Source organism: Dermacentor albipictus, chromosome 1 (assembly GCF_038994185.2).
Source record: "Dermacentor albipictus isolate Rhodes 1998 colony chromosome 1, USDA_Dalb.pri_finalv2, whole genome shotgun sequence".
In the NCBI taxonomy this organism is placed as follows: domain Eukaryota; kingdom Metazoa; phylum Arthropoda; class Arachnida; order Ixodida; family Ixodidae; genus Dermacentor; species Dermacentor albipictus.
The window spans coordinates 420,734,509-421,022,866 of NC_091821.1; the positions used below are offsets into that span (position 1 = coordinate 420,734,509).

Consider the following 288,358-nt stretch of genomic DNA (forward strand, 5'->3'; position numbering starts at 1 on the left):
CAACATTGTTTTGCCTTTTCTGAGTATGTTTAGCGCCTCAGGTAAGATCCGACCGTTCGCGAAGTTGCCGTCTGGGAATTATGCAGTATGGGTTGGTTTGTGCTATGGCTAGCGATATAGCCGCTTTCTCCGCCGTTTCGATGCGTGTCGTGTTTATAGTCAAGCCTGTGCAGCATTGTCTGTTGTGGTTAAGTACTGCTGCGACAAAGCTGCGTTTGTGTTTGTAACGTGCAGCGTCTACAAACGCCGCGCCCTTGTTTCTTACGTAGTTCGTCGCCATGTTCTTTGCCCTGCTTTTTCTCCAGCCCTCGTGGTGAACAGGGTGCATATTCTTGAGTAGTGGGTCTACCTAGAGTTTGGCCCTTATTTCCTCGGGTATGTTCCGTTTGTCTCTATGCATTTACCTATATCCTCGGGAGCGCATAGTATACATCACTGCATTCTCGATCTCGGCCGACCTTTTCAAGGCCTTTCGACCCTCAGCTTCCTCTTCATGCTCAGGGTTAGAGTTCCTTAGCGCTGTGGTTGCTCCTGCATGGCGACGACCTTTGCCGATGTGTTCCGCGTACTGCCAACTTTTGCGTACCTCGCTTTCTGACGCTCCGGGCGTACCTGTCTCTCTTGCGTTTTCGAGTATGCGTAACGTTGCTCGTATCTGGATGTGTCTCCCTTTCTCCTCGGGTGTTAATATCGATGTCGTCTTGAGCTGACGCACTCTCGTTCTGGTTTCTAACCAATGAAGCCTATACGGTTTGCGGAGGATTGGCTATGAAGCTTTATCTATTTTCTTTAGTTTCTTTTACATTAATGACACCTCAACCGAATTAAGACTTGGTATAAATAAACTATGCGTTCACATATTGAGACATAAAAAAAAACACAAAATCCCACACACATTAGAGAAATTCTATTAAGAGCTTTGCTGAATGATTCGGTCATTGAATTTCCGCTTGCTTTTTGAATGCGAATTCAAGCAGTTCCTTCTTTATTTAAAGGGACACTAAAGAGAAAAATAATTCGAGCTGCAGTAGTAAATAATCCTTCCACAATGCCAAGAAAACCACTCTTAGCATGAGACGAGATTTAGTAAGCCAGAAAAGACGCGATAACAAAAGACGGGTGGCGACGCCGCCGTCAGGTTCCCGCACCATTTAGCCGTGACGTCATGGATTCTGACGGTTTCTGCTTGGGCCTAGTTCAGTTTTTGTCAGTAAAGATCGATTGCACTGTATTGTAAAAGAGCCAAATGCTGAACTTAGAAAGCCACAAAGGTCGAAATACGGGAAGGCAGTTTGAAATCCGTGACGTCAAACTCACGCGACGACGCTGAGGTATCGGCGTTAAATTCAAGAAATAGAACTTTGACTCGTTTTTTCCAATATTATTCAACCTTTGACTGCGAAATTAGGTGAAACAGTATTTTGAAAGAATGCTTTATCAGGTAAAGCTGATTCATTATTTATTTTTAATGTCCCTTTACGATGCACAGTGTGTCATGCGGGTGTTACATTCCCTCTGTTTAGCCGCGTTTTTCGTTTCCTTTTATGAGTGTTAATGATAAATGAGACACTTACACAAGATGTAACTTTGTGACGTGCTTAAGATAAGTCGCTCAGGCGCAGAGCGTTTGACCGCATGCCTTTTAGATTCACCCTTAGATACAGGAGCAGGAGATGTCCAAATTCACGGCCCATCGATATGGTTGCCCCTAAGCGACCAAAACACACCTCGAAGGCTGAATGCTTTTGGGGTCTACATGCACCGGAAGTGATTGCGAAACCGGAAATACGTCGTGGTCGCCATCTCTTCTTTTCATCCTCTCCGGTTACCAGCGCCGATGGCTGCAACAACGAGCGGTTTGTAAATAAAGTTGATCGCGCGATCTCCCTCCCTCCCTTATACAGGCTGTTCGTGCTTGCGAGCCGCATATTCAGGGTGTCCCAATTATCGCGCACCAACTTTTAAAAATATGCAAATGCCACGAAGCTGATCAGAATCAAGAGATGTTGTTTGCCGTTGCTTGGAGATACTGAGATTATTTTTTTGCATTCCGCCTATTTACATAATTAGTCTTATTTAACTAATCAACTCCTCAAATATTATATTTAGATTAAAAGTGTCAATGAGAAAATCGCAGACCAACATGAAAAACTCCCGATACAGCTTTCTGTTGCTCAATACGTGCGACATAAAAAAAGGTTTTTCCGAGCGTGATAGAAGCCCGCGAATACCCGCAGAGTGCCTCGATCGGCCAGTCGCGCTTATAGCCTTCACGTACGAGCTAAGCAAAAGGGTAAAGCAAATTACGGTGGTCTCAAGGCGCTTGCCGGAATTTCGTGAAACGGCACAGTTAATTTTTATGCAAAGACACGTGATGCGTGCAATTATTGTATTTTCTGTCATGTGAGTCACGTTACATGAGTTTTGTGCCATGTGGCTTAGCGATAACGCACATAAGTGTTCGTCTTCTGCACCACGTCTTGGGGCATAGCGATTAGGTGTACCTAATCGCTATGTACCTAATGCGTACGCTATGTGTACGTAATACGCTATGTGTACGTAATCGCAGAGGTAGAGAGGGGCATTGAGCTCCTGAAAACACTTTGCAATGTGGTCGACGCGGTTTTGGTGATGACGAATCCGGGACCTTAAAGAGTTGCGACGCAGTGCTAAGGCATTTCCCTCACATTTACCCTAAATCGACAGTGATTCCTTTTCTTTTTTTCAAACCTTCTTTTAAACAAGGTATGATACGTGACATATAGTCATCGCACCTGTTTGAATTAGTTTCCCTTCCTGTTTTCTCCTATTCTTAGCAGTTTGTTGTCAACTTCCAGGTACTGCCAGTCAAGCCAAATGTAGCTTTGGCAGGCCTGATACTTGTGCCTTTTCTTTTATTGGATGTCTGCAATAAAGCATCCGTTTCCTTCTTGGTGTGTCCTTGTCCTAGCACTCTATTATCCAGTAATAAACTATAGGCCAACCGAGTTATCCACTCTACTACATCTTAAAGTGTAATTCTATCATTTATCAAACCGATGCGTTTGGGTCATGTCCTTTCCTTGCAGTATAGCCCGATGGTGAGGCCTTGAAACCACTGACATTATATGACGACATACTGCATGCATATACAATATCTAACACTGAACGAAGTTTTGCCGTAACGGTGGCATCAGCTTAAGAGAGGTACGGTTGCATTAGAACGCTCAATGTTATATACTGCTGGCGATTTTCGCGTCTATGAGTGTTTACGAAACAAGTAGACAACTTTTTGCAGACTAGCAATTGCAGAGGTCGTGTAGGGTAGTTACAGTACTTGGAATACACAGTTACTCGCGGTACGCTTGTTAGACGTAGCTTTGTCTGAACATATTCCTCAAAATTCCTTAGAAGGTAAATGTATACCTGGTACCGTAGCTTCCACTGGAGTCCATACGTGTAAAACATGGCGGTTCATCGGCGGTTCATATAATTACTGTACAGGCGCCCTAAAGGGAGCCTATACATTAAATTAACTACACGACAGTAATTGTATGGTACAGTAACACTATACAGTACCTACACAGTAACTCTAGCGATGAATGGATGGATAAGGCTGAACCCTTTAGTTCGGGCGGCGGCTCACGCCACCTAGCCATGACTAGTAATATATTTTGTACTTAGCGGAGTGTGGAATTTCATCCTTGCCTCGATTGCCCCTTTGCTTCGAATTGTAGGGCGAAGTGCTTCACAGAAGAGTATCAGGTGTTCAGCCATTTCCTCCACCTCTCCACACGCACCGCATATGATGTCTATCTATGACTTGTTACTTGGCTCGGTACACCTTAGTCCGCAGTACTCCCGTCCTGGCTTCGAACAACAAAGAGCTTCCCCTAGAATTATCGTAGATATTTTCCCTGGCAATTTCCTGCTTGAAAGGTCTGTATGTTCCCAGTGCTGATTTCGTCTGCTTCCCTATTTCCTACAAACCCCTCTCGGTTTCTTTAAACTTTTTGTTAACCGATGATGAGCTTTCGGTGTAGAGTGCTGGTCGCATCGTCAGACGCCAAGCCCGTCGGCCAGCGTAGCCGAACGAAAACAGCCATACTAAACAATTATCTGGCTGTCGTAACTCACTACTCTTGAAAGACGTTAAGAAACGATGAAACCCTGCGCCACCAGAATTCAGATAATCATTGACAAGCTAAACAACACAACGTTTGAGGGGTGCGTATCATAGCAGGTGCACTTTACAAGCGCGCCTTTCTGTGCAACTCAAAATCTGCATGTCTTTGGAAGTGATAGCAGTCAACGCGCCCTTTTATAGTGGGCGCTGAAAAAGAAAAAAAAACGTGTTTGCTAATGATAGAGTAAAACACAGTTTTTTCTTTCCTTTTTACGCATATATAAAATTGATTAGGAATGTTATTTTCATTGAATGAATCAAACTGTCGCTCGCCTAAATTTATAAAAATAAGATTTTTTCTTTCTTTCTCAGTCTTTGTTCTCTCCTCACATAGTCGTGCTTTAATCGCTAACTGGCACCCTTGTTGATGTCGGTGACCATTGGCGCTGAATCGCTTTTCGCCCGATGCTTCGCGGCCTATTTGGACCGGGCTTGTTCCTTAGTCAATTAAAGTTCTTTGTCTGTAATTAAAGTTCTTTGTCTGTCTGTCTGTTGTTCCTTATTCGCCCAGGTTTTTCTGCCAGGTGAACAATGTGTAACCGCGATCACGTTGAGTCTGGTGGTTTCCGAGTCTACAGTGCAATGATACCACGTCCTCGTCACCCGGTAAGATGTCGTCTGCGAAATACCACTTGCCGCCAGTTCAACCACGGGCTTCGAGAATCGGATTATGCGCAACGCTCGATCTCGGAGGCCCTGCAATTGTCTAACGTGTTTCGTTTCCGGCAAAGGCTTCCCCGTCGGCGAGGCGTCCGCGAGTCTCCAGCTCACTGCCCAGCCGTCGTTCGCCATGTAGAGGGAAAGAGTGCGTCGCTAATGCGCTCTAATGAACCTGACCGTGGAGTGCATGGGACGGAGTCCCACGCTCTCCTATGCAGGAGAACCCCCCCCCCCCCCCCAGCTCTAGGTTCGAGTTGCTCCCGATTTGGACCCGCGCCAGCCAGACGCGCCGAGCTGACCTCTGCCGGTACGGCCTGCGCATGGTTCGCGCGCGTTGCACTCTGCTTCCGCAGAAGGTACGTGGCTGTTGCAGTGGGCGCGCTACGGATTGGCTTGTACTCCCGCGGTCCGCTCCTTCCTGTTCGGACAGCTAATGAACAGTTTCCGCGAGTCCCTTCCGGGGCTCAGAACGACGGATGTGACAACAGGCGGGCAATACGATCTCCCGCGAACTGTCACTTTCGGGAAGCGAGGGGGACATGTTCGGTGATCGAGACGGTGTACGGGGCCCCCGAAAGAAAGACAGTGGTCTTGCAGCGCGCTTCGAAAGTAAAAAAAAAAGAAGAATGAAAAAAAAAAGATTTGAAGAAACAACTGTCTCTGCTGAAGACATTCTAAGCACATGGAAAGTGCATACGTCTTTTGTACTGTGAATGTTTAATGGTGATTTTGCCGAATTTTGTATTACGTTTTTTGCGTGCGAAAAAAAATGACGAAAAAGGAAGGAAATTACGAAAAGCTCACAGAGAAGCCCAGTATTTATTATTACCGCTTTCAAGGATGGATGCTGCAAGAAAACTTCGCATATCTTCATGTCAACGCACATTATCTGAATTAAATTGCTCCAGCTTAATAAATACGAGACTACATTGCCTTGAACCTCAATTAAGTTTCCAGAGAGCCCCAGGACTGCCCCGAAGAGGCGCGGCCATCTTATGGAGGCTTTGGCTGGGTGGAGCGTTCGCCAGTGCCTACGCCTTCCGCATAGGACACCATAACCACTGCGGTGGAGATGAAACCATCACCCATATTCTGTGCCAGTGCACGCAGCATTGTGCGCAGATGCGCTCAGCTACTGTCGTGCTCAACAAGTTCAACGGCCGACCTTCAAACGTAGCCATGGCTCTGCACCTTATCAGGAGACTGTTAAAGCATTGTCGTGCTTTTTGCGATCTGCAGGACTCAGTGAACGCCTCTAGTACTTCGTGTGTCTTCTCTCTCTCTCTCTCTCACTTCCTTCTTCTCCCTTCTGGTTAGCCCCTTATTTCGAACACCTGTTCTAAGTGGTGCTGCTATTTCCTCCCCTCCAGTGCAGGATAGCAAATCGGAAACACGCGTCTGGTTAAATTCCATGGCTCCCCCTATTCCCCTTTCGGCCAGCAGGGGATAATTAACGTGCCCCTAATGCCCGGGACATGGGGTGAGCAGACTAGAGCTTGTCGTTAGTACTTAGGATTTTTCACTAAGCAGTGATAACTTCCCCATTGTCCAGCTTCAATTTCGCAAGTTTAACATGTTCCTAAAGTGAATAGCTATAAAGTTATTAACAATTATTTTTAATTCCCTACCTGAACACTGCGATTTCAGATGCCGGTAACTTCCGCGGAGAAGTCATCTTTTCTGAAAACGCGTCACATGCTAGCTTTCAAAGGCGATCTTTAGTAAAAAAATATACTTTTGTCTTAAACGTGTGTCTCCACCTTTTTTTTTTTAAATAAGACAAGTGGTACACAGACTTTAATCAATAGAGTCTGTAGAAAGCGTATAAGAGTAACCTGTGAAATTATAGAGATCCAACGCACATCTTGTAATCCAAGTGAGGCGAAGCTATCGTGAAGTGGTTAATCAAATGCTATAAATTTGCGCATTTATTTCCTGCCTCTTTGGCACAGGAAACTGGTACACGCACAGGTGCTCTCGCACATGCGCCCGAACACGTGACGATCGCGACACACGTGACGATCATTTCGAAGAGCGAGTTGGCGTTTACAAGATCAAAGTGTGCGTGCGATTGTGGCATAGTGAATAACGGATACATAAATTCATTATACTATACACAGGTTGACTTGCAGAAACCTGGCAATAAAAAAAAAAAAACTAATTGTGGTATATTGGGTGGAGCATCGATTGGGTTGCTGTTTTGGGACGCAGCGGTTCAATGCTGCCTTTGAGTATACGTAAATCAATTCTTTTTTGTTTGATAGACTACTACATAGCACGTGTACTATAAAGACGCATCACGCATTACATATCTATAGAAAGCTTTATAAGGCGACAGACTATACATTTAGAAATCACGACCTTGAGCACGCAGTAATCAAGTAGTATTAAGCAACTAATCAGCCAACAATACCTATATTTTCAATAAGCATTGACGAAATGTGTAGTAATAAAATCACAATGTCAAAGCCAAGCTTCCTTTGCGTGCTACATTTAGATTCGTCTATTTGTTGCAGTTTTTGTGCCTGTCCACGGTTGTGTACATACGCGGGCTCCTCAATAAAGACTGAGGCTGATGCAGTGAAATCTTTATTTCTGAAAATTATTCATCGGCACTTTTATTCTTTTCCGTATGATCCTCAGTAAGTGAATATACACGCGTCCCGTCGTTTCTACCAGTCTTAGATAACGTTAGTCAAGCCATCTTTGGACACCTACTGCAACATCGTTTCGAATGTCTGAGCTATACCTTGTTTTAGGTCGAAGCAATATCCCTTTGTAGGGTGACGTACATAAAGAAGTTCGAGAGGAGCCCATCTGAACTGTAAAACAAGTGTGTTGTTGCGATGTTTTGGTGAACGGTAAAAAAAAAAAAAGACATTGCTTTGAAGTGGGACATGACATGGAATCAGGCGTAGATATACATCGGAGCTGATTTTTAAGTAGACGTTAAAGACGACTGGACTCTTGTATCTGGGCGTGGTAGAAACGTTAGGACGCGTGCATTTCACTTACTCAATAGCATGCATAGAAAGGGATAAAAAGTGGTGAATATTAATTTTCAGAGATAAAAATTTCATAACGCTGGCCTCAGTATTTTTTGAACAACCTATGTATGAAGCATGGAACTTCGAACGGAAAATCATAGCCAGCAAGCGCATCTCTGTTCCGCCAAATACAACAATAAACCACGACATAAAATCTGTGCATATAATGTCGGTTCTTAGGCGTTTCTAAAGGACTCAGACCTTTAAATGTTCTTCAACGGCCCCTTGAAAGTTATTCAAATTTCTTGCATTTCGGCTACACATTCTTGTCCTTTGAGTATGGGTAAGTGCCACTGCGACATAAGCAGTATAAAAACCTTAAATGTATTCAGGTACGTGTCATATAATTATCTGCGCATGCACCTCTAATATCACCATTCTTCCCTCGACAAGCGTCATAAATCGCTTTCGTCATAGTGACAGCTAGTACTGCGTCAACGCCACATAATGTGCATCCGCTCGATTGGGTCTAGAAATAATGGCCTTGAGCACGCAGTAATCAACTAGTATTCTGCAACAAATCAGCTAACAGTGCCAGTATTTTCAATATGCGTAGAGGATATTTCAGCATGGGTTAACTTGTGAACGGCATAAACGTAAACATTGAACGAGGAAGAAAAAAGTTTGTGACCTATGAGGCGGCGTAAACATAAACAATGCGTAAGATTACTCATTGAATACGGTGAAAGTGAATACGATTGCACGCATCAAGTTAAAATACGACACTCTCAAATTACTTCTTGTTTTACAATGCTAGGTTTCCCGCTAAATCTACCGGACAATTGAGGAAGTAGCAGCTGCGATATGTAGGACCCTCCAGATGTCACGTTTTACTGAGAACCACGTCGTCGCACGCCTTGCATGAATATAGCATCTTTCCGGTCTTCTTTACGTACACTAAATAAGAACATGTTTGATGTGTTTTTTTTTTCTAGTTCGTGACTCACGTAATATCGAGCTTGACACGCACTCGCGACATAGCACCGTTTACGTTGCTAATCTCCGCTAACGAACCCAGCAATATTATAGGGATGTGCTCTCATTTCTGCAAAGCGCGCTAAGAAATCGTAAACGTCGTGCATAGTTTCCGGTGGCAAGCGCCGGCATTAGCCAGAGAAAACGAAACGTTATATAGATTGAAAATAGGTTTACTCCGACTTAACATAAGTTAAAACGAAAGGGTATAGACGTTTCGCCACCTATGAAGGTGGCATCTTGAGTATACACTTACACAAATGAGGGGAGGCCCAGTCTACTCGTCCCATACGTCCTTGTAGACGTCCGGCAAGGGGGCCACGGTTGGTGTTGTACGCCGATTCGTCACGACGGAAGCACCACGATCCCAGGAGCTTTCCCCCTACTTTTGCTCTCGGGCCAGCGTGGCCGCATTGTCAAGGTCGAAGCTATGCCCCGTCGTCCATCAGTGTTTGACAAGTTCGGTCCTAGAACGCGTTGCATGTGTGGCCTTGGCAACATCTCGTTTTTGTTCTTTCAATCACGTTGACCTTTCTCTGCCAGTTTAGCCAATATAGGTCGCGCCACAATTCCCGCATCGGACTTCGTAGATGACCCCGCTCTGATCGTCCGCAGGGGTGCGGTCTTTCGGTTTCGTGAACCCATTCCTCAAGGTATAATGGGATTTGAAAACGGTTTGTGTGCCCAGCGGACGCAAGGATGCAAGGAAGATATGACTCAAGTACCGCAAACACATCGCCGCGCCCTCGCTATTGCTTCCCTTCTTATCTCTTGGTTTCCCCTCTCCCTCCTTCTATATGTGCGTCTCTGCGCGCGTTTTTTCGCGCCATCCTCGCGCTGCAGCAAAACCGTCAAACCTCTCCTCTCAGCTGCTTTCTTCGTCACGGCCTCCTTCTCTTGAACGTTTCCCAATATTTGCTTTCTTTGAAATGAGCGCTCGCACCGGCGGTACATCCCTCGGTTCCCTCTCCTCGCTCTCTTCTCCGCCAGTCCGTAATCGCGTCTCAAGTAACACCGGCAGCTGAAAGCCTTTGGCCGCGCCTCCCGTCCCTCGACCTCCGTCGGCGATGATGACTTCCCCCGCAGAGAGGATAGGATTTCCTCCTGCCGCGCGAAGTTGGGGGGAGGGGGAGACGACGGCGACGATGTGCGCACCCCCTTAATCCAACCTCGCTTCCCAGAGAGAGAGAGAGAGAGAGAGAGAGAGACGGCGCTAACTCGCACGCCCGGAGATCCTCGTGGTCGTCGTCGTCTTCTTGGAGGCGTCGTCCATGCTAGCCCCGGAGACTGCGGCTGTACGTGCGTGGCGGGAAAAGCGACCTCGTCGTCGCAGCTCGGCCGCTCTCTTTGTCATCCCCGACAGCGGCGTTCGGTGACCGGTTCGTTCTCTCAGCGGCGCCGAAAACTGCCTGCCGGCTTCTCGATAACTCGGCGGCCTAGCGAAACCGATTCTGAGACACCGATTACTTTAGCGCTCCTCTGTACATCTTCTACAGCTGCGATTTATTTACGTTCGTTTGTACATGTCTGGTCTGTGTGTCTGTGTGTCAGTGCGTGCGCGTGGGCATGGGAGGGGGGAGGGGGAGGTCGAGACATCGAAGCACTCCGCCTTTTTCAGGTTCCAGTGACTACTTCAAATAAGCGACCGCTCTAGCGGCCGCCTCTATGCATGCGGTGGCAGCGATTCACCAATCAGGTTCGCGCGATGGCCGTCCCTGCTTTTCTTTTTTTTTTGTCATTTCATTATCGCTTGTGTTGAAGCAGCTTCTCATCGTACTGCTCTAGCGCACGCACATTTGCTCACGCGTAGCAATAACACATTTTCCATTCCGACGCGAAGGTAAGTGGACGCAACACGTTGTTTTGTTAGCGCTTAAAATTTCAATTGCCTGCGAATAAGACTCGCGAGTTGTTCATAATGCGACATCGCTTTGGCCTCGCACGATGCATTCCGATGTGCTGTGTGGCGACATTCCTCCTATTGCTTGACACCACGTAACCCTGGAGATAGTTCCGCCTGCATGCGCTAACGCGTTCTTCAGCCAATGGTAAAAGCCCTGCGATATACATACCGGTAGATTAAAACATCGCATAGACTTCCGAATCAATCGTAGAGCGGCAGTTGCAATTCGAATGTTCACAGCAGTGTTGTGGTGCTTTTACCAGTTCATGGTCTTCCCGTGGAAACGCGGTGGCGCATTCTAGGTTTCCAATTCGATCCAGATGGTCTGCCTCCTGAAAACTGGCAGCAAGCTAAGGAGAACCTTGAAACCAGGATTAAGGAATTCGGTGCGTTGTCATGTCCATTGACGGTCTGTTTTCGTTCCTTACGTACGTGGCGTGTGTGTCTCCTGTTCCAACCCGAGCCAAGCTTATCTTGGAGAGGGTCCTCTTTCGTTTCCACTGGAAAGGGACAAGTGGTTGTGTAGCTCGGCAGGTGCTTAAGGTGCCCAAGAATAAGGGAGTACTCGGAATTCCCGACCTGTGCATCGTGGCTACTGCACTACACGTCAGGTGGACCCAGGTCGCTCTTAACTCGGACGTGCTCCTGACTCAAAGCTTTACTTCCTTTTTTCTTAGTACCAGACTCCGTTTGTTTTCGCAAAGCACATTTTCCCACTGTGTGCATCGTTCAGGTTCCCCGTCCACCATTTATGCGGCGGCTGCCAACTCTCTGGTATGCCTCCGCAAGGTTCACCCCGGCATCGATGCAGTTTCAACTCCAATCCAAGAACTAGTCGATATCCTAACCCCAGGTATTCCCCCGCATTGATAAAGGTACGATCTGTCCATCCACAGGTCAAGCTGGAAGCTCATTACGGCCAGTTTCCTCGACGCTAGGCGAGCTACGTTCATGCACCGCCTGGCGCGAGGGTGACTACCGTTGAGTTACAGGCCCTTCGTTGAGTTACAGGCACTTTACAGCCATCCCGGCTCGTGGAGTGTGCCCTGTTTGTGGCGGTCGTGAGGATTCGGTTCATATCTTTATGCAGTGTTTGCTTCCCGTAGCACTTCTCCAACGGATTGCTAGTCTTTTTAGTCTCCCAGGTGTTCCATATCAGACTGTTTGATTTTTACAGCCTGTTCGATGATGGATTGATGAGTGTATGTAAGCTCTGGGGCGCGGCACCTCCATGTGCCGAGTCCTCTTCCCATCTGACAACGGCACCAGAACGCCGGCTTGCCTCACTCAGCAAGAATAGCGTGGTGACTGGCTGGTAACATGGCCTAGTTCTCTTTTTTTTAAGTAAATTGACCGTTTGCGCCACACCAGTACAATACGTTCAACATTCCATGGCGGTTTGTGCAATCGATAGTACAGCAAGTGTCCGGCGTGAGACTCGTCGCTAACGCTGAGCCTATTGCTCGAGCGTTCGTTCACGCCATTGCTTTCGTCGAAAAAATGTGCTTGCAGTATTTCTCACGAACTGCTGAAGTGTTTCCTTTAACTAATGTTCTCACCCCAAACATGATAAAAATTACTGTTCAGTTCCACGACCTCGGTAAATTGTCGCGGTTCACGCAAGGGATCACGCACTCCGCACATCTGCCCTGGTGTAATGGCGGCGCAGCTTGGAATGTAGCTGGGGCGAGGGGTTAGGCTCATGCGCATAGCGGAATTGGAAAAAAGAGGTCCATTCTTTGGCATTCACAAGTGCCTACGCACACACTGTGTTTGTTGTTCCCTCTTTTGTCTCGCCAATCCTCTGAAGTCTCTGTATAGCTGCGGACGACAGTCGACGGGAACTAGCTGTGCTTGAACGCCGTTCGCTTGCATTGCTTTGCCATCAGTTGCCTCTGATACGCTTTCATTTTTGTTGCCCACGCTATAACGCCGCCAAGAAAAGAAACCAGTTACGAAGTTCCAGTAAGCCATCTTGCCTTCGCATGCTTTACCTTTTTAAATGCGTCTGCTCATCGTGAAGACAATAGGATGACTTTGCGCAAAGCAACAATCACGAAGGCTTCTCTCTCACCCTCTATCTTTCTGCGTGTGCATTTTAATACTCTCTGATTACGGAGTTTTAATCGCGTATGTGAACGAGGGAAAAATATATAGGGCCCATATGAAATCGTGAAGCGGCAGATACGGTACCACAGCGCTGATGTATGTGCCTGCGTCGCCATCTTTGTTTGTGCGCCGTTTTACAGCGAAGCTGTTAGCCTCCAGGTGGTCGGCATTTTTCGTGTCCGTTAGCGAAAATGTGAGCCGATCCTGGTGGCAGTGCAGGGCCAGGAGCAGTGGCTCGTATCCCCGTAAGACTTCAAGCACTCAGAAAAGTGAAGCGAGCAGTACATACATTCTTTGGAATCACGCACACAACACAACAGCTCTCTGTCCTGTGCTCTTTACTCGCTCGTCCCGTGTCGCGCTCTTTATGTTTTTTTTTTCTAAAGATGAACCAACCAGCCCCTTTGAACACACTGCTAACATAGACAGAACAGCATACGTTTCAATGAAGAACAAGCACAAAACAACCGCATAATTGATGATTGATCACAATCAGAAGCACTTAGCCGCTCCCCGCGTATGTTTCCCGGCAAACATTATTGTGGCGCAAGCTGCTGCGGCGACGGCAGCTGGCGACGTGGGGAGTGACGTCCATAGCCTTTCGTATATAATGGAACCAGCCAAGCAGCTGATTTCAATGTTGCTGCAGCACCGCATTGGGCTGCGACGTGCTATCAAAATTACCATTACTCGCATTACTCTAAATTACCATTACTGCCATTACTCTATAGACCAATAGAGCCTTGCATACGTATCCCCCTCAGCAGTTGTAATGGTGGTTTTCAACAGCTGCGCTAGACATCCATTTTCGCAGGGCCGGGACTGCGAGTCAACTTTTCTCACTCGTCAAAGATACATCAACAAGGCCGAGTCTCTATGCTTAAAAAAAACAAAAAAACATTAATTCCGTACTTTTTCGTGCCAGACCCATGGTCTTATTGTGAGTCACGCAGTATAGTGGAGGACTCCGGATTCATTTTGGCCACCTGAGATTCTTTAACGTGTGGCTTAATCTAAGTACACGAACGTTTTCGCATTTCGCCTCCGTGGAAATGCGGCTACCACAGCGGGGTGTCGGGACTGCATATGAACATTCCTATATAAACAGACTGTGAGCAGAAACTCGCAGCTTAGACGTCCGCAATATCGCGAGAGACTGGTATAGATGCTTGCCGCTTAGTGGAGACGCGATTCGATGGTTAATTGCCTGGTCAATCTCTATTGATAAATCTTCATCCGTGGGACGTATCCACCGTCTAAACGAAGCTGCCACGTTAGAGATGCTGGCAATATACGGGTTGTCCCGCATAACTTGAGCCAAAGTTTTAAAAATGAAAAGCACTCCGGACGCGCGCTGAACCGAAAGCATAAAGTTAGCACTGGTGTAGAGTTACTCAGACTATTTTTATTATTTTCCCCTTAACTAAGGGATTAGTCATGTTTAATTAATAAACTTTTTAAGTATTGGCTTCAGACCCCAAGTGTGATGCGCAAAGTTGTAGAGGACCTTGAGAAACCTCTCAATAAATTGTTTCCAACATCATATATCTCACGCGGTCCTTTTTTTCCGCGTTCCAAAGAAAGCCCGCGAAATATGAAAGAAATACCACGTGACGGGGCACTTCCGCACTGTTATTGTGCTGCTCTCAAGCGTGCGATGGATGAACAAGGTCGGCTGCAGCGAGACTGGCTCGCGACAGGGCGTTAAGCCTGGTGTAGGTAACTAGGCATACGGCTCTTACCGCATGACGGCACAAATGCATGCTGCTGGCCGAGCGTTGCCGAAGTGATAAAGCGTCTAAGGCCAAGAAAAAGAAAAGACAATAGCAGCATTTTGATTCTGCTTCAAAGAAGCGCGTGTGAACGATAGAAGGCGATGACGGCTGCTAGAATTTTGCCTTTGTACACAAATGACACTGTAGTAGTTTTTGAATTGAACGATGATGCTACAATTTTAAACCTTATTAACGGAATAACAGCGGATAACAACAAATGATTGAGGACCTTAACAGAGAGAGAGTGTGTAAGAGTGGGGTTGAAGATTAATATTCAGATGACAAAGATAATGATGAATAGTCGGGCAAAAGAACAAGAGTTCAGGATTGCCAGTCGGCCTATAGAGTCTGTGAAAGAGTACGTTTACCCAGGTCAATTAATCACACGGAACCCTGATCATGAGAAGGAAATTCATAGAGGAATAAAAATGGGTTGGATCGCATACGGCAGACATTGTCAGCTCCTGACTGGAAGTACCATTATCATTGAAAAGGAAGGTGTACAATCAGTGCATTTTACCAGAGCTGACATATGGGGCAGAGACTTGGAGACTGACAAAGAAGCTTGAAAAGATGTTAAGGACCGTGCAAAGAGCGATGGAATGAAGATTGCGAGGCATAACGTCAAGAGACAGAGAGAGAGCGGTTTGGATCAGAGTGAAAACGGGTATAGACGATATTCTTATTGACATCAAGAGAAAAAAATGGAGGTGGGCAGGTCATGTCGATTAGATAACCGTTGGACCATTAGGGTTACAGAATGGATGCCAAGAGAAGGGAAACACAGTCGAGGATGGCGGAAGGCTGGGTGGAGCGATGAAATTAGGAAATTCGAGGGCGCTAGTTGGAATCGGTTGGCGCAGGACAGCGGTGATTGCAGATCGCAGGGAGAGGCCTTCGTCCTGCGGTGGACATAAAACAGGCTGATGATGATGATTGATAATGATGATGATGAACAGTGGATAAATCACACGTGGACAAAACTAACTAATGGTAAAAAAAGAAACCTTGGATATATTCAAAGGAGATTACGCATGTCTTCAGATGATGACTCTTTTCGCACTGGTCCCGTCTGCTCTCCTTCTCACACTTACTGTCTATACCAGACGTTCTTTTTTGATCTCGCATCCCGCACGTGCGCATCGCTTTGTGGTCGCAGTATCGGGTGGCCGCATCTGGTTTCACATTTGCGCACCATGACCAGCGCGTTGTTGAAGTTTACCGGATGTAAATCATACCTTATATACCTCGTTTGAGCCAATCCCGGCGAAGTGCAATATATCCAGTGCTCCTCAGGTGCCTATACCCCTGCGTGCTCTCCACAGCAACGCTATTTGGCTGTGGCCAACGTTGAGCAGCAGATCTGCTTTACTCCATTGATGAAAGGATGGATATGGTTTTAGCTCTAGGTACGTCAAGTGCACATAGAAGGCGCGCAGTTGAGCTATTTCAACGCTGGCATCCAGGTACGCGTCCGAGCTCAATGACGATTGTGTGTGTATATGAAACGCTGAGACAGACTGGGACTTTTACGAAGAAACGACATAAATATTCAATCCCGGGCGAGGACGTGAAGACAAAGTTTTCTTGAGACCCACATACAAGTGTTCGTAGTGTGGGTGCTGAAGCTGGAGTGTCAAAGTCTTCAGTGTGGAAAGAACTTAACAGGCAACTTCATCCGTACCACGTGCAGCTGCACCAGTTGTTGGATTCCCACGATTTCCAAAATCGGAAGGACTTCGCAAACTGGATCATAATCAAGACGCAAGAGGACCCAGGATTTGTCAACAATATACTGTGGACCAATGAAGCTATTCTCACGTAATGACCAAATGAACATCTACAAGGCTCACTATTGGAGCGACGAAAACCCTCACTGTGTTTTTAAAACACGTCACCAATATCAGTGGTCGGTTAATGTGTGGTGTGAAATTTACGGTGGCACTATCATTGACCCCGTGTTTTTTGATGGCACGTTTACAGACGAAAGATACGTCAACGAAATCCTTGATGGGGTGCTTGAGGATTTTCTTTGCGAAGTTCCATTGCCTAGGGTCAAGATTAGTTGGTATAAGCGTGATGGGGCTCCTGCGCACGACAGCATGCAAAGATTGCAAATGGCTGCATGAAGTATTCCAGCAGCAGTGGATTGGACTGCATGGGCTCATTGCTTGACCGGCACGGTCACCAGGTTTAACTCCCCTCGATTTCTTTCTCTGGGGCTACGTCAAGGATCAAGTATACCGGACACCAACCACAACATCAGAGAGCCTAAAAGAAAAATCAAGCAAGTCCGCAACTCCATCCCTAATACCATGATCAAGAACGCCTCGTAAAATGTGCCTATGAGATGCCAAATGTACATTGCAGCAGATGGTGACCTCTTCGAACGCTCATAATCGAAAAGCGCTTTATGGATTGAAGGTCACTTGAAAATCATTCCGGCCCTAACGCCTCCTCCCCACCCAACCCCATTACACTCCGTCGGCAGGCTGCCAGCTCTTGCCCATTCCAAGCATAAAAAAATGAAGCTATGTTCTTGTTCTCTTTCGTCTCCTTAGACGCTTTATCGCTTCGGCACCGCTCGGCCAGCAGCACCCATTTGCGCCCTCATGCGATAAAAGCCGCATGCCCAGATACCTACACACCCGACATAACGCCTTGTCGCGGGGCAGGCTCGCTATATACAGCCGACTTTGTTCATCCATCGCACACTTGAGAGCTGCACAATAACAGCGCGCAATCGCCCCGTCACATGCAATTTTTTTCATATTTCGCGGGCTTTCTTTGGAACGCGGAAGAAAGGGCCATGTGAGATATATCGTGTTGGAAACAATTTATTAAGAGGTTTGTCAAGGTGCTCTACAACTTTGCGTATCACACTTGGGGTCGGCAGTCAATACTCAAAAATTTGAATAATTAAACATAACAAATCCGTTAGTTAAGGAGAAAATAAAAAATAGCCTGAATAACTCTAGGCCAGTGCCAACTTTATGCATTCGGTTCAACTCGCGCCCAGAGTGCCTTTCATTTTTAAAGCTTTGGCTCAATTTATGCGGGACAACCTGTATAGATCTTCCTGTAGAAGTGATTGATCTCTATACTTTGAATTCGTTATCCTGCGGTGAAAAGATTTTTTTTTGTCATTGTCACTGCTATAGACTGATTACACCGAGGGTAAACGAGCACTCTGAGGAAAGGGATCACGTGATGCCTAAATGTTTGGATCCGATGACTTCTTGCTACCCTTGAAACTCAACACGATGCCTTTATTTATTTATTTGCTTTGTTTTTCCAGAACTTAGTCTTTGGGGAAAAGCAACAGTAATAAACGCGAAACGAAAATTGGTTTCCTGTAAGTCACTGCGGGCCGGTTCTGAACATGCTGAGGAAGATGTGGAGATTACAGGCTGACCTTCAGAATCTGAAGGACCGCACAGAGCATTCGTGAGCGAAATTCATCCGGCCGCTCAAATCCAGAAAACATATTTTATTAAAATGAAAGCAAAATAATAATTTTGTCAAACGATACTCACTGCCATTTAACAATTCATTTTTTTTTTTACCCACCGTGGTTGCTCAGTGGCTATGGTGTTGGGCTGCTGAGCACGAGGTCACGGGGTTTCGATGGGGGCGAAATGCGAAAACACCCGTGTACTTAGATTTAGGTGCACGTTAAAGAACCCCAGGTGGTAGAAATTTCCGGAGTCCCCCACTGCGACGTGCCTCATAATCAGAAAGTGGTTTTGGCATGTAAAACCCCATAATTTAATTCATTTTTTGCATTGTTCGTTCCTGCAAGGTGCACAGTAATCTTTTTTTCTGATTACGCGCACATACATACATACATACATACATACATACATACATACATACATACATACATACATACATACATACATACATACATACATACATACATACATACATACATACATACATACATACATACATACATACATACATACATACATACATACATACATACATACATACATACATACATACATACATACATACATACATACATAGGAACTACTCTTAGAAGCAGCGTTAGCACGTATAAAAATAGTACATCTTTATTGATCTCCTTGCGACGACTTCATGTATTAACAAGAATGTTCACATTGCACGAGCATATGACTGTATATACAGAACGATATTGCAATAGGTCCCGGGCACAGGCAAGTCGAAGATTTGACACTGCACTTTCTTACAAGACGCGGAAGAAACACAAGACTGCTTACAAAGACACATATAACAACGTGCAACTTGTCATGCATACGTCTGCTGCAATAAAGCACGCGGCGTAACGAAAACAAGCATACGAAAAGCGAGAGGGGCAGAAACAATGTGTTTTATCTGCATGATCTGCTAGTTGGAATTTGTGGTCAGGCATGCTAGAGAAAAAAAAAGTATTTGCGATGGCAGATGAGCACAGACACAAAGACAACGAAGTGGTCAGAAAACATTAAAAAAAAGAAATTAGAACTGGCTCTTAAAAAGATTGCACACTCCACGATATGTTTAGAATGTCCACGATAATGCGGTGGCGAGATATTACCTCGATAATTTATTTGCGGAGCTGCCGTTTAAGCCATTATATATACACGTGTGGCATACTGTGACAATCAACAACGTACTTATATATTCAGCGCGAAAATTTGGCACGCGACATACATAAGCCATTACCGATATTACACTGCGGCGATAACCTGTCCAAAATATGGCGTCCGTAAGATACATGGGAAATACATAAATACATATTGCCTTCGGAAATGGCCATCTATATCACAAGGTCTTTGGCAGTCGATGAGACACGAGGTCGCTCTTTGGACTTTCTTTGGCACAGTGAAATTCAATAAATGCGCGTTATTTTGTCAACGAACATTAGTCGCAGTCAGCCTCACATCGCGGTGCATGTCGCAGAGAACTTGAGTCAGACATTTCTTTCTCCACATTTTCCTGTAGCGCAACTGCAGAACGCGCGCTGTTGTTTACTGAGCCTTCACACACATCATATATATATATATATATATATATATATATATATGTAGGTGTGTGGGGGGGGGGGAATGGCCAAATTGCGTTACATTATTTGTTTATTATTGCACTTGATATCTGTATTGCCATCCACAGGTTCGGGTTTTATTCCGAAGAAGCCAGCTTTCATTATGAAGACTCCTAAAATAAAACGACGACTGTCTAAACAGTGAAGCTTCAGATTCTCTTCCTTCATGCGTAATTCTTTTTTTTTCTCTCGGCTCCAGATCCGCAGACTAAACTGACGGTTCGATCGGTTGTGGGAATTAACTTTTGCAACAGGACGACTGGATCTACTGTGTTCTCGCGTGCAAAGATGCGGAGTTGTTACGCCAATATAGCCCGAGAAATTAAAGACAATCGTGCCGACAGCGAGATACACTCTTCGAGATGCCGCGATATAAGTGTAAATCGCTAGAAAGCATACAGTCTGGTGTCCGCCTTCACAGAGCATTACGAGAGCTACAACAGTTCATATACGCTTCAGGGCTGTGGGTTGAACAAGCTCCGGTCGATCGTAATGGCGGACGTCTTTTAGTGAAAATGCACTTGGTCAATAACAAATAGTTCTCATGACCCCATAAAATAATTTTTAAAAATCGCGAACCCGGTCAGGCTTGGGCTGGAAGGCACAGTCGGAGGTGGGTACAAATGTTTGTGGAGCAAAGGCACAGATAAAGGGCTAAAATGTGCCCGTCATTCGAGTTTGCAACCTTCGACCTTGGAAGTGTAAACCGAAGCTCCGTGTACGTGTGAACGCTGTAGTGCGTCGCACAGTTTCAGGTCATGTGCAACTGCGTCGAGACGGAAGTCAGTTCTTTCTCCGTTGACCTCGTTGTTTCGCCGCACACGTGTTCCTCGAGCTTTTCTGCCCGTGTGTACAACGAGCAAAACACTTTGACGTGTTTGACGGTCTGCGGCACATGGAGAAGTCTGCGGTGTGCTCTCCGATGACACCGAGCCGCTGGCTTCCTCGTTTTGTCTCTCCCAGATTCGCAGGACTCGAAGACGCACCGACCAGTCTCCGCTCGCTCTTCGGGGCACGACGGGAAGAAGGTGGTCCGGCCGTGGGAGAAAGCTCCTGCGAACACAGAAAACAAGAAGCACGTGAGGTCTATAATCATGCCCTATATGTACATGAGGTCTATATATATGTACGCCGAAAAAATGACGTATATGCTGTACGGTATACGCCTTGCGCGTGGCGTTAGAGTGGTTGGACGTGCCTATAGTAATTCCGCGTGGTCTCATCCGCAGCAGAAAGAGCACGCATCAAACTGTTAAAAGAAACACGTATATTTCAGAGCTATACCTTGCGCCTCAAACATTTATAGAGAGGGAACTTTTTGTTTACTGCGATAACAATTATGTGGACACTCCAAGTGAATTTTTGCCGTCACCGTCGCCCTGAGGTTCTGTGCATATTTAGGTATATGTATGCTATATGCTGGTTATATTGCCACACCATTTTCCCGACAAAATTATTCCTCACAATTTTGAAAATGGCAGCCCATGCACACACAAATGTCATGAAACAAAACACCGACAGCGCTTGCCTTCTATCTTAGATCTTCTCGATAACATATCTCAAACCTGAAAATGGTGCAACCTTATTGGCGCGGCTGCGCACGACCTCCTGGGATCTGTCCAGGAAAGAGGTTTGAAGCAAATCCGATACGGAAAGGTGGTGGTAAAGTCGCTAAGAAAGAGGATATGGCTTTCATTAATAAACATAAATAAAATTGTCCGATGGCAGGAATCAAGCAGGGGACCCCTAGCACAACAGCTCCATTATTACTTAGTCATGCTACGTTTACTTCATCTCATACTGCCACTACAGCTACTAGTCTTATACACTTCGTGTAATGTTCTAACATGTGGCTGTCGCATTCATTGCTTCGCCCTTATGGCGAAAGTGATTTTTTTTAGGTATCATAACCACACTTTCAGCAGACATTTTCCTTTATGAACTGAGACAAAATGGGAAGCTCAGGAACATAGAATGCTATCAGCTAAAACGTGTCCAGCAGCACCATCATACATGGAAGCGGCTAGGGTATATGCCGTATACGCTGCAGAACAATGGAGAGCGTTGAATAAGCTTGTCGTGATAAATTTTTCATCGATGTGCACTGTCAACGGCATTCCCCTATCACTCGTGCTCATCAGACTAATCTATTACATCCATACACCGCGGTCGCGAAACGAAGGTATAGCAAGGTGCGCGCAGGAAAAAGAAGCAAGCATTTCAGTGTTGCTTCAAGCGTTGCGAGCTCATTAAGTCATTCGAACGCAGCTACTGACTCTTCACATTCTGAGGCCGAAGTGGAAGCCGCGCACGGCGGCAGATGTGTGCGCCTCTCTGCGATACACGAAAACGATTAGAACAAAAAAGCAAATCGATAAAAGCGCGAGAGCGCGCCAGTCTGTATTGTCGCGCCACTCCTCGAGTCAACAGAGCGCGAAAGCGACGCGTTTCCCAACGGCGACAATAAAGCGTCCTCGTCCTTCGCACGTCTGAGGCTCTTCTTCCCCTCGGGCGCACATCTATACACGGACACTCTGTACACACGCTGCTCGGCGCAACAAACCGCACGAACACGCACGCAGGCAGAAGGGAGTGGGTGCAAAGCCGTACATAACGGCGCCCGCGCTATCAACGCACTCCATCTTTCCGAGCGAACGGGATTGATGACAAGGGTGCCTGCGTATCAAGGGGGGCTTTTGCCCAGCCAAGCAACGGGAGCTCAGTCCTGTCTCGAGGCGGAGACTAAGATGAATGGGGCCCCACTTGCGGCCTGCCGGAGGACACCGCTGCCGAGGAAGCGGAGGATGAGCTGCTTCTTTGGAAGCTCATACGCCGAAGTCACCGCGACCTACACTCGCACGCTCACTTTTCTATTTTTTTTCTTTCTTCTATTTTTGTTTTTCGCGCCGCGCCCTCCTGATGACGCGTCCCGCGGTGCGTTGGCGCCGACAGCGTGGACGGCCTGCGACGAGGTGGCGTCGCCGCTCTCGCGCTCGCAGCCCAGAACTGCGCGCTCCCGTCCATTTGCAGAGCGATACGGATATGACATGATTTACGGCGGCGCGATGTTATACAGGTAGGTGTGACGCGGATCGTCGCGTGTGACCAATTTTGAAAGAAAAGAGCAGGGAACTCGTCACGATGGCCTCGGTATTCGAGATTCCGTCCTGCAGGTTGATTGTCCATCCCGACTACATACATTCGGCGAGTTGCCTTAAACTTCCTAAGGGACATACAGTTCGAAGAAAACAGGGGCTAGAAAGCTGTTAGCCAACGCTCGTCACCGGACTACGTCATCCGAGTTTACTTGCATGCAAAGGATGTTTGTATTCCGTAGAGTAAATCAAGAGACACTGGCGGTGGTAGCTCGTACGCTCTAACAATTGAAGCTCTGTCGTTTCAGAAGGGCTGTCGTTTCGGCCCGACTTATTCAAGATTAGCGCGGGCCCACCTTGTGTGACCCTGTCCAACTCGCAAGGAAACCCGTTCCCGTTTCCTTCCCAAAGGCCCCCGGAAACGTAGTATAGTTAGCGAAGAGTACATGGATACCACTGCCCGCAATATGTCTTTGAATGACAGATGGGCACAATTCCCGAAGGCGCTCAACAGCTTCATAACGGTGCCGGCGTACCCAGACTTTCCGCTTCCTCCCACTTTAGGCGTGAAAAAGTCGTTATCGATGAAATAAAGCCAATAGCCGCTTCTCCCTTTTCTTTCTTTTTCCTCTCTATTATTGTTAATATTATTATTATTATTATCGTCATCATACTGTCATCATCATCATCATCGAGCGTGTACACTTAATGCAATACTACAGTGTAACTGACGTTTTTGTATATGTCGGTGAGTAAGCGCTTGTAATGGCCGCCATAGATACCAAGACTCCCTATATACAGGCAGATAGACATTGGATAATTATCTGTAATTAAGTCTGAATCTCAATAAGATCCATTCCATTAGCGTGCTTAAGTGTGTGTGAGTCTGAGTGACTGACGGTGAGTACGAGTGGATGCGAAATTATTTAGATCACGCGCATTATAGATAAGCGTGTACGCCTACAAAAAGTGAGTCGGCTGCTTGTGTGCCTCGTCGCCAGTGCGGAAACTGCGATCGCCACGATGTGCGCGTACAAAAGGGTATGTACGAAAAGTGCACAAGTACAGTTTCGAAAAACGCTGCAGAAGATTCGACTATATATGTGAAACAGGAGTCATTCACAGACTGGAAGGAGTTTAGTGGGAGTCGACATCTCCTCTGCAGTGGGCCCGGGCCACACACGAAAGGGGACCGGTCTCCGGACAGCGGCAAATGCCCGGCTTCCGTGCTTGGGCTCTGCTCCAACAGTGCGCTGTCATTAGGAGAGGCTGTCGGGCGCCGAGATCGCTGCAGTCATCGGCGACGGCGGAACGGACGACGACGACGGCGACGAGGGGACGGGTGACGACATCCGATACGGCGGCGTACCCTGGAAGCCTCCCTCCCATTAGAACCACGGCCCGCAACCGACGGGGAGCTGTTCAGAGCGAGGGCTTCCGCGCGCGCTCTCGCGGCTGTCTTCGTATTTCTTCGGAGCAAAAGCGGTCTCTTCCCCTTTTTGTTTTATCATCTTTTCATTTTTTTTCAGCACCGGCTTCTCTGCAGTCCTTGCATTTCGTCCTTCTTAAACCGCTGTTCTATCTTTCTCTCTCCGCTGTTCTTTTTTCTTTTATCTTTCGTTTCCCAGCCTGCTAAGTTCGACAGAGCGAAGCTCCGTCGCACAGTGGCACAGGACAGTCGCCGACTTAACGCTTCTCGTCATCAAAAGGCGTTCTCATTTTTGTTCGCTGATTATCGTAGTTTAGCCTCCGTTTTGTTCTTTCTTTCTTTCCTTTCCTCGGCGTAACCTCCGACTGTACGCGGAATGACTGCACTCATGCTGCACCACAAGAGTGGCGACGGCAGCCGGCAGTGCCTCCTCATCGGCTCCCGCTCCACTCCCTTTTTTCAGCACCTCCTTGTATGACTACAGGGTAAACCACACCTCGTAAGTTTTATTTGGTTTTTCTTTTTCTTTTTTCGAAAGAAATGGGCGCGGTTGCGCTGATTCGATCGTGACAGACGGTCTCCGTCACGATTCGTCATCCGGATGCAGTTTCGTCTGCCCGAAGAGCAGAAGTCTACGAGGCATCTCGTCTGCTCGCTTTGCGCGGACACATCGGCTACAGGCGCTATAACCGAAGTGGCGGAAGTTGAACGAGCACATTACAGATGAATCATATGTGCCTTTCGCTTAAATTTTTCTCAGCGACAATTAACCCGCGCTCAGTGCCGCTTGTGGAGTCAATGGCATTGCTTTAGTATTACACGAGTCGCAAGTCGCTATATGTTTAAGACTGACTGGACAGTTCGAGTGTGATAATATTACGCGAGTTTCAAGTGCATATATTATCAGATAGCTGGCGCGATGGTATAAGGGCGTTTCAGGCGGTGATAGCGTAGTTTGCGTTGACGCTTTAGAGCTGCTGTGATGTGAAAGGCGACTTTATGTCACAGACGACTTTTTATCACAGTTATAGCGAATGATATGCTCGGCATCTTGATTTAGCGGCCCCAGTGCTCCTTCTTGCGAACCAGTCTAAGATTCGCGCTGTCATTTCAGTCCAATTTATTCTAGGTTGCCACCGGGCCACCAATTAACAAAATTAAAATTAAATTATGTGGTTTTACGTGCCAAAACCATTTTCTGATTATGAGGCACGCCGTAGTGGAGGCCTCCGGAAATTTCGACCACCTGGTGTTCTTTAACGTGCACCTAAATCTAAATTAAGACGGCGAGTTGGGCGAGTTGGTGGTTGAACATATTCCTGTGGGTGGGCAGCGCAACCCGGACAAGGACGAAAGGAAGAACACAACACGAGCCATAAACCAGTTGTTAGTCTGCGCTCGTGTTGTGTTCTTCCTTTCGTCCTTGTCCGGGTTGCGCTGCCCACCCACAGGAATATGACCTAAATCTAAGTACACGGGTGTTTTCGCATTTCGACCCCATCGTAATGCGGCCGCCGTGGCCAGGATTCGATCCCGCGACCTCGTGCGCAGCAGCCCAACACCATAGCCACTGAGCAACCACGGCGAGAAACACGCGCCCGGTTCGTGCTCAAGATTCCGCGGAAGCGTAGTCGTTTCCAGGAGTACATGGCCTCCCCCTATTTTAAGCTTGAAAAAGTCGTCAACCGCGAGATAAAACCAAGAGCCGCTTTTTTCTTTTCCTTTTACATGTTTATTTATTTACATCTCTATATGTGTTCTTTTCATTTCCCTCTTCCATTATTTTTATCGTGAATCACGTGGTGTGATCAGTGTATATTAATATATATTTCTTCTTTTGCGTAATAAAGTTTCAGTTGCTAGTTCAGCGCCGTGTTTTTCGACTCGCTTCTTTCGTTCTCGTCCCTTGTGCTGCCCCCAAATATGAACCGATCTATGGTTTCACGGCGCATGCACAACTTTTTTAACACAGGCCATAATCTCTGCGCAATTTTGGCAAGAACGCACGTCAAGACTTGAGAAGAGGAGATGCTTGTCTAGCGCCGCGATGCGTTGGACACATGTCATTTCATCCCTCTGCCCTAAGTCCCGACAATCCAATTAAAACATGGGCACGACTTATGCGACGGAAGGGGAGAGGGAAAGAGAATTTAAATGTATAGCAAACATGCAGAATGTGTTGTAAGAAAGAATGCATTGACTAGGACTAGTCGCAGCATCAAAATCGGCATCGTGAAGCGAGATATTACAAGGAAATAAATATGAGGAGGACGTGAAGAGAAACATAATTAGAGGATACAATGAATCGTTCGCTATAGTACAGGCCTAGAAATGTAAATTCAAGCTGACATGGATACAATAACACAATTGCATTACAAGTCCCGCCTGCATCCTGTGTTCGATATACCATCACGTGCTAGCTGGCCCGACATCAAGCTGTTCTTGACATATTGACACGTGTACTTATCTTTATCGGGCGACCATGTTTCGCCGCTTAACAACTGTAACCGCACAGCGAGGGACGCGCCTGCATGTATCCGACGTTTCTGGAAAGTTATCGATGCTTCTACCCAGCTGTCTGTTGTCTCCGAACCTTGTGTTATCTGATTTCATCGCGTAACGCGAATGGTGTAGAACTTTGTGGAAGGCACGCGGGTCCGAACGATTAGTCTGGAACGTTCGACGACTGCTCTATAAAAGCCGACGCGCTTGACCCGCTGATCAGATTTACGACGATTGCCGACTGTGTTCGCCGCTCTCGTTGTGCTTTAAGTGTAGCCTGTTTTGTGGGCACAGGTTCGCCCAATAAGAGCTAGTTTTTGCCTTTCACAGTATTGGTACTGTGTTCTTTGACGTCACGACCACGTGACAATATATATGCGCGAATTGCGTGCCACCCGTCGGCTTGTAGATAAAGACCTCGCTAGCTAGCACCGTGAACGGCGCCCTGTTTAAACTGGGCAGTGATCGAGCGCCCACAGCAGGCCGACGTCATGCCCCCGCGCAGGGCCCCTTATATTTACCCTGTCCTGGGTCGGGATTTAGGCCTCCTACCTATATTCCCGGGGCGCGCCAGACACAGCGTAATCCCTGCGCCCGCTGCCCATGCGTCGCTGTCAAAACACGCGTCGCCACGGACGGTTTGTTTTTCTTGGTATCCGGCGCAGACTACCCCTCTTTCACCGCAGAACTGCGGCGCATGCGCGAAGCCTACGTGTGCAGCTACGTCAGGCCTGCTGGGAACGTATCGCGCAAACTATGTGCACGTTGTCTGGCTACAGAAAGAAAAAGCTTAAGAAAAAAAAACTGTAGTACTTTACGCGGTAAGGGTGTCTCAATATAAATACTTAGGCGTCATTCTAACAGAACATCTTTCGTGATCTAAACATATTGAACATGTAAAGGGGAAAGCCCTAAAAAAAAATAGGTTATTTGCGCCGCACTTAAGCTAAGACCCCCCGCGATACTTAACTGCTATTATATAAAACGTTAATTCGCCCTGTTCTAAGATATGCATCTGTCGTTTCGTTTCCCTACGGACAATATGCAATAAGCTCGCTCAATAACGTTAAACGAAAATCTATCCATTTCATTTGCCGAAATTGCATCCACAGTTGCTCACTAACACAGGCTCAACAGTCTTTGAACACTTGGCCATCACTTTCACGTTATCACATTGAAGCCTTAAAGCTCTCATATGCAATTAATAACTCCACCTCTGGTCTTTCTGACTGTAACTATACCACATTTACTAACGTAAGTTGCACCTGTGGCTCCCACGCCTTGAACATAACACCTATTTATGTCCATATACTAACACACTCAAGTACAGTATTTTCCCACGCACAATCTACCCGGTAACATTCCTTCACTATCACTAAAAGATTTTATAGCTAGCGCTGGTAGGCACTTCGCTAATACGTTACGCACTTCTTTTTGATCATTCATCCTTTTGTGTATATCTGTGTTTATTAAAATGTAATGTATAGTAAGGTATAATGTTCCCACTCCTGCTATAGCCCTATATTGGGCTGCAGTATATGTAAATAAATAAATAAATAAATAAATAAATAAATAAATAAATAAATAAATAAATAAATAAATAAATAAATAAATAAATAAATGCTAGCTACCTTTAATGGAACGTGACCCATTAAAACGATTTTGCGAACTAGGAGAGTAAGGTTACAACACGACTTTCTCTCTAATGTCTCTCTTTCGTTCTCTTTAGCACAAAGCATTGCGCTTGCGAAGTGGGAAAGTGCACTCGTTTCACAGCCGTGGGGTTCATTGTTCGAACCCAAGGAATGATGTTCTTTCTTGCTTTCGTTCGTTTAAGTGCTCTAGCAGTAATAATAATAAAAAGTTGAAAGGGATTTAACCTCTAGTTAAAGTCGATGAAAGACAACGTCTTCCCGTGCGAGATGGGGGTTTGAATGGAGTGTGTGGACCGTACAACTTATTTTGAGACCCGTGGTGGATCGAGTGACGTTTGATCGACGTCAACTAGAGGTTGGCTAGCATCCTAACTTTTTGTCATCAGTTATCATCTTCATCATCTGCAGCAGCAATCAGCAGCAGTCGTCATCATCATCATCGGTCATCATCATCAGCATGATTTTAGACTGGACTATCTTGGGGCTTGGCCCATGAAAGAGGCTGGGAACAGAAGTTAAAAACAGATATACCCGCTTCGGAAAAGTGGCAGTAACTCGCCAAGGAAAACATCCTCCGCAATGATGATGATGACGATAAGAAGAAGAAGAAAATACAACGTCGTTTGAAACTAGATCGGTTAGTGCTAGCGGTAAGAACAGCCCCTTCCGTTGTCAATCGACGCACATTTTCTTTTCGCAGTACCTCCATCGTTGTTCTCGGCATTTTCTCCGTGGTCCCGCGAAGTTGTTTGTTTTGACGCGCCCGCGGGGGACCTGGCCGAGACAACGGCGACGCGCTGGCGTTTTGTCTCCGTGCGCGGAACGCTAATGGGACAAGGGGAAAGGGGGGAGGCTCCTGTCAAATAGTCCACACGAACGCGATGGCCCCTTGGAACCTTTCCAGGAAAACAGAGCGCGCGGACATCCGCAGAATTCGCTCGTCAGTCCTCCCATCCTGCTTTATTCTATTTCGTATTATCTTTCTCGTGTTATTTTTTGTCGCCCGCTCTTCTGCCGCAGCGTCGAAGCACACACACTTTGCAGTGATTTAAGCGAGAGATGTGCCCGTGACAGGACCCGGGGCTGCATTTTTTTCGTTTTGTTCCTAGAGGCGCGAGGCACATATGGCTTTGTTAGGGCGATAACGAACGCAGGGGGAAACGCGATTTTGTACTACGTGTGATTGCACAAAACTGCCCCGCCGTTGGCGCCGTTGTGCCGGCCACTGTTCTTAGTGGCACGATGCCAAGGCGCAAAACGTAGAGGTGTGGAAGCGGCGGAGAAGTGCCTGTCGTTTTCTCGCGTCTCGGCTCGAACGAAGCCGGTTCCTCTCGGAGCAGCTTCATAATGCGCTGCTCTGCTTACGGCAAATATTTATGGCGCCAGCTTTGTGAGGCCTTCGGTAACCGGTATGCGTTCGGCGGCCATGTTTTGAACGTGATCTAAAAGAACCCTAGCGAGCAAACGCAAATCAATTTAGACTTGCATTCTGTTTGTACTCTAATATGCATTCTGAGGGCTAGTGGAGAAAATTATGGACGGAGTTCCCTTTTCTGAACTCTGGGCCAGCTTCAACGTCTTTGCGGCAGTGAGAATCACGAATTTCGAGATATTTCTCTCGCATTCGGGTTGCGTTTTGGCGCGGGCAATGTTTTCAGAACATGATATATATGCTGAATCACAAGTTTCTCTAAAATGCAATTCTGTCCTTTTTGCACCGGTAAACGACTAACCAGACCCGAGGAAACGCTGTATAATTCGATAACTTCAAAGTGGCGTCGCCACCACGTCAAGTACTCCCGAGAATTTCCTGATGTGCCAAACCTCCTGTGACGGTCGGTGACCTTTCGTTTTTTTGCTCACTGCAGTTAAAATATGTCAAGCCAAATATACCAGGTGTTTCACCTAACTTGAGCCAACTTTTAAAATATATGCAAGTGTCACGTAGCTGGACCGAAACAAGGTAATGTTGTTTGCCGTCGCTTGGAGATACTCGGATTACTTTTTCTATCCCGCCTAATCACAAAATTAGTCTTAATTAATTAAACGACTTCTCAAATATCATAATTAGATGAAGAATGGAAAATTGTAAATGAGGAAATTGTAGAGTGACATGAAAAACTCCCGATACAGCTTTCTGTTGTTCAGTACGTGGTACACAAAAGCATATTTTCGAGCGTGAAAGACGCCCGCGAATACACGCAATATTGCCGCGCGACTGGCCGCTCGAGGCCACTCTGCGTCTTTCGGGTTGCTTCATGGCAGCTGCAAACATCCCTAATAACATGACAATGGCGCCCATAACCAGAAATTAAACCTTACATACTCATATTTTACCATGCTTTTTCCATAAAAAAATCATTAAATTGGAAACGACACTGAATCTACTTCACAGCCGCGAGTTTTGTCATTATCAGGGAATGAAAAGTACTTCGTTAAATTTAAGATTTAGTAAAATCAGGCATCGTTAAGTCGAGGTTTGACTGCACTAAGACAAATATTTTGCTTCGGCTCATCTCTCTCTCTCTCTCTCTCTCTCTCTCTCTCTCTCATGCATGCTTGCAAGGGGAGTGAACACGAAAGGACTGTAGTAATACTGAACATACATTGCGAACAGAACACATTTATATAGAAATTAACCCTCACAAACTCATTTTCAGTGCGCTGGCTGTCTCTTCCTGTGCCCTTCTCTGTTTTTTCATTCGTTCTTCTTCGGTCCTGTAACGGAACAAGCAGCGCTGTCCGAGAACTAAGCGTCCTCGCGCCGAGCAGCCGTCCGACGAGGCTTTCGGTAAGCGGGCCACATAAATGTGTCCGAGCGCGCACCGCCGCGCGTCACACGGTCAGGAAACCGCGTAGTTTACGAGCTGTGCCCAACGGTCTCTCCGCGCCGGGCCTCCGCGGGGACTGCGTCCGCAGCATGGCACGCTCTCGGACGCCGTTACGGCGCCGCTGACATGTGAACCGCAGGGGTCGACACCGCGCCCACTCGGTCCTCGAGCTGCCCCCCCCCCCCCCCCCCCCCCCGCAAGCGTGGCGTTTCGGAACCGAAGAAGATACTGCGAGCGAAGCTTCTTCCCCCACCTCCCCGCAGGCTCTGCACTTACTACCTCGGACATTCACGGAAACGGGGACCTCTGCAAGATGAAGTCTTTCTGGACTGCGAGCGTGGGCGCGGGTGAGGAGGGGTGTGCGGCGGACGGCGTACGGACCTTGTCGATTGTTGTTCGCTGCCCCGCTGTAGCAGAGAAGCGCCCCAGACCCCGCGTTTCCCGTGCCTCTGCCGATCCACCGCGGTGCTTGTTCTGCAGTTGCGCGCGCGGCGAGTCCTTCTTATCGCGTGCGCATGTATCTTCCGCCCGCGGCCGGCGGGAGAGCGACTAAACGGCCTCGTTGACGGCTTTGGTGCCGACTTTAGAGGGTCGTTCCGTGGCGTTGCGGAGGCCATGCGGAATTGGGTATCGGGTCTGCTAAGTTCTCAACGAGGCCGTAATGCCTGTTGAGCAGGAAGAACGTGTCTGAACTCGTGTCGACACGGGTTTCGCCTCGGTTCGCTTCTTTGCGCCGTGAGTAAACAGCGTGGGAAGGAATCTACGAAGGAAGGGCGGCTGCAAAGATAAGCATGCGATAACTGCCGTTATATTCAGTTGACGCAAAGTGTACTGCCCTATAGTATATACAGAACTTAAAGTATATAAGCTAAATTACAAACAGAAAAATTGCAACCTGTGAATTTTTAATTCGGTGTATAGCGAGTACTTCGTGTTGTTCTGTAGGCACGATCGCTATAATCAGCTTTAATTTCCCATTTGAAAATGGACCGGGGCGTGATCCTCAATTTCTGGTATCTAGGAGCTTCTGCAGTTGCATTTCCCTCTTCGATTGCAGGTGTCTTCAGTAATCTCTTTCTTTACATTTGCGCACCGAGATTTCTCCACGATGCTCAAGTCGAAGTGTGTGTGTGAGAATGACGGCAGTTGTAATTAAGACACTGCCGTATGTACTCAGTCAAATTCTTCAACGCAGGGCTACATGATGCGCTCTGTTGTTTTACGTAGTGCATTTTTGGTTGCTGAATGAATGCCAAAGGGACAGTAAAGAATTTATCTTCTTTCCAGCAATAACTTTAACTGCAATTTTCAGCGTTGCAGTCGGAGGTCGGACATCAAGTCAGGAGACAGGCGAGCTCTCACAAACAACGAAGGACCTGATAAAAAAAAAAATTAAGGAAAGCACCGAGCATATAATTCAAGAACCTCAGAGATCTGGTTGAATTGACTGGCATTTCAAAACAGGTCACCAAGCGGGAAATACGGGCCATTAAAAATTCAATTACCGGAGAGATCGAGGAAGCAGTAAGGAACAGAAAAAGCATGAAATCAGCAAAAAAATTAGATTTCGCATTAACAAAAACAAGGCGTATATATGCAGTCAAAGATGGACAAAACACTGACTTCGGCAATTTGCGTGATATAATAAAGGCTGCCAAGGAATTTTCTGCCAGGCTCTACAGTACCCACAAGAGCCGCGAAGCCACAATTCCGCGCAGTTGCAGAGAAGAAATGAATGTTCAGGGTCCAACTAGACATGAAGTTGTGCGACATTTCAGAAATATGCCCAAAGAAATGTACAGCAAAAGACAGGAGAAAAGTAGATCTGGTAATGTATAGTGGGGACAAGGTATTTAAGAAGCTTCCCACCACTTATACGCAATGCTTCGTAGCTTTAAAAGTGTACCAGTGACTTGGAACAAGGGCAACATGATAATAATTCATAATAAAGGAGTCGTTAAATAACTGAGCAATTTTACGCCCATTAGATTGATTTTGGTGCTACACATATTCAGTGAAGTGGTTTCCAATAGAATCAGGGCAACTCTTGAACTCAGTCTAATCAGCGCGAATCTGCCTTTAAAAAGGTAATGTTCAACAATGAACCACATCAGTTGTCACTCGGGTAATTGAACACCAGCCCCTCTATATGGCGTTCACAGTGTCTCTCTCGTAATCTCTCCAGTGTTATTCAATGTATGCTTTCAAGAGATATGCAGTATTCTATATTGAGAAGGATTAACAGGAAGGATCAGAGGGAGCTATCTCGGCAACATGCCGTTCTCAGGCGACATTGTCGTCTTCATCAACGCTGGAGGTGGCTGAAAGCAATTGATTGAGGTTATGATCCGGCAACATCTATAAGGGTAAGTTGGAGAATTAACCTGACATAAACTATAAGGTCATGATCCATATATCGAGTCTAGAAAAAGAACAAGAATTTGCGATTCGTATACGCCTCTTGAAGCTGTGCTGAAATATTTACGCCAAGTAGTCACAGAGGACTCGGATTATCACAAGGAAATGTTCAGAGCCCGTATTCACGGTGGACATGTCTTTAGCGAAGGCGGCTGGCCAATGGCCAAGGACACTTGTCAAAGAAAAACTTTGTGAATTCGGCTTTCAAATACAAAAGGCCACAAAAGCTCTGCTGCGATATTTGAAAGCCACTGGATTGAGTCAGCGTCTGTGATCCGGACTGAGTGACCGCACGATATACCCAGTAGACTTTCTCTTCTTCTTTTAATCTTTCCATCCCCTTTTCCCTTTCTCCTGTGTAGGGTAGCCAACCGGGCTCAGTCCTGGTTAACCTCCCTACCTTTCCTTTATAATTTGCTCTCTCTCTTGTGAATTCGGCCCCAGATAAGCAAAGGATGATTGGAGCACATATACATTCACGAACGGTAGCTCATCGTTATCCTTGAAAAGAAACGCACACAATCATCGTATTCTATCAGTACCCGCTTCTATATGGGCTGAAACATACACAATGTCAAAAACGCAGCGTCCAACAAGCAACTGAACGAAAAATAGAACGTTAAGAGGCAGGACGCGATGGCAGTATGGATCAGAGAACGAACGTGTCAAGTGGATATCCTTATTAAGGCTAAAAAGAAAGACACGTAAGTAACAGAGTGCGTAAGAGCAGATAACTGATGACCTATTAAAAAATTAACACAATTGTTACCTAGAGAAGGTAAAGGCAGTTTAAGATGACAAGGAATTTGGTTTCATTATGAGAATAGAAAATTTTCGCTGTATAGGATGGTGTCAGCTGAACAAGCAACGGAGCGATCCACTGGGAGGACTTTCATCCTGGAGTCCACACCCAACGTGCTGCTGCTGATGACACACATCATAATTGCCATTTAGCTCAACTGCCGCATACATTAAAACGATGGCTATTGCATCCTGCGAAGCTTTGCTGAACCAAATTAAAAAATATATATATTTAATGGTATTGAACGAAAGGGGACATCTTTTGCAATGGATACTATATAGATGTCTTGCTCAAAGCGACACCCCGGGCTTTTCCGAGCCTTTGTACCCTCGGCACTACTTAACGTCCTCCTTCTCAAGACAGTACTCGATGCGGTCAAGCGCAACGTTGCTCATCTGCTATTACCCGACGAAAACCTGCGCATTCACCACGACGCGTCCAATGGCCTCAGATTGCGTTAGAACATTCTTCCGCTAGAGTTAACTTCTTGGCAGGTTAATGAAAGGTATTATCTAGTTCACGCCGCTGAGGAAAACGATTTTGCAGCAGCCAATAAAAACACTCAGCGCACAATCCAATTGAAGAATTTACAAATGAGGGAAGGGGGACGGGGTGGCGCGGGGGGAGGGGGGTTCGGCCGCCCTCTTTTGAGTCGCGTCTGTGCTGCAGTCATTGCTTGGACATTGCTTTGTTATAAACTACGCGCAGAAGAATTACGACAAAGCCAAACGAAAAGAAAAATGCGTGAATTTTTTCCAGCAGCCTTAAAATTTAACCGCAAGAAAGGAAAAGCGGGGTTGTCTCAAATTCAACATTTCGCTTATCTCGACACTACAAATAATATATCTTTCTTCTTCATTATTATTATTATGTTACTCGTGCTTTCTTTGGCTTGACTGCCTGTTGGCTGCACTTGAGCTGCTACGATACTTGAAAGACACGTGACTTTCTGACAAATTGTGACGGTACACTGTGTGGCGCAGGACTGTACGGTGACACTGCGTAAGACTAGGAATGCCTTTGCGGGCTGCGTGACAGTGCCCACAGAAATAGTTCGTGTGTACGTGCGTGTGTGTGCTTAGGTTTTCTTTTTTTTCCATTTCTTTTTATCCTTCTTTCTTTCTCACCTATTGCGTCCCCTTTCCCCTCCCCCAGTACAGGGTAGCCAACCTCCCTGTCTTTCCTTTACCTTTCTCTCTCTCTCTCTCTCTTACGCTAGAATTTTTCAGAGCAAATGGTAAGCAGTCCTGATGCTGGACACATTATTATAGCGATGGCGTCCGGCCAATGGCTAAGAGCCCTTAAGAACGAGAAAGCTTCGACAATTCATCCTAGTTTTTTTAGAGCGCAGCTCTTTGGCGTCCGTTCCTGGGTTTCGCGTCGTCGTCGGCGTCGTCGTCGTCATCGGCGTCGGCGTTGTCGTCGGCCTCGTAACCAGCTCGCCTCCGCCGCCGCGCTCCGCCGCCGCGCATGCGCCGCTGCTCCGCCGCCGCGCATGCGCGCTGTCGGCTCTCCGGGCGAGGGAGGATGATGGAAGGGAGGAGGAGAGACTGTGGAGGAGGGCTGGCTACACAAATGGCTCTTTGGCGTCCGTTCCTGGGTTTCGCGTTGTCGTCGGCCTCGCAACCAGCTCCGCCCCCCTTTCATCCCCCCAGCGCTAGCAGCGACCGACTGATACCGCTTTCGTGAGTCCGCTACCGCACTCACGAAAGACGTCGTGCACTTCCTGCAACTCGCATTAACCGTCCATCGATCCACACCGATGTTAGTAGTGGGGGACTTTAATGTTGACATAAAGACAAACAGCAATTTCCTAACACTTATGCGGGAGAACATCCCGTTCCTCTCGCTCGTAACGCGTCCCACGGCTGTGACAACCTCGCGAGGCACTTGTATAGATCTCGTCTCTGAGAATCAAGCATTGGTGTACCAAGTCGAACATATATCAGTCTATTTCTCCGACCACAAAGCTTCCTTCATGACTGTCAAGAACTGTTAATGGAGTCTTTGTTAAAGGAATACGTGTGAAAAATAAAAAAAAAATTCTGTGATAGCGCATACATGTGTTGCTCGATTTCTTTGCCTCAATCTATCGAAAAGGTGAAACAGCTTATTTGCTGCGCTCAAATTTCGCATTAGGAAGTAACGTAATCGTCGGTAATTTTTTTTTCTATCTACTGAAAATCTGGTTCCTCGCTTCCCGTTCTTCTTCTCGACGGCGGCGCGAAGACGCAATTCGTTAAAACTGGTTTCTGGTACACGTTGGTTGTAGGATGTTTGATGCTATAGCTACAGTGCAATGGTAGGGCACAATGTGTGAAAGGCGGCCGCACGGGTGCTGTGTACGACTGCAGCCAACTCGTTCATCGAGTATTTGATTAACTGTGCTAATATGAAGCTGGCTGGCATTGTTGAAATTACAGAGTTGGATCACCGGCTTTCTAAAAAAAAGGTCAATTAACGCATGAAAATGGCCGTGACACATACGGACGAAAAGCGGCTGCCAGCTTTACCGAGATCAGCTGATGCCCTCCCGTTCAAGCGCTTAACATTTCAACGTCAACTGTCAAGAAGGCAGAACATGCTGTCTTTAAAAATACGCTCTTTCTTTTGGGGGGGCGGAGGTGATGCGCCTTCACTCCGTGATTCAAGAAACAGTGCCCCGAAGAATGTCATCAATACAAAGAGGAGGTGTTCTAGTTGCCTAGCAACAATGGGAACGCCGCGGTAACGCACCACACGCGCGAAAACTCCACAGGTCACACAGCACGAACGAGAAGTTTGAAGTCGTTTTTAAAGCTCATAAGAGTGCTTCCACAGTCTTTTGGACCGACGAGCGTTGGGAACGTGTCGTTCCAGAGAATGCGCATGCGTTCATTGATTGCTTCTTTTCGTCCTTTATCACTCGTATTTCTATTCCATGTTCCTCTACCTCAGTGTATGGGGTAGCTCTGGTAAGCACCCCTGCCTATAACGATGACGTCCTGTTAGCTTTCAGTAACTGTCTGAATTTCATGCAGTACCCGCAATGAAGATGACTGCATCTAGCAGTGCTTGCGGTAACTGACTGTTATGCTACACTAGCGCGTATGCGACTTATTTTACGTGCAGCTGCCCTAGGAGACCAAGTCTTCAAAAACTGGAGAACTGGCACTACAGTTTGACCTACATTCGAAAGCTACAGCTGTAAAACGCGTACTACTTACTCTATTTCTTCTTTTTTTTATCACGATGCGGCGGTGAGCCTTGGCCTTCCCGTCCCAACGTGGGAGCGGCTAGCAGCCTTGGCCCTAACAACGGAGTGACGATTCTTCCGGAACTGAATAAAGTTTACTACCTACCTACCTATCTCTGTAGGTGGTTCAACAAGGTAGTACAAGAAGCGGGAATACAGCGTGACTAGCGAGCATGAGCTGTCGATTTGTTTTGTAACATGCATTTAAGTAAACACCCAACATCAAAGAATTTGAATCGCCCATAAGTAAACCACACAGATCGACTATAAAAAGTCATATATGCCCACGTGCTGACCTGAGTGATTAGAATGCGATAGCGTTATCAAGGGAACTAAAAAAATAATGGTAAGTGCTTTTTTTTTTCTCTCAGTCATGTGCGAGTATATATGTTTAGTGCGAGTAAACAAACTCAAGTAAACAATTATGTTGTCTTCCAGAACTTGTCTCCTTTTACCCGCCGTGGTTGCTCAGTGGCTATGGTGTTGGGCTGCTGAGCACGAGGTCGTGGGATCGAATCCCGGCTGCGGCGGCCGCATTTCGATGGGGGCGAAAACACCCGTGTACTTAGATTTAGGGGCACGTTAAAGAACCCCAGGTGGTCGAAATTTCCGGAGCGCTCCACTCCGGCGTGCCTCATAATCAGAAAGTGCCTTTGGCACGTTAAACCCCATAATTTAATTTAACTTGTCTCCTTTTCCCCTTTTCTGCCCAAAAAGATAATTTACTATTCAACGCCAACTGGCCGAAAAGATACCCTGCTGTCAAACGTTAACAGGATCTGTCAGCCCGTGCATTTTCGATTACATAGCACACGTCTGAGCCGCTATTTTGTAGCGATGCCTTATGCCTTATTCTATGCTATTCTTATCATCCACCACACACGGTCGCCTGATCGCGTTGATAATGTGGGCAGACCGTCGCTCTGACCAGCGGCCAAGCGCGAAAAGCCTGAAAAAGCATAGAATCGGAAAAGGCATCGTTACAAAATACCGGCCCAGATATCATCCCGCCGTTAGATACCCTATGTGACGACGGATGTAGTGCACTGTTGTCACGATCGGCCCACGCACGCTCTCGATTAAACTTTTTTCCGCAATCGGCCATCTTTATTTTGCCTCGACAGCAACAACGAATAATCATATCGCGCCATCAGCCTCCCTCCGCGCTTAGTTTGACCAATATATTCCCCTTAAACTATTTAAACCAGGGCGCATAGCATCGCCCGAGAAGCACACATATCGCTTTTAAAATTCGGCGTATAGTGGCAAACAGAAAAGAAAAAGAAAGGCAAAGCGATGTGAAACACGCGAGAAGCAGAGACGACACTCACCTCGCAAATAATTTACGTCGCCGCAACAGCAGCAGCAGCAGCGGTGCCCGGCGGTCAGAGCGTGGACCACTCTCCCTCCATCCTCCAGACGGAGAAGGCGTAGCTGAGGTGCTCGTTGGCGATGAAGCTGCACTGGCTGCTCAGTTTGCTCTCGGTCTCGTCGCTGTTGAGCACCTCGAACAGGAAGGAGATGTACATGGAGGCCAGCTTGAGGGTCTGGATCTTGCTCAGCTTGTCCGACGGCATGGTCGGGATGATCTTGCGCAGCGACGCGAACGCCTCGTTGAGCGACTGCGTGCGCTGCCGCTCGCGCACGTTGGCCAGCATGCGCTGCGTCTGCAGCTCCTCGAAGCTGTGGCAGGGGCGCTTGCGAGACCGCGACCCGTCCGACGACGACGAGGAGGACTCGCCGTCCGAGTCGTTCCTCTTGAAACTGTGCTGTTGCTGCTGGTGCTGCTGCTGCTGGTGTTGCTGCTGCTGGTGTTGCTGATGCTGCTTGCGCTGGCGCTTGGCTGCGATGCCCTGCAGATGCTCTCCGATGCACGATCGCTCTTCGACGCCGTTCGGGGACGGCAGCCGGTGCTGCTGCTGTTGGTGAAGGCGAGGGTGACACCCGTCGCCGTTGGACGCCAGCTGGGGCACCGGGTGCTGGACGATCACGTGGGGGACGTGACCGTGCTGCTGGTGAGATACGCTTTGCTGATACGAAGCCTGCAGGACGGCGTAGTGGCTATCAGCCGCGGGCGACGGCAGACAACTGTCCTCCAGCACCGCGGAAGGAAACACGCTCGGCGTGTGAGGCATGTCGCGGAAACAGGGCAGCTTCCTGAGAAAACAAAAAAAAAACGCACGGATGGTCGCTAGGACCGACGGCGAGGCAGTGGCGCGCGACTAAAGCGGACCGACGTCGCCCGGCTTCTTAAAAACACCGGGTCCTTCGGCAAGAGCCGGAGAATTTGAAGGGGGCCGGGCTTGGTTGGTGGTCCAAGACCAATGGGGTTCCTCGGGGCGCGGCAACGCAAAGCCAAGCCCCACTCACGAAGGAACTCTCGCTCTCTCCTTTACTCACTTCCCCGTGCGGTGTCCTCTCCTCCTCCCTTTCTTCTCCGGGCCCGCGCGCGGCTTCCCACGCGAGCGCGCTAGTTTGCGTTCACTTGCGGTGGTTGCGGTTGCGTTTCGAACTTCAACAACTTGCCTGGAGACCTTCAAGGCGCCGCTTGTTGGTCAACTTAGTGCCACGTTCAAACACTGTTCCGAAGATATCCAGGAATACGTCTTTATCGGCGTCGAGGACTGTATTCTACGGTCACGGACTTGCGGGCAAGAGCGCGAGCTTCGACAAAACCTGATAAAGTAAACGGGTGATAAGGATAAGGAAAATGGCAGGAGATTAGCGTCGGGACGTCGTTGTATCAGCGGCCTCCCTGAAGGCGTTGTTTCTTTAGCAAACAAAAGATTTAGGGTTGTAAACGCGTTAAAGGCAAAGTTAAGGGACGTTGACCCACGTGGTCCTTTCTTTATTATTTGTTTTGTTGTGCATCTTCTCTATACATGCTCATGAGAGAAACGGGAAAAGGAGGGGTTGATTTATGGGCAGGAATCCTTCGAATCCATAATAGACTCAGCAAGCATTATATCATCGATATGATTTAATAGTGACACACGCACATCATAGTTTGTTTCGTTATTGATCTACCTTTCCTTTTGTCACATGTCACTCTCTGGAAGATTAACAGAACATAACTGCGATCTTCCAATGTATAGTGTACGGCCTGCCTGTCGACTTTGTCAATGACATAACGATCGCTTCACACGCCGCTGTTCCTTTATTTATTTCTTGAACACTATCCGTGGCAGAGACGGTAGTCTAGGTGGAATGCTCGCTGGTTTCATAGCTTTTAGAACAGTCTATAGCACATACAGGCTGATGCGGGATAGGCCATTGTAAGTTCATAATGCAGTGCACTGAAGTTATCGTGTTCGCGTATACACGGAAGTATACCCCGCGTGCGCGCATACTGTAAAAGAACTCACTGGGAGGTATTTTGTGCCACGCCTACTTTAGGGGTTTCTTGAGAATGAACCAACTTTCCATGCTGTGACATTTAATAGATAGCGAAAATAATTATATAGATTGAAGACTGTTACCCGGATCCTCGATTTTGGTGGGAAAGACAAGAACTTAATGAGAAAAAGGAAAATAATTTGGTACAGTTACTATCGAGGGCATTACTGTCGGGGAAAAGGAATAACGTGATCTATATAGTATACTAAAATTATATTAGGATACTAGAATAGGCAAATTTCCGAACCGAATAAGAATATGCGTGAAAAACAATCGAATCTAACAGGAAACATATTCCCGGCGTCTAAACGCATGAGAAACGCAAAAGTTGCCTGAAATCCGTTTCTTACAAAAAAGTAAAAAAAAAAGAGAACGAAAGACAGGAAAAGGAAGCAATGGGACGACGACAGATCCATCGCATTTGTCGGAATCTAACGAAGCTTTTTTGAAACACTTCAATTAAAGCCTTCTCAAAGAGACACACGATGCGTGTACCTTTATTTTGTTCACATCCATAAGCACGAAGAACTGTTCGCGGTCTAGATCGCGAAAAGTTCTTTGTGCTTATGGATGTGAACAAAATAAAAGTAGACGCATCGTGTCCGATTGAACTGAACTGAAAAACATGTAAAACGGAAAGACTGGGGAACCAGGTGGGTGGCACCCCTAATCCAAGGATCCACTGCAATCAGCAACCCGCCGTGCTTGGTCGAGGAGTGCCACTTGGGCCTGCTTTTCGTCGCTGGCGAGCCAGGTCTCCGAATGCTCCGTTCTGCATTTTTGCGCCGGAATGTGATTCGTATTAATTTTGGGTGGCCTGAGCTCGCATTCCCACGTAATGTACGCGGGAGTTAGCTGCCCCCCCCCCCCCCTCCACGGGCAAGTGCCCACGTATATGCGACGGGGCGGATGGCATGTTTTTGCCGTAGGTCCGGGTATGTATTTGTCTGCATGCAGTCGGCGCCACTCCCCGTATAGCTAGCTCAGTGTGCGTATGTGTGTGTGTGCTGGGGGTGGGGGAGGGCACTGTCTTTGAGCTGCTCTTCTTCAATACACTCGGTCACGCTGCCGCAAATGGCTCTGAGAATGAGACATCGCCGAACATGGCTCTGGCGGGCGGCATTGGCTGTTTCAGCACGGTCGCCGCTGAGAAAGCGCGCCAGGAGATCGTGGACATTGAAGAGCGGTCGGCCACACTGACGTGCCGTGCAAACAGCGAAACCGTCTGCTCCCTCGTGAATGAGGTGCATCTTCGCAGCATGGCCGCGGACGGATCAAGCTTCGCCAGTGCGCTCGAATCGCCCGAACTCTTGGAAATACCGCCTGTCGCCGAGTCACGCGTACACGACTATGGAACGAAGGGCAATTCCCGTGTCGTGGGCGACTGCAAGAGCGCCGTCGTTGCGCACCGAAACCTGTGGTATCTTGCGCGTCTGACTAACAGACTTAGGCCGCGCGGGAAGACCTTCTATAATGTTTATCTCAGCTGTGTTATTCGGTATCCTTGAGCAAGATGTCAATGAGTAAACGGCGCGAAGGGCTTTGCCTACGGCCAATGGTTGCCCTGAGAACCGGAGATGGGGCCACGGAGGGTCAGGAAGCATCTCCTTTCAGTGGTCCGTGGTCCAGTCGGGAGCCTTGAGCTGTAGAACGCCTAGCAAGAGATGAGCCGGTACCTCACTGTGGATAATCACTGATTAGCGCGAAGGCCGCGTCAACGAATACCGTGTTGAGACGGAATCTCGGGCTCTTGGAGGCCCTGTCTACATCGGGTAATCGAGGCAAGGAGGCAAAGGCTACTGCACCGTCCTCGATGGTGAGCCCAACTTCTCCACGGAAGAGGTAGTCAGCTCCCAGAATTAGGTCAGTGGACAGACATCTAAGACGGGAACCGGGACCAGAAACTTGCTTCCTGCTTTAGTGTGAAGCTGAAGGTCAAGCGCCCCGACAGGCATCACGGCACTGCCGAGGTCACGAAGGTGTGCCTCGGCCCACGACTGTGAAGTGGCGTCGAAGCTGTGCTGTACGCTCATCCCCTGTGTACACAAGAGCAGTGAGTTCCCCTATGTCGTCGACGCGTGCCCGCAGCGTTGGAAGCGGCCGCCTTTGGCAGCGGACGGCCTGAAATAGGGCTTGCGGGTAGTTCGCGTACCCATGCGTGTCGGAGGCGTCCGCACGGAAAGCATCTGAAACGCGAGGTAGCGGTCCCCTATACTGTACATGTGCAGTAACGCCAAACGCGGCCTTGCGGCATCGTGCAACTTCGCCGCTCGCCGGACGAAAGCCTGGAAATCATGTTCGACTGACGGCACAGACAGTGTATGACCGCGTGCGTCGAGTGATGCATGCCATCGACGACATACTGTCTGGTTTATACAGAGATTTATATAGTACCAGTGGCACCCACAACGATAATGGAAGAGAGAATAGTCTAGAGGAATTTGACATCCCACAAGTAACGCCGGAAGAAGGAAAGAAAGCCTTGGGAGCTATGCGAAGGGGGAATTAAGGCAGCTGAGGAGGATCAGGTAACAGCAGATTTGTTGAAGGATGGTGGCCAGATTGTTCTAGAAAAACTGGCCACCCTGTATACGCAATGCCTCATGATCTCGAGCGTACCAGAATCTTGGAAGAACGCCAACATAATCTTAATCCACGAGAAAGGGGACGCCATAGACACGAAAAATTATACACCGATCAGCTTACTGTCTGTTGCCTACGAAGTATTTACTAAGCTAACCGCACATAGAATCAGGAACACCTTAGACTTCTGTCAACCAAAGGAGCAGGCAGGATTTCGTAAAGGCTGCTCAACAATAGACCATATTCACACCATCAATCAGGTGATAGAGAAATGTGCGGAATATAACCAACCCTTAAATATAGCTTTCATTGATTACGAGAAAGCGTTTGATTCACTCGAAACGTCAGCAGTCATGCAGGAATTACGGAATCAGTGTGTAGGCGGGTCGTATGTAAAAATACTGAAAGATATCTATAACGGCTCCACAGCCACCGTAGTCCTCCATAAGGAAAGCAACAAAATCCCAATATAAAGAAGGGCGTCAGGCAGGGAGATACGACCTGTCCGATGCTGTTCACAGCGTGTTTACAGGAGGTATTCAGAGACCTGGACTGGGAGGAATTGGGGGTAAGAGTTAATGGAGAATACCTTAGTAACCTGCGATTTGTTGATGATATTGCCTTGCTTAGTAACTCAGGGGACCAATTGCAATGCATACTCACAGACCTGGGCAACCCGCCGTGGTTGCTCAGTGGCTACGGTGTTAGGTTGCTGAGCACGAGGGCGCGGGATCGAATCCCGGCCACGGCGGCCGCATTTCGATGGGGGCGAAATGCGAAAACACCCGTGTTCTTAGATTTAGGTGCACGTTAAAGAACCCCAGGTGGTCGAAATTTCCGGAGTCCTCCCCTACGGCGTGCCTCATAATCAGAAAGTGGTTTTGGCGCGTAAAACCCCATAATTTAATTTTAACTGACCTGGGCAGGCAAATCAGAAGGACGGTTCTAAAAATTAATCTGCAGAAAACTAAAGTAATGTTTAACAGTCTCTCAAGAGAACAGCAGTTTACGATAGGTAGCGAGGCACTGCAAATGGTAAGGGAATACATCTACTTAGGGCAGGTAGTGACCACGGAGCCGGATTATGAGACTGAAATAATCAGAAGAATAAGAATGGGCTGGGGTGCGTTTGGCAGGCATTCTCATATCATGAACAGCAGGTTGCCATTATCCCTCAAAAGAAAAGTGTGTAACAGTTGTGTCTTACCAGTACTCACCCATGGGGCAGAAACCTGGAGGCTTACGAAAGGAGTCCTACTTTAATTGAGGACTACGCAACGAGCTATGGGCGAGGGAACAAACGCGAGTTAATGACATCTTAGTTGAAATCAAGAAAAACAAATGGGCATGGGCAGGGCATGTAATGAGGAGGGAAGATAACCGATGGCTATGAAGGGTTACGGACTGGATTCCAAGAGAAGGGTAACGTAGCGCAGGGGGCGGCAGAAAGTTAAGTGGGCGGATAAGATTAAGAAGTTTGCAGGGACAACACGGCCACAATTAGCACATGACCGGGGTAGTTGGAGAAGTATGGGAGATGCCTCTGCTGTGCAGTAGGCGTAGCCAGGCTGATGATGACCATGATGTGTGAAGCGTATTTCGCTGTGCAGTTCTTCTCGGTTTGGTTTCCTTCTATTTCTACACAGCGTCCACAAAGCAACTGTATAAAGTTTTGATGTCAATGAATGGGTAGCCATGGTTTACTGGTTAGGCTACTTTGTTCGTGAATGTGAAGACGTAAATTCTAATCCTACCTTGGTGCGATTTCTTTGTCCTTTTTTTTAGCTCACTCTTTCTTTCTTTTTTTTTTGTACCAGCGTTTTAGTGGCTAACCTCGTTACTTGCTTATTTGAGGAGCATTGGAAAGAACGACCGTTAGTCCCTTGAGGAGCTTCAGATAGAGCAACTGCGAGTCTTTTAAGGAGTAACTGCATGCATGGGGTGTAATAGTTCATCTCCTTGCAGTTACACCCCAAAAGGAATAAAAGGATATATATATATATATATAAAGCAGGTGCTTTTTTTTCTAGGTCAAACATGTTTAATAATCGCCTGGGCCCGAGAGCACAATTCTAATCCTTGATCTAAATTACTCGATAGCTCTGCCATTACTTCTGCGAGAAATCAAAATGCCTAATTACATAATTAACACAATCACACTAACCAACATTTTATTTAATTGCTTTACGGCACATATATTAATCTACGAATTGTAGCCGGTGAGTTCGCAAGGCGTATCCACTTGGAACGAATTCTCCGGACTACACCAGTTTCGAGATATTAATTCTCAAGGTGTCCGACGAAATGCACTGGCGTTCCAGTAACTTTTGTGCTTCAATGCACGAAACGGCGTTTTCTTAAAAGAAGCGACTGGAGCGCCACTGCATTTCGTCGGACAATCTGAGAATTAATATCTCGAAAACCGTTGTAGTCCCGAGAATTCGTTCCGAGTGGATACACCTTGCAAACTCCCCGGCCATGAATTCGCAGATTTATATACCATAGCAGAAACTGTTCGATGCGTACTGGAAATTTACATCCTCCGCGGTGTCGTTATAGCGTTGCGCTGGGATTAAGCCCGAGGTCGTGGGATCAAATCCCGCCGTCGCGGTGGCCCCATTTCGATGGGAGCGAAATGAATAAAACACGTCCGTGTATACCGCGCATTGGGTTCACGTTGGGAAAAAAAAAAACAGAAACAAAAACCGGTTGATCGAGTCTGAGCCGGAGCCCCACACTACAGGGCGCCTCGTAATTGCATTGTGGTTTTTTGGCACGTAATTCCCGAGAAGTTATTGAATTTGTTCGAACTTTCTAGTATATTCACGCACTTCTAATTACCTGCTTTTCCGCATGCATCCTTTAGTCTCGCGATCTGCTGCACCGCTTCTCGCGCTCCGGAAAGTGGAGAGCCCCGCTTCCTCACCTTCTCTCGCCTGTTGTACCACCGAGCTCTTAACGTGCTCAGATGTCGGCGAGGTGGTCACGGTGCGGCCTGTGGTTCTGTACGACCGACGCGCGCACCTGATGTGTTTACGACATATCGATTTCGCAGCACCGCGTCCGATTCCCGAGATGGAGTTCGAAGAGTCCTGCTCGAGGTAAAGTGCGCCAGCAGAGCACGGCTTCGAGCGTGGTTTGAACTGATTGGATGAAAAGATGTAGTGGTTAATATTTTGTTGCGGTAAGAAAAAGGCGCGTAAATAAGTAACACGTTCTAAGAGACCACCGCGTGTACCTCTTAATAATAATAATAATAATAATAATAATAATAATAATAATAATAATAATAATAATAATAATAATAATAATAATAATAATAATAATAATAATAATAATAATATAAATTTAATAATTCATTGGCATCTCTCTCAACTTACTCTCCTTTATTCTCCAGCCTGCACCTATACGTTTCCGTCGCTTGGCGCTACCCCATCTATAAAGTTTTGTGGCCTGGAATTTAATCCTTCGGGGCAGTGATACGATGATCGATCACCATCTCTGCGGCGTGAGGTCAAAGCAGTGAAGAGTGCGACACAAAGGGAGGACTGCTGGGCCAGCCGGCGGCAGTCACCGCGGCGGCTTTCGCACGCCGTGCAATGACACCTTCGCGGAGGGTGGGAAGGCGCCGCCGCCAGGCCGCTGCCAGGACGTGGCGCCTACTGTCGGCCAGAGCCGTGCATCGAGGGTGACAAACGAGGCCCCCAATCGGGGCTACTCTTCGAAGCCGTCTATACGGGAGGCAAATGACGTCGTTTTCGCGCTTTTCGGGAAAAAAAGAAAAGGCAAAGCGAAGAAAGAGAGCGCAGCGGCAGTACAGTGGTGAAGGGAACCGTGCACATATAAAGCTCGCACGGACGCCGTCTCTCCTCCCCCCCCCCCCCCCCCCTCATCTTTCACCCAACCCTTTTGCCCCGCCCACCGCTGCAGCTCCTGCCAAGCCTGACTATACAGGCGACGAGACAACGGAGCGTTTTTGTCCTCTTGCACGGTAACCCACTGGCCGTTCCTCGGTGGTCCACTGGCGGTCACCGGCGCCGCGGCTATTGTAGGGGAATAGACATCCTATCATACATATGTCTATTCCGCTACCGGTTCGATAGCAACATTCAAAAACTTTAAGTAGGCGCCTCTTGTTCTGAGCGGAGACTCGATAAAAGTGGCAAACGGGAGAAAACGGTAACTGGCAAAACGTAAGACAGTGTATGAGTGGCAACACTTTCTGGTCTCACTGGACCTCAAATTTGATAGCCTCGAGCAGAGTAAGAAGTCACACTTGATTGCGATAGCCAACTATTAGGCGGATGTACGGATCAAGATTAGTCGTGTTATCGGCTGCATAAACTGCTGTAAAAATTCGCTTACTAACTAAATTAACGAGCACCTTGTCACGCGTGCACAGGCAAACACGAGCACATCTCACTCGGTGACCCCGGATCCCAGAAGCGGCGATCGAAGTCCCTTTCGTGCCGTCTCTCGCTTCAACGCGAACCAGGCCCGCGAGTACGCAGCGCACACGAAGCCGTCAGCTACTCACGCCTACTAGGCTTTGAACCTAAAGGCAATCAAACTTCGTAAAGTAGCGACGCGCTTTGAAGAAAGCCGCCTCCTCCTCGCCTGCCCTGGTCAAGCCCGACGCCGGGTCGCTATTGGCCTAATGGCGTCACGTGGGCCCTCGTGCCTGCTTCGTTTGTTTACAGTAGCGCTCCGCCGCCATGCATTTTCGCTTGAGGAACTTCTACCCGACTGGCGAGGCGCGCATGTTGGTGCCGTTGCTCTTCCGTGTTGTTTTGGTTTGCGAACGCCTTGTAAGTTTTGTGGCAAGTGCGACGTCTCTTCACGGCATTTTCCAACACTGTGACCTGCTGCGCCTTCGTATGCCAAAATAGTTTCAGCAAAGGCAAGATGCTCTTCTCGACGCCGTCCGGAAAGCGCGGCGGGTTAAGAGAGGCTTAGATTCATCGAATAGGGAGGGAGAACTTATTGTACAGTTCACTGAGCATCTTACCATTTGTCTGCACGATTTAACACGAGTCCTACGCGGCGCGTACTTTGTTTATAAAGAAGTACGTGGTCGTATTTGGTGCGCTTAATCGTTTTGTACGCCAACAGGTTTGAATTCGCAGCCATGCGAGGCAGCGGGCGAAGACAGTGACTGCGAAACTTGTAAGATTAAGCCCAGTCCTTCTGACAAAATATGAGGCTCCAGCGTGAAAACTTATCTTAGGAAAGCAACTCTCTTCCTTTTGTGGTTATACTTACTAGCCTTCTCTAGAGCGAATAGCTTTGTTTCCCTCTTTTGTTCGTGTTCGTCGTTGGCAGTCGCCCGGTGGATTTGCGATACGAAGTAAAAGCGTGCGCGCTCTCCCGAAACCGAGTTACGGGGCGCGTTCGTCGCCGAACAGCAGCATCGTAGGTCTTTGAGACGTACATACGTGCTCACTCGCGTGACCATTAAAGTGAGTGAAGGTTAAGATGAGGCGGTGGAGCACTCGCAAAGAAAACGTATGGTCACTGACCGGCGTCGTTTGCTCGCTCGTTTAGTCGTTTGCTCTTTCATTTAGTCGTTTGATCGTTCGTTCAGTCGTTCGCTTGCTCGTTCATTCAACTATTACTTCGTACGGCCACTATATATGTCTCTGAGACGCACTTGCTGTAGGGCACCTAGGCTGGTGCGTTTAATTACGTAATGAGACAACAAATGGGGCCTTATCAACGACTGCATCGTTTCATTTGCCGCAGTTTAGGCCGCATCATAGCGCGGCAATTCTTTGCGTGGTCATCACGTCACTGAAGTCATATCTCGCAAATATTAATTGGGAGGGAGCGCAACCGTCCTCAATGTATGCACCTCAGTGCAATTCGGTTCGCGAAGAGTGTGTCACTACGTGAACGGACCCGCCAACGCACGACGAAATGTTATTCGTGATGAGTCACTAACCTGAAAAAATAGTGTACTCAGCGTAAGCTCACTATGTTCTTGTTTGAGCCTAAATGAATCGCTTTTACCGCGTCCCCGCTTCGCGAACGAATGCACTCCCACTTGAGTGAACCTCAAGGGATCCAAGGAAATAGTTCACTTAACTGAAAGTTCGCTAAGCTGAATGTTCACTAGAATATCGAACAGCATAAGGCACGGCAGACATCGAGTGAAAAATGTGAAATGAAATTTATGGAGTTACGTACAGTCATGTGCAATATAACCTGCAACGCCGGTGCCCGTGGTCGAAGGGGCTCCAAGACTGCACGGCTGCGCAGACACAGGGTAAGTTCCAGACCTAGCACAGCTTCGATTACTGGTATTTATTGAACCGCTATTTCGCATGTCAGAGCCACCGCGGAGCCCTGGAGCCCTTTCGACCACGAACAAGGGTGTTGCAAGTCGTATTGCACGGGACTGTACATCAATATATACGAAGCGCGTAACAGTTACCTTGCTGCCTATCTAATATAGAAAAAAAAAAAAGATCAGATCTGTAATTTTCATTTGCATTGATGCTCTTTTAATGCACAAGAAGTAACAAAGCTGTCCAGAGAATCTGTGTTTTTGTGCGCTTCCTCTGGCACAGCATGTTGCTTAGACACGAAGTCTCGTAACTTTCCAAGGCGTCCTGCAGCCTCGGCTACAATTACAGGATTTGAATCTGCCTAGACCGTTGCATCTTCCTCGTCACACTCTTATTCTTTGGGACAAACATCTGAAACAATTTCCAGATCAGATAGTTCAGCACAGGTAACCAACTCACTGTCACACTGCACATATAGCCGTCGCTGAACTAGACTATTTGGGGGCGGCGAGCCTGGGCTACGCCAGCGCTGCAGAATGCAAAACTGAATTGATTTCAAAAATGAGGCCGGGTCCACTGATCAAGTTCACTCAACCGAAATATTCGCTATTCAGAAATTCGTTTAACTAAAAGAGTTTTGCATTGAATTAATAGCAAAACTGCCAGGAATTTTCTAAAGCTTTTGATTTTGGGAAGTTACCACAAGGAAAACACGACGCTTGCAGAAGGGAACAATGCGAAGTGGTTTTGTGTTTTGTCTAGTGTTTTGCTTGTGGTAACTTCCCAAAACCATGAATAACCAACTGGCCTACACCCACACTCTGCTATTTTCTAAAAGTTCGTTATTCTGAAATATTCGTTAAACCGACGTTCGTACTACTGAGAGTTTACTGTACTAAAAAAAAAAACAAATTTCATTTTCTATGTAGGCGGTGTCCCGACTCAATGATCAGCCGCACGTATTTCTGTCGACCTTGAGGCACGAGAAACATAATAAAACCCGTGCCCACCTCTGAACCTTTGCGCGTGCTTAGAAGATTGACAAGCACGTAAGTTGCCGGCATTGTAGCTTGTAATACTCTATCAAACCTTCAGAGCGGCGATCGTGCTCTCTTCCAGCCTTTGTGCATCATAGCTGTTACGCGCCGCAAATTCACTTGATAAGGACGGCGCGGTATATTTAGGTTACTGAGGGCTTGCTGGAGGTCAGGATGTTGGCATTCGATTGTAAACGTGTTATTTACAACAATTTGCAACAAGATCTTGCCACACGCACTTGACAAATGTTGCGTACCTACTTGTAGCGCACGCAATACATTAGGAGTCGTCATAGCGCGGCGTTCGCACTCGTTTAGATACTTCTTTAAGGATAGTCATCAAAACAGGGGGGGGAAATAAAGCTACCGCTGCTGAATTTGTATAACCCTCCGTATAAGAATTTTATGCTATACACGAACTTAGTGGAAGTTAGAAAGCCAACGTGAACGCTTCAAGCGCACCGCCTTGCTATGCGCGCATTCACTCTGCGAAAGGTCGTCTGCTACGCTCAAGCGTCGTAGGCGGCGCCACAGTCGAGGAGGAAGCGCGAAAGCGAGAAGAAACGAGAAAGAGTGAAGGTGGAGGCGGAGAGTGTCGCTACTTCACGAATTTTCAGGGGTTTTATTTGAAACTAATGCAGATTGCCTCCAAATGGATGGATGGATGGATGGAAGGATGGATGGATGGATGGATGGATGGATGGATGGATGGATGGATGGATGGATGGATGGATGGATGGATGGATGGATGGATGGATGGATGGATGGATGGATGGATGGATGGATGGAGGTTTTGAGCGTCCCTTTTGGAACGAGGCGGTAGGTTGCGCCACCAAGCTCTTGCTATTATACTGCTTAATGTCCTACCTAGATTAAACAATAAAAAAAGAAGAAAAACAAACACTGCGAACTCCCACAACCTAATTTTCTGATCCCCTATTGCGAACTGTGCTTTTGTACGTCTCCGTTTTTTTGTCGTTTCCCTACTTTTCTTTCACCAATCCTCCAATCGCCTCTTACTTGGGGCTTAGTGGTTCGGGTTCATGGGGCTTAGCGCCATCTGTGTGAAGATGGAACATTTTCGGCGAAAGAAAAAATAACGTGATGCCATATCCGTTAAGAAGAGAAGTGACATCATTTTGTTCCCGAAGGCGCGAAATTTGTTTTGGTGGCTTGCCATTAGATCTCTCTATTCAATTGCTACGCCATTAGACTTGATGGGTGCTTCGAGCTTTCAGCGCGGAAAGCGATGCAGGAAACAACCAGCCGTATACGGCTGTCGAAATCGCGCCCCTGCACAGAACCTTTTTTCTGTGGAGGCCGACGAACGCTTTAGGTGTAGAGTCCTGGTCCTATCGTCGGACGCCAAGCCTGTCGGCCAGCGCACGAAAACAACGAGAGTAAACAATTCTCTGGCGGTCGTAACTCACTACTTTTGACTGAACAGGTCAAGAAACGATGAAGCTACCGCGTCACCAAATTCAGACGAACGTCTTCAAGCAAAACAGCGCTTGCAACGTGTGAAGGGTGCGTATTGTGACAGGTGAACTTTACGAGCACGCCTTTCTGCACAATTCAAGAGCTCTAATGCATTGCAGGTGATAGCGGCGTCAACATTACGTCGGCCCCTTACGTCGGGCCCTGAAAAAATGTATTTATTGATAATAATAAAATAAAAAAGACTTTTCTTTTCTTTACTCATCACGCATATATATTATTGATTGGGAATGTTATTTTTGCTGAATGAATCTAACTGTGTCTCGCTTTAATTAAAAAAAAACGCTTTTTCCTTTCCCGATATTTATTAATTTCCTCCAAACGAAGTCACGCTTCAATGGCTGCTCCCATAACCACCCTTGCTGATATCGGTGACAATATGTTCTGAACCGCTTTCCGCCCGAATCTTCGCGACCTATTGGGTCAACCTTGGAATAGCTTTCTAACCACCATATAGACTGTTTTATCGGCGAGCAGGAACGAAAACCTCGAACCAGCGCGCCGCGCCGCTCTCTTCCTTGCACTTGGATGTGCGGATTATGTTTTCTCCCAGCGGCAGCTTGGAGAGGTGGTGGTTTAATTGCGAATTAGTGCGATTCTAACCTGTTCTGTCTGGGATTTCTGGGATGTCAGGTGACTCATTGCAGATGGGCCTGCACTATGCTTTATTCGGCTGCAAAAATAATTTTCGGAAGCAAGCGCGAAGTGCATCTTCAGCAGCGTTGACTTCATGGACACCGCCGCTGCGATAGCAGAGAAGCGTACGCTTTGTGTTGCCAGCATAAACAGAAATGACTTGATGCCAACGCGTGTATGTTTGGAAGGTGTTGTGCCCAGTGAGCGCTCGGCGACGAACTCGGAACTCCGCACCCATGATCAAACTGAGATGTGAAAGAAAGGTGGGCATTCGAATCGGTCAGCTATTGCTAGTGGATGAAGTTAACTATTTCGTCGCGCAGGCACACTAAACTTATTCTGTTCAAACGTGTTCTGAAATTATAATATTTGGCAAGCAACGTTCAGGTGGAAGTTGACCGAGGACTTATTTGAAAGCAGTACGTGCCGACTAAGAAATCAAGGTGTGTTCTTTTCCATTCTGTAACCAAAGCCACGCATACCGAGTGCCGGCCGGCCCTAGTTCACATGAGCTCTCCCGTGCTTCCGAATCTCGTCGGCAAGCTGTCGACGCCACTCATTACGCGCTGTATTACTGCAGAAAATAAAGTTGCTGTTGCCAATAGTAGTTATCCGTTTATCAGCTCCATCGAGTATAGGCGAGGTGCCCTTGCACGCACAGGCATCATTCGAGACCTGAGAGGGAGCATAATCTTTCAACGCGTCGCGTGCGTCTGGTTGATCGTGGCATATTCGCAGCTACTGTCATCAGCTCATTTTATCAATGTTAACAGCCCTTTCGATCGAGTTCTTCATATTGTAAATCTTGACGACCCGGTGCCAGATAAATAATGTTCAGAAAATCGTGCCATTACCTGTTAGAAAATCGTAAAGATTACGTATACATAACATTGGGCCCCAGGACGTTGTTGCGTTTCGCTATTCGTTCCGCCAGTACAACATGGCGCCCGGGAGCATCTGCATCGTTTGCTGTTCGTTTCATATGGCACAGTCATCATGCAGTGCGAGTTCCCGCATTTCCTGAACTTACAGGAGCTTGTCATTGTTTTACTTTAGTCTTTGAGAATTGTCACTTTGTTCTTTCTTTCCTCTTTCCTTCCCTTTTTCCTCTCTCCCGTCTCTATGTTTCTGACCCTCCTTCCGGAAGAGTATAGGCAGGCGTTGTGCCCGTTCCGGTGGCAGCTGCCAGTATGCTTCTTGCTTTACTTTTCTTTCTTTAAAGGGTATGTAAATGTTTTCAAATAAAATACTACTACCAATAATAATTACGAGAGAGCAATTGAGCGCAGGGATAGTGCCGAAGCTGCGAACAGGTTTTGGCACGAACGTGGAACTGACATTGAAACGGCATAACCTGTATAGTTTATGAAGTACAGAAGAATCAATTGCAGCCTGAGTTTCTCTGTTTGAATTCCAACACAGCTCCGTCAACACTCCCATATGTATACGCAGCATCACAATACCGCAAGAAATGCGCCGTGATGGTGATGAAGAAGTAACGCTTTTTTTAATACTTGTCGTGGCTAAAAACTTCTACTATTGCTTCATCTTCCCTGCAGCGGATATATCCTTCGCCGGGATAAGATATTCCGCTATGTACGCGCTATAGCAACGAGCCTGTGCGCCAGACGATACGGTTTGAAAGCTCAGTGAAACGGAGTCAGGCCTGGAAATGACTTGACGTGTATTTACCCTATAGGAACGCGGAAATTACCGCGCTTACCACGATGATTAAGGAAGCTGTGGAGGACGCTTCTTGGGTGGCGCCTGTGGTCATCGATATGCCGTTCACTGCAGATTACGGGCGCCATAGTAGCCTTGCCAACGACTCCAAGGTCAAAAGTTTCCATCGCTATTGTGCGGGGATGCGTTGAAGATACGGCCTTTGACAACGTATAAAGCCACGCATAACGACACGCATAAGGGCGCATGTATACGAAAGCATCCTAGTATACTCACAGTCCACGCATTCCAGCGGATTCCCGCATGCTTGAGTCGCCCACTTGCAAAAAGTGCATCAATGAGGAGGAAGAGAAGGAGGAGGAGCAAATTAAGGAAGGAAAGAAATCACCGAGATTTATATAAAAATGGCGCGTTTAAAGCTCTCTATAGCTAACAGTATTGTATCATATACTGAACTGGGGACGAATGAAACCGACAGAGCGCTTAGGTCACGAATTCTTAAACCCTAGCTGAAACCTCGATTTTAGGCAACGGCTTGTCTGAGTCTCCCTCGATACGCGGAACATCGTAACATTCTAATTATCCCGAGAAGTCTCGCAAGAGCGGCTAACACTATGGTGCTCTCGTCTCGTTCAATATTCGGACTGGTTGTCCTAACCGGGAATCCGCTTTCACTCAGCTGTCAGCCATCCTGCACACTTGATAAGCCGCGCCGTGCATGGCACACATTGCTTATATAGCGCGATGAGCGCCGCTGCAGGTTTAGCATGCAGAACTGTAGCAATACATCCCGCCGCGCTGGGCTGCATATCAATCTCTCTAGTTTCGCCTACATGCAAACTGGACAGGCGGCTGTAGCCTGAACAGATGTTGATAGTGCGGCAAGTGTCACTGTGCTGTGCGATGACAGTGTTCGGTGACAGTGACCGATTGTGATTGTGTGTCTATGCTCCTTCCTTTCCTTAGCTCTACTTTCTTACCACTTTACCTCCCCCTCCCCTCTCTCCCCAGCGTAGGGTAGCCAACCGGATTTTTTTTCTCTGGTTAACCTCCCTGCCTTTCCGCTTTCTCCTTTCCCGCCCCCCCCCTCTCTCTCTCTCTCTCTCGCCTACACGCAACTCGGCGCGAGCAGTTCAAATCAGAAGTTGGGCTGAACAGACCAACCCCGACCATGTTTATACATTTCTCCTGACGATTGTAGCGAGCGTGCTGTGCTATATATATCAATATCTATATAGTTTCGTCTACATGCAATTCTGCCTGAGCGGTTTAAGTCGAAGGTCGGACTTAACTAACCAGACCAAACTGACCATGCTTAAAATAAGTTTCTCCGATATCGAGTGGAGCGAGTAAAATATGAGCCCCCGAGAGAGGCCTCGGAGATCGCGATGTGCTGGCATATGCAATCTTGGAGGAGACAACATAGAAGTGCGCTTTCCTCTCTGCCCCTTGTGACGTAACTAACTCGATCGGGTTTGGGCACATTTTGCGAAGCATACGGGGCCGAATAAGCAGGAGGACGAGGTTGGCAGAGCCATGCACAGGAGCACATATGCAGTTTGTCAGTAGATATAGCGTATACGCCTCTGACGTTATCTGCTTTCGCAAAATACCTAACTGCACTTAACCTACCAGTTAGCACCAGTGCTAACGGAACTTCTGATCTCGTGAGAAGAGATTTAGAAATCCAGGGCGCTGGTTCTCGCTGAACGCGCTCGTAAACCTAGCACACAGACACACACACCGCGCAAGAGCTTCTCCGACCGTCTACCGTATTCTCTCCCACCGTGGCTCGGGTTCGTATGGGTCAGCACCTCGGCACCACTTTTAATGCCACAGATCGCCTAAGTACACATTCGCGCACGCGCCTTCGGCGGTGTGCGTGTGTGGTCCGTGCACGGCGCATGGCCCTTGCATCTGACACCTCGGCCCGCATTACGTACGTGCTATACGTGTAGCGTTTATTGCGTGTATAGCAACCCTGTACGCGGGCACTTGCGTTGTACGCGGCACCGCGCAGTGTGTGTGTATACACGCGGCCACGCGCGGAGCGTTTGCCGCGCGCGAGCCACGAAGGGCGGTGGTGATGGGTCGATGCCGAGCGTGTCTGTGTACGTTCGGATGCGAAGACGGCGAGCAGGAGCGGCCCGTGTACGCGGCGCGATGCGGCAACGGGCAGGGGCCGTCGCAGCGTATAAAGTGGTCTGGACTGCGTCGCCGAGAACGCGCGTGCGTGCTATATAGTGCGCGCTCGTTTACGGCTTGCAGACACGGATGACGAGCCCCGTAGCGCGGTGCGGCCCTGCCTGCCTCGCCCCCTGTTGTAAACATGCTCCCCCGGCACAGCGCAGAAATTACGCTGGGGGCTGTTCTGCTTCGTACTGAGCGGCCGCCGCCATCATCGGCAGATCGAGCCGGCGTCGATGGGATATGCGCCGCTGGCAGTCCTCAATGTGCGTGCGTGCTTTAGTGCACGCGAGTGCGCGTGTCTCGCTTGGTGTGTATGAGTGTGTGTGTGTACACACTCTGAAATATGGCGACTCGCACTAATACGCGCTAAAACAGGCAATGTCGCGTACATAGGCATAGTACGTACGGTGTCGAGTGCATAGGCACAGCGCCGAAACCTGGCGAGCGTGCAGGACGCTGTATCCGCTGCTCCTTCGAGCGTGTCATTCCCTATAGCCAGCATCTCAGCAGCGTTGCAAAGGTAGGCGCTTCGATGAATCGGGAACCACAGTGGTGCACTCACAGAAGGCATACCGCGTAAGCGAGCCGTCATCATTACGACTGAGTCGGTATATCATGACTGAGCAGGGAGATTTCGACCTCTCTCTATCTCCCCCTTCCACTCTCTTTCTCTTTTTATCCCTTCAACTCTTCCCCTCGTGCAGGGTAGCCAACCGGAACTACCTCTGGTTAACCTCCCTGCTTTTCTATTCATCCTTTTCTCTCAACGTATGTCGACTACTACTCGAGTCACAGGCGCAGCTCCTCATCTTCCAAACTTTGACGCGCACCCGCCCCACAATAGCGCTGGTAACGCTGCCATGATTTTTTGTCATGACGTAACCAATTTTTTCTCATTGGTTAGATTTTGTCTTGAGCGTAAATTTAGAAGCCCAAGTACAGATTAACGTAGCGCTCGGGTTACGCCATACCCATTTACCTTGAGCTCGGGTAACACAACTGTGTGACCTGGCAAGAGACGTTTCGCAAGACCCCACGCTATGCCGGTCAACGCTACGCCGCGGCCGGGTTTCTTCTGGAGCAACGTCGCCTCAAAGGCCGCGCTGCTGTCATAATCCAACAATGCAGGAATATTTGTGAATATGTGCCCGAAGCTACTACAGGAGCAGCACCGGTGAGTACGGAAGTTCAAGGGCATAGAAATGCCCTGCTCAGTCCTCACTGCGGTTTCTTTTTGGATAATCTTTTTGTGAACTCAAACTACAAAGTCGAATTGATATGTCATAGCATGCGGCACTGTTCAGATATTAGGGGATTTGACGGTACAAATTTTTCCCGAGGGTGGCGATCAGGTGTTTGTCGGTGAGTAACTGCCCACTATATATATATATATATATATATATATATATATATATATATATATATATATATATATATATATATATATATATATATATATATATATATATATATATATATAGTTGGTCAGCTGCGTAGTGAGAGATCTACAAAACCACATAATCTATAAGGACACAGGTGTTGTCTCAACAACAACATAATGATAACAATAAAATTAATAAAGGGACGATTGTAGTGTTTAACGTTCTGAAGCTGCGCAGTGAGATATGATGTGTCAGGATTAAATTCACACCAGGGCTTCTTTAACGCGTGCACCCAAAATAGTGTACCGCTGGAATGCAAAAGTGAATCCAGCCAGTTACCTCGCGACCAGCAGCATAACGCCATAGTGCATGTCATCCAGCTCGGCAGGTAAAGGAGAGAGACCAATGCCTTGTCATTGTCCCGGATGAATTCTGGCTCTTATGAGAGATGGGGGGAGGGGGGCTCTTATGAGAGGCCAGCTCTGAGCTGTCCGGCAAACCGAAGATGCCGCCCGAGTCGAAGGACTTCGAACCGCCATCTGAGGCCACCACAACCAAAACTGCCTGACCATTCTTTTGAATAAAGTTTATCTTCTTCTTCTTTCAAAGAACAATTCGAATCCACGCAAAGCGAAGATTTCACGAAGAGGTTAATTAAAAGCTAAATGCGATGTCTACGATTGGGTTTACATTCAAGATCTTTATTCATATTTTCTTATAGAATGAGCAGAAAAGTATTAGGAAAGGAGCAAGAAGCTGCTGTGTTAGAAGCATTGACCAGGTTCGTTTCCCCATTTTTCTTGGTATGGAAAACACCCAAATGCAACGGTTTGTGCGCGCAGGTTGTATTCGTACGTAATCTGTACGAGCCTAAATATATCCGAATCCTTCCAAAAAGATTTACAAATGCTAAACGCAATAGACCAAGCTATAAAGGCTATAGTAGAAACATAAAGAAAGCTACGAGACAGACAGCCATTCGGTATATACGCAACGTGTAACCTCATGTGACGTTTGTGCTTAAGCACCACATAGGCCCCAACTTCATTCTCGTGCAGTGCTCATGCACTACGCTGTTCAACAGAATACACAAATGCCAACGCTAAATCAAGCGGACGCACATTGTGTCACGTCGAGACGCTGCGTCACGCGATGCTCGCCGAGAGAAGAATGGGGACGAGAGGCCGTGCACAGAGTATACAACGCGAGCGATGGGTGGCCCCTTTTTCATCCCTGCCTAATTGGCCTATAATGGAAAGTGGCGCGCGCGCACGCGCACACGTTCTCGCACGTACTACGTGGCGTGCGCGCCAATAATCTCAAAGGCCTTTAAAAAAAAGGACGAGGTGGCACACAGCGACAACCACCGAATAAGTTTTCGAAAGCACCGACAACGACAGTGGCGCTATATCCGTCCTCAAAGCAACACTATCAAGGCAAATGTTAAGTCAAAGTGTAACTCTTACAATATCCAGTCTAGAAACGTCGCAGCGCTTGCTTCGTGCCAAGAAAAGTCTTACTTTAAAGAAGATCGCGTCTGAAGGGTCCGCATACCTATAGCGCGATTCGGAATCGCCCGCACCCGAGTTGGGAGTGGTGACGGTGCAGATGCGCCATCACACCGCCCTCTTTACTGCCTTCGGTGAGTAAAAAAATGGCGTCCGAACGCCGTTTTCTTGCGCCAAACGCAAAAGCCAGAAACGGCGTTGGTGTGAGTTTCGCGAGCCACCAAAACAACAGGACGCTATAGCGGAACTACCGAAACGCGAAAGCGAGGGCGGCGCTGAGTCGAGAGAAAAGGAAACCTTTCGACTGCACGCTTCGTTGGCAAGGACAACGTCAACAATTATTTTCGGAGAATCTAATAGAAGTAGACAGATAGCATTTTCGACCGTTTTATAGTGCATTACGATGGTTTCATTATTATATGTGGTTGGGTGCTAGGGAGTGAATTATAATGAGGGGCTGCTACGTCATTGGACTGGTACTTGCAAGTCGCGGTAGAGTCTCAGATCGTGTCCTGCATTTACCTCAATTTCTCGATTACTAAAGCTCTGTTCGCCATAATACTGACGCCTTAGTCTTTCTCGAACATTAATCGATCCCTTTAGCTTTACTTAATATTTGTCTTTAGTGTCGATACGATGAGATCGACATTTCGAGCTGCGTCGGCAAAGTGATGGAAAGAATGATTCTTGCCCGATTGGAACGGTACCTAGAACGATTCAACATCTATCCGAACGCCATGACAGGCTTCCGTCGAGGTCGCACGTCCATAGACAACGTCATTGACATCGTAACATGGGTCCAAAATCAAAAAAGCCTCAAGCGCCTGTCTGCGGCACTTTTTCTGGATATAAAAGGAGCCTACGATAACGTCGCCCATGAGGCCATATTAAACTCACTTGAGGCTGTTGGAGTTGGTGGCCGGATGTATCAATGGATTCAAGACTATTTGACTGAAAGGCGTTTTTTCTTACAGACCGAAGACGGCCCAACTTCAGACCATTACATCCGCCGTGGTGTGCCGCAGGGTGGAGTGTTGAGCCCTATTTTGTTCAACCTCGTCCTGGTAGGACTAGCGGATTACCTACCACAGACAGTACATGTCTCAATATACGCCGACGACATTTGCATCTGGGCCTCTGCGGTGACTCGCCTTCAGCTAAGAGCCAGGCTTCAGCGGGCGGCAACCATGACGGCTTCTTATCTCCGAGATCAAGGCCTCAGTGTGTCTACTGAAAAGTGCGCATTACTTGGTTTTACGCGGAAACAAATGTCACCGTATCCTGTTACCATCAATGGTCAAGCTGTATTCTATGTTAAGACGCATCGCTTTCTGGGCGTCATCATTGACCGCAACCTCTCGTGGAGCCCTCACTGCGTCTATCTGAAGAAGAAGCTTGTCGCCATTGCTCAGGTCTTCAAATTTCTATGCGGGAAAAACTGGGGTACACCAATCCATTCTATGTTGCAGCTGTGCAGGGTTTTGTTTCTGGGACTCCTACGTTACAGCCTACCAGTGTTGTCAAATGCATGCAAGACGAACTTTCGCGCCTTGGAGAGCATACAAGGTCAAGCCCTACGCACGTGTTTGGGGCTGCCTCGGTGCACGTCAACAGCAGCAACAATTGCCATCACTGGAGACCATACAATCCAGACACATGTAGCTGTCGACTCTCTCAGAGCGCACATTCGACATCTGTCAAGGATCCCCGACCACCATTTGGCCTCCCTACCAGCCGAGAGACCTCAAGCGACCTTTTCACGAGTGATTAACGCTCATCAAGAGTACATACCAGCAAGTTTTACACCGGCGGCGAAGCCTTCCTCCCCCCTGTGGTGCCTGCGACAGCCTCAAGTAAATTTTGATATTCCTGGAATTACAAAAAAGTCCAATCATCCATCGCCGGCTCTGAAGCAACTTACACTCCTATTACTGCACCAGACGTATCAAGACCGCATACACATATATACCGATGGTTCAACCTCACCTACCAGCTCAACTGCCGCATTCGTCGTTCCAGCCAAGAACGTCACAGCTAAATTCAAACTGTCGCACACGACTACATCTACATCGGCAGAACTTGCAGCTCTCCATGCAGCTATGATGTATATCACCGAAGAGCCAACAGAGAAATGGGTCATATTTTGTGACTCTAAGGCAGCCCTTCACAGCATCAAGTCCGCGTTACGTCACAGAACTTACGAGCAAATGACATCTGAAATCAGGGAACTGCACCACCATGCTCTGGAAAGGGGACACCACATTGTATTTCAGTGGATTCCGGCTCACTGTGGCATCGTCGGCAACAACCTAGCTGACAAGGCTGCCCGGTGTGCCCACGAAGATACAAAGACGCGTCCAACACCTTTGGCGAGGTCGGACGCTGCCAGAGAACTTCGCCTACTTGCGCGCAAGAAGTCCCAAGATCTCTGGACATCAAGTGGCTTCAATTGCAGATTACGTAAACTGGACCCCACACTACGGCTACAACTGCCATCTAGCCTTTCCCGCGGCGAAGCAACCTTGTTGTGTCGCTTGTGGTTGGGAGTGGCGTTCACGAACGCATACTCCTACCGTATGGGAATGGCCGAGAGCCCGATGTGCGACTCCTGTGGGTGCGAGGAGTCCATCGAGCACCTATTGTGTACCTTCCCTCGCTACGATGTCCAACGCCTCTCTCTGCGGGCAACTTTACACAGACTAGACTCGAGACCGTTCACCGAGTCAAAGATACTCGGACCCTGGCCACAACCGTCATTGGCTCGAAAAGCGATTCGTGCACTAGTGCGGTACTTGAAGTGCACGGACTTAAGAGACCGCTTATAGTGTCATTGTGTAAGGTGTCCCTCCCACATGTACTCAGTGCTGACTCTCTCCCTTTCTTCCCCTTTCTATTCCCCTTTCCCCCACCCCCAGTGTAGGGTAGCAAACCGGATGCTGTTCTGGTTGACCTCCCTGCCTTCCCTACCCTTGCTTTCTCTTCTCTCTCTTTGTCTTTAGTGTCCCTTTAATATGTGCTACCAAATACATGGGCGTTCCAACTAATAGTTTCCCAAAAGTACTAACTGCCTGCAGCAGCGCAGGATGATATTAAGTGGAACGCGAACTCATTTGTTAACAAATTCTGGGGACGGATACCTCGAGAGCGGTGCTATATAGTCTATAGGATTTCTGCTAAGCAGAAGTGGCTTCGCAAGTGCTAGGATGCCGAAAGATAATAATTATAAGTTAATTAGCGAATTTTCAGTTTGGTGAGCTGCATATTTCGATTGCTCATGCAGCTCTGTCTCTTCCAGAAATCCACCCGGAAAGAAAGAAAATCTGTTCGAAGTGTAAAAAAAGTAAAGAAAAAAAAAGGTCTTATAATTCTATATCCGAAGTACGTTTGTGTTTTTGGAGCGACCGCAAGGCTAAAGCCCATGTTTACCTAATTTGCGGCCGGCCAAGTTATGGGGCGTTTTCCTGGCACACATCCTGTTAAGCTGTCAATGTTATGGCTACTTACAATCTGCGCGTCTGCTCCCTCCACAACGTTGCTCTGCGCTTTGTCTTCACTGCACAAGGAGTTATAATGCAGTGAAGGCACAATGCGAAGCTAAATTCTGGAGACAGCTTGAAAAGAGATAGAGAACAATGAATGAATAAATTTCATTTAAGAAGGGATGAGTCTATGGCCTATGCTGGGGTGCGTTAAGACATTTAGGGGTATATAAGATGGGTGGGGTGAACCGTACCCCCGCCGCTGTAGAGGAGACACCGCGAATGACTTCGACGACACCAGCGGTGACGAAACACTCCAACCTGCCCGTGTCCTTATTTAAGACAGCCGTCATCTCCATTCAATCTTTCTGTCGTGGATTTTATCACAGCCTGGAATCACGCACTGGATGCCACGTGAACAAACATTGAATACATCCCCACAAAATTTCCATCCGACTTCGTGACATCACATTTTTGGGCTTCTTCGGAGCTTTATGTATTTATTACCGGTAAACAAAATACAATGCTTGCAGATTTCACAAATAGAGGCCGCTGTATCCTGATGCGAGATACATATCGCGTTCTGTATATACATGGGACATCCTGCACGCATTTCACAGCTGATTTGTTTTTCTTCGACCCAAGGTTCGCATTCTTTGCGACATCGGTCGTTGACGACATTTATGAAGAGCAGGATCAGACTCTGTGTAATCTGCTGTGGTTTCCATATGGCGCAGATATGCTATCGATTTAAAAGGAACCTTTACCTCAAAAGCTCAAATTTAAATGCATGGGAACGGAAAAAATTGTTTTTCTCGGCAACAACTGCACCAATTTTCATGCGGGCTATCGCACCTAAATGAAGAAAAACACTCTACCGGCTGCAGACAGTCGGTTTATTTTTTTTTATTCATTCAGGGGGGGACGGGGATGGTAGGGGAAATGGTTCATGTTACTTCGAGCGTTCTATCGTAAAAGCGACTGCATACTCCAAAGCGAAATTCTGTGTGGTGAATGGGCATATGATTTAGCTTAACTTTACCTAACTTAACTTTAGTAGTATTTATTGCAGCAGCACTTCAAATTGTCTTATTTTTTTACAGCGAAGCTATGGCTCGCCAATTCATTCGTCCGTTTGTCGCCTGTGCGCTGAAATCTCAACCGGCGCAACCCCACGCGCCTGCGCGCAGGAACAAAAGAGAAAGAGCGGCGGGCGATTAGCTGCGCCAATAGTGGCGTCGTTGCTCTCCATCGCAGCCGAGCGCGCACGCAGCAGTTTCTCTCCCTCCCCTAAATGGGTAGGCGATGCGTCATACGTACTCCTGAGGAGCAGGCAGCTTTCGATGAGCAACGCTGCGAGCAGAACCGGGAACAAGCTCTGCAGCTCGGGTACAAGGACACAGTGGCACTTCAAAACGTGTGTGTGTGTGTGTGTGTGTGTGTGTGTATGCGTGTGTGTGCGTGCGTGCGTGTGCGTGTGTGTGTGTGCGTGTGTGCGTGCGCGCTTGTGTGTGTGTGTGTGTTTGTGTGTGTTTGTGTGTGTGTGGAAACTGATTATAATATGGAGTTGGCAGGGAAATTCCACATGTTACTGTTTTTAAACCTACTTGAAAATTTTTTGGTTTTTATTACCATCATTTAAGGCAACAGATATTGTTCAATCTTGGTGTTCAAGAACACCAAGATTCCTTTTACAGCGGAGCTGTATATGGCTATGGTACCATATAATTTTTGTGTCCGCACACAAAAACAATCATCATCAATGGCTCATATACCCCCATAAGCAAGCAGTAAATGCAATCGTTCATAGCCCTGTAAGCCTGGCCCTTACGGGTCATGCCCCCGTAAGCAATGGCTCACACCCCCCATAAGCAAGCAAAAAATGCAATGGCTCATTGCCCCAGGGGCAATGAACGGTTGCATTTTTTGCTTGAGTAACGGTTACTCACTTTGCGGGGGTTAGTTGCGATGACACTACCCCTCTGGTCGTTGTCGGTGATTTCAATGTGGATTTGTCGGGACCGAAAAGGGATCAGTTTACGCGTGCCGTGTTGCAGACATATAGCTTGCGATGCCACACCGATCCGGCCCAACTGACCACCCAGCGGCGTACGTGCATCGATTTTACATCATCAAAGAATGCATTTGCGATTGAGAGTATGCCAATTAGTGCATATCATAGCGACCACAAAGCCATTGTGACAATCGATACTAAGTGACAATGAGTGATGCAATTAAGCCTTTACCACAAGTTTTTTCACCCCGATGTTTACAGCCCTGCTGGTCATCCGCCTTCGCAGGGCGGAATGGCCTTGACTTTCTTTCGCTAACGTGATATAAAAACATTTAAAATATTTAAGCTCAGGTGCTTGGCAATACAATGTGCTATCAGCTGTAAATGTTTCACTATAATCTGGCCAGTACTTTTCGAGAAAGGGTCCACTAAATATTTTACAAAATATACACAGGCGGCATTTCGGGAAAAACACAGCTTTGTGCTTGCACCTTTAGCACAAGCGTTAAAATGGCTGAACGAGAATGTTCGAATTTTCTTTCTTTCTTCCCATCATCCTCGAAGATTTTCTTGAGATTTATTTTTCTTTTTACTAATTATTTTCCCTCTGAGGTGTTTCCCTCTAATTCATCACGCCGTTCCTTATCTTATTCTTATGTCATTGCATAAAGTTTTGGTGATAGAACCTAAACTACCTTTTTTGCTGGTTTGCCCTACCATCCTCCTCGGGCCGTCAATTTCTTTACCAACAATTTTTGAAGGTTGCAACATTCAGAAAAACTAAAGCGTCAAGTTTGCAACTCTATAACTCGTCAATTTACTCATTAACTAATTATATCAATTACACCTACTGAGAGATCTAAAGCGGATGAAATTATAGTGCTATACACCACGCTGATGTATACTACATATTTGTAGGGAGTAGGGATGTTGCAAAATTTTCATAAACATTCTAATAATTTCCCGTAAACTCACACGCCACATTTGTCAGCTTGAAATGCTTCAACAGAGGCAGTTTTCAAAACTGCGATGCCTGTTCTATGGTGCAAATGTCCTCATTTGAAAACTTCATGCTTCAGTTTTCTTTAGTTACTGATTTCCAACGATTTTATTAAAAACTGTTAGTCCTTCGGTTATAAATTCGATTCCTCAAGTCGATAAATTTCAGCCTTCTCATTCAGATGCAAGCAACAACTTTCATTCGACTTGATCCAGTGCTTGTCAAGCAAAAAGACAACATCATTTCAGCGTTTCACGTGTATTTACAGAGTCCTTCCATGACTCTGGTATTTATAAATAGGAAACCGCAGCTGGCTCCGACATAAGATCTCCCTCTTCATGGAGCACGGTACACACTAATCATGAGTCATAATTATAGTTCAAGGTGTAGCAGAGCAGAAGATAAGGGCAGACAGGGAACACTGCAAGGCTGGAATCTATCCCTTCTCCTATATCGTTTGCTCACTCACTCACTCACTCACTTTCAAATAAACCGCATTTTGGCGTAATTGACCTGGTAGAGAGTAATCCGTAGGCTTGTGCGAACATCTGGTAGTTTGGAATATTTGATCGAATATTATGAAATTCAATATTCGCTCCAGCTCTAATTTCAGTATTCAAAGTTTTCGAAGTATTCAAAACGAACGAATATACGTATTTTTTCTGCGCATAATCCGCAGCAATTACAACCCTCTGGAAAGAGAAAGAAAAGTTTGTGAGTATAACCCGCAAAATTAACTGCATAAAACGCCTGAAAAGCTGTGAAAATAGTGTCTATTCAGGAGAACACGAATGGCGCATGTCGTATCTTTGCCCAGCTGCTTTATTTCCCACCTCTTCGGCGACGCCAATGACGGAGAACTTTGCTGTAAAGATGGTTTCACGGCAGTAAGAGTCTTCCTGCCGTGAAACAACACATGTAGGCTAAATTCACCCGGCCGTGAAGTCACACCTCAAGTCGAAATTCGCATATAACTCGAACTCAGATTTTAGTGCTAAGTTTTACAGCGAAGCTGTTTATGGCTAGGGTTCAACTATCATCATCAGCAATTGCTCGAGCATCGTCTTCTTACACGTTGGCTCCGTTGCCGCTCATCGTTCCAGCGTAGAATTTCATTTCTTTTCTGTCTCCTTAATGGGGAGGCCGCGTATAGTCCGGACTCCCGAGGAGCAACACGCTTACGAAAAGCGACGGCAGGAACAGATACAAAAATGCAATCGTCGCCGGCGGACGGCAAACCATACGATGGGGAGGCCGCGTACAGTCCCGACTCCCGAAGAACAACGTGCCTACGAAGAGCAATGGCAGGAACGGCAACGAATATGTCAGCGGCGATTGCGGGCGCAAACAGCACCGATGAAGATTGTTCCCGAGAAGCCGAACGCCAGCGGAAAGTCAGACAAGATGATGCAAGTCGCGCGGCGGAGAACACTGCAAAACGACGAAGGTACCACGCTCCTAATTTGGACGACTTCAAAGGAGCCCAGGCTACAAATCCAAAAGGGGCTTTCTGGATAGACAATTTGACTGTAGTTATAGGGTGTGCGATCGGCTGTGGTTCGACAACGACTTCACCACGATCGTCGACGTTCGCGATCCCGCAAAGCGTACCGTCACGGTCCAAGCGATGGCGGACACCTTTCCGGACGCCGGGGCGGTGGCGAACTTCAACGTTGGCGGGACCTGTAAAGAGGCCCGGATCAAAGGTGCCATGTCCCGATTCTCGATCATGAACGAGTAAGTCTACTCCCCAATGCATACCATCTACCGAGATTGAACGAGGTTGAGGAATGGCTAATCGCAGCACAATTTCCTTTCATGTGCATCCGACGTCTCACTCACCGTGGGGGGCAGTTCGGCATCAAAGGGCAGTTTGCGAATGTGCCCATCAACGTCCAGAAAACCGTGCAGAGTCTCCCGTGGCTCATCGACTACGACACCGCCATCGAGGTACACATCAGGCGACGTTTGCTCGGCAAATCCATCTATAAGAAGGGTATGATGAAGAAGAGAAACGTCAAAGCGTGGCTTGAGTATACCTCATGCAAAACCTGCTTTACAAGCACCACGGGATTCGATTCGAAGCCCATGTGTTTCAGGACGCCCCCGAAGTAGAGAGGCTTGTTATGCAGGACAATATGGACGACTAGGGGCAGTGTACCATGACAATGCGTGCGGGTATTCGCACAACAGTGTTCGATGAAACAGGCGTCGCGGGACTCCAAGGTCATTCCCATTTCTTTGCCATAGCTCCGGGCAAGGGGAAAACGCCAATTTCTCTGTACGACGAACACGCCGAAGAATTGTCCTTCCACCAAATTTACTTGGGCCAGCGAAAAAAAAAATCGCGTGCTATTCCACTGTTCTTAAGGTAGATTACCATGTCGAGGCCGGAAAAGAAGTGGTTTCCACTATTTGTGCTCTAACACTCTGGCTTGGACTTCCACAGAAATTGTGCGACTCCAATCACTCACCACCGGTCGTGTATAGATCTCACACTGGCAAATAAGGTTTCTAAGGTTGTGCCCGAGCCGATCAGTGTATAGGGGCCACAAGGCCCTCGTCACCACCATCACGACCAAAGGATGGGCACCGATTCATTCGGCCAGCTAGGTCCACCGACTAAGTCCACCTACTCGGTCAGCCTACTAGGGCGACTTACTAAAACCGCTGACTAAAACACAGCGATCAAGAAAATCTGTGTGCGCGTTCGTGTGTGTCACCGATCAAAATACGCCGACCAAATAAATGTGTGTGTGCGTGTGTCTTTCTTAGGGATCACCGCCGTCACCGCTCAAGAGAAATAAAACTTGCTCATACCTTTGATCTAACTTATGTGTCACCTCTATGTCGTGTGCTAAACAGCCTCGCCGGTGATTTACCTTCACAGCACTGGATTGGTGCGCGATTAAAAAAAAATGTTGTCTGTGCGGTTAAGCTCGCGTGTGGACGGAAAGCCTCAACCGCAACACAGCGTTAACTACCGGCGTCGCGCAGTCAAGGTCGCACTTCACAGCATCGCAGCATCGCGACGACGCACAGCGGGGGAACTCGAAATGCTCCCGCGGCCTCAGCCAACAGAATATTTTAAGTAAGCAGAAGCACAACAGTGAGCAAGAGCAGCTGGAGTGTAAGAAACGTCGGGCTGGCGTATTGCGTGAAAACGTCTAAAGAAAGGCAGTTTGAAAATAAACTGATTTCAGTTATGAACCTGTTTCCGATTTGCTAGTAAAGAACCAACTTTTCTTATATTTGAAAACGTCTGGCTTTTATGTCAAGGTTTTATGAGAACACCAGAACTATTCGAGCTATTCGATTCGACTTTGCTTTGAACCAAAAAATTGATATTCGCGCAAGCCTAGTAATGGGTAAGTGATAGCGGGCAGTAGAGCCGATGAAGCACCTCCTTAATTCGTGGCTCAAACAGGCAGATAGCGCTTTATTCGCGGGTAGAGACCGCAGAGTCTGTAAAAAAAAATGCAGGTTGTAGTGGTTCCTCCGGCTCTCAACTTCTTTACTGCGAAAGCAGCAGGCTTCAGAGCGGCCGCTATGTCACATAATGACACGCTTATCATGTGTTACCAGCGACGAGGGCTGGGACAAAAAGCAGTTTGTACAATCAAGTTCACATCTATCTATCTATCTATCTATCTATCTATCTATCTATCTATCTATCTATCTATCTATCTATCTATCTATCTATCTATCTATCTATCTATCTATCTATCTATCTATCTATCTATCTATCTATCTATCTATCTATCTATCTATCTATCTATCTATCTATCTATCTATCTATCTATCTATCTATCTATCTATCTATCTATCTATCTATCTATCTATCTATCTATCTATCTATCTATCTATCTATCTATCTATCTATCTATCTATCTATCTATCTATCTATCTATCTATCTATCTATCTATCTATCTATCTATCTATCTATCTATCTATCTATCTATCTATCTATCTATCTATCTATCTATCTATCTATCTATCTATCTATCTATCTATCTATCTATCTATCTATCTATCTATCTATCTATCTATCTATCTATCTATCTAGCATGACGATCAGCACTTTCAAACGCTTGCGGGAATGTTACTAACATGTCTGACTCCCGATGCGCCACGTTTAAAACCGCAATAATGGTACTGCCACTCTTTAAAGAAAGTTCGTGGGCATTTACAAATCTAGCACCAAGGTTGAGCCTCAAGATCAGGCAAAGCATGTATAAAAAATGGCTGTGGCTTAGCTAAGGTTAAGCCCAGGATGCGAAGCATACTAGGCTTTATTTTAGTTGTTGAACCACTGTTTAGCCTGGTGAACTGCTGTTCCTTGGTTATATTTGGTTCGGCTAGACGAAGAAACAACTCATGCAGGCGAGCGCACGAGCTGAGATCCGGCTATGTAGCTACGCGGCCGCAAGCGAGCGCACGAGTTGAGCCTCCGCTTTTGCAGCTGTTATGACGTCATATGGTAGCTACGCGGCCGCGCGCGGCGCAGCAAGGAAGAGCGTGGTTGTGCGGCTAGTATGCTTCACATAAAAACTACAGAGAAGGGGCCCAATCTGAAGAGAAAGTTGTCATTTATTCTTTTCGTTACCGGTTCGACACCCTGCTCGCAAGAACTCAACAATTCTAAGCCAAAGATTTCCAGCCGACATGCGACATTGCGCCACCTATCAGAAATATGTGCAAACTATAGTACACCTGCCTCACTATAGCCGCACCGCACTGCTTACTGACTATGTGGCGAAGCTTCCGCCAAGGAGTAGGGACAACATTTACAAGTGCACATCTCCGCGTATCTCTGTGGACCCACCCAAAATTACGGACGTCGCTGCGCTTTCATTATAATTACTAATAAGAGCAGATATAAAGCTTGAGCGCAGAAGTTGGTATCACTAACTTTGCCACCCTCTGTTCGTAGCTTACGGAACCCTTGAATTTCGCTCGGTAGCGCTAGCTTCATCGGCGCTGTCAGAATGATGTCAGCCATATTGTGGAGGGCAACTGGACAATGTGAGAAAGCTTGGTCGCAATATTTCGCATAAAGGAACACATATCTTTACAACCCTGAGCTTGGCTGGTTGACTGATGTGTAGGGAACGCATCATTCCCTAGATTTCACAAAGAAAGAAAACAATTGGTTGAGGTTTGATGCATCCAAAAGATAAAGTTAAATGTTAGTGCCTGTTGGAAGCGTATTTTTATTTAGGCCATCGATTTTTTATTAATAAAATTAGAAATCGTAAGTTTTCAGAAACCTGGACTATCAAGTTTGCAACTCTGTAATTCAGCAATGGAAAATGATATCAGAATTCTGTAAATTAGATCTAGTAGTACATCTAAAATAGACAACCTTGATAAATTATAAACACTTCTTAAGTGCATCACTAATATGTAAATAGGCATTTTACAAAACGTTTGTAAACACTGTAGGAAGTTTACGTAAGCTATAAATTAATAAGTCAGATTGAATCCGCGGTGAATGCTGTAGCGGATGCAATTTACAGAAATACATATCAGTTTATGTTGCACAGTTACGCATTTGTAGACTTCGTGCGCCAATGTTTTTCAACCTTACCAATTTTCGGCAATTTCTGTGAAAAAATTCAGGTGCTAAACCAAAATTACGCTTAGCAGTCACTAAAGAATTTAAATTTCTCTCTCAAATGCAACATCTTTAATCAAAATAGGCCAAGGGGTTGTTTCAGAACAGCATTTCTACGTTTTGCATACTTTTGAATAGGCGGAATCGACGTTGGGCTTGAGCTAAAGCTTCCTCTTAACACCAAATACTGATAAGGCCAACAGCAAACTCTCATAAAGTCCACGGGGCCATCAGTGGTAGATTTCGAGGCTGGGTGAGACGTAGAAATGAACACGTTCACTAACTAAAAATAATGTCTAATCAACTTTCAACTTCTCAATTTAGGTGTGTCTCATTGTAACGGCGAAAAATGTGAAAAGTGGTGCGTACGCGCGATATCAAACTTACATCATATTAGGTCTAAAAAAATGCAATTGAGCTCGAAGTTGCAACGCGGCGAATCGATCGGATACCTCTAAGCGTGCGAAACCGCGGCAAACTCGAAGGGCGAGCGGTTGCAACGAAAGCCTGGCATCGCGTGAGGACGAGATTCGGCGAGAGCAGACTAAAGCAGGTGACGGGGTTCCTGTTTTCATCGCCTTGGAGCGCACATAATTGTGTGGCACTGAATCCTGCGCGCGCGTGTATGATGCTTAGTAGCCACAGACACGATCTTTGTCAGTGGTTAAAACGATAGTGGCCCACTCGAAAAGGTTTAACGTGTTAAGAGCCCGTACTGCCCATGTTGCTGAAAAGTGGCTAAAGTATGTTCAATGGAATTTTTCAAAGTTAAAGTCATAGGCGATGCTGAGATCAATTTAAAAATCGTGAATATCTAAAACATCTAAAAGCATTAAGAATAGATCCTGTTGTAAAACAGAGACTGAAGAGTGCTTTGTTAGCCTAGAATATATTAGACAACCGAGGCGCAAGACAAGAAGTAACCTATTAAGTTAAAGCCTTAATTTTTTACGCGAGGTTGATGGATTGACTCCCTTTAATGGATAAAAAAATGGCTGTGTGCCATACTTGTACGTAACCAATTACATGTAATTAATTACTTATGTTGAACTACATTCTTGGCAGTTTCATAATTGATTAATTGTTTCTCTTACTCCGTAACGTTCATTGTATTTCGAATGCTTTGTTCAGTAACCAATTACGTCTGTAACCAGTTGCACTTTACTAACGAGCCAAGCTACACAACAGGCGACGCAGCCTTGATGACTTGAATCTGGCAGAAATTACAGCAGAACGCCTGCAGTCCTGCCATGCGCAGCACGTCGATGTCGCGCATGTTCAGACGTTCAAGGCCGGCGCTCAGTATTTAATTGTTTCCTCATCGACCTTAGCCAAATAATTACTCGATTTCTGCTCAGTATCTTCACTGACGTAGTTAATAAAAGAGCCTACAAGGACAGCGTTACATGGCGCTAACATTCTCGACTTGTTGCTCACGTCTCGTCTTATTAACCTCGTGTCAGAATTGAATTGAATGCTGAGGTTTTATGTGCCAAAACCACGATTTGATTACGAGGCTAGCCGTAGTGGGGGACTTCGGATTGGCTTTGACTGCCAGGGGATGTCCCCTATGCACGGCACACGGGCGACTTTGTATTTCGGCTCCATCGAAATGCGGCCGCCGCGGCTGATTTTTGAACCCGCAACCTCGTGCTTAACAGCACAACGCCATGGCAGCTAAGCCACCGCGGTGAGTCTCGGGCCATGTCACTCATATGCTTGCTTTAAGCGATAACAATTTACTATCGTGTAAGATTATTCTCCGGTGTTCGAAAGCTGAAACGAAATATGAAACCTTTCGCAACTGCAAGAAAGCTAACTCTGATGTGATGAACACGCAGACGTAAACACATTGAAAGATTTCGAACAGCGAGATATTCACACGAATTGCAACATGTTCCATTTTAACGTCAATGAACTCACAAGCAGATGCATCTCCTTACACACAGTCACCTCTAATCGCAACGCGACATCATACAATACTCGTATTAAACACCTCTCAAACAAGCAAAAAATGGCTGTACAGATTGGCCAAAGCTCGTTTGAATGCCATTCGGTGAAGAGTTTACCAAGTTGCTCCAGAGCAATACACATGTGAGCTTGAAAATGCCAAGGACAACTTTCATTCTAATAATCTGCCGTCAATACTGAAAACAGATATTAAGAAATTTTTGCCATTATAAACCCCAGTGACAAGGGTGACGTAATCTTAGTATATTGCGCAGGAAACGCTGTTCCATTAAGCAAATGTATACATCTGTCTTGAACGATGATTTTGTGAAGAATGTTTCTGCCACTTCCACTGTTTGTCTACCTGCCGCGCAGTTTTACAACCATCCAGCAATGTTTCCAATAACTGACTAGCTGGCGTAGAGAGCGTAATTAACAGAATTAAATTTTTATCATTTTCGGGCTGCTATTTCATTATTCCCAAGTTCTTAAAAAGCACCGCTGCTCAATAATACTAACAAAGGTTTTTGAACAGTCGCTTACACAGGTTTTCTACCGGCAGTGTGAAAAGTCGACAAGGTGATCCCCTCCATAAATAAGGCAATATATTCCGCACTTAACTTCCGGCCACTTTCCCTCACTAGGATTCCCTGCTCATTTTAGGACATATCTTGCTTTCTGATCTCGCTAATTTCGTTGAACCAAACTATTTTTTTTTCACGCGCACGCAACATGGCTTCGGAAAGACGTACTCTTACGAAACTCAACTATGGTATGATTCACGCACAGATTGAGTGTCCTTCTTGATCAAACCTCCTTGGAAGATAACATAATTTTAGATTTTTCAAAAGCATTTGACAAGATATGCCATACACTGTAAAATAATTTACACCCTTAAAAGTGAGAAAGGGTGTAAATGTGTGTATAACTCACCCTCGTAGGGTGCGATTTATATAACTGACACCCTAAGGGTGCGAGTTATAGACACATTTACGCCCTTTTGACATTTAAGGGTGTAAATTATTTTACAGTGTACACTACTACGACATAAACTTCGTCTTCTAAACATAGATAGCAAGTTAGTTACGTGGCTTGTGTGCTTTTTTAACTAACCGCTCTCACTACGTTTCGATTAACAACACTGACTCAGAACTTAGCGGTGTTCCCTATGGTGGGCCACTAGGCTCGATACTTGTTCCTCTTCTCTTTCTTATTTGCATTAATGATTTGCCGTCCAGTGTTTCCTCGCATATTAATTTGCTGGCTGACGGCTGCGTTATCTTTCGGGAAATGACAACTGCAAACGAAGTAATTATTCTACTGAATGAGCTTAACGTCGTTTCAAGTTGGTGCAGGGCATGCTATATGGAACTTTTTAATCTTTTCACGATTGCCTATGGCAGATAGCACAATTCTAGCCCTTGATCTAAATTACTTGATGAGACGGCCATTTATTCTACGAGAAATCAAAATGTTCAATTGAATAATTAGCGTAATTACGCTAATTACATTTTAATGTGTTACTTTACGCCACATATTTCAATCTACGACTTGTACCCGCTGTGTTCGCACGGCGTATCCACTTGGAACGAGTTCTCGGTCTGGACAGTACCAGTTCCGAGACATTAATTTTCAATGTGTCCGACGAAATGCATTAGTGTTCCAGTTACTTAAAAAAAAAACAGTTGTTTTATGCATTGCAACACAAAAGTAACTCGAACACCAACACATATCGAGGGACACTGAAAATTAATATCTCGGAACTGGTGCTGTTTAGAGAATTCGCTCCAAGTGGCTTGAACAGCTGCTAATCCTGCTTCGCTCTGGTTTTTTCCGTGAAATTTGTGCGTACCGATGCCCCTGTGGCGGGTGCGATATCAAAAGCAATGACGGACATTCCGCCTCCTCTGCCGCCAAGGTTGGGGCCTGGCCTCCAAGCTGCAAGTCGGTCTGCTGCGCCCGACCACCTAAACGCGACTCTGCCAAGGTCATCGAGCTGCTCGGACGTCGACGACATGGATTCTGACGGCGGATATACCGAGGTCACAAGTCGTCGGTTGAAGAGGAAACTTCGTAGGACATCAAGCGTGAGTGAGCTGAACTACCATAAGCCGCCCACACAGCAAGCGTACACAATCGCCTACGTCCCCGTCGCTGCTACAGGCAACCTCAATTCCCTCAATAGGCAAACTCTCACTGCCTATCTCGAGAGGCTGGCTCCAGGGCAAATCAGAGAGGTCCGAATTAATCCCAGAAGAAACATACTTACTGTTGATGTAACTACACGAACCATCGTCGACACTTTGAAAGCTATAACTGAGCTAGGAAATATACTTGTCCGCTCATTCATCGTACATGGAGGCGGCACCACAGCCGGTGTTATCTACGATGTTGATACAGATATCGATAATGACGATCTCGCAACGCTAATCTCCTCGACTGTCCATATCACAGATATACACCGTTTGGGACGGTCTAGGTGCATAAAACTCATTTTTGAGGGAGAGACCTTACCAACACATGTAAAAGTGGGTTATGTGCGACATCCTGTCCGTCCGTACATCCCTAGGCCTTTGCAGTGCCGTAAATGCCAGAAAATCGGGCATGTCAGTGCTGTGTGCATGAACAAGATGACATGTCCGCGTTGTGGTGGTGATCACGATGAGCTGACGTGTGCTGACTCTGACTTGAAATGCCCTAACTGCGATGGGCCGCACAAGGCAACGTCGAAGGACTGTCCAAAATTAAAGACTGAAATGTCTGTGCTAAGGAAAATGGTACGAGATCGATCTACCCACAGAGAAGCGGCTACCAAGGTCCACCGTCGCCAGAGGCGCTCACGTAATCGCAGAAGGAGATCAGCATCGACCAGAAGACGATCAGCATCGACAACAGGACAACATGTACTCCAGGAAAAGTCGTCGCGCGCTCCTGCTTGTCCTCAAACGTCAGAGCCACCTTTAACCACGTCTACTCTCCTGAACACCAAGGACACTACCATATGGCCTTCCTTGCCATCTAGGAGAACAGAAGTGCAGCCGGAACGCCAGCGTGACCATGAACCTTCACCGTCGGATGGGCAAATCAAGGCAATGCTTGCACAGATGATTCGTTCCTTGCGAATGCTGCTCATCGGAGTTCAGACGCCCGTTGCCAAGGCTGCGGTGCAAATTCTTGAGGCACTAGAACCAGTGCTTGCTGCTGGATAAAAGCTAGCAAACGCCATGGCATCATCAACTTCACGGTTGTCACTACAGGAAAGGATAAGCGGTTCCGTAATATTCCAGTGGAACGCACGAGGTCTACGGGGTCGCCTGGGAGATTTTAAACAGAGAGTGCTCAAGCATCGGTTTCCAGTTATCGTAATATGCGAGCCGAATATGACATCGCCATTTAGACTCTCTGGATACGAACAATTCGCGTCTGTAACAAGTGGAAATACTAGCAAAGTTTTACTATGTGTGCGATGTGACCTGACGTATTCGCTAAACCAAGTTCCGGTGCATAACAGCAACGAGTACGTCTCTATAACACTGAAGCTAAAGCGCCGGATAATCTCGATCATTGGTGGCTATATTTCCCCTAGGGGAAGATTTGACTCTGTACACCTAAAACTTGTTCTTGACTCTTGCCAAGGACCTCATATTATTGTAGGTGATTTCAACGCGCACCACCATCTTTGGGGTAGTAGGATCACAAATATTCGAGGAAGACAACTTCTTAACTTCACAAGCAGCAATGATCTCACCATCCTGAACGACGGCTCACCAACATATCTACGTGGAACAACGTACAGCAGCTGTCTCGATTTAGCTATCGCTTCACGATGCCTTTCGTCTTCTGCTGCCTGGTGCACAGATGCTGAAACGTATGGCAGTGATCACCTACCTACTTATGTACAACTGAGGTGGTTTACAAGACTTCCAAGTTCTCATACGCGACGCACTGACTGGGATGCCTTTCAGAACAAGCTAGAAGAATCCTGCAACTCTATGATTTCACCGAAAGAGATTGAAGAGCGAATTACAGCAGCAATGCACGCAACAACATGCATCATCCAATCATCAAATTCAAGAACATCCATTGACGTTATATATGAAGAGCTGCGGGCTGTTCGTCGTCGCGCCGAGAGGAAATACAGGCGAACTAAATTGATATCCGACTTGAGGACGTCACGCCGTGTGCAAAAGAAAATTCAAAGATACTTAAACAAGCTCGACAGACAATGTTGGAGGTCCTTTTGCACCAGCCTGGACCCCAGAAAACCGTTGTCCACAATATGGCATGTTGTACGAGCACTACCATCTTCTCCACAACAGCTACGTCCCTTCCGAGCTTTGGCTATCATCCAGACGCGCAGTGAGAAGGAAATCGCGGAAGATTTCTGCATACACCTCTCTGGATCTACAACATCGGTAGCTTCAGTGCTCAGGTGTGCTCCTCCAACAATGGACGATCGTCTCGACCTCCCATTCACGCTGCAAGAGCTACGTGCAGCGATTTCCTCCTCAAGACACTCAAGTGCGCCTGGTCCTGATGGTATTACCTATTCCACCTTGCGCCATCTAGGCCCTCGAGCGACTGAAGAGCTCCTGGCTTTATATAATCTCTCTTGGTCCTCGGGAACTGTGCCTGCACATTGGAAGACAAGCAAAATTGTGGCATTATTGAAACCAGGCAAGACACCCCATGCTATGCTTTCCTACAGACCTGTGGCGCTTGCCAGTTGCATAGGTAAAACCATGGAACGCATGGTTTTGACGCGCCTGGAGTGGTTTTTGGAGAAACGTAATATATATCCAGACGCAATGACAGGCTTCCGAAAGGGTAGGTCGTCAATCGACAGCGTCGTCGACCTAGTAACAACTGTTCAACATCAGAAACGTCGCCGTCGATTAACGGCTGCTGTCTTTCTAGATATCAAGGATGCTTTTGACAACGTTCTACATGATGCAATTTTAAATGCCCTAGAAGAATGTGGCGTCGGGGGACGTATGCATCAGTGGATAGCCAGCTATCTTCAAGGGAGAACAATATTCATGACAACTCCAGACGGCGAAACAATGAACCACCCCGTCTATCGTGGAGTGCCTCAAGGAGGTGTATTGAGCCCAACTTTATTTAATATCGTTCTCATTGGCCTGGTCAAAGAACACGCACGCACAGTCTCGGTCTCTGTGTACGCAGACGACATCTGTATATGGACCACGAGCTTAACGCGCTTGCAAGTGCAAACGAAGCTGCAGCGCGCGGTGTCAATAACGTCGACATACCTAAACAGTCGCGGACTGCAGCTCTCACCGGAAAAAAGTGTAACCATGGCATTTACACGGAAGTCAATGGCCTGCTACCCCGTCATGATTAACGGGAAGATTATACCTTCAGTCACCCACTTCAAGTTTCTCGGAGTCACCATCGACCGTGACTTATCTTGGTCGAAGCACCTCTCTGGATTAAGAAAAAAACTGGACAGCTTTACTCAGATCATTCGACATATGTCTGGAAATTCATGGGGGCCATCCAAGTCATCTCTTCTGCAGCTCTACCAGGCACTTTTTGTTGGCTACTTCCGCTACAGTGCGCCTGTACTTTCTCGGCTTAGTACAACTGCTATACGCACGCTTGAAAGTGCTCAGGCTCGCGCACTGAGAATTTGCCTAGGTCTACCACGATGTGCGTCTACTTGGGGCACTATTGCAGAGGCACGTGCGTGCCCAGCTCGAGTTTATCTGCAACATGAGCCATTGCGAGTGCATCTAAGGCTACTGACTAGACACAGGAATCATCCACTCGCGAACATCACAAGGGTACGGCCTGTGTCCGCTTACTCAGAAGCCGTGTTGTCGCAGCAAGACTTATTGCCGTTGGACTTCGAACCGTATGACATACCCAAAGTTCCACCCTGGACGATGGCAAAGCCAACGGTGAGACTCTCAATCCCTGGAATAGCGAAGAAGTCGAAAATGCCGCTTGCTGGTCTCAAGCATTTCGCGCTATCATACATTGCTTACATGTATGAACATTATGAACATGTTTTTACAGATGGTTCCGTGACACAGACCTCTTCCGCGGCTGCCTACACGGTGCCAGGAATGGGGATCGCACAACGGTTCAAGACAGGACACAGGACGTCGTCTACAGCAGCTGAGTTGACCGGAATTCGAGAAGCAGTTCGCTGCATACTGCAACAGAGTCTCGAGAAGTGGACAGTGTTCTGTGATTCAAAACCAGCACTGCAACTCATCAGCAATTATATGAATGACAGAACCGCATATAGTCCTCTCGTTTATGACATCATGTCTCTGCTTGCTGAGGCGTCTCATTCCGGGCACACCATCGTGCTGCAGTGGATTCCTGGCCATTGTGGAATAGCTGGAAATGAACAGGCTGACGCGGAAGCAAAAAAGGCGCACACTGACGGCACCATTGTAAAAATTCATTTTTCTCGGTATGACATTAACACCTTGCTCCATACCACCATTAAAACTTCTACAGCACGACATTGGGACAACCCCGAACATCGACAAGAGCGCCTATATAAACTTGACGCTGGGTTACAATTCCGGCTTCCACTTCGGTTGCGGAGAAGCCAGGAAACACTCATTCATCGATTACGGCTGGGTGTGGCATACACCCACCAATACCTTCACAAGATTGGACAAGCACGGGACCCTGAATGTAGCGTCTGTCACACTCTCGAGACAATAGCTCACGTACTTTGCGTGTGCCCTCATTATGCGACCGCACGAAGAAAACTCAAATCTACTGTGGACAGCTTGGACTCCCGCCCTTTTTCAGAAGAAAAGCTTTTGGGCGCGTGGAGAAGTGTTGACTGTGCCCAACGTGCCATAAAAGCACTTGTGAACTTTTTAAGTGAGACTGGTTTAGACGATCGCCTCTAGATGCTGTGAGACGTGTAGTCAGTGCGAAATGTGTTTGCGCAAAAACTTTCTGTGGCAAGATTACTTTTTGTATGGACAAGATTAGTCTTAGTGTACTGCGTCTCCAGTGCGCATCCGCATATTGGACAACGTGTATATAGTATCTCATTGTACCATATCATAATCATCCGCCACCTACCTTTCCCTGTATTTCCCACTTCCCCATTCCCCAGTGAGGAGTAGAAGGCTAGAGACACGCTCTCCAGGCCGACCTCTCCTCCTTTCTCTTCATTAAACTCGACTCCTCCTCCTCCTCCGTTCCAAGTGTATACTCCGTACGAAGTCAGCGACTATAATTAGCAGATAGAAATATCTGGCGTAAATAATTAATTAGGACGCTAATTTGCGTTAATACGTTAATTATTCAATTGTACATTATTATTTCTCGTACAAGTAATGGCCGCCTCATCGAATAATTCAGATCAAGGGTTACAATTGTGCTATCTACCATATGCAATCTAGAAAATATTTGCTGCAGCTAAAAAGAAAGAAAGGAGAACACCCTGTATATACAGTTCTTTGTATTTCTTGTTTCACACTCTCCTCTGTAATTCTTCGACCCTGAGGGCACGTAAAATAAATAAATAAATAAATAAATAAATAAATAAATAAATAAATAAATAAATAAATAAATAAATAAATAAATCTTAATGGCAGGTAGCGCGGCTTGTTTTGTCGTGTTTTGTCGACACCGCATTTTTCATCGCCCGAGGGTTTCGCATTTCCATTAGGGTGCCTCAGTGCGGCCTTCCTCCCCCTCGAAAGGCGAGGAGGACGTCGAGGCACCCAAGACACCCTATACAGTTTTTATTGCAGTCAGTGGGCAGTTTCAATTCGGCTCGAGCTCCGCCACGTCAGAGCCCTCATGTTCAGCGAGCTTAGACTTCACCTTTTTCGCTGTCATTCCGTTCTCTCCGTTCCCGTCCTCTATTTGCTAATTGTCCCCCTTTCCCTTTGCCCACTGTAGGGTAGCCAACCGGGCTCAGTCCTGGTTAACCTCCCTACCTTTCATTTATCATTTTCTCTCTCTCTCTCTCTCCACGTCGGGTGTGTTCCTGCGTTACAATACTGCCCATTCCTCCAGAGCACACATCAAGTGACTTTTCCTCACACGGTGCTGTGCTGACGTCACCTAACTTCTTCTTTACCCTGGGGCGGGGAGAAATCCCTCCTCATCCCCAGTGCAGCGCGGTTGAAGTGCCCTCATCGGGAGAGACAGCTAAGTACAGCGCTCCACAAACCCATTTCTTTTCTCAGTCCCATTGACAAACAGAATATTTAATCAGTGTCGCTGCCTATGTCTTCACAAGGAAACGAGGGAAGTTTAAAAATCAATTGTTAGTGAAGATAAACAATTGGCGAAGGGCTGCAGAGAAAGCACCAAAATAGCCAAGCTAACTCGCTCTATTTACCGTACTTGTGCAATATTAATAAAGCTTAGAAGCAATGGAACGTAGAAGTAATCGGTTAATTTTCAATTATTGCTAAGTTACTTTCGCGGGAGAGATCGCTGTATATTCAATTACGTTTTTAATGAAGTATTATTCTGTTGCAATCGGTTATTTTCTTGTTTTCTGTAACGTCTACAAGTCTGCACTGTGACCTCAACTTGATCTCAGTTTCAACGAGATAAATCTCCAGAAGCGACACGAAAATATCAGTGCCCACTTGGCCCTGAAAGGCCCACCACACTATTAATACAGATACACTCTGACAGAAGCACGCTTTTCATGCTGTGGGGCGCAATAAAATAAATATTCTACGTCAACAGAAAAAGCATACGCCACAGCAGAATTATTCTGCGATGGGTTGATAACAACTTTAAGGATTTTTGTAGTGAAAGGATCGACATATTTAAAAACAAATTTACCTGTTTCAAAAGGAATTAACTTACAAGCGGCTGCCAGGAATTCATCTCACTGAAGCATACCGACACACTTTTCTGTTCATGTTTCTTCATTTTGTGGCGGGCAAATGGTTAATTTGTCACTTAATTAATTTATATTACACCTTGAATTTAACTGTATAATTTTTCATTTACTGCAACGAGACATCGATGTTCGCAAGCACTGATGAACAAGGCAAGTCGGTTTGGTTGATTATCAGCGCGTTAATGTGGTGTAACTGCCTTTAAATTGTATGAACAATTTTTTATTCATTACTTGAGCAATATTCTGCAGTTTAATGTTCTGTCAATCAAGTGATTATGCGTCGTTGGGGCTCTGTTTTCCTGTTATACTGCATGTATTTAACGGAATGTTAAGTGAGCGTTAATGTGTCATTCTAGTTCTAAACGCCTTAAAATATGCGCCATGCTGTTTTTGTTTCAATGACATAGATTGGGTCCAACGACACGGCAATTACTTCCGACACAAGTAGGCCGAAAAAGCACAGCCTTCGAGAATATTGGTTTCTGTTATTCCAGCGGAGCCGCGCCGCTGGGTCGTGCATTTGGACATCATTACTGCATCCATTGGACACTACTATACTACACTTTTGAGATACAATGTGCTCACCAAATAAATTATCTGAACATATGCTCACGCAATGCACGCGCACGCCCGCTCACACGCACACAAACAAACGCGTGCGGGCACGCCCCCCCCCCCACACACACAACCACACACACACACACACACACACACACACACACACACACACACACACGCACGCACACACACACACAAACACACACACACAAACGCACGCACACACACACACACACACACACACACACACACACACACGCGCGCGCGCGCGCACCACTCAAATATAGTAGAACTTGGGCTGACTATGACAAAAAATGAAAAAAAAAGAAACGTAACGTAACCCCCGCACACCAAAAATGAAATGTACATGATTTCGTAACAAGCCTTCAAAGGACACATTTCACTCGCGCTTAAGCCCGCGTTTGCTTTAGTTATCAAGTTAGGCTCTGAGACGAGATTGAGCAAAACCAGAACTTCTGCGAAAGGAATTTACAACCGTATTCAGTGGCTATATCCATAATTTTCGACGGCACAGTTTGCCTAAATTCCCTCCATACTACTATCGCAGTCAGTCGATGGAGAAGCTTTAGGGCGGCCGAGACGATGCGACAGTCTGAAACGAAACCGAAACAGCAAGGGGTGTTGATTGGTGGCGCCATCTTCTAACAATTTGTTGAAGTAAACACATCACGTGTCCTAGCGGGGCTTGCTGGGAAATGTCATTGCCAGGAGCCATTAGGGACCGCATCGACAGCACCTAGCAGGATGTCTCGGTAGTATCAGTCGATCTTTTGCTCCAGTGTCCGCGCGATTTCCTGTGTGTTTTGGTGCGGAGCCGCTCTAGCGAAGCCAAGATGTCTGGGATAGCGTCTGGACTCACCACAAAGGGCAGCAGCCGCCTGAAAAAGAAGCACTTCAAGCCTAAGCATCAGAAGGCAAAACTCTTCCGAGCCAACGAGCCGCTGCTCAGTGTTTTTATGTGGGGTGTCAACCACACCGTGAGTACCGTCTCGGCTTTGACGCACCTCCTCGTTTCGTATCGCTTTCTGTGAAGCCGGTTCCTTCCATATAGATTATTTAGTTCTTGCTGCACCGCCTTCAGCGACGCCGGCTCACTTTTTATTTGTAGTATTTGTTTTTTGCGGGGCGTCAAGCAGCTTTGGGTCGCTTTCTGAGCGAGGACAACCTGCGTCTTTAGGCCTAGATATTTATACCAAAACAGCCCCTGCGTGCGGATTAAGGGCAACTTTGTGCGCGGCACACCTCACGTTGCGTTTCCCCTTGACCGCCGTGCCGCTAAACGAGCGGTTGCACCCCGAAGTGCACCGCCCGCCAGCCCTGAAGTACGCCCTTGCTGCAGGCGCCCCTGCGATTGCAGCCCCTCTGCGCACTGTTGTACCGCGGCCGGTTTTCGCGTCGCTTCTGCTTCGGTTGACGGCGATGCGCTCGTAAGGTGAGGGAGCGGCTGCTTAGCATTGAAAAACCACTCATAAGTTCGCCGTGCGAAGCAGTTCAAGTATCGCTAGCTTTGATCGCTCGATGTGCGGCTTGCGCGATGTCGGGCGAAGCGGTACCGAAAGCACCTGCATTCTGGGTCGATCCGTTTTCGCGAAACTTTCTGTAACACTACTAAACGATATCGTCGATTTCTCGTCTGATGTAACCCCATTTCATGATCTCCATACAGCACAACGTTTAACGTCTTTCCGCATCCTCCGCTATCATGCGTAACACAACGCAGGCAACGCAGCGTTGCATAAATGTTTCACTTCTTATGAATGAGTTTATTTACCTCTGCCAACCGAGGCAGGTGCGGGAACGCAAACCGCACTTCTAGGTGTCCGTCTTTGCCACAGGAAATCTGTTTCAATTATGAATGCCCCAATTAGAAGCAAGTAAGTGACCTGTTCTGTTGGTAGTCTGTTGCAGAATACGCGATCGCAGGTTCGAATCCCAACCATGGCAGCTGCATTCCGCCGCAACAACGCTCTCGTAGCGTACTTTGGGCGCACGCTTAAAAAAAAAGAGAGAGAGAGGTAGGTGATTTACCAGGACCCGTCCACTATCGACAGCAGGAACGGGAGTATGGTTTCGCACAGGAACAAACGTTCCCGTCCTTACCGGTCTGGAGTCGTCAGGGCAACGCTGTTGTTTCCTAAAACCGCGTGAAACTTCAGGTTTGCAGTTATCGCGATCCCGTCGTTTCTTCTTATTGTCGCTTTTCCCACCCGTACCGATACCATTGTGTCATGCTGTAACTACCGTGTTTACCCTGTCGTCACTGTAGCGCGTACATCTTTGGAGACACTGCTGAGTTCTCGGGCAATGGATTCCTGGTTGTTCCTTTCGCGAGTACGACTTATGGTGGGATCGAAATCTTGGAGGCCGGACTGACTGCGAAACCGAGCTTTGACTTCGTGAGCTATCTTACCTCACTGTTTCTTTTTCTTTATTGTTATTTTTTAAAGAAAGTGTAAATGCTACTCATCGTACTTCTTGGTGCTGCCAAAACTGTTGTTCGTTCCTGTCGAGCTCTTTCTTTTCTTTTCACGGTGCCTACAATTAAGTGCTGTCATCGTGCGTACCTTTCGGACTTGTCTCTCCCACATGAAACATCCTGAAACAGCCTAATTGCCTTTTCAGTCCACTTGAATCCAATAAACTGTCTATACAGTCGCGTATCTTTAATTTAAGCGCTCATGGTTTCCGGCCAGAACTGTCCGTAAGTTCATTTGACCATAATCATTGCTCGAAGTTAAAAATGAAAATGGAAATCAGGAAAGAACGTTTCATTTGGGGCATACTTCCGCACCTGTCGCGAAGGGGGCGATTAAAGACTGCACCGATCACAGGTTGTGTGTGGATTACACGCACACTTTCTTAACGATGATATGAAGAAACAAGGAACACAGTAGTAACCGAAAAGCAACTCACTGTTGTTAGACCACAGTGACTTTCTTGAGCGACATTGTTGTTGCCGGTTTCGCCTGCTTCATGAACTTGTCGTCATAAAGTTGCTCGAAACGAGTAGCCCTTTAATATATGGCGTTGTCTGTGGCCGCAAACAAGCAAAAAAAAAAAAAAACAAAGAGGGGGGGAGGGTAACATCAAGATTTCCTTATTGTATGCATTTCTATTTTCAAATTTCCTCACGCCACCTTTCGGCACCACCTTTAAAACTTTTCTCAAGCAGTATACATTACTTGTATAATTGGACGCAACACATTCGTCTCAACGATGCTCGGTACTTATTATTGCACTTCAATGAGCATCTGGTGAGAAGCTGTTCATTTGCTTCATTACTGTCATTGCCATGGTGCGTCAGAAATGATGCCTCTCATTTACAAGCTTCTCGGTTGGGCTGAGTCCAACTGTTAACTGCATCAGATGTCTCAAATAAAGTAAACCTTTGGCAACCCGATTTCACGTAACCTTTACAATACACTTTCCTTTGAAATTGGAGACAGTCTGTACTAAATTCGAAATTATGAAGTTTTCTTTCTTTTTTTCAAACATTCTTGTTATATACGATGTGCAAATTTCGGTGTTCGATCACCCTTTCAAGCAATGCTAATAAACTTTTCCTACCTGCGCTCTGTTTTTACGGGTGAATAGATGTCTATGTCCGTTGGGAAGCGGGGGGAGGGGGAGGTTAAAAAGCTAAATCACGAAAATGTTTCTCATCCTCGGGCGTGTTTTCCATTCGCAATGCCGGGCGAAAGTTCCGTTCGTTTCTATACAGGGTGTCCCAGCTAGCTTTAGCCAGAATTTAAAAATATGCAACTGCCATGTAGCTTAACAGAACATAATTTTTGTTGTTTGCCGTGGCTTGGAGATACTCAATGTATTTTTAAAATTCTGTATAACTACATAATTAGTCTTATTAATTAATTCACCTCTCAAATATTATAATTTGATAAAGTGTCAATGAGATAATTGCAGAGCGACATGAAAACTCCCGATACAGCTTTATGTTGCTCAGTACGTGCTGCATAAACTGTTTTTCCGAGCGTGAAAGAAGCCCGCGAATACAAAGTGCCTCGAGCGCTCAGTCGCTCGGCAATTTCTCGTGCATTTGCGGGCTTCTTTCAAGCTTGAAAAAAGACTTTGATGTAGCACGTATTGAGCATTAGAAAGTTGTATTGGGAGTTCTTCACGCCGCCCTGCAATTTTCTCATTGACGCTTTTAATCTAATTATGCTATTTAAGAAATTGATTAATTAATGAATAATAATTATTTAATTAGACGGAATGAAAAAATAGTTTGAGTATCTCCAAGCGACGGTAAACATTTCCTTTGTTCTGTCCAGCTGCGTTGCATTTGCATATTGAAACTCTAGCTAAAGTTAGTTAGCCGGGACGCCCTGTATAATGACGCTAACACTAAGTCTTCCCAATACTCATTTCCATATTTATTGTCTGTATAGGCGTCACTGCACTTCATGAATAATTTATAACTGAGTGAGAAGAGTCGCGGGAACAAAGGCTTAGTCCTTTAGCTTTAACCATGTAAAGGGTGTACAAATAGTGATTCTTGGGACCGAATCGAATAAGAATCTAATTGCGCCAGAAGCGAATCGAATATCGAATAGTTTTTGAATAATGAATAGCCGTTACCAGAATTAATATAAAACGCATGATCGCATCCTGGTATTCTTAAAGTTAGCACTTTTCTGTTATTACATCGCACCTTAAGAAGTGTTGTCTATTGAAAGCAGAAACAGAGCATCCGAAACAAATAAGTAGTTCTTCGCATGCACTAGATTTTTTCGGAAAGCGTACATGATCGCTGCACAGTCTGTGAAGCATATCTACCTATAAGCGACGTAGCCTCCCGCTCCACTACGCAAGCTCTCGTGTTTTGTGTACTATACCCGCAGGGGGGGGGGGGGGGGGATTTACCGTAGTTCAAGCTCTAATTTTATGTTTAATTTGGCGCAGTTGACGTTTTGGAATATTCGTAAGGTATTCGAAAAATATTCGCGTTTACAGATAGAAAAAGCCGAATCGAATAGGACACTATTCGATTCGTTATTTAAAACTTTCGAATATTCACACAAAAGCAGAGGGAATGTTGCCGTTCTTTTAATGTTGAATTTTAGGGATAAACATGCCTTCGGGTTATTTTTGCCATAAGATTCGTTTTGAAGGATAGAAAACGAAAATTCTACGTTTATCCCCCGCCCTCCCCCCGGCCTTTCTGTTTTTAAAATTACAGATACAAAGCTTCACCGCAAATTTAAGTCACATTTACAAGAATTGTGAAGCTAAGGAAGCCATATTTTCATTTTATTTATTTCATTTCGGATACAATATTATATCCGAAATGAAATAAATCAAATGAATATATGGCTTCCTTAGCTTCACAATTCTTGTAGATGTGACTTAAATTTGCGGTGAAGCTTCGTATTTGTAAATTTGAAAGAAATGCACCTATGGCTTCCTTGGCTTCGTTATCTTTTGAATTAATTTACTTTTACACTTCGCGGGTGTGTTGTACCTTAACCTTTTCGGTTTTAACCCACAAAGCGCCAAAGAAACATTGACTGGCAAGAAAAAGTTGCCGGATCACTAACAGCCGCGAAACGCGATTTTTGGCCGCATACGGCACTCAGGTGTCATAATCATCATCAGCCTATTTTATGTCCACTGCAGGATGAAGGCCCTCTCCCTGCGATCTCCAATTGTCCCTGTCCTGCTCCAATCGATTCCAACTAGCGCCTGCGAATTTCTTAATTTCATCGCCTCACCTAGTATTCTGCCGTCCTCGACTGCGCTTCCCTTCCCTTGCCACCCATTCATTCAAGGCTAAATCCCATAAGCGCGATTTTGCGCCCGACAGCGTCAAGCGACGGCTTCGAGCGACGGATCGGGCCGTCGCCTGAACAGATCGCTAGGTATGGGCAGGTTGCAAGTGCATAGGCGGCGCCCTGGCTTTCCGACCCCTAGCGCCATCTGATGAATAGTTGCGCTAATGTGGTAGGATAACTCACGGCGTCAGCAGCCCGCGCTGCGTGTTTGGCGTCCTGCCAAACGGTAGCGATGGCGCTAAACAGCGTGCCGATATTAATTTTAACCGGGTTTCGGGAATTACAAGATCTTCATAGCTTTTTTCGTGAAAAGAATTTAGAGAAAGGAAGTCGTCTATTTGAAGTGGGGCACGTCTACGACGTGAGGGAAGTGTTGAACTCGCACTAATCGGAAGTGACTGCTAGGTTTATTCCGCAAACGAGAAATAATGCACCAGCGAGATGCGTGAAGCTCAGCGTAAGTTACTTCGTTATCTACGGTGTGGACGCATGAAATTATAGGCGACATTGATTCTTGAAGATTGGCGACAGCAGACAAATCCTAGCGGGGAGCTGCGATTGCCGTGCTGGCATCGCAGCGAAGTGCAAGGACGCCGCGGTAGTTTCCCTGTACATACAGGACGGCAAATACGAATCCAAAACATCTCATCGAGGAACGTGGAGCGTACGAGCGACTCGTAAGACCTACCAGAGGTATTCTAACGTTGCTCTCCCGAAACACACAAAAAAGGGGATGAACTTACCAGTTGTGTTAGACTACGCTGGGAAAATATTTTCGCCCAAGTTACTGGAAGTGCGATTTTTTCAGTGCGTGCAAAGAAGGTTCCAATAAACCACGTTGTCAAAAATTTTGGTTATCTCAACTGCCCCTTCGTTGATAATATGCTGGGCGCCGAAGAGCGTATGCCAGCTCAGCCGGCTGCAACCCCTCCTCAAATCTCTCAGCAAGCCCTAGCGCTGTTTGAATGGGAGAGGATTGGGAAAGAGTTCCACAGCTTTACTGCGGTACAGTGTGGGAACAAACTACTTAGTTTACTGCATATCCTGGTACGCACTGCAGGCAGTGGCGTAGCAACGGGGGGGGGGGGGGGGGGTCCAAGGGGCCTGTGTGAGGGTGTCATATACGTCTGGAGACACACGGAAATTGTTGATAACCTCACCTTCCTCGAATAAACCCGGGGGAGGGGGGGAGGGGACAGAAGACCTATGGGCCCCGGGTGCCAGACGACCTAGCTACGCCACTGACTGCAGGTGTCCCGTTGCTGCCATCATTGCTGTAAAAGCAAAGAATTCAGTGTTATAACGCACTTGACATAACGCCGGAACATAAAACAGCTTATGCCGTCTGACGAGCGCTATCCAGTGTTGACGCCGTTCTGCTTCATACGGTCGGCTTGGAAACCTGTAAAACTTTGTTCCTCGTGAGTTGGTGTACGTGCTGTTGCAGCCCACTACTCAACAGCTCGGGTTGCACTTCGGCATTGCTCAGAAAAGGCAACAGCTCCGCGCGAAACAGTCCACATACAGGCTTTCCGAACGCAAGCGGGCCGGTCGTATCCTGCCGGTTCCGCGCTCGCCGCCGCGAGGGGCGCCCTAGTAGGCGCGGGGACTACGTTCGCAACCTGCAAATCTCTAGAATTCGTCGCCCGGAAGTGCTATGAGCGACTAGCCAATAGCGCGAAACCGGAACTGGATGTACGTCACTCAAGTACTTCCGATTGTGGCACTGAACGAGCAAACGAATGAATTTTTATAGTGCAAGGATAAGAACCTACTGGAAGACCTTCAGGAATATTTTATGCTGCTTTTTACAGTAAAACACGTCAACTTAAGTTAATAAAGCACGCGTCACGCTAGTTTCGGCGCCCTTATTGCTGCCCTCATACAGGCAACACTGGGGAGACATCGCTCGAAGTCATCGCTCGCATGGGGCACGACTTGTAGGCGACGAGCGAACGCGACAGCAATCTCCATCGCGTCGCTTTGTCGCTGTCGCGCGCGCGAGATCGCTTGCATGGGGTTTATACTTAACCCCAATGTCCACAGTTTATCTGGCCTACGCATTGCATGACCTTCCCAGCTCCATTTTTTTCTCTTAATGCCTATTAGAATATCGGCTATTCCTTTTTGTTCTCTGATTCACACCGCTCTCTTCCTGTCTCTTGACCTGCCCTTTCCGTAATGATGGAAGGTCTTTAGCACCACCATTGCGGCCGCCGTACATATCGGAGCAGAAAAGCAACTAAATGCTGGTTTCGTTTTCTCGGTTCTGTGGAAGGTAGATCGTCCGAACTTGTTTGTGGTCATTGAATGCGGCATAGTCAAGAGTTGACACGACATACAGTGAATGCGTAGGAACAGACGTATTGTATTTCCGCGTTTTTAAGGGCATGCCGACTTTTCCTGACCTTTAGTTGCATCACTGCGTTGAATGAACGGCCCTGAATCTCGAAACCGTAAAAAAAACATATGGGCAAGCCTCAGAGCGACCTAAATGATTTACTATAATAGCTTCACTGCTGACTAGTTACGGTTTCGTTTCCCAGGAGCTGCACGTCAAACTCGGTAACGTAGAATGTGAGTAGCGGCATAACAAAACCAAGCGAGCAGTAGCCATAGAGTTTTATCACTGTGTTACCTATAGGGAAATCTGGCGCCACCGTCTGGAGGAGTTTCCCAACGGGCGCTGTGCCGTCATGGGAATGACTGCGGAGGCAGGGAATGCGTTAGCAGGGAGCAACTCGATTAAAGCCTAACCTGGTGGTCCAACATGTGATCGCACGTCCAAGTGCCGCGGTTGGTTTTAGTGTCCCCGCCTGCAGGCATAGCAGCCAAACATGCGCGCACCGAATAAAAACTACTGGCACAGTTCCTGCGAACGAAACGTCTCGGCAAATCTCGATTCCTGCTGTGTGATCTCGCCGCAAGACGTCACGTGGTGGGCCACCACTGAGCAAATGTATGGGCTTCGCGGAGCGTTCGCTTGCCGAGGCTGGCTGCGTGACGTAATGCTCTCCTCTAGCATTTTCCTTCCTCCATGGGAATGAGGTGGTGTAGGGGGTACGAGGCTTTGTTGGCTCGTGATGGCTACACAAATAATGCGTTCCTAAAATAAAGTGTAGATAAAATGTGTTCATTCACCCATATTATATCTTTCAGTGAAGTTTGCTCACCTACAATGAGAATCAAGCGGAAAGCACGAACAGACGACAAACTTTAGCTGCCCGCTGATACTTCTTACGTTTCTATATAACTGCACATCCAGTAACAAGTCCTAATAATTAAACACGTTTTTTGTGCAATAATGAAGCTAGAAGAGCTTTATACGTGCTACTTCAGTAGGAGATGAATCATTGTGAAAGACGGAACGGTGCTAGCCAGGCACGCCTTCGAGGCGTCCTCTGGTTCTCCGAGAACGATGCCAATCCGAAGCCGCAATGTACCGGCATTCCCACGCATACCACGGCGCACTAGTGCCAGATTTCCCTCCAGGTAATGTAGTGAAAAACTCTTATGACCGGGCGCGAACTCCAAAACGTATACGCGATGTCCATGCCGCTGCCCTGCTCCCACGCGTACGTCTTCTGCGTCATGATGTCACAACTGTCGCAACCCCCTGGAAAACGAAAACGAAACTTGTTGGAGGACGCGCCACCGTGGCAAGTTAATTTAGGGCGCTCTGAACGGCGCAACGGCTCGCCACATTTCTCTCACCGGCATTTCCTGTCGTCCGCCTGTGCGCGACGTGACCCTACCTCGAGGCCCCCCATCGTGAGGGAACCACGCTTGCATGCAGTGGCGTGCCCCGGTTAGCGTCTTTTAACGCGTACGCCCCTGCGGTTAGCGTCAGTTTCCGCGCGCGGTTCGTGTCGCCCGCGTGGCGCAACTGGCCCGCTGTTGCACACCACCTCTTGCGCGCGAGTCGGTTCGGTCGTTCGTCGCGGTGATTTATGTCAAGGACTGTCCGCGTGTGTGCGCACGCGCCGTGGTCGTTGCAGTGCGCGGCGAGACATCTCCCACTGCTTTTCCGCTTTGCAACCGCGACGCCGCCGCCTTGTCGCTTTGCTGCCGGAAGAGCCCGAAGAACAACGCTGATCGCGAAGCCTTGTGAGGAGGACTCGTTGCACTCCCGGTAGCACGAATGTTCGCTGTAACCTCGGTGTCCATGCGTCGCACCGCCCTTTTCTTTCAAAGCGACGCTTTCTTTGCGGGTCCGTCTAAAAAACCTTGCTGACCGTGGCTCCCACAATTGCGGAGTCGTGCTGTCAGTGTATGTATGTGTGTGTGTGTGTGTGTATGTATGTATGTATGTATGTATGTATGTATGTATGTATGTATGTATGTATGTATGTATGTATGTATGTATGTATGTATGTATGTATGTATTGGTGAGGCTTCAATGTTTTCCTTGCTGGGTACTTTATAGGGTGGGTGGGTGTGACAGAACGGCGGAAGTATAACGTTAACGGTTAAGGCTTGAAGCGTCGGCATCTTCGAGAGCGCAATTAAAGTATACGTGCTGTTGGTTATGAGGGCCATGGGAAGATCATTCCAGGCACGAGCAGTGAATACAAAAAAAAAGGCACCGCTGAAGCGTAAAGATACCTGCGCGCGGTGGTACCACGGTGTGGTCAATACGTGAGGTAGTGAGGCGGTGAATTCGTGAGGGAATTAACTTCGCCTGCACCGGTAGTTCCATTCTGCCGAATGAGGTAAGGGCGTCATTCCATTCCTTGCTATCATTCCTTGCTTTTTCCTTTTTTCTGTTTGTGTGCGTGCGGCAGCTGGTTAAACATTTGAATACATGCCTTACAGTCTGTATATAGTATCTTGTATTGTATCCGTAGGACACTGTAGTGCATGTGCATATTTCTTTTGTATCTGGCTGTCTTGTATGAGCGTATATGTAACATCCCTCCCTGTTATGACCCTCAACTGAGGGTTGACAGTATTTCTAAATAAATAAAATAAATAAATTTCTCAGAGGTGGAAAATACCGAGCCCATTCACATGTCAGGAATGGTAGCTTTAGCCATTCCATTCCTGTAATTGCGTGCGGAAGGCCACGAGGTGCGAAGCGTGGTAGGCTTTTAAAGAAAGACGTGGTCAGGAAAATCTACACTTTTATACGTTTTAATTAACTTCACGAAAAAAGCTTCGCTCTACATTGATTACAAGATGTGCGTTGGATCTGTAAGATTTGATATTTCGCGTTTTCTATTTTGGACTACGTACGTATTGCACGATTAAAGTAAAAGGTGCTTTCAAATTTACATGTGCGCTACATTCGTAACTGATTCTACTCAAAATAAAAAATGATACCGATTCTCACTAAACAAGAAAAAGAAAGAAAAGAAATACTCTCTCTGAAAGGTAACTAGCCACACAGCCATCGCACGGATCGTCTAAAGAAAGCTGTGCTCGGAGACATCGCAAGGTGGGTGGAATGGTGCGTGGGATGTCCATAGCAGACGGGGGACACCATGACATCGCATGGTGCGTGGAATGTCCTTCCGCAGACAGTGGTTGCGCGTGCGTTCAATAAGTGTGGCCTTTCTAATGCAATAAATCGAACTGAAGATGACTTTCTGTGGTCGGCAGGCAACGAAAAGGATGTGTCGTCGGACTCCGATATAGCGACTAGCCGCTAAGTGTCAGCTGCCTGCGTGTCTGTGTGCCTTCTATGTTGTGCACAGTGTGTGGTAGAATCGGCGTCAGATTATTTTTTTAAATATTTGTGCGGGAATATAACTGCTTGTTACAATCAGTGGCGCAGTAGAATCGTGCCAGTGCAGTAGTTTGCATATATTCAGGCAGGGAGTAGGAGTGTAGCAATGAAAAAAAATGCCGTATTTCACGCCCAGATGCTGCGCGGAGGGCTAATGGGCCACCCCAGTGCAAGGCGCCATCTTGATTGAGTTGCGCCATCTGGACTTCTTCGGTGTTGTGCACGCAAATGTGCATACTGTCGGCATCGGCCGTCGCTGCCGGGAATCGATCCCGTGACCTACTGCTCCACAGCAGAACGCCATAGTCGTTCGGCCACTGCGGCGGGAAGCGAAATAAGGAAAGGAAAAGTAAATAAAGAAATACGGTACTAACAACTCGAAGACACGATCGACACAGACACTGTGTCGTGTCTTGTCGCCGTTTGACCTGTACGTTCGTTGCGCTGACGAGTCAATGTACCTAAGTGGACTAAAGCACCCATGCAGGGCGTAGCTGTTAATCACGAGGGGCCTGCCGAAGTTATCGATTCGGCGTTCTGCTCGTGACCCCGTACTCGACGCCACGATCGCGTTCTGCTGGCCCTCGCCGACCCGTCGCCCGTGTTGTGAATGCGTCGCGCGCGTGATGGGCGCGTGACGCACTCGGTTGCCGTGCGTTTCCGGCTTCGGCCTCGCTGCCCGCGGAGCGCACGTCCGCACCTCGTGGGCCACGTTGGAGGCCCCCCCCCGTTGGCACGGTTGGGTCACGAGGCGAGCGCGGCCCGCTGTCGGAAGCTGTCGCACGCTATGCACGGCGCGTGTCACGACGACTCAAGGTCGCCGCTCTTCCCGGTGTCCGCGCAGCGTGCGAACTCGGCTGCACGCTCTGTTTACGCCAAAGTCTCGTCACAACTCCCTTTCGCCGGTGGAAGAACAGCCGTACTCCATCTCTGTAGTTCCTTGCAGCACTATAGGGAAACCGCAGGACTCCTTAGCCAATAGGAAGGCTGAATGACCGTCGTCAAGATGTGTTCATCCGCGCCGCATCGTCTGCTCAGCGTCTGCTCGCCGTCCTTCCGATACATCCTGCACTGTTGGCGGAGTGACGCAATAAATGTTTTTGTTTTAGCTGTAGGCTGCACTGGACATGAATGCCACAGTGGGGCTTCGCTTCTTCGATAAGCTTTCTGAGCAGTTCAATAATGCAGCCTCCTTAGCCAGTTTTAGTAAGAGCGAACGAGCTGATAAATGTTCACACGCGCCGCACCGTCTGCTCGGCGTCTATTTGGCGTTTGCTCGCCACTGTCATCACGTACCATACTAGAACGAAGTAGTAAATTAATGACACGCTGAACAATTAGGTTTTCGTAGAGTTTCGCATCGTCAATGTATCACCAGCTCTAATGATTTGGCGTCATCTGCTAAATGGCAATCGAATCACTTGTACTGCTCGGCACTGCCTGTGTAGTCATGGCAGCCTCAAAACAAACAGCTGATCTCAATAATAACGACAAAACATACCTAATGATTTGTCCGCGGTGTGAGATGAGTCAAGCAGTGATTGATTTTACCATTTATTTGTTGATATCAGGGCGGAGAGCCAATAACAAGCTCGAAAGTGGATCGAAGCGGGCGGTGTGGGCTGAATGGGGCGCTGCCATGTTGCCGCGTAACCACGGTTAGGGAGGCTATTAATGTTACCGGTGGTAACCACCGCAGTAATTCGCAGTATGACGCGCATGCGCAAAGTGCCTAACATCTTGCGTATCGCTGTAGTGTATGATGTGTCAAGCAGAAATGACTCTCTAATCCCGCCGGTAACCAGACAGTTTAAGTCCGGAACTATATTCTGCTGCGCAAAGATATTGCCTGTGTACTCCGTCTATACCTTCATCAGTGCTGCAACTCGCTTGTGAGATAGAGTACAGTATGTTACAGTGAAGCGTTATTTATTTATTTATTTATTTATTTATTTATTTATTTATTTATTTATTTATTTATTTAGGTACCTCACGGGCTTCAACTGCAGTATTATGTGACGGGGGTTACAAATTTGGGTCCAACAGAAGCAGTTTGAACATTGTTATTTGAACATCGTTATACAATGGAATGAATATGGAGCGAAAGAGAAACACTTCAAAACAAGATGCTGCATGTTTTTTCTTTGAAGACAACGGGGTCAGAGACGTGAACGAAGCCGTCTTGAAGACCATTCACGATGATTACACGTACGTGGCAAGGTTGATGAGCTGAATGCGGTCGTTTTTCGCGAAAGCCGTTTGGAACAGAAGTGATTATGCAGTCGGTACGATGTGCGATTCGGCTGTGTAGGAGGTAGGGTAAATGGATGATGGCTGTAAACAAGTTTGTGGAAGAGGCAAATAAGTGCGATTGTTCTGCGAGATTCTAAGGACGGAAGGAACAGCGATGTCTTGATGTTTGATATGCTGGAATTCCGGGTGTAGTTCGTGCAATAAAACTAGCGGCACGATTTTGTACACGTTCACGGAATGAATGAGGTATTCTTGATGAGGTGGCCAAATGGAAGATGCGTACTCAAGTTGAGGGCGAACAAATGTTTGATAGGCGAGTTGCCGAGTCGAACTGGGCATGACTTTGAGGTTGCGCTTTAGAAAACCTAATGTGCGGTTAACTTTAGCCGCGATTTTTTTCCATTTGGGTGACCCATGAGAGATTAGGGGAAAAAATGAACGCCAAGGTGCTTACATGATCACGCGAGGCTGACTGGACTGGCCTTAAGTCAGTGAATAAGTATACCTAGAATAAGATTGCTTGCGGCTAAATGTCATTAATCGGCATTTATCAGTGTTAAGGGACATTTGCCATGATGAGCACCAGGTAGTAATGCGGTCAAGATCTTTTTGGAGAGCTATATGGTCGTTAACAGAGCGGATTTTGCGATAAATAATGCAGTCATCGGCGAACAACCAGATTGTCGAGGGGATGTTTAATGGTAAGTCATTAATAAAGATGAGATACAATAATGGGCCGATTACACTGCCTTGGGGTACGCCAGATGATACATCATTAAGGGAAGATGAATAATTCTCAATTGAAGTGAACTGTTTGCCAAATAAGAAGTTTCTTATCCAAGAAATTGTTAAAGAATCAAGGCGCATGGAAGATAGTTTTGCTATTAGACGACAATGTGGAACGCGATCGAAGGCTTTAGCGTGCTTCTCGGCTCAGTCGTATTTTTATTCATTGTTTCGCTGTATGATTGTTTACAGACATAGTTAAGTTTGTGTCCGCTGCTTTGTTTTGTCGATTAGCGAAAAGAATGCGCAGCTGTGTATTTCGTTCTCGGCAACCATGCATTGGCAAGAGAAGGTATGGGAAAACGTTAAAATGAGAACTCACGGGGAGCCACACAGCCAAATTTCCCTTCCTGACGCACTTCCCCAAATAGGCCTCCCGCCATAATTTTTAGTATAATATTCTCTGTATAAAGCTGCGGTCGATCTAGAGTTGGGGTGAATAGATTGCGCTCTCGGACAGACCTCGTGTGCATGTTGGCGTTCTCGGGAAATTCCTTTCCCTGTTGTAATTAGCGTGTCTGGCACAACTCTGCACTTGTGCGTTGATGCAGGGAGGTTCTAAGGCATGTCAATTTTTCGTGGCATCCGCTTGGCAGTTGCACTCGCTCCGAGCCAACCGAGCAGCCGCGAGGTTTATCCTATAACGAGTCTCTTAAGCGCACCACACTAATCTTCTGGATCTGTCTTAGCCGGACCACGGTATCGTACGCGGGCCTGTGTGTTTCCCGTTCCTTATTGGTTTTCGTTTAACTGGTAATTGCAAACGTGAAGCCACGATTGAGTTGAAGTCTCGTTCAATCCATTCCCCGAAAACGAGCGAGTTCCTTTCCGGGAGATGAGCGGCTTTCGGCGGCCCCCCTTTACTCTGTGCATGGGAGCTTCGCTTACGTCGCACTTTCTTCGTACCAGCGCCGCAGACCGCTGAGCCGTGCAAAGAACATTTCCTCGGCGTCGTGATCGCGGTTTCAGACTGCGGAGGTTTGTCGCTATGCGCCCCGCTGATCCCTACTCGCACTTCGCGGCATCCATACGCGCTACTCGTGCCCTCTCTCTCTCTCTCTCTCTCTCTCTCTCTCTCTCTCTCTCTCTCCCCGCTTATTCCAGTTGTTTCTTTGGTTGTGTGCGCTCTTGGCCGCATCTTCGTCGGAAAGCGTGCCTAAGCGGATTTCGCAGGAGGCGCCGCTTTGTGTGGTGCAGCTTGCTCAGAAGTTTATCTGGAACGCAGCGTTTTTTCTCTCTCTCGTCTGTCTCTTTCTGCGCGTGTGTGTGTGTGTATATATATATATATGTGTGTGTGTGTGGGCTGCCAGAAATGCAGCGCTTGTCATGGCGTAGATACTGCTTCGATTAGCGTGTCGTGAGTATTCAGAGACGCGCGTGGGCGATGGAAGCTCAACCTCGGTCGAGTGTCTGCGGGGGCTTCCGGTAAACAACGTCGCACAGCCGCTGCAATTCAAACACATTACGTTAGGCCTGTTGGTTTGACATGACGTTTCTACGAGCACTATATATATAGGGGACAGGGACGCCGGACGGGGACACGACGCAGCGCAATCAGCGCCTTCGATCGTCTCGCGTCGCTGTCCCCAAGCTCTCGTACATCGGATCCGTATAAAGCGTGTCGCTCGTGACAGCTAAATCCCATAGGAGTGATTCTTCAACCTGTCGTTGGTTATTCATGCATTGTACGTGTGTATGCGTGTGTTTTGGGTTCTCGCATGCAGGTATGCGTGTAATCTGCAGCGAGAGGGAGAAGAAATCTGTTTTGGTTTTCTTTCTTTGTCGTGTGGTAAAATGTCATTTGCAAGAAGTCACCGGGCCCCGGCAACGTGCGTGCCGTGTGCCAGCCAGTATACGCGGCGGGTGCGTTGGGTCTTCCTACAGCACCGGCTGTGTCAGCGGCTATATGTAGAACCGCGTGTAAACAGAACACAGCTCTTCGGGAATGCTTAAAACACTTCAAGCTCTGTCGCATTTCGAGCGCTTTCCCTTCCTCTGGTGGGTGGAACGCCTGCATGCAAGTAGGTAGTGCCTGTCCACTGCGTTGTTACACATCGCCGCTTGACATTCACGAGTGAGAATGACCAGAAGCGCACGGTATTCTAAGCGGCGTTTCGGGCTCTGCGGTGGTCCCGGAAGCACGAGGCGGAAAGGGAGGAGGAATGCAGCCCGTTTCGCGAGCCGGCCTGATTGAAGTGACTTCAACAAATTAGGTGCTCTGACTCGCGTTTTTTCGGCACCGCGTGGTCGAGAGCCGAGAGGGGGTGCGCAGGCGTAATTAGCGCGCCGGCCAGAAGCGGCAGTCGGGACTTCGAGCCAATGGCGGCCTCTTCGCCTTTCCCCGTTTGCATTGCTGCTTGCGCGTGTATTGAGCTTGGCGCGCGCCCGCGCTCTCCTTTGACGACTCTCGAGCGCGATTCACTCCGGGAAGGGGCATAAAAACTAACAGGAAGGCGAACGCGGACGAAGTAGGGGGGAGAGAGAAAAGAGAAAGGGTCGGCGCGACTTGTTTGCTGTATAGTCGCCGCGTGTATATCGGCGTAATTTGCCCGTTCGCCGGAGACGACTTCGCCGTGTCCGTTTGTCTCATCGTACACGCGTATTAATTTGCTCGTTAGGGAAGCGGGCAAACGACTCTCCTGCGTCGGACCTGGCTTGTTTGTCAGCGATATCCGGCCGACGAAGCGGCGTCGCTTAGTGGCCTTAAGCGTATACGTTCTTTTGGCCGTATTCCCGGTCATCCATCTCTCTGTTTCAATGAAAGCTGCTTGAGGGGCGGAACTTCTGCACCCGTGTCACTGCGCCAACGTAGTCCGGCGGTGTCTGAGAATAACTTGGGCTGCGTTTCGTCGCAGAGGAAATACAACTTGGCGCGCACTCTGAGGCCACGCTCAGAACGCATGGGACGAATTACTGGTGCGCCGTTGATCTGCAGCCCTTCGAACGAGTCAGTAATGTAGCGCGTACCAAGCAGCTGTCAAGGCGCATGCGCAGTACCCTCCCTTTCCTACTTAGTCTCCCTTTCCTCTTTCTTAAAATTTTGGTCACGATGTGAAGTGCAGTAACTTACTGGCGAAATGAAAATAATGTTTAAAAGTGGCAACGTCGTTAAATCGGGCGCAGTCGGTAAAGCATATACGGCGAAGCTAACTGCGGCATTGGACCTGAAAGACTGCGGGACGCATTTCCTAAGTTCTTTCTTCGGTATGTGTACTTTATGGCTTTATGGCGGGCGCACAAACCCATCCTTGGGCTGTTGAAATATGGAGTCAGTGAGCCTTCGACTCCCCGCTCGGATCCGCGTATATATAGCTCCCGTATAGCGTGCCGATAAAAGAAATCGGCCTCTGGTTGTTGCGCAACTCCGTTGCCCATTTCTCCCCGGTTGACGTCAGCCGCGACGTTGTATGGTGTAAGCCTATACGTATTGTATCCGCTTTCCCAACGGGCACGAATGCGGACGCCGTCGTGTACGGGGATGGGCAGTGTGGCCCGAGCACCAAAGCGGAGGGGCGCTGCCGTTGATTGTGTGTCCAAGCTCACTGAGCAGGCGCAGCGCGCGTGCGCACACGCACATTCATTCATTCATTCATTCATTCATTCATTCATTACCCTATTGCAGGAGTCGATCCCGTAACAAAGTGGAATGCATTGATATGCGCATGCAGAAGCAAGTGAATGCTGTGCCGCACGAACTCGTAAAAGCATCGAGCGAACCCAACACTGCGTTCTGCTCACGAAATACTCGGCAAGTATTAACAGCGTCATACAGAACGCTTTTGGCACAACACTCAAAATGACACCGAGCGAACTTTTAGTAAAACAGGAAGATCTAAAGTTAGGAAAGGCTAACGGCCAAACGTACTAAGGAACGTCAAAAGCGTACAAAGGAGTTTTTTTTTTTGTATGCGCAAAACCGTTTCGAGTAAGCAAATGTTAAAGCTCTCGAATAAAACTGTTGGAGAAGTATGGGAGAGGCCTTTGCCCTGCAGTGGGCGTAACCAGGCTGTTGATGTTGATGATGATGATATATATTCGTGCAAATGAGTGATCTGACGTCAACCAGCGTGCTATTGCGTGCAGTCAGCGCGGCGGCGGCGGCCAGCACGCGCAAGCCGGTCGCGAGGGCCGCGACATGAGCGTTTGCGCAGTTTGCGCTCGTGAAAGCCCGACTTTTCTGTCTCTGAGCCCATGGCGCAACGTTTAGGCCTCCCTGACTTGCGAAACGCGCCGTTGGAACGGCCGCGCGCCGTCTCGTATGTCATTTTTTTTCCCCCTGTCTCTTTTAATTTTCTCTACTCGCTGGTTTCGAGGCCCCCCTGTCTGAAAACCGAGGGCTCGCCTTGCGTGCTCTAGCTGGTCGCGTATACATTCGCGCTGATCGCCGAAGTCGAGAGTACGCGGCACCCGGGCGGGGGGAGGTGGGAGGTGGATGATCATCCCAGTTGTTCGGGAACGCGTTCGTGACTGATTGACCCTTGTTTCTTAATTGGATTCGGCTTGATAAATATAGCAAAGACCGCACCGTATGTCGAATCGCCTTCCGACATCCACGGACGTCGTATCACCTCCTCAGTCCTATATGCGATTATTTCCGAGGCTTCCTTTCCCGGGGGGGGGGGGGGGGGGGGCTTTGCCCGACTCGGCGAAGCTCATCATAGACGCCGTCCGTGTATAAAGAGACGTCGGCAATCTTCGGGATATCGGAACTTCGCTGTCTTATTTGTTGCTGAGGGATATAGCGAGAAGAGAACGAGATCGAGGGAAAAGAAAAGAACAAGATGAAGTCCGAGCACGAATGATCCGGAATCAATTTCCGACGCTTGGCTCAGCGGCGCACGGTATGCGGGGCGGTTATAGTGGTATCGTCCGCGCGCCGTAATACCACCGCCACAAATGGCCGGTCTTTTTTGTGCTTGCTTTCTCTGGAGCTCTCATCTGACCTTCTCTTCCTCCTCCTTTTCCTACCCCGAGGTTGCGCCTTACGTTACGGCCTTCGAAGCCGTACGTCGCTGCTTTTACGTATATATACGGGTGGAACGAGATGAAGTGCTGCTTTATAGATCTGCTGCTTTGTATATATGCATGTATGTGTGTGCACGAAGGACGAGAAGGGTGGGCTCGATCTAGTTAGGAGAGCAGCGCTAACCTGCAGTGGAGGCAGATGTGGTGTTGCGCAAAATATATGTAAGGTCTCTGAGCGTGCATCAGCGCCCGAAGGGCTTTCGTGGTTGCGCAGTGTGTGGTGTATATATATAGTGCCTAGAATATAGTGCGGTGTTGGCGGCGGCTGCCGAAATCGTCTGCCGCGCACGCATATCCGATTGGACAGAGATGTATGCATTATACGCATACGTGTGCCGTCTGCATGGCGCGAAGCCGAGGATGCGTATCCGATCGCGTTACTCGCCTGCGGCGTGGAAAGCGTCTGCTTCTTGCTTCTTACACGACCGCGCTTCGCCACTGCATGGTTGCGCTTCGCCAATGCATGGTCGCGCTTCGCCACTTCATGGTCGCGCTTCGCCACTGCAAAGTCGCGCTTCGCCACTGCATGGTCGCGGGACTCGCCCGCGCCTTTGTTTGTCGCTGGCACTTCTCGTTGTTCCCGGCTGTCGCCAGCCTTTTTCGCGGCAACATATAGGGATGATACTGAATTAAGAAAGCAAAGCGTGGCGTCGGTCGGGTGCGTCGGCAGCATTGCACTTAATTAATAAGCCGCAACATAAGGCCTCTCCACTCGCTCGACTATTCACCTCTTATTTTTAGGTGGTATCCTCCGGCGCTCTTATTGGCGCTGCGGGACGTCTCACCAGCGCATCAATTCGGAACTATACGGTAGTTGAGGCCGAAGAGGCAGCCGCACGTGGCTCTAGCGGCAGCGGAGGGCTACCGATCCAACAGGTCCTTAACTATACTCACAGACTCACAAGCAGCATGCCGCAACTACCTAAATGGCAGAATTAGCCACAGCGCGCTCCGCATCCTCCGCTCAAGTGGCAAAACCGTCAACAACCAGGCCAAACACACGATAGTTTGGGTGCCAGGACATACCGACATTACGGGAAATCAGGAAGCTGATAGGATAGCTCGAGGGTACGCAACAAACCGAGCATCCAACAATCCCGACCCCGCTGAGGAACCCGAGCCGGTAGCCCAAAGCTATTCAGAGATACTAAACTACTACAGAGGCATCAGACGAAAATACCCGCCCCCTCACAAACAAATAAATAGAGAAGACGCCGTAGCATGGCGACAGCTACAAACGGGAACATTCCCGTGCCTAAACATGCTAAGCAAGATCTACCCCACGCAGTACGAGAGCAAGTGCCCATGGTGTGGAGACAAACCAACCCTATACCATACCACATGGGCTTGCCAGAAAACAGAAGGGCTAGCCATAATAAAAAACCCGAGTGCGGAACAGTGGGAGAGGATGCTATCCAGCGACATCCTGAAAGTCAAACAAGGACTAGTAAGGCGTGCACGCAGGGCAGCTACCCTCAGCGGAGCCCTGGACTAGGGGAACCGACCCTGGAGAGATGGAAGACTCCATCTGAAGCAGCAAAAATCACTGCAAAATAGAGCAAATAAACGTTTTTCATCATCATCATCATCATCGCAAGAACACACAGGTCATGAGAGATGTCATATTCGAGAGGCCTGGATTAAGTTTGGCCGACTGGCTTTCCTTAAAGGGACGGACAACGGCTCAGAGCAAGAATCGACGTTGGCCCCGCTGATGGAAAGATTGCCTATCGTATTGGCTAAAACGAGCCCTGTTCTTTTTTCATTAAGCGTGGATTTATATCTTTCTTTATTCGCTAAAAGTCGCGAAAAATAACCTTTGGTGCCCCACGCGGCAACACGGAAGATGCATAAGTGACCTGTCACGTGACCTTCTACTAGTGTACGTAGTTCCTGTTTTTTTTTTTATAAGCGTTGAAATGCACTACGCTTTTCTTTTTCTCATTATAAGACTTTCTAGCTTACGGTCTGCATATAAGCCTTCGTTTTTGTAGGGTGGAGAAAAGTGGCGCGGCCTTCACCTTTCACTTTTCGACGCGTTGGCTTCGCTCATCTGTCGACAGAATAACGACGCCGGATGCCTATAACGACGCCGACGCCGGATGACCTAGACATGTACTTGTGGAAGAACGCGCTACAAGTATATATTTTTTAAAAAGTTAGTACAGCAACGCAAACTTATTGTACCAGCTTTTATTTTCAACACCCGCCGTGGTTGCTCAGTGGCTATGGTGTGTGTTGGGCTGCTGAGCACGAGGTCGCGGGATCGAATCTCGGCCACGGCGGCCGCATTTCGATGGGGGCGAAATGCGAAAACACCCGTGTATTTAGATTTAGGTGTATGTTAAAGAACCCCAGGTGGTCGAAATTTCCGGAGTCCTCCACTACGGCGTGCCTCATAATCAGAAAGTGGTTTTGGCACGTAAAACCCCATAATTTAATTTTTTTATTTTTTATTTTCAGAAGTGTTTGAAAAGAAATGAAATGTAGGTGGTTAACCGTGCACGGTTGCACTCACTCCTGTGAATGCGTAGCGATGGGCGGCTTTCACAATTTGCGAGGCGGGCTGTCGGCATCGCTCCCCCGTCTCAGAAGTTGGTGGTAGAGGGACTCTGCTTTTGTTCTTTTTAGGAGCTGCTCAGATAAAACAATTCTGCTTAGAATATGTCCACGCGTTTTTGTAAGTAGCCGTTGCAGGTGTAAACACTACCGAGGGTGGGCTCTTCGTTGCGCCATAAAAAAAGACGAAAAAAAAAAGACGGGGTCCTTAAATAGTTGCCAGTTCCTTTAAGGTTCATCTAAAGCGCGGTACACGACCACTTCACATTTTTTCCTTTCAATTTAGCCTCCGTCAAAATGCGGACGCATCAACAGGGTAAAAAAAATGCAAAAATAATATTAGTCATAATCTGAGTCTCCAAGCGACGACAAACATTACCTTGGTTCTGTCCAGCTAGGTGGCATTTGCGTACTTTTTAAATCTTGGTGCATGATAGTTGGGACACCCTGTATAGCCACTGTGCCGCTGCGGAAGGTATATACGGTCCTCACGAACAGTTTCAGTGTTACATCCATGAAGCGATACGTCAGGCAGGCAAGTGCACATTTTTACGTGGCGGTGAGCATTGTCGTTAAGCGTTGTGTGGACCTCGTGCAAGTGGATTCGTTTTAGCATTACTATATTGTTACTCTGGTCAGATCGGCGTGCTTGAACTATGTGTGACTCCCCCGCAAGCTTATTAAGGGGCTTTCATTTAGGTACTATAGATGGCCCTGCATGAAGTTACGCACCGAGTAACCCTAAAACTGCGATGTTTAGGCCTGACCTACCTTTACATATTTTCATATACCAAAGGTTCTGTGGCTGTTTGTGCTGCGGAAAAGAATGCGGGTATAAGGCCCGCGCTTATATCTAAAGTGCGTCTTTAGGTCCGCGCCTGCAGTTCCACTCGTAGAACTTTTCAAACAGTCGAGATGTCGAAGGATGCGGACGCGCTGGTGTAAGTCACCGCAGTCGTTTTCAAGCCCCGGGAAAGAGGTTGCCCGGCGGGACGCGCTTTTCTCGTTCTATGGGCTCGTCGCTCATCTATTGTCGTCAGCCTTCCCTTGAAAGCAAGCCTGAAAGACACTTTTGTTTCTCGCTTTGTGTAAGAAAGGCGAGCCCTGTACCACGCCGTCTACGCACGAACGACAGAAAATTAAAAAAAAAGACAAGAAAAAGAAAGAAACAAGTCTTCTGTTCTTTCGGGTTTGTGTGCTTATATATACTGTGCTTTGTGGCGCCATTGCCCGGTGCACGGGGTCGTATAACTGCATCTCGGCCCCTGGTAACGGCGACGAGATGATATCCACGTTTTTTGTCATTTTTGTTGTTGTTTTCTTCTCTCGTTGCTGCTGCCGTTTCCGTCGTGCGCTTCCGCTGACGCACCAGAGGACCGCCCCGGGTGCGTCGACATTGTTCTCGGCTGCAGGTCTTCGCGTGCACCAGCGGTCGGCTCGTCGATATCCGACCTCGCGCTGATGACGCCGCTGGAGGCGAAGTCGCTCGTCTATCTCTATGTACGACTCGTAAACGGCCTTTCTTCTTCTTTCATTTCAAACTATCGCCATTGGTGCGTTACCTCTCTGCTTTTGTTACCGACCGGCGGCACTCTATCGTCGAATGCTGCTGGTCTCGCGATCTCCTTTGTGAGCGTTCTTTTTCCTCCTCCTCCTCCTCCTCCTCCTGCCACTCGAACGCGCTGACTGCGGCGGGAATTCCTCGAGCCAGCTGGCAAAAGTTACTCGCGCGGTGCTCGCCTCGACGATACAGCTGCATTGCCCGCGTGCAGGCGCTAGCGCGAGACAGATGGGTTTGTAGGACGCGTCGCCCGAATGCGACTCGCAGGTGGGCGTCGCACAGGCGAATCCCGCTGCGTATGCTTGCGCCCCGGAAATGGCGGTGCTTGTGTATGGCTGCCATTTCGCCTGTCGCGATTCCGTCCAGCTCGGTGTTTTTCTTTTCTCTTCTTTTTTCTTTATTTCTTTCCTTTTTTTTTGCCTCGCTGGCTGAGAGCACGCCACGTGGACCCTTTGTAACCGCGTGATTAGCCTTTCGCCTTGTGGGGAAACGTCCCGTGCAGGAGTACCAGAAGTAGTGGGAGACTATTCAGAAATTTTGCCTGCCCTTTTTTCTCTTTTAGCTTCCTTTCTACCTTTCTTATTTTTATGCCTTGTGTTCGTACATTGTTGTGAAGTTGCGCTGCTGTTCTTCTGATGGAATCTCATCTCGGCAGGCGCTGTGTTCTATACAATAATGTTATCCGACCAGGCGACACATCGTCAAACCCTCTGTTTCCGATCCCAGTCCGTGTTATATCTGTCGGAAAAAAGGGCAGCGTAGGCGAATTGATAGAAGGCAAAGCGAATGATCGCTGTTTTCACTGCCCGTCATCGCTCATGACTGATATTTGTGCAGTTTTTTTTTAAGTTCCCATTTTAGTATATCGACATTCTTTTAAATGGCGCCAGTCATCCGAACAAGTGAGCGTCATCTTGCACCGAGTGTTCGGCGTGACGCACGAGGTCCAACAAGAAAATTTGTAGTAGGTCATGGTTTGACATGCCAGGACCCGGCCGAGTTTCCTTTCCCTTTCCTTTAAAGCGACGCTTTCTTCGCCTATTGCCCCGACTGTCCGGGCGCTGCTGTTATGGTCTAGCCGCTGGGTTCCTTGCAACACCACCAGATGGCGCTCGCCTCCGCGCATCCCGGCCGGCGCCGCGCCGCGACGGGATGCGTTGTTTGGGCGTGTGGCACGTACTGCGCTTGCTTTCCTATGCGACAAAAACGGAGGTGCTGGGCTGTTGTTGCGTACTCCAGGGTAGCGTACCCCACCGCTGCCGAGTTGTTGCCTATCGAAGCTCGACCGACGTTACTATTGGGTAGCGTGGCGTTGTCGGCGGGCTGCAGGCATCCGGTAGACGATGGCGACCGGGCAAGGGCGAGACGATTTCTAGTGCGAAACTTTCGCGGTTTATTCAATGGTTGGTGAAAGATGACAAGAAGAGAATGAATTGAAAAGTACATTGCGGGGCCCCTTAAATAGGCCCTCTAAAATTGTAGGCGGGATCTTGCTCACGTCAACGTCACGTGATATGCACTGAGTCTCACGGTGCTTGGCGGCGGCACCCACTCACCCGGCGACCTTTCACGAGCCCGCCTCCGCAGGTGGCAAGCCACGGAGTCTTGATCGGGGATAGGCGACGGATCCCTTTTCTTTCGCGCGTCGTTGGTTCGCGGAAAGAGCGTCTGGTTGTGGATGGGCGATTGATCCATTCTCCCACTTGACGTCTTCACGAGTGTTCCTCCGCTGGCGACAGTCCGCGGGTCTAGGGAATCGTAGGCAGGTGGTCACTTCTTTTTCGCGTGTTGCTGGTTCGCGGAAAGGGCGTCTGGTTGTGGATGGGCGATTGAACCATTCTTTCAGTTGACGTCTTCACAAGCGTGCTTCCGCTGGCAGCAGCCCGGGGGCCCTGTCCGGTTCGCCTAAAGGGTTTTCACGCACACACATAAAGGGGCCTAGCTGTGAACACTGCGGGGCATCCGCCAGAGTGGCATCCACACGAGACAACCATATCAAATTAGGAATTTACTCTTCGTTTCGCTTAGGCATGCACACACACGAAGGGGCCTGTAAGTACTGCGGTGCACCTGCCACACCGGTCATCCACTCGAGACAACCATAGCAAATTAGGCATCCATCCTTCGTTCCGGTTGAGGAGGGTCCTTCGAGCGTCCTTTTTTCCCGGGGTGGAAGTCGCGTGTTGGGCTGTGATAGTGTAAATATTAAACTTGTCCGTAGCCTGAAGAGAGCGCTTGGAGTCGGCGTCTCAACAGCGTGCTGGTCGCGTATGCAGAAGGAGCACGTAAACACGCTCCAGTAAAATGGCTCCAAAGCGTGCACTCAGACTCAAGGACAACCAGGCCCGAAAGAAGCGTTGCGCGGAACTAGAGCGTCTTCGCAACGCAGCGACACGCCGTCCACACCGCGAATGTGTGTGTGCAATGTATACATACAATTTTATGATCATTAAGAGAACTACGTACAGCCCCATAATTCAAGTAAAGTTCAACACTTCTGGCCACGATGCGATGTGCCATGTGATGTAATGATGATGCTCAACTCCCAAGAATTATGAACGAAGACGCACAACAACGGCACCAGCCAACACGTCTACCTGTGTGTTCTTCGGAGTACGCGGACAAACAGCAGCGGTACACGTAAGGTAACTCGTAACATCAACTCACCACTCTGGTATTGGACTAAACGCCGAAGGAATTACACAGTCGTCGTCCACATCACCGCTAATTATCGTCAATCAAAGCTAACAGCATACCAAGCTTCGCTTACATCGATTCTTACAGTGCATGGTATCTGCAGCTTTTTCTTTCGAAACACGGGGCTTGCATTGGCGTTGCCTGTGCACATAGGCGAATTAGCACTCCCTCTTCTCTCTTCTTACCCCTGTCTTTATTAATTTACTTATATCTTATATTGCCGGTCGTTGGCTTCTGCAGACAGATCACTTTGCAGCACCACTTTACAGTGTGTGCCATCAGCCTGACTTCCTGTGGCTGCCAGCGTCACGGACATGTTAAACATGAACGTTTGAGTGCAGTTGGGTCGTGCGGGGACCCAAGGGGCCTGAGAGGTCCCAAATGCCTTTGCGAAATAAAATTTTTTCCTCCCCTTCTCCGTCTCATCTCAGCCCTCTCTTTTACCCGGAGAGAAAATGGTGATGGCCTTTCCATGTCCGAGTGTCAAATCCATTTTCGTTGCGCCGGCACGCGAGGGGGTGAATATACCAAAAGGGGGTGGGGTGGGCAGGGGGGGGAAGGCGTTAGGGTCGCAGAGGTCTAGCCGCCGTGCTGGCCACGTAGCGAATGCCTGCGGTCACGTGGCACGGAGGTGTTGACAAACCGGTGCCGTCAGAGAGGGGTCGGCGCAACTAGCCGCGCTGAGTTGGCGAGATTCTTCGCGCGGACATTTGCTCTCGGGGCGCGCGCGATAAACGCGCGCTTTTGCGCGCTGATAATGGCGTGCTGGAGCTGAGTGCAAATCTATTATCGCTTTTATCGTTGTTTTGATTGTTCCGTAGTAATTGCGCGTGTTTGTTTTAGCGGGAAGGGGACGGGGGTGAGGGGTCTCGCTAGCTTGGGCGGTGCGCGTGTGAGGCACATGTTCGGGAAAATCCTGTCCATTCGTGCGTACCAGTTTCGGCAATGACGCCTGCGTGTGCACGTGTTTCGTTTACCGAGGCTTGTTCGGCCGCCGTGGTCGGAAGCAGCTGCTTTGAGCATGCAGGCGATCCAAAGGTATTTCAGTCTCCTTGCGTGCGTTGAATGCGAAAGCAGTATACGACTCTTCTTCGCGATACTTTTAACTTGGCCGTGTGCTCGAATTGGGCAATGTCGATTTTGAGGGTGGGTCACACATGGGCTACACAAATTTTGAGGGTGGAATGGGCCGGTTTTTAACGTGGGTCAACTAAATGTTCGGGTTGGGCAAAGTCAATTTTTTTTTTCTTCTTCTTTCGGGTGTGGGCCATGGCATGCGCCTGACGCCGTGGCTGTTCACCGTGGGATTTCGCAGCGCGAGCCGCAGCAGGTCCAGCGCCGGGAACCTGACGTCATAACTTGGTCACGTGGGTTTTGGTACCATTGGATGTTAACGCCGGACACCGGATTTTCCGCTTCGTGGGCTATATCATGCTTTCGCATTTAAATGTTCTCGTAAAAGCGTGCATGACGACGCGGACCTATAGCCGACGAATACTGATTTTCATCTTTCACTGTAGTTTCGCTACGAAGCCGCATAATATGTATTTTTCAAAGAGGGTGAAGTTTCGAAGGCGGTGCACACTTAGGACCCGCTGCGTATAACAGTGCAATCGGTTAGCGACCGCTGTTAACGTGGCCGTAAGCAGCTTGCGTCGAGTCTATCCTCTCTCCCTCTCTGTTCTCTCCTTTCTCAATCCCACCCCCACTGATGACCGCCGTTCAGGTGTCAGCAGTTAAAGCGCGTGATCTGCGTTAATTTACTTCCTTTCCTTTTCTTCCCTTTCCGTTAAGCTGCAGTTTTCTTACTTTCCTTTTCGTCATCTTGTTAAAAATAAACCAGTTATACTACTGCCATACCTTATGGCAGCACGCCTATGTAAGGTCTATTCGATTCAGCCAAGTTTCTCTGCACCTTCTGCACCTATTCACGGTGCACTGCACCTGGGCCCCCGATTCTCCGAAGTACAGCGGTGCACCCTGCACTCCAGTGCTCGATTGCACGGGGTGCAAGGCAAGGTGCCGCCGCGCTGCAGTGCACCCTTGAAACTTGCAGCGAGTGGGTGCAGCCCGGCACACCATAACTGGCACCCCCTGCATCTTTTCGTTTTGGTGCCGTAAACCCTTTTTCTGAATCGACCAAACCTGTAGCCGCGAGACCGCGTGCTTTCCTTGCGCGATAGCGAAGTAAACCGAGGTGCGTAGCGCCCATGTGGAAGCCTAAGTGGAGCTAGAAAGCGTCGTTCGTCTCTTAATTCCGGAATGTGCGCCACCCCCCTTAGTGATGCAGTTCGAGATAATGAAACGATGTTTTGACAAGCACCGGCGTGGCGTCTTCGAAATGCTTTTCTTTTTCCTGGACCAATCAGCTGAACTCGAAGAGCTGTGTCAAGCACTCCGACGTATAAACCACCCTACGTTCCGCGGCACCGCAGTTTCGTTTTCATGTTGGCCACCTGGCACGAGATATTAGCACATGCCTGTCATAGTGACGTTTGTTTGAAGCGCACAATTTCTTTTTTTTTTTTTTGCAATACGGAGGGATAACTTTTGGTGGTAACAGATTGAGTAGCATAATGCCTCAAAATGAGTTGGTTGCTATCTGTACAGTCTGTATAATTGATTCAACTGAAGCGTTCCACGCGGTTTCTCATCCGACGGCGTACACTCTTGTAAAAAAAAGTTAAATTATGGGGTTTTACGTGCCAAACCCACTTTCTGATTATGAGGCACGCCGTAGTGAAGGACTCCGGAAATTTTGACCACTTGGAGTTCTTTAACGTGCACTTAAATCTAAGCACACGGGTGTTTTCGCATTTCGCCCCCATCGAAATGCGGCCGCCGTGGCCGGGATTCGATCCCGCGACCTCGTGCTCAGCAGCCTGACACCATAGCCACTGAGCAACCACGGCGGGTGCGTACACTCTTGTAGGCGTTCAGACAGACGTGCTAAAGGCTGCCACGATTCGCGTGCGCCGCCTTCTGGCTGCGAGAGCTCCTCGACGAGAACGAGAGACCAACACTTCGCGCTGCTTCAACTAGCGTCACCCATCTGGGCCAGCTTCGCGTTCCTACTTCTTTCTCTTCCACATTCCAACAATCGCACTCCTAACTTCCGCGGTCGACTCGGCGGTATTATTTAGACTGCACCGGCGTAGGCCGTGCGGGATGTTGTAAGCCCCCGTCGGCGAGCCGCGAGCACAAGGGCCAAGGGCGACGCTCCGTTTGCGTGGCCCCGGAAAAACGGGAGGTATGCGCGCGAGGCCGTCGCCCGTTCGTTTACCCGCCTACTCCTTCGTGAGCTTTCGCCTCGTTCGTCGCCCTTTTCGCCGTTTGTATACGCGGTGGCGGCGCGCAGACGTTCGACAGCCTTCGTGGTTTCGTCGTATACGGTGTATGTGTTGCGGGCAACGGGCACACACACCCGCGTCGTGTTTCGAAGCTGTTCGCAAGTTGTCGGTAAATTGGCCTAAAACGCTATTGTGTAAACACTAATGAAGCGAATTTCCTCAGCTGTTCTCTGTACCGTAAGTAACAGCAGACGTAAGTAGACCGATTTAAATTGTGTAAGTGTTGTATGAGTATAGAGGTTGCAGTTGCGGCACGGGATGACGAAGCATCGTTAGTCTCATTAACAGCTATAGTAGATAACGTGACGGATTTGACCTGTCTAAGCGGCCTTTAGTTTCTGCAGTACGTGACAAGCCTTTGGCCACTTCTTAGTTATAAATGACAAAACGCTTTTTTTCTTGAACCCAACACCGGCTGCGGACGCTTACGAGAGTGTAAGGTCATTGTGGTCTGTCCATTTTTTTTCTTCTATTCGTTGTTGCCACACTGGCTGCATCACTGGGAAATTTGAGCATGCATCTGTGCAGTTTTGCACTAATGAACTTCCGATCTATCTTTTCTTTTTTTCTGTCGCCAACTTTTCTGTTCGAACTTTTCCCTATGTCTCGCTTGCAGCTTACGCAATCGTGATTTTTTATGTCACATTAGCACGCTATAAGTATGCGTGGAAAGTTTTTTTTTTTAATGCTTTCAAGGAATCCCGGCCCCCTTCATGCTGCACTGGCCACCCGCACATTGGTTTCTTTACACGTGACAGAGCAGTACTATGATTAGACCACGCTGCTGATTGTGTGAGACTTGAGCAAGTTGTCTCTTTGGACGAATTAGTCTGAGCTGTTAGCAGAGTCAACAATCGTTCCCAGTATGACGATGGTAGTCACATCTGGGAGCTGCTGACATGCATCTCTCTAATTCTGTCTTCACTCGCAGACAGCACTCTGCAACAATGGAGCGAAAGCTACAGGGGGTGGAGCTTCTGTACAAGTGTTACTGCGCCAAGTATTCTGACAGCGGTTGGCAACGCTTTTCTTTTTTCGGAAGAGATGCTGAGTTAGCGTATGCAGCCTCCACGTGCGACGGTCTCGCGTTTGCCCAAACGCGGAAGAGCAGGAAAATAAGTGAAATTTTACTCTCGGAAGTCTATTGTATCTTATATTGCTGTAGTAAATACGGTGTTTGTTTCCCCAGCTCTCGAATTAAGCGCGAGCGAAAATGTCACTCTCTTCAGGAGTGCTCTTATTTGTGCATGCTAGCCTTCGTAGCTTTCCTTTCATTGCCGCAGAAAGTTGTCCGGAAGAGTATATAGTACTCGCTATTTTGCACGTCGTTGAAAATAAATACAGTGACATTTTTTATATAAGCCAAATTAATGAACAAAACGTGAAAAGTAATCGGGAATCACAAGTTGGAAAAGGGGCTGGTATCTGCAGGTCGGTGCCAACCTATAATGCAGCGGCAAGTACACCGCTGTCCAAAACTCTTGTAAGAATGTGTATACACGCGCCGACTCACCACGTTCGCTCATTTTTTGTGTAGCATGTATTGAACAACAGAAAGCTGTATCGGGCGTTTTTGATCTTGCTTTACGATTATCTCATTGAACCACCTGCCCTATACCATTCTCCGTCAGCAAGATATCAATTGCCTTGAAGTGCTCATCTAGAATTCGACAAAGCTGGCCATCAGCATTCCGTTTAGTGGCAGCACTAAGCTCCTCCCTGACGTCGGTTGCCATAACACGGAGGCGGAACTAGTGAGTATTCGTCGTCGCCAAGAACTGTGTTTGCAGCGCACGTGTCAAGGCACGCACATCCTCCATAGCAGCGGTCATCATCCAGAAGCTGCACCTATTGTGGACACGCGCCCACTACCACCGAAACAACGCAAACTCTTCACTATAGCTCCACTGCCACGCCCCATGAATCCAGAACGACGCAAGGAGAGGCGACGCCAGCCATAGCTCCTCTGCCACGCCGCATGAATGCAGAACGAGGCAAGGAGAGGCTACGCCAGCGAGTTGCCTACCTCAAGAGGTACACGGCAAGACACGCTGACGGCATCTACTTCTACGCTGATGCGTTGGGGCACGGGACCCCGCTATGGCCATCGTGAATAACAGACTCCAAACGGTGCAGACGGAGGTACTCCCAGAGATAGATCCGACATTAGCGGAGCTGACAGCCATCGCAATCGCATCAAGCGTATGCCTCCAAGCAACTCGGCCTACCCAAGAATCATATTTACCGACTACATGGCGGCTTGCAGGAAAGTGTTGCACAACGATCTCCCGGCCCACATTTCCACACTTATTCAAGAGCACCTACAGGGTCCTTCAGAAATCATCTGGATCAACCTGGTCATGACGAGTTGCCGGGAAATGAACGAGCTAATCAGCTCGCCTGCGAGACTTTGAACCAGGCGCCCGACATTCCGCGACCAGCCCAGACAGAAAGGTGGGATCCCCTGCTTCTGCGGCCTTATCAAGAGGCCCCAAGTTCCCCAAGCTCAGCGAATCGCTCACCCGTGAACAAGGTGTACATAATTCATTAAGGCTAATTATGTAATTAGGCAGAATGTAAAAAATAATTAGCATCTCCGAGTGACGGCAAACATTACGTTGGTTCTGTCCAGCTATACGTGGCATTTGCATATTTTTAAAATCTTGGTGCGTGATAGTTGGGACACCCTGTATATAGCATCAACATGTCAACGGAATCACGAGGTTACATGTTCATTGTCTGGTCAAGGAAGAAAAAAACGCGTTGGTGTTCGCATGCGTTTTTCACGTTCGTAACGTACGTATACGGATCGGTAATATTAATCGGCTTGAAAAGCGATTGTGTCCCCGGGCTGCCTTGGGCTCCAGGCGGGATGTAGCGCTGCCTGTTTCGTAACGGCGTCCGCCGTTATAAGCTCATTCATTTCCACCGTTCGCGAATATAAGCCGCGCTGTCGTGCGGTCAGTGTGCCCGCTCGCGATAAGGGATCGCCCGTGCACGCACGCCTCGGCCCTTTGTGGCAGCGTCATTCTCGGCGCCGCCGTAATCGCGGCTGTTACGCCAGCCAAAGGCGCGAACGGCTGAGTAACTTCACGGCCTGGGAGGCGGATAATAGCGCCCATATATTTGCATGCGTTGGCGCGAGCGCTTGCACGTCGCGGCGGTTATAATACGGCGGCTTTATGGCGCCGGTTATCGCTTGCTTCTGTTTGGTTATGCAATTAGGCGTTATGCTTCTCCTTTTTCTTTTTTTAATCGGGTCGCCGCTGTTTATTACTGTGCTAAACTTTGACGAGAGTTATTTCTCTGTGGTCGGCCTTGGGAACTCGCGTCGCAAGCAGCTCCCATCCATGTTTAGCGACGTTAATTGTCGTCGGAACAGAGCATGCAACGACGTGATTTAGCTATATATAGTTGTGTAATATTTGAAGCCGCTATTCTTGTCTTCGAGAGCGCGGTGTAGTGACGTCATCTTGCTTGATTTGGCACTTCGAGCCGATTCACTGTCACGCGCCGTGGTGCAAAGATTGGAACTGTAATAATAGGAGGGCAATTGCTGTGTACTGTATAGACAATTCCCATCTTGCGCAGCCTAGAGGGCGCTTGTTGTTCTTCACGTTAACCTGCAGTCTTGTGTGTGACGTAAATAAGGTCTAACTGATCTTAAGAGTTGACATGGATCCCTTCATGTTGATTTTTGCGTCCATGCCAGACGTCCCCACAACGCGTGGTCTAGACGGCACGTATTATATATCGATATGTATTCAAGGCCTCGTGGTGTATACATCCGGTGGTGCTGTGTTGTATAACCACAGGACATTAGGATCGAGTAATATAATTTACGAACGGCACCAACGTGTCTTTAATTGACCAGTTTGCGGGCAGCGTAATCATTAGTGAAACGCTATAGGGCGTAGCAGCAAAAACAGGCGCGGCTGATCGGTCTGATCAGAAGATATCGAACGAGCGGGAGTTGACTCGCGCTTTCCATTAGCTGTGTCGAAAGGCCGGTGAGCGAGAAGCCGGGGATCGTTGCCCAGTCGATGCGAACGAGCCCCGAGGCTGGCTTGTTATAGCAGCGAGTAAAAGCGGGCAGCAGCGGGACAAGGGCGACGCCTCGGTGGTCGCGGCACTGCTACAGCGCCCGCAGCCGTGGATTACGTTCGTCATTGAAACGGTGCATTGTCGTGGAAGACGCAAGGGACACGGCACGCTTGCTTGCACCGTGGGCTCAACAGCGATAGGTATACCCGCGCTGGTGGTAGGCAGCTGTAGTGTAGGGGAACACTTCGCTTTGGTTTGTCCGAAGGCAGTGGCGCGTCTTCGCTGCGCAATTGCGGAACGCGTAGAGCTCGATCGACCCAGGTGTCGCGTCCGCAGGTGACCCTGAAGTCTAGAAATGTGCCGGGTAGATGTAGAAATAGTGGTACATATCTGCCCGATCGTCCGGGTTCTGCGCGTTTTGCCTTGTGACGCCATATTTTTATTTAGTTACTTAGTTATTCTTCTCGGAAGTGGGGGAAGGTAATAGGCGAAGTGGGGGGGGGGTATTAAGTGGGGGTACTAAGCTTTCTTTAGAGTAAACGACTGAAAATGCGACTTCACTTTCTGGCAAACTAACCATAGGGGCGAGCCGTAATGTCCTTATTTGGCGTTCATTTAAAGGGACTGACAACCGATTTTTAAGGACTTGGGTTTTTTTCTTTTTTTATGCCGCATCGCAAAGCTCACCCTCGGTAGTGTTTACACCTGCATTGGCTACTTCCAAAAGTGCGTGGATGTTTTGCAAACAGAATTTTTCGATCTGAGTCACCTCTAAAAAAGTATTTGCAGGAATACTTCTTGCAATGCAAGTTGAATGCAAGTCGCATTCTCGCAAGAGTCCCGCCTCCAGCAACGATGAGAAGTGAGAGCGATGCTGATAGCCGGCTTTGCAAATTTTCAAAGCCGCCCATCGCTACGCATTCACAGGAGTAAGTGGAACTGTGCTTAATCACTTACATTTTGGTTTTTTCAACAGCTTTTGAAAATAAAAAGCTGGTACTGTAAGTTTGCGTTGTTATACATACGTTCCTTATATTTGTACTTCCTTTTTCTCCAAGTGCACACCTGCGTCATGGCTGGCTGGCCCCCGTCGTCGTTATTCTGTCGGTATACGGGCCAAGCCAATTCGTCGAAAAAGATCGATAAGGCGAAGGCAGTGCCACTTTTCTGATCACTGCAAGCGTAAGCCTATCTGCACGTTGTCAGTTATAAAAAGTTATAACAGAAGAAAGTGTACTGCATTTCAATACTGATACATAGACTGGGAACCACGTACACTAATAGGTCACGTGATATACCCCTTATGCATCTTCACGTTTTTGCCGCGTGGGGCGCCAAAGGTTATTTGTCGCGACTTTTAGGGAAGAAAAACATTGTAAATCCATGTTTGATGAGGAAAACATGGCTCGTATTCACCAGTACGATAGGCAATCTTTCCATCAGCTGAGTTATCTCGAAAGTGTCTACCATAGAGCGGCGTGTCCCGCGACAGTGTTTCACGATCATGCGATTCTGACGTCCGCAACAACATTGGACACAACGACGTTTCCTAGGCCAGAGGTGGTATTCTGTAAGCGTCCGCCTAGTAGTGGACATGTCCATTTCGTTTGCTGTTTGAAGTGCTGATTGGCTGAGGGCGCCTGCCTCCTCATGCGTATACCCCATGCAGCCTGGCCAATCAGAACTCGAGCAGCGGACGAAATGGTCATGTCCACGTAGTGGACACTTACAAGATACCTGCCGGTTTCTGCGAAATTTTTGCCTGTGTCCGGAAATCGCCAACTTGCCTGCTCTTCTTCGCACTAAACGGCAATCGCGTTTTCTTTGACAGACTGGAATGAGAAACTTAGCGTAATTCGACAGCATCCAGAAAAACACCCAGTGGAGGAACAACTAGTAACCACTGAAAGTTCATTGGTGTATTCATGGGGCACTAGGGATATCTACGATATCTGCAGCGGCATAACTTCGTGAACGTGTTGGGCTGCTGAGCTCGAGGTCGCGGGATCGAATCCCGGCTACGGCGGCCGCATTGCGATGGGGGCGAAATGCGAAAATACCCGTGTACTTAGATTTAGGTGCACGTTAAAGAACCCCAAGTGGTCGAATTTTCCGGAGTCCTCCACTACGGCGTGCCTCATAATCAGAAAGTTGTTCTGGCACGTAAAAACCCACAATTTAACTTCGTGAAGGAGCGACAGTTTAGTGCTACTGTTCCGTGCTGTGCCGAGTGAGTAAAGCGGCTCCTGCCCCGATTCTCGCATTGCCTGCTTTCCCCGCGCAAAAGCAGGGAGCGTGTTTAGCTGGTGCGGTGGTTTGTTTATCATTATTTGGGCTGCAGTGCGGACAGACAGACGGGGACACAAGGTATGTGTTTTCCCTCCCTCACCTTTCTTTTGATCTCTGAATCCCCCTTACCTCTATGTAGGGGTACCAAACTGTACGCGCGTCTGGTTGAGCTTCCTAGCTTTCTTAGCGCTCCTCCTCGTACTCCTCTTCCTCCTCGTCGTGCCCTGTCTGACCTACGTTGCAACCCAAAAACTGGAGGGCGCCTAAGCTTCGCCTAAGTTTCGCCTTTAAGAGTGGAACGCCGATAGCATTCAAGGATACCTGACTGCCTCTCACGCTTCCCGGCAGCGTATGTAGCAGTAATGTTTACCGGGAAACGCTCGCGGCGAACGCCATGCACGAAGGCGGGTTTTCTGGTGGAAACGCGGCCACTTGCGTGGGCCGCGATGGATAGATGGATGCCATGTGCGTCCCCTTTGGAACGGTGCGGTGCCTTGCACCACCAAGCTCTTATTATATTGCCTAATGTCATACCTGTGTTAAAGAAGAAAAAAAAAAAACACGATGAATTCCCATAACCGAACTTTCTGATCTCCTATTGTGAACTTCGTTTTTGCACGCCTCCGTCGTTTGTCGTTTTTCCACTTTCACTAATCTTCCAATCGCCACGTACTCATGTCTACTGCTGACCTGTTTACTTTCCCCCTGCTCTCCCTGAACCCAAAGGTTTTAAGGCTAGAGATGCCTATATCGACCGCTGGGCAGGTATGTTCACATTCTAACATTCTCTATCGTTTCCCTAGCTTTACCGCAGCAAGCACATGTTTCTTCTACCTTATTATATCGCTTTATAAGTGCGTGATGCGGCAGAGGCTAGCGCCATCTGGAAGTCTCCCAAGATATTCCCGCGCTCGCGCAAATGGCGAACGCCGTGTCCGATCTATGAATGGTAGAAATGCTGGAAAGCGGGTTTGTTTTAGCTTTCGCGTAACAGAATTATTTTTTCTCGTATATTCATATTACACTCCGACGCTATCATGTCTGCAGGTTGTGTGTAAGTCGCGCTTCATGATTTCTTTACGTATATTAGCTTGAGAAATTCAATTGTTTCAGTAACTTCCTTGCGCCACATCAAGGACCTGGGTATGAGTGGTTCGAAAATATCTTCGCCGAAACTACGTTCGGGGCTGGAGGCCGGATTTTCTGCGACACGGGGCCCTAAACGCTATCACGTTACAAAAAGTAAAGGGAGCGCTGCGAGCTGGTCACTTTCGCACGAATCTATCCTGCGCCTCGGGACACGAACGGTGACGTGCTAATGGGGCTATGCTGCATTGGCGAAACGAATATGTAAGCGTAGCACCCAGTGACCTAGAGTTGGGGAAGTTCGAGCGAGTCCCGTGCACATAATGTCCTCTACTGACGTGCCACTTAGAGTGGGTGGACATATCGACCGTGTTTACATTTTTTTTAGGAGAGCAGCGCACAAGCCGACCGCGCTCAGGCTGCCGTATGGCGCACATTGATGTCACCGTGGGTCTTCGGAAGCCGTAGTTCGAATCCGCCAGTTCGTTCACTCATCCTTATTCCTCCACCCTCTTTTTTAGACCATATAATGGATCGTCTTTTCAAATGGAAGTTTTAACCATTACTCTATGCGCTCGCCCTCACGCGTGGAATAAGCGGCTGTCCAAACGCTGCACGGTACTAACCGCACGTGAAAAGGGGGCTGCGGTCTGAATGGCTTGCAAAACGCGTCGATGAGGCGAGCGTCGTGCCGTTAACGTGGCCGCGGGCGTGCGTTCCGGATGCGTGGCCGTCCGCGCAGCGCGAGCTGTCGTCGTGTGCCCCCCCCCCCCCCCCCCCCTTTCAAGCAGGCTCGGTCCCTCGCGCTGTGGGGCGAAGGCGGGCGCGCTCGGCAAAGCTGCACGTCCAGAGCCGCTCTGCTGCACTGCGCCGCAGGATACACGCCCGGCTGAGTGGCGGTAGTGTGTGCCGCTGTTTGTTGTTCCCGTCTCGGCGCCGGCGCCCCCCTTCCAACCGTGCGCCTCGCCCTGATCGTCGCCGGTTTTGCCGCTCTTGGAAGCCCGCGCCGCGGCGGAAGAGCATTCGCGTGTTTATGTGCTCTCAAGCAATTAGTAGTAGTTATACGTGCCGTGGTAGCGCGTTTCATTTGCGTCGGAAGCGCAAGTGGGAAAGCAGATATGACTGCTGCCGGCCTTATTAAAAATGAGGATTTACGCCACCCGACCGACTGGTGGAGCGTAGGAAGATGTTTGTCCGTCAGTTGCGCATTCAGCCGGATTCTCTGGAGCTAGGTTGCTTGGGAAATCGCGACAAAACGTCGCGCTTCTCTGGACCTTCGCTTTCGTCGAAGTCCAGCCACTCGCTTCCTTCTGGCGCTCACATAACCGATATACGAATTCCGCAGCGCTACACTTCCGTGTCCCCCTGCGCAGTACGTTGTAGCGGCCAGAAAAGGTATATGGCATCGACACCTCCAAGTCTGCTTCGAAAATCGCGGCGCTCATTAGTTTTCGGCGATGGTAACGATGCTTTGTAGAGCGAGAGAGATATAAACCGGGCAAATTTATTGGAATTGGTGCGAACCTATACGATGACCCAGAAGTGACGTTTGCATTGCAAGCGCGTATACTTTAGTTGACGGTCACTGGATATCGTTACCCGACGTCGAGTATATCAGAACTAAGGAAGAAGTACACTTCGTGAATCGCTCGGCAGTCGGCTCGGCAGCGCAAGCCATTGCGGGACGCCCTCGGTCCTGCTACAATGCGAACGCTTCAAAGCGCGGCGCGTGAACTCACCTACTATACAGACAGCGTGCGAACTTCGCGCCCGCGTACGCGCCGAGGGATGGATCTCTGCGGAGCATCATTAACTCAGCCGGGCCTCAAGCCACATGCAGCGCGGTGCCCAACTTCGTCGCTCGCCCGGCGCTCGTCTGAATATGCGGGTTCCCATTGTTGCAGAGAGAGAGCGACGCGCTCATCAGACGAGAGACTCGCACTGCCGCTGCTCGTGTGTGGCTTTAAAAAGGAGGAACCCTCCGTCGGTCCCTCGAGGGCATGCGCCGCAGCGAGCTGTGTGGAGCGTTGAACGGTCAACGCGCGAAGGTGCTTGACCCCGCCGTTGCGCGCGCCCATCTCTCTGCAGTAGCGGCTGCCGCATGCGCCCCCCTTTCTGCAGTGCTCGATTCAGCGCTTGGTCACGCCATTGAAGAAAGCACGCGCGTCTCGCCGACACCTGCGCCCCTAGAACGTTTGCTGCGCGCCGTCGTGCATTGTTGTGTCGGCACCGCTGCGCTCTTGGCTCTCCTGCAAAACCGTGTAATGTTCGTCGAGCTCTCGTCGGGCTGTATCCACGGAGCCGACACCTTGACGCGGCAATCGGTTCGAGGACTTGCACTGCATGAGTAGCTATATATGGTCAACGTGACAGATATAGCGGATGTGCCGGCCAGGCGCGAGCTGTTCGTCCGTGTAGAACGGCCTTGCGAATTCGGTACCTCAAGCCGACAAAAGCGTACCGAGTCGGCTTGAAAACTGCCCTTCGGGTTCTTGTAACCGCCGTAGATTTGCGCTGAGTCAGCATAAGTGCACCCTCGGAAAAAAAGTGCATCGCTGTCGGATCGAGTTGTCGGTGCACGGCCGTACTCCTCGCCTCGACGCTTTGACCTCGACACGACAGGAACGAGTTCGTGTAAACGTAATTGCGCGGAGCTGTCGTCTAGCCACTTTACCTCGACCATTCTGCGCCGGTCCAAACGGTTTACCTTCGTATATATATATAGCGCTTTGCCAGATGCAGCCATCTGTCCTCCTCCTCTTCAAAACGAGTTACAAATGAGAACAGAGGCGGACACATCCATGTATCTTGCTCGCACCGCAGTCCAAAGATGTTACGTGATCAGTGATTTAATTAGGAGCACCACCCTCTCACGCAGTCTCGGCCAGTCAAGACTGGTTGTGGCAGCCGCTCGAAGTGTCTAGGTTTTTTTCGTTGACGGCTGCTCTCTGATAAAAATCGCACATATGCCCCTGAAAGCAAACGGTTTGCTGCGATAAAGCCGAGAGAGCGAGCGACCGCTGTCGGAGGCCAGTTATAGCAGCGCAACGACTTGCGGAAAAGACCTGCTAGTTTGCTCCCTTCACCCGTAATCGAGGCATTCTCGATTAGATAGAACAGAACGTGTAGAGTGGATCCGCCGCGTTGCCTTCACACTCGGACGTGTAACGATATGTGCCCCAAGGAAACCAGCCGCACCGCGTTTGCGCTGCCATCGCCTCGGCGCCTCACTGCATCCATACTCGGCTTCATTTCCCACTGCCGACGAAGGCCGCTTCTAAACTGCTTCATCTGGCTACGCTGCAGGCTCGGCTAGTTGCCGAGCTTGCACTCCTTGTGGCACCGACGAACCTGGACACACGCAAACGCGACACGGACGAAACGAAGCGCGAGGAAGCTGGCGTGCACCCCACTGACCTCCAGTGGTGCACCCGCGATGAGGGAGCGCTGGCCGTTGCATCGCCGTCTGACTTATACCACGAACTCACCTTGAGCGTCACTTCGTCTCCCCTGCAGGCGGATACATAAGCAAGCTTATAGAATCAATTCTCAGAATTTCTGCTACATTGTTTGCTGTGCAAACACAATTTATTGCTTGTACTTCCATAGTTTAGTTTAGACCCTCTACTAGCCTTCGGCGATGAGTCTAACCAGTTCTGCCTATTTTCCCGTATTGTAATGAACAAAAACGTGTAATGGAGAAAGAAGAAATGAATAAAAGATGTGCGTGCGTCCCCATGGTCCACGGCTGGTGGGGTCAGCCAGGCATGCGGCCTATATGTAATCCACTAAGAATCGTTGGTCTGTCGCTCTGTCAGGGTGATTACGTCCTCTAGTCACCGGGCAAGGTCGGCGGGAGGAGGAGTGGCTGTGGTGGTGTAAGGCAACATTTTCAAACATACGTGAGTGTCACTTGCTGCGCCTGATCGTCAAGCTGTAATGATCACAAAACTAGCGACGTTTTCCTAACACTTGCAGCCAGTGTGGACGATTAAATCGGCTTGGGTCTGACGGCCCTGTATACTCATTCCCTCGCATGCGCGCCAGCTGTATGTGGTGATAGCTAAATTATAGTGAAAGTGACAGTTTCTGTATGATAAAAGGCGGGTAAAACTGTGCATGAGATAATGGACACTGCAGCCAAAAACCAACAAAACAAAGATCACAAAGAATATGAGCAACACCTTATCTGCCCTTGTTACGTGAAAAGGTACCTTCACTCTTTCTGAAGCGTAACTCGTATGTACGTATAGATGCTCGCATACGTTCGCTTTCGCATGCACACCAACTTAAGGAATTTTATACAGACGTGCGTGTGGTCGGCCGACCGTGTTTCGCGCCTGCATTCTTGCAGTACTCGTCGAAGCCGTTCAGCGCATTCACACGCGTAAGCCGCCGCCGCCGCCGTGGCAAATGCTATGTAGACTTGAGTCGCAAACGTGAGTCGGAGACAAAACAGAACGACGTGCCTGCTCGCGCGGTGGACTAAAAGTGCGTGCGCTTTCCAAACGTAACGCGCGCCGCCGCGGAGCGTGCCGGCATCTGCAGGCATTGAACGGAGCTCGCGGGGCACGTCTCTCCCGTGATCTCGGAAGTTTCTTTCGACTCGCCCGCTCAGAACGAAAATCCGCCACGCACAGTCGATAAGACCGTAATGCGTGGGCGTCTCTCGCTGGTACACACCGTTTCTCAGCGATTCATCGCACCTTCATTCTGTAGCAGCGCAGGAAACCGCTGTGCCTATAGAGTTTAGAAGTGTTCCGCTGCGAGACAAGATTGTTTCTTTATTTCTTCCCGCTCCACATTTCCGAACGCGAGGTGGCGCTAGAACACGTCTCGAAAGGTGAAAAGGGCGGTGGGGCGGGCTTATTGTATGGCTTCTTTTGCGACTGTGTGCATTCTTCTACCCTCTTCAACCTGCAGCCACTCTTGTTTTCCTTTGGGGTTCGCGCCCATCCTGCCTGTCGTGTTCCCTCCCATGTTCGTTCCGTCCCGCGGGCATCGTTTAGAAAACGTGTCGTTTTGTCTCGCCCTTCCCTCTTTGTGTTTCCTCCTTGTTTCCTCTCTTCTTCCTATCCTCAGGTGCACGCTTGTAGTTTTTCTCGAAGGACGCCGCCGAGGTGTTTGCAGGGCCAGCATGGCGGCCGCCGTCCTCTCGGTCCCGTCTTCGCTTCGCGCTCCTTCCAATCTCGTCGGCCCTGCTTCGCGCTTCGATCGGTTTAGGAACTGGGCGGAACTGCACGGCTGCAGAATCGACGGTGGGAATAAGTTGCGCGGCGAGGGATCGCGGGCAGTATAATGCGACTCGATTTCCGGAGGCGGCAGTTTTCGTAAACAAACCTCTCCTGCTGCGAAATATGCCCGGGCCTTTCTGGATCGCTCCTAGCCGCGTACCGCCGCGCGAAATCTACCGCGGTGGTATACAATGCCATGAAAGGGTGCAGAAAACGCGTCGGCTCTCCGTCATTTCTCACTTTATCGTTCAGCCGCGCGCTCTCTTCAGTTCGTTTCTTCTTTCGTTGCGGTCGGCATGCGCGTTTTTCCCCTCCTTGATCGATCGTGTATATTCATTGCATTCCAGGAGCATTGAGAGAGAGACGTAGCCTAAAGATGCGCTTCTGCGCGACTTGATCAAGCATGCTGTTTCTTCTTTCTTTCTCACTGAGCGGACCGTGCCTCCTTTGTGTATACGAAGGAGACGTGCGCGCGCGAGAAAGACGCGCGAAAAAGTATGTTGCAGTTGCTGAATTCACCGGGTCATCTACATAGCGGCGTTTGGTGTTTGCGCGCCATCGTATATATATACCGACCTTGTGCATACCAGCGCTTATTTGCATGCAGTGCGCCATCTCTCCCGCGACGGGTGCGGTTCGTAGTATACAGTCGCACGTGTCCAGAGCAGAAGCTGCGCTGCTACAGTCACTTCCTGTTTTGAGCAGCAAGCGAAAGCTTCGTCCGCAAGCGGCATGCATCGCAGACCAAGCCTTCTCGAGTGCAGCCCTTCCCGCCGCTGTCGTTATACAAACGTGCACGCTGCCTTAATCGTTGGCGCATCAGTTCGCCTAATCTGCAGAAGTCGCCGGCGGGCCGCGACGCACGGCGGACGCTCTCTCTCTCTCTCTTTTTTTTTTTTTCCCGCACTGTAAGCGATACCCGTGTCCCGCCCTGCCCATCTATACATCTGTTCCCCGCTCGCGCGCTGTTTTGGCGCGCGCGTGATAGACGGTGTTGAGGCGCTTCTGACGCATTCAGGACTACCTTCGTGGCACCACTCGTTACCCCCGTTTCGTATAGGCGATGCTCACGAAACTCACCCGCCCAAATCACATCTATGAATACCGCGGCTTGTCAATTGTGTGGCTGCACCCGTATGTACATAAACCGAAGAATCAAGTGCGGCACGGACGGCCACGCGCGCAACGTCTGCGAGGCGAGGGCATCTCATTTTTTCTGCGTGTGTTTTTGCGCTTTTGCATACAGTGATATATGCGTCCGTACGGGCGCAGACGAGCTCCCTGCTTTGCATATATCGCGCGCGTCACTAAGGCGTGAAGGAGGTAAATGACGCACGCGCTTTCTGACGCGTTCTGCGCCGATCCGAGCAGAGTGAGTTTTCTTGAACTGCTTTCGCAAACGTTCTCGCGAGCCGTGAAATGAAACGCCGTATGCGCAAATCCGTGAACGTAGCGCGACAACTAAAATATTTAAAGTATTGTCTGTACGTATCTGTGCTGGTGCGCAGAGGTTATCGTGTTATTCAAGGTTATTGAATACCCTACAGACACAAAATATAGAGCCTGAAAAAATTACTTTTGCGGACCTTCGAAAATACTTTAGTGCGTAGAAGAAGAAAACAAGAAAAGGAAAAAAAGAATGGTATAGTTAGTGTATAATTTTGTTGCACTTTTACCGCGGAGTTATCTGCGCTTTCTGCGGTTCATTTTGTGTGCGCTGGTCTCTGGTGGCGTTCTTGCATGGATAAACAGAGTCTTGAAAGCTGAATGTTTGCACTTCATAATTGTATAACTTCAAATTGTATTGTATTACTTGTATGAATTGTATCGCTACTGTAATTGTATTAATTTTATAACTTCAAATTGTATAACATAATTTGTATAACGATGTCTGAATATGGAATGAGTTTTATCTTTTTGTATGTATGGATTTCAGTGAGTGCTGATTGTAACTCGCATATATTTTTATAATTTGCTGACTGCTACGTGAAGTTGCCAGTGCGGGGGCCTGCGGCCTTGTCAAGCTGCAATGCGACAGCTTTTTCTGCAGGCCTCCGGCATCGTGAATTTCGGATGCAAATAAAGTTATTATTATTATTATTATTATTATTATTATTATTATTATTATTATTATTATTATTATTATTATTAAAATAGATAGCGAAACGTACAGCAGACGACAACGCGACTGCTGACTATAGCAACAGTAATGTTTCTTCGTGGTGAAAGCCTACAGGCGTGTGGGAATCGACCAGGAGAGTAAAGAAAAATCTGTGCAAATACGCCAATCGACGCCGTGTGATTTACATAGTTATTAGCTACGCTAGTTCGTGGTTTTCTACGAGTTTATGGTCTGCCGAGCGTGCTCGCGTACCCTGTGTGATCATGACTAAATCCAGAGTGCGAACTACTGGGGTGCCATCGGAGATGGTTGTTCGGCGCGTTCGTTCGGTTACCGGCGCGCGCGATTGGCCTACTCCGCGCCGACGTCGCCAGCCGCGGGGCGCGGCCATGTTTTTGGTGACGTCGAAATGATGACACGCTTCCGTCAATCATCTTGCAACCGAGCACGTCGTCTGCTAGGCGCTAAACCCGACGGGAGTTGGGAAGTTTAGAGCGATCATACGCTCGTTACGAGACCGGCTTCGCATGGCGCGTCTGGTGGATTGGATTGGATCCAGCCGGCGGATGCGACTGCGGAATGGCACGTTTGGATCCAATCCATAGTTTAATTCGAGAAAATGGTGCTTGCGTTGGGAACTTCGGTTGTTGCGCTGGCGTTGCTCGACAAGGAAGAAGAGCGAGTGGAGCTGCGAAGCGCGTTTCAAGAAATGGCAGAAAGCGAATTCCGGCGTCGCTTTCGTTTCTCAAAGCAAATGGTGCGTTGGTTGTACAGCGAAATCGACCCCATCATCGGGTGCCAGCGAGCCACTGTAATGTTGTTGCTGCCTCTTGAAAAGTGCGCCACTGTTCCCGTTGTTTCTTTTTTCTTTCTTTGTTCTCGCTGTGCGCGACACCACCTAGGGACGACGCAGAGAAACGAATAGTTATAAATTGTAATAGTCACACCAACTACTATTTGAAAACGGGTGTAAGCTTGAAAAGAAAAAAAAAAATCATTTTAGATAAATATTCCATTCATTGGAAGACGTGAAACATTTCGTTTTGTAGTATACTATCTGCAAGCACACGACAAACGAGGGAAGTAAACTTCCAGGGAGTTCACCGCTTGCCGATCGATTGGCTGCTCTCTCCGCCCGTTCTCGTAAATTTTGCATGCTGCAACTTTGTGACTTTGCAGCAACCGAACAGAACGCGTATCGAACAAAGATATCCGATCGCGCTCCTGGTATACAAAAGCTAAGGCACAAGAAAAGACGGGACATGGTGCTACCTGCAACTGAAAGTTTATTGGAAAGGTTATAGACTTTATAAATCCGACATGTCCTACGTTATCAAACGTCATAAAAAAAGCAGAGAACAATACATGACTAGTAATCGGTGTTAGCGCTCCAAAAAACTGCCACGTGTTAAATCGCATCAAGAAAAGATATTTCAGTGTCACGAAGCGCTATAGAAGCATCACTGACACACACTGCCCCCTTTTTCTTTGTCTCATGGGCCTCTACATTTTCTCTTGTTAGTCTATCTTTGTGCTTACGCAGAACTGATGTATTTCCAAACTGGGGTGTGTATTTACCTCGTGAATTGCAGTCTCTGACCTTTATATATAGCCGAATAGGGTCACCCGTCTAACACGCTTCATATGCTGAGAAAGAGCTGCCCTTTCTGAAATTTACAGAATCATTCGCTGAGCCACCAGTCCGGAGTTAAGCTGCAAGCTCTCATCGCGCTTTTCGCACCGTTATTTTACAGCTCCGCTTTAGCGTTCGCTTCAACGCCGCCCGGTAAAAAGGATTAAAGCGGATAAAAGCGGATTACACGTTCAGCCAGGTTTCCCTCTCCCTGTTTGCTGCTCGTTATTGATTACCCATAAGAGTTCTGTACAATACCTCTTGGCCGGCACTTATGTAACGAGCTTCAGACGTTAACAAGACATACGGAAAATTGGGTAGTGCCAACCCCTCGAATAAATTCCGGTAGAGAACGCCTCCAATTCACTCTTCCTTCCCTCTTAAATGCTTATGTACATAATAATTTTGATCTTTTCAGTGCGTCAAACGGTGCTTTGCGTGCTATGTATGTTAACATGTAGGTTCTGTTCTTTGTGGTGAATATTGTCTAAATATTGTATAATTTTGCTATGTTTTCTTTTGTATGTGTTCATTATGTATAAGTGTTATTAGACTGCAATTACCTTTGTTTTAAAAGCCTTGCTGTGAAGCCACTGCCAAGAGAAAGGGGGCTGCGGCTTTGTCAAGCTGTTTCTGACAGCTTTTTCTGCGCCTCCGCTGTCTGTATTTGTACAAGGCAGAAATAAAGAATTTGAAATTTGAACTACTAAGTCCCTAGTTAAAGCGGTCTTGGGAGGATCACCGGTCTGTCATCGTTATTGCCGAGGCACGCATTATAAAAAAACGGGGTAAACAAAGCGCACTCGCTTTGTTTCAGAAAAGTAGGGGTTGCAAGCTGCGTACGGGCATTAACGCGTCCGGGGGAATTAATGGCGGAATGTGCCGAGGCCAGACGTTGTGTGGCGCCAGGAATAGACTGCTAATCAGTAAACTGCTACTCGTATGCAAATTGCCCCACATTCTCCCACAGTCTGTTGTAGACACGGCAGAGCCGAGATTCATGCGCCTGTAATTATTTGGGATCCTTCGTGTGTGCGTGCGGCATTGGGCAGCGCGTGTATACTGCAGGTATACGTAGCAGTATAGCCAATGGAGTGTTAGCTTTGCGTGATAGCTTACCTTGACACGCGATAGGTTTATTCCACTGCGCATGCGCGTTTCGTACTGTTCACTACCGCCGCGTCTACATATGTATATCGCAGGTTATTGCGATCGCGTATAACACGACAGCGCCGAGATCGCCCTCTTCGATCCGAATTCGCCCCCCTGGTACCCGCTCCCCGTCGTTCGTTCGGGTGTACTTCATTGTTCAGTGAAGGGTATGAGCGTTGGTGTTTCTTCCTTATACCTCTGCCACATGGGCACCCGCAGACTTCTTTTAACTCCGTCGTCTTCATCTCGAGGGAAATGCACTCGGTGTCGCACTGTCGCCCTTCCGCTAAGGGAGTTTAACGGAGCTTTATGGTCTGCGGCTGAAGGGAGTACTCTCGTACCCGTAGTTGTTGTTGTAAAACTGATAACTTACTTATTGTTCGCATTAAAATTAATGTTGCGTGTATTTCGAACGTTTCTATTGAATTAAATAAATGTTCAAGCACAATTCAGCAGCAGTTATGATTGATGCTGCACAATACTCTCGAGCTGGGCCGCTTGGCGCCATGTCTTTCTCTTCTTTCGGGGCTTTTGCGCGAACCCGACGAAATCTTGTCGAGTCCACTTGTCGGGTTGGAATGCGCCTGTCGGGTTCATGTAAACGTTAGCCGGTCGAACTAAACAAGCGTCGAGTCGGGCTGAGTCAGCCCGACTGCATGGGGTAATGGTTGACCCAGCCCGACACGTTTGCAGCGTGCCCGTAAGCGCAGACGGGTCCGGTCTGCCAGCGCCGAGACTTGCGCTGGAACGCTGGGACGTCGCGATTTATGAGCCGGCAACGGGAATAGTACCTGGGCAAGGCCAAGGCAAAGTACTGTGCAGTGCAACCTCATTGTAGCGATAAGGCCCACGAAACAGAGCTGTTGCTGCCGGAACCGGAAGCCCAGTTCGAACACGTTGATGTCTCGGCTCGACGCTATGTGCCGTCGTTGTTCGGACTCGTCATGGAGCGAGTTCATATTAACGCAGTCGCGTCGGGCTCGGTCAGCCCGATTTCTCACTCGCGGCGCTTGCGTCGGGTTCACGTAAACGCGGCCTTTGTCGGGCTAGCCATGCAGTGGTCGTTGTGGTCGCTCATGACTGACAGCGGCACAGCAGACAAAAAGAATGCTCAGGTCACCGTGCACGAAATATCGCGTTTTAATACAGCTTGCAGCAGTTTGGGGAGCAGAACGCAGAGCCAACTCGCCATGCCGCAAAGGAAAACACATATTAGCACAGGGTGGCCAGCGTCGTTCTTTCTGTCTGTCTCTCTCTCTCTCTCTCTCTCTTTCTATATATATATATATATATATATATATACACCACACGTATACACGCGTGTGTATTCTGCTGCTTATAAACTCGGATATGACAAAACAAAGCCTCATATCGTCGCTGTTCAATATTTGCATCTTGTCACGCGGGTTATTATACGATCCCATAGGATCTTGTGGGATAATACTGTATATCAAGGTTTCGGTGTATTCGAACTCATTTAATGGGCAAGTTTGCAGTCGCACTTTCTTCCTTTCTTTCAAAACGTGTACGTACATGTTTCGCACATACATGTACAACGCCATACCTGTAAAAAGCAACTGCGTAGTAAGGACGCCTCATGCAGTATACACTTCGACAATCTCTCGTGATCTGTTCTTTTTATTTGTCATACTGTCATCGGGTACAATACACATTTGTCTGACGCTCTTTGTCCGTGCTTGGCCCTTGCGATAGTAAACAACGCATAATCGCTAATACAACCTAAAAGTCAGTGGTACGTGGCTTTTACATAGGTAACCCCCGTATGCAGACATGCAACTTAAGTCGAAGCACATGCTTGACTTGATTTAGATGACGCCTGGCGTTAACGTGCCCAAAGACGCTCACTGTGTTTCCTTCGGCGCGTTCCCCATAGGCGTCACTCGGATCAAGTCAAGCATGGGCTTCAACTTAAGTTGCATTTCCGAATACGGGGGTAAGTATGCATGCAGGGCACGCGTTTCTTTCGACGCACGTGGCAGACGATGCGCCCCTGTGTGATCAGCTTGCGGCGCAAGGGGCTTTTAGCGCATTGGCAATGTGTTGCGCCACATCGCGGTCTGGTGCTGCGCGCACGAAGTCGGGGAAAGACACGACAAACAAACAAAACTGACCGCGAGATTCAATCCGTGAAGGAACACCGTATACGTGACGTAAACAAGATGGTGAAAGCAACAACAACGCAGGAAAGTAGGGAGCGAGGAGCGGCGCTCGTGAACAGAATGCAGACAAGTAAAGCAGCGTGCGAGCCAAGCAGAATTTCTATTCGACGTACACACGCGTGTTGGATTGAACTCGGTGAGAAAGGCGGCAACGAGGACCAGGCGGCGCCTAACATTTCGCTTGATGCGAGCGCGTTGCGTACTCGGGGAATATTTATGGCGATGGATGAATCCGATCGAGTATTTGGCGAAAGAAAGGTTAGTGTCTGGCGTGAAAAAGAAAAACGGCAGATGCGTGAACCAATGTAAATTGGCGAGAGGAAAGAAGTGGGGGCGTTTCCTCGATATACAGACCCGCGTTTCATGGCACCTCTGTAGGTGCCGACACGCGCGGAATACTTAAGCAATCGTTGGGCTTTTTTACAAGTCTCGCGTGGACGCTGGCGCCAACAGCGCACCTTGGAGTGCAGGGAGCCATAGCGTGATAGGGTTTCCTACAAATGCACCATAGGCAGCTGCGGCACTATGGGTGTGTTCCAATCCTGACCAGCATCGGAGAGTCTGACGTAGACAGTAAGGAGACAGCTTCCAGCCCGAGTAATGGGAAGCGTCTGGAACCGTCTGGAAGACTATGGGAAGGCGTCTGTGCGACGTGACGCCACTTCGCGACAAGAAACAACTTGAGAAAAAAAAAAACACGTATTATGTATGTACTTAACTATTTGCGCGTGCGAACCTGTGGCACAAGCAACGCGATAAGAAAGCGTGGCTGCGTTTTCTCGTGTGCAGACGATCTTCCCGTGGTTTCCGAGCGTTCTGCTCAGCCGCCATCTTGTTTGGACAGCATTGTATACCCTGTATCGTTTTTTTACTACAATGCTGACGTCGTTAAGCTCTCTTTGACGCCTTCGTCAGGATTGGAACGAGACCTGAGATCTCCCCTGTCCGCTCAGCCGTCTATATGGCCAGTATTGGGACACAAATTGCATGTCTATACCGGGTGCTTCTACAAGGTCATATTTAAAAACAGCTGTTAAGGAATAAAAGGACGAACTTCAAAATTTTATTTTTCAGTGGGCTCATCGTAATTGAGAAATTGAAGCGAGCTCTCCGTACGAACCATAGCCACTTTACGATCTGAAAAAATGCGATCACCCGCGGAACTGTGGCACGACGAATTTCGCATATCACAGAGCGCGCTAAACCAAAACTGAAAGGTTGCAGCGAGCGCATTCGTAAGCAGAACGCTTCTTCGCTGCAGCCTTCTTTAGTGTTCTTCATGTATTTTTTAATTCTGTTCTTGCACGCAGGACAGGAAGGACTGTGCGAACCCTTCACACGGCCATATGCACGTACACCAACTACCTAACGAGCGCTCGATTGAGAGAGACTAGTTTTGCGTTTGCGAAATGCTCGCCGACCACTGCCAATTAGTTCTATTCGGCAAACAAATGTATCCGGTTAATTTATTATCCAGTACGCGTCTCTGTGCCTTATCTTTGTGATGCCGAAAGCAGGTGTTAAGGAAAGAAAAAAAAAACCGGACTCAAGAGTAAATAAATGTACAACACAATCGCAAATAAACGCCCCGGATAGTATGGGCTCATGTTGTCCTTTTCGTCTCTCTCGTGACCGTATACTTTGTTTACGCATCTTGAACCCTTGCCAACTCGCTTATATTTCTGTATATTTAATTAAGCCTTATCTTCGGTTCCATTATCACCGCCAAGTCGTTTCTTTCTCTTGTTCCTTCTTCTTTCTTTTTTTTTCTTTGGCCTTCTTTTCTCTCTTGTCTCTTTCTCTTGTCCCCCCCCCCCAAAAAAAAAAAAAAAAAAAACGGAAGCACACATCGCGGCGTACCGTAACAGGGCGGCCGCGCAGCTGCCCTTGGCAACCGCGACAAGCTCCCGATTTCCTTGCTCAATCGTGCCCCCCCCCCCCCCTCCTCAGTCCCTCCTCGAGCATCAGGACACACACACACAAAGGAGAGGGCGGACGAACGATGACCGGGGCTCGACAGGGCTCGCAGACGCGCAGCGCTGTCGTTATCTGTGGCAAATGGCGGAGTCCCGAAAGGGTTCGCTCATCGATTGAAGGGGGATAACTGGTGGCCGCACTCTCGCGGACACATCGGGGAGGGGAAGGAAGGGACGCGCGGACGCAAAAGGAAGGTCGGGCGGTCCTATGCCGCGGAACCGAGGATCAAGGGCGGATGCGCCGCGAAAGTGAAGACCGCGTCTCCGAAGATCAGCGGGGTGGCCGGTAATTGATCTCGAGTCGAGTGATGACGTGCTCGTGTGTGTGTGTGCGCGTGTGCGAACAGGGCATAAAGACGCTCCATCGCGGGAGGGCATGGCGTGGCCGGGGACACGAAGTAAAAGGAAAGCGTGATTGGGAATAGCGGGTCGATCTGATGGATGCAACGAATGAGAATATCCGCTTGACGACGGTTATTTCGTTCATCCGCGAGGTTGTAATTAAGTGGACACACGAATTAGCAATCGCAGCAGGCGCCGCTCGCAGTGACCGCCTCTGCACGATTGGTATAGCCGCCTGATCTCATCTTCGTTATGTGAAGTGGTCACTGCTCTTCAGAGACACTTCGTGCAGAATCTTGAGCGAGAACGTTGTAACTATAGAAGTTCTCGGCGTCTTTTTGAATTTGCTATGTATATATAATTGTAAAGGTGTTCATTAGTCACCAGCATTTGGGCTGACAGAACAGGGCACGGGCTCTCAGCACGAGCGGCGTTCCCCGAGCAAAAGCGCTGGAGAGGATGGCCCACTACAGCGTCCCTCTTCTTTGCTACAATTTTTAGTGGAGCTGCGTTTCTCAAATGCATTTGGCAGAAACCGTTGACGATTGCTGTCAACATAAGCGAAATATATCCGAACACTTCTAGAAACCTATTCGATTTCTTTGACGAATGATGCCTTTGAACGCGTACGTTGGTTGCAGTGAGAACACTTTGGATGTGCTTGCTGTTTCGTTCTATAATTCTGTCGAAAACAGGCGTTCGTCGGCGCGTCTGTAGCGGAAACATCAGGTGGCTATGCACATACAAGCCGATTCGACAACTGTCGTCTGCAGCGGCTCGAGCACCGGCGGGGAAGGCGACTGCCACCTCTAGACCTCCAGACGCCCCAAAGCTGTAACGCGCGTCAGCACGCCCATCTCAAGAGTTGTAATAGTTCGGCGGCGAACTCGCCATCAGTCGCTCGAAAGCACGCGCCCTTTGCGTCGGCGCTTTTACGTCAAAGCAACACGCACGCACGCACGCACGCACGCACGCACGCACGCACGCACGCACGCACGCACGCACGCACGCACGCACGCACGCACGCACGCGAAAGAGCCGAAGAAAGCTTCCGAGGAGCATTACTGGAAGCGGAGCAGTTTGTTGTGCTCAGTCTGGAGCCGGTGCTGCTCTCCGCTGTGTCAGCGCCATGCGGTATTCCCCCTATAGTGCAATGTCGAACACGAAACGCTGTTGAGCTGCGCAACCCTGTTGGGAGCGGAAAGGTTTAAGCGCAGCTCACTCACTGGTCGGAGCTTGTGTCGCCCAGGTGCAGCGTTGAAGCATCCGCTGCGACCCCTCGCAGCGTGCCCGCATCATGCTCCGCAGCATAGGAATCGCTTTCTTTTTTTCTTCTTTGTTCCTTCGGGCGGGTCGCGGACGAGGCGTAGGAGGAAGCAGAGAGGGGGGGGGGGGGGAGGGCAGCGACGATCGATCATGCGTTTGCTGATGAGCGTGCGCGCGGTGCGCCTGGGACGCGCATCAAAGCGTGTCGCGCGCAAGGACCTCCGGAACGAGCGGCGGCGCGCGTCGCACACGTGGAAAAATTTTCGGCGACTGCGCGACTACCTCGCAATATCGTCGCCGACTGTGCGCATTGCCGCCGGCACATTGCTTGGCTCTACATGCAAAGTGTACGGGGAGGCTGCGGTACGGGTATGTGCGGGCGCCACCGCAGTCTGCAATCTCGCTTTTTTTATGTACGTATGCATATATCCAATTGCGCGATGCCTTTGTTGTGTGTAAATGACGTGTACGTGCAATGTGTACAATATGTACGATTGCGCGACGCCCTTGTTGTGTATGAATGACGTACGTTCGCATGCATGCATACGCGCTTTTCAAGGGCGATAATGCCGACTGCGAAGTATGAGGAAGTGGAGGCGTCTCTGTAAGCATGCGGAGGACAAACATGGAAACGAATTCAGCGTCGGCGCAGAATTAATATATGACGTGGGCTCATATTCCACCTTGCGGCCAGTTGTTGTTTTCATCCACTTTCATTTCCATTTATTTATCATTTCTTCGATTAAGAACTACGGGTAATTTCTCCCAATCTGTCCTTGGTATCATTGTTGACTTCTTGTGATATGACGAATAAATATCGGGCTCCTCGGTTTTCTTTATTCTCGTTCATTACGTGGCGAGGCTCTCGAATGCGGCAGCTTTTAGGCCTTCCGGCGTCATGTGTAGGTTTATTGACCAGTTGCCTGAACCCCCAGGCACCCCCCCCCCCCATTTTCCTCTGAAAAAAAGTTGGCGTGGACGTCTGCGGCAGAAAGGATGTTGCACGTCCGCCGCCAAGACCGTGAGTGATGGCGCTGGCAATAATCCCAAGGTTAGTTCTAGCAGTAAAACATAAATACCACAGAAAGTGGATCGGAAGGCGGCGCCGCGGTAGCTCAGTTGGTAAGAGCATCGCACGCATAATGCGAAGACGTGGATTCGTGCCCCACCTGCGGCTAGTTTTTAGGCCCGCGCTTTCATTTCCATTTATAGTTTCTTTAATTCACTTAAGAACTACGGATAATTTCCTCTATGCTGTCCTTGGTCTCATTTCTTGGCTTCTTATGACGAATAAAAATCGGGTCTCTCGGTTTCCTTTTTTCTCGTTCACACATACGCATGAGGGCGAATCAGAAAGTCTTAGCCCCTATTTTTTTTTTCTAGTCAAAATAAGGTACATACAGGTTGTTGAAAACCAGGAAGCGGAACCGAAGTAGAGAACGTCTTTATTCGACGCATGCAAAAACAACTAAAAAAAAAAATGCAGGCGCGCTCGGCTCCACGCTCGTTTCTCACTTTGTCTTTTTCGGAGCATAATATTCAACACAGGTAATCACAAATATACGCACTATTCTACGTACCTTACATTATTTTTCCACATAGTCTCCACACCGTTTCAGAGATTTGTCCCGTCGCAGCACTAAACATGAGATGTCCCTGTGGTAGAATTCGTCCGGCTGATTTTGAAACCAACGTATGTCTTTTGCGAACTCACAACACCACCACCACCTCACACTTCTCAAATCGAGACGCTTTTCCCCATACGTCGGCTCAATTTCCCTGTGGAGTTCGATGGACGTTCGTCCCTTGCTACGTATAGAAAACGCATCACGCTTCGTTGATCGTACGCCGTGGACGTGTGAAGCGCAACTGCCATCTTCAACAACATTTTTTTTTTATGGGGTTTAACGTGCCAAAACCACTTTCTGATTATGAGGCACGCCGTAGTGGAGGACTCCGGAAATTTCGACCACCTCGGGTTAACGTGCACCTAAATCTAAGCGCACGGGGTGTTTTCGCATTTCGCCCCCATCGAAATGCGGCCGCCGTGGCCGGGATTCGATCCCGCGACCTCGTGCTCAGCAGCCTAACACCATAGCCACTGAGCAACCACGGCGGGTCATCTTCAACAACTGACAGCAGCGCCGTGCCGCTGAGCTACCGCGGATAAGGCCGGGCAGGTACAAGGCAGGTCCACCGCTGGGAACGGATATGTTGACTTCGCATTTACAGCCGTACGTAACTTGGCTAAAAAAAAAAGGGGGGGGGGGGGCAGATACCTTCTGGTTCGCCCTCGTGTGTATATATAGGACACGTCTGCCGCTTGTAGAATTACGGTGAGGGTAAAAGAATTACAGTAGAAAACGGTAAAAAAAAAACAAGAAACAAGAAAAAAGAAACAGTTTGCTGTAGTACCCTACGTACATAGATTATCCCATGGTTTAAGGAATGTGGCCAATAGGTATAACGTCAGTACCGTTTTCTCGGCCCCACGAAAGTTGGCTAACATGTGCCCTTTGATAAATAGGAGACTTGAACAGGAAGGCAAAAAAAAGAAAAGATGATTGCGGAGTTAAACATGTGTCCCCTTTAGTGCCTTGCAACACGGGTGTAGTTTATCAGATTCCACTCGAGTGTGGGAAAGCTTACATTGGACAGAGTGGTAGATGCATTAACATTAGACTAAAAGAACACAAACATTCACTAAACAACCCTAATGCATCACATTTAGCTGCACATTGTTTAGACTAAAAGAACACAAACATTCACTAAACAACCCTAATGCATCACATTTAGCTGCACATTGTTTCGGTTGTGGATGCAAACCTTTCTTTGAAGACACGAAAATTCTTTCTAGACACAGATGCCAAACCACGAGGGAAATTATCGAGGCTTTCCACATAAAAAAGATTAGGAGACACTTGCGTCAGTCATGCTTCGTTGTCTCTGTTAGATTGCGAATTCCAGTACCTTCGCAATACGTGTACTAATCTGAAATAATTTTTGTTCTTTGACTTCCATACCCACTGACATGTTTAACTGATGCTTTTTACATGGTCATGTTCTTATGCTAAGGTTTTTGCAATCACCTATATATATGTTCTTCGTTTCAATAAAGATTTAGTTGAGAGTTAGCGCTCGTCCTGTCTGCTCCTTTCTGTGTCCGTGTTTCACTTCGCGCTAGAAGCCAAAATCATGATAAACGATAACTTGTCTCAAGTTAGGCAGGTTTTTACGAATGTATACCGTTGTCGACATCTCGCACATGTGAACTGGCGAAGAGGATATAGTGATGTATAGGCTTCTATTGGAAGCCCGCAGGAGCCCTTGGCGGCTCCGGCGATTTTTTTATGCTCCGCCCGTTACGTCACGCGGACGTCATGTGTCTCTTCGAAACGGCGTTCGCGTGCCTACTTGCACTCCTTCCGCATGACTGACGAGATTCCCAGCTCGGGATTCCCGCACGTTTATACGAGCGCACATTTCCTGCAAGGGCGAAATAGAAGCAGGCGCAGGATTCTGATTAGACTCGAGACGCAGGAGCTCGGGAGCTTCGCTCGTAGAGAGGCTAAAACAATTTGTGAGGTTATCGAATTAGCCACGTGGCTCGCGCAAAGCAAGTTGCACATTTCGGCTCAGCTATAGAGTCGACCACGTTGGAGAAGAATGCGTGCCGCGGTAACTGCAACCCAGTATGACGTCCCAATCGCAGCAGCATTTAGTATATTCGGCGTGCGGCGATTTAAGCTGTATATAGAACGGGTCTAAGCAGTGCGTACGCCGTCCGAGCACCTGATCACGCATCGAGCGAATAAGCGATTCTCGCTCTCGTCGTGCAGCTCCGGCTTCTTCGGGCGAACCACATGACCTTCATCCGAAGTCGCCTCTTGTGTTCTGCCGGCGCGAAGCGCTAAGGAATGTGTGGCGACTGCTGACTATAGGAGAATGGGGCGCAGTCATCGCAAAGGCGCTCGGTATGAGAGGCTGTGTGAAATCGCCAGAACGTTCACTTTTTTTAGCTCACTCTACAGGAAAGGTCGATTGTACTTGTTCACCTGATAAGCACGCAGGTTAAAAGAAATTAAGGACCGCGCAACGAGCGATAGAACGTGAAATGGTTGACTTTAACGTTGAGATAAAAAAAAAAGAAAAACAGCGGTGTGTATTAGAGAGCGAACGGGGGTAGCCGGGTATTCTAGTTGACATTAAGAGGAGGGAAAAAGAAAAAAACTGAGCTAGGCAGACCATGTGATGCGTTGTAAAGAACGGCGGGTTGCACAACAAGATTGTCACCTTGCCACCCGATTACGACAAGGGGTGCAAGACGCGCACCTCCCGCTCTCCGCCGCTGCAGCTGCGAGGCGTTCAAAGAAGCGACCTTTGCGCTGGAATCCGCCGCCTTCCTCCAGCCCGCTTCGACATTGTGACAAGACGAGTTTGGTGTGTGGACAATGATTCCAGAGTTCCTCAACGCGGCGCTGATCTGACACGCCTGAAGAAGCTACCGCGGGAACGTCTTACTTTTGCGCTCTCACGGTTCAGCATGTTGCAAAACAACGAGCGTCCCTCGAGCGGCGTCGATTTTCCGGAACGGCACCACCTTCAACGCCGTCGCTTGGGCTTCGGAATGTGTGTGCCTTTGTGTCTGAAAACTGGTCTTCAGAGCAGCTGCGAGTTGGTGGTGTGTAAACGAACAGCCGCCGCGTCGTAGGACCAGCGGATCGAGTGTATAAAAACTGTGGTTGTGCGATTGTTGGACACACTTCTCTTGAGCAGTCATGTTAGACTGGTTCACTTCTCTCATGCAGTCCTGTTGGACTAATACTATTTTTCTCAAACAGTCATGTTAGACTGAGTTAATTTTCTGTAAATAAACCCCTTTTTCCTCGTTCTCGATGAGAAGCAGTTCTTCACTTCATCAAGGATCTCAGCGTAAATAAGTTGGACGACGGCATGGGCCAGCTACCTTCGAATTCATGCCGTACTCCAATCTTGGCAAAGGACCACGGACGAAGGGATTGAGCCCCCAATCCTGACAACTGGCTGACAGCGGTGAGATGGACTTTGCGACATGGTGCTGTATCTGTGGTGAGTGCTTGGTTTTTGCTTTGACTCTCTAGGCTTCATTTTGTGGTTGTTCTGTTTAGAACAGTAGGGAAGCTAGATTGTTGTGTGTTAGCTAGGTTGTGTTTTCCTAGCTAGATTTAGAGAGCAGAATCAAGGCAGTAAAGCAGCAGTCATGGAGTTAAGGACACTGCTGAGAGACGAGTTGTTGATTGTTGGTGAGGAACTGGGCCTAGATGTACGCAAGGAAATGCTCAAATCGGAATTATTGGAGCTAATTTCCAATCAGGCCAGTGAGCAAGATATTGAAATGGGATTGGAACTTCTCAAAAAGAGAGAGAAACGGGAAAAAGAAAGAGAAGAACGAGACAGAGAAAAACGAGAGAGAGAGGAACGCGATAAAGATCGCGAGATAACAAAAATGCAACTTGAACTTGAAAACAGACGTTTGGAGTTGTCTCAAGGAAGTGAAGGAGCTCTGGGTCGATCAAGTGAGGCAGAATCGTACCGCATGGACAGGCTATTAAAGCCATATGAGGTCGGGACCGACATAGGCTTGTTCCTAAGCAATTTTGAAAGGACTTGCGAAAAGATGAACTTCGGTCCGAGTACATGGCCACAGCGGTTGCTGTCTATGTTGCCGTGTGAGGCGGCGGAAGTAATCGCCAGATTGAGTGTGCAGGATGCATATGATTATGCGAAAGTTAAGGCTAGTCTCCTGAAGAAATACCGCCTTTCAGCCGAAGCTTTTCGGCAAAGGTTTAGGAGCACAGGCAAGAAAGATAGCGAGGGCTATCCGGAGTTTGCATATAGCTTAAAGGCCAACCTAGTCGAGTGGCTTAAAAGCGCGGAAGCGTACGACAGCAGAGACATGATCATTGAATGCATGTGTCTAGAGCAGTTTTACAAAACCATTCCCCAAGCTGTGAAACTGTGGGTGCAAGATAGAGGTAATGTAAACACTGTGGAAAGGGCGGCTGAATTAGCCGAAGAGTACGCAACCCGTAGAAAGTTGAACGCCGAGGAGGGAAACTGGGACGGTCGAAATGGACCGCGGAAGCCATTTCCGTTCAAAAAGGGTGCGCAAGCTAGACGATCCGAGCCTGTAGACATGGCGGAAAAGCCCGCAGAAAAGAGCGAGGAGAAAGTTAACGGAGAAACCGCACAAAAAGAACAGAAAAGAAAATTCGAATCTGTCAGACCAATTCGCTGTTACAAATGCCACAAACTGGGACATATAGCTGTAAACTGCGAGAAGCCAAGCGTAGTTTTTTCCTACGTGGAGGAAAAGGATGAGAATATGGAACTTTTAAGTCCATATCTCCACGACCTGCAAGTTAATGGAAAACCATGCCGAGTGCTAAGAGACAGTGCCGCCACGCTGGACATTGTCCATCCGTCTTACGTGATGGTAGAGGACTTCACCGGAGAAGTAGCATGGATAAAACAGGTTGTAGAAGAACACAGCGTGTGTCTGCCCATGGCCAAAGTCAAAATCAGTGGACCATTCGGGGAGCTAGAGACTGAGGCTGCAGTTTCCAAATTTTTGTCACTGCAGTATCCCTACATCTTTTCGAATCGTTCGAATCAGTTACTGCGTGACAGAGGGCTCAAACTGGGAGAGGGCATAGTACAGGCATTGACCAGAGGCCAAGCTCGTAAGATCGCGGCGCTTTCGGCTGAAAATGCTCAAGCTCCTCCAGCTGAAGCAGAAAAGGGGATAGCTTCAATACCCGAATCCGAGCTAGGCCCGAGGGACAAAAGAACAGTTGAGGAGAGCCTGCCAGTTGACCAGCTCAATGAGAGCGTAGCACTAGAGTGTCAGAGTTCTAGCCTGCAGGAAGAGCAAGCAGACGCGCTCACAAGCGAGACAGGGTCGTTATTATCACCGGCCTCAAAGAACTTTGATCAACTCTTACGCGTGGATAGAGAGTCACTGGCAGCTGAGCAAAAGAATGATGAGAGCTTAGCTAAATTACGGGACACAGCTAAAGAAGGCATTGCTAGGCGCAACGTAACGATACATGAGAAAGGAGGATTGTTGTATCGGCATTACAGAGATCGAAAGGGTAGGATTTTAGATCAGTTAGTCATACCTACTAAGTATAGGGAGGACCTTTTGAGTCTTTGTCATGGAAATGGGTGGTCCGGCCACCTAGGCATAAACAAATCAAAGGAAAGATTGCTTATGGAATACTACTGGCCTGGCTGTTTCAAAGATGTAGAAAACTTTGTAAGATCATGCGACGCCTGCCAGCGTTCTGGTAAACCAGGAGAGACTTGGAAAGCTCCACTGAAGGTAGTGCCCTTAATAACAGAGCCTTTCAGACGGCTTGTAATAGACACGGTAGGGCCTCTTCCAAAAACAAAATCAGGCTACAGGTACTTGTTTACCATGCTGTGTCCGGCTACCAAGTTTCCAGAAGCAATCCCTTTGAAAGAGCTCAGCTCCACTGAAGTAGTAGACGCGCTTTTGACAGTGTTTGCACGAGTTGGGTTTCCAGCCGAAATTCAGGCAGATCAAGGGTCAGTATTCACGAGCGCACTGACTTCCACATTCTTGCAAAAGTGCGGGGTAAAGTTAATACACAGTTCTGTCTATCACCCTCAGTCAAACAGTGTAGAGAGGTGGCATTCTGTGCTTAAGCGAGTTTTGCGTGCGCTCTGTTACGAGCACAAGGAGGACTGGGAGAACTGTCTGCCGGCAACTTTGTTTGCTTTGCGAACGGTTCCACATGAAGCGACAGGGTTCTCACCAGCAGAACTAGTGTATGGGAGGACACTCCGTTCTCCACTGAGAATGTTAAGAGAGATGTGGGAGGAAAGAGGGGAGAGTCCAACCGTGGTTGAATACGTGCTAAATTTACTGGAACGGCTAAGCGCAACCCAAGAACTAGTCGGAAAGAACATGGCACTAGCTCAAAAGAACGCCAAATTCTATTACGACAGGAATGCGAGGCTTCGTACGTTTAACGCCGGAGACCAGGTAATGATCCTCAAACCTTCAAGAAAGAACAAGCTTGAAGTTCACTGGGACGGGCCCGTTAAAGTGTTGCACAAACTTTCAGAAACTAACTATGCTTTGAGAATGCCCGGTCGCAGGAAGGAAGTGAGGATATATCACTGTAATTTGATGAAGCCGTATGTAGAGCGGAGCGGAGTCGTTAACTATACTGTCAAAGAGCCGGATGGCATTGGTACCAAGTTTAAGGAGGATAGGGCAACCTCCAACTCTGAAATCGGCCTAGAAGAAGTAGTAGAACACTCGGTAAGCTCGCATGCTCTAAGACCCGAGCAGCTAGATGAGCTAAAAGGGGTGTTAGGGGAATATCTCGACAGATTCAGCGATCGGCCGGGTAGAACCGAACTGATAACGCATGAAATTGAGCTGACCTCTGCCGAACCAGTAAGATCAAAACCTTACAGGGTGTCTCCAAGACAGAGAGAGATTATGGAGGCAGAGATACAGCGCATGCTAGAGTTGGGAGTTATTGAGCCCGCTGAGAGTGACTACACGTCACCGCTAATACTCGTAGAAACCCCTAACAAGGACCCTCGTCCGTGTGTTGACTACAGGAAGTTAAATGCGATCACTAGGGATCAGCTGTACCCGATACCCAACATTGAGGAACGAATTGAAAGAGTTAGCGCTGCTAAATACATTTCAACTATAGATCTCGTGCGGGGGTACTGGCAAGTTCCCCTTTCCGAAAGTGCCAGCCGCTATGCCGCATTCATCTCGCCTGTAGGCACTTTTCGCCCTCTCGCACTCAGCTTCGGGCTGAAGAACGCGCCGTTTAGCTTCTCTAAGTTAATGGATATTGTCCTGAAGGACTTGCAGGAGTTCGCCTTACCTTATCTTGATGATGTGGCCATTTTTTCGGACAGCTGGGAACAACACGTATCGCACCTCAAACAGGTGTTCTCACGGTTGAGGGAAGCCGGCTTAACGATGAAAGCGGAAAAGTGTAGGTTTGGTTGTTCGCAGGTTACTTATCTGGGCCATGTTGTTGGTCAGGGCATGAGACGGCCGGCTGAGCTGAAAATAGCTACGATTGGAGATTTTTCTCAGCCGCGCACGAAAACGGACGTTCGTTCATTTTTGGGACTTGTGGGGTACTATCAACGGTACATTCCGAATTACTCACAATTGGCAAGTCCATTAACAGACGCCCTCCGAAAGGGAGCACCGAGTAACGTACACTGGGATAAGGACAAAGAGAACGCTTTTCAAAGTTTGAAAACGCTATTGGTTTCTCGCCCTGTGCTTCGCGCGCCAGACTACTCAAAGGAATTCATAGTTCAATGCGACGCAAGCGACAGAGGTATGGGCGTGGTACTTAGTCAAGTCGGCGACGATAACGAGGAGCATCCTATCCTCTACGCCAGCCGTAAACTAAATGTAAGAGAGGAAGCCTACAGCGCTTCAGAGAAGGAATGCGCTTGTTTGGTTTGGGCCGCCCAGAAGTTGTCGTGTTACTTGTACGGAGCGAAGTTCATCTTCGAGACCGACCACTGTCCTCTGACGTGGCTCAATCAAATGTCACACAAAAACGGCCGCTTGCTCCGATGGAGCCTCACTCTCCAAGAGTACAACTTCTCCGTTAGATATAAGAAGGGAAAGTTGCATAGCAATGCGGATGGTTTGAGCAGGCTAATTTGAATTCTGCGTTTGAGGGTCCCGCCTAAATTTTAGGGTTACTAGTGTTAATTTTATTAAGCGAAGAAGATCCCCTCTCATTTAGCAGGATTCCCTCCATGATTGCTGAATTTGTCAGCAGGAATTTGCTTCAGAAATTGGCATAGTGAAATGCAGCATTTTTTTTGTTTCTGCACTTATGTTGTTGTTGTTTTTTTTGAAGCCTAGCGAGTCTAAAGTGAGAGCCAATGCACGTCATCTCGGCGCAGAGCCGTGTTGTGGGGTTCATTTTGCAGTTGCCTGTCCTTGTTGGATGTTTTGGGGCGGTGACATCAATGCACAAGTGGTCGCTGCGAGCCAAGACATCAATCCCCCCCTGACCAGCAGCCGTTCTCTTCCTGCCTAGCGGTTGTCAGCGCTAGACAGTCGAGACTTTTGGGGCCATGGAGGCGCTGTAAAGAACGGCGGGTTGCACAACAAGATTGTCACCTTGCCACCCGATTACGACAAGGGGTGCAAGACGCGCACCTCCCGCTCTCCGCCGCTGCAGCTGCGAGGCGTTCAAAGAAGCGACCTTTGCGCTGGAATCCGCCGCCTTCCTCCAGCCCGCTTCGACATTGTGACAAGACGAGTTTGGTGTGTGGACAATGATTCCAGAGTTCCTCAACGCGGCGCTGATCTGACACGCCTGAAGAAGCTACCGCGGGAACGTCTTACTTTTGCGCTCTCACGGTTCAGCATGTTGCAAAACAACGAGCGTCCCTCGAGCGGCGTCGATTTTCCGGAACGGCACCACCTTCAACGCCGTCGCTTGGGCTTCGGAATGTGTGTGCCTTTGTGTCTGAAAACTGGTCTTCAGAGCAGCTGCGAGTTGGTGGTGTGTAAACGAACAGCCGCCGCGTCGTAGGACCAGCGGATCGAGTGTATAAAAACTGTGGTTGTGCGATTGTTGGACACACTTCTCTTGAGCAGTCATGTTAGACTGGTTCACTTCTCTCATGCAGTCCTGTTGGACTAATACTATTTTTCTCAAACAGTCATGTTAGACTGAGTTAATTTTCTGTAAATAAACCCCTTTTTCCTCGTTCTCGATGAGAAGCAGTTCTTCACTTCATCAAGGATCTCAGCGTAAATAAGTTGGACGACGGCATGGGCCAGCTACCTTCGAATTCATGCCGTACTCCAATCTTGGCAAAGGACCACGGACGAAGGGATTGAGCCCCCAATCCTGACAGCGTATAGGACTGGTAACCGGTGATCTATCAGACCTTTTGAATGGGTGCCAATTGAGAAGGGAAACACAGTCGAGGACGGCAGCGAATTAGGGGGTGTGATGAAATCGGGATATTTGCAGGCATAAGATGGAATCAGCTGGCGCAAGACAGAGGTAATTGGAGATCGCTGGAAAAGACCTTCGCCCTGCTGTGGGTATAAATAGGTTGATATGATGTAACATGTATACGTTTAAGTAAAAGATAGGCGCCGCCCGTAACTTGCCTCGTGTTTGCACGACTGCATTCTCGGCCGCCAACGTTCGCTGTAGGCACTCCAGGAGACATGTAGCGCCCATAGTTCTCTTCGGCAAAGCTTCGCGGGAGTACACACCGATAAACCTAACCCGAGTCGAATGGTCTGTTCGTGTTTTCTTTTTTCTTTTTTTTTTTTCGCGGCCAACATGCCGTACTTTATTATCCGAGGCTACTCAGTCATGGCTGGAGAATCAATGCTGTCACCCGTCTCACGGCAGTCCCGTTACAAAAAAAAAAAAAAGCGTTACCGCGGTCCGCTCAACACGTATACCTGTTCCCTGACGTGCGTGCCAATCTTCGAGATCGGACGGAACGTGCGTGTTCGGAAGGGCGCGTTGCTCTAAATATTACGGCGGCAATGGGTATGGCGTCCCCCGCTCCCCTCTGCCACCTCCTTCTCTTTCTCTTCTTTCCCCCCTTCTTTTCCCATTCCTTTTTCCGACGAGGGGAGGGGGCATAATTGAATCCGTTCCCGTTATGCTCGGACGTTCCGATTGCAACGGAAGAGACAGGAAGATTGCCTCGTGCCCGAACATTTCGCGGGATGCCGATTGCGGTAGAGATTGCGGAATGCTGCAGCGCCACCCGGTGTGCGCGTCTTTGTGTGCGCGCATTTTCCGCGCATGATTGCGGCCGAGCGGGAGTGTATTGCACGCGTGTTCCCGGCGGCCCAAGTGCAACTGCCGCTGATGCATTGGTCTGGCCCTTTGCTTCCAGGGCACGCGTACAGTGCGGTGCTGTACGCATACGCCCACGGCGGCCTTCGCGAGAGACCCCACGGCGCGCGCACACGCACACACATACACTACACCGTCTCGCTAAAACCGTACATCGTTGTGCAAGTCGCGGCTTGCCTCTGCCACTGGGGCCCTGTGGTCCTCAGACGACCTTGCCGTCTGCTGCTGTTCTTCTTGAACACGCACGCACGTACAGACGCGCGTGTGCGTGCGTGTAATGCGAGCGCTTTCGAAACCTGCGGCGCTGCTTTTGCCGGCGCAGTTCCTCGCAGCGTCAGCGTGCCACACTTAAGCGTTTCACAACGCTGAACGGTTTTAGCGAAACTACGGCGTACGGACGTGCGGCAGACATAGAAGTTTTCGTTTTATTTTTCGTTTTGTTCAACCCCTCGCGCGCGGAAATGAATCCGGGCTGCGGGCCCTTTCGCAAAGAGCACCAGTGTCGGGCGGATAGCGCTGCTGTGTTATATAGTACGGGCGCCGCGGCCGCTCTCGATGCCTGCCTGCTGCCTTTCTGGCATCGTTGCTTGTCAGTGAAGAGGTACTCACCTTTGTCATCTTCCTCTCGTGCGCCCGCTATAGCGGTGCCCCCATTGTTCTCAATCGTGGTTCAGAAGCTTTCTCTTGTTCCCGTTTTCTTTCTTCCTTTGTTATTCCTCGTTTTTTTTTATTGATTTTTAGTGTTTTTCAGCGCACGCGTATACATACTCGATATGTTCTTCGTCGAGCTTGAACGGTGAAGGAGACCAAGTTGCTTGTCGGCTTGCTTCCGCTGCTTCTTCTTTTTCTATTTTTTTTGCCCTTATTCCATATCTGTTCCCGTCGTGGAATAGCTTTTTATAGGACGGGCATGTGCCCGTGAAATGTAGTGGGGCAGGGGAGATGACGGGAAGGAGAGGGGCACGGAGAGGGAGGGCACGTTTTCGCTCGGGGTGAATGAGGCGCTTCGTCTCTTTTCGTTCGCGTCACGTCGGAAGCGAGTATCGGGAACGGCGCTTCTCTCTCTGCGGGGCTGTGCTCCTGCGTTATTGTTCTGCTGCACGAAGGCGCGTGCATGGCTCCTGATTACACTCCTATGTAGGCGTAGTACACTGCTTCGGAGCTCGCACTGACGGGGCTGTCTTGCACTCAGCCTCCTGGTGACCACCAGATACGCGACTGACTGTAGACTGATATATAGAGGACTTCCATGCGGCATTTACAGCCTATTTCATTGATCCATCACGTGCTCTCTTCCGTGTCGGAGCGCTTCGAGCCGCTCGTGCCACTCTTTTGCGGTTATGCAGTCGGGCACGTACGTATATACAGTCCGCACCAATTCTAAAGGGAACACTCGCATTTCAGGCTCTCGCTTTGCTGGCGTTGTAGCTGCAAGTGCCTGCTACGTTAACGTACTGCTCAGGTGTATATGAAGGTGCCGGCGCAACCAATCACATGTCGTCTGCTACAAAGCTAGGGAATCGTAAACTTTCCAGAGTTGAAAAAATACGTACGTATACATGCGTGCCCTACACTCTTGTGTTCCCTTTAATGCAGTGGGGACCGCACTTAAGTGTCTGCAGGAGTTGGCGGCGGCCTCTTGAGAAGCTGTAGCAACCGGTGTTTGCATTCTTCGGTGTGTTTCGCCACATGCAAATAATGAACACCTTTATACGTCAATAGGCTTGCCGGCAGATGCTGTCGCTGGTTGTCGCGACATTTATGACACATTGTCTTTGTAACGCAACGTCATCTAACGTCGCCGTTTTACATATACCGCGGTGGCCGACTTCACCGACTTAACGTACGTCAACACGCCACTGCTAAGGCTCTTTAATGCCTGGCAACGACAGTAATACACGCGGCGGTATAACACGCTGTGCGTTGTCAGGATTGGGGGCTCAATCCCTTCGTCCGTGGTCCTTTGCCAAGATTGGAGTACGGCATGAATTCGAAGGTAGCTGGCCCATGCCGTCGTCCAACTTATTTACGCTGAGATCGTTGATGAAGTGAAGAACTGCTTCTCATCGAGAACGAGGAAAAAGGGGTTTATTTACAGAAATTAACTCAGTCTAACATGACTGCTTGAGAAAAAGAGTATTAGTCCAACAGGACTGCATGAGAGAAGTGAACCAGTCTAACATGACTGCTCAGGAGAAGTCCGTCCAACAATCGCACAACCACAGTTTTTATACACTCGATCCGCTGGTCCTACGACGCGGCGGCTGTTCGTTTACACACCACCAACTCGCAGCTGCTCTGAAGACCAGTTTACAGACACAAAGGCACACACATTCCGAAGCCCAAGCGACGGCGTTGAAGGTGGTGCCGTTCCGGAAAATCGACGTTGTCGATCGCGCGTCGCTCATTGTTCCGAGCCACTCCAAACCGTGAGAAGCACAAAAATAAGACGTTCCCGCGGTAGCTTCTTCAGGCGTGTCAAATCAGCTCCGCATTGGGGAACTCTAGAATCATTGTCCACACACCGAATTCGTCCCGTCACCATGTCGAAGGGGCTGGAGGAAGGCGGCGGGTTCCAGCGCAAAGGTCGCTTCTTTGAACGCCTCGCAGCTGCAGCACGGAGAGGTGGAGAGCGGGAGGTGCGCGTCTTGCACCCCTTGTCGTAATCGGGTGGCAAGGTGACAATCTTGTTGTGCAACCCGCCGTTCTTTACAGCGCCTCCATGGCCCCAAAAGTCTCGACTGTCTAGCGCTGACAACCGCTAGGCAGGAAGAGAACGGCTGCTGGTCAGGGGGGGATTGATGTCTTGGCTCGCAGCGACCACTTGTGCATTGATGTCACCGCCCCAAAACATCCAACAAGGACAGGCAACTGCAAAATGAACCCCACAACACGGCTCTGCGCCGAGATGACGTGCATTGGCTCTCACTTTAGACTCGCTAGGCTTCAAAAAAAACAACAACAACATAAGTGCAGAAACAAAAAAAATGCTGCATTTCACTATGCCAATTTCTGAAGCAAATTCCTGCAGACAAATTCAGCAATCATGGAGGGAATCCTGCTAAATGAGAGGGGATCTTCTTCGCTTAATAAAATTAACACTAGTAACCCTAAAATTTAGGCGGGACCCTCAAACGCAGAATTCAAATTAGCCTGCTCAAACCATCCGCATTGCTATGCAACTTTCCCTTCTTATATCTAACGGAGAAGTTGTACTCTTGGAGAGTGAGGCTCCATCGGAGCAAGCGGCCGTTTTTGTGTGACATTTGATTGAGCCACGTCAGAGGACAGTGGTCGGTCTCGAAGATGAACTTCGCTCCGTACAAGTAACACGATAACTTCTGGGCGGCCCAAACCAAACAAGCGCATTCCTTCTCTGAAGCGCTGTAGGCCTCCTCTCTTACATTTAGTTTACGGCTGGCGTAGAGGATAGGATGCTCCTCGTTATCGTCGCCGACTTGACTAAGTACCACGCCCATACCTCTGTCGCTTGCGTCGCATTGAACTATGAATTCCTTTGTGTAGTCTGGCGCGCGAAGCACAGGGCGAGAAACCAATAGCGTCTTCAAACTTTGGAAAGCGTTCTCTTTGTCCTTATCCCAGTGTACGTTACTCGGTGCTCCCTTTCGGAGTTCGTCTGTTAATGGACTTGCCAATTGCGAGTAATTCGGAATGTACCGTTGATAGTACCCCACAAGTCCCAAAAATGAACGAACGTCCGTTTTCGTGCGCGGCTGAGAAAAATCTCCAATCGTTGCTATTTTCAGCTCAGCCGGCCGTCTCATGTCCTGGCCGACAACATGGCTCAGATAAGTAACCTGCGAACAACCAAACCTACACTTTTCCGCTTTCATCGTTAAATCAACTTTAAACGTACGAAGCCTCGCATTCTTGTCGTAATAGGCTTTGGCGTTCATTTGAGCTATTGCCGTGTTCTTTCCGACTAGTTCTTGGGTTGCGCTTAGCCGCTCCAGTAAATTTAGCACGTATTCAACCACGGTTGGACTCTCCCCTCTTTCCTCCCACATCTCTCTTAACATTCTCAGTGGAGATCGGAGTGTCCTCCCATACACTAGTTCTGCTGGTGAGAACCCTGTCGCTTCATGCGGAACCGTTCGCAAAGCAAACAAAGTTGCCGGCAGACAGTTCTCCCAGTCCTCCTTGTGCTCGTAACAGAGCGCACGCAAAACTCGCTTAAGCACCGAATGCCACCTCTCTACACTGTTTGACTGAGGGTGATAGACAGAACTGTGTATTAACTTTACCCCGCATTTTTGCAAGAATGTGGAAGTCAGTGCGCTCGTGAATACTGAACCTTGATCTGCCTGAATTTCGGCTGGAAACCCAACTCGTGCAAACACTGTCAAAAGCGCGTCTACTACATCGGTGGAGCTGAGCTCTTTCAAAGGGATTGCTTCTGGAAACTTGGTAGCCGGACACAGCATGGTAAACAAGTACCTGTAGCCTGATTTTGTTTTTGGAAGAGGCCCTACCGTGTCTATTACAAGCCGTCTGAAAGGCTCCGTTATTAAGGGCACTACCTTCAGTGGAGCTTTCCAAGTCTCTCCTGGTTTACCAGAACGCTGGCAGGCGTCGCATGATCTTACAAAGTTTTCTACATCTTTGAAACAGCCAGGCCAGTAGTATTCCATAAGCAATCTTTCCTTTGATTTGTTTATGCCTAGGTGGCCGGACCACCCATTTCCATGACAAAGACTCAAAAGGTCCTCCCTATACTTAGTAGGTATGACTAACTGATCTAAAATCCTACCCTTTCGATCTCTGTAATGCCGATACAACAATCCTCCTTTCTCATGTATCGTTACGTTGCGCCTAGCAATGCCTTCTTTAGCTGTGTCCCGTAATTTAGCTAAGCTCTCATCATTCTTTTGCTCAGCTGCCAGTGACTCTCTATCCACGCGTAAGAGTTGATCAAAGTTCTTTGAGGCCGGTGATAACAACGACCCTGTCTCGCTTGGGAGCGCGTCTGCATGCTCTTCCTGCAGGCTAGAACTCTGACACTCTAGTGCTACGCTCTCATTGAGCTGGTCAACTGGCAGGCTCTCCTCAACTGTTCTTTTGTCCCTCGGGCCTAGCTCGGATTCGGGGATTGAAGCTATCCCCTTTTCTGCTTCAGCTGGAGGAGCTTGAGCATTTTCAGCCGAAAGCGCCGAGATCTTACGAGCTTGGCCTCTGGTCAATGCCTGTACTATGCCCTCTCCTAGTTTGAGCCCTCTGTCACGCAGTAACTGATTCGAACGATTCGAAAAGATGTAGGGATACTGCAGTGACAAAAATTTGGAAACTGCAGCCTCAGTCTCTAGCTCCCCGAATGGTCCACTGATTTTGACTTTGGCCAGGGGCAGACATACGCTGTGTTCTTCTACAACCTGTTTTATCCATGCTACTTCTCCGGTGAAGTCCTCTACCATCACGTAAGACGGATGGACAATGTCCAGCGTGGCGGCACTGTCTCTTAGCACTCGGCATGGTTTTCCATTAACTTGCAGGTTGTGGAGATACGGACTTAAAAGTTCCATATTCTCATCCTTTTCCTCTACGTAGGAAAAAACTACGCTAGGCTTCTCGCAGTTTACAGCTATATGTCCCAGTTTGTGGCATTTGTAACAGCGAATTGGTCTAACAGATTCGAATTTTCTTTTCTGTTCTTTTTGTGCTGTTTCTCCGTTAAGTTTCTCCTCGCTCTTTTCTGCGGGCTTTTCCGCCATGTCTACAGGCTCGGATCGTCTAGTTTGCGCACCCCTTTTGAACGGAAATGGTTTCCGCGGTCCATTTCGACCGTCCCAGTTTCCCTCCTCGGCGTTCAACTTTCTACGGGTTGCGTACTCTTCGGCTAATTCAGCCGCCCTTTCCACAGTGTTTACATTACCTCTATCTTGCACCCACAGTTTCACAGCTTGGGGGATGGTTTTGTAAAACTGCTCTAGACACATGCATTCAATGATCATGTCTCTGCTGTCGTACGCTTCCGCGCTTTTAAGCCACTCGACTAGGTTGGCCTTTAAGCTATATGCAAACTCCGGATAGCCCTCGCTATCTTTCTTGCCTGTGCTCCTAAACCTTTGCCGAAAAGCTTCGGCTGAAAGGCGGTACTTCTTCAGGAGACTAGCCTTAACTTTTGCATAATCATATGCATCCTGCACACTCAGTCTGGCGATTACTTCCGCCGCCTCACACGGCAACATAGACAGCAACCGCTGTGGCCATGTACTCGGGCCGAAGTTCATCTTCTCGCAAGTCCTTTCAAAATTGCTTAGGAACAAGCCTATGTCGGTCCCGACCTCAAATGGCTTTAATAGCCTGTCCATGCGGTATGATTCTGCCTCACTTGATCGTCCTAGAGCGCCTTCACTTCCTTGAGACAACTCCAAACGTTTGCTTTCAAGTTCAAGTTGCATTTTTCTTAACTCGCGATCTTTATCGCGTTCCTCCCTTTCTTTTCTCTCTCGTTCTTCTCTCTTTTTCAGAAGTTCAAACCCCAGTTGAACTTCTTCCTCACTGGCCTGTTCGGAAATGATATGCAATAATTCTGATTTTAGCATTTCTTTACGTACATCTAGGCCCAGTTCCTCACCAACAATCAACAACTCGTCTCTCAGCAGTGTCCTTAATTCCATGACTGCTGCTTTACTGCCTTGATTCTGCTCTCTAAATCTAGCTAGTAAAACACAACCTAGCTAACACACGACAATCTAGCTTCCCTACTGTTCTAAACAGAACAACCACAAAATGAAGCCTAGAAAGTCAAAGCAAAAACCAAGCACTCACCGCAGATACAGCACCATGTCGCAAAGTCCATCTCACCGCTGTCAGCCAGTTGTCAGGATTGGGGGCTCAATCCCTTCGTCCGTGGTCCTTTGCCAAGATTGGAGTACGGCATGAATTCGAAGGTAGCTGGCCCATGCCGTCGTCCAACTTATTTACGCTGAGATCGTTGATGAAGTGAAGAACTGCTTCTCATCGAGAACGAGGAAAAAGGGGTTTATTTACAGAAATTAACTCAGTCTAACATGACTGCTTGAGAAAAAGAGTATTAGTCCAACAGGACTGCATGAGAGAAGTGAACCAGTCTAACATGACTGCTCAGGAGAAGTCCGTCCAACAATCGCACAACCACAGTTTTTATACACTCGATCCGCTGGTCCTACGACGCGGCGGCTGTTCGTTTACACACCACCAACTCGCAGCTGCTCTGAAGACCAGTTTACAGACACAAAGGCACACACATTCCGAAGCCCAAGCGACGGCGTTGAAGGTGGTGCCGTTCCGGAAAATCGACGTTGTCGATCGCGCGTCGCTCATTGTTCCGAGCCACTCCAAACCGTGAGAAGCACAAAAATAAGACGTTCCCGCGGTAGCTTCTTCAGGCGTGTCAAATCAGCTCCGCATTGGGGAACTCTAGAATCATTGTCCACACACCGAATTCGTCCCGTCACCATGTCGAAGGGGCTGGAGGAAGGCGGCGGGTTCCAGCGCAAAGGTCGCTTCTTTGAACGCCTCGCAGCTGCAGCACGGAGAGGTGGAGAGCGGGAGGTGCGCGTCTTGCACCCCTTGTCGTAATCGGGTGGCAAGGTGACAATCTTGTTGTGCAACCCGCCGTTCTTTACAGCGTGCAGTCGAGATCACGCTCGTTTTGAGGCGCTCGTGACCGCAATAGCAGTTATGGGCGCCTGCTGGAAGCATTGTCCATGCAAACCAGCACATCTATGCTAATACGTCGCCGCGTGGTTCTGTAATTCTGTCATTATTGTATGGAAAAGGGAGTGGACAATTGGCGTTCGTTTTTGAAACTACGCGAAAGGGTCTAAATACGCAGGAAAACCAGTCCTGGGTGTTTATTCTTGTGCGTCCGTCTATTTTGCTGCGTTTCAAAAATAAAAAAAAATCTGGATAAGAAAGAACACAGAATGCGAGTAGTACATGGAAACATTTCATTAGGAACTCTCGTTAAGACGCCGTTTCGAACCTACATTCGTTAACGAAAAAAGATCTAACGTACTTAAATGCAGAGAAGAGCGTTCGCGCGCTCTGTATAGTATTCTAGACGTAATCATAGCAGCACAGCCCTCTGAAGCTTTGTTGCCTGTCTTTCTTAGGAAGGCGGGCTTTCGTACGAGTGTGTATATGCCATCGTGATGTTTGTCCCCGTGCTCGTATAGTGCGTGTTTCTGGCTGGCGCCACCTGCTGCCTCCTTTCCGGTCTAGTTCCTTATTGCGGCCGCCCGGACGTCGTCCGTCGTCGAGCATCCGCCTGCAACCGGACATCATACTACGCCTCTGCGATCCCGAGCTCGGAGCCGAGGAGCCGGCGGCGATGCCCCCCGAGTAGGGTGCTGCGCCGTATACATGTGTAGCCGGCCGCCCGGGCCGGCGTAAATGCCTGATTGGACGGCCCGTGTCGCTGCCGGCGCGGAGGACGTAGAGGAGGATGAGATGCGGGGATTCGCGTCGCGTCGGCTGGCGCCGACGCAGGATGTAGTAATGTCACCTCGGGCTCTCCTTCTCTCTCTCTCTCTCTCTCTCTCTCTAGGTCTCTCGTCCAGGGACACGCGGCTCAGGGTCACCAGTTTGGCGACGCGCTTTTAACCTCGATGAGCGGCGCTATGGACTAGTTGCGAGTACTTAGTTTGTGCGTGTGTATGGAGGAGAGAGAGGAAGGAGGAAGGGGAGGCTCGGCGGGGGAGAGAAATTTGCGTCGTCTTGGCTCGCGCGCGCGGAGAACGTAGTCTGCAAGCAGCAAAAGAAAATAATTTTAGCGTCACCGTCACGGCACCGACGTTCGTAATGAGACGGTGTTTTCTCTCCGATTTCTCTTCAAAAACAGCACACAGGTGACCTTGGTTGATGCTCCTAAAGTTGCCGGTGTCCTTTCTTTTTTATTTTTATAAAAAACCGACGAGAAAACGCTGTTTCATGACAGACGCCGGTGCCGTGAAGCTGTCGGGACGGTGTGTTTGACGGCTGCGTCAATCCGGCCTAACGGTATGCAAGCACGCCATCGCGAAGCTATAGGCCAGACAATTAACTCGAGCACCAGGACCGAACGAAGCGCTTTTGACATCTTGGTTGTCACAGAAGGCCAGGAATGTACCATCACGAAAGTAAGCGTTGAGCCCTGTGTGAACACCTTGCGTCGCCATTATTTTTTCTTTAACGCGATAGCGTTAAAGACCCTGTGTCACAGACGATCCGGCATCCCGCGTCGACCGCCGTTTAGGCGAAAATCATTCCGAACCACGCATACCCCAACCACGCAGGCCCTTTGTATACCGCGGAGAATTGCGGCACTAATTCAATTTGTCGAAGTAAAATACGTCAGAAAATCGTGAAGTACGACTTACACACAACATACAGACATGATAGCTTCGGATTGTAATTTGAACATACAATATGATTCTGTTACGCGGAAACTCGCACAAACCCCCTTTCCCAGCGTTTATACAAGTCATAGACCAGCCACTGAGCGGCGCGCCCGGTTCCTTGCAACTCCTCCAGATGGCGCTCGCCTCCGCCGCGTCGCTGTCCACGCAAGAGGCGGCGTTTTTACCAGAAAGCTCCGCCTTCGTGCATAGTGTTCGCGGCCGGCGTTTCCCGGTGAACATTACGGTTACATAAGCTGCAGTTGCCAGGAAGCGTGAGAAGCATGCAGTGATTTTGAATGCTATCGCGTTCCACTCTTAAAGGCGAAGCTTAAGCGTCCTCCAAATCTTTCTCCTTCTTTTTTTTTTCAACTTGCGCTCTGTGATTCAGAGCCGTATACACGTGTCTGCAACATGCTAGCAACTTTTCATAAAAGTAGCTATAAACATTTCTTTTTAGTATGTTATTTGCTTTCATCTTTTGGACTGCTTTGCTGCAAAAAACAATCGATTTGTATACCGGCGCATGCGCATGCATTCACCTTTGAAGAACGAGCTTGCGCCGTGGGTCTGTTTCGTTTCTTTTCAGTAGCGTCCGCCGACAGGCCGCTGTTGCGAAACAATAACGGTATCCTCTTTCCATTGAGGCCGCTGCTGCGTCCGCGATCTTCGCCGAACGGATCGGCGACACGAATTTCTTTTTTTTTTCTTTCGGAGCGCGATTACGTGACCGTATTATACGCGCGAACCGAATTAGCTCCCGATTCGGGCGGCCTTGCAGCGATGCCGAGTCCAGCCAAGGCTTAATTAGCTTCGGGCGCCGGTGATATGGGAGAGATAAGGACTGCTATATACGGGGCCGTTTATATATATTTTTTTCTCGAGTTGACAAATGCCCGACGCTTTCAATTAACCACGTGTTCGTCGACTCGGGGACGAATGGAAGGAATCGCATACGGGTGAGTCATATAGAGTATCCTGCAAAAATTAAAAGGAACTACATGGAGCTATTGTGTATACGGGACCTGCAAGCATGTCGGTGTTGAGGCAGTATGGTTATAAAGTTCGTCCTTCAGACATCAGACGGCTTTGCGACTTTTCCAGCTGATCAGTTTCAACATGTCGCGTTGTACGTAACAGCAACAATTCAATACTGCTGCGCATGCGTGCACAGGCATGCCTTCTGCGCGTAGAGATGTTTGCTTGCTTCGGAATTTCGGGCCGATGAAGCGCAGCAAGAAAATTAGCAAGAGCGTTTGAAGCTACCAGGACGATCGACGATCAGACAAATCCACCTATATACTAAGCGTCATTCCCGCCATGTAGCTGAACGATCGCATCGCCAGATTTACCTCTAGTAGTTTTTGCTCGATGGGTTGAGAGGAGCGGCACGTGTTATGATCGAACGCGTCTTTTTTTTCCTTTTTTTTTCTGTCGCTAGGTTTGACCGTATTGCGCAAAACTATAGTGTGCACGCGCGGACCACTCGCTGCGAGGAATGATAATTGCGATGCCGAGTGAGTCGTGTTCTGCGAACGCAGCAGTATACAGCGGCCCCAGCCGAGAGCCATCGGTCCATCTCGCTGTCTCGGCACGTGCGCTATTATATCCGCGCTCTCGTTATTCCCTTCCGCGTCCGTCGAAGCGTGCGCTGCGCCGGCTCTGTATACGACGGCACCGCTGCGCCAGTCGCGAGCGCGCCTGCTCTCCTCACGTACAACGAGAGTGGGCCCGATTTGGGCAACAAGACGCGCCGGGCCTCTCGGGCCGCGGCTCTGACGCGTTTCGCGTGTGTGTAGTTGCGTGCAGCTCGGAATGCAGGCGTCATAGGAACGTTGCGTTCGCCAGAGGGCGCTATACAACGTTTCCATATATCACCCCAACGTCGCTGACTCCGGCCGCGAGGGATGCGAAGAAAAAAAAAAAATGAAGACGCCATTTCAAGCGACGACGACCAGCGCTTCATCAATCGTCTCGAGTGTTATAGGAGCGAGCTTTGCCTATAGCTGCAGCTCACGAACGTTCGCGCTTCTGATCTCGATCGAAAACACGTGGGTGATATGCGGGGCATTGGCGAATTCCGCCGTAGTGTTGAATTCGCCGTCTAGTTGTTAGCTCTGATTGGCCTAGAGGATTGCCAAGGCCACTCTGATTGGCTCAAAATGCCGTCACTACAGAATTTGACAATGTGACGGAATTAGCCGATGTCCAGAGTGTAGCACCCCATATCCAGTCAAATGCAGAGCATGCGCAGTTCGATGATTTTCGCACATCGGGCTCTTTTGCCTTCCCGTTAACGAGCGGAGCTGTCACGACACTTATCCCGTCCCTCCTATTTGCTTTCTATAGGCTTTGTGTTCTGGCGCTGCTATTAGGTCTGGAAAGCTTCGGCGGAAGGTGCCCGTGTATAGTTTATCGGACTCGAAAACGCGTTGTTGACAGTCGGGCGCGCCATAGCGCGTTATCCTTTCTGCAACCTCTCACGGCCATTCGGTTCGCGTCCTTTTGACGGCATAATTAGCTCGGAGTTAATAAATCATCTCGCGATCTGCAGACGCTGATTTTAATCCGTCACCTTTATCCTGTGTAACTATATACGTGAAAACCCTAAAGGGCCAGCTAGGGCTCCTGGTCTGTTTGCTGTGTACACACAGACCATGCGTCGCTCATCGCGCAACTCTATAGCATGCGTTTCTTATCGGTTAATCGGGGCGGGGGGTGACTGCATCACCTCTGCTTTCGCTTGCTCGGGGCATAAAACATTGGGCACGTGTACGCGCGGCTCTCGGATTAAAGGCGTGGCGCGGACGCTTGCTGCCCGGAAAGTTCGCTTGTTTGCGTGAGGCGATCGACGAGCGCGGCCTCCGAAGAACGCTGTTCGCGATCGATGAAACTCGCGCTCTCCCATGCAGTGCGCCGGTTCCCGTTGAGAGAGAGTGTTGAGTCACGCTTACACATTCTATGACTGTTAATTTAGTTAGTAGGCTAATGTTCACAAGTTTCACAAGTATACGGCCGATAATACTACCATCTTTGCTTCATACAGCTGTCTGCTGATTTGCTATCGCTATCGGTGCTTCGCCTTTCGGGCGGAACTGCGAGTTTTATTAAATAGAAACTTTCTGTGCCTTTTTTCCCGGTGCTTGGAGCGTCTGTTCGGTCGATTGGTCACCTAGTGAACTGGGCCGATCCCACGGACATTGTGTGTGTGTGTGTGTGTGTGTGTGTGTGTGTGTGTGTGTGTGTGTGTGTGTGTGTGTGTGTGTGTGTGTGTGTGTGTGTGTGTGTGTGTGTGTGTGTGTGTGTGTGTGTGTGTGTGTGTGTGTGTGTGTGTGTGTGTGTGTGTGTGTGTGTGTGTGTGTGTGTGTGTGTGTGTGTGTGTGTGTGTGTGTGTGTGTGTGTGTGTGTGTGTGTGTGTGTGTGTGTGTGTGTGTGTGTGTGTGTGTGTGTGTGTGTGTGTGTGTGTGTGTGTGTGTGTGTGTGTGTGTGTGTGTGTGTGTCCGCGTCTTGCCGCGACGCCGCATAATGCTGGAAAACGCGATGCTGAAGATAAATGGTTTTATAACATTTAGAAGAGTTAACTGCTGGGCTAGTTGGTGATCTTGCATACTGAAAAGATTTTGCGCCAAAAAAACAACACACACAAGAAGAAAGACGACGACACCACGGGCGCTTTATATAACATATGTTTTATATATATATTTTATAACAGTTACTTAATGGCTTTGCGGGAGCTTCTCCTCGCCACGATTACATCATATGCGGTGAATCTGCACGAGCTCGTCGCGTTGGTGCTGCAGCCACGACGTTATATCCTTTGTACGCGCAGACGTATCGCGCGTGTGCATGAACGAGTATGGCGCACTGGTTTTTTTGGGAAGACGTGAAACCGGAATGACCTGGTCGGGTCTTCGTTTTTGTGTTTTTTGTGTGTTTTGCTATAGTTTTCCGTTAACCCCACTGAATAATGGCGCGAGCCTAATTCCACGATTAATTGGCGCGAACGTTAGTCGGGAAACTCTAAAGTGCTTAATTAGATTAAGGCTTCTATAGGCTCAGCTGTGCGAACGGAAGCGCAATAATTTAGCTCGGCGCCGTTAACTCTTCGCTCTCTCTCTCTGTGCGTTGCCCTAATTGCCTGCATTACTCGACGTCGTGTCATCGCACGCGAAAGCCTCCCGCTAGCGCTACCGCGGGAGGTTTTCCCGCGGTAGCGCATAGCGGTAGCGCGTTTCCCGTGGTACCGCATGGCGACCGAGGACACCACTGTATAGTGATCGCGGCGGGTACTTCGCGTCTATTACCTTTGCACGAGGCCTCGGCCCGGACCATCAGTCTTCGTAAAGGCGCCACCAGCGACCATACGGCCATACGGTAGAGCGGGCGGGGTGTTCTTTTTCTCCCGTATCTTTTTTTAACGTTTCTTCTGCGCGGTCCAACGCGGCCCGCTCCGCCAGATTTTTTTTTTTTTCGTTGCTATGTTTCGCTGTTTGTAATTTTTCGCCCTTTTCCTTTCATCCTTGTTACTCTCTCTCTCTCTCTCTCTCTCTCTCTCTCTCTCTCTCTCTCTCTCTCTCTCTCTCTCTCTCTCTCTCTCTCTCTCTTTGAACGTATATTTCCGCCTAGAATTCTGTATTGTTGCGCCGCCGAGCTCAATTTAGCTGGGCTTGCAAATCTTCATTTGCCTGTCCGCCCGCACGTGCGATTTTTCTTCTTTCTCCCGTTCTTTCTGATCCGCCTTCTTTAATCTTCAATGCTTGACCTCCGCCGCCGCGCAGGCCGATATGTCTGCGGGAGTGTGCGTAAAACTGCGTCTTCGTTGGGCGTCGTCCGGTTGGCTCGAAAAGCTCGGCGCAGCGCAGCTGCATTGACGTTCTTGCGACTGCAGTTCTGTTGTCCGCGGGCAGCGAAAGAATAATGGAGGCGAGGCAAGTCGGATCTGCGCCTTTTCCATCATCGACTCCTCCCGGCGATTTCCAGTTTCCCGTTTCCTGCGTCAACTGACTGTGTACCTGTGTGCCTGCGAATTCGTTAATCTCATCGCTCCTTGTTATAAATCCTCGTGGACCACATTGAGTGTGTTTTCCTAATTTCCTTGGCCCTCATTCCCGTTGTATCTCTAACAGACCACCGGTTATCAGTATATGGAGTAACGAGCTGTGCTAGATAGTTCGCATTCAAATTATGCGTTTTTTTTTTTAGGGAACGTTTTAACAGGTATAGGCAACGACAGAAAGGACAGAACGACCGATAGACTATCAACTGCAGGCTAGCCAGTAGTGGATGAAATAGAACGCTTTTTGATAATCTAGTGGTTTTTCTGTCCTTCCCCTCTCTGTTGAAACGTATTAAAACAATGATATACTAAAAAATGCACCGGCTATCAGTTCTGCGCTTGGTGGGGGTGGGGGCGGCTCTATGAACCCTACTGTCATCTTCCTATCTCCAAACGTTACGCGCCTATCAGTTTCTGCACATATAAGCGCTCGTTGCGTGCTCCGTTGTGAGATTTTTTAATGTGAAGCATTCCTGGCGATCGCGGCCTAGTTTTCGGTAACGACTATGGGGCCAGCAGACAGACAGACAACGAACTTTGTCTTTTTAGTAATTTTTGTTCATTTCTTTTTAAATGTGGGTTGATGTGCCACTGCAGCCACTGAGTATGTTGCGTGAGGTACGTTCCGCTATTCAATGAACCTGTTTGATGCCAACTTGATTCCGTGTAATTTTACGCAACGTTTGCTTGATGCGGGCTGTGAACTCGGTCTTCTTGAGAAACTTGAATTCGCTTTTCTTCGGTGAAAATGCTTCGTGTACAGCTAATGCTGGTCATCGAAGATGTTCGGTTTCGAAACGGCTCGTTCTGGTATGCGATTGTCGTTCTAGTGGGCCTTACGCTGCCTCTTGCCTGGTGCATCCGGTGTAAGCAGCGACTGCGACAGCTCGTCAATTAAAACATGCGTAATTATTTCGGAGTTTTGCTTCGATCGAGCAACTATGCGTAACAATCCCCCCCCCCCCCCTCCAAAAAAATTTTTTAAAAAATATATGTTCACCAGAAGTTGGAGAGGACAAGAACGGTACTTTCGATTATAAATAACGTAGTGCATGCATACATATTCAACCTTGTTAATCGTGCATTGCTGCTTCCGAAAGAAAGACGCATTATTGGGCCATCATGGTGTTGAAACATTGACGCATGCATACGTACACAACCAGAAGAAATCTGCACACATGTCGTACATTATTTGTAGATAAAGATGACGTCAAATAGAGCACGGGCGTTGTGCTGACGGAACTGCGGACCATCGTTGATCCGATTGCAATCTTAGAATGGACACGCATCGTGTAGCGCTGTGGTGCCGTCATAATCTCGATGCGATCGGGCATCGTCTCTGCGACGACAACCGGAGCCCGGCGCGAGAGGTAATTCACGATTTCTCGCGCGGACACGCTTGCTGCACCACGAGGCTTTGTATAGAGGCGCTCTGCTCCCACCCATGAGATATGGTCCTTCTTATTCATCGCAATATACTATCGCTGGTGTAAACGAAATGACAGGCCAGGCACCAACAGACGCGCCCATACTTCATCGCTCGTCTACATGTATTCCGGACTGCACAAATTTGCCCAGCGCGAAGGCCAAATTTGGGAATGCTTGTATAGTGTGTCCTTCGAGCATGCAGGACCGTACACCCAGTCGTCGCACCACGGCCTATACGTTTGCAGATCTCGGACTTTCTCGTCACGCGATTAGCGAACGCTAGTGTCGTTGCGAATATGAAACGCGTCTTTCCAATTTTGCTTCCTCCGCGTGCTAGGCTACGTGTTCTGCCGTCAGCTGTCTAGAAAGCTTCAGCGCAACCTGCCTGTAAGCCACTGCGTAAGCTGCGCTGCATATGTTGTAGATGATGACGTGCCCCCTGTGGTATTGCCGACTGTAATTATGTTCGCACCTTCCGCGCGGGCTACGAGGTAACGTCGCGTTCAGGCTATATACATATATATATATAATATGCGCACACCTTCTGGCCTCGTTTTGGTGTGTCGAAGTCTACACCTTTTGACGTACGTCTTAATTATTTGCGTCGGCGCCTCATTCCTTTGTAACGCGCTGAGTGTGCGTGGGACTTAGGCTCGCACTGGCTGGTATCGATTTGCGCTTAGCACAGCGCGTTCTAATTAAATCATTACTTGGCGTGACCGTGTTCGCTTTCCCGCCTAGCCAGCGCTGTTCTTCGCTCGTGCGACTGTATTACGTGGGCGTTCTAGATACTGTAGGACCTCGCCGAGATTTTCCTCGGTTGTGCACTAGATAATGTGTAGCCTCGAAGCGGGTGTACGTATTCAAGAGGGTGCGCGTATGTAATCGTGAGCGAAATAATGAGCGAACTGATTGTAGGCCGTTTGAAGGCCTAGATAATAAGCGATAGACTCTTGCGAGCGTGTGTTGGCAAACGTGGATTAACTTGCAGAGCGCGCCACCAGTCCTATAGAACTGCGACGTACCCCTCCTCGTTTCCTCTCTGCGCGGATCGTCGTATATAATTAAGGGCTACGGACGCTGCAGTGTTTAAAACGCCTCACAGCTTGCAAGAGCGCTTTCTCGCTATTACATGCAGTGTGCTTTAAGGTCGCCTTGGTCATTGGGAGGGGAAAAAAAAATGACGAACTCTTTCGCACAATGGCATTGCGCTACGACCTCGAATTGCAACCTGTAAAGCTTGAGTGAAAACAACTTGGCCGACGCCTCGCTTAATTTCGCGTATTTTGCTAGTATTTCGAAGCCAGAAGCAGAAAGATCAGACATGTATGTACGGCATGCCCATCATTCCCGCAGTAGCCGAACAGTACGCAGCGCCGTAGTTCCCCCCAGCAATTGTAGCAAACTTCTGGGCCCCAAGTGATTGACATTAAGACCTGTGAAGATTACGTATGACGAACGAAGTCGTCGCCGTGTCAATGCGGCGACCCTGAACGGTCGCTGTCATCGTCGCAGGTGAAATGTTATGCCTCGCGTTGGAACACTCAAAACTGTAAGGGCGTTCAGGTACAAGCAGCGGTCCAAGAGTAACGTCGTCCGAGGTCTGGATCCGACCACGAGCCTATAACGTATACCGCCTCACTATGAACGGCGCATGTGAAGCTTCTGTACACATATACTACGTGAACCATGCTTAGCCTTACCTCCATTTCCCTTACCCACTTCCGTGGGTATAGGTTTCGAGATTTTAGTATATTATCGCTATTGTCATACATATATATATATATATATATATATATTTGTTGCTTGGCTTTTTACTTTCGTTATAGTTGGAGCTTTCCCCGCGTGAATTGCTTTTCTTTCTCCTTTTTCTTTTGCTGGAAATGAGGGGCGTGGTTGTATACGGCAAGCTCTGAGAAAAAACGTTTTTAGTAGGCATATGTCTTTTAATTCAATGTTTCAACCCAATATATTATTGTACTGCGTGATATTAAGAACAATGTCTTCGACCCCAGTACGATTAGTGCTGGCATGTTCGTTTGAACAAGACCGCACTGCTTCGAATACTATAGTGCCTAAAAATGTTCGCATTGGGAGTAAGATTTTTCTTTAACATCTAAATATAATGTCGACTCCTTGCACAATGTTCTGTAAACAATACCAATATATACAATATGCATGCATGCATACGAGACAGAGGGTTTCGCGCCAGGTCCGAAGGTATAACATTCGAAAAAGAAAAAAAGACAAGGGCCAGTCCTACCTATATAGTATAGTGTGCGTGTGTTCTGTGACTTCACAAAAGGCAGCTGCGATCGCTGCTACTGTTCTAACTTGAATTTCGCAGTAAGACTGCAGCATCTGCTTTCTTCCTTTCTTCCCTGGTCCGCGTATTTGTGTACGCCACTTGGCATCGTTGCTTGCCTGGTTTGTGCGTGCATTCAGTTGCCAACAGGCAACGAAAGCTCTCCACGTCCCTGCAGCGTCTCGCCTCACCCTCGGCATAATGCCGTGCGTCGCTTGCCTATGCCCTCGCGCGAAAGTAGTTGTAGATTTATCTCTTCCTGTGTATTTATTACTTTATGCCGGGTGAACAAGGAGATAGCAGACGAGCGTAATAGTAATAAAGTTGACAGTCACTTTAGCATATACTAAGGAGGATGAATGCGAAAGCGTGCGCGCTCAGGAGTCATTCATTAAAATTAATTGCCATTTTCATTTTAATGCGTTGTCACTTGCTATTACTTGTTTTTTTTTCCTTCCATGTTCGTAGGTTCGAGTGCCTTGATTAACTTCGCTTTCATTAACGCCGAAGGCCGCGGGTGGCACGATCAATTTTGGTGCCATTGAATTTTAGCGCCATAACGCCGGACGGTCAGTTCTTGGATAACGCCGGACAACGGGAAATTAGACCCTTGAGCAACGTAAGGCTTTCGCCTCAATAATAATAATAATAATAATAATAATAATAATAATAATAATAATAATAATAATAATAATAATAATGATGATGATGATGATGATGTAACGTCTAGGCCTTGCGAAATGTGAGCTAAAACGAAAAAAAGAAAAAGCCGCGGCCAGCGGTGTTAGATATGGAGCTGTTTCCTGCGACTACTTCGAGTTCCCCAGACCACATCGGATTGCAGCACAGCTAATTGAGGAATGCAGAAGCAGGAAAGTGCATTCCAGAGAAGCGGCCGAGCAAACAAGTTTAAGGCAACAAGTTCACGTGCCAACAAGTTCGTGCGTCGCCGGGATTAGAAGGGGGCCTCGTACAATGGAGCTCAATCGTCCCCCTTCGGCTTTGAAGAAGGCATCTGCTACCGCTGCGGAGCCGAGCCACCGGGTGCAGGTGGGCCCTTGTGCAATGAAGCATGAGCGCTCCCCCCCCCCCTCCTTCTCCAGCCTAGAAGAAGTGGATTGCCAGTCTGCGAGGCAAGACCACAGAGAACCGCCAGGTGTGACACCACGACACGTGCGCCTACCATTGGCTGAAAGTGGCGTCATCGGAGCGGACTCTCCCATTGGTCAAACATGACGTGACTTGCAGTGCACGAAGGGTGTATAAGAAGCCTTCCAGAGAGACCTGAGCATTCTGGGACAGACCCTGATTCCCTGATTCACCTCTCTCGAACTTCTTGCCGCGGGCCGCAGCGTCCGAGTTGCTGCCGGCCCGTAATGTCTGTACGACTGTTAATTGACGCTCACCTCCTTGTATATAATGTAGAATAAATACTCCCAAGTTTTGCTTTCATCCCGACGTCCGTCGTCCCAACCCTTACAGCGGTAAGTCTTCTTTCAAACTTGTTGGAATACAACCGCCGGTCGCTGAAACGCGGAAACGTGCCCTCTGCGTGCTCTGGGCAGCAGCCATTTTGGGGAGGCGGGGCCCCCTATGCGCACTCGCGCTGGTCTATTGCGTCGTGATGTCGTCGACGTGCCCGTTGCACCGGGGCAGGCCGTGATTCACTTGCTCGGGCATTCGTCGACCGCGCAGCAAGCGGCAGCGAGCACAGCCGGCCAGCCGCGCGCGAGTCCTCCTCGTCCGGCGGCGCTCGCGGGATGCTCGCCAAGTGCGAACGCGTTCTTTTTTTTTCTTTTTTTTCTTTACTATGAGCGCATGCGTGTGGTCTCTCTCTCGATCCTGCTGCTGCTGCCGCCCGGGTTCTCCAAGGCCACGCTAAGGCAGAGAGAGAGAGAGAGAGAAAGAAAAAAATGTGGGCGCGAAACTCGAGTCGGTCGAGTGAGTCGCACGCGGTCGCGTCATGCCTCGCTGGCTGTCAAGTGTGTCCGGCTAAAGAGTCATGGGCGCTGTGACGTGTGCGCTTCGAAAAAAAAGAACGAAAAGGAAGAAAACGAAAAAAAAGAGCGCTTTAAGGGGCCAGTTGCGTAAAGCGTTTAACCTGTGGGAATAAATGTCATTTTCGACGTAATCACCCCCCCCCCCCAACCCTTTAATTGAGTGTCCGAACTCTCTTCTCCAAATCATAGGAAAAGTACACTGGTGCGCGTAAGAGTGCGCTGAATTATTGGCCACAGTGCTTGTTTCTACGCACCGACTTCCGCTTCAGTTCCGGGAAGGCGAATTCGTCGTGACGTCAAGAAAGGCACCGGCTCGCTCCGTCCCAGCGATCGCCGCGTCTGCCACACGCAAATGCAGCGCACAGCCATTTCGTTCTTTCTTTGAATAACGCCATCGTACCTGCCTTATTGCTGTGCAGCATCTGTGAATTATTCTGTCTCGTAACGTCACGGTAATGTGGATGATGCCAGGCCCAAAATTTCCGGACCAAATTTAGTGCCAACTTAAGATACCATGCGACTGTTTCCCCAAACTCAATGCTCGTTAAATGTCATCTTTTTTTACGCGCGCAAGCTGTGCGGTAGTTTCTACCCCTTGAGAATGTATTCGCAAGTATGACACTATGTATCAAGAGGCAACTTGTTAAGCGACGGAACGAAATGAAAGCCGCGCCTGCATGCTTTATTACTCGAGGGCTTACTGTTCGCCGTAAACTCGCGGGAAGCCTTTTGCCCGTGGGTAAACTTAGCTACAGATGCCTGACGACGACGGGAATAACATTGCCCCCGCGCAACAGCGTGACGTGTCCAGTTTCCGGCCAAGATTGCGGCGTGATTTTCGCGCGCTATGAAACAAGACACCGGTCGGCGCATCTTGCCGAAAAAAAAAAAAAGTTATGCAGAAGTCCGAAGTGTAGTCTTTCTCAAAACAGCTGAAGCAGCTTGCTCCGTGACTTCGTTCCGCTGTACCGACATTTTCCCCTATAGTTCTGGAGGATGGTGATGTCTGCGGTACTCATCCCCCTCCATGCACATCTTTTTACCACGAGGCGCGAGGATGTACTACACAATAGGAACTCGACAACAATAGTTCCAAATGTGGACTTCGCTTTTCTTTCTTTTTAAGGAGGTTTCACGTATATCCCGCGCTTTTCCACACGGTTCCCGTAACTTAATGCTCTGTACAGAGGCGTCGCAGCCATTGCGTACACGTCGAGTTGCTTACACGGGCACGTCGTCTTCTGGAGCGTAACTCGAGTCGGTGCCTGCGTCGCTGTGCTCGCACTTCAGAGGAGCGACGGGAGCGTGCATAACGGGTGTCGCGCTGTATGTAGTTTTCGTCGTCACTTGTGACACACTATACGGGAGGTGCGCGGTGCCCCATCTTCGCTATAGCTGTCGGTTGCCGGGCAACCGTTATCTCGCCTCGTGTTCCGTTTGCAGCTGTATATGAAAGCGCGATCCTGCAACCTGCGGTAAAGCCGTACTAAGCGGTAATTTTTTTTCTTTTTTAGATCGATATTACGACACTTGATGTCTTCGCTTATGCCCTCCGTGTTTTTTTAAACAAGACTCCGCGAACTTGACTGCACGCGGCAGATTTCATTTTCTTTATTCAACATTAAGGGCCCGAAGGCATTACATAAGGGGGCGGGAGGGGGGGGGGGAGTACATCAAAGTTGCACAGCTTCATAAGGAAGTAACATAAGAAAGTGCACATTGATTGTAATAGGTACAAAAAAGAGAAAATTACAAAAAAGAAGAAAAAGGTGTTTATGTTGGCATTATCAAAATCGTTTAGTTTTTCGCGAAATCTTTTGCGGTCGCTGCACGAAACAATGTTACCCGGGAGTGCGTTCCAGAGTGTTACGGCATGGGGGAAGAATGAGCCGCTCATCGCCGTCGTCCGGCACTTTATCGCCGCCAAGGGGCGAGTATGAGATAAACGGGATGATGTTTTGAACGGGCGTTTTAAGAGGGCGTGTCCTGACAACTAAATATGCGCAGAGATATTCGCGGTTTTCTTGCTGTCCACCCTGTCCTTTTAGGGATGGCGAAGAGAGTCGGTAAAACAACGAGTGTGGCAGCCCTTGGAGCTTCCGGCGCGTGGTGTACCTTTCCGTATGCATCTCGCTTCGAAGATTGCTGATAACACTTCGAGTACCGCGCGAAGGAGGAAGAGGAGGAGTTAAAAAACTTGCAAACGAATGCACGCACACTGCAATACGCGCGCAGGGCCGTCATTGGTTTTGTTACGCCTCGTTTCCTGCGCCGTGTTTAGCCGTTGTGCGGAAGAAAATATACACCGTCGTCGAACGAACCTCGTGCACGGTTGCAGCGCAAGCTCAACCATGCAGTCAGCAACGATCACCGGTTGTCCGCGTCTCGCGGTCACACGACCAGGGTTTGGCCATTGTTGGTCGCTAATCCTTCCGTGATTGCTTCATTTAGCCCGACGCCGCTCGCGAAGGGTATTAGCAGTAGACGACGAATGAGCTTAGTCCCGCTTGGGTTTCTTGTTCCCGATTGGTGGGCGCCACCCGTGACTTTTCGACGCACCACGTATAGTCTCTGAGGCTGAGCAGAGCCCGAATTATCCTCGACAGCCGCGGACATGTTTCTACTCCGAGGACTGCACCGACTGTTAGGTTCTTGTTAGACGTAAAAAAAAAATAAAAAAATAAGGAGGAACAGCGCTCTACCAGATTGGGTGAAACAAGCACCGTGTCTGTGATCCTTGTTGCGTCCCCTCTGACAGCGCAGTTCTTTTTTTTTTTCCTTTCTTTCATCCAATGTTTATACTCAGTCTCGCCAACTTCGTACAGTGCCGCGTACGCTAGGGTTCGTGTTAGCCAATCAGTTATGGCAATCGGTTGCCTTTCCTGAGAAGGTATGAGACCGCCCATTGTGCACTGCTCATGCTTCTGCATAGCTATCGTTCATTCGGCGGCAGCTGGAGGCGAACCGTGGAGCAGCCCTTCTTATGGTTCTCTTTCATTGTTTGCTGACGCGACCCGTATTTATTTCGCTGCAGTACATTGGGTTGGTCACTTGAAGGCGCGTATGTCCTGTCGCTATACAACAGGCGCTCGTGAAACGCGGCGCAAAGGAACACGAAGACGGCTTTGCACGAGCTGGTTACCTTCTTGGTCATCAGGCTGCGCTGGTCCCGTAAATGCAGTGTAAATAGTCTCGTATTTTGTCTGTGCCTCTCCGCACGTGACAATATAATTCGTTCGGCATTTTTAATATATCCGTGTAATGGAACTGAGACGAGCGTATTGCTTGCTACGTACGTTACAGTGCTCACCGCACTTTTGTTTTCTTTTTTTTTATCTAGCCAGGAGACTCGCCAAAGACAGCTTTTTTGTTTGTATCTCTCGTTGCTCAATGCTTCCGGTATAGCGGTGGCACGAATTCGTATTCGCGCCGTCGCAGCTCGCGCGCATGTTTATCGTCATAATGCTCATCGCCTCGAAGTTAACGCGAGCATAGTTCAGAAACAGGGCGTATGCTTCACTTGGCACAGACTTTCTTCGCTTTTGCTTCCTGTTCTTTTCAGTCTCTACGGTGTGATCACGGTCTCTTGACATCTGTGAAGCGAAACGATCTCGACAGGGTTCTTCCGCGGTGCTGACGTTTATGGCGCTATCTCGTTTTTTTTTTCTTTCCTTCATTCTTTCTCTTTTCTTTTTTCTGATTTGTCGCAGTGACCGCATTTAGCTCGCCGCCTCCAAATCCCATTTGTCATGCTTCCCTGGTCCCTCCGCCAATCTCGCGGTCAGTGTTTTTGAAGGACGTTTCTCGCGGACCGGTGGCGTGCGGTCGTGGTCCGAAGCCCGAAGAAGAAACGTCGAAGCCACGCGCCCCCATGGAGCGACGCCCCACTACCGCTACCACCACTTTATACCACTATCGTTACCACGTGCTGCGCACAACTCGCCGCCGCCCTCTGCCAGCTTCCATCACGGAGACGTTCCATATGGTACGGTCCGCATCCGTCATTTTGCGTGACACCGCCGCGTCATACTGGACTCCGGGCCGTGAAACCTTGACCGAGTATTTATACGGAGCTGGCGCCGGGGGGGGGGGGGGGGGGGGAGAAAGGTGGTATAGGTTATAGGGGGCACACTTGCGGTGGCGGTCCCCTCTTGCGGCCCCGCCCACTGTTGGCTCCTGCCGTTTTTTGCTTCTCGTCCTTGGTTTTCCCTCCCCGCTTCCTCCGAGCTTTTGTTCTGTGCTTGGCCGCTGTTCGTCCGATTTCGCCGTCTGTTTCATTTTGTTGCTTCTCCTGCTGCTTCGAAGCGCGGGCATTCTTCTGTTGCTCGTTTCGTCTGCTTTCTTTATTTTTCTCTTCTTCTTCCTTCTTTTGTTTCTTTCTTTTGTCAACTGCGGAGTTTTTAAACGTTGGAGCGCCAGAGACTACGTGTGCCCGACAGGGGATGATGTATGGAGACGAGCGGCGAGGGACTCGGGCGCTATATACGCAGCGACTCCCTTGGCGTCACGCCAGCGAAGCGAGCAATTTTTCTTCCGCTTTTAGTGAAAGACGACGCAGAGCCCTACGGCTGTCCGGCGAGCTATGGGACACTTTGTGTTATACGCGGGGCACGGCGCGCATATAAGCGGGTGAAAAAATGTCGCCATTGCACTTTCTGTCTTGCGTTCCTCCTTCCCTCTTGCCTTGCTCCGCCGCTCGAGCGTATATCGTATTGCGAGAGCAGTTAGTGGCGAACGCTGTTCTGTGCGTAGTGGCCGCGGGAGGTGCCTGCGATCTCTTGACGTATGTACGGGATATGCAACTGCCCTTTCGGGCTCGCCACATGACCCCCCTCCCCTGTCGGACGCGCGGTGAAAGGGATGAATGTCGCTTCATTCTTCGCGAGTGCCGCTCCGTAAGCGTGCAGCTTTATTGTGCTCGCCAACTTATGGCTGCATATCGCGCCACCGTTAGTAACGGGCAGCAGAGACGAGATGGACCTGTAAGCGCGCCAATTTTCGCTTCTTCGTCAACGCCTCCCGGTGATGGCGGTAGTTCACGTCGACATCTCGTAATTTATAACTTTCCTCTTTTACAGTTACTTAGCGGTAGTTAAACCGTTAGACGTAGAAGTTATAGCAGTCAGTGAAACCAGCGAAGCGCAGGGGAACTGAGCTTTTTTAATAGCAGAGGGGGCTAACTTTGTGTGCGTTCTTGTTTTAAGGAGAAAAAAAAACACGTTACCAGTCCGGACTCGCCACATCCAACGTGAGAATTACGGGAACACACCTAACTTGGCTATAACGCACTGTACCACATTTCGAGTACAGAATCTGTTTTCGCGTTCCGAAGGGTCCTGTAATATTTCTTCGTTCACCTACCATATCTCCAAACTGCGCCTGAATTGTGCTACGCCTCGCCTCTTCAGCGGTAACGAGAGCTTTTTTTTTTTTTTTTCCTCCTCAGTTTCCATTATTCCTCCGAAACGTATATACGGTAGCAGTCGCTCCTCCTGGACGCGTGCCAGCTTTTATGTCCTTATACCACTACGCTTCAGCTATGTCTGTCGATGAAGTAAATGCGTTTGCGAAAACAAATATTCTTTTTCTCGTTCCCTTTTTTACGGCGTCGTAAAACGACGCTTTCTCGTCTCACGTATGAACCAGCTAGCTGAATTGAATACTATACTGGTGGCCTATGTCTGACGGTGTTGTTGCATGCAGTCGCCACGCTTTTATGGTAGCTTGTTGGATCATGTGCATGCTATAAGCGTGGCATATAGCATGCATATTCCTAATTATATGTGGAAATATATGTCCTTTGTGTTTTTGACTGGTTTTTTTAGTTCAAGATAAACGCTTGTCGCGCGATACGTAAATTGCAATTCCGATTGGCGCAGTGGCCAACCAGCTGCCTAGAATTCGGAAACCATAGGCCAGCTGTACAAAGCCGCACTAAAATGTGCGGTACGCGTTCCTATCGGCAACGGAGCACTGCTGGTGTGGCGAATACCTGTCTACCCCCCGTTTCGCTGACATATGTGGCGTAAGGAGGGAATATGGGAGGGAGGGCTCGCAAAAACGAGCACTGATAGCTGCGTCTAAGTGCTACACGCGTGCAGGAATTCCCTGCCCCCTTTCTTTCCTGTGCAGGCGTTTAACGCTCCAGGTGATGTTAATTCAAGCCGTTTGCGTCACCACGACGCCGTTATCAAGCCGTGCGCAACGTCTGACGGCAGCAGCGGCTGAAATGTTTTCGTTCGTCGCCTCGTCTACTTCGGAGTGCTGCGAGTGGAACGCGAAACGAGAGGACGAGTCCATGGGCAAGGTGAAGAGAAAATTTAAAAAAATGAAGATGACTGCAGTGGCAGTTCTTTAGTACCTTAATCGCTCTGTGTTGACTGCCGGTCACTGTCATCGCAGGTATACGTTGTCAATGCATTCCTCGCTTATTACCATGTCAACGCGTCTGTCCGTTGTCGCAGAGCCTGGTTCGAAATGCGTAGCCGCAGTTTAACGAAGACCTTCGTTTTTTTTTTCATTACTTTTTTCCCCCACCGTTCTGTCGCGGGGACCCCGCAAGCTAAGTTTTTTTTTTCATCTCTCTCTCTCTCTCTCTCTCTCTCTCATGTCATCGTTTCATAAGTGGTTTCGTTGGCTTTTCTTTCGGAATCATTGGCCGAAGTCCTTGCCTTAAGTTTTCGTTTCGTCATTATCCTTCGTGGCACATCTGGCCTTCTCAGATTCACTGCTCTCGCGGTAACGAAGAGTGAAGAACGTCGCTGCTGTCTTCTTTCTTTCCTTCCTGTTAACGATGTCGCACATGCGAGTACGTATTTGCGCTAGCGCTCCTCAGCGTAATAAATGAGGCAAACAGGATGAAGGAAACTTTTTAGTGACCTCCGCTGTCGGCCGACGGAGCGGTCGCCGTGAACGGTCCGGTAACCGCCTCCGCTCGCCCATTTGTGTAATATGCACGCTACGCCGAGTGCTTGCTTTCTCCGTCAGGCTCGCTGCTGCAATGACGTCAGCGCATATTGTGGACACCCTTTCCGTCGTCGCTGTGCCGTTGTTTGACAACGTAGAGAAGGAAAGAGAGAAAAAGGCGTGGAGTAGAAAAGGGGGGGAAAAAAACGCAAGTCCGAGCTAATGTTTTCCGAGCACTCCTGCCGCCTATGCAACGAGCCATCATCGCCGCATGGCCGTGCGCCGTTACGCGGAAAAGTAATTCAAGTGTGCCTTCCGCCCCCTTTGTGCCTAGCAGACCTCTTCCTCAGGCTGCCGTGATGTCTCTTTCCTTCTTCTTTTTCTTCCTTTCCCGTGTTTTATATATTCTCACCTTGTACGCTCGCTCGCTTGCGTCGTTTTGACGCAGGAGCCAACAGGTTGCTGACGTGCTGCTTCCATAAAAAGAACGTCCCCTCCGGGAGGGAGAGCGAATATATATCTCGTCCCAGAGGTCGTCCCCGTGGCGGCGTGTTTACGAATGTGCGTAGTACGCGCACGCGGATCACGTTACCTGACGAGGGATGGGCCGGCACCGCTGGTCACTGCATAGATCGCGTGTTATCGACATCGGCCCGTAAACGCGCCGCTGTCCGTATGTCCGATGCCGTGTCTAACCTAGGACGGCGGTGCGCTTCTATATACGCTCATATTTATACACTCGTACTTAGTGAATCGCACTGGAGTGTTGTGACGCCTACGGGGTGCTAGGTGGAGCGTTGCATGGATGAGAAATGCCTTCCTCTCCCTAGGTACCCTCCCCCTCTTTTGATTTCGGGATGGATAAGGTAGCCATTGCTCATGATGCGTGTGAGGCACGCGGACTGTATCGTGGGAAGTCGCTATATTCAATTTAGCCATCAGCTTCAGGCTAGTTTGCACATATTGTGAAGATGTTGGGTAAAGAGCGAGTATAATAATGGAAGAAAAAAGGGGGAGAGGGAAAGAGTCGCTACGTAATAGCAGTTTTTAAGAAGCTGTGTGGATGTGCCTTTGCTCAGTACCTTTGCACGTTCCTTGTGAATGGCCTCATCGGTTCGTCAGAAAGTAGCATAGCATACAACTCATTCAATCTTTCCTGTCTTCTTTCTATATTCTTTTTTTTTCTTCAAATATGCTCATGTACAGTGCACTTGTGGTCCATAGCGAAGCTACTGAAACCTTTTCCTTCATTGTCACATTCATATTTATTGGCTTTTGAGGAAGTCACCTTCAATAGATTCATGACCTTAATATAAATCATGTATGACAAATACGATCAAACTTGTTACAGGCTGACCTACATAAACAAATGGCAGCCTATGGACTAATGCCAGTAATCTTCAAGCTTTCACTGGAAATAGTTATTCTCTGCAAATATTTAGTATGGTTGTGCCTTGAATAGCGAAGCACATGAATATAGTCGTGCCTAGAAATTTTCACCACTAGATGTCGGCACATATAGTTTGGTTTAATTCAGAATAGTTAACAAACTTATGTTGCTGGGTTATCGGGGCCAAATATGGACATCCGGCAAACCATTAGTGTCAGAACACTTAGTGGAGAAGTTTCAGGTGCAGACAGGTTTAATTCTATGGCATGTTGACCACTTAATTTGAGGAGGAACCGGCTTCAAATGCTTACTGTTAACAAAAGTTGCATCGTTTTTGAAAGTGCCTTCTTCTGCTTCACATTGCAGATCAATGGCCTCACACACGTCAACGTCCCAGTGATGCTTATGCCAGATGACTTCAAGGCCTTCACCAAGATCAAGGTGGACAACCATCATTTCAACAAGTAAGCATGCCTGGCGTGCAGCACAGCTCGAAGCGCGTTATCTTCATTCTGGCACGGCACTGTCATTGTGCAGCTGGTGTGGCAAGTAAAACGTCCTCTTGTGTGCTTGTCTTTTGCCCAGGGAGAACATGCCAAGCCATTTCAAGGTTAAGGAGTACTGCCCATTGGTGTTCCGAAACCTAAGAGAAAGGTTTGGCATTGATGACGTTGACTTCATAGTAAGTTACACACTTCCTTTCTTGTACTGTATTTTCGTGTATTGACCACATGCCACGCAGTTATTCTAATTTTATTTGCTTTTGTATTTCAAAGTATATCATATAACTAAAGTTTAGTGTTTCCAGTATTTATTTCCCCAAAAATTGACAATGTTTTAAAATTTCCATCTAAACATTGTATTAGTAACTTTTTTTTTATTTTCTTTTTCAGCAAATATGTTTTTCTTGAAAAATTTCCTTGGCCTTTTTTGTTGAATAATTGCTTGTGCAATCAATTTTACCTTGACCTCACCATGCCCATTACACTGGGAGCGCATGTAGGCTAGCAGCTCTGCATCTGTCACCATCTTAGCTTTTTAGTAAATTTGCTTTCACTGACCGTTTTGGTTCAACCTGAATTCCCAGGAAAATAGCGCACTTTCTTTATATTTTTTTACCTGTTTAAACTGAAAATGCTGATTCCTATATATAACTGAATCCGTTCTATGTTTGGTTGTATATAGAAGAGGGGCTGCTTATAATGCATATCACTGCACATCAAAGAGGAAGACACTGGATTCTATGCTGGCAGGCATTGGAAGGCAATTGTAATCTGAAAGTATTATTTTAGACACAATGTGTGACCACATAGCATCAAAAACAGCTGCAAGAACTGTAACCTGACCAGACTATAAACATTGAGGAGACCACTGTGTTATGTGGTCACTATATATATATGCATCCCTTCTTCCTGTCTTCATCTTACATCACCCTCCTCCCCCTTTCTTTAGTCACCTTTCTTTTTCCCTATGCAGAGCTATAGCCAGCGTAATTCAGACACTGCCTTTCCTCTAATAAATTCTACTCTCTATATTTGCCTTTCTTCAGGTTATTCAGCCATATGTAGCTTATTCCGAGGTGATTTGCTCAGCACTGCTGTCATTTTCTTTCAGAACTCCATCACCAAGTCACAGCCAATAGCAGTGGATTCGACTGGGCGCAGTGGGGCCAAGTTCTACCAGTCGTATGATCGCCTTTTCATCATCAAGACTCTCCTCAGTGAGGAAGTGGAGCAGATGCATGTTCTTCTCAAGGAATACCATCCTGTAAGGCTGCAGTTTCAGAGCTCAGTTTGCTTTCCAATTGTTCCTCATTGGCAACTGCATTGCCACGATTTCTTTCTTGAATATTGTATCCTTGAAGTGGCTTAAGATCTCGTTGCCAAAATAGCATGTTTTGGATACTCTTAGTGTACTCTTGGTTTAGATACCCTTAGTCGTAAAACGTAGATGTGGACAAAGCATCACCATTCTTCTGTTTTGTTTTCTTCTTCATCCTGTTATGGAAAACGTAAAAGTGTAATGGAAAGAGTTATGTAGCTCGCACTGTCTTAGTTATAAGGCTGGTAAATATTGAGTTAGGTATCATGGAGTTGAAATAGTTAGTAATTTTTCTGTACATTTTGTTTTTACAGCTGTGTAGCATCTCTATAGAGTGCTGGTGTATTTTAAAATTTTACCTAAGAAACTTGTGTACTGACAGACATCGCTCAGCCTCTTTGGCTACAGTCAATTTATGTTACCTTTTTGCAGTGCTAGTTGCTGGACTTAACTTCAGTTTCATTACATTGGCACCATTTCTTTAATAGCTATTGAAACACTTAGCAACACTTAGTAGTAGTAGCAGTATAAGTGATTAGCAAATTGGTTCACGTACAGTTTCCTGTCTTTCTTTGTATCCATGCTCATTTATGTGTTGAATGTTTCCCATTTATATTGAGAGGAAAATTTCAATTGTAGTCTAATACCTTTATAGGAAAGTGCTTGGGGCCTCCAATATCATTTGTTAAACAGGTCACTTCGTTGTAAAGGTCACGCACCGCACAGCTCACAATACAACCGAGACAGAATTATTCTTTCATTAGAATTATTCATTCAGTGTACAGATCATTTCGTTCTGGAGACGTTTGTTCTAGAGGTGTTCATTGTAGAGGTGCTCGGCTGTAGTTTAGACTGCTTAGCTAGTCTTTAAAAACTGAATTCCTATTTCTTTGACTACAGAAAGCTAATGATAGCTGAGAAAATGAAAGTCAATTTTCTTAATCTTGTGCTTAAACCGTAATGTCAATTATGTTGGTGTAATGTTGCCAATTTCATCGTTTTCTTTATTGTATATTTGTAAGCCTCCATGCGTGGAAAGTCCCCAGAAGTTGCCAGTTTGAGTCTTTGCTTGTCAGTAGCTTACTAATAAAGATTACACTGCACTAACTAGCACCTAACAGACACTCAAAATCTATGGTTTTGCTGGAAGCAAGCACACAAATTTGGAGGTTTGGTCTTTCGATTTTGCATCCTTTCTGGCTTGCCCAGTGTCTGCTCAAAGTGAAATTGAACTAATTGTGCTTAAGGAAGTGCAATCTACCAATCTTGGTTAATTCAGTTCTTCTCTTAAGTGTTCCTTGAGCTCTATATTACATCAAGGAAAGTTAGAACAAATTGACTTTTATATTATGGAGAATACATTTGTACAAGAACATCAATTAAATGTTATTTGAGATGCAATTTAAACAGTACAGTAATTAATTGATTGGTAATTGGTTCTCTGAACTAACCATAGCTGACTAATTCTCTCCAGCATATCAAAAAACCCCTCTATAGATCAAGCACTAAGTTTTCTGGGCTTAAACCAGAATTTTGAGGTTTACGAAACAGTGTAGCATAAGTGGCACATGTGGCATTATCGGGTTAATGTTCCTCCGAACACGACAACTAATGCAGCTGCATAACTACAGTATCATTATCGTGCATTCTGAGCACTTAATAAATGGAAGTGAAATTAACATATGTTCTCATGCAACCATTTGTTGGAGGAATCATTGAGGGGGTATTATCCAAATGCAGTGAAAGGGCGGCACTGCTTGTCATTTGGGAGAGTGGAGGGAGAGCTCCAAGTTGAGACATGTGTGAGGGTTCTCACAAATATGCCAACGAACGCTATTGCAACTTTCAGTATGTGGTGGAGAGGCATGGGAAAACATTGCTGCCACAGTACCTGGGAATGTACCGACTGACCGTCGAAGGAGCAGAGACCTACCTCGTTGTGATTCGCAACATCTTCAGCAGCCACTTGAATGTCCACGTCAAGTACGACCTCAAGGTATGTACCTTTCTGGTACCTTCGCTCCCATACTTAGTACATGAACTATCAAAACCAAGAAATCACTGGACGTGGCAACACTTAGTTTTCTGTTAGCTAGCAGCAAAAGCTGTGGCATTGAATTCTTCTCATCTATCAGATTATGGCCATTTGTTTCAAGGCAATATTCGCTCTATTTAGAGTGTAGTGTCTTCTAAGCATTTATCTGTAGCCCTCGCAAGAATACTTTACTTTGTGTTAGCTTCTGATGAAGGCAGTGATTGAATGAAAAATGTAGTAAAAAGTAAAAATGGATATCGTAGCTTTCTATTCCATAGTTTCTTGGAGATTGAAATTTGGCAGTCATTTCATCCAGAAATGCAGTGTACAATGGTAAATGATGAAAATGCTATTTCAATCTTGTGTGCCGAGTGCTGAGCTGATAGACAGGCAAACTTACGGGGGGGTGTGCTTGAAGTTGCTGACATTAGTTTTGTTCTTTCACGACCACTGTTTTTAGATGCTTGTGTTCTGTTTAGACTAAAACATTTATCTGCACTGTGTTGACCTAGATTTTAGTTTGATTGTGCCTGTTAGCTGTAGATTCTTTTTTTCTGGATGTTGCCCTTATGAAAGCCACAGTGTGTGGTGACGTGTATGTGTGTGTGTGTGTGTATTAGTATAGATGTGTAGCTTTTAGGTTATGTAACATATCTAGCTCTGTTCTTATCTGTGCTTTTTGATGCTTCAAGCACATGCAGTTGTCGCATGTATTAATTCCTGGAGCTGCTAGAGTTCCCATACTTCTGATTTAGTATTGCGGTGTTTGCTTTCAAGTAGGCTGTTTTTCCTGTGGCACAGTGCCTTGGAATTTTGTAGTTCAACAAATATTTAGATAGTTAATGCGTCTGCATGGGAGGTACAGTGAAACGCCTTTATAACGAAGTGCTTGGGACCCCCAAAATTTTTTGCTATACAGGTCATTGTTGTAAAGATAGTGCAGCATACCGCTCACAATATTGGCCAGGTTAATCACATTCAACAAGAAAAGCCTGTTTTTACATAATTTCGTAAGACTTAGTGAAATAAGTCACTAAATTTTTCGTGCACACTTTGTCTGGTGGAAAGTGCAACTACAGCCAACCTTATTTCAACGAGGTTCATTGCATGCTCCACAGTGAAACGTGGAAGCAACGCAAGGTAAATGGAGATCATGGAATGCCGTTATTTCCTCCCTTGCTGTCGAAATTCTTGGTTTCTTTACAGGCTCTTCATCACTGTTGCCTTTGTTGAAATTCACGTCCTTTTCACCCTAGATTGCTTTCAAGGCATTGTCAGTTATGATTGCATAATTACTACATCATCAACTGTGACAGATTCGTCAGCCATCGCACCCACTAGTGTGTTATAACGATAAGCGTATGAGTTCGCAGCGCTGCAGCAGTGAACACTCATTGACATCAGCACGCTCGTCAAGCGCCTCACAAGCACTCCCGGTAGCGCGATTGCAGAGTGCAGCTCACTCGCATCTGCAGGGGGCAGTGATGGCACTGCTATGTGGTGTTCGTCATAAAGCAACAAATCAGGCGTCCGGGATGCCTAATTTTCTTCGTTGTACCGGCACATTTTTGTGGTGGTATGTTGCAGAGGCATTCATAATACATATCAAAAGTAGGAATTCGGCCGAGATATAATCAATTCATTTTTATACAGGTCATTTCACTGTAGAGGCGTTCAACTGTAGTATGAAATTCCGCAATGTCTTAGTAGTAAAGTAGGGTCATCTTGGGAGATTTAGTAATAAGCAGCAGTGAAAATGGTTGCAACAAGAAATTTAGCGTAATGGAATGATGATCTGTTAACTGCGTTTTTTATAGCCTATTGATATTGTTATTGGCCATTAATATAGACAAAGTGCAAGAATTATTTTTCTAATATAATATCTAAGTACTATTTGGACTATGCATTTTGGTAGTCATTAGGTGTCCTACATACACTACCTTATGTAGGACAGTATAGGTAGTCAACTTTTGATTTCTTGTCGCAATACCTTGTAGTAAGATCACCAAAAGTTAATATTTCATATTCTTTATCATATCTTGTACTAAAATAATACCTTTGCTCTTATCCTCTGCTATTATGCTGTCAAATTTGTATACCAGCACCTATCATGTTTAAGCATTGCAGTAACGACACTGAATGACAAATTTTTTCACTTTTTTCAACTTTGTTAGACAACATACCCAATGATGATGGTATGAAGCTTCAATTTACTTGGCGCACTTGTTCGTTTGCAATGCCCAAATCTGGCCATGGGCCTTTTCTTAATGACATAGAGCACCCCATGACTTCCTTATGGCTCCTCTTATGGCTCCTCTTATTTCATTATGAACACGCATTATGGTGAACTGGTCCTGGTGTTGCCTGCACATGCTAGACAGAGCTAACTAGGGGTGGCTGCACTGGTTTATGACAGCACATGATCTCTGCCTTCTGCACTTCTCCTACTCACGCAAGTTTTTAAATTATCAATTGAAAAGAGAGAATTACATTTGCGCACTGAATGTAATGAGGTTTCATGCCATGATCAACGGGGCAACCAGTTATCTTTAAAGGAAAAAAGAAAGGCAGAAGCTATTTCAGTACATTTTTAATTCAGTGCATTATGAGAAAAGTCAAATACCAGTCATATGCACTGAAGGACAAGGCTTTAGTATATTGCATACAGATTTACAGGTTGCTGCTGATATTGAGGGGTCGGAAAGTGTTGCACTTAAATTTAAATTAAATTTAATGCAGAAGCAAGCATGCGGCCAAGCAGATGACAGGAAAGAGGCATGTCGGTCCTTTTATCAATGAGCATACTGTATTTCACTGTACAGAAGATGCAATTATTTACCGCTACTTGCATCATTTTAAGGGGCACTAAAGACAAATATTGAATCAATCTATATATTAGATCAATTTTTCTAAACCTCAGATTGGACCTTTTGTACCAAGAGATCACATAGTTGAAGAGAAACTCTCATCTGAAGGGTCTGCACATTTTTTTCTGCAACTGGAAAATTCCTTTGACAAATGGTCTCTCTCATATATAGCTGTGCTGGCAGTCTGAGGGCATGACCTGCTGGGTGCCACTGCCTGCTTATTAGCAGAGGCCTACCCAGAGAGGGTCTCGCACAGCTGTGACAGTGTTTGCAGTGCAGTGCAGAGGCATAGCACCAGTAAAATATTTTGCAGAAATACCCAGTGAAATTGGCCAGGCTGCAGTTTCATGTTCACATGCACCAGAAATATGACTTCATTATTGCCAATGGCTTGCCAATTACAAACAAAACATCTTGCACCCATAGGCGCTGGTACCATATACTTATGTCATTTCTTGCTGCGTTTGTCGTTCTGTCACTTTAAAAAGTCCTTTCTTCAGTTGGACGCTTGACTTAATATTTGCCTTTAGTACCCCTTTAAGATGCAGTGCTATTCTCGAGGCCTTCACTGCTAGCGCTGCATTAGGGACAGCGCTTGCATTCATGTGTGTGCTTTCCTTAAAGCTAGTCCTTTTGAACATGAGCATTAGCTTTTTTTTTTTAAATTTTTATTGGACAGCAGTAGTGAGTAGAGGGTATGGTGCTTTTCTAGTAGGTTTTTGATGAGGAAACGTTTTCAATGTGAAGGGGTACCTGAGCGCTAAGCCTCGCCCGTTGTTAAAGCACAGGTCGTCATCTGGCCTTATTCAGGTACGTGAGGAATTACACATTTCTTGCACAAGATGTGTGGAGGCTTTTTTGCCAGAGCAGCTTTCAATCCTGTGGCGCTTTCATTAATAACTCGACATTTATACCTGCACATTTATAGAATATTGACGCTTAAAGCGTGAATTTGCCAATGAGCTTTTTGTTAACCACCATAATGATGAGGATGGAGAAGGTTCACTTAACAAAGTCAGACCTAATTAGGGACTGCATTGCAGTAGTAGTGACACCTCTAGGATGTACGAGTCAGAATGCATGCACTCACTGCTGCACTGTGTAGGCTTTGTGTGTGCATAAGCTACGTGCATATAGGCATGCTGATGGAGGGCTTCGTTAATTTTATAAGTGGTGTCTTTAGTTTGCTTGAGATGTCCAGTGTCGCCAACGTGAGGCTTGCCGGCCCTCTCCTCACAAGTGTGGTCTTAAAGCAGCTTTGTGTTAAGTGTCTTCACATGAATACGTTGGCCCTGCAGTTTCTTGCAGAACATTTTGTTAAGGGGCGCCCTGGCTACACAGTCTAGTTTGCTTTTAATTTGGCATGTTATAACTTGTTGTTCACTATGATGCCACCTGGTTTGAGGTGTTGAACTGCATTGACATTGCCCAACACACGAAGCCAGTTCGCACTCTAAACACACTGATCATTACAAAAACAGAACCTTCTATTCATGAAATTAATGAAAAGGGAAGAGCAGTCGTTTTGACACCATCTACACTGGTGTCAAAACACTGTGTAATTACAGTCAAGTATAGGAGTATAATGGGGCACTGATTTGTTCATTCACTTGCCTGTGTCAAACAAGTGGGTGGTTTTTGCTATTACATGCAGCTGATGTGATGACTACTACTCATGGCACCACTTGCATTGCAACCCATGTGCACTTGTACCCACAACTTGAAAATTAGCTTATTTTCTAACATGAGGTTATTCTGTCCAGAAGATAATCACACAGTTATTCTTATCTTAGTTGTTAATATTAGGTGGGGTGATGAAATTAAGAAATTCGCAGGCACTAGCTGGAATCAGTTGGCGCAGGACAGGACCTTCATCCTGCAGTGGATATAAAATAGGATGATGATGATGAGGAGGAGGAGGAGGATATTAAAGATATGCAGCTGCACTGTATTGAAATTATTGTTCTTGCATTTGAGCACCATTATCGAAAGATATCAATCACTGCTTGCTTAAGTGCACAATTTATGCTATTTTGTTCTGAGCTCGTTATTTTCTTGTCTTTTTTGCCTTAACCTACCTCCTGCATGCTGCATTGACTGCTTGGTTTGTCCTGCTCACACTAATTGCTAGTTCCCCTAAACCCACGCAGAAATAGTTTCATAAGATGCAATACTAAAGGTGCACAGCTTGGGGTTTCGTTAAAGATGGTGTAAATATCCTTAAAGCATGTTTTAAAATCAGACACCATTTTGATGCTATACAGTTTTATGTTGTCGTACTATAGTAGTGTTGTGGGAGATGTCGCATTTGAGGACTTCACTTAAAAGGTTTTCATGCAAGTTTACATGCAGAGACATAATACACAACCATGCTCTTTTTAGAAATGAGATGTGCATGCATGTGTGCCTGCCTACGTGCATACATGTAGTTTTGTGCACTACTTAGCCTCTTGTTAGATGGATTTTGCCTGTGAACATGCATTGGTTCTTCTCTCTCTCTCTCTCTCTCTCTCTCTCTCTCTCTCTATGTTAGCTTAATAGCATAAAGCACTGTTTTGTTGATCAACATTGTTTTTTGTTATGTGGACAAAGAATGTGCTCGCACCTGCTGTAAGTGGCTGCCCTATTTTATAATGAGAGAAAGAAACTGCTCACATTGTACTGTAGTTGAAGCTCCTCAAATTTATATTATTTAAATGCATGGCTACAATTCTGTATGTTTTGTGTGTCTCAGGGATTAGCTAGCAAGACTGGCTGGGTCGGAGGACTTCTTTATACGACGATAACATCGAAAATGGAACCGGGTAGCACTGTGTCGCCCGGATTTTCACAATCTACCCACATCAATGGAGACAAAAACAGCCATTGCCGTAGTAGGATTCCTAGCACATTAAATATGACATTTGGAAGTTGTAGGTTTCAGTTACCACTGATGGCAGGTGAATTTTGTTTTTATTTTTTCTTCATATTTACTTAAGGGAAAAAGAAGATACAGGAGAATGTTTTCTCACTGCTGAAAAACTTCACATCCCCTATTCTTAAAATAACTTGCTGGTGGCATTTTCAAGATAGTATTCACAACTTACTGGGACATACTTTGTTAGCTATCATTTCGTAGTACATCATTCACCATTGACAATGTGGTTTTTACAAGATGGTGTGATGTGCAGTGTTAAAGTGCTTGTTCACATTATTACTGAACTGATATATTTTTCCGCAATATTCACAGGGTTCCACAGTGGACAGGGAAGCCAGTGAAAAAGAAAGGGTAAGCCTAATTAATTCCAGCTTACAGTTGTTTATAAGCATCAGTGTGAAGAGATGTGTTGCATTTGGTTTGAATCTGTAAATGAAGAGCTTGCATGTAGAACCATAATATTTTTTCACTTAATGCAAAAACTAGGATCCATGAATCTGGTGTTGTAAAGCTTCACCACTACACTGAATGGTCTTACCTCCAGCAGAATGCTTCTTGTCTTTCTTGGTACATGAAGTGGGAATCAGTAAGTGAATATGTGAGTGCATGATTTGTTGTTCCTTTGTGATTTCTTCTGAAGGATGTTGAAGCTACAAATGGGCAAAAGGGCTGCATGTCTGCTGCTACAAAAGATACTGTAGACGTACCATTGGCATGCTGTGCCCCTTATTAAATAACAAAGCAAACTTTTGGATACTGCTTCACTACATCCGACTTTTAAGATTTTTTTTGTTGGAAGAAGGAAATTGTGGACTGCCAAGGAATGAAATATGTGTCGATCCTCTCCTTGTGATGGTCTTTCTGCCGCAAGCGGCATAAGTGCACCTTATAGCAGCATGGAAGATTTCGCATAAATTATTGTTCTTATCACAAAGACGTTTCTTAACACAGATAATTTTTTTAGCTCTTGGCTGTTGAAATGGGAAGCACATTAGTTTTCCAATGTGCCTACCACAAAGGGTGTGGTGTCTGTAGTTCGTAGCTGTTTTTGCATACTGTAGGGGTTGAAGGACGGACTTCGGGATGAAAACCAAAACTTGGGAGTATTTATTTTACATTATATACAGAGAGGTGAGACGTCAAGTAAGTCGTACAGTCATTACGGGCCGGCAGCAACTCGGACGCTGCGGCCCGCGGCAAGAGAGAGAGAGAGAGAAAATGATAAAAGAAAGGCAGGGAGGTTAACCAGGACTGAGCCCGGTTGGCTACCCTACACTGGGGAAAGGGAAAGGGGGACGGAAAGATAAAAGAATAGAAAGTCCACTGGAGATATCAGTCGGTCACTCAGTCCAAATCACAGAATGTTTTTCATAGTGGGCGTTCTATTTTCTTCATCATGCATCTTCCTGATCAGAAAGGATCCTGTAATATCCTGGATTTCGTAAGCACCGCATGCTGTAGCATTTACAATTTTTTTTCTTGCTATATGTTCCAGGAAAAAGACATTCCCACGTTGAAAGACAATGACCTTATGAAGGATGGCACCAAAGTACACATTGGTGCTGATGCCAAGGAACGGTTCTTGGAGCTTCTGACAGCTGATGTCAATGTGAGTGTCATGCACAGTGTTCTATGTTTCTTTTTTCTTTTTCTTGGTACACTCATATCACATAAGATCGAGTTTAAACTTGCCAGTGATGAGGTTTTTAGAAAGTTCTCTTCATGAAGGTATGGCACTGCCATCTAGGTGCCTCTAAATCTCTTAGTGCTCAAACAGTTGAAATGTCAGGCAACTCCGGGGTAAGAGATAGGAAATAGTGAAATTGGTACTTATAATTGTTATTGCAAAGCTAGTAGTATGCCACAACGTTTTCAACCGAACCTGTGCGATCCGTAAATAATGGTCTTTCGCTGGTTTTGTGTGTGCGAACCAAGCAAAGCTGTTGGAATATCATCATCAGGAAACGTGATTCAGTCGCATTTGGTATTAATTGTGACGGCAAATATATACACACTCCAGGTGCATATTTGTTGTCACCGTGACGTTGCGTATGAAGTCCAAGTGCAATAACGCGTGTGCAAGGCAGGAAGGTAGGGAGGAAGCGCACCGTCTTCTATTGCATACAAGGCAGCGGGGGGTGCGGGAGCATTCTACTTCAGTGGCGGCTGTGCATGGCATGGCTTAGTGTGGCTTCGAGATCCCTATCTTGAAAGCAATCTGCGGTGGGTAGAGAGCCTAAGCGCAGAGTCTAGGCTTTCTATGCGAATATGCAAGTACAGAGTCCAGACATTGTGTGTGTGCTGTGTTCTCGCCACTTATTTCACATTGAAGCGAGTGGCAGCAAGAAGGGCAATTCGCTGGCTGCTTTTGCCGCTCTTTCTCATGACAGGGTTTTGACAGTGAATGTCCACGGTCATCGAGTCAGTTGTGTTCATGCTTGCTCTTGCATGTGTGACACCGTGCTTGTTAATTTAGTTAGTTAACCAATTTTTACAAATTTATATGGCTCATCAAATTACTATCCTTACTTTGTATAGCTGTCTAATAAATCGCAATCGATGCTTTGCCTTTCAGGTGAAACTGCAACAGTTTCGCATAGCAACTGACTTACAACTGGTAGGAATTTAAAATTATTAGCTGGCAGCACCTGGGCAACCTATAAACCGCCATTATTGTTCTTGCACCTGAGATGCCATTGTCATAAAACTTCAATAAAAAGTCGGGAAAAACGGGGAGAATTTGATAATGCCAATGTAGTAGGAACCCCTACCTGTGTATTACATTTAAACGTGACAAAAAAAGAGTGGTTATGTTGACCAGGAAGAGCACTCGACAGTTTCACAGTCACATCGGATTGCCAGTGAGTGATCAAGATTTGTGCACACCAACTTGCTTTTCTTTCTTTAGGAATCATGCCTGTAGGATTTTCATTCATTCACTGTTGTTCTCTATGCTAGTACATGCATCACGGTCCTGTCAGATTGGTTTCATAATGTCCTCACATACTTTTCATAACTTTTTTTTTTACACTCGCACAAATTAATGTTTCTTTTTTATTTTCCTAATATGCAACCATTCTGCCATTTTGAATAGCACTTTGAACAAGTTTGTATTTCTGAGACAAACACAGAAACCAAGTTTAAGCCTCCTATTCCCAAACTTTGCACACTTTTATACTGCATTGTTGAATGGACACCTCTCGACATTAGGTCCTTCACGTATTTTATAGACAAGGCAGTCCAGTGCCTCTTTCAGGCAGATTAAATGCACTTTGATAAGCTTCAGTGCAGAGAAAATCTCTCATGGTGATACAAAATTGCTTCATAGTCACAACAAAATGTAAACAGACTCTCTTACCTTGCATGAATCATGTCTTGATTACTGTTTCACAGTGGCTAGGATGCATTAAGAAAAAAAATGCAAGCTGGCCAGGCTGGCCTGGAAGTTTAGCTGACTGTAGTCACCAAATGTCAATGTGACAAGGAATTGCACAGCTCGCTGCTGCCAAAACGCATGTGAAACAGGAGTGCCAGCAATTCTAATCTCTGTCAGCCAATAGGAGTACACCCTATGCACCACAAGATGTGCACCATGTTTGGCTAGGTCTCCAAAAGTTTTGTCAATTTATGACAATAACTTGCATTGTTATTGACACACAGTTTGTGTCATGCTCATGTAGTTTATACTCTTGGATTTCAGCACCCTGTCCTCAAGACACTTAGACTGCCTGTTTTGTTCTTGTCAGTGTTTTGTAATGCAAATGACAACCTAATTTTCAGTTTTAAGAGATGGTGCTCTCTTAAGTTTGCTACTATGGCATTGGACAAAATCAGATTGCCTGCCTTTTGCTGTGGGTGCCTTACACAAAAAATCAAAACTTAAGTTTTTTGTTTCCTATCCTCATGTATAAGCGTCATGCTTATTTCAGGTGAATTATTTGCCGAGACTGGTTGGCTATATATTGCCTCTTTTCACTAAATGTCACCTGACCAGACAAGTCAATGTTGTACCTCTGGCTAATTTCTTAATTTATACAATGCTACAAACCCTTGACAAGGGCCCAACAAAAGGTCGGTGCTTTTGTACAAGTAAAATAACATTATTCTGGAGAAAGAAAGCAAGTAAAAAGAAAACAACATATATGTAGAATAACAAAAAGCAAACTTGTGGGGAGAAGATAGAATTATGAGGCAGTGCATTCTACTCAGTTATCCAGTGAAATGAGGACTGCTGACAAAGGTTTGTACAATTGGTCACAAAAGCCCACAAGACACGGAATGTGCAAAAAAACTGCATGTTGCCTCGAGTTCAGAGCTTGAGTAGCATTGGCAGCCTGCAGAATGATCCATTAAATTAGAAGTTCCCTGCCTTAACCTTTTATTGACGAGTGTGGCTTATAGAGAACATACAAGAAAAGAAAATATTTTTTCCTGCGGAGCTTTGGTATTGAGTACAAAGTTTCTGGCAAAATGTCTTTTGCCAGCGCTGAATGACAGGCAGCAAGCATCGTTTGTTGGTTTAGAGCAGCAGCACAAGAGGAGGAAGAAGTCTGGCACACGACTTGCTTTCTTTTGAAAACACGGTCAGAAGGAACAGACCAATGCAAGATCTTTGGTTGAACTGGTATCAGAGGTGTGATACAAATCAAATTAAATGTACACCTGTGGTTCATATATGATGAGGCAGCTGTACAAATTCCAAACAATCCCATAAGTGGCTTGGGATGACGCGCACTTCCAGTTTCCTGCCTGATGTTTTTCCCTTAATGCTGAAAAAGTTCCACAAGATATTTTTCTTTTTGTTGAATAATGCCTGTTGTGTTTTGCTCACTTATTATAGAAAGTAACAAAATGTCCTGGTATTTGTGTTGTCTTTAAAGGGTTAACGAGCAGAAAGTCTCATTTGCCATGAAAACTATGTCTCTTAAACTTGTGTGTTCTACTCCAGATGCAAGAAAATAAGCTCAACATTGCCATTGTGCTTGAGATAGGATGCCCTTGCAGGGTCGTTAATACCTTGTTTACAAGAGGCACTTTCGATCGGGATTGACTCCCGTCTGCAGTTCTCACAAAAGAGCCGATTGCGATGCAGAACTTTGAACCTGATCAGGCTTGATCATTATTGAAAGGGCCCTTTGTGCCTGGTGTATAACATTCTGGTCATCAAGTCAAGTTTCTATGTTGTAAAATAAAAATTCTGGGAAAGGTCATTAGCCTGGCTTTAGCAAGTCGTGGCATTTACATAGATTACCCTCCAACAGTAGCCACTTAACCATTTAATGGTCAATATTGTTGGAGAAATGCATCTTTCTGAGATCAATATTTTTTTAATGAAGATTGAAATTTTTCAAATCAAGTCACTTATTTTGAGAAAATATAAGTAAACAATCTTAAAATAAAAAAGCAACAAAAATGTTTAATGTGTGCAGTATGTATATTAGATGCACATTGTTTGTTCTTTAATAGTCGGATGAACCAATATAATAATTTTTTATAGATATAGACTAAAACCTCATTAATTCGACCCTCGTGGATTCTGATAATTCAGACTCATCCTCTGGCCCTGACAGGTGTATGAATTATTTAACGCAATGAAGCTCTCGGTAATTTGGACGTATTTGGCTGCTCATCAGTTAATTTGGACAATGCTCAAAGCTTGGTGATCGCGGAGAACCACAGATGTGCAATGTGAGAGAGCAAAAACGACACCAGCATTCAAATGAAACAAAACAGCGCAGTCTGCATTGCCATGGTCATCAGAGAAAATCCCACATGAATGACAGCCATGCCGAAATGCTTCGTGCCTGTTCGTGCCTTCAAGACCTTTATTCTTCCATTTACCACCGCACATAACACCACATTAGCTGCATGGCTTCATAACTGCATCATCCGTACCCACCATGGTTTCGTCAACAGCAGTTGCGGCAAAAGCGTCGATAATGACCGTGGTTTCTTCGGCAGTGGTTGGAACAAGCAGTTTCGTTTTGACTAGGTGCGCGTGTCGGCTATGTGCCTTTAAAACTGCATAGTCACTATCTATGATCGTGGCGGTAGCAACCACAGTTTCGTCCGCAGTAGCAACAAACAGTAGTTTTGTTTTGACCCGATGCGTGCGTCGGCCGCGTGCCTTCAGAACCGCAAGGTAGCCTTCCGTGATCGTGTCCGTGATTTGCTTCATTGATGGCACTGTAAAACTCCATTTTTCATTTTGTTCTTTTCATTGTGGTCAATGTTGTCCCTATCTTAGTTTATGTGTCAGAGGATGGGCGCATTTTTTTCTCTGGTCCTTTGATCACTCTTTAAATATTGAACGTCTAGTAGCATGCAAAACCTTTTGCTCAGCTTGCCGCCCCACCTACCTCCGAAATTTCTCTCACCAGCAGTACTGCTTGATATTATGGTTTCGTTGTGATACACTCTTGGACTGTGCAAACTATGGATGCGGTGGAAGGTCTATGTGGTGTGAGTAAAGTACAATGGATGTGCATATTCAAAAGACTATTGCTTTAGGCTTGCAGTCGGACATAATGCAGCAGCAAAATTATGAGCAGTTTAGCTCACAAGACCCAAATGCAAAATCTCGTCTTTCCTTTTTATTTTTTATTCACTACCGTATGTTGTAAGTTCAAAAGGAGGTACCATAGAGACTGTCAGGCACTTCACTTACCAATAAACAATTGACTCCTAATGTATGACGCGGCAAGAAACGTAAAATACAGCCCCAAAAGCTACAAACATAAACAGACATGTGACAAAAAGTCCATGTTGCACACAACAGATAATGTGAAAGACAGTCCACAAAGAAAGCAGCGGTGGGCATAAATAGAAGTTTCAAGAACTGTCGAATTTTGTATAAGATTCAATCTGTTCTTTGTTGCCTCAGTTCCTGGCCCAGATGAACGTGATGGACTACTCGCTCTGCCTGGGCATCCATGATGTGGAGCGGGCAGAGCAGGAAGCCCTCGAACGAGAGCGGGTCGAGGCACTCATGGAGGAAGCGGACAATGGCACGGGCGGCAGTGATGCCCTGCCCCAGTCTGAGGAGGACGAGGACTCCGCTGGATCGGGGCTGGGCGACGCTGTGCCCACTCCACCTGACTCGCCGGGCGGGCGTTTCCGCAACGAACTGGGCATCTCAAATGGGCTTTTCAATCCAGCGAGAGACATCTATGCCATTAGCAGCCTTGACGGTAGGCAGTCAGTGCGACCATTACTTGTAATAGGCAGTCACCAGGGTCATTCAAAGATTTCCATATTAGTTACTACAGCCAAATTATCACTCTTCTACCAGTGCTCAATAGTTAGCACGATTCTTCGAATAACTATTTTTTTAATAAGCGCATTCTAGTAGCATATTACAAGTAGTAGTGTGTGCGAGAATAGGGATGTACCTACGTGATGGGTATGCGCCGGTAACTGTGGCCACCTCAACAGAACCTCAACCTCAACAACACTTCTGAAGTCAGCCACGCCAGTTGCGTTCCGTGGCTGAAAAGTTGTTTCAAGGCACTCCACAGAATCAACATTTCTGGTGATGCTCCTGATTCGGCCATTAGGCTAACTTGTTCCTGAAGCTAGATAAACACAGAGAGCAGAAAAGATGATGTTCTTAATGAGAGATATCGAGTTCAGCTTCATGTTATTGTTACCTTAGCGCTGCAGTCGCTGATGAACGCCGTGACCTTCTTGGTGAGCAGTAAATGCGGCTGTGAATAGCATGAGAAACCTGCTTTTGTTATGTGCCATGGTTCAACGCATGTTTGGTGCTTAGCCAGGCAGAGTGCAGTGCTCTTGGCGTACTGGAAATTATTCGCGGGGCACAACGTGTGTGCTTTTAACTTCTTTGTCCGCCCTTAGCCAGCACAAGACTACGCGCCAGGTGCAGGTGTGAAAGAAATATCAATGTATCGTTCTGTGCAAACCATCCTTGCTCATTGTTCAGAAGCATCAGTGTCCTCGTGTGCTTCTAAAGAAGCAGCAAACTGAACGAAATGTCAAATGCTGGCTTCTTTCTCTGCTACATACAAGTTTGAAGTATTTATGTAAAACAATGTGAATTTGCACTGTCTTTGATGCTAAAGACCACATTCTACAGTGTGCTCACCACCAAAATGTTGTAAAAAAACCAGTAGTAAAACAAAAATGAACTGATTTTTACTGCTGCCACAAGTAACGAGTATCAACTTTACGCTGACTCAGGGATTCTCACTAATTACCTGTCTGTTTATCTGCAAGAGAATTCCCCCATATCTATAATTCCTTAATTTCTGCATTCTCGTGGCAAAACTTACTCATGCATCATGTGGGCAAGGCAATAGTACCATTCAGCATAACGGCGTGGGGTATGGCAATGTCAACTGCTCCGAAGCTGTTTATGAACTGGTTCAGCGTTGCAAAACGTTTTGCAAACTGCTATAAAATTTTACTTCTGTGAACCGGTATTTTGTCGGTTCGACACCCTGCTTAAAAGTAAAGGTAACATACTGGCTCTGTTTTTCCAGTATTTGCCTGCAATAGTGAAACTTCAAAGCTTTACAAAGAACCCTCAATGAAATAGAAAGCAGCGCACTGTTAATTGAAGGCAAAATTGTAGGCATCATAGTAGCAGACAGCGTTTAAAGCAGCATGTATTAAATGCTGTAGTTTAGCTTTATTGTTGACCTTAGTGCTGTTAACAGGAGTGGACAGCACATGAATTGCACAGAACAGAGAACTACTGGTTTGATGAAGTCGAATAGCCGGGTGGATACCGAGGAAAGCGAGTGCATAAAAAGGGAAAGAGGTGCTTAGTAAGGAGATGAGATCAATTTCTAACTGAAAGAATGGTGCGATTCGTTTTGTACTGAAAGCTCTGGGAAGGCCCTTCAACACTAGATCGGGCTGATGGTGGGGATGGAGTTGGGGAGGTTTCCTCTACATTACTTATCAGCACTAAACCCATCTATGCCACACGTCCATAGCACTGCATTCCAATGGCATGTAACAATGCTTGGGTATGGTTAGTCATGATGCAGCCAAATTCATGGCCAAGCATATGCTATAGAGGATGCAGCCTGCACGCTTACGAGGCATTAATTAAATTACTTTACATTCTCATTCAAATGCATTGCTACTTCCTATTACATGGGTTTGACTCCCACCAAAGGTTGTGGTTTCGAGTGCCTTAATTAACTACCTTAATTAACTGCGTGTTAAGTAACTTTGCCCTAATTAACATTAAAGGTCATGGTTTCGACTCCCACCAAGGTCGACAGTGTAAAACTAACTTTTTAATACCAAGAACTGGAAGAAGATAAAAGCCACCGTTACTGCTCGCCACAAGAGATGCGGAACCAGGAAAGTTGAGAAACAACCTAGGGCCTGGGCGTGATATTAAAGGAACCCTAAAACGATTTTGTTGATTTTGTACACTCTTACTCAGTTGTTAGAGTATGCCCGTCTGATCATCTAGTGCGTATAATTTATTATACGGTTTTAAAAATGTGCATCGCTACGAATGCCAGTGGCGCCGCTCCCCTGAGCTTTCAGCCGCCTCATCACCATCAATGTAACGGGTGTGTGTGACGTTAGTAGAGCGAGCTATTCAATTGGCTACCTATCTTGCGTCATCAATCATTTTTCCAACTTTATGGTGAACAAATGTTGTTTGTAATAGCTGGAATGTTGGTTAATTCATTTCTACAAAAAGTGAAAGTAAAGTGACACAGAGAATACACAACTTATCACTAAGCTCGAGACCCACCGTGGTTGCTTAGAGGCTTTGGTGTTGCACTGCTAAGCACGAGGTCGTGGGATCAAATCCAGGCCACGACTGCTGCATTTCGATGGGAGACGAAATGCAAAAACACCCATGTGCTTAGATTTAGGTGCATGTTAGAGCCCCAGGTGGCCAAAATGAATCCAGAGTCTCCCATTACGGCATCCTTCATAATGAGATCATGGTCTTGGCACGTAATAGCCCATAATTTAATTCATTTAACTACACTCAAGCACTTCCAGCATGCAACATGTGTTGTCTGCTTGTCTTACAATGTGTTTCGTGTTGAAGCAAGCTGCACGGTCAATGTTGGTTTCGAGGTTTCTTGTCATTGGGAGTGTGAATCGCCCTTGTTCTGTTGTGGGCTGCAAATCTTGGTGACATATCAAGCTGTGACATTGTGTCCCTCTGCAAGGCAACAGGCAAGTGGAGTGGCTGCAGCGCATTGGGTTTCCTGTATCCAATCGGTGCCAGGACTTATGCGTTAACGGCCGTGACATTACGCTGTAGGATTACTACCACAATAGTGGTTTTCATGTCCGTTGTTCAGGTGAACGCAAGCGCAAATGGACTGGGTTTGGACGTTTCGCGGGAGGAGCAGAGGCACAATCGTGAATGGTCTGCACGGTGCAGCCACCTGGTGGCACAGAGCTAAACCAAAGACAGAACTAATATAGCATTAACGAAGTGTATTCTACTTTGCTGTTGGTGTAAATTTTCGGCAGGAGTGTAATCGTGAACACATTGTTTTTCCTATGTTTAAAATGTTTTACACTTTGTTATAGCCATGTTAGAGCAATACTAGCTTTTTGTTTCACTGGTAAAGCTCTGCACCAAAAGGCGGATGGTGCAGACCGATTAGTCTGCTCACGTGCCTCTGTGTTAAAGCTCCTTCATCACAGCAATAGCAGTATGTAAGGGCTTTAGTTTATACCTCCACCCATTCGTTGAACTGCCCAGCTTGTCTGTGGTTACCGTAATACCAGACATGCTCAGTGCTGCGACAGAATGCTCGCAGTGCATGCTGCTTCAATAGCTCTCGCTTGGGACCAACTGCCAGGCGACTGGCTAAGAGATTCGAGAAGCTTCGCAGGCTGGCTACAAGACAATCAGAAGTGGGCGGCACAATGTCCCCTCATGTGCAGAGGTGGTGGTGGTGAAAAACATTTATTGCTCTAAGACGAGAAGCACACGGAGGCACGCACATGGGCCGGTCCTTAAGGGCCCGGCCCTTAAAATACTGGGTGGAATCCCTAGTACAGGACCCCAGTGGCGTCGGCCGCTGCCCGGGCGCGCTCGACCAAGGCCCTTTGGGCCTGCAGGTCATAGCAGCCGAGCAGGGTCGCCTCCCAGTCCTCCCGAGTGGGGTTGGGGTGAGGGGCAATAGCTGGGTTAGATGGGCAGGCCCACACCATGTGGTAGATGTCCGAAGACTTCTCCGCACAGTGCGGACAACTGCCCGTGAAAGAACGATCAAAATGTTTGAGTGCTGCCGGGCACAGCAGAGTGTTCGTATAGAGACGGAGTAGAAGCCGCTCCTCCGTTTTAGATAGACCTTTACTCGGGCGAGGGTAAAGGCTATGGCCAGATTGATAATGCAGGACAATGTCTTTAAAAGAATACGCGGGATTGAATTCAAGATCCTGATCTAGGGGGTCGAGAAAGGAAGCCCGGAGAGAGAGCGCGGGGGCGGCGGCATCGGCTGCCTCATTCCCCTCGAGACCCATATGAGCAGGAGCCCGTACTATGTTCCGGTGAGCGGGGTCCCCGGTGTAGGTGCAGCTTTGAAGTAGTCGGTAGGCTAAGTATGGAGCCCAGCCTTGCTCGACGTTCCGAGAGCCAGTGAAGGCAAAGCTTAGCCCTGATCACTCGGCGAACGAGTTGACAAGAAAGCATAGCTATAGACAAGGATAACATGTAGTCATCCATAGCTCTCTTAACATGAAACGCTTCACACAAATTGTGGTGCGAATGAGTCACTGTAGCTGTAGCCTACACGACTACAAAGTTTGGCGGAACTATTTCAGGGACATTAGGTATTATCGAACATTACGTATTGAGAGGTACGTCAGAGACACGAAAAGTTTCAAGGGACTATGTATTCCAATGCTGCTCGCCCCCTTCACGTCAGACTCGCAAAGTTTCAAGGGACTGCATATTCCTGTGCTGCTCGCGGGGGTGCGGAGCAGCATATGGCCACAATGGGATCTTGGTACAGCTTAGCTGATCTCGTACCCCCCCTAGAATAGCCCCTGGCTGCTCCAAGAGCCTCACCCGAGAAGTGAGGCTAGCAAGTAAACTCCCCAGGTGAAAAAATGGTTGGGAAGGGGAACGTCATCTCTCACCTAGCCTCCAATTCATCACAAGATGCGATAGAAGTTGCCCAAGCATTTCAGGCTTGGATCCCAAGGCCTCAGCTTCTAGTGAAGCAAGGCCAGCAGAGACTCTCTATTTGGTGAACAGGCATCCAACACCTCTGCGGAGGTCATGGACACAAGCGCCTCTGAGTCAGCAGCAATAAGGGGGCGACACAACTCGTTCGGTATTGCTGGCAAAAAAGAAATACCTGAGGGCATAACAATGCCCAGGCAGGCACGTACCCAGGGGGGGGCCCGGGGGGGCCCGGGCCCCCCCCCGAAATCAAGTGGCATACCCCCCTCCCCACCCACGCCACCACTCCTCACACATTCCTAAAGTGCCGCCAGATTAATGTTGAGACTTGGCAGCTGTTCATCGCTCAGCCTTATGCTGCCTTTTTCACTCCTTTTAGTTGGCGGTAGTTATCGGCATCTCTTGTAATGTGAAGGACAGTTTTCTCATAGATTCCGCACCCGCGCGATTAACTCGAGATGCGCTCAGTTGTCACCATCTATTCAACCGTCACGCGCATAGCTGTTGCTTTTGTTAGTTCAACCTTCTTTGTTTAGGCTGATCCTGGGACCAGGAGAGGGATGCGGCTGTTACTCAGCTGGTCTGTACTCTCATGGAACGAGTTGCGGCCGGAGAGAACACCAATTGCGTTTAACTTTTCCATTTGCTTCATTATTTCCTTGAGTTACGGCTCGCCGCGACGCTCGCAGATGCCCGGAACCATATACACGTGATATGGATTAGATATGGTGGGAAATAAAATGATGTGAAAGAGCGTCCATCATGAAACCCTGCAATAACTCTTAAATCCATAAGCAAGATGACTGTCGACAGTTACCTCGTCTGTTTTCCCTAATTGTATAGCACTTTTTGTGCAAAATTGGAAACCGGAAACTAAAATCACAAGGAGTTGAGAAATTAAGTGATCTACTAAGGGAGAGAGCCAACGCAACAACCAAACTGCAAGCAAAAGCGAATAATAAAAATGTTAACCGTTGTTTATGAGAATATTTATGGATCAACATCTTTTTATTTAAAAAGGAAGTAGAGAAAACGCCGCCGGAAGTGGAGAATAATTTCTTGCTTTGAATGACGCTTCTACAGTTCTACAACCGCCTCACGTAGCCACTTCTCTGCTGTGCTTATGTGGGTGTTTTTCTAACCTTTCTCGGTGAGCGCAGTACGTCTAGAATCGCAGAGTCCTGCGCTCTACGCGTTTGTATGGGACTGGCGGCCGCACAGCGTTACGCAATTCGCGGAACTGTCAAAACTGATCAACAAGGCGAAAATAACTGATATTCGAAACTATAACATGAGAAACACTGAAGAAGCCGTAAAAAATGAACGCAGCCTGAAATCAGTAAAAAAGAAACCTCGCATAGGACGAGCCATGATGTATGCACTAAAAGGTAAAAAGGGGAATATCATCAGCAATCTCGAAGATACAGTAAAAGCAGCGGAAAAATTCTAAGCTGGCCTGTATACAGTACCCAGAGGAGTCACGATACCTCACTTAGAAACAGTAAAGAACAGGATACAGAAACTCTCCTATAACTAGCGATGAGGTCAGAAGGGCGCTGCAAGACATGAAACGATGAAGAGCGGGAGGAGAAGGTGGAATAAGTCCATTTAGTCAAAGATGGAGGAGACATAATGCTTGGAAAACTGGTGGCTCTTTATACGAAGTGTATATCGACTGCAAGGGTCCCAGAAAACTGGAAGAATGCAGACATTATACTAATCCACAAAAAAAGAGACGTTAAAGAATTGAAAAATTATAGGACCATTAGCTTGCTCCCAGTATTATATTAGATGTTTACCAAAATGATGTCCAATAGAATAAGGGCAACAATGGATCTTGTCAACCAAGGGAACAGGCTGGCTTCAGGAAGAGATGCCTTACAATGGATCACATCCATGTCATCAATCAGGTTATCGCGAAATCTGCAGAGTACAATAAGCCTCTCTATGTGGCTTATATAGATTACGAAAATGTATTTGATTCAGTAGAGATACCAGCAGTCTAGAGGCACTACGTAATCAAGGACTACAGAACGCTTACGTAAAAAGCTTGAAAAATATTGCTACATGCTTGTGGTATTTGTTTGTTTGAACGAGGTGCGTGGGCGCCATCACTCCAGAAAAGAGGAGGAAGAATGAACTGGGCTCGCGCTGTGAATCTAACCGGTCAGCGCTGCAACCGTTGTTGTAAATATCTGTAAATAGTTTCTCGTCTTACTGGCTGGTCCTTCGCGTAAGAATATATACAGAGGTTCTACAGCTACCTTAATTCTACACAAGAAAAGCAGGGAGTTACCTACAGGGAAATGGGTCAGACAGGAAGACACAATTTCTCCAAAGCTATTCACTGCGTGCTTAGAAGAATTCAAGCTATTAAACTGGGAAGGCTTAGGAGTAAAGATCGACGGCAAATATCTCGGCAACCTTCGGTTTGCCGATGACATTGTGCTATTCAACAACAATGCAGTCGAGTTACAACAAATGATTGGAGACCTTAACAGAGAGAGTGTAAGGGTGGGGTTTAGTATTAATATGCAGAAGATGACGATAATGATAAATAGCCGGGCAAAGGAACAAGAGATCAGGATCGCCAGTCGGCCACTAGAGACTGTGAAGGAGTACGTTTACCTAGGTCAATTAATCACAGGGAACCCTGATCATGAGAAGGAAATTCACAGAAGAATAAAAATAGGTTGGATCGCATACGTCAGACATTGCCAGCTCCTGACTGGAAGCTTACCATTATTATTGAAAAGTAAGGTGTGCAATCAGTGCATTTTGCCAATGCTGACATATGGGGCAGAGACTTGAGAATGAGTTAAGGACCGCGTAAGAGCGATCGAACGCAGATTGCTAGGCATAACGTTAAGAGAGAGAAAGAGAGCGGTTTGGATCAGAGAGCGAACGGGTATAGACGATATTCTAATTGACATCAAGAGGACAAAATGTAGCTGGGCAAGTCATGTAATGCGCCGGTTAGATAACCGTTGGACCATTAGGGTTACAGTATGGGTACCAAGAGAAGGAAAACGCAATCGAGGACGACAAAACACTAAGTGGAGCGATGAAATTAGGAAATTCGCGGGTGCTAGTTGGAATCGGTTGGCGCAGGACAGGGGTAAATGGAGATCGCAGGGAGAGGCCTTCCTCCTGCAGTGGACATAAAACATGATGATGATGATGATGATGATGATGATGATGGAGGTGGTGGGCCCCCCCCCCCCCCCCCCGAAAAAAAATCCTGGGTACGTGCCTGTGCCCAGGAAAAGTGTAACTTAAGTTACCAATCCGCTCTGCACAGAGCACATATCTCTGCCTGCCTTAGCCATGACGACACAAATTATACAGTGGAACGTCACGGGGTTACTACACAACCTGGATGACATAAAGGAAATACTCTGATTTCAAGCTGAACATGCTCTATGTGCAAGAGACTTGCTTACACTGATAACATGAACTTTCTAAAGCAGTTCCTTGTATTTATGAAAGACTGCGAAGGCGCTTATGGGCTTTCAAGTGGCGTTGCAGGGCCAGTATTTTGTAGCGATGCCTTTTCCGATTCTATGCTTTTTCAGGCTTTTCGCGCTTGGCCAGTGGTCTGAGCAACGGTCTGCCCACATTATCAACGGGATCAGGCAGCCGTGTGTGGTGGATGATAAGAATAGCATAGAATAAGACATAAGGCATCGCTACAAAATAGCGGCCAAGTAGTGGTCCGAAAAACTGTTGCTTGTCAGAATGTAAAACTTAAAACACACCTAGAGGCTGTTGCTATCCGAGCCATATTCTTCAGTAGGCTTATAACGGTGTGTTTGCTCTGCATCCCACCAGGCTATCGTCTTGATAGTGTGGAATTTGAAAATTTAATTGATGAACTTCCGGAGCCATATACAGTAAAAGCTCGTTAATTCAACACCCGTTAATTCAAAAATTCGGATAATTCGGACGGCTCTATTGGTCCCGGCCAAAGTGCATGTTAATCTATAGGACCAAACCTTTGTTAATTCGTTCGAATTCGGCCCCGCACCGCTTAATTCGGACAAATGCTGACGGCTGACGCTACACGAAAGTGTGGTAAAGCAGCGATGGCACCACTGGAGTGAAACTGAAACCTGAGAGGCATCACCATCGTCATCAATTAGCGGGGGTGATCGCAGCTTCACCGAACGTCGGTGTCTTCTTTCTTCGCTCCACTGAGCCTTCGACGTCATTTTCCCTTGTGTTGCCGAGTCGGCATCATCTCTTCTTGCGGCGTTTTCTTTTTTCGTTGTGACCATGTTTTGCATGCCACCACCATCGTGCGTTACAGGGATGGCAACGCCGGCAAAGCGACAGAAGTACAAAGCCAAGAACTTGGCGACTTGGCTTTGAAGAACGGTGAATCGCGACAGCACGTTATGACCAAGTACAACGTGAAGCGGACCAAGTTGGGAACGTACGTGAAAAATGAACAACCGATTCTTCAAGTCTTCGAAAGCGAAATGTTTCATGCATCAAGAAAGCGGTTGCGAACCGCAGCTCATCCTCAGCTCGAAGAAGCTTTGCTCCAGTGGGTTACTGACTGTCGCAACACGCATCTGCCTTTGAGCGGACCTCTCATCATGGCACAAGGTGAAAAGTACGCTGCAATGATGAACATTGAATTGTTCAGAGCTTCAGAAGGGTGGTTCGCAAGGTTTCAGGAGAGACACGAACTCGTCTTCAGAAGTGTGTGCGGCGAAAATGGCAGTGTTGACAAAAGCGTGACCACCCAGTGTAAAAATGTGAAGTTGCTTGAGCACATCGCCGCATAATAACCATGTGTCGTGTTCAATGCAGACGAAACTGCTCCATTTTTCAGAGCTCTGCCTGACACGACGGTGACTTTCAAAGGGGACCCGCACATTAGTGGCAAGAAGTGCAAGCAAGGGACAATTGTGCTTCTTGCCACCAATATGACTGGCACAAAGCACTTGCCACTTGTCATTGGAAAGGCGCATAAGCCACGTTGTTTTAAAAGCATCAAAAGCCTTCCTGACGAGCACAGAGTGAACAGGAAGGCTTAGATGACCTCGGACATTTTTAGAGGCTGGCTGCAGCAGTTAGACTGGCACTTCACGTCTAAGGACAGCACGATAATTATGGTTGTTGACAGCTGCAGTGCACATAACTGTACAGTCGAACTGAAGAGAGTCAAGGTAGTTTTTTTGCTGCCAAACACTACATGTGCCCTTCAGCCAATGGACCAGGGTATCATTCACTACGTGAGGTCGAAGTACCAAAAACACATGCTACAGCGAATGATCTTATTCTCAGAAGTTGGAAAGCTGTATGAAGTGGACTTACTCGGCGCAGTGCACATCATCGCCCCTGTGTGGAAAAATACGCCTCCGCAAGTCATCACCAACTGTTTTTGGCGCAGCGGTTTTCTGAGGCCCGAGCATGCGGCAGTAGCCGACGAGGTGTCAGCCAAGTCCACTGATGATGACTGCCCGACCTTTGATGCTGTCCTTCCCACAGATGTGACCCTTCAGGACTACATCGCGATTGATGATTGTGTTGCCACGACTGGTCTCCTGATTGATGAAGAAATTAATAATGATGTCACAGGTGCCCAGGAAGACCATGATATTGAAAAGTCATGCGAGGAGGTACAGCCCCGACCTCATCGCACCTCACGAGAAGTCACGGAGGTGCTTTTGATATTGGAGGATGTTTGCCTGAGCACTTCTGACAGTTTGCGGGCTGTTGGCCACTTGGAAGAGTTAAGAAAAATTGTGGTGTCAGCCGGAATCTGCGCGTAAAAGCAGACTATTCCAAAATACTTCAGTCAATAAAGGTATGCTTCTCCAACTTTATTTTAATGTTGTTTTTCCTGTTCATTCGTTAATTCGGCATTCGGATAATTCGGACATTTTTCCCGGTCCCTTGGGATCCAAATTCAGAAGCTGTTACTGTATACTGGGAGGGGATATGAACGCTCACAACACACTGTGGGGCAACTCGCGTCGTGGAGTGAGAGGACGTCTCATAGAAAAGTCCCTTACGTCATCAAGTGCTTGCCTATATAATAAAAAGATACAACTTATTTCAACACGGCGCACAAGACATGCAATAGATTTATCAATAGGATCTTCAGCACTCGTGCCATATTTGGAATAGAAAGTGAAAAAGAAATGTATAATAGCAACCATTTCCCAGTGGCACTACAGACAATTCAACATGAGCCTGCCCCCTAACTGGGATAAACTTAAAGAAGTTTCCGTCTTATCATCTGATGCAATTAGCAATTTGGGGATGAAAGAAATGTGTACGTATGTCACCGAGCATGTCTTTCAGGCTGCATAAGAATCACTTCTTCAGTCTTTAGTGGAAGAACTTCGTCAAAGCCTCGGTGGAACTCTGATTATAGACCAATAGCTTTGATTACCTGCTTGTGTGAAGTATTTGAAAGTATTATCAATCGTAGTCTTACCTTTTTCCTAGAATACTACAATGGCAGACTAGATGAGAAGCAAACAGGCTTTCAAGCTGGAAGAACTACAACAGATAGCCTTGCACTTTTCAAGGCGTATATTCGTGATGCGTTTGTGCACAAGCAATATTGCCCCTCATTATTTTTTTGATCTTGAGAAGGCATATGACACGGCTTGGCATTACTGTATACTTCAGGATCTGTCATCACATGGGATAAGTGGTAATATGTTCAACATAATTTGTGATTATCGGTCGGGAAAAAAAGTTTCGTATCCGGGTTGGTAATTTATTCTGAAAAATATTCACACAGAAAAACGAAGCCCCGCAAGGAGGTGTTTTAAGTAGTACTAATTTTCTAGTAAAAATAAACTCTCTCTGCACCACAGTTCCATGAACAATCTCCTTCATAGTGTATGTCGATGACATTCAGATTAGTTTTAGGTCATGCAATTTGAACATCGGTGAATGTCAAGTACAGTTAAGTGTAAATCGCCTTTCTATGCGGGCGGATCAGAATGGCTTCAATTTTAGCAATGAAAAGACTACATGTGTTCTTATTTCAAGGCTGACTGGGGTAGTTGCTAACCCATGCATTCAAATAAATGGGCGTACACTGTGTATAGAAAGTGAGCATAAGTTCATCGTTATTCTTGACAGCAGGCTAAGCTTCATACAACATATTATGAACTGAAGAGCAAATGTCATATAACTATGAGCATTTAAAAAATGTTATCTCTCAGTTCATGGGAAATGAATACAAAATGTCTAATGTCTCTATTCAGTAGTCTTGTGAGAAGCAGTTTAGACTACGGATGTGTTGTATACCAATCAGCGCCCAAAAGTGCTCTAAAAATGTTCAGCCCTGTCTATAACCTTGGCATTCGGCTTGCCACAGAAGTCTTCCGCGCAGGCTCCATAGGAAGCTTTTATGTTGAGTCAAGCCAATGGCCGCTCCAATACCAATACGAGTATTGGGGTCGAGCTTCACCTCTGGAGAAGTTGGCGCTGCTGCCGTCGGCGTGACATGGTATGAGGGATCACATGGACACACCGGCCATGTCGGCATCAGAAGCACCGAAACAAGCTGCAAACGAAAGTTTAAAGTCCCACCTGCGCTGCTGTTCTGATAAAGTGGAGAGCTTTTCCCACTTTGCGTGTCTATTTGACAACACTTTGAAGCACTATAATAGGTGGTTGCAGCCATTGAAGGCATCCAACTTGGTAGGCTACTGCTCGGTGCCGCAGTGCCGGATGTACACTACGGAGCCCGGTGTTGACCTTCATACGTACCCGTAGGACAAGAAGCTGTGTGAAGCTCGGATCGTGAAATTTAGAACCGGCAAGCAGCCATCGGCTCAAACTTGGGTGTGCAGCAAGCACTTCCGCGAGGAAGATTTCTGCTACAGCATTGGGGCTGCGATGTTCAGTTGGTAGCAGAAAGTGCACCCTGAGACACTTGCCTGCGTGCGTTGCCCAGCTAATGTCATGAAGCTTTGATCTGTGAACTTGTTGATGCTAGACAGTGGCAAGTTCACTGGAGTGGAAAGGGAACGGTAAAAAGCGCCTTAAAAAAGGCATGACATATACTCATGTTTGTGTTAGCACCAACTAATGAATGTATACAGGATTAAGAAAAAGAAGCAGTGGGAAATAGCTAACTCAAAAGACTGATAAACATACAGCATGATGCAACTTGAGAAATAATGATATTGAAATGTCCAAGAATTTAGAAGAAACGAAAAAAAAAAGAGAAAGATTGAATTGTCACGACGGCACAGAAACCGGTTCGAGGGTCTCCATCGCGGCAACCGCACACAGTGGGCATTCGCTGTATGTATTCAGTAAACAGATAGCATCTGTGAACCATTCTGTGCTTTCTGTTTGCCCAAGAATGTTATTTTGACTGTAAAGAACTCATGTCATTTCGAGAGTACTTGCAGAAATGTCTGGGAGGGCTCCTGCATGGTGTTTTTATTGAGCTCTGACAGCCAGACCTCTGAGGAGCGCGTTGCGTTATCCCTCATACTACGCAAGTGCGGCGCTTCCGACAGATGGAGACTCCGTAAGTCTCCGCCAGCAATAGCAGTCTTGTACAGTTAAACCTCTATACAAACGAAGTAGGTAAAATCGGCAATTTGCTTCGTTATATCGAAAATTTGTTGTATTGAAATTCAACGTTTTATACAAACAAGTACAGTCGCCGATCGATTTTTCTTGCACAGAAAGGGGCCGCAGAATTTTCTGAGTTACCGGGCAATCGAAAAAAGCAATTTTGAATGAGAAAAAGATTCATTTTGATGAATTCGGGAGTCAGCAACGAACGATACGGTTTCATTCCACGTCGGCAATATCTTCACAAAGGCGTTATGAATTAAGCGAAGCCAGTCACACTTTCGCATGCACTGCGATCCCACAGCTGATAGCGGCGCCCGCACTGGGATGACGCAATCATGAAAAGCGCGGCAGCGGGAAGCATCTGGCTCTCGCTCCGACGGGTCACTGAAACTCGAGATTACACAACCTTCAATAATTAACTCGTGGGAAGACGGCTTACATGATGCCGCGCCCGCTCTTTGCGCACCTAACAGATTACCTCTGAAGCAGGGTGCGCGGCTGCGTATGTGCTCAGCCGCGCTTGCAGCTATGCGCAGCCACGGCCGAGATGCAAGATAGCAATCGTGACGCGCACCAATCCGCGACGCACGCCAACTTTGTGCAGCTCGGGGGCCTCAAGACATTATGGCATGTGGGTCCCCGGGCATTCTGGAATACCAGGCAGCGAGAAAGCTTATACTGTGGCGATGCATGCAGTGCACAAACAGAGAGTGCCGTGACGTGATGTTAAAGGGTGTGTGCAATATCGACTTCGTCAGCTCTGGCAGAATGACTGGAATGGAGAAGCTGAGAACCACTTGCATGCTATACAACCGTGGCTTAGATCAGCACTTTTTCCCTGCCGTGAATGACACAAAGAAGTTATCCTTTCTCAACTGTGCATAGGACACATGTGTAGTACACATATTCATATTTTAGCAGGTACAGCGCCACCTATGTGTGTGAGGTGTGGAGAGTCTTTTTCTGTACTGCACATAACGTTATGTTGCCCAGGTACAGAAAGACAGCAAAGGAAACACTTTCCAGAAGTTTTTTAGTCACCAAATATTGTTGCACCCCGCTGTACTTTTTTCAGATGATACTGTTTTGGTATAACAGTGCGTACAATTTTTTAAGGGACATTCATTTTTTAAAAACATATTTTCAACCTTACCTGCAGCATCACCCTCCACGTGGAGGCAATGGTTAGCAGAAATTATTGTAGTCGTTGGCAGTTTCGTATGACTCCCCAAGGCAAAAGTAAATAAATGAAGGTGCCTGACCCTGTTCATTCATACCAAACCTTCGTTTTTATTGCCTGTCATTTTATTTTGACGTATTACATTATCTGTTTGGTCTCCTTTAACAAGATATGCGATGTTTATTTTAAACTTCTCGGTGACCACATAGGTCCCAACACCCCTTTTAGAAGACTTATTTCACCCTTGCGAGTCCAATTTCTTTCAAATAAAATCACTACTACTAATTCATCAAACCCTACTCAACATTGAATACAAAGTCCATGGCACTCTTTGGCCTAGATGTCAATTATCATTATATTATAAAATAAAAGGCAGTGTTACTTCTTGATTATATATTATTATTATTATATAGTCAGCTACTGCAATAATACCTCTTTGTCCTTTCTGGTTAAACGCTATGTTACAAGGTGGTGCCACCAACCTGGCAGCTCACGTTAATACCTTCGGTAAACCAACATTCCCTGAACAGTAATGATGTGTACGGGCAAGCTAAAACTATCTGATAAGAATATTAAACAATTACCAGCTCTGTAGCTTTGCAAAGATATTCATTGCAGTTTTTTAGGGAGACATTCTGTCATAAGTTTGTGCTGAAACTAGGAAGAGAGAAAGTGAAAACCGTCTGTATTTGATGCTTTTCGAGTGTATAGCATCTTTTTGGAAGCTACAGGGATTGTGCTGAAGCTCTTTTCATGGTACAGATTTCTCAAAGTATATTGAATAGTGTTCCAAAAAACCAGAAACATGCTGTGTGGCCTGGCTCGTACAGTTTTGAACTACAGTCATAGTGCATAGTTTTTGTTGTTTGAGTTTTGTTAATTGCAGTATGTTCCACTAAGATTGCCAATGATTGCTGTTGTTGTTATTTTCTTGGTTTTCTTCAAGATTTCACATATGACCATTCCAAAAATATTTGGTCACTTCGGCATTGCTTTCATTCAAAAGCTACTGTTTCATACAGAGGCTTCGGTGGACAAATCTGGATGGGGACAAAATGCATAAGATTTGTGTACTTATTTAGGTGCACATAAAAAAAAAAACCAAGTGGTCAAAATTAGTTTGAGTCCCCTACTATAATGTGCTTCATGATCATATTGTAGTTTTTGCATGTAAAAAGGCCAAATTTCAATTTCGTTCCGTACAGGACAGCGTATGGTGAGATTGTATGTCACCCACCCTACACTGAAAAAATTTATCGCATAGAATTGCTGCATTTCTCTTTTTTGTGGTATGGCGAGAGTTAGATGCATTTTTGACCTCATTCAGTGCTCAAGTATTTTGGTAATAACTTTTTTTCCGAAATTCTGGCCTTTAAAGTAATATACAATAAAAAGAAATGTGTGTTTGCTGTAAAGCTTTTCTCCCTTTCTTTTTTCTTTTCCCCATAAGTGTTTTGTGGCAATTTCATTTTGTGGCCCACATTTTCTCTTAAGCATTTTGAGACTCAGGGTGCCAGAACACGCACTTGGAGCAAGCGTGCTGTGCTTAGACATTTATTTATTTATTTATTTAGTACATACTGCAGACCACATTGTGGTCCTTGCAGGACGGGCAGACGTTGAGTACAAGGCATATACAAGATACGTTCGTATACATTCATAAAATATATAGATTTTACAATGATATATTGTAAATGCAATGCAAATGCATTTGACGTTTGACTACTTCACTGTGCAAAACTTTCACTTCTTTCTTTTCTTCCTTTCTTTTCCTTTTATTATTTAGGTGCAGGAAAGAAAGAGGTGTACTTCATGGCCCTGGTGGACGTGCTCACACATTATGGTGTGAAGAAACGCACTGCGCAGGCAGCAAAGACGATGAAGCACGGTGCAGGGGCGGAGATCTCGACAGTGCATCCAGAGCAGTACGCCAAGCGCTTTCTCGACTTCATCTCCAAAGCGATAGACTAATGGCACCTGCGGGAAGTGGTGTGTTGTGCTGTGCGCAGTTTTGGGAGGGTGGGGAAAAAAAGAGTGGAGTGCTTCGTTTCTGTTGTGGGGGGGCCGACATGCAGTCACTGTGAATTTGTTTTTCACCTGGCCTTGATGGTCTCGCCTATTATATATATACATACATTTTTTTCGTTTCGTCTTGATTGTGTAAAGCCCTGGGCATTCTGCATGGTTCTTTTTCTCAAGATGTTGCCCCGACTTGACTGCTTGTGAGGCCATGTACATTATAGCACACCTCTGGGTGCACAGGCGGCACTTCTGTTTGTGAGAAGCTCTTGGTTCCAGAGAGATTGATTGAAGCTCCTGGGAGCCAATAGTGACTGTATTGTTTGTGGCAGTACCCCATGCTGTGATTTTTTGCTGCTTTTCTCTCTCTGCCTTCTTCCTTGCCCACAAGACACTTCTTGTAATCTGCTTCACGACAAGCCATGTATTGCTCGTCCTCTTGGAGGTTACACATGTGCATGTCTCCACATTAGCGCTCCTGGTGCAAAAGTGTTAAGAGCTGAACGACCAACTACTACTCGCAATGTTCCCATGCATGGCGCACTCCATTCAGATGCCATTTTTAATCGCTGGAAACCTACAGTAGTCACGTCCTCTACGCCTCCTGCTACTTACGAAACTGCTTGTAGTTGTGCATCAGTAGTGTAGCATAATATAAGTATGTGTCTGCACAAAATGCTTTCCTCGGGCTGCCTTTGTTCAGACTGTGCACTCTGCTTGTAAGTGCAAGGGAGCTGTATATTTGTTGACGGCACTGCAGTCCCATTAGAGTTGCAGTTGTAGGTGTCTTGGCTTATGTCTTTCCATGCACTACTTTGACTATGTTCTGGAACAGGGGTGAGGGGGGAATAGTCTGGTGCTGTTTAATTGCAATGCAGCTTCCAAGTTCTTGGGGAGGCTTGTCTTGCATGCAGCATGTCCAAGCATATGGACGTGTGCAAGTGTGGCCAGGGGTGGTGCAAAGGTCAGTTTTAAATGGTGAACTTGGAACTCGTGTCTGCAGTTCATTTTCTGGTGTCATGGTTTTTTAACAAGTTGATGTATGTCACCATTGCCATGCTTTCTTGTGCCTGCTGTGCATTTGAAAATTTATTCGTTTATGTACGTTGTGCACAGTGACTAAGTGTGCCGTCGTCTGATTTTCTCAGTCCTTGCCGAGCCGAACACTTTGAGCACTGCTCACACTGTTTTGAACACAGCAAAAGCTCAAGACATGCTCAGACTAGTAGATTTGAATGTCCTCGTTTTGGCTTCAGCTCTTATTTAATGCCTGCAAGCTTTCGCACTACACCTCACCTGTTGGTATAGTCCAGTTCTCATAGTATCACTGTTAACCTTTTATTGATCTGTGAGACAGTGCATCGCGATTTCCTGTCAGCAAGCGTGAAAGTGGGGAGAGTTGTGCAGACACAGGTTCAGTATTGCTTCTGCGTTCCATTTACAGTATAATATGGTAATTTTGTATGCCTGATAGCTGTGCAAGGCAAACTGATGGTCTTTTAGAGCCATATTGGCACATTCTTGAGCTTCTGCATCGTCCTTTTAGCGAGGAATATTGAGTGAACAATACGGTTGCTGCTAATGTACCGTGTATGTGTGTGTGCGTGTATGCGTGTGTGCAACACTTGTGAACTGCGTGGTTTAGGTTTTTTTTTTTTTTCTTCCAAACTATACAACTAGTCCCAATTCCAGACCAATTACATTTGCACTCTCATCGATGCCATGTTAGGTGACACCCCCGAGCTGCTTCCATGTTTTTTGCATTAGGAGCACTGTGTGCCACCTCTGCAGCAAAACTGTTCCGCCACCTTTTTTGAGCTGCGGCTAAGTGTCGCTATTTGTCTGCACAGTCCAGTCACATTACAGTGGGCACGAAGAACATGAATGTTGTAAAGGTGTGTGTGCATGTCGACATGCTGGGCAGTTCAGTTTCCCTTGAACCAAACGTCAAGAATAGGATGAGGAAATATAAGTAGACAAAGATTAATAATACTCAATGCTATGTATATGTATATCGTACCACCAGTGTTGCACTTCTTCACTGCATTGCCCATAGGGGTCTCTAGTATTGCTGTTCAAGGGTAAGCTAATTTTTTAGCAGTGTTTCCCTAGGTGCCGATATGTATCTAGTAGTGCAATTTTTCTGTTCCCCGTATCCTCATAAAGAGAGTTTGCTGCCAAGCTTCTTATGCATGTTCTTGAATGTCAAGCATAAACAAGTGTTTGCTTTGTCGAACAAAGGGAGTGGCATCATCAGGTAGGGCACTTGTCGCACAGCGGTGGCCTGCATACGAGTCGGTGCAAGTTGAGGCGGCATGTGCACATCAATGTACGAGAGAAACCGGGATGCTATGGCTGCAAAGGCTGACAGTTCTTGCGAATCGTGGCATTGCGTGCTGTAGATGTTCCGAGTTTGTGGCAAAAAGAGAATGGCCCAAACATTTACAGAGAGGTTGTGATGTTCTTTAGGGTGTGTTTAGATTTTTTCCCTCACTGCTATGCATCAAGACTCAAATTAAAAACAACTTGTCAGAGGCCGACAGCCAAGATCTATTGACGTTGATGTCAGCATTCCGTACAATGCGTCGAACCAGCTCAGTAAGCTTCTATGGAAACTGTTGCACACAGGTTGTGCTTACAGGCACTCTATCAATGTGCGGCCCCAAATGTAAATGTTGGTGAAAATTGGTGTTTTTGGTGTCGTATCGTTCTGTGTGATTCTGTAGTTGCTTCCAAGGTGTGAACGTCGCATAGTGGTGTGCGGCATAAAAACGTTGCAAATAGACTGTCACTGGGGTCCTAGTTCATGTTGGGCATGGGGACAGGAGGAAGAAAAGCTGCATTGCTTTTGTGCTGTAATGTTGCCATACCTAAACAAGGGGGCAGCCTCACAAAAGCCCTTCACTTGTGAGTGTATTATTTTTAGTGTACATATGTTTATTTCTATGACACTCGAATAAATTTTTAGAGACACAAAGCACGTGTGTGTTAATTATTATGCTTGCTCTCATTGTCTTCTGCAAATAATAAGCCTGCCACGAGTCACGCTTTCAACAGGAGCATTCTACAAGATAGCTGAAGTTGGTGCATGCTTTTTATTTACAATTGCTTCAATGTATGCCCTTGTATGAGCGAAACAAACTTCATAATTAACAAGGAGAGTTGATAATCTGTCAAACAAGACTGCAGCCAACAACAGCAATGCTGTTTTAGGTGGGCAGTAGGACATTTTTTGCAGTGTATTCTATTTCTAGCAGTGTATGAACGTAGTCGGCTGGCCTCAATCAATACGAAACACTCTGTTGTGGAAATTTGTGAAAATATACATTTGTTGAACTAAGCAGCAGACTCTGGGCCAACTGGAGACATAGATCGAAGATTTCCCTCAGACTTTCAGCACTTGGTGTAAATCTACAGGGTTAACTGAACATTTGTGTGAAATAGTGTGCAAGGATGTGGCCTGCGTGTAATTTTCAAACCGTATAGATTCCCATCCTCATAGTACAATTCTTCTCAATTGCCTCGGAATATAGGTAGTCAGCTAATTGAGCAGACAGCAGAAGTGCTGGTGAATTGGCAGACTGTACAAATGAAAAGCATTTATGGGCCTGGCTTCAGTTAGAATGAAGTTTTGCCAATGCCTGTGGTTTGTGAAAAACAAAAACTGATGCAATATTGTTGCAGTCTGGTTGAAAAGTTGTTCTGTGTTTTGCAATTCACTGCATATTATAATTTGACTGTCTCCTAGGGCTGGGCAATTGATAGCTTAACTGTGCACTTAATCAATTCATGCTTTCATTGTGATTACTTTTATTCCCATTAATCGGTTGAGGTCATGAGCAAAATGTAATAGGCATTGGCAGTAACATTGCCACTCCATTTTCTCAACAGGGAAGAAGGGGATGATGCCTGGAGCTATATGTTCTGGCCGGCCTCTCACGCGGCCCCATTGCACATTTTTGTTATGCACTGGAAGCTGTAAAATGCCTTCTAAGGAGCGTTTTACTTAATTTTTCAAATCACTTCATTATTGAAAAGAAATTAACTGTCCTGTTATCATGCCGCCAGGAGGCAAGTGTCGCTGCCAACCAAAAATCCTGCCTCTGTTTAAAGACAAAAGTGCCTATAACAAATTGCTTGGGACTACCAGAGAACATTGACAAGCTTTTCTTTGTCACCACAGCTGGATTTGCGATTGTCTGAGTGGCCTTGACATGCTTGGTATGTCGAATAGTCACTGACATAATATTAAAGGCAACCGCCAGTTAGTAGCATGGATTATTTTCTTAACTCGTGAGTCACCAGAAATATCAATATATAAAGAGGGCACTCGGCAACACTGTCTCATAAGCAAGACTTTCAAACTTTCTAGTGGGGCATTACCTATTGTTACAATAAAAATTATAAAAAGGAGGGATTTAAGAGAGGACATAAGATTTGAAAATTTAGTGGCTCAAGCAAATTTTCTGAACTGGGTTTTTGTTATGCACACTGATGCTGTTAAGAGAAGGGTCACAGGACCATCATGGGAATGCCTGTGTGAGTGCTTCAGCAGAATTATTAGACTTCTGGCCTGGCACCCACATCAAACAAATAGTGTGCAAGTACCATGGGATGAAAAAATAAAATTTTGCTAAGACATTTGATAAAGTAAGCATTGGCAAATTGTCTGTGAAAATGACAACCAACAACAAAGACGTAATTTATGTAGAGCTAAAATGACAGCCAATTATTCAGCTTTAAAGATACACATGAAATCAGATTCGTGAAAGACAAAAAGATCATTTCTGAGGTAGTGATAGCAAGATGCCTAAATCTGCCTTCTCTTCTTAGACGAAAGTATTGGAAGCAATCGCTGTTTATATTTAAAGGTGTGCAAGGTTGTCTTCCTAGAGAGTGTTCAGGCACCGATATGGCAAATACTTAGCGTTGTTTGGAAACATGTCATCAAGATTAATCTTAGTAATTGGAACAGATCGTTTAATGGAGTAACAGAGCTGCTTCGTTAAACTGTCTCAAGGAAGTGGATCTACTAGGGGTCTGAGAGCGTTTGCACAAAAATGACTTCAAGGCAATGCAATGTAAATGATGACCACCGATGGTTAAAATAGTGTGGTCAGCTCATGATAGAACTGTGACATGCCATTTAGAGATGCATAAATATTTAAAGGTTTGTACTGAAAGGGGTATGAAGCTGAATTGGAAGAGAATTCAGTAGTGCTTTGAGAACAAAATGCAGACAAACTCCAACATCTGGCGAAAATGCACACAATAAATAATTGGGACATCATCCCTGTGCACTCGGGAGTGACTGTTGCCAAGTCTGCACAACATTCCCTCAGTATGTACCTCGTTCGATATAATATTTTTTATGTATGGACACCAGTCAACCTTTCCATGTATACAGCACCCAAATACTTAAAATTCTGCTTGTGGGACTACTACTTGTTGGTAGAAAGCGAAACTTTTACAGGAACAGTTTGGGAAGACATTTTTGGGAACAGTTTGGAAAGACAAAAATGGCAAGAGACCACTCGATAAAGTACTTGGCAGACCTGTACGTTTAAGTGCGCATGACAGAATGATGTATTCTACAATGTCATCAGCTTTAGCGATATCAAATGCGACTGAGGCACTATATTGTTTCCTGCATCTGGCTAGCTGGATTTGGCTTTCCAAGTCAGCATGAGCTACCCAAATGGAGTAGCCATATCTCAATAACTCCATTCAGGAGGAATCCACTAATTTTTTTATAGAATAGTTTACGATGGTGAGCAAAATCTTTTATAACTTGCTATTGGCGGCCTATAGTTGGTTGGCCATTATTGCTGTAAAGGCAGGTCTTTATTGTTGGACACATTGATGAACACCTATGGCAACCAATGCAAGTGCTTGTGATTGTCCACAAGCGTGCTGCCTTTACAGCAATAATCTCGTATAATGCTTTTATCATTGATGTAGTGATGCCATCAGGACCTGGCGCTGAAGCAGGCAAGAAGATTAACTGCTACATGCACAAGCTCTAATACTGTGACTTCTCCAAATGAGTGAGTGCTGGTGCTGAAAAAATGTAACAGCCACCATGTTTCGAGCACTGCTGATTGGCTTGGTGGTGGTTAGCTTGCTTGAGGGCATGAAAACCGCATTTTCTGTGCTCCTACATTGTGCAAAGCAAGGACAAGAGCTGTCCTCACTCAAGTCGAGTGCAATAACAAAGAATGATATCACAGCATCTTTAATTGCAACAAAATGCACACAAGTTGAGGGTTGAAATTCTGACAGACAGATCAACCGATAACACAGGAAAAACTTGTACAGGATTCAGTAAAAAATGGAGCCCGTGCAAAATTCTACAAGCAGCTTTATCAACAGACGCAAATTGCTATAGTTGAGACAACCGTGGTTTCCGCACAAAGCATCATTAAAGCTAAAGTTTGCAAGTGCCAGAGATCGAGCAATTCAGGCTGGCACCAATCTACACTGTCAAAACTTGTTTCTCCATGAAGTTCCTGGTTTTGTAATCCGAGATGGAGAAGCCCTACTTAAATTTGAGGTTTTACGTGCCAATACCAGTAACTGATTATCAGGGGCACTGTAGTGGGGGACTACGGATTAATTTTAACCTCATGCATGGTACATGGGCATGTCTGCATTTCGGCCCATGAAAATCTGACTGCTACTGGTGGGATCTGATTCCATAAACTCATGCTTAGTAGCGTAATGCCAAAGGCACTAAGCAACCATGGCAGGTGAAGCCATAGCCTCCCTCCTCGATTTACACCTTGGCTCTCTGCGAGAGGCACGCGTGCCCCATACTTGCTCTCGCATACCAGACATGGCTACACGTCGAGGCGCATTGAAGCACCCAAACCGATCCATCAAGCAAGAGTTGTATGATTTTCGTCGTGTTAGCTGCAGGTAAGCATGTACGTTTTGCGACAGCAGCATGTTTATTTTACTTGAACAGAGGTGCATGACCGAATTTGTGATCAGTGTATACAAATGAAGCGACCGTTCATTTACTAAATTTTCCGCAACCACATGTTAGTTGTTGGCGTCGTTGCAACATATATTGGCTTACTACTATAAAAATCAGTGTTTTAGGATGCATAGTTCTTACTGTTTCTTTGAGTTACTTTCTTTTTTATACCCAATCACTTGTCTATCTGCAGTGTGGAATCGGTTGGCGCCCAACAAGATACTGTACTGCTGCGTACCACGCTGCAAGTCGTCCAGTAAGCAACGGACGCCAGGCATATCGTTCCACGAAACACCAAGCGATCTGGAACTGTGCGCAAAATGGCTAAAAATGATTTCTCATGGAAACTGGGGAACAATTACGACATTTTATGCAGCCGACGGTTTAGTCTGGAACTGTGCGCAAAATGGCTAAAAATGATTTCTCGTGGAAACTGGGCAACAATTACGACATTTTATGCAGCCGACCCTTTAGTTCCTCTGACTTCAAGGCAGGTGGTGAAATTCGGAAACTTAAGAAAAATGCTGTCCCATAGGCGGGGGGGGCTCCAAGGCCTGCGCCCCCTCTAAAGATTTGGGGGGGGGTGCCTCCCCCCCTCCAGGCGATGCCAACGTCCCCTCTCACCCACCCCCACACACCTAAAGTGTGTGGGGGGTGGGTGAGAGGTGACCATTACCAGAGTTTTGTCCCCCACATCATTTGAAGTTTCTTTTGACTTTGACTTTCCTCGACCTTTTCACTTGCAATTTTACTGGGGCTTACAGCTTACTGCATCACTGTTGGTGCAGACGTGCACAGCTTTTAATTCATAATATTGCGTTATTTCTGCAAGTCACAACAAAAGGGGGACATGCGCATTAGAAGCATTAGCGGCGTCTGCCTCATCCATATTTTCTCACTTCAACATTGCTTTAAATTTCCGCTGTAAACACCATGCACATGTACAATATATTTAAGTATACTCATAGGTCAAATTATATTGTCGAAAGAGATGGAGGTAGCCAATTAAAATTTATTTCTAAAGATATGGATAGCCTATCCCTAGAGAATGAATATATGTTGCTGTACATTCACCACGCTTGAAATTCCTTTGCATGCTTCCTTGACCATGAAAAAAACCTTCAGTGACCCCTTTGGCAGTCTTTTATTAATGGCGTGTGAAATGCACATGAATGTTGTGTGTCTCAGTATTGCTTCTCTTTCCAGTAAGCAATGCTAATGACTCCTGAAAAAAAAAAAAACTTTCTAAAAGTTTATGTTATTTATCAGGGATAAAAACATAGTCGGTTGCATGCAAAGGACACAAATATATACAGGGTGTCCCAATTAACTATCATGCACCAAGAGTTAAAAAAAAGTGCAATGCCTTACTCTAAGAAAACCTTGTGCATATTGTTTCTGGTATAATGGAGTAGCTGCCAGTAATTATTTCACTACTGAGGTTTAATTAGCTAATTGTAATTAATTATCTAACTTGAGCCATACTATCCTAATTATCAAAGTGTCAATGAGGCTATTTGTAGACACAGCCAAGGGAAATCTAACTGCAGTGTTTACAGCGATGTTCTAATTGTGCACAAATTTTTTTCGACTGATAAACATAGTGAAATATGGAGAATACCACATGACTGTGCACCCACCCCCATCATAAACAGCGCCCTCGAACAAGCTCCCTCTGAGTTAGCTGGAGCGAAATAAAGACAATCATCGTGATCAAGCTAGCTCCTTAGCTGCCGCACCTTGGCTGAAGTAACACGCCAGGTTTGTTGTTAGCTGGAAACAAACTGCGATAGCTGTTGTCTTAGCATAGATAAAGTGCATGGATTATTATTTTTCTTTATTTGCCACGAGGCCTATCGCCACTAAAGCGAATCAACAACATTAACGCAAAAGTTTGAAGGTGCATTTTGTTTCGTCCCAGTCGCCATGTCTTTCTTAATGACCAGAAGGTAAACATGACCTTGCCTCAGGATCTGCACATGGAAACAAAAGGAGGGTCGTATATATATATAATCAGTCATGGAAGTGTGGTGGCAGACCAAACGCATTGACTATCATCAGAAATTAAACCTGAGACAAACCGGCAGCTTCAAGAAACAGCGGCGGAGGTCTTCATCTTTGAGTCCTAGCCTACGCACAGATGTTCTATCATATATGGCAAACCCTCGTGCTAGCGTGCAGGACATGGCCGCTCACGTACCAATTTCCAGGTCATCAGTTTGATTCTAAATGACGGCCTTTCACCTGTACCACCTTAACCAGCACCAATGCTTAGAAGGTAGGGACCTGTAGAACTGTCTAGATTTCTTGAATTGTGTCCTCACAAATCCGATGAGTCACCAGACTTTTTGAGCAATATTATGTGCACAGATGAAGCCAATTTTTGCAGAAATGCCTAAGTAAATTTGCATAATGCACAATATGTTGGAGGAACTCCAATCTGCACTGGGTAAAGCACAATCGGCACCATTACCAGTGGGTGCTCAATGTGTGGTTCGAAATTTACGGCGGTGCTATAATCGGTCCCATCTTCTTCGATCCCACACTGACTGGACAGCGTTACATGAACAAAATCACTGAAGGAGTAGTGGTTGATTTTCTCAGCGAAGTCCCGCCGTCACGTCTTCCACTTCTGTTGTATCAGCGAGATGATGCACCAGCACACAGCAGCAGCCGAGCACGAAACTGGCTGGATGCGACTTTTCATACGCAATAGATTGGAAGGCACGGGACTGTAAATTGGCCAGCTAGGTCACCTGACTTCTCTTCACTCGATTTCTTTCTTTGGGGTTATGTGAAAGATCATGCTTACATGATTGAGACGGACATCCGATTAGTTCAAGGCAAGGATAATGAATGTCTGCCATAGAAGTCCGGCGTCAGTCACCAAGACAGCCTCTGAAGATGTGATAGAATGGATGCAGTACTGCGTAGCTGCAAAAGCAGACCTCTTTGAACACGTCCTCTAGGCTGGTGTTCACCAGAGCTGACCAATTCATTTTTGTGCTTACATCCCGATTGCCAATTCGGCTCTTTTAGAAGTGGTATATTTACTTTCTTGAATGCATTGGTTTTTGCCTTTTCTCTACACATTGATCACTTCCCGGTCTGTTTATTTCACTTTTATTTTTGGACACAAACCTGTTTTTGCTGCACATATACACTTTCATGCAAAATAAAACGGCCAATTTAATTTTGCTTTGGTCCAAAGCAAGTTTTTGGCACAAAATATAGCTTCGTGCGCACTCTTACGATGCGGTGTTAGTAAAGCCAGGATTTTGAAACGTTCTATGCCTATTACATTGCTTTTCACATTTCGTGCATAATCGGAGCGACACTTCGGCCGCCTTATGAAGGGGCTTTGGTTATCAGTGTGATGAGTCCGCCTTGAGAGACGGATAATAAGTGTGACATAGAAATTAGAGGAAGGAATAGCTGCGAAGTTGCAAAACCTACTGTTGGTGCTCCTTCCATATCATTATCGAGGTGATGCGCTGCCTCTTTGAGTTTGTGACAGGTGATGCAGTTGCTTTCAGTCAGCTTATTTGAGGGCGCTGTTTTATGATGCGAGTGGGAGTGCACTTGCATGGTCTTTGTATTATGTACTTCGTGAGGCATCTTTGCCAGTCGAAAAAAATTATACGCAATTAGTGCGTCGCTGAAAACAATGCAGTTAGATGTCACTTTGGGGTGCCTACAGATGCTTCATTGACACTTTGAAAAATTAGGACAGTACTTCTCGAGTTAGATAATTAATTGCAATAGTCAAATTAAATCTCAGTAACAAAAGAATGCTCTCAGCAACGGAGGAAGCCTAAAAACAGTGAAGAAGAAAGTAGGAATTGGCAAGAATCAGATGTATGCTCTAAGAGACAAAGCCGGCAATATCATCAGTAATATGGATGAGATAGTTCAAGTGGCTGAGGAGTTCTATAAAGATTTATACAGTACCAGTGGCACCCACGACGATAATGGAAGAGAAAATAGTCTAGAGGAATTCGAAATCCCACAGGTAACGCCGGAAGAAGTAAAGAAAGCCTTGGGGGATATGCAAAGGGGGAAGGCAGCTGGGGAGGATCAGGTAACAGCAGATTTGTTGAAGGATGGTGGGCAGATTGTTCTAGAGAAACTGGCCACCCTGTATACGCAATGCCTCATAATGTCGAGCGTACCGGAATCTTGGAAAAACGCTAACATAATCCTAATCCATAAGAAAGGGGACGCCAAAGACTTGAAAAATTATAGACCGATCAGCTTACTGTCCGTTGCCTACAAACTATTTACTAAGGTAATCGCAAATAGAATCAGGAACACCTTAGACTTCTGTCAAGCAAAGGACCAGGCAGGATTCCGTAAAGGCTACTCAACAATAGATCATATTCACACTATCAATCAGGTGATAGAAAAATGTGGGGAATATAACCAACCTTTATATATAGCTTTCATTGATTACGAGAAAGCGTTTGATTCAGTCGAAACCTCAGCAGTCATGGAGGCATTGCGGAATCAGGGTGTAGACGAGCCGTATGTAAAAATACTGAACGATATCTATAGCGGCTCCATAGCCACCGTAGTCCTCCATAAAGAAAGCAACAAAATCCCAATAAAGAAAGGCGTCAGGCAGGGAGATACGATCTCTCCAATGCTATTCACAGCGTGTTTACAGGAGGTATTCAGAGACCTGGATTAAGAAGAGATGGGGATAAAAGTTAATGGAGAATACCTTAGTGACTTGCGATTCGCTGATGATATTGCCTTGCTTAGTAACTCAGGGGACCAATTGCAATGCATGCTCACTGACTTGGAGAAGAAGAGTGGGTCTAAAAATTAATCTGCAGAAAACTAAAGTAATGATTAACAGTCTCGGAAGAGAACAGCAATTTACAATAGGCAGCGAGGCACTGGAAGTCGTAAGGGAATACATCTACTTAGGGCAGGTAGTGACTGCGGATCCGGATCATGAGACGGAAATAATCAGAAGAATAAGAATGGGCTGGGGTGCGTTTGGCAGGCATTCTCAGATCATGAACAGCAGATTGCCATTATCCCTCAAGAGAAAAGTGTATAATAGCTGTGTTTTATCTTACAGTACACCTACGGGGGGGTGTACTGTCTTACAGTACTCACCTACGGGGCAGAAACCTGGAGGCTTACGAAAAGGGTTCTACTCAAACTGAGGATGACGCAACGAGCTATGGAAAGAAGAATGATAGGTGTAACGTTAAGGGATAAGAAAAGAGCAGATTGGGTGAGGGAACAAACGCGAGTTAATGACGTCTTAGTTGAAATCAAGAAAAAGAAATGGGCATGGGCAGGACATGTAATGAGGAGGGAAGATAACCGATGGTCGTTAAGGGTTACGGACTGGATTCCAAGGGAAGGGAAGCGTAGCAGGGGACGGCAGAAAGTTAGGTGGGCAAATGAGATTAAGAAGTTTGCAGGGGCGGCATGGCCACAATCAGTACATGACCGGGGTTGTTGGAGAAATATGGGAGAGGCCTTTGCCCTGCAGTAGGCGTAACCAGGCTGATGATGAACAAAAGAATTACTGGCGGCTACTCTACTGTACTGGAAACAATATGCACTAGGTTTTGTTCGAGTAATGCAACTGCACTTTTTTAAGTCTTGGTGCATGATAGTTGGGGAACACTGCATAATTTATTCAACCGAAACAAGGCCAAGCCGGATTCACTCAAAATCAGAATCAACAGCAGTCATGCGCAGCAGCGCTTACACTCGGACTCACAGAAAAGAGAGAGAGAGGCTGCAGCTTAGCCGGAAAGATGAAACAGTATTAGTGATAGCCAAGTATGCTACAATTAAACGAAGGAAGATTACACCACTGAGACTACTCAGGCTGTGACAATGAATTGTCTCCTACTATGAGGTCTTGTATATACTCATACAACGCCGTCATTTCAGCACTCAATTCTTCAAGGTCACACAAAGTTTCAAGTGCAAGAACAAGAAAACAGGTGTTCCCCACAAATACTGAAAAAATGAATGTGAGAAGAGCAATTCAAGTTCTGTCTCCTGCCATGACAGCTGCACTGAAGCTCCTGCAAGAGCAAGCAGGCCACTGAGTAATACTTGTTGGGGGGCTAGTTGGTGCATGTTTCCAGTGTTGTGTTTTTTCGGCGCTATAACCCTCTTCTGGAAACAAGCAGGCCACACGTGCGACGCAAGTTTCACGGGTGTCAGACCAACGGTTGAATTCATGGACACCATGCACCGCTGGCTCATGCTCATGGATGTGAGAAACTGTGCCCAGCACATACACCAGAATGATGCCGACTGCAAGCAGTTCGAATCTATAAGCGATAAAGGGCTAATCTGAAGCAAGCTTCAACTACCTGGCCAATCTCAAAAGCTAATGCCTGGCGAAGAACTTCTTAACCTAGTGATGACAACTTGTTCAAATGTTGAGTGCATTCGATATCTTCTAGAAGAGATGTGCATTCACTTTGTTTTAACTAGGAAAATGTCGTCTGACCTAATCAAGCTGTTCTTTGGCTGGCTGAGGAAGTCAGCAGGCTCAGATGATGAAGCGGATGGCCGAACTGTTCTGCCAGGTATTGAGAAGACTCTGAAGATCGGCATCGTGTCGGCGTCAAGTATGAGCAACGTAATGGCGGCAGAAGGCAATGATTGCTTGTCGATGCTGCCGCAAGATAAAAATGCAAGGGAGGGAACCAACAAGGAATTCCCTACAGATGCATGTAGAGAGCTCATAGAGCGACTCGAGCGAGAACAGCCTTTGCTTCCTACTTCACATGTGGCAGCATTGACTACGGTTGGCGGCTACTTGGGAAGAGCTGTACAATAAAAGATTGATTGTGAGGTGTGTGTCAGCCTTTCAACAAAGCCAAACGCCTCGATGCCCTCGGACTCACTGACAAAGCACCAAGACAGCGGTGGACTCGTCTACCCATCTGGGCAACTTTAGCGGTTCTCTATGCATTAGAGAAGTTTATCCACATTCTTCTTGCAAGAAGAAGGCACCTGAATTAACCTTTGAAGGAAGCTATGAATAATGCCGCTGCAATATTCCATGAGCGCAAAACCTTGATATGCTCGATGTCATGACACAAAGAGAAGCTGCTGCAACTGTTGCTGACAAAGTTTTTTCATCCAATATTCAAAAATTTTGCAATAAAGGGGACAGACAAACATACCATGGCTAAGGTGTTTGAAATAGAACCGCTGTCGCGAAAGACTCTCAAACTGTGAGCTATGATCTCACAGTTCGGTGCTTTTTGGCGAAGGGCCGACTTTCCACAACATGTTTTGTGTTGCTCACCTCTGGTGCACATGGCACAACGCCAAATGTGTCTCCACGGGTGCATGCGCAAGCAGCGTCGTCGCACCGTCTGCTCTGGGACAGGGTATGAGTAGGCAGCGCGATCTGGTAGTGAGCGCGGTACGGATGGCGCGCTTTGTTCCTCTCGCCAGTGAGCGGACATGAAAAAATATAGGGGGCTATGGCCAAGCCCTACTTTGGTGAATGCACCTGACTAGCATCTTTTGGTAAAAAATATACCGCATTGTCTTGCTTTGGAAATTCCTAAAGGGACACTAAAAGTGAACATAAACCAATCTAGATAGTCAGATTATAACTCAAGATGTTCCTTTCATGCAAAGAGGTGACACAGTTGCAGAGGAGAATCGCAACTGAAGGGACCGCATGAATATTCCGCAACCTAAATTGCCCCTCATAAAAGAAGCTCTCTCTTATAGCTCATACAGCAATCTTTGAGGTCATCAGCTCGGCTAGGTGGTAAACCAAAATCACATCAATGTAGTTCAACATTCCGAAGCAACATATCGGCTATGAGGGATGCCGTAGCAGGGCGTGACAATTGAACTTCAACCACTTGGGGCTCTTTAACATGCATTTAAATCAAATTACACCAGCAATTTTGTATTCCACCACCATCGGTATGGGGCACAAGTGGCCTGGAATCAAAACCGTGACCTCGTGCTTGGGGCATACTTATCTATGCTTCAAGTGAGAAGTTTGCACTGCGAGGGTACTGCATTCTATTAAAAAAAAAAAAAGTATGAGAGTAGTGTAATATTTGTAAAACTGCATTTTCTTTAAATTAAATGTAACTTTTTTTTTCATGTAACTTGATGTTTGCACTGGTGGTGTTTACAGTCACTTTTTACTACGCAAGCTTTGTTCTCAGTGAAAATGACATTTCTGACACCTTGAGACACATTTATCCGCACTGGTTGACTTAATGCTCGCCCTTAACATCACCTTAATACGAAGATGCAATATGCAGTGAAGGATACTGAGAATGAAATGGCATAGCATGTTGATCAGGTCACAAGCACTTGCAACAAGCACTGCAAATTGGATGAAAGCTTTAATAGTTCATTAGTGCGCATCGCACCGCAGTGTAGCCATGGATGCTAATACTGGTAACCTAGACTGTGACAGCACAAAGGGATGCTATAACAGATGAAAACGAACTGTCATTCATGAAATATTTTAACAATGGCAAAACTTTACTCAAATGTTCCACGATAACATTTTTTTCTGAGTTCACGTGTACGGTGCTCAGGGATTTAAAGGCGATACTCGGAATGCATGGCTGCCCGCGAGTCTTGCACCACCGGTCCACGCTGGGCAACTGATGGGAAACCAAATGCAGTTGCAATGCATTTGCTTTCCTTCCTCCATGTTTATAATATGCTTGGCATCCATTTTCAGCAGTCATTAGTCACATTATAAAATGCTTTAGTCTATAGAACAGAATTCACAAGGCAGACTTTTCAAGGGAGGAATCATTGTGATGTTGCTGGCAGTAAACATTCTTTCTCTCCTCTGCAAACAGTTAATCACCGCAAAGGCTTCAGCGACAGGCACAAGTTGGTCACTGCTCAGGCACAGGAATTGTGTTTACCTCTTGAACAAAATACCCTACTTCTTTGGGTAGGACATACGCACAATGCCTGTTCATAGTGTGCTGAGATTACTTGACTAAGTGGTGGCGAAATTCACACCCCTTTTGGAATGCAACATAGTCCATCTTTACTGATAACAGGTTAACTAGGACTGAGCAGACGCAATTCAAATCCGTGACACCACGGCAAACAGGAGCAGGGAACTTCAAGGCAGTGGCGCCACCTGTCTTTGTCTTTTCTAGCTTCTTTAGTATTGCAGGTGGCGGCAACTAATACAGGTCAACTTACTTTTTTCTTTCATTGTCCTTTTATTGTCCTATAGCAATGTGTGAGCTATGAGTGACCCTACAGTGGAGGGCTAACATTTCTGACACCTGGGGCTTATAACTATAAGTACACCAAGTTATTTTGCATTCTGCGCCTGTCAAAATGTAGCCAGCATGAATGGGAATCGTTATCAGCAGTAGAGAGAACTGAAAAAGCAGCAGAATGCCACAGCCACTGAGCTGTTGCCACTGTTGGTGGGGTAGCAATTAAGCGGTATTGCTAACTTTGCAAGAGGGTCTCTAAATTTAGAGAGTTTTTAGTCACCTTAATGACAACTTTGTCTTTTTGGAGCCTTCCTTAGTGAAATTGACTTGTTTAGTGAAATGAGACTTCTTTAGTGAAATGAGACTTCTTTAGAAGTGAGACTTCTTTAGTGAAATAAATAGACAGTAAATTGCCCTGGTAAAATTCATCAGGGTACTTTGGCTAAGTTCAATGCCTTGCTCCCACTTTATCACGACAGGAATCTTCTAACATCTTTTGCAGTGCAGTAATGCTGGGGATTCCCGCCATGCAGCCCGTTAACAAAGTGAGTAACCATCTGTAAAAAGTCCAAGGCCTGTGTGGCTTGTAACCAAAACTCTACTTGGGCCATTTAGCAGGTTTAACGGTAAGCAAAGACAAAGTTTTGAACAGCTAAGCCTTTGGCAAACTGTGATGTGTGCTTAGGTGGTGTGCTACTGTATGCAAAAGCATGCCCTCAAAGTTCAAGTTTCATTACAAAAAGATATGTCCCGGTATGGGCCATAATAGTGGACTTTACATCAGGCTAATCTCTTGCTTCATAGGTTTCAAGAGCTCTTGCGGCACGTACTAGTAGCACGTAACAATAATTGCATTCCCTACTAAAACTTGTCAAAGCATGTGACATCTTGTCATATGTGAAGCCAATGACTTGCTTATCAGCATCTCAACCTAGCCTAACCCTAAAAATCAGTCCTGTCATCTTCAAAATGCAAAAGCTGCTTACTTTACTATTGACAACATGTCAGCAAAAAAAAAATGTGACAGATCTGAATTTTCAGCAAACCATAAAAGTACTATGAGATCCAGAAGCAATGCAAAAAAGGACACATTCTAAAAGGGCATTAAAATTTCTTGCCTGCTAATGAGAAAAAGGTTACAATAGGAAAGTTCCAGCCTTGTAAGCAACATCAAAGCAGCAGAAAAGTGAACAGCATAAAATGACAATAATATCTAAATCCTTATACAGCACACACATGAACACATTCACAAATTAAAACAAAAAAATTTAAAAATGTGACCAGCTTTACCACAGGCAAATGATGAAGGCCAGCTAATTACAATATAAGTATTAGCTGTAACATTTCACTCACCCTACATTATCACATTCTCAGTACATACACATCATCTTTGACACTGGCACGTGTCTACCTGTGCCAATGAAGCCATTACAAGTGAACATCTTGAACAAGTCTCATCATATCAGCACAGTATGTCGCATGCTAAATTTTAATAAATGGAGAGCAAGTTCAGATGTTCAAACTTATGTCTAGGGCACTCAGGCAATGCACTGCAGAGATAGGAGAGCGAGATTAGAAAGAGATTTAGAGAGAGATTAGATGTCACAGTAGCAGCGGGGATTCAAGTATTGTGTTGACCACTATGCTGCACCCATGCCTATGGCTGTCATTGTTCAGAAGCGTTGTCTCTGAAACCTGGTGGCAATGCAAAAATATATACTGTAGCATACTGGCAAATGGAAGTCACTTAAGTTGAATTGCTGTTTAGAGCAAACAACTAGTATGTGTCAATCAATTGGTCTTGTACATTGATGATGGAAAAAATTATTGTGTGTTATATGGAACCGAAATTTTTGCATCTCTGTATAAACTGAGCCACAGAAAATGTTGCAACACTTCACAAAGCAGAATTGGCAATGTAGGCATGAAAGACATTTCTTTCTTTTTCCAGAAAGAATCAAGATGCAAGATTTTCTTTCGTGACTTGTCTTCAATGAAGAAAGCCATAGTTAAAATGTGATAGCAAGGGTTTTAGCAAGAAAGCGTTGTTAACATTTTTCAGTGGATAGCAAGTAGTATAGTTGTTGCAGAACAAATTTCTTTGCAAGCTATGCTATAGAACCTTGCGAGTTTCTTTTTGTAATTACAGTAGTATTAGCAGCTACCTTCACATCCCGATGTTTAACATTTCTGAAAACTGCTAAAAGGTGTACAACGTATAGCACTGTGCCTCAGCGTATCTTTCTCAGTAAAGAAAAGTCCTGTTAAATGAAACATGCTTCCGGTCTCTTGAGGTTCCTTTCAAAATAATCCAGCTTCTTTTTCTTCACAGTGCAATGCTTGTGAGCTCTAGACAACTGAAGATGTGTCTGTACGTTTGTAAAACAATAGAAAAAGAAAAGGATTCACAATAATACAGCCAAGGAAATCATGTGCAGTAAAGGCTGAACACCAAGTGTGCCTCCATCTAACAAACGTACACAAATCTTGAGCAGGTGCAATGGGAAGCAATAAGCATGCTACACGCTGACTAGACCAACTACTTATCTTCAACCCATGTCATATCTTTATAATAAGATTTAGCTAATTGTACATGACAAGCATATTTATTATTAAAGCTCAAAATTTTGCTTTACTGCTTAAATACAATAATAAAAGAAAATAAAAGGAACACATGCAGCTACTGCACAAGGTGGAATGAATCTCCTGACAAGTGAGGCATCACAGCAAGGGCTCAGCGTTGTTCCATGACACCGATGCTCCTTGCCACCTGCAAGCAGTAAAACACTAACTTCAAGGTGCAGCTAAGAACTGCGGAGCTTATGTGTTGCCACATGCATAGTTGTTACAACTGCTGGCAACCTGGTACGTGTTCTGAGCTGACAGTGCCCCTGGCGGGCGCCATGGGTGAAATGTGAGGATGCCAGGTGAGGAGGTTGAGTGGTGTCGCCAGAGGGATTGCATGGGCACAAACAGCTTATAGGAGGCTGTGGCTTTACATATGCTGATGGTAGTAGGTTGGGTTTCATGCAGTCACCAGTTCACGGAGCACACTTAGGGAACTGTCAGAAGTTAATCCTGTTTATACTGACATTGTTTAAACTGCTGAGTTTTTCAATGACCAACAACAACAACAACAACAACAACAACAATTCTTCTTCTTCTTATTATTATTATTATTATTATTATTATTATTATTGTGAACAGCTTTTCCTTAGCTAAAATATCATCACTGTATCCAGTATGTGATGATGATCTTATCATGTATTATTTACTTTTGCACATATTCCCACAAGGCCCAAACACTAGTCTAAATGAAGAAAAATATTTATTTATGGTCATGGAGAGCGCATTTATTATATTAAGTTTGAATCAAATAATTTCTTGTTATTTATTTTACAAGCTGCTTTGCTGGACTATTCACAACTGGGAACTTGCTTCAGCATGTTGAAAATGCCTACTATGTGAGCTTCATGCTTTCTTGCACGTCAGTCAGAATTTCGAGGTATCAAATTCTGCTAGGCACAAATTATATGTTGGCCATTGCAGGAATATTCGAAGACAGTAGCATCTACCTGGAAGTAATACAAGGCTAATTCAACCGAATGGTTTCCAATTGGTTTGGTTTATGGCTAAAACGATACATATGCACCCCTTAAAGCAAGCAAAAATAACAAGATGAAAGACTATCGCATAAAAAAAAGAAAAAAAGGAAAAACTTCCTAGCTTGTTCTTTAAAGAAGTGCACTCATCTACTATGGGTAAATGGCCAAGAAGCCAGCAGTTATGGTTATGGAAAAGGGGTGCAGTCAAAGAATAATGTAATTAATATAAAGAAATCATTTGAAAAAATAAAAGATATATTTGAAATGATATTTAACTGATCATTGTTTAACTGATAGTTATAAGTTCTGTTATACATTAAAGAATGCAAAGTGTTGTTTCAAGACCACGTGCACGTAACAGACAATTATAGAGGCTGCACATATTGCAAGGCTTGATGGTGTACGTGCGAGCAAGCTTGCTATTGCACCACCTGACAAGAAAATAATGGTACTACAAAGAACTGGAATGCATTGATCAGGATAGGAGGGTCTTTTGTTATTTGCTACTTTTCTTTGCTTGTAAGGTACGCATGTCATCTCATCAATAAATTTGGTATTTTTAACTCGGTACTTGTCTTTGTCTCGTTTTGTGTCATCACACAGAACAAATGCAACTGAGCTAAGCAGGAGAAAAATAGCAGATGGTAGGCTGAAGGTTAATTAATCGACAGTATGAATTCCCAGTGAAATGGAGAAACTGTCATCCAGTGAAGTGCAGCCTCATGCTACCATCAGGTAGATGACAATTTCTTCCTGTCATGGTAGTTCCTCTACCCTTGTAGATTTCCACAGAACTGATCTGCCATATTTAGTGCTTCGCTGTGTCTCGAGTTGTCGAATAATTTGGTCTTGCCGTGTGATCTGCTAGCCTCCTAGATGGTAGAGCGACTGCCTCAGAAAGGCATTGGTCCTGGGTTTGATCCCTGCACCAAGACAAATTTTTCTTCAATTGCAAAGTTTTTCTTCCTGAGAAACCTGTATGGGTGTTTCCACTGTAGCTTCGTGCTGCTCTTGGCTCGGAGCTCTCCACATGGGAAGAATGGGGGGTGTAAAGAACGGCGGGTTGCACAACAAGATTGTCACCTTGCCACCCGATTACGACAAGGGGTGCAAGACGCGCACCTCCCGCTCTCCGCCGCTGCAGCTGCAAGGCGAACAAAGAAGCGACCTTTGCACTGGAATCCGCCGCCTTCCTCCAGCCCGCTTCGACATTGTGACAAGACGAGTTTGGTGTGTGGACAATGATTCCAGAGTTCCTCAACGCGGCGCTGATCCGACACGCCTGAAGAAGCTACCGCGGGAAAGTCTTATTTTTGCGCTCTCACGGTTCCGCATGTTGCAAAACAACGAGCGTCCCTCGAGCGGCGTCGATTTTCCGGAACGGCACCACCTTCAACGCGGTCGCTTGGGCTTCGGAATGTGTGTGCCTTTGTGTCTGTAAACTGGTCTTCAGAGCAGCTGCGAGTTGGTGGTGTGTAAACGAACAGCCGCCGCGTCGTAGGACCAGCGGATCGAGTGTATAAAAACTGTGGTTGTGCGATTGTTGGACACACTTCTCTTGAGCAGTCATGTTAGACTGGTTCACTTCTCTCATGCAGTCCTGTTGGACTAATACTATTTTTCTCAAACAGTCATGTTAGACTGAGTTAATTTTCTGTAAATAAACCCCTTTTTCCTCGTTCTCGATGAGAAGCAGTTCTTCACTTCATCAACGATCTCAGCGTAAATAAGTTGGACGACGGCATGGGCCAGCTACCTTCGAATTCATGCCGTAATCCAATCTTGGCAAAGGACCACGGACGAAGGGATTGAGCCCCCAATCCTGACAACTGGCTGACAGCGGTGAGATGGACTTTGCGACGTGGTGCTGTATCTGCGGTGAGTGCTTGGTTTTTGCTTTGACTCTCTAGGCTTCATTTTGTGGTTGTTCTGTTTAGAACAGTAGGGAAGCTAGATTGTTGTGTGTTAGCTAGGTTGTGTTTTCCTAGCTAGATTTAGAGAGCAGAATCAAGGCAGTAAAGCAGCAGTCATGGAGTTAAGGACACTGCTGAGAGACGAGTTGTTGATTGTTGGTGAGGAACTGGGCCTAGATGTACGCAAGGAAATGCTCAAATCGGAATTATTGGAGCTAATTTCCAATCAGGCCAGTGAGCAAGATATTGAAATGGGATTGGAACTTCTCAAAAAGAGAGAGAAACGGGAAAAAGAAAGAGAAGAACGGGACAGAGAAAACCGCGAGTTTCAGTTAAGGAAAATGCAACTTGAAATTGAAAGCAAACGTTTGGAGTTGCCTCAAGGAAGTGAAGGCGCTCTGGGTCGATCAAGTGAGGCAGAATCATACCGCATGGACAGGCTATTAAAGCCATTTGAGGTCGGGACCGACATAGGCTTGTTCCTAAGCAATTTTGAAAGGACTTGCGAGAAGATGAACTTCGGCCCGAGTACATGGCCACAGCGGTTGCTGTCTATGTTGCCGTGTGAGGCGGCGGAAGTAATCGCCAGACTAAGTGTGCAGGATGCATATGATTATGCGAAAGTTAAGGCTAGTCTCCTGAAGAAATACCGCCTTTCAGCCGAAGCTTTTCGGCAAAGGTTTAGGAGCACAGGCAAGAAAGATAGCGAGGGCTATCCGGAGTTTGCGTATAGCTTAAAGGCCAACCTAGTCGAGTGGCTTAAAAGCGCGGAAGCGTACGACAGCAGAGACATGATCATTGAATGCATGTGTCTAGAGCAGTTTTACAAAACCATCCCCCAAGCTGTGAAACTGTGGGTGCAAGACAGAGGTAATGTAAACACTGTGGAAAGGGCGGCTGAATTAGCCGAAGAGTACGCAACCCGTAGAAAGTTGAACGCCGAGGAGGGAAACTGGGACGGTCGAAATGGACCGCGGAAACCATTTCCGTTCAAAAAGGGTGCGCAAACGAGACGATCAGAGCCTGTAGACATGGCGGAAAAGCCCGCAGAAAAGATCGAGGAGAAACTTAACGGAGAAACCACACAAAAAGAACAGAAAAGAAAATTCGAATCTGTTAGACCAATTCGCTGTTACAAATGCCACAAACTGGGACATATAGCTGTAAACTGCGAGAAGCCTAGCGTAGTTTTTTCCTACGTGGAGGAAAAGGATGAGAATATGGAACTTTTAAGTCCATATCTCCACGACCTGCAAGTTAATGGAAAACCATGCCGAGTGCTAAGAGACAGTGCCGCCACGCTGGACATTGTCCATCCGTCTTACGTGATGGTAGAGGACTTCACCGGAGAAGTAGCATGGATAAAACAGGTTGTAGAAGAACACAGCGTGTGTCTGCCCATGGCCAAAGTCAAAATCAGTGGACCATTCGGGGAGCTAGAGACTGAGGCTGCAGTTTCCAAATTTTTGTCACTGCAGTATCCCTACATCTTTTCGAATCGTTCGAATCAGTTACTGCGTGACAGAGGGCTCAAACTGGGAGAGGGCATAGTACAGGCATTGACCAGAGGCCAAGCTCGTAAGATCGCGGCGCTTTCGGCTGAAAATGCTCAAGCTCCTCCAGCTGAAGCAGAAAAGGGGAAAGCCTCAATCCCCGAATCCGAGCTAGGCCCGAGGGACGCAAGAACAGTTGAGGAGAGCCTGCCAGTTGACCAGCTCAATGAGAGCGTAGCACTAGAGTGTCAGAGTTCTAGCCTGCAGGAAGAGCATGCAGACGCGCTCACAAGCGAGACAGGGTCGTTATTATCACCGGCCTCAAAGAACTTTGATCAACTCTTACGCGTGGATAGAGAGTCACTGGCAGCTGAGCAAAAGAATGATGAGAGCTTAGCTAAATTACGTGACACAGCTAAAGAAGGCATTGCTAGGCGCAACGTAACGATACATGAGAAAGGAGGATTGTTGTATCGGCATTACAGAGATCGAAAGGGTAGGATTTTAGATCAGTTAGTCATACCTACTAAGTATAGGGAGGACCTTTTGAGTCTTTGTCATGGAAATGGGTGGTCCGGCCACCTAGGCATAAACAAATCAAAGGAAAGATTGCTTATGGAATACTACTGGCCTGGCTGTTTCAAAGATGTAGAAAACTTTGTAAGATCATGCGACGCCTGCCAGCGTTCTGGTAAACCAGGAGAGACTTGGAAAGCTCCACTGAAGGTAGTGCCCTTAATAACAGAGCCTTTCAGACGGCTTGTAATAGACACGGTAGGGCCTCTTCCAAAAACAAAATCAGGCTACAGGTACTTGTTTACCATGCTGTGTCCGGCTACCAAGTTTCCAGAAGCAATCCCTTTGAAAGAGCTCAGCTCCACTGAAGTAGTAGACGCGCTTTTGACAGTGTTTGCACGAGTTGGGTTTCCAGCCGAAATTCAGGCAGATCAAGGGTCAGTATTCACGAGCGCACTGACTTCCACATTCTTGCAAAAGTGCGGGGTAAAGTTAATACACAGTTCTGTCTATCACCCTCAGTCAAACAGTGTAGAGAGGTGGCATTCGGTGCTTAAGCGAGTTTTGCGTGCGCTCTGTTACGAGCACAAGGAGGACTGGGAGAACTGTCTGCCGGCAACTTTGTTTGCTTTGCGAACGGTTCCACATGAAGCGACAGGGTTCTCACCAGCAGAACTAGTGTATGGGAGGACACTCCGTTCTCCACTGAGAATGTTAAGAGAGATGTGGGAGGAAAGAGGGGAGAGTCCAACCGTGGTTGAATACGTGCTAAATTTACTGGAACGGCTAAGCGCAACCCAAGAACTAGTCGGAAAGAACATGGCGCTAGCTCAAAAGAACGCCAAATTCTATTACGACAGGAATGCGAGGCTTCGTACGTTTAACGCCGGAGACCAGGTAATGATCCTCAAACCTTCAAGAAAGAACAAGCTTGAAGTTCACTGGGACGGGCCCGTTAAAGTGTTGCACAAACTTTCAGAAACTAACTATGCTTTGAGAATGCCCGGTCGCAGGAAGGAAGTGAGGATATATCACTGTAATTTGATGAAGCCGTATGTAGAGCGGAGCGGAGTCGTTAACTATACTGTCAAAGAGCCGGATGGCATCGGTACCAAGTTTAAGGAGGATAGGGCAACCTCCAACTCTGAAATCGGCCTAGAAGAAGTAGTAGAACACTCGGTAAGCTCGCATGCTCTAAGACCCGAGCAGCTAGATGAGCTAAAAGGGGTGTTAGGGGAATATCTCGACAGATTCAGCGATCGGCCGGGTAGAACCGAACTGATAACGCATGAAATTGAGCTGACCTCTACCGAACCAGTAAGATCAAAACCTTACAGGGTGTCTCCAAGACAGAGAGAGATTATGGAGGCAGAGATACAGCGCATGCTAGAGTTGGGAGTTATTGAGCCCGCTGAGAGTGACTACACGTCACCGCTAATACTCGTAGAAACCCCTAACAAGGACCCTCGTCCGTGTGTTGACTACAGGAAGTTAAATGCGATCACTAGGGATCAGCTGTACCCGATACCCAACATTGAGGAACGAATTGAAAGAGTTAGCGCTGCTAAATACATTTCAACTATAGATCTCGTGCGGGGGTACTGGCAAGTTCCCCTTTCAGAAAGTGCCAGCCGCTATGCCGCATTCATCTCGCCTGTAGGCACTTTTCGCCCTCTCGCACTCAGCTTCGGGCTGAAGAACGCGCCGTTTAGCTTCTCTAAGTTAATGGATATTGTCCTAAAGGACTTGCAGGAGTTCGCCTTACCTTATCTTGATGATGTGGCCATTTTTTCGGACAGCTGGGAACAACACGTATCGCACCTCAAACAGGTGTTCTCACGGTTGAGGGAAGCCGGCTTAACGATGAAAGCGGAAAAGTGTAGGTTTGGTTGTTCGCAGGTTACTTATCTGGGCCATGTTGTTGGTCAGGGCATGAGACGGCCGGCTGAGCTGAAAATAGCTACGATTAGAGATTTTTCTCAGCCGCGCACGAAAACGGACGTTCGTTCATTTTTGGGACTTGTGGGGTACTATCAACGGTACATTCCGAATTACTCGCAATTGGCAAGTCCATTAACAGACGCCCTCCGGAAGGGAGCACCGAGTAACGTACTCTGGGATAAGGACAAAGAGAACGCTTTCCAAAGTTTGAAAACGCTATTGGTTTCTCGCCCTGTGCTTCGCGCGCCAGACTACACAAAGGAATTCATAGTTCAATGCGACGCAAGCGACAGAGGTATGGGCGTGGTACTTAGTCAGGTCGGCGACGATAACGAGGAGCATCCTATCCTCTACGCCAGCCGTAAACTAAATGTAAGAGAGGAAGCCTACAGCGCTTCAGAGAAGGAATGCGCTTGTTTGGTTTGGGCCGCCCAGAAGTTGTCGTGTTACTTGTACGGAGCGAAGTTCATCTTCGAGACCGACCACTGTCCTCTGACGTGGCTCAATCAAATGTCACACAAAAACGGCCGCTTGCTCCGATGGAGCCTCACTCTCCAAGAGTACAACTTCTCCGTTAGATATAAGAAGGGAAAGTTGCATAGCAATGCGGATGGTTTGAGCAGGCTAATTTGAATTCTGCGTTTGAGGGTCCCGCCTAAATTTTAGGGTTACTAGTGTTAATTTTATTAAGCGAAGAAGATCCCCTCTCATTTAGCAGGATTCCCTCCATGATTGCTGAATTTGTCAGCAGGAATTTGCTTCAGAAATTGGCATAGTGAAATGCAGCATTTTTTTTGTTTCTGCACTTATGTTGTTGTTGTTTTTTTTTTTTGAAGCCTAGCGAGTCTAAAGTGAGAGCCAATGCACGTCATCTCGGCGCAGAGCCGTGTTGTGGGGTTCATTTTGCAGTTGCCTGTCCTTGTTGGATGTTTTGGGGCGGTGACAACAAGGCACAAGTGGTCGCTGCGAGCCAAGACATCAATCCCCCCCTGACCAGCAGCCGTTCTCTTCCTGCCTAGCGGTTGTCAGCGCTAGACAGTCGAGATTTTTGGGGCCATGGAGGCGCTGTAAAGAACGGCGGGTTGCACAACAAGATTGTCACCTTGCCACCCGATTACGACAAGGGGTGCAAGACGCGCACCTCCCGCTCTCCGCCGCTGCAGCTGCAAGGCGAACAAAGAAGCGACCTTTGCACTGGAATCCGCCGCCTTCCTCCAGCCCGCTTCGACATTGTGACAAGACGAGTTTGGTGTGTGGACAATGATTCCAGAGTTCCTCAACGCGGCGCTGATCCGACACGCCTGAAGAAGCTACCGCGGGAAAGTCTTATTTTTGCGCTCTCACGGTTCCGCATGTTGCAAAACAACGAGCGTCCCTCGAGCGGCGTCGATTTTCCGGAACGGCACCACCTTCAACGCGGTCGCTTGGGCTTCGGAATGTGTGTGCCTTTGTGTCTGTAAACTGGTCTTCAGAGCAGCTGCGAGTTGGTGGTGTGTAAACGAACAGCCGCCGCGTCGTAGGACCAGCGGATCGAGTGTATAAAAACTGTGGTTGTGCGATTGTTGGACACACTTCTCTTGAGCAGTCATGTTAGACTGGTTCACTTCTCTCATGCAGTCCTGTTGGACTAATACTATTTTTCTCAAACAGTCATGTTAGACTGAGTTAATTTTCTGTAAATAAACCCCTTTTTCCTCGTTCTCGATGAGAAGCAGTTCTTCACTTCATCAACGATCTCAGCGTAAATAAGTTGGACGACGGCATGGGCCAGCTACCTTCGAATTCATGCCGTAATCCAATCTTGGCAAAGGACCACGGACGAAGGGATTGAGCCCCCAATCCTGACAGGGGCCACACGGCGCGCGACGGACCTGTACTGGCACAGGACCGCCACTATGCAGGCTGCAGATGTGCTGCAGCGACATGGACTGGTGGGCCTCTAAGCTCAGTAGGGCCGTGCCTACCCTGGACTTGCAGCTTACACCAGTGGACATTAAAGCCTCCTCTCTCTCTTTTTCTCTCATTTTCTCTGGTAAATGATAATTCTTCCTCTCTTTTCCATTTTATATAAAGTTCTTTCATCTTTCAAATTTCTACAGAATTGATTTGTCATATATATTATCAAAGTTGCTCTGTGCCACCTGTTCCCGTAGATGCCAATTATCCCTGTCAAGCGATTTCACCTATGCTAGAGATTTCCATAAAACTTATTTGGTTATTTGATGCTCCAGAGCTTCACATTATCAACAATTTGCCATTAATAAGCCAGTGCCACAGTCTAGAGTATGCCATGTCGCTGCTGACAGTGAAAAAGCATGCATGTGACGTCACCTTGTTCGGATGCAAAGTTCTAGAGGGGGCGTCATCACAACATCTTCGTTACTAATGCCTGCTGTTGGATCTGTAACAAAGAAAAATAATCTCAATCCCAGTTCATAAGGAAGGTTCACAAGAAAATTTTCAGGCCTGTTCTAAGCAAAGTTCAACAACAATCAAGCATTTTGCTAACACACATCAAAATTGAAATTTGAGGCTTGAATAATTAAGGAAGAAATGAGGGAAATGACTTGCGAAGGGTATCACTGACCTGTCTAAATTAATTTGCTTCAAGTGAGAGCACGTGGGGAAAACCACAACACTTATCATTTGTCACTGTGGTGTACAAATTGCAGAAAGTGACAATCTTCTAGCAATCCCAAAAGGCAGCAAAATATAGATATTGCTAATCAAGTAACATGTGAATCATGTGCTTCTTCTAATGCTAAATTTGTGAATAAAGATTGCAAAAACTTTATTCATGTGGGTTTGCTCTTTCAGCACATTCAGTCAAATGATAGCAACAGTTGCTGTGAAAAGCAACCTTCGAAACTGTACTCCATTAAAGGTGTAATTTGGTCACACAGCAATAATAGTCAACAATCTTGCACGCATTTCTTATCAAAGAGAGTATGTGGCTTGAGCACTGGTACACATGGAAAATACAAGCTGGCTTTTCAGCCTGGAAGCAAACACCCAAGCATGCTAGTGCATCGTTTCAGATAAAAAATGCTATTAAAGGGACACTAAAGCGAAACAATAAATTAGTTTACACTACTGAAGCATTGTTTGAGAACCCTGCAGGCAGTCATTAAAAAAAAATAGTTTGATTATTAGATGAGAAAATGAAGGTCCAAGTATCAGTATTTGAATTTCTCGCCAAAACCCCAGCGCCTGTACGTCAGCGTGACGTCAGGGATTCCAAAGTATGTTTTCGCATTTGGGCCACGTTGGCTGAGTAAAGGTTCCCGAAACTTGCCATATTTAATATTTGGTTCCTTTAGAACACAATGTATTCAATCTGTACCGCTATATATGATTAGTAGGCCCTAGAAGATGCCATTAAAATCCAAGACGTCACAGCCCCCAGGTGGGGGAACTTAAGTAGGAGTCGCCACCCGTATTTCGTTCTTGTGCTTTTTCTGGTTCACCAAACGTCTTATCATTGTAAGAGTGGTGTTTTTGGTGTTGTAGAACAGTAATTTACTGATACAGAAGAAATCATTTTTCACTTTAGTGTCCCTTTAAAATGGAAACAGACAGGCACGAAAACATTGCACTGGAGCTCGAAACCAAACTTTTGCCTGCTATTTTTTTCTCTCTCTCGTTTATGCAAAGACCAAATGTGTCAGGCTCCTTTTTTGAACAAGCCCTTTATTTTAGAAGCCTTCCTAGTCTCCATCAATTAATGGTGTTACACATTTAGTAACTGTGGAAGAGAAACTCTTTGTTGTCTAACATAAAAGTATGCCCAACCAAAGTGTCCTCCCACGCCACCAGGTTCTGGACCAAAATACTACAGGAATTAATTGTTTATTGGAATTACTAAGCATCACCATGGTATTGATGTGCATCTGAAAGAAAAAAAAAAACATCCCTGCCTCTAAGATCGGTCCAGTGCACAACAAGTGCGAGTGCCTTGTCGACATATGCTATGGCATCGTTAAATAACTGCACCCAATGAACACAATTTTCTGCAGGCTAATAAGCACTGGTCTTTAAGAAATGTGCTGTCACTGAACGTTTTATATGTGACACATGTAGACATACAGTAGTGAACATAAAGGTATGATGCAGTATTTTGCACTTGGGAACTGTAAGCTAAACTAATGTTAGTGCTACGTTATGCCAGGCAGCTAGCCTAGGGTGATAGTCTCTTGAACATGCGCTGCCATATTACGTTGTTCACACCGCAAAGACCACCCACTGTGCACGCATCTTGCGTATTCCAAGAATTTATCACAAGGAAACCGTATAAATCAACCAGTATGTCAATATGCGTGTGCATTGGTGAGATTAATTTTGATGATAGGTAGAGAGGTTAGCCAAAGAAAAGGTCTGGAATGCTACTACAGGTTCAGTATATATAACGAGATCAAAGGATGAGAGAAAATGAAAAAAATGCATGCACATCCACTCGCACACAAACTCGGAAAGGCACAGCAGTGAACACCATGGTATCAGCTTTATGGTTTGGCTTTGTGGTATCGTCAATAAACAAAACGTTATCCATCTCTGTTCCTCTGAGATGGATAACAGATACAGATAGTTATGCCTGTTACTTTCATTTCCATCAACAGTGTGAAAACCTGCATAATTTTTGGCTTTTCTGTCAACATGACATGCTTATGCTTGCGCTCACTGACCTTCTGACGTTCGGCATTCAACAACATGTTTAGCCCTTTAGGTGCTCTGCCTAAGTATACTCGCCTGGGCACCGACACAGAACCCTGGCCATGCACACATAAAACCATGTCACTCTGTCCTCACACTTCCTGCTTTTACCAAAATAATTAGCCAAGATGAAACATCCATAAACTCCTAGCACCATCTACACAGGTTGGTTAAATTACAAGCTGCACGAGGCTTAGCTTTTACAAGGCAGATGGCATGACAAAGCGTATTGATTGCTGGTGTCACTTGCGTCCCTTCTTTTTTGACATGTCAGGCCAGCGCAGACAGCCTGCGTGTTTTTTGAGCGATGCACAAATTCAACTCATGTTAACTCCGATACAGATGACCTTGATGTTGCCAACGAAGTGTCTTTACAAGTGACAATGAAGGCGACAATGAGGTCATGTTGTCCAATCAATCAATCAATCAATCAATCAATCAATCAATCAATCAATCAATCAATCAATCAATCAATCAATCAATCGATCGATCAATCCATCAATCAATCAATTAATTAATTAATTAATTTTTATTTGTTCAGAGAATCTATATAGTCTTTAGCGCTAACAGCAGAGAGCCTCATGTTTTGTTTTTTTTTCAGATGAGAAAAATTAAAGTCTTCAGCAGCATATGGCCAACGAAGAGCATCTGAATTTAAATCGTGCTAATGTGTTACTTAGAAAGAAACTGAATTTGTTGCACTCTGAAAAAAACTTCCAGCGCACAGCAGGCAGGAATGCCAGAAAGATCCGGCACTCAAAAGGTTAAGCTAGGGCATGGCAGTCAGACCACTGGAGGACTGAAAGGCTCCAGCGCTTGCAGACACTAGCAGCTCAATCAATCAATCACGCACAAATTTTATTTTTGCCACAGACAATACATTGTTACTGTAAAAATGGGGGGGCCAGAGAAAAAAGCTGCATCTGCACAGCTTGACTAAGCTTTAGCAACCCGTACAGTAGCAGTGACGTGCTAATGAGTAATGACGCTCTTGCTTTGCATCTCTACGAAAGCTAAAAGCCAGAAAGCCTGCTCCAAGGGTAATGGGCCTGTGCATCCCTTTTCTCTTTCAGTTAAACACAATTTGCACTAAGTGAAAAGCCAACTTTCAAAAGATAATGCTTCCGAGTTCTTCCTAAAGTTTGTTCACACTATCACTCGAGCTGTAACTTCCAGCAAGCTGAAGTTTTTTTTGCCAATTCCAAAAGCGACGTTCAAAAGGCAGACACAGGGCACTAAGTGAAAAGCCAACTTTCAAATAACTTCTGTTTTAAGGTTATGGCACTTTTATCAATTAGGAATTCCTTGCCATTATTTCTTTCCCTGCAGTGTAGTGGTCACATGCTTTCGTAGTTTGTAATTTCTATATTCCTGACAGTGGCAGCTACAGAAAATAACATTACTACAAACACTAAGGCTACCCTACTTTCTGAGAAAAATAAAGATATATGGCCAGGAAAAGAGAAAAAAAGGGTTGTACCAATTGTCAGTCGTACTTCCTCTTCCTGCTTGTTCAGACCGTCATAGTAAAACAGGTCAAACTTTTCGTCTTCAGGTGCAAGAGCCAGGAATGACTTGGAAAAGAGCACTGAAAAGTGGCTTTCACTCAGCACGATCCAGATCGGGTACTTTGGATCCTTGTAGTATGAGCCAACCTTCAATGAGAAAGGAATAGCATCATGTCATATTCTGCACTGATCAAATGTGTGCTTCTACAAATAAATAAATAAATAAATAAAAAGAAGCTTGTAAGCATCAGCAAAAACATGTCTTCCTTATCTCTAGGCAACCAGGACAGACATGTAGGGCAAAGACAAAAGCGCCCAGAAATTATTCATCAAAAATTACGCGCTTCTAAAGAGAAAAGAAGAATGAAACAGGTCTACTCTTGTTTCACAGTGATTTGCTATGACATTGCAATAGACTGATTCGTGATCTTCATGGTAATACGTGCTTAGCACAGATAAAATATTGCAAAATAGAAGCATTCTGTTGTACCTCCTTATCCATGTTCTTTCGGCTGTACTAAACTTATTCGATTATCTAGTAATCTGCTGTCTGAACACAAGAGTGATTTTACTCCTTGGAAGTACCCGTGAGAGCCATTTCTCGTCGCCACCTTTCGAATACCACGATAGTGTCACATGCCCTTTCATTAAATAATAATAATAATAATAATAATAATAATAATAATAATAATAATAATAATAATAATAATAATAATAATAATAATTTATGTCCTCTGCAGGACAACGGCCTTTCCCAACAATCTCCGATTACCCCTGGCTAACGATAGTTGATTCCAACTTATCCCTGTAAATTTCCTAATTTCATCACACCACCTAATTCTTTGCTATCTTCAACAGCGCTTTCTTTCCCTTGGTACCCACTTTATAACTCTAATCATCATTGTCATAATCATCACTATCAGCCTACTTTTATGTCCTTTCCAGGATGAAGACCTCTCCCAGCAATTTCCAATTACCCCTGTCTTGCAGTAGGTTATTCCAACTTGTGTCTGCAAATTTTCTAATTCCATCACCCCACCTAATTTTTAGCCTTCCTCAACTGCGCTTCCCTTCCCTTGGCATCCATTTCCTAACTCTAATAGTCCACCGGTTATCTACCCTACGCATTACATTTTTTTTTCCTCTCGTAATGTAAACGTGTGTTCGGCAGAGAAATCTGAGCTCCTCATTTATGTACCATTGTGATGTGGCCAAAACCCACGTAACTACGAGGAACAAAACAATCCAAAAATTCACCTAACCACTCCAGATGGTACGCCCATGCCCAAGGTTGAAAAGATCAGAGTATTGGGCCTTATCATTGAAAGTAAAGGCTACAATGGAGAGACCATACACAAATTAGACAATATAACATCTAAAATGATGCGGCTACTTAAACGAATAACCAACAAACATAGTGGAATTAAAGAAGGCAATCTGCTTAGTCCAAGCATCCGTAATAGGCAGAATAGTATATGTGGCATTGTACCTACGTTGGTACTCGTCAGAAAAATAAAAATTAGACTGCTTAATCAGAAAAATCTACAAGCAAGCAAGCAATCGGACTCTCCATCACCATCAGCAATGATAGACTACTGCAGCTAGGTCTCCACAACACACTGGATGAGCTAATCGAGGCACAACGACTAGCACAATACGAACGCCTGTCGAAAACCAAAACAGGTAGGCAAATATTGGATCGCCTAGGTATAAGGTATCATACCCAACATGGCGTCAAATATATGTATGCCCAGGCACATCAGAGACCTGATAACCATCCCTCCAATACCCAAGAATATGCATCCTACCCACCATCAGGGTATACGAGAAAGCAGAGCACGCAATATACAGAAGAAACACGGTAACGGAAAGGACACCCCATTTGTAGACGCAGTTAGAAACAGACACAAGCGCAAGTACACAGCAGTGGTGGTAAATTACGAGGGAAAATGCACGACGAGCGCTGCAGTCAAGACACTACACGCAGAAACCGCAAAGGAAATAGCTATTGCGCTAGCCATAGCACAAACATAAGCAGGCATAATTATCAGTGATTACCAGACGGCAATACGAAACTTCACCAATGGTTGAATCTCCCCAGAAGCACTACTATTCCTGAAATTAGCTAATAGCCATGACAAATGTGTCGATCTCATCAGAACACCTGCTCACACCCTACCAGATGGTAGCAATTAGGCGGCGCACTGCATGGCTCGAGAGCTGACGGACCGAGCCTCAGTTAGTCCCGCCTCACCGATTACCGATGAGTGTGAGTGGGAAGTTCGAATGACCAGATTTGACAAAATTACACAACACCACAGATTGCAGAGGCGCACATTCCCACTGCCGCACCCAAAATTAAGCAAAAACCAGTCTGTCGAATGGTGGCACTTACAGACCAGATCCTATCCGAGTCCAGCTATCATGCACCTAATACACCCATGTTCATACACGACTGACAAATGCAGACATTGCGACTCTTGAGCCACCCTGGAGAATATCCTATGGGAGTGCACGGCTATAATACAAGATAACGGTGATGCAGCCTCAAAGAGCGACAGCCTCCGCTGGCGCTGGGTGTCTGCGTTGTTCAGCTCGGACCTGCAGCACCAACTCTGGGCTGTCCTGCGTGCCAAGGAAGCCGCTAAGGGCCAACAACCTTTAGCCAAAACCTGGGCGGGGTTCAGGCCCACCCCACCAAATCGCAGGGCACGCAATGAAGTTGTATGAATAAATGAATTCATTAATGTAAACTAGAATAATTGGCTATTCCCATTTGCTCTCTGATTCACACCACTCTCTTCCTGCCTTTTAAAGTAACACCTAACATTTTTCTTTCCATTGCAGTTTGCGTGGTCTTTAACTTGCTATTGAGCTTCTTTGTTAACCTCCAAGTTTCTGCCCCATATGTTAGTGCCAGTAGAGTGCAATGATTGTAAACTTCTTTTTAAAATGACAGTGGTAAGCTCCCAGTCAGGATTTGGTAATGCCTGCTGTGTGCACTCCAACCCATTTTTACTGTTCTGTAAGTTTCCTTTTGATGGTCAGGGTCACCTGTGAGTAATTGACGTAGGTTAACATACTCCTGCGCAGACTCTACAGCCTGACTGGTGATCATAATTCTTGTTCCCTTGCCAGGCTATTGATCATTATCTTTGTTTTCTGCATATTAATCTTCAACCCCACTCTTACACTCTCTGTGTTAAGGTCCTCCATCATTTGTTGTAACTCGTCCCCAGTGTTGCTGAATAGGACAATGTCATCTGCAAACCAAACGTTGCTGAGATATTCACCATTGATCTTCACCCCTGAGCCGTCCTAATTTAATAGCTTGAGTACTTCTTCCAATCACACAGTGAATAGGAGGGCAGAGATTGTGTCTCCTTGTCTGACCCCTTTCTTTTCAGGTATCTTCCTACTTTTCTTGTTAAGAATTAGGGTAACTGTGGAATCTTTGTAGATATTTTCCAAAATATTTACGTAAGCCTCCTCTACTCCTTGATTACTTAGTGCCTCTATGACTGCTGGTATCTCTACTGAATCAAATGCCTTTTCGTAATCTATGAAAGCCATGTAGAGAGGTTGATTTAACTCTGCAGATTTCTCGATTACCTGATTGATTACATAGATGCGATCCATTGCACAGTATCCCTTCCTGAAGCCAGCCCGTTAGCTTGGTTGACTGAAGTCAAGTGTTGCCCTTATTCTATGGAAATTATCTTTATGAATATTTTATACAATACTGGAAGTAAGCCTGATGGGCCTATAATTTTTCAATTCTTTAATGTCTCCCTTGTTGTGGATTAGTATAATATTGGCATTCTTCCAGTTCTCTGGGACCCTTGAAGTCGTGAGATATTTTGTATAAAGGGCTGCAAGCTTTTCAAGCAAGATGTCCCCTCAATATTTGATTAAATTGACTATTATTCCATCTTCACCTGCCGCCTTTCCTCGTTGAATGTCTTAGCCCTAATAAATTCATGACAAGTTACAGAATGAGTTTCTGTAACCTGTTCATTACTACTTTCAAAGGAGGTGTCCTGGCTGCTGTGGGTATTGTACAGGTCAGTATAGAATTCCTCCGCTGCTTTTACTATATCTTTGAAATTGATGATGATATTGTCCTGCTTATCTTTCAGTGCATACATCTTGGGCTTGTCCTATGCCAAGTGTTCTTCTCACTGATTTCATGCTGCGTTCATTCATTACTGCTTCCTCAGTCTTTCTTACGTTATAATTTTGAATAACCTTTATTTTCTCCTTGTTGATCAGTTTTAACATTTCAGGGATTTGTATCTGATCTCTCGAGTTGGACTGTTTCATTCTTTGTTGTATCTTTATTAGGTCCTTCGTTGATTGGGAGAGCTTACCTACTGGTTGCCTTGGTGCATTGCCTCCCACTTCAAGTGCTGCTTCTGAAGCCAGCCTAATTACGGTTTCATTCATTACATCTATATCCTCTACGTCTCGCTCTTCTAAGGCTGCATATTTGTTTGCAAGTACCAGCCTGAACTAGTCCGCTTTTATTCTTACACTGTCTAGGTTGCCCTGTTTCTTCTTGACCAATCTTACTCTCTCTTCAAATTCAGGTGAATACTAGATCTCACTATCCTATGATCAGTTTGGTACTCAAAATTATTTGTGGATGTAAAAAAGCAGCCTGTGAATTCACTTTTTAATTGTAATTACGTTGATTATCTGTACTTTTTCAAATGTTTCCATCGGTGACGTACTGGATGCATAATTTTCATAAACTGGTGTTTTGCTCCCCGAGGTGTAGTTGCACTTCAGTCACATGACCGTAATTAATGTCACTGCTCATTGGTTTGGAACTGCACTTCATCCTCACCTTTGCGACCATGTGGATTGACCTTGCTAGCTGTGTGCACAAACGGCGCGCGGCTACTCCGTACCGTACAACTCCTGGGGAATCTAACGTTTGTTAACAGGCGAACGTACACACTATGCCACATTCATTTTCCTTTTTTTTATGTTGGCTGTTTTTAGTTCTAGCATAACAGCGCTTTTATCTGCCGTTCAGTTAAGGGGCATACACACTAGCAGAAAAACGCGCGCCGGCAGCGGCAAAACACAGCTGCGGCAGAGCGGCCACGCCAACTGGTGTTGAGCCACTGCAGCAGTCACGTAGTAGAATGAAAATCTCGCCTCCTCTCTTTTACACTGCACGTAGTTGTGAGATGTCGTGTGCCTTTTCCTTTGTCTGCTGCCAGATCGGCGCTGTGTTTAAGTTTTTCGTTCTTAACCTGAGTTATGTCTTACGAAGATGACGACGTTGTTGCCGCTAATCATGTGTGCTCCCTCCTGTTGCGTTGCCGCTGCATTCAAGAGACAATGAGAATGCAGTACTGGGTGTCGTCGCCGCATCCTTGTATTCAGGGCCCATCTTCTCAAACAGAATCGGATGTGGCGCCCTGTCTCCAAAAACCTTTCCATTCGAGATGTCTCAGTTTACTCCCCATTGTAAAAATTATGCAGATCCCACGCACTGTGGGAATCAATGTAAGCGAAGCATTCCGTGCTGGATACTTTGATTGACAATAACTAGCTGTAATGTTGATGACTAAAGCTTAATTTCTTCAACGTTTAGTCTAACACGAGAGTGTTGAGTTGATGTTAAACGTTACCTTGCGGGCACCACTGCGGTCTGTCTGCATGGTACACGGAGCAAACAGGGAGAGGTGTTTGCTTGAGGCATTGTTGTGCGGCAAATTTCATAACCTCTGGGATGGTTGAGCATAGTCAATGCCTCACATGGCACATTGCATTGTGGCAGAAGTATTAAACTTAAATTGGATGATGGGGCTGTATGTGCCAAAGCCTCAATCAAAACCTCAATCAGAGGCACACCTAAGTGGCGGACGCCAGATTAATTTTGAGACCGTGATGTCCTTTAACGTGTCCCAAAATCTAAGTGCACGTTTGTTTTCTATTTCGCCCCCACTGAAATGTGGCTGCCGCGGTTGGGATCAAATCCACGGCCTCTAGCAATGCCATAGCCACAAAGCTAATGCGGCGGGCACAGAAGTGTTGATATTACGGTTGGCCGCTTCTGTAGTGTTGCCTGGACCCTGTGGTGTGCTTTAATTAATCTGGCTCTGCTTCTGCATGCCCTACGTAGTTTGTCCGCTTGACATATTTGCATGGTGCTTATTTTTCAGAAATAGCAGCAACATACTGTACTGTACCTCTAACTTAAGCTTATCCAGTTTCCCCGCAATGCAACTGCAGTCCTATAGTAGTAGTAGGGTTTGCCTGCCTTCTCACGTCACCTTCTCCCTCCCTTGTATGGTAAGTGCCTATTTTCCTCCCTGCTCCCTACAGTTCTATCTACCTCCCCTCTGGACTCTGGACTCGCACTTTAGTAGAAAGGAAAGTGCTGCAGATTCTGCAGTGCTTCCGAGGCAGTCACGGATAATTACAGCTGTCAAGAGACTAATGTGGCGACGGCCAGGGAACTCCAGAAGGCATGGTGCACATAAGACGTGGCGGTGTGAAAACGAGTTTTTAGCATCGCCTTTCCTCTGACTCGCTCTTGTAATGTATGCACTCGCTGTGACCCCCCCCCCCCTCCTCTCTGACGCCTGACAGCAGCAGCCACAGCAGCAGCAGTAGTGGGATAGTCGAAGGAAGAGGCAAAGAAAGCTTGGCTTTAAAAAACAATTGCAGACAATGATAATCAAAACAAGCGTAGACGAGACCAAAACAAGTGCGAGCAAGAGCTAACACAAGCAGACGGTAGTACAAAACGACTGCTCTGGCTGATATCACATATGAGTACGAACCGAGCGGTTGGGTGGGTCTGCATGATACTAGGTCTATCCGATTCAGCCAGGTTTCTCTGCACCTTCTGCACCTATTCACGGTGCACTGCACCTAGGCCTTCGATTTCCTGAGCTGCAGCAGTGCACCCTGCATACCCGTGCTCGACTGAATGGGGTGCAAGACAAGGTGCCGCTGCGGTGCAGTGCACCCTTGAACCTTGCAGCGAGCGGGTGCAGCCCGGCACACCATAACTGGCACCCCCTGCACCTTTTCGTCTGTGGTGCTGTGCACATTTTTCTAAATCAAACAAACCTACTAGTTTCCCCTGCACACGTCATGTTGCTCTCATTGGTCGCCAGTTCGCGGAACACTAGCTGCCGCGGAAGGTAGCAAAAAATCGGTCCAGCACCGATCCCTCTTGCGGCAAGGAAAAGCTGCCTTGTAGCTACTTGCAGCTTCTTGCACGGCTTCTTGCGCGGCACACCGTGCACCTTTTTCCACTAGTGTTTATATGCCTATATGCGCAACCTAGTAAGTGCACGAGCAGAAACTGGGAGGTGGGGAACTGCGGATGGAGTGATGGGCACAAAGCTGAAAGCAAGCGAAGAGTGAGGTGCAAAGTCGCGATGTAGCAAAGGTTCGCAGCAAGATAACCAGGCTGGTCAAACATCCACTCGCGTCTGCTTGGAGCTGTTTGGCGACTGACGATTCAAACAGAGCTGTCTTGTGGAAACATGGCGATGATTCCGGAGTCTGACTACAAGGATACAAAGGGAGCAGCACCGTTAATGCTGCGATGGAAATCCAACTCAATGGTACTCTGTCACGGAGTCAGTATGTCTCTTCTAAATAGTGAGGAATTTACTGTAGGGACCTAAAAAAGTTGTCTTTAGTAACCGAGTGTCTTTTGTAACCATTTCTCTTGCACGCGATGTTGTTAACATGGTGAACATAGGAAAATCAACCAAACCATTTTCAAATGTCTCTTATAATCGAGTGTCTCTTGCAACGGGATTTTACTGTAGCTGCAGGAGTGTCATGTAGGGCACTGTCAAATTTAACTATGTTACTAAATTCACCATTTTGTCCTCGCTGATTGGCTGAATTGGGGGCTACACTGTGTCTGATTAGCTCAGAATGCCAGTATGGTGGCATTCTACAACATGGTGGAATATGACAGTGTCTGGCATAATGGCATTCCAGCTGTAGGAGCTGCAGTAGATTTGTGCCTGCTCCACAAGTTTTAGGCTGCCATGATCTGAAAAGATTTAAGGTGAATGCCTTGTACGCCCCATGAAGCGAAAAATCTGGCGTCCGTCCAGCGTTATCATCCGATGGTACGAAAACCCACGTGACAAGGTGACAATGTCACGTTCCCGGCACTGGACCTGCTGTGGCTCGCACTGCGAAATCCCGCAGTGAACAGCCACAGCGTCAGCCGGACGCGATGGCCCATACCAAAAAAATTGGCCTGGCTCACTCCCACAATTAGATGAAGGTGGATTAAAGTGGGGAAAGGCAGGTTAAAGTAAATTAATGTTGATTAAACTGGATTAGGGTGCATTTTTTAAGTGTGGTATCCAAAATACCACAGAAGGCGCCAGAGATGAGCTGTTATGAGTGGTCGATAGTGTAAAGGAGGCCTCTGACAATGGTGATGAGCGACGTCCTGTTTACTGCAACTTGGATGCAATTATTTTTTTTTCTCCTGGCCTGCACAGCTCTCGACTTTCTGCTGAGTTTGTGCACTGACCTGTGCCCCTTAACCAAGGGAGGTGAATCTGGGCCATGAGTGATTGACCTGAACACGTCATCATTACTCTCTCTCTCTTGCCATGAAAAACAGCTGAGTGGAATCAAAGGCATTGCATTTATCATGTCCTTAAGTACGAAAATCGGGGTGCGTGTTAAAGTGGAGGACATGGAATTTTTCATTTCAAGCTGCGAAAATTCTGTGCACATTACAACCAAGGGCACATTACAATCAAGTAAACATGTTGTACAAGCCCAACAAAGCACAGCCTCAATGCCAGTATCATCAGTGAAAGCCCTTCCTTCACATAAATTCAAACAGAGCCCTTCGATAACTTTTTCTTTATGGTCATGAAACTTCTATGGAAAAACTTACTACGGCGCCAGAAGCAGCTGCACTGTGGCACAGCATCATTTGAAGGACACTGCCCATCAGGTAGAGGAGGCTAAATTGAAAGTATATTCCAGCAAGTTGCATAACCTTTCCTCCTGCAGTGTTATAAAAGACAGCAGCAACAGCAGTGCATTCGAGCGAAGGCCACTGAGGATGCAATTAGTTAAACCCAAAACCGCAAGAATCACATGAAGTGCTGATGTTGCTACTCAATTTATTAGTAACAATAAGCGTTGCACTGGTGTTGTGTAACAGAATTCTTCACTGGTTTTGCATGGCAACTGTGCCTCTTGAAGGACAGGACACAGTGTGCACATGCTTGGTCATTGTTAATAGCAATTAGACTGAAATCTCCGCACTTAGTGTGCTTGAGGTTCTGGATTACAAGAATTGTGCTCTTTGAGCCCTTAGTGGTCTTCCCTTGCATGAACCACTTCTCTTTCTCGAAGGAACGATAACACTGAGACTTTGCTCCTATGGCTTTTTATAAATGTTATTTTTTTTCGCACTCTTTGAATATGTACAGGATGTGAATACACGCACACACACTCACACTCACTCACACACATAGCAACCTACCTGGCAGGACTTGTAGTGTTCATAGAGTGAGAGCAAACCTATGTTTGACCGCGATGTGATGCCCCTCAGCACAGTTGTTTCTTCTTTGCCAAAACACAGTTTGTTGTCGAAGACGTTCGTGACAGCCTTGCCCACGAGCAAAAGATTGACAACCTCCTGCAAAAGTTTAGGCAAACGGGAATTTGCAGCAAAAACTTGGCATTACCAAGGCTGTCCTGTTGCTATTGTTGACAAAGGTCAAGCTCTCTAATGCAATTGCATTTTAGTTTTTTATTCTAACTGTAAGCATTTTCTGTGGCTGTTTTATGATCCATTCATATGAATATTTCAACACTGCTTTAACTATGACATACATATTCTGAGTTATCCTGATAACCTTGCAGCGCTAGCTCACCTTACTGCAATATGTAATTATTCCTGTGGCATTGAGCTTAAGAGACACCTGCAGTGCAATTTATGATATTGCACATGAAAAATTAACATACTGCTCATATCAATCAGCCACATTTACGTCATCAGATTTTGGCACCCATGTCTATTAAAAAATAGCCATATACATATAATATCTATAGATACACATGATTAAATTTTTTACTTGAAATAGCAGGACTAGTACATGTAACGTAAGGTTTTTTCATGATTCTTTTTTGTTTCTTGTCATACACCACTGACAACCAGCTAATCCTACTGATAACACAAGCAGAATGCCGCTCAGACAATTCACAAAGGATGAAAAGGAATAGCATTAGAACAGAAATGTTACATTATCCCGACCCAATTTTCGGAGTAAACCAGGCATCAAATTAGGAAAAAAAGTGAAATTCCATCCCACAAATGATGCCTAGCATCTATGGGATGGAGATGCTGCACACAGTCTTTCAAGGGGCCTGCGATGCTCTTGAGAAATCTTGTAGGCAGGCACCACTAGAAGCCTCACGATATGGATGTGTGGCACTATGATAATTGGTTAAAAATGTACTGAGCTATTTAGGTTTGCACGATATTGCACATACTGTAGAAGAAACACTACAGCATTAATTTATAACCATTTTAAGTATCGCCTAATTATCACACACCAGTGAGCAACGTGTTGCAACCACGGTGATGACACATCAACATGCCGAGCACATGGATAACATACATATTGGTCAATGTATGTCATCGGTTGGTCAATGGCCGCCTCATAGAAGCTGTTGTAACCATGGAAGTGACACCATGGCCTCCGAGACTGGACGGCATGCTGCCCAAGTGCGGAGGCCATGGGAACGTCATCAACCAGCTGAGCAGGCTTGGTAACCATGGGGCACCACACTACGACGTCACGGGAGAGTGAAATGAGGCACCCGGAGATGAGAAAATTGGAGTCGAGTGTCATTCTCACTTTGCTTGTATTTTAACCTTCTTGCGGCCAATAAATGCAGATTTGTATGCATTAATCATCATAACTCGTTTTTCTCTAAAGACTTGGACATGCTAATGTCTAGAGCAGGAATAGAGGCTTTAAAAAAGTGTTGCAGGGCCTCTTCATGCAGAACCTACAATTAGGCACCTGAGATTAAGGTTAAAGTACTTTCATTAGCATAAATAAAGCAACTAGTTAGCCCAGTCCTATATTTCCAAAACCTATCTTACATAGGACTTTTTCCTCATTCACCAGTATTTTGGCACCTGTCCTTTTTGATATAAAGTGGTGTGATTACAAGGATCACCATGCTGGTGGCTCATTGGAGACGGTGCTTGGTTAACTCCTTAAGTGTTTTCGACAAGCTTAGCTCGTCAACAGGATCCTCGTAAATTTTGCTTTGGACAAGTTCAGCTGCTGAACGCCAATAATCCTGTTTTCAAAGCGATTTGTATGAGCTCAGCACGTCCACTTAGTTTTTATTCTACTACATAGAAGGCTGTAGTGCCAGCGTTTAAAATCTCCTGTTATGTTCCTCTTTTCTGTTTTACTACAAAGGCGTAAGAATTTTTTAGCACTTCGACGGCCGCATTGATTCATGTTCTACAACACAGATGGCAGTCATTCCATCAGCGCTGGAGAGGCGTGTCTATTGTGGTATTTGTTTTCTATTACGTAGGTGCCAGCGCTCAAAGACCATGTTTGTGGAATCGTGTGCCTTTTGCACCTATTGGCAGATTTGGAATGATGGCGTCTGCCAATGGCACATCTCGCGTGGGTCGCATGTGCAGAAGAAAGCCACTGCTCAACTCTGACGGTGAAAGTGAGAGCAATGCACTATACTTTTGCTCTTCGAGTGAACAGGATTATAATAGCAGCTTCGGAAAGAAACTATAAAGAGATGCAAGCCCTGTGGCAAAGCTCTCTGCACTGTTCCATGCTTCATGAAGTGAATTTATGACCTGCCTTAGAAGTGCAAGAATGCATGAAGAATGTTCTTTGGTGAAGAACATTGCTTCGCAGAATAGTTGATTTTGAAACAGGGTAGAATAAATAATTTCTCACAGCAGGAACTGCCGGACTATTTTTCAATAAAGTTTCTTCTTCCTCTTTTTTAACTGTACTGTTTGTGGCCAGTACACATATATTGCATAGTGAAGAGGTAAAATCAGGTTTTGATGCTTAAAACGTGAAGCAAATTGGCTGAAAAAGCTTCAGAAGGGTTTTTGATGGAGTTAAGTTTGAAAAGAAGGCATAAAAGTAAAGTAAGGTCTGTTTTGGTAAAAATAATATTATACTTCAGGGTTTAAGAGGAGTTTTGTGAATACGAACCCGAATTATAAAGTTTCATAAGCTGCAAGAACAAGTACATATAATTCAGGCTGTCTTTAGGTTGCCTAATGCCTGTCACAAAACTTTAGTCAGCTTTCATTAAAACATCAAAATAAAATCTAAATTTTAGGGCTTAATGTCCGTACAGTGGTTTACTTAGAGGGCAACTCCGGCGATTTTTCAATGTCCACTGACTTTAACAAAATTTTGAATATACATTCTCTTTTGCACTCTGGCTATCTTGCCATGTGATATAAATGCAAGTCATTTAGTTAGTTTTCCTGAGAATGAATTTTAAATATTGGTTGCGTGTCCCCGTCTTATGCCTATGAATGTATGACTCTTTACTGGCCACCCTGCATTTGTGACGTCAGAGCCTATACTGCCACTTTGCCCAGAAACGACAAGGCTGGCTACTTTTCCTACGAGACAACGGCGGTTGGCAATCATAGTTTGGATAGACGTGATAGCCAGTGCTTCTCTTTGTCTTGGTGCAGAACAGTGTGTTGAGCTTGGGCATGTCAGCTGTCTCATGCGGCGGCGGAGGCGGTGGCGCAAAAGCAAATGCCGATCTTTCATCGCCCATACCATCAGCAAAATTGTTGCTGAAATCGCTGCTGTCTAGCTCGAAAGAGCTGGAAAAGCTCCCCATATCATCAGAACACATCGCCAGGTTCACTTTTTTTTACATTAGCAGCATGTGCACTTTGTGCTTAGCCTGCATTCTAAGTGTTTACGTTATGGTAGTGTAGGATCTGATGTCATCGATTCATCATAGATATCACATGAAGCAACTACCAGTTTCGATTTCAGCCCTTTGCTTATCGGTTATTTAAATTTATTTATGAGTGTCTAAACAAATTTAACTACCCTACTGTTGACAGGACTGTCAATGCCATTTGAAGATGACAAAATTCAAATATGGTTAAAAAAAATATGCCAGAGTTGCCCTTTAACAGTGCAAGAATGCACAGGCAACCTTTACAGTGTGTTTATTTATTTATTTATTTTTTGTAGAAGATAGCTTTTTCTTTTTCACCTTCATGAGGTTCTAAAAGAATGAGATTTCCTGACTTTTCCCCATACTGCCAGTTTCGGTGTACATATAATTGTTGAATGGCAGAGTTCAACAAAATTAAAGCAAGAACCCCTTCCCACCAAACCAGGGCAAGACTTTGCAAGCATGTACAACGGGGCATGGCATCTCTGGAGATGCCGGACATATGTGCGCATGGGTGAGTAAGAGCGAGTGCAAGAGAGAAAAGGTAGGGGCTTTTGCTCCTTGAATATCTGACGCTGCCTAGGCACTATGGAGGATAAGTTTCTTTGCGGGTGTTGTATGCAATTGTCTTTAGTCCCTAGCCAGCGTTGTGGAGTGGGGTTGAGCTTGTTTACGCTCGGACGCTGGCTGCTGGCGCAGTGAAACAGGTGAAGCAGTGGGAACCGATGCTCCATTTGGCAATCGCTGTGTCGGACAGAGTGTCTTGCACCTGCAATGCTCGTAAGTCAGTTGTGCCAGATCATACCTTTCTCGCACCTTACGGCAATGTACCTTTAAAATAACATCACAGATGTTTCCATGGGAGCAGTAGGGACCGTATATAGGCCGGGCTACATATATTGAATATCTAGGAGGCAGAGCACCTTATCAACCGCGATTGAACACAACTGGCTGAAAGGCCACCGGTGATGCTCGATGCCCCTGCAACCACTATGAGAACATGCCAAGCTACCTTAACGCCTTTTATGCTAACCTAACCTAACGTAAGGTTAACCTAACCTAATATGGCCGAGACGTAAAGACAATAATCCTCATGGATTAACCACTGTAAGAATAAGTCATGCCACCCAAATGCTTTTTACGCTAACCTAACCTAACATTAACGTAACTTAACGTGGCTGAGATGCAAAGACAATAATCCACACGACGGAACCACTAGGAGAATGCGCCGTGCCACCGTAACGCCTTTTACGCTAACCTAACCTAGCGTAGGCAAGACGCAAAGCCAATAATCTGGCACAACTGACTCAGCACCGGCGCTGCATGCAGGCGCGAGAAAGTCTGTCCAACGTACCTTTAGACGCAATGATTACCAAATGGAACATCCATGCCCACTGCTTCACCTGCTTCACTGCACCGGCAGCCAACGTCCGAGCATAAGTAAACTCGACCCCACTCTGCAGTGCCGGCATGCCTAGGCAACAAATGCATACAATACGAGCAAAGAAACTTCTCCTCCGTGGTGCCTAGGCAAAGTCAGTTATTAAAGTAGCAAAAGCACCCAGATTTTCGTTCTCGCACCCACTCTTACTCACGCCTGCGTAGAAACGTCAGGTACCTCAGGCAGTGCCATGCCCTGCCGTACTTACTAGCAATTCTAAAGACGCAACCAGGACAATTAAGCCACTCTTGGACATTGAAAAATGCTTAATTAGTGTGCACTTTTCAGCCACAGACTGGTCGCCTGATCAATGTTAAATGTGCAGAAAGGTAGCAATAAACTCTGAATGACAACTGAACCAAGGCAATTGGGTGAAAGCCACTTTGCTGCTGCTAATGAAGAGCAGTGCTGGCAAAGTTAGCACTGACAGGGCTTGCTCAAATACCATAATAATCTTTAGAATAGTAAACTGTTGGGCTAGTTGGTTTGACATTATTTTTGCAATGGGGAATGCAGAAGCGTTACGGAGACGTGGACAAGAAAGACACTCACTTTCAACTAAGTATATTTTCAGAGACAAACCACCAGGAATGTTACTGTGCATGTGCTGCCATTGAGAATTGTGAAAAAAAGTTTACAATTTTATATATATACAAATTGCCTGACAACGGGGCATGCATCACTATGTCAATAATGACAGCTAGTGTAGGTGATAGCAACAACGGCACGTGCAAGTGGCCTGACAGAAATCATTCCAAAACACCTTCGGGGGTTGGGGGACAGAGGAGGTGGTGTAGAAACTTCAGCCAAGGGTGAGGAACGTAAATTCCTTATCCATCAAATGCACTGACGGGGCACTAATACAAAGGTTAGCGTGAGCGTGTATCTGACCAGCTTCGAGGATTTTCCTTTTGAGTCTTGCCTTTAGATCTGCTTATAATCTCGGTTTTATCGAAAAAGGGCTTACGGCCACAATCCCTGCAGTGCACAGAGTTGCTCAGGGCCTTTAAAGATGAAGAATGATCTCTTAGCCTGTCACCGAGACAGTGCCCCGTCTGCCCATTGTGAACTTTCCCACAGTAGAGGGGCATCTTGTATACCACTTCGGTGGCACAGGAGGTGAGCGGTTTCGTGTGTTTCATTTCACAGGTCATGTTCTTCTTATGTCCGTTTGCAAGGGCGCACAACCAAGAAAGCTTGAGAGGAGTTGTGGAGAGGAGGTCAACTGAGGCTGTAAACCACTTCTCGATAAAACCGAGATTGTAATCAGATCTAAAGGCAGACTCCAAAGGGAAATCCTCGAGGCTGGTCAGATTCACGCTCATGCTAACCTTTGTATTAGTGCCCCGTCAGTGCATCTGATGGATAAGGAATTTATGTTCCTTGCCCTTCGCTGAAGTTTCTACACCCCCTCCTCTGTCCCCCTCCCCCACAATGGTTTTTTGGAATGATTTCTGTCAGGCAACTTGCACGTGCCGTTGCTGCTATCACCTACACTAGCTGTCATTATTGATGTAGTGATGCATGCTCCTTTTGTTCAGCAAATTTTATACATATGAGAAATGCAAACTTTTTTGACAATTCTCGATGGCAGCGCATGCGCAATAATGTTCCTGGTGGTTTGCCTCTGAAGATATACTTACTTTCCTGTCTATGTCTAGTTTTCCACAGTGCTTCTGCACTCCCCTTTGCAAAAACCACAATAACCATTTTTTTTTATGCTTTCATCCTACAGTAAAATTTTGGGCACTAACCTCTGCAGAACCTTTATATCACTAGAGAGCAGCATTATTGGGAAAAGTGTTCCCATAACATGCGTGCGAGACCAATCTTTCCCTAACCGTTCACTATTTGTGAAAATTTAACAGCACAGATTTACAATAGGGTAGTAAAATGGTATGGCGCGTGGTGATGGGCTGTCATGGAAGCAGTGTGGGTAGCCCTGTAGCATGCTCCACAAATGTATGACTGACTAGAGAAGGGCAAGAAGCTTGAGCAACTTGCTAGCTCTCATTTCTATGGTGTTCAATGTGCACACAAATTTGAGGATATAAGGTAAAGGCAGAGAGTGAAACAATGCTACCCCTTATTTTCTTAAGCCTGTCCATGCTGTGAACAGAATCAAAATGAACACTAACATATGCATAAGCACAATAGGGGTCTGAAACTAGCTCTGTATGATTGCAAAGTCATGGTCACAGCCAGCAATAAGGGCAGTGTTCATTTCGTTGAGAACAGCCACTGTTAACTGTCTGACAGCTGCTGCAGATGCCTAATATTATTGTAATATTATCAGAGTTTAGCTTTGTCAAAATAATTCCAAGGTCATGAAGGCAACAGAAATAATGATAACTGGTGCATGGTCGTCCCCGTTTTTCGCTCCCAGTTGCTTGTTCTGTTCAGCTGCAATGACAATCGCACGCACATAAGGCATGCAGAACAAAGTTCTACGATAAATAAAGAAGAACTCACTTGGTTACAGTGACTGTGTTTTCCAATAAGTGAGCTGTTTCTTTCATCCATTTCTTCACGTATCCTATTAGTTAAAGGAGTTAAAAAAACACACTTAATCATTTAAAATGTTACTGCACACGTGTGAAGACATATAAAAAAGGAAAGCACTGCATAGAAAGCTTGCCTTTCGAAGCCATGTGTCATTAGGACAGATATCAAGAAAGCAACGCAGCTTGAACAATTTTCCTCTTGCAGCTGCAAGGACGAAAATGCCATTGTCAGTACAATGTACTGAAGAATGAAAGTATGTGAGTGCATAAGACAACTGATAGACTATTGCAAGTACCACTGCCAATGTGCCTCTAGGCACGTAGGTTACGATAGACTCCATTTAAGACCAACTCCATCAAGCTGAATTCTCTAATAAGTTAAGGTACCTTCTGTCCTTGATACAGCCAACTTCTCTTAACTTGAGTGTCTGATAAGACAAACAGGTTTCCAAGGCCCCTTCATGTTTATATGCTGTACCTTTTAGTGATTTGGTCAGGTGATTCACTTTAATCTCTGCACCCTTCTGTAGGGGCTGGTTAAAGGATGATAATCTCGGAAAGTTACATGCTGTCTACAGTGGCCACACAACACAACAGATGATAGATCTAGAATGGCAAAAAAAGAAAGTAGTATCTGGTTTTAGGTTTCGTTAGGCCAGGTCCTTGCCTTTCTGCATCCATCATTTCTTGAGCTGTATGAACACCATGGAGTGGCAACAGAGCAGCCGGTCATGCTTGTAACTCAATGTTAAAAAAAAGCATTCCTGTATGCGTTAAGAACACTCACTTTAAATATGCAGGAACTGTAGTATTCTTGCAATGCCGCCTTTGATGTGAATGTTGACAGCGTCAGCTGTAAAGAGAGAGTTAGTTTAGCTTTTACAGTGACTGCCGACTAATCCACATATAACAACTAACTCACAGTTTCTATGATGCCATCACTTGCCAAGATGCCATCAGTCTGGGCTACGTTGACTCCAGTTGGGCTGCACAGGAAAACAATACCATATATTGGACCATGTACAAGTGACGAATGAACTTGCTTACTTTGCCACGATGGCCTTGTTTGAGTCGCCCACCTGCCACAGGATGAAAGCAAGTGCCCTGGCCAGAGCAGAGTTCCTTCGTGGCACATCAACTTCGAAACCACTGCAACCAAGTTGTAAAGCCACAGTTCAAGGCAACTGCAACTGACCGTTTCCCATTGCATCCCTACATAAAACTCAATATGTTTGGCACTTATTACAAAGCCAACACAATGATAGGTAAAAAAATATGTAAGCAGTTTCAAAAGCTAGTGCAACTTTAAAGAAATGCTGTCTATGGCTCATCATTCCTTCTTCTTTTTTCAGTATCAACCATTTAAAGTGAGCAGTCAACGAAGCCAAGGAAGGCATAGAGAAAATTTCTATACCATGTTTATTCAGACATGTATGCGATATGGCCACAAGATGCAACAAAAGGTGGCAAGCATTGCATGTCTTCTGACAAGGTCAGCATTCTAGGTAGTACATCAGACAATCAATAGTGTCCACTGGAATATAAAGAATGCAATGGTATGCTACAATAAGCATAGTAAGATCTTGATGAGGGATAGTTGGTTCATACTTAGAACTGAGGTGAAACAGCGCGAAAAAGACGAAGACACAAGGACACAAAAACCACAGACAAGCACTGTCTGTGGCATAATACTATTTCAATAAAATAATAAAACTAGGCAAGATACATTTAGCAAATATATATAATTGGATGACATGCAGAAACTAATATAGGATAATCTGATTCTGTAGAGGTAAGATACTTTCACAGTGTGTTTTAGTTGAAATGTTTAATCAACCCTTTATGAACAAGTGCTGGCTGCAGACAACCTACCAGAAATTTTTTTTTCTTGCAGAGTTTTGGTACTGAGTATGAAGTTTCTGGCTAAATACTCTAAATGACAGGCAGCAAGCATCACTTGTCAGCTTAAAGCAGGAACACGGGAAAAGAAAGTTTGGCATGCGATTTGCTTTATTTTGAAAGCACGGTCCGAGGAGATAGGCTGATACAAGATCTCCAGCTGCAGAAGTGTTACACATGTCATGTAAATTAAATTAAGTATACACGTCTAGTTCACGCATGACGAGAGCTGTCTGTAGAAATTCTAAATGAAAGGTATGTTCAATTCGCCTGCACCACCTGAACCAGTTCACGATGTGCTGCATCCTGCTGTTCATTTCACCAGCGCAGCAATGGCACCTCCTTAAATGCACCATTTGTTTCAAAAGATGCACGACGGTTCACGATTTTGCTGCACCCTGTCTGCTGTTGGTGCCAACTTGGTGCAGATGTACACGGTCGTCCACTTCCAATTTGAACACGGCTCCGGGCGGCCGACGAGGCCGGCGCTCCGCGGAGCACCGCTCACGGGCGCCGGGGTAACTAACGCGCCGGCGCACTGGCAGCCACAAGCGTGGCCGCAGCCGCCAGCGCACACTAGTGCAGACGCGCTGTAGCAGACGATGCGGCTCCGGCCACGGTTTTGGCTGCCAGTGCGCCGGCGCGTTAGTTACCCCGGCGCCCGCGAACGGCGCTCCGCGGAGCGCCGGCCTCGCCGGCCGCCCGGAGCCGTGTTCAAATTGGAAGTGGACGACCGTGTACAGCACGAAGCAGCAGAACAGCAGACGACACAGCATACATCCGCAAGTGCCGTTAAAACCCTGCTTACATGCGCCTGCCATGTCTACACAAATGCGGACATATTTGCGCCTCAGAAGTCGTTCATGCCAGCAGTTCAGGACCTCTCAAACTTTCGCACTCCATGCACATTAGCCGGACAAAACAAAATGCTTGCACTGCCTCCGCACCTAGGCATTAATTTAGAGTGCCGCGCTTTGCCTGCACCGCAGAAATCGAGCTGCGCAATTTCTGAACTTTCCTTGAACCACCGTGAACTGGTTGCTCACAGTGGTGTAGGCTAATAGAACGGACCTGACGCCACTGGTGGCTTGGGGTGAAGCCCACTTCCATCTTTAGGCCTATCAACAGGTGAGGCATAAACTCGCAAAGGCTCATGGGAAGCATCATCTGCTCAGCGCTTCTCGTTCAGCAGATTATGGTTCCAGTGCACGACTCTCCGTTCAAGAGGCCAGTCGTGCTTGCTCTCTGTGCACCTTCATTGCAAGGTATCACCCGGAATCCTAATTTCTAGAGCCTTTGGTGGTCGCATCGATGAGTGACCATGAAATCTGAGCATAAGTAGTCGTTTAAATTATTCTTTTTAGCTGATAGAAAGAGCACGTGAATTAACAATGTGTGCTGCTGCAGTTCCGTGCTTATCTCGAATGACGAATCACACTTGTTCTCACATCAATGATGTGAGGTATTTTATAACATTTCAATCGTGAATATCATATTTGTGCTAGAGACAGTAGTATACACAGACGTGTTCACCTGCCGTAGCCATTGATAAATCCCGTTACACAAGTGTGCATAACTGCTAAGAACCTTGGCTTTCCCTAAGAAAAATACTTTTTACAGCGAACTTTTATACGTTTTGCAATATTTACATTTGAATCACGCATGTGTTGTTTTGTAACATAACTTTCTGTCCACATTACTGATAATATTTCCTGGAACATGATTAATAACAAGATGGTAACCATGTGATCAGCATGGTCTAACCATGTTTTAGTGTAGCATCTCTTTCTCCAACTTCCCCAAAACATTTGTTAGAAAAGTCTCCAACGCGTTCAAAGCTGCAGTATACCCCTTGCGTTTCAGACACTTCGTGATAATTGTGTGAGATATTCAACGTGAGGCATGCTAGAAGTGTTCGTCAACAGCAATTGGCTTCCCTACACGCTTGAGTCTGTCTTATTATCTTTCGATGTCTCTGCATACGGAAAACATTGCAGCTTTGTGATCATTAGGCTAGTTTTTCTTGCCTTGTGTACTTTTCACAAAATATGCTAGAAAAACTACGGTCTACATCTTTTCAAACCTCCCAGTACACCTAGCTCATCTTGCATCGAACACCAATTTAAGGCCACTACACCATGCAAGGTGCTCGTTTAAATGGTGTTTCAAAACATCTGTGCCAAATAATAGCTTGGATTGGAACTGCCACCCCACTTATAGTCCCTCCGCTACTAAAGCATGCGTGTTTGAGTCATCCTAGTGAAATTGAGTTGAAATAAGTAAAAAAAAAAATGTCATTGACACGAGCAGAATTCACTTGAGAACAAGAAAGTGCAACTCGTTATTCAAGATACGCACAAAACTGCGACAGCATGTATAGCTAATTCATATGTTCGATCGAGTCGGCTAAAGAAATTATTTTAAATGACTGCCTATGCTCAGATTTTATGGTGAGTCATCGATGCGACCACCAAGGGCTCTAGAAATCAGCATAGCGGCCCATACTTTGCAATGAAAGTGCACAGAGAGCAAGCGCGACCAGCCCCGTGAACGAAGAATCATGCACTGGAATCGTCATCTCTTGATACGGAAACTTCAAGCAGACAATGCATCCCATGAGCCTTTGCAAGTTTACGGCTCCCCTATTTTCCTCTATTGCTAAAAAAAAAAAAAGATTTTGCTAAATTTTTTGCACATTTAGATGGAAAATGAACAATTTTTTTCACATATTTATATGTCTCATCCTTAAAGGGCTAAACATGTTAGCTGGAAGCGGAAGATGAGACAATTCACCACCAGTGGAAGCCATGCCCACAAGCTCTATGCGATGTATGCAATGCTCTACCAACTAAGCTGCTGTGGTAGCTGTCCCCTCTTTCACTTTCTTGGGCATTTTTTTATAATGTGCTAAACCTAACCCTGAGATCGTTAGCCAGTGCCACTCAAAGCCAAGGTAGCAGATGTGGAACATATTTTCAACCTCGGGCATCACATCTAACGTGATTTTAGAAGCTGACAAATGGCAAGTAATCTCTTGCATGCTACCTGAAGGTTCAAGTGCAGATAATTTTCCTAATTATTTTCTTGAATTTATTGTCTGTTAGCTTCATATGGTTGTTACTAAAACATTGAGTGCCCCAGTTCCCACAATTCTCATCCTCCTTTCCTCCATTGAACCTCCTGCATTGAGAGGCATTTTTGACATGGTGCCAGGTCTCGGTATTTCATTTTCTTCCATTTTTTCATTTTTTGCTGTTGCAGTCCTCTTTTTGTTCCTCTCTACTGTATAAAAATAATATCTCAACATGGTCTTACAAAAATATAATCAGTTATACTTCTTTGGCGACGGTGGTGCCTAATTGTAACAATTGCGAGCGCCTTTGCAATGAGGCACAACTGTTAAGTCTTAAAAGCGAACTGCACCAGTTTTTATGACCACATAAAAGGCCTAGTAGTAAAGAGCAGTTGCACCAAATTTTACATTTGAAGCATGAGTGGGAATGTCATAAAAAGCTCATAAAAACAGACATTTTAGAGACCCAAATTAAAAAAAGAAAAGAAAAAATTGCGCCATTACCACTCGCAGGAAAACAGAATCCAGAGCAATGAAAACAAGTGCAGCTCTTCAAGATAACCTCCGATGTTAGTTAGAACCAGCAGCGCATTGAAAATCTTGAGAGGCCACGGTCTGGGATTTGCTTGTATCCATTAGCCACCATGTGCAGACATTGTCTCCTTAGGCACTAATTCAAGGCTGCTAATAAATTAGACAATTACCAGCTCTGCATTTTTGCAAAGGTGGCTTCAATAGTACACACTATTAATTGATAACAAATTTTGGTACAGCTGACGTTAAATGTTGACCTTAAACACAGGGATCCAGTGTTTCTGAAAAAAAGTAGCCCCACAGGTGTAGTCTAGTGGTTAGCATGCTCAGCTAAAACATATCACACTAAAAATTAAATCTTCAGGTGGGCTAACATTTTTTGGCTGCACCTGAGCTGATATTGGTCACACTCGATGTTGTCCATCATTTGAGCCATGAAGGAGGCCATAACAGCTATTTCCATTGTGTTCAACATGCTGTGAATGACTTTGTGTTTACAGAGACTTAATTTTCGTCACTTTTCCAAACTACCTAAAGATTGTAAAAAGTTGGCCCTGCAAAGAATTAAAAGAACCCAATATCTGATAGCATCCCAAGCAGCATGGCCATCTCGTGAAGCTTTGTTCCAAAAAATTATTCGGAAAGAGAAGCATGAAATGGAAGTGCCAAAAATTGAGCTTATAAAAAAAATTCTGTGTGTGAACAGCTAAGTGGAATCGCCATTGTTCACACGTAGAAATGCACACCCTCCCATCAACGAGGCTGCATATAATCAAGTCACATGCATGCGCCTGCGGTTCACATCTAACTGACCTTAAACCCAGCACCTAATGTCACGCAATGCACATGCAAGACACAGATGGACGCACAATGACTAAGGACAGGCACGATTCAGTCAGTGCTATAGTAACATGAACTGAAACACGGACATGTAGTGCCCCTGCAATGTTGCAGGGGTGTGGCTGATGAAGGAATGACGTGCCCCTGCATTTTTGTGTCAGCTGTGCATGTGCAACAGTGCCAGTCCAGACACTTGCATTTTGGACTTGTACGTTGCAGGGGTGCTGTTGGCCAACATGGCCACGCACAGTATGACCATCACACCTTGAGGGCATATGCCTGAGAACTGTGACCATACCTGCTTAAGGATGACTCAGCAGTCAAGCAGTGTATAGTTCAGATGCAAAGTATACTATAGTGCCTAAGCTCAGTGTGCTCGGCTATCTTGGTCTAGGTTTCTGGCAGCCATGGCTGGCCGAGTGACCCATAGGGTGTTGCCTGGAGCCCACAATAATAAACAACTGATAGTGATGTCTTGCAGCTTCCTCCCATAAAGATGCGTAAAAGGTGCATGATCATTAATTTATGCAAATTGCCCCACACTTTATGCTGGTACAGCCTGGCTCCCTTACCTTGGGTCAGCATTCTGTAGACCTCCTTCTGGCCACAGCAGCTCCTTGATCATGTAGGCCTGCACTGCAGCAAGGACGCCACATGGTCCTCCCTGGGGAAAGAATGAGAAAAATGAATGCTCCCATGCAGGGAGACAAGATAACAAGATCAAAGCAGGGGAAAAGCATGTGATTATTTAATTTTAGGACCAAGGCAAGTGAATGAAAAAGCTACTAACTGAGTTATGAGTACTCTCGGGACAGCTGGCAGTAATACCAGTAAACTAGTCTAGGAGTGTGACCAAGAGCATTTTGAGTGTATGGAACTAATTCAGGACACAAGACAGAAGCACAGATTGTTGAGAATCTTTTGCTAAATTTCACTGCCACAAAGGAACAAAACCTAGCACGTACCTGAGTACCCACTTCATGTTGTTACTTTATGTGGTCCTTCTTCCTGTCTTGGAACCTGCCTGTTTTGTACAACTGTGTGCTGCCTCTGATGTAAGCTTAATAAATGGTGAGAAGAAATTGAGCCTTGTAAAAATGTATAGTTTTTAGCTTCGGTGCATCCTATTTGTGATCCAACTTAAGGGGCTGACTTGGATGGCCAAATGCTAAAGCAAGAAATCACCAACACTGCTGAGAAATAGTCACCTTTAAGGAGGCCACAGCAAACAGTGCAATGCACTTATGAACAAGGACCTAAAGCTTAATCATTATTACTTACTCTAATACCTGGAGTGAGCTTAAAACTGGCACCCAGGGGTATTTGTATACTTGCATGTGGCTGACATTTTATTGCAATAGCAATTACACATGGACACTCCAGGTGGATTTCCACTATCACTGTGAGGTTTCGTGTAAAGTGCAAGTGCAATAAAATCCAACCCCATGCATGGTATGCTCCATGTGTGAGGAAAATTGTGTGAGGGTGGGAAGAGAAGGATGGCAGCTTAATGGGTGACATCCTCCCGCATGTTCAACTCCCCCCCTTCTTCCCACGAGGGAAGAAGGGAGGAGTTGAGTGCATGGTTACATAATCAAGCGTGAGCTAAGGAGCAGGGGAGTATGTGTCTCCTGACGTTATGTCTCCTCCTCTAGCCCGACCATGATTGCACATGGCTGTCCACGCTGCTGAGAGCATACACGACCCATACAGTCTATGTTGAAGGAAGTCTGCAACAACCTGCAACAACCAACCAGCATTCAAAGGCTAAGCGAACTGAGATGGTCAGTTGCTTCAAGTGTGCCGTCTTCTCGCTTGTCTAGTGCAGGAGGTCACGCAGTCTCAAGTTTCAGAGACGTGTTGAAGTGACCAGCAGCATGAAGAATGCTCACCGAGGCGGGTGTTCTTCATCATGCCAGCGTTGTGACGGTGGGTGTTTGCGGTGGAGTCGCAGCTGTTCATGTTTGCACGTACGCTTGTGACACCATGCTGGAATGTTTACTGTAATATATACAGCCGATAAATCTACAAAGCTTACATTGTGTAGTTCTATAATGCTAATTTTAACCATGCTTCGCTTTCGGGCAAAACAGCAACTCTTTTCTTTCATTTTATTGGCAAGTGTCACATAAAATGGGTGCATTTCTTAGGACAGTTCATTTCATTGTGGTAAACGTGTGTAAGGCTGAAATCACTGATCAATATCTCAGCAGCATGCAATTACATTTTGCTGCACGTGGTCAATCAGTGTGTAATACACAAAAGGGTTATCTTCATGGTTGATAGCAAGCATTAGAGCATGCTTGCATTGGCCACATGTCTAAACAAAAGCTGCATATACTACCTAAAAAAGTTATAAAGAAAATTTCTAAAAATATGATAAAGAAAATTTAAGAATTGTCGGCACATCTGCCATTCTCTACCAAAAAGATTCAAAATGTACTGTCATACCTACATGTTTCCCGTTATGAACTAGAGATAGGTTCACAGAAATATAGTAACTTGATGTACCTCTTTTCTTCTGGAACGGTACGTTACCGCACACCCCAAAATTTCAGTATGACCACTTACGCTCCTTTTATCTTTATCTGGTTGACAATACAGGTTTATTGTGATAAGCGATAAACAGCTGCCAAACAAGGAATGTCTCATGCCAGAGGCAATTCTTCAACAAAGGGCCCATTGTCAGGGCCCTAATGAAGATAAGTTCTTTTGTTAAAATATTGCTTCCAGCCTGGCGCAACCCTTGACTACTGTTTATTAAATTTCCTGTATTCCTACAGAAATTGTATAGATCCCTCCTACCCCCAAATTTACATTTTCTGCATGGTTTGCACAGAAACTATATAAGGCACATAGTATTCTTTTTTCTTTTTTCTTTTTTTCAGTATAGTTGCAACATGTTTGCAGTGGTAGGCACAAAAACCACATACCTTTTTCTGTAGCAGGCCATATGGGACAGCATTTGACTTTGTGAAAGTGAACCCTTGTGATGCCCACTCCTCTCCAAACTTTCCATTTCGAGTTCCAAACAACAGTTCCTTGAGTTCCTGAATTCAGAGTAGCACATGTTTTCATCACATTGCTTGCATGACTAAAGGGTGCTGAATTTAGCAGCATAAGCTGACAGCTGTGAAAACTGGCTAAACGAGAATCCTTTAAAAATGTGATCTCTCTTCATGGTGAACAGCACAAATGGCAGGACAACAAAAGAAGGCTGGACACCAGGATCAAACGATCAGGCGATGATAGTGAATTCCTCTATCCAACCTGCAGCTCCCCTGCCCCACTTGTCTCAGTTAATAGACAGTGCCTCTGTCTTCCTTGTCCATTAATTAGCATTATTGGTCAAGTTGACCAGGAACCAGCTAGCCCAATTTTGCACTCTTAAACAAAATCTCAAGCATTCTTTTTCTACATTGCCCTAACTTTCGACATGTTTAGTCGCGTAACGTTGGTCTGCACAACATTCTAGTTGGCTTGCAATCAAAGATTGTAATATCAAAGATTCCAGAGATCGTATTTTGCTTTTATGAAGCTTTTTCTCCTTAGTGGTTTTAGTTTACTGAAGACAGATGCATAGTATAGCATCCGAGGCCAATGTTGACACACTGAGGTGTTGATTACACCTCTCAAATAAACAGACATATCTTGCAATGCATTTATAAAATCATGCTGTGAAAGGCTTGACAATTCCAGGAACGAGAGCCATGCTTAAAGGTATCCTATTAAACAACAGCACAGTTTTTCACACTGATGATGCAAGAAAAAATGGCCAGAGTCAGCATAGGTGTGACAACACTGTGTGAACAATGTTGCAGCAATGTTATGGCACATTTATGACTGGCTTAATTACTATATTATCCTCCTTCATACGTGTGTCAACACAACTGCTGGTTTTTTAAGCTTTGTACAGTGGAATCTCGATGATACGATCATGACTGCTACCATTTAAATATGATGCAAATTTGATAAATTGCTCAGTTGAACTGCATAGCGTACAATGGAATAAACACTGGTTAAACCAAATGCTCTCCCTCACAGCGATGGACGATGTGAATTGTAGAACCACCGCCATGACTGCTGGGTGAGTGGGGAAAACTTGCACCAGCTTGCAACAGTAGGTGCCATGCGTGCAAGAGATGTCTTTCTCTAACGGTTCTCCTGGTAACGTTGCTGACTTGGTTTGCACCTCTCACACTAGTGATTCTTGTACAATTAGACTACTTTCCGCTCCCCGAGAGATTCGGATCACCGACAGTGCACAGCATTACTTTGTCTGCACGTATGACAGAAAAAACATTCGACGAGCGTACTTTCTTTTACAATGATAATGTGACTAGATTTTTCACCTTGTAGAAATGCATGTTTCATTTGACATGCTTATTTCATGAAGCCTAGCATTCCTTGGTGGGCCACTTCTACAGGCATATGACAGGCCCAGAAATGGGCCATTGGGCCCCAGTCAAAGAGAATGACACCCTTTTCTGTTCACTTGTTTTGTTACAGATGCACATCACCATCATGAAGACCTTGTTTAAGTTGTACAGCTCCACTAACTGGATAACAGTAGTAAATTTAATTACTGCATAGCCATACATCCTCCACACTGGTCCATGACAATCGATGTTATATACAGTACCCTAAAGAAAGTGAAGTAAAATATTTGCTTTTGAGCGATGACACATTTGGAAAGGCATGCAAAAACACACTACTCACAGTGGCTTCCTGTCGGCTTATTGGCCTGAAGGTGGCCTGCTGTGCAGTGATTACAAGTGGGTCAATGTATGCATCCTGTTCTGAGACGTCGCTCACTTGTACGTCATTGTTCACCTGCACAGAAAGCTTTGGGGAAGCCTTGCCAGTGCTGTCTTTGTTTGTTTGATTCTTTGGACTCCCAGTGGCCACCACAGAGTTAGATTTTCTTCTCGTCAATTCCAGCCGTGGGGCACTCTGGCTCCGAAGAAGAAATGACTTCGGCGATGTTGAGGAGCTGGGCTGTAAGAAATGCAAGAGGGGCAAATCTTAGAAAGCAAAGTCCAGTACTTCATGAAACAGCGGATTGGTTAGAGCAGAGTACACTGTAGGTGCCATGCATTGTCTGAACACTAAGAGCTGAATGCAGTGTGCACTAATGATAATCAGTACTCCATTTTCTTTTACAGCGAAGCTGTCAAGGGCTACTTTCCCCACTATCGTGTTCACATGTAGAAAAAAATCCCAAAGATAGTGCAATGCCGGGACGACCTACAGTGGAAGTGAAGCAGTTGTAAAGCACTCATCGTCCTTCTTCACAGAGTGGAAGAACACTGAGTTTTTCTTTAGGAAGTGAAGCTCATGGATACTTCCTTGGTCTCCAAATGTATGATTCATTTCCCCCACTGCCATTCAACGATTTCCAGCAATTTTCAGGCAATAAAGAAAAAACAATATAAAAGACAGATTTTTTTATCTAACAGGATTGATCAAAGGAGTGAGGCACAAATGTACTTTATGTGCAATCTTTGAACGTGCTATGTTACTGTGTGCTTTTGAAAGAGCTATGGATAAAGGAAAACATTAGGCTATACATTCCTCAATGTCATGGTGTTTTGCATTCTGCTTGACCATTTTTGTAATCTTCAAGCACAATATCCTTTTCAATTACTAAAATCTCATGTTGTTTTCTTTTTTAGCAGCAGTGACCTATGACGATGGTGCCTGTAGCCACCTCCACAAACAAGGATAGCTCAGGCCACAGTCGTCATTTAAAATGTTTTATTATTTTTCTATGAGGCCATAGCAGACAAGTCACGTGTGATGTCATGTGTCAGCCAGGCCATATGGTGTTCAGCTTCCCATCCAAAGAACAAAGTGAAACAACAAAAGCTTCACACATACAATGATGCTGAAAAACACCCACACGTCTTCTGCCTCAGACTGTCTTGAAATATTGAAATCGTTATAACTTGATAAGATTAGCCCTTCAGAGAAACACCAAATGAATATGTTAAATCTAGCTAATGTGATAAATTAGGGCTCCAGGATGCACAAGGCATCACTTTTACAAGAAAATATACTTTTACAAGTGAGAAAACTATTTAAACATATGATTAGGATTCATTCCATCACTTCGTTAATAAAGGGGGCCTGAAATACTTTTCTGGCTAACTATAGAATGACCTCACTATTAAAAGATGATGTCTCGTGAATCTCAGGCTGCAAAAGTTTTTCAGATCCTTTGGCTATAATTGGAGTTATCACACAGCTACCTGACTTACCCCCTCTTTTCATCTTTCGAGATAAATTACATTCATTAGTAAACCAGCACATCCCGGTAATCACAACATCGAATGATAAATCGAACCCTTGGTTCACCAGTTTTCTTCGGTGACTTTGAAACAAAAAGAAACGCTTATACAGGAGTGCTAAACAACTGGACACCCCATTCGCTTTAGAAAAATACAATCAGTGTTTAAAAAACTACAACTCCGCTTTATGCACTGCTAAAGATAAATATTTTTCACTGACCTTCCATCTCTTCTCGAATCCAACCCTAAAAAGTTTTGGTAAGTCATCTCTCCGAACTGTGACACTAATCACATTTCTTTACATGATAGCGACCATGTGCCCCTTCCAGACAATCAGTGTCCTTCACACTTCAACAGATATTTTTCATGTGTATTTAGTACCAAAGATAATTCCACCCTACCTGATGTTCCCAACTTGGACTATCAGTATATGACAGCCATTGACATCTGTAACAATAAATGTGCCCCTTCCAGACAATCAGTGAAGGACACTGATTGTCTGGAAGGGGCACATTTATTTATTTGTAAATAAATAAATGTGCCCCTTCCAGACAATCAGTGTCCTTCACACTTCAACAGATATTTTTCATGTGTATTTAGTACCGAAGATAATTCCACCCTACCTGATGTTCCCAACTTGGACTATCAGTATATGACAGCCATTGACATTACTATCGACGGCATTGTAACTCTTGTAAAAAATCTTAAGTTATCTAATTCTTGCGGCATTGATAGAATTAAGTCCAAAATATTAAAAGACACTGTTATGCCTTACTGCAAAATATTATGTCACATCCTCAGACAGTCACTAACTCCAGGAGCGTTCCTGTCAGATTGGAAGACTGCGAAAGTAGTTCCCATATTCAAAAACAGCGACAGATACTCACCAGATAACTACCGGCCAATCTAACACTAACGGCCACTAACATGTATTTGTTGTAAAATGCCTGAGCATATAATTGCCTCTCACATATACAACCATTTGGAATAAAACAACTTTTTTCCACTAATCAGCACAGGTTCAGGAAAGGTTTGTTATGTGAGAGACAGCTTTTAGAATTCACAACTGACTTTTCATTTAGACATGGATCATATTGTACAAATTGATAGCATATTCCTAAACTTTTCCAAGGCGTTTTATCATGTAGCCCTTTGCCGCTTGATTTAAAAGTTAAACGCATTAAGATTAGATTCACTGACACTAACTTGGCTCCGGAACTTTCTTTCTAATCGCTGGCAGTTTACAATCGTTAAAAATCTTTCTTCATGCCTTTTTTATGCCACTTCCGACGACCACAAGGTAGCATTCTTGGGCCGCTACTATTTTTAATATACATTAACGATCTTCCCAATAACTTATTAGCATCACAAGTGCGAATGTTTGCAAACGACTGCATTATTTACCACCCTATAACCAGCCCCCGATGATCACCTCTTTTTCAAAACGACCTTAAACTTATTTTGTATTGGTGTAACACTTGATTAATGACTCTAAATTCATCTAAATGCAAAGTAATGCCTTTCACTCACAAACACTCAATCTCTAATTTCCCATATCACATAAACAATAACCCAAATTTTACAGCTACTTCGTACAAGTTCTTAGGCATTACTCTCGCACCAAGCTTTTCCTGGACCCATCACGTTACTGCTATACGTGCTAATGCTTCAAAATCACTGGGTACTTACTCCAAAACCAACGAAATTCGCCCTCCAATATCCACAAGCTAACTTATCAGATGTTTGCTCACCCCCAGCTTGAATTTGCCTCTCCAGATTAGTCACCCCATCATAACAACCTAATTAGCTTATTAAGATCAGTGCAAAACAGGGCCATTAGGTTTATCTCATGTAACTATATCTACAATTCAAGCATCCCACAAATAAAACTTGATATTTCACTTCCGCTCCTATGTACTCGACTTGATATTGCACTCATATCATTATTTCACAAGTACATTCATGCAACAAGGAAAGCTTCCTTATGGCTTGAAATCGCACCTTGCACATTCCGCAGATTACACAATCACCTCAGCTTCATGCGCATGTATGGAAACACTGACACATTCAATTGGTCTACGCTTCCTCATGCCATTCTCTTATGGAATGCTCTTCCTGATTTCATTGTCCGAAACAAATCCTGATAAATTCCAACAGCTCATAAGTTCATATTCCACTGCCTAATTTCAACAAAATGCAGGATATCTTTTCTTTTGTTTTTCAGTTACATGCATTCTGTGTGCTCTCTTGTTTATAAGCTCATTATTTTGCTTATTATTATTGTATTTTTTATCTATGACATTGCAGTGGCTATTCTTGTACATTGTTTGCTGAAAGAACTGAATCTTTTGTCTTTTCTCTAATATGTGCATTACCGTCTCCTATTATTTTTGTGCAATGCCGTAATGTTTGTATCAAATGGTGTGTGTACATTTTTATACTGTCTATTAGTAATGTATGTACATTATGTTTTGTTATATACCCATTACATATACCCTTTTAGTCCTCCTGTGACACCCCCTTACCCAATGCCTCATACAGGCCTGCAAGGAAATTTAAAATAAATAAATAAATAAATAAATAAATAAATCTCCGCTAGTGCACTGGAAGTTGCACAGAAGAGAAGCTAAGAGAACAAAGCCCCGGCTAAGAGTCAAGTGCGACAGCAATGAAAGGGCTCATCCCAACGCCCCATGGCAGCTGCGGTAGACTAGTCATGCTCCACAGCACACTGCTGCCATCCTGGAAGTCACACGCAGCTGACCCAGCTAGGCCCAGTGCAAAGATGAAATGATATTTTCGTTTTTTTTTTTTAGATCACAGGCATACATATTTTACATTTATTTAACCCAAAATTAGAAATTATGTATTATTGAGAATGCTCTCACAATCACGAAATCGGCCAATAGCATTGGTGGGCCAGCTGATTTCGAGCCTATATGATAGATCGGCAATGTTTCCATACTATGTCAAAAAGTGTTTCAAGGCCCCTTTAAGGTACAGGCTCCCATGGTGGTATGTCCAATCTATAACTGGTAAATTATAGCTAAGGCATTTCAACAGGAAATAAAATAAAGCATGGACAGCTTTAAGGAATATTCGACAAAAGAGCTCCCTGTAGCTACCTTTTCATAAAACTCTGTCACCACTATTTAAAGGGACACTAAAGGGAAATACAAAGTCAAACTAAAGTGATAGATTAGTGCTCGAGAATGTCTAAGGCGTCAATATTACTGTGAACAGGGCCTTAATAATTGAGAAATCAGACATGATTAGAGACTTCCCCTGGACATTCAAGCACTTGCCCGATGACGAAAGCACTCCTCAGTTAAATTCTGTCGCTAGTACTGAACTACTCATTGCAAAAAAAACATCCTCGTATTGCATTATGAGATGAAATAAAATGCTGCTTGTCCAGTTCCATTTCGTGTTTAGAAAAAAGAACTTATTAAGATTACTGTTGACAGCAACGCGGGCGGTCGAAAGGTTTCGTTTTCGCTCGACTCTGCACTCCCCACGCTTTCGTGTTTCACTACTTTCATGATAGCACAGCGCTGCGCTGGTTTTACTGGCTCGCAAAACTCTTACAAAATGCAAGTAGCAGAGAACTGAACTTCCATGTGATGTCGTGGGATGCCCGAACGACCTAAGGCACTTGACCAAAACGAAGCTGCAGCGGTGAATCCGCCGCTCTGTCTTGGCTCGGTGCTGCCGTCTGCCGGGCACCGTTTTACTGACCGATGGCAGCAAAGGGCAGTGATGGCTTATGTAACGTTACCACTCCTCTTGTTGGGTGACGGGAGATTTGAATTTCAAAAAAGGTATTCGGACCCTTCACATACCATTTTCTCGTAAGCTTAGTCTTTTCTTGGCACGAAACGTTGCGTGCCGAGAAAAACTTCGCAACAAAAAGCGTTGCGAAGTTTCTGGAATGGTATTTAAACAGTCCACGTCGACTTAGTATTTGCCTTTAGTGTCCCTTTAATAGAGTCCCTTGCCCTGACTCAAAGCAGGCAGTAACAGCTAGTAAAGCATGGCCTCCAAGATTATCCTCGGAAATGGTTCCCTGCAGCTTAAGTCCATGCACTTACACACGAGTACACTGACTTATACCTGCTTCACACTTATTGTGCAGGCATGAGACAGAGATGAAGGGTGTGTGTGAGTTAATGCGAGTGTGAGTGGGAGTGAGTGCCGGTTAACAGGAGTATGAAGGAAAGTTGGTGATGGTGAGTTAGTGCTGACGAAGTGAGTGTTTGTGATTGTGAGTGCGCATGAGTATGAGCGAGTACATAGCCTATGCTAGTACACGCGAGTGCATAGCCTATGCCCCGCAAGCAGTTTGAATGGTGGAAGAAGGATGTGGCCCGTTCAGTAGTGATTTTCTGTGGTGCTAAGTAATCTCTTGGTGCAAAACAAATGTTGCAAGTTTTTGAAAATGGATAACCTAACAAACAAGTCTAGTCTGATATTTACTCTTAAATTAATGCCTTACTGAGCAGCATGTACACTGCATGCTGCATTGAAGTTAAATTAGCATTCACTTAGTTTCAAACAAAGGTTGATCATTTGCATCAGAAAGTAAAGGCACTTGCTTCACTAGTGTGCCAGGCTGAGTAACTGAGGCTGCTAACCTAAACCTTACTTCCAGGAAAATGCTCCAAGGAAGCCATAAACTAACCTGGGGGAAAAAAAAAGCTTCCTTTAAAAAATATGGCAAATACTTAAACAAGTATTTGGGTATACTACGAGCAACAAATCAAATGGAAACTGAAAAAAGAAACAAATAAACTAAACAAAAATAGCTTCTTTCTATTACCTGTAAGAAATACATAAATTTTATGTTATAGCACACAATACTGTATAAAAACTATAGATGGACATGCTTTAAAACACAGCTTTTGACCATTCCTTGTTTTCACTAAAAGAGCTTGTCACAATGCTTGTAACGTTTTTTTGGTATAGACATCTGCTTTCTTCAAAGAGGAACCTTCAATCAAATGGTACAATCTTTGATTTGTGTGATGCAGTCAAAACTGTGACATGTGGGAAACTGCTGACAAGGGGCTCTTGCTTAGGCTAGTGAAACGGTGATTAAAAATTTAAAGAGGCCACAGTACCTCACAGGGAACCAGCACAGCAGCAGCTGTCGGCAATAACAAAAAAACAAAAAAAGACCGGCACCTTTGGTTATGTTTGCTTGAGACTGCAAGATTAGCTGCATAAGCCACATTGCTTGTGTGTGCAAATGGAAGTCAAAATGGAGACGAAGTGGCAATAAACAGTGCTGCTTTGCGAAGCAAATTAGCAGTGCCAAAGCATGTCAAGAAGGATATAATCACTGTCTGAATGGCTGTTTTTAACCTTATTGCTATTTCCTTGCTTAACAGAGCACTACTTGCAGCAAAAACACAATGTCTGCTAAGTTCTCAGGATAAGCTCTTCATCTAGCTAGTTTAGATTTCTTGTGTTTAGAGTTCCTCCGAGAAATGGAGGACCGCTGTTTTAGAAAAGAAGGCAGATAATCCTCCTTAGCTAAGCGGAAGCTCACCTCGCAGCTGGGGTGTTGCAATCGTGGCACCGTGGCATCTAACTCTGTCCATGTTTCGGCTTGCAGGTTAGGAAACGCTGAGCTTCTCGGGGAGTGCAGTGAATGGGCGGGTCTGGTCGGTGCTTCCCCGCTGTGCAGTCCTCTAGCTGTGAACTTCCGTTCGGCGCTTCGTGCCGACATAGCACTCTGGAGGGCTGACTGTGTGATCACATGGGAGCTGCTGCCTGCGAAATTGCCTGCATTGTGAGTGTCCAGCGATAGTCTACGATGGCCAGGCACAATACAATCTCACCAGAAAAAAAAAAAAAAAGCACCGCACATCAATACACAGCAACGGAATAAGAAAAGTTAAAGCTCCTTTGCATAAAACTGTGGCTGAGAATACTTGTGATAGCTGCACAGCAAAGCAGAGAGACTTCTCGGCATATTGGTTAAGCCTTTGAGTTGGCTGCAGTGTGGTATTGTGGTAGCATTTATCGTGGACTTGGCAAAAGGCCACTGTTGCCTCCGAGGTTTCGCTTGACGTTTTTGCACCTTTTTTTACCTTCGTTTTTGGATGACTAGACATTATACACATAAGAGGCTTCAGGCAAGATTACATGAACAATTGTAAAAACTAAATGTAAGTTGCTATCACAGGTAAAATGCCATTTGAGCGTACCTTTAGAGGCACAGCATGATACACAAGAAGCTTTGGACAAGGAGCTTCATGAACCAGTGCAAACATTAACTATAACTTGCTGTTGCACAAACCTCAAACAGTATCAGTGCATGGGCAATGTTAGCAGATATGGAGCAATGACCACAATATGACTTACCCTGTTGTCAGCATAAAGGATGCTAAACAGAAACACTAAATTCATGTTGACTGGTACAGCATCACATTAAAATTCCATTTGTTTTTTTTTTCCCAGAAGAATGCTGATTATTAATACAGTAAATGAAATCCAAACTCACCTTTCTTGGATTTCATGCCAAAATCACAACACTGACAACATCAGAGGGATATTACGAAGTTCGTTTCATCTCCACTTTGGCTACTCTTATGCATGAAAAGTCCCTGAACGTTGACAGGTATGGCCCTTATGGCCCTTGCTTACCTATGCAGCATAACCTTCTGTAACTGACACACATTAAACTAGCTCCAAGCAATCGCTCTCAATATCGATGATGTGGAAGTTGGTGCAGGAATCTTACAATAATATTGTTACCCAAATTTTGCACCCTCTTCTAGCTTACCAAGCCACAGGTCATGGTGATATTGACGTATTTGGAAGCCCAGAAGACCTGATAATGTGGCTTAACTTGACATTTTTCTTCAGTGCCCCTTTTTGCAGTAAACCGCTGCATTCAGTCAGATTGAGCTCTGTAACTCTTACGTGCTTACACGACGAATGTTATTACCTCTTTAAGAGCTCATTTTTAAAAAATTAACGATGCCACAATGGCTTATCTTTTTTTATGAAACGCTTCAACAACATGTTTAAAATGCAATATTAAATTTCGAATCAGTCCCCAGGCATTGCTTCACCAAAAGTGGGAGATTCAATCAGGTGGTTCCCAACCAGTACAGCCTTTTGTATGGCTTTCCTACAATGCCCTGAAGTATTAAGAGGCCAAAACAGGCACACAATTCTTCACATGTAACAGGAAACCATTTTTGGAAGTGAGAATGCTTGTCCAACTTTCTTGACTTCAAAAAATTTAATGTGTACAGGTTTGTCTCAGCCAAAAAATAACAAATAACATAAAGGAACTCATCACCGAAGTAAGCACACAAGGAACTTCTGCTGCCATTGAGAATGCAGAATCATATTCAATAAAAGTTCCAAAATCAGAAGGACTACTGTCCTATATGTTGTAGATGGAAAAACACCTTTTGACAGCCCCTGCTTGTCAAAGTATATTCAGATAGTGGTGAAACATTCATGACGAGGTGATCTCATCATAACCAGAAAGTGAAGATTACTCACGATGAGCTGAGGTTGTGAAGATCCCTTAAACGGTTAATAAAAATACACTGGGCAACATAATTATTTTTGTTAGAGGATGATAGTAATAGAGGTAAATAAACAAAAAAAAATTATTTTGTATTACCTATTTAATAGGGCCACCAACACATTTTATGAAGGCTGTTGAATGCACCCAGTAATAAAGATGCACTCAAACTCCTTCTGAATGTGGTACGAAAATTCTGATCTGTAGACAATGCTACCGTGAACTTGCCAGTCAAATATTATTCTGCTGACTTCAGCGAGGAACTTACCATCTCACATTATAGCTTGTTTGCTCATTCCTGTGGCTTCCAAGTCCCCTGCTTTCTTTTTTTTTTGCACCTTGGGCAATGTCAGCAATGACATTACATGAAACACGATGGTTCACAGACGCTAGCCCTTGGGCACACACACGCACCTTGATCCAAATATTTTAGGCATCAGCAAAACAGCAGTTGGGACCATGTCCTGCCCATCCTGCCCCTGCTTCCTTAACACCTACAGGTGGTTTGTGAGACACCATCCTAAGCAACCAACCAACATAATCATCCCACCGAAAAAATAACAGAAACAAAGAGGTGATGAGCGGCACATTGCTATTGACGCACCAGCTGAGAGGAACCGATGGGTTGAGGGGGAATGGGCAAGTGAACACTGCAATAATTCCATCAGGGTTCATATTAGGCCAGTTTCAAAAATTTTTTGCAGGAATGTATTCCTTGAAAGGTACGTGCTGCTCTGGTTAAAGAAAATGTGTTTCAGGGCCCCTTTAATGCGCTTCTCACAAAAAGATATTCAAAGAAAATTTAATTGAATGTGCCTTGTACCCGCAGAGTTACCAGAAGCAAAATGTTGCCAATACCACGTCCCTGCAGCTTTTTTTTCCTTTTTGTACATGGTTTGAATTGCCCTCAAAACTATGATGCTGTACCTGTGCAGTGCGATGCCCACTATGCTCTGCCTATTACAGTGCCAACTTATTTTATCAGTATTCCCTCAAGATTGTGCAGTACGACTACGAACCAAAGTGTGACATTTCATCAAATTGCCTGATCTTAGAGGCAATTGTAAACTGCCGTAGTACTGTTTCCTGACACCAGATAGTGCCGCCAATTTTTTGCTTCTGTTTGTTTTAGGGACACTCATCACTCGCGATGTTCAGATCAATCCAGCCATTGGTCAATGTTTTGAATGTGTGTAGGAATATGTGCACAAAATGAAGAGGATTTCAGAAAACTGAAGGAAACAGCAGGTAGTCCTTCGAAAGAAACTGTACCCTTGGTGACACAATTACAGAAATAATATTAGGCTGAAATGTTCATGGCAGTATTATCTCAAGAATAAGCAGTCTTAATCTATACTTCAATTATTATTCCAGGGCCACATCATTATTCCACTCTCACATCCTTAGCACTGACTGCCTACTTTCTCTGGCTATACAAGGTGCTTGTGTTGCAACTTCAGAAACAATTTATATGTAGAACACAAGTAACTTTTAATAGGTTCAATCTGATTACACAGATGTATACATTGTATGTTTTGGTGCCTTATTCAGACAATCAGAAAACTAAAGTGATCAAATGTTTAGCTGGTTCACATAGGCAGCCCGTTATAAGCTGAAACATACATCTCAGCAAAATACATACCAAAGAGTTTTAGCCATGATGTACCACTGTACAGACATGTACATGCAAGTCATGCAAAAATGTCATGTCTTAGGACTGTCACACATTTCTCCTGTAAGGCAAAGTGCAGCAGTCGTGATGCAGTAGTTTATAGTATGATCATACAACCATGTCCATTTCTGTACATTCGTGTGGTAGTGCTATAACTCTGAAATGACATAAGATGAAACCGTTTCCTACAAATTTTATGCATCAGAACAGCATGCAAGGAGCATAACCACAATGTCGTCTAGAAACTTCCTAGGTAAACGAGTCTGTGCAACAGCATGTGACCTCAGGAATTATGACATGCTCACCATTGCCTGGTGAGCATGTCATAATGACAGTGGTTCCTTATCAAAAGTCAGCCCAGAAATGTTAACAGAATTTTACTGCAAGCAGTGTGTAATGATTCAGTAGCAGCTGCTTCCAAAGCTTGTTATCACTTTCCATTCATGCTACCAATTATCCATAATCTGCACGAGTCTCTGCACTCATTTTTTGTAAACAGGCATGGAAATAGCTTCGCTGTCTATCGAGGAAATGTGAATGTAAAAGGCAGCATAACAGAGCAGGTTAGTCGCAGATTGCTGACCTCATATGGCAACTCGGTCCTTGGCTAGTGCCCTTAGAAGGCAAACTTCATTACACATTTGTCTAGATGTTCTGCTTTGGAAAAAAACTTAAAAAAGGAAAAATGCAAATCACAATAGAATCCTTAGTTTGCACATAAAGTAGAAGGCATTATAACTGTACTTATTTTTAATGATGATGTTCAATATGCTGTTTTTATTAGGGAAAACACACTACACCATTATTTGAAATCTATTACCGAAACTCTTTCATTTACTGTATTACAGTTAAGCTGCATTGTTTAAGCTTCCTTTGTTTAGAACAGGGCAGTCATAAGCTGGAAACGCTGACTGCTTAATGACCCTTGATCAGTTAAATGAACATCTTAACCTTTGCCAGAGAGACCGATGCTTGAAAGTGTAGTAGACAAGAGACACTCCACTATAATAGTGCTAGGGAACAGTTATTTAACTGACCAAGAGTAGGCCTATCATGATTGAAGAGATGTTGAGGACAACGTTATAACCTGGCACAGGCTGTTCGTTCCAGGCAGGGCTAGATGCTTATGCGCTTGTAAATATACCTGTACCTTTATACATAACAATATATAGGGAGGTAAGCGTGGTCATTCTGCTTCTGTCATCTCTGTGACTATGCAAGGATTAGACTACATCGATGACCAACATGCTCCTCTATTTAGGTGAAATAATCTTGCAACAAAGCCTTTATTCTTGCTTCAACACTAATTGTACTTGGACTTTGTGATACTTCCACTTTTGTGTGATCTGACCCTGATCTTGATGCATCATGCTTCAATGGATCAAAGGACATTCACTGGCAGCACGTCTCTTCCACTTGTGTGATGAATTCATTCAGCTGTCACATGGTGTAAAGATAATGCTTAAAGCTAAGAGGCTAAGTGCGCTCACCTACAAGGTTTCTTTCGTTACACTTTCTTTAGCAGGTGCTTAGCAAAAAGATTATTCAAGAATTAAATTCACGGTCACTGAATGACAAAAAAAGTGACAATGGCACACGATACCCAGCGTAGCACAAGCATCTATTTTGGGCCCACATATCCGCACCGATTACTGACCTCCATACTGTTCAGGCAAATGGTCCGCGTCGATCCTGTCTCCTTCACCGTCGTGTACTCCCGGCTCGTGCTTCAGCGCCTCTTCCATCCGCTGGATGGCCGAGTTTGTGACCCTGGTAGGCCCGCGATATTGTTGCGATTTGGAGATGAGACGGTGGACGGATTCAATGTCGTTCCTCGCAGGACGGCGCACTATGAAGCCTCCAGGCTCACGCCTGCCCCGCGCCGACTGAGGCCGGTCCGTGTCCGCAACAGTCCTCACAGGAAGCGCGCCTTCCAGCGAACTCAGGGAGTCGCTGCTCTCCGACTTTGCTTCCTTCGAAGCCACGGGAATGCAGTTGTTGTTTCTTATGTTCATCTCCACGTGCCTCGCGCTGTCGCCTGCACTGGGCACCAGGTTCACTTTCGAACCGTGTCTGGATTTGACGCTCTTTTTCTGAAGTCTCTCGTAGATCAGCATCTCAAGTAGCGCACGGAAAGGAGAATCTCTCGCCTGAAATAAAATACAGCGTAATCGTATCACACAGGTAAGCAAATGTAGCACATATCGAGCGGGCGAATGCTAACATTTTGGGTCTACTTTTGCTAACGAGTCACGCATTCGCAGTCTTGTCATCGGACAAGTACATGCGGCGAATTCAAACAAACTGAGATTTGTTTTGCGCGCTGAAACGGGACGGCTGCCCCTGTCACTGAAAACGGAGATCGAGTAGCGTTAGAGGATCGGTGCCACATACATTCGAGCAGGCACAACACACGTTCTACCGAAAATGCCCCCGACTTACCTTGTTGTCTCGAACGAGTCGTTCCATAAAAGCAGCTCTGATCAGCTGATCCCTGGCCGTAAAGCAACCTTCATTCCGGGGAAACTCCTTGTCCATCTTTGCCAGCGTATCTGTTAGTCCCTAGAAGATAAGTAGACGGACTTTTACATTCAACACGAAGCGGAAATGACCTGATCGAGCGATCAGGATGAGCACGCAGACGCCAACCTGCAAAATTATACTGAGCGGTATCTAAGCAAACGTCAACAAAAACGGTACTTACCTTACGGGACAAATATTCGCGCACGATGCAGCAGGAGACGTCTTCTACGCATCTCGCCTGGATACTAGCAGTTCCGTAAGCTGAGCTAGTTTCGATCATGTTTCTGCCGATCACGTATTACAACCACAATATTCGAACGTTTCTGATTTAAACCTGCGCTGCCATTTGTTTACCGTACGGAGCGGACCCTATCGGCACAAAAAGCAGCGTGCGAGCTTTCGGTATTCGTAATGTTCCCACAATTCAAATTTCGTATTACAAGTATAAACATATCAAGAATTAATTAAAATTATTTGCGTTTAATTGCACAATCTTGTAATATTTTGCACAGTGCACTTTCCAACGTGCCTTCCAGTGAAATCGGTCGTTTCGGGTCACGTGATAACCGCCATTGCGGTAGAGTAGTGTGGCGTTGGTGGTGTGTGCGTTGTGCTATGTGCTTTCGTGATCTGTGCATTTAAACTGAGATTTGTGCTACAAACGATTTCGTTAGGAGTACTGCCATGTGAGAAACGAGCAGGACACACATGTACGGTGAGTTAGGGGGTCTTTGCTGGAATCGCCACTTCGCGTGCGAGAACTCTGCATCTTTGGGACATGCTGTGAGAAAAGTTAGCGCGTCCCGTGAAAAAAAAAATCGATATGCTTGCACGATGAGCCTTTTAACAATGAAATGAGTGAAGCGTATGTTTGAGTGCGGACGTCTTGCAGGACCTCTTCTTGCATGGGACTTTGTGCGCGTTGTTTGTTTTGGTTGCTTCGAAGGGTTCGTGGTAATAGGCGATTCCTTCCCTGGTGCATGTGTGCTCATTGAGGGGAATCAATCTGTTTTAGTATCTGAAACTCGATGCTCTAGTTTCGCAGGTCATTCATAACGCACGCCCTTTATTTTGTCTTTTAAGAGCGAACGCAGGGCATGCGTAGAAAACTACCCTTCGCGATGCCCTACCGGCACGAGTACGGAAGAGAGAGTTGCCTTTGCGATGTTTGTGTTTAGTTCCGTCATCGACGGCACACCGCACTCGTTCGGCGGAATGTCAGAACGTAACAGCAGGTGTTTGTTCCCCCGCTGTGAAGTGAAATTCGAGCTACGCTTTGCGTGCGCGACAGGCTCAGTGACGCAGTTAGAGTGCGGCTGTGAAGCGTTTAATTCCGTGTTGCGATCGTTATTGACGAGCGCCATATGACACCTATGGATATCGCAAATCGAAAATGTGCGTTTCACTCTCCGATTCACACTTGCCGGATCGGTGTAGCCTGTAATATACACGCGTATGTAGCCTCTGCTTCCACTGAAATTTATTTATCATGGTGTTCGTCTGGAGGCATACACGTGAGACGAACGCGTGAAACAGCTGGGCGCTTGAATGCCGGCTTAAATGTCGGCTGGACGTGTTTACCGCACGTCTAGTAGGTCGTGGCTTTGACAAGCGACGACTTCCGTTCAGCTGTTCGCTTCCTCGTACTTTAAGGTTGATGTTCACGTATAGCGCCTTCCGCATTGGAATGGGTGAATTTTTTTAGTTGTTCTAGCAGCTCGTCACAACGCTAATGCGGACGAGTTAGAACGATGCGTTCACGTAGAAAAATAAACCTGAGAAAATACTACTTTGGTACGTTTCACCGCCTTTTACATTTTCTTTCTCTTTCTCAAAACGGTAAACAGACCAATCTATGATAGTCGTTTGCGACGGTGAAGTACTTTAGGAGGATGGCGTTACTTGGCACGATTAGACGCGGTGTCTAGTGAGCTAATGAGTAAATCTGCCCTAATTACCTGCTTCGTAGAGCAGGCTGAAATTGTTAAATTGAACGCGCACAGATATGATACGTGTCTGTTGACTAAATACTCGACATAAGCTCCCGTTTCCGAGGTGTGCTTCGGCAAAGCGTGCTACGAAACACGTTGGCGTTGCACATAGATGTGCCCCGTAGTGTGCCTTTATGGGAGAATAAGTTGACTGCCGCCCTTTTTCGTGTGTCTTGTTGGTGACGACTGTTCGAAGCCGCTGCTAGTCTAATGATTTCTGTTTAATGAGCATGGCTTCAGCACTGCTTCATCCCAAGACGCAGCTTGGCCAGGAACAAGCACAGCTTGTCTTCATTTGACATTGCATTGCACCTGTACCTTGGTGATGGAAACATGTTCAAGAGAAGGCAGAAGACTTGCAGGGTCACATCACACAAATCTTGCAGTGCCTCTTGCTTTTCCTTTAGAGACTCAAAGCCCCGAAATCCAGTCTCGCTTCCAATTCCCATCCGTGCTTGCAACCTTCAGGATGAAAAAGACACAGGATAATGAAATAAAAAAGAGAAATAGGTACGAGGAATACAAAGTGGAAAAATTTAATTGCGCTCTAGTGCAAATAAATTCATTCATTCTGGAAATAAGTAACACCACTATAAAATGAGTGTTAGGCAGGACTAACAAAATGAAGTCTGCCCAATAATGCACTTTCATTACTGTTAAATAAGAATTTGAATGCTAACAGCAAGACATCGTCACAATTCAGCACAGCAGATAAGGACCAACATCATTATTTTCCAACCTTGTGACTCATTTCTGTGTGCACAACTTGAGTAGACGCCTCCGTTCCATTTGTCGCCGAGAGAAGTATAGACAGCCTTGCTGGAGTCGTGAATTCCTCTGTTTGGCATGTCTGAAAGAATGGGACACAGACATTGTTGGGGTATTTAGACAGCTTTTTGGTGCTTCATTAAGTAGCTCGAATACCAGTATTAAAATCAAATGCGTCCTTACAGCGTCTTTTTTTCGAGCACAATTACTTTCTTCTGCTGCATCATGCACCAACGAATCTGAATCAGCGATGCCGTTATGCGAATGACTAGCTGAGCATGTTTCCACAGATGCATCACTAAAATCCGTTATAGGAGGCACATCATCCAGAATGGAGGTTTCTGAATCCTGCATTGTTGTTGCTCCATCAGCTGTGCTTTGGGATGGATCCTCATCTCCTGCATGACGCTTCCGAGATGTGACTGCCCGGTCGAAACGTGTTTGCCACCTGCATTTAACAAACGCCAAGATCAATGCCAATCTTGTACAGGCTACAACCAAACCTGTAATGAAATAAAAGCACCGAGTGCTTGTCCATGCAGCCTTTGCACCACGCATGCACACTTTTCATGAATCAGGCAAGTGTGACGACATATCTATTAGAAAACAAATTGCGATAGTTTCCATTAAGAGCTTCACATTTTTGCTTTCCTACCTTTGCGCCCTGTTCCTGTCAGGTGCCTTTTTTCTGTAGACAGGCGGAAAAATGGACGGGATGTAGGATGGGTGCTGTTTAATGTCGCTCTTGCAGTTGCCCACGAAATGAGTGCTGCAAATTCGTGTATGCTCTTTGGGCAACCACGAAGTTCCATCGGGACTGTGTAAGAAAGAACAGCAATTGCTTGTTAGCCGCCATGGCACACGCAAGCGCGTACACACATACCCGCGCACACGCTCGTACACGGAAGAGAATCACACAAGCTCCGAAAATGGCAACTGAAAGAACCCACGTGTCCATCAAGCATAGCACGTATTAAGTGCCAGTGAGATTCGCAGTCTTAAATACCGCCTTAATAAAGCCACAAAAACAAAGCAACCGATAAATTCTGCTGAAAGGAAGAGACGTTCATTCCGACGCGATAAAGCTACTTTCCCGACGCCTAAATTGCGAGCGCCGAACATTTCAAAACGTGCGTAGCGTAGTTTGATTAAACGAACACGGTAACGCTTACCGCGCGACCACTTTGCTTGTGAACTTTGAACAACGAAGTCGAACAAACACTAGGAATGAAAATGCAAAGTTGTTGCACCACACAACCGTAGCTACGCTTTCACTTCACTAGCGATGCGAGAAGACAGCGAGCATGCCATTACTGTCGTTGCGTGCATGCGCTGCGTTCCAAAGCAAAGCGAAGAAGTGAAACGGTCGGAACATCTTTCAGCTAGGACTTACTTGATTCTCCTTACGGCGGTGATCCACGCTTGTCGCCTTTCTTTCTCATACGATCTGCCCGGGAATCGATACAGTTTCACAGGATCAGCGCGTTCCTTGGTGTTGTCTGCACTGTTGTGGCAGCCCACGACACAGCAGTACTTCGGACCGCGCTTTCGCTTCGGCGGGGCTACTTTTGCCATTGTGGAAACGCAACTTCGCGCAACAAGCCTTTTGACAACGTGCCCAACTAATGGCGCGACGCCCCAGTGCCTCGTCTCGACTGAAAAGCGCGGGCGCGCACGTGCAGTGGCCGCCTGCAAACTGGTTGCGCCTGCAGCTGCGCGGGCGCCATCTATCCCCAGTTTCGCACGGCTCGCCCGCTAGAGCAGCAGCGCGCGCTGTCGTCGCGCGCCCAAACTTCAGCAACTCTTCGTCGCCGGAATGCCGGGACGAGGTCGGCGAACCAGGCTTCTTTAGTGAAATCGCCATCACTGACCTGGTCTGTTGGGAGCGGGGCAGCTCCTGAGGGAATGTATTTGGCGGCACCGTCCCGTGCACGCGCCTTTCAAGACCCAGTTTTGCGAAGACCGTCACGCCTCGGTGGGGGCAGTGAAACCTGTGCGGAAGTGTGCGTGTAAGCCCTCCCCCTCAAAGGCGGCT

General features: G+C 46.4%; 5 protein-coding genes and 1 non-coding gene across 9 annotated transcripts in view; 3 read left to right on the forward strand and 3 right to left on the reverse strand.

Annotated features, from left to right (window-relative positions):
• Positions 1–18,687: 18,687 nt before the first annotated feature.
• On the reverse strand, positions 18,688–40,359 carry LOC135900383 (twist-related protein 2-like). Its single transcript, XM_065429859.2, has 2 exons — positions 39,004–40,359; positions 18,688–20,758 (listed from the first exon to the last, which is right to left on the reverse strand). The coding sequence occupies exon 1, from the start codon at positions 39,805–39,807 to the stop codon at positions 39,058–39,060; it is 750 nt and encodes a 249-aa protein (XP_065285931.1). The 5' UTR covers positions 39,808–40,359; the 3' UTR covers positions 18,688–20,758; positions 39,004–39,057.
• A 43,726-nt stretch (positions 40,360–84,085) lies between these two features.
• Positions 84,086–213,364, forward strand: PIP4K (phosphatidylinositol 5-phosphate 4-kinase). Of its 3 annotated transcripts, none has more exons than XM_065429857.1 (10): positions 84,086–84,360; positions 177,196–177,293; positions 177,415–177,511; positions 178,444–178,596; positions 180,500–180,646; positions 184,300–184,362; positions 186,782–186,820; positions 187,965–188,078; positions 193,353–193,659; positions 210,155–213,364. In XM_065429857.1, exons 1-10 carry the CDS (start codon positions 84,217–84,219, stop codon positions 210,337–210,339), a joined length of 1,347 nt encoding a protein of 448 aa, XP_065285929.1. In that variant the 5' UTR covers positions 84,086–84,216; the 3' UTR covers positions 210,340–213,364. The 3 variants fall into 3 exon arrangements, with proteins under 3 accessions (XP_065285929.1, XP_065285930.1, XP_070388353.1); XM_070532252.1 differs by lacking the exon at positions 84,086–84,360 and adding an exon at positions 176,251–176,269; XM_065429858.1 differs by lacking the exon at positions 184,300–184,362.
• On the forward strand, positions 137,560–137,632 carry TRNAM-CAU (transfer RNA methionine (anticodon CAU)). Its single transcript has one exon. It is a non-coding gene; the product is annotated as a tRNA-Met (tRNA).
• A 15,813-nt stretch (positions 213,365–229,177) lies between the features above and the next one.
• Positions 229,178–283,938, reverse strand: LOC135900381 (probable ubiquitin carboxyl-terminal hydrolase MINDY-4). Of its 2 annotated transcripts, none has more exons than XM_070532253.1 (16): positions 283,746–283,938; positions 283,484–283,603; positions 282,699–283,191; positions 277,372–277,595; positions 270,250–270,528; positions 268,464–268,580; positions 266,103–266,194; positions 260,232–260,333; positions 260,107–260,170; positions 259,972–260,037; positions 259,319–259,389; positions 259,153–259,216; positions 251,785–251,940; positions 242,249–242,423; positions 238,390–238,459; positions 229,178–229,360 (listed from the first exon to the last, which is right to left on the reverse strand). In XM_070532253.1, the coding sequence occupies exons 1-16, from the start codon at positions 283,842–283,844 to the stop codon at positions 229,312–229,314; spliced, it is 2,241 nt and encodes a 746-aa protein (XP_070388354.1). In that variant the 5' UTR covers positions 283,845–283,938; the 3' UTR covers positions 229,178–229,311. The 2 variants fall into 2 exon arrangements, with proteins under 2 accessions (XP_070388354.1, XP_065285927.1); XM_065429855.2 differs by having other exon boundaries at positions 277,372–277,607; positions 283,746–283,937.
• Positions 283,939–284,131: 193 nt separating this feature from the next.
• The window catches only part of Ptpmeg (protein tyrosine phosphatase Meg), a 345,246-nt gene continuing 341,019 nt past the window's right edge, over positions 284,132–288,358 (forward strand). The window contains exon 1 of the mRNA XM_065429853.2: positions 284,132–284,279. The gene's annotated coding sequence lies outside the window, so the exon portion shown is untranslated. The remainder of the gene's footprint in view (positions 284,280–288,358) is intronic.
• LOC135900436 (uncharacterized) lies at positions 285,776–288,029 on the reverse strand. The gene is made up of 5 exons (XM_065429938.1): positions 287,717–288,029; positions 286,979–287,140; positions 286,507–286,771; positions 286,295–286,405; positions 285,776–286,017 (listed from the first exon to the last, which is right to left on the reverse strand). The coding sequence occupies exons 1-5, from the start codon at positions 287,896–287,898 to the stop codon at positions 285,967–285,969; spliced, it is 771 nt and encodes a 256-aa protein (XP_065286010.1). The 5' UTR covers positions 287,899–288,029; the 3' UTR covers positions 285,776–285,966.

Bases quoted from the DNA above. Each gene is read 5' to 3' on its own strand.
- LOC135900383 (XM_065429859.2), bottom strand. From the start codon at position 39,807: ATGCCTCACACGCCGAGCGTGTTTCCTTCCGCGGTGCTGGAGGACAGT.
- PIP4K (XM_065429857.1), top strand. From the start codon at position 84,217: ATGTCTGGGATAGCGTCTGGACTCACCACAAAGGGCAGCAGCCGCCTG. The intron at 84,361-177,195 runs GTGAGTACCGTC...TTCACATTGCAG, and splicing joins TGTGGGGTGTCAACCACACC to ATCAATGGCCTCACACACGT. The intron at 178,597-180,499 runs GTAAGGCTGCAG...TGCAACTTTCAG, and splicing joins TTCTCAAGGAATACCATCCT to TATGTGGTGGAGAGGCATGG.
- LOC135900381 (XM_065429855.2), bottom strand. From the start codon at position 283,844: ATGATCGAAACTAGCTCAGCTTACGGAACTGCTAGTATCCAGGCGAGA. The intron at 260,038-260,106 runs GTGAGTTAGTTG...CTCTCTTTACAG, and splicing joins GTGATGGCATCATAGAAACT to CTGACGCTGTCAACATTCAC. The intron at 242,424-251,784 runs GTAGGTTGCTAT...TTCTCATTGAAG, and splicing joins AACACTACAAGTCCTGCCAG to GTTGGCTCATACTACAAGGA.
- LOC135900436 (XM_065429938.1), bottom strand. From the start codon at position 287,898: ATGGCAAAAGTAGCCCCGCCGAAGCGAAAGCGCGGTCCGAAGTACTGC. The intron at 287,141-287,716 runs GTAAGTCCTAGC...TTTCTTACACAG, and splicing joins ACCGCCGTAAGGAGAATCAA to TCCCGATGGAACTTCGTGGT. The intron at 286,018-286,294 runs GTTGGAAAATAA...TTCATCCTGAAG, and splicing joins ACACAGAAATGAGTCACAAG to GTTGCAAGCACGGATGGGAA.